General features: G+C 40.8%; 1 protein-coding gene, 1 long non-coding RNA gene and 1 other non-coding gene across 25 annotated transcripts; 2 read left to right on the top strand and 1 right to left on the bottom strand.

Annotated features, from left to right (window-relative positions):
• The first annotated feature begins 1,284 nt into the window (after positions 1-1,284).
• On the top strand, positions 1,285-23,836 carry LOC122473107. The gene is made up of 3 exons (XR_006294590.1): positions 1,285-2,987; positions 3,603-3,688; positions 22,504-23,836. It is a non-coding gene; the product is annotated as an uncharacterized LOC122473107 (long non-coding RNA).
• An 846-nt stretch (positions 23,837-24,682) lies between these two features.
• Positions 24,683-159,139, bottom strand: ZMYND11 (zinc finger MYND-type containing 11). 23 transcript variants are annotated; one of them, XM_043563230.1, is made up of 16 exons: positions 158,872-158,982; positions 99,137-99,271; positions 73,148-73,307; positions 65,794-65,838; positions 63,060-63,221; positions 50,889-50,966; positions 49,924-50,016; positions 47,811-47,898; positions 47,000-47,055; positions 42,157-42,234; positions 41,190-41,308; positions 36,051-36,258; positions 35,635-35,703; positions 34,572-34,844; positions 34,024-34,209; positions 24,683-25,589 (listed from the first exon to the last, which is right to left on the bottom strand). In XM_043563230.1, the coding sequence occupies exons 2-16, from the start codon at positions 99,250-99,252 to the stop codon at positions 25,467-25,469; spliced, it is 1,854 nt and encodes a 617-aa protein (XP_043419165.1). In that variant the 5' UTR covers positions 99,253-99,271; positions 158,872-158,982; the 3' UTR covers positions 24,683-25,466. The 23 variants fall into 23 exon arrangements, with proteins under 23 accessions (XP_043419165.1, XP_043419166.1, XP_043419163.1 ...); XM_043563231.1 differs by lacking the exon at positions 158,872-158,982 and adding an exon at positions 158,581-158,749 and having other exon boundaries at positions 47,000-47,052; XM_043563228.1 differs by lacking the exon at positions 158,872-158,982 and adding an exon at positions 158,581-158,718.
• On the top strand, positions 92,437-92,541 carry LOC122474147. The gene has a single exon (XR_006294831.1). It is a non-coding gene; the product is annotated as a U6 spliceosomal RNA (small nuclear RNA).
• Positions 159,140-243,793: the final 84,654 nt, after the last annotated feature.

Raw genomic sequence — 243,793 nt, 5'->3', positions numbered from 1 at the left:
CGGCCCCCGCGCCCCGCCGTTCGCCCCTGAGCACCCCTGCCTGTGGCGGTGGAGACGCCCCACGCAGGCGCCTCGGACCTCGCGAGCGGGGCGCCCGAGACCCGCTGACCGACACGTGGTCCTGAGCGGCCATGCTTCGGACGGCGCGTGTGCGTGCGTGCGTGCGTGCGTGCGTGTATGCGTCCGTGCCTTCGGCTGTGGCGGCCTGCTCCGCGCGCTGCAGCTCCACGGCGGTGGGTTCCCGGACCCGGCCGGCGACAGCCGGGGGCAGCTGGGTCTCGTCCCTGTGCGGTCGTCTGCCCTGCGGCCTCCTGCGCGCGCGGACGGAAGGCCCCCTCACGCGTGCCCCCCGTGTGCGCCCCCGCACCGCAGTAGCGTGTCGGGCCTCTAGACCCAGTGGGGGGTCCGGAGCCACGGGGCGGGACAGAGGTCGGCCGCGTTCCCGACGCTGTCACCGGGGCGTGAGCGTCCCGCGCACCTGCCATCCGGGCTGGCAGTGGGTAGGGGAAGCCTTCGTGGTTTGGCTGTGTCTGCCGCCCCCGCGGCATAGATCTCTAGGCACACGACCCCTGCAGGTCGGCCCGTAGGCCTTCCTCCCCTGAGGCTCCGTTCTCGCGCGTGTGGGGACCGAGCCCCGAGAGGGAGACCGTGTGTGGCAGGCGGGAGGGTGGGGCGCGGCGTGTGGTGTGGCCGGGGGAGACGCGTCCACCGCCCCGAGGACAGCGTGCAGGCCCCGCCTGCACTCCTCCAGGAGCGGGCTGGAGCACTGACCTGGGAGGGAGGAGAGTGAGCGGGAGGAAGAGCCCGCCGGCGCCCAGTGCCGAGGAGGGCGGGGTCGGCAGCCCCGCTGTGCGCATTGCTGTTCCCTGAGCCCGTGTGGACGCGTGTTCTCCGTCTTCACGCGCCCGCTCGCCATGCTGGCTCCGCCGCGGAGCCCCCGCACAGAGCGGGCGTCGTGGAAGCGCTGGCCGGACGCAGGACGTCCTGGTGGGTAAGTATCTGAGGATCCCTGTGCCCGCAGGGCTCGAGCCCGGTGGGAGGCGGACAGCTCGGGACGCGGTAGGGGCTGCTGGAGGCACGGCGAGCGGTACTTACTTTCGTCCTACGCGAGGTGCCAGCGAGTGCTGACAGCCACGCAGGCCTTGTTGCCACACGTGTGCACTGTAATGACCCGCCGTTGGAGCGCAAGTGCCCCTGCCACCTGACCAACGGCTGGAAATACCAGAAAGACGGTGGGGGGCAGCCACGGGGAAAGGGGAAGGTGGTGAGAGAGGGGCGGCGCGGTTCCCGAATCGGGGATTGGTTCCCCGGGTAACAGCACGGTAGGGAGCTCTGGCAAGCCGCCAAGTAGCGTCGTTCGAGAGCGGGCACCACGGATGCGGGCGTGCAGGTGCAGTGAGGGGGCAGCGACTGGAGCCCGTTTCCTGCTTAGGCCAGAGCGGAGCCGAGGGGAAATGTTCCCCGTCCTCGCTGCATTGTGAAGGGACTGTGCCGAGAAACACGGGTGGATGGCAGCCCACGCCGATGCATGCTGGCTGCCCCTTCGGGAGGACGTCGGCAGACCCCGGGTCACTGGCCAGCAGTAGTGTGCCCCTGAAGCCTGAACGTGGATCCAGAGCGGCCCCCAAGGCACCCGGGACGGGCCTGGTCTTGTGCGGTAACCCTCTGTGCGTCCCTGACCCGTGGCTGTGCTTCCTGCGTCCACCAGGCGTCCCTTCTCACGCTCACCAGGCAACGGCAGGTGGAACCTGTCCTGGTCACCATCAGATGGCGTTCCATCGAGGACTCAGTTCCTGAAGTCCCCGGCTCTGGTGTGTGGTCAGTGACTAGGGCACAGCAAGCAGTGATTCTCGGGGACAGAGGGTTGTCATCAAGAGGCGCCACCAGGTCCTGAGTGCGTCCGGGGTCTTTGTCACCCAGGCGATGACGTAAGCAGTTGCGTAGATTGAAAGTAAGTGGACGTGTGCCACCAGCACTGTGCTTCCTGGAGATGGACAGGCGCCTCTGGAGATGGAGCTGGCGGGCATGGGCGGGCTGTAGGGATTCCTTTGGTGACAACCGTTAATCGCTGGCGGGCAGTTATGCCTGAAAAGCTAACAAGGCGCAGCGGTTATGCCGCGTCCTGGCACCAGCTGCAGCCAACGTTTAACCAGCTCTTTGCCAGCCTGCCGTGGGAGGGCCAGGGAGTTAAGTGGCGCGGGCTCTGCCGGCCAGGCGGTTTCTGTCTCAGCCGCTCGTTGCTGATGGTGCGACCCAAAGGCAGCCCTCAAGTAAGCAGACACAGAAATGTGGGTTTTGTTTCAGTTCCCCATCGTGAAGTACTATTCCGTTGACTTTTCTCAACTATCTAGAAGCTTTGGGTTTAGAAGCTTTGCCATTTTTAGCTTTGGGTCCTACAGACAGCAACCACATTTGGCCCTGAGGTCATCGTCAGCTGATTCCTGTTCTAAGATGCAAAGTAGTAAGGAAACTTCTGAGAAGTAACTTTTGACTCCGATTTTTCCTTCCACAGGAGTTAGTTTCTGAGTCTGGTAGTTCGGTCTTTAAACAATTTAATGTTCCAACTTCTCTGTTGTTCCCTTATCAATAAATATCTGAGCACCAACCATTTGAAGTTGCGGGGTAAAGCGAAGGAGCCCCATCACGCTCCCAGGTTTGAGGTCTGGCAGAGGCTGAGAGGCAGCTGGTCGGAGACTGAGCTGTAGTCTTGGCCGCACACAGAGGGGATCGCGTGAGCTTTACTGTCTCCAAAACCAAGGGGTAAGACGAGATGATCGCCAAGGTCTCAGTTGCCCCACGTACACTGTTCTTTAAACGGATTTTCTAGCTGAAATGTGGGCATGAAGTCGAGCACTCATTTAACCTTGTTTCCTTGCCATAAACAGCTAGTTCTTGTAACAAACCTGCGTCCGGACGTGAGAACCCCCCCTGGGGAGCTGGACCTGCTCAGAGAGGAAGTGACTTATTTCTCAAAGTAAACCCGGAAGGTAACTGAAGACATGCTTTGGGTTGTTTGGGGCATTGTTTTTATTTTTGTGTTTCAGATTTTTTTGTTTTTTCACTTGTGCAGTGGTTGCACAAGGGTGAATGTGTCAGGTTGATGGGGTCTTGGTGGGTAAAGGAGTTAGGACCAACACGTGGTTGTCACTTTCCCAGTCAACACTCCTCCCTTAACTTAGGAGTAAGGGTGTTGGGGGTCCTGTACTGAACAGAATATTCCAGGGCTCCAATTTCCTAAAATGCAACAAAATCCCCCCAAATGTCAAGCTTCTTTTTCAATAGCAGAGTTCAGAATTGCTCTTAGTACCTAATTGATAATCTAGCGGCAGAGGCAACCATATTTGCTGTTGGTCCTTGACTCTGTCACCTGTTTAAGGACCTGTGGAGAGGCACTTAGGGAGATCTTTAAAGAGACCCCATGATCCTTTGTAATATGAATAGTGAAACTCTCCATTTGGTTAGTTTAAAGTTAAAGTCAAGTAATCAGGTATTCATATGTTAAATACTCTGTGTAAAAGGATCCTGCGAAAGCATGACCTGTGGGAAATGATTTTCTGCAAATGCCTTCTTTTCCCCCGTTGCTGCCTCTTTGTTTCTTCCAGCCTGTCCTTCCAGATGTCTGTCTGACAGAGGTACTCAGTTCAGCTCAGCCATGCGCTTGATGGCCCCTTGATGTTCAGAGAATAAGGTCAGTGGGTCTAATGGCCTTTAAGGAGTTCCTACCATGTCTAGAGCACTTACGTGAGTATAGAAACGAGTTCCAGGAGGCACAACGTTGCCAACGACAACAGTCTAATTGGGGAAGTAAAGCTGGAAAGCAAGAATTGGACTGGTATGTTACGTGTGCATGTGTGAAGACCTCCGCTAGGAACGATGCCATCAGGGAAGGAGAAAGAGGAGACAGAGATCACTGTCATCTGCCATCAGTATCCCACCATTTACCACGTGGGTTAGTAGAAAAGCCTAAATTTTCATTTTTGAGAAAACGTAACTTTTAAAACTTTGGTATTTTTATTATAGTTGACCCATGATGTTACATTAGTTTCAGGTGCACAGCACAGTGATTTGACAATTGTGTACGTACACAGTGTTCACCACAGTAAGTATAGTTACGGTTATCAGACAGAATTATTATATTCTTGGTTATAGTCCCTGTGTTGTACTTTTCTTTTTCATTCCCCTGATTGGTGTGTTTTATAACTGGACATTTGTATCTCTCAGTTGTCTTCATCTATTTTTACCCCCCACCCCCCCCCACCCTCCTGGAAACCACAGGTTCTCTGTATTTGTGAGTCTGTTTCTGTTTTTGTTTATTCATTTGTTTTGTTTATTAGATTCAGCATATCAATGGAATTGTATAGTATTTGTCTTTGTCTGTTTAGATCATTTCACTTGGCAGAATACCCTCTACATCCGTTCCCATTGTCACAAATGGCAAGATCTCTTTTGTGTGTGTGTGTGGCTGAGTAATATTCCTCTGTGTGGGGGGGGCGGGGGCATCTTAATCCATTCATCTGTTTGTGGACACTTAACACTGCATCCATACCCAATACTGCAGTAAACATAAGATGCATATATCTTTTTGTCCTAGCATTATTGTTTTCTTTGAGTAAATAACCAGTAATGGAAAAGCTAGATCATTTGGTGTTTCTATTTTTAATATTTTGAGGAACCTCAGTAGTGTTTTCCACAGTTGCACAAATTTACATTCCTGCCAACAGTGCATGAGGGTTCCCTTTTCTCCAAATCCTCACCAATATTTGTTATTTCTTGTCTTTTTGATACTATCTATTCTGATAGGTGTAGGGTGATAACTCATTGTGGTTTTGATTTGCATTTCCCTGATTAGTGATGATGAGCATCATTTCATGTGTTTCTAGATGTTTGTACATCTTCTTTTGAAAATAACTATTCTGGTCCTATGCCTATTTTTAATTATTTTTTATTGAGTTGTAGGAGTTCTTTATATACTTTGAATATTAATCTTTTATTAGATGTATCATTTGCAGATATTGTCTCCCATTCAATAAGGTTTATTTTTGTTTTGTTGATTTCTTCCTTTGCTGTGGAAAAGCTTTTTATTTTGGTGTAGTCTCATTTCTTTCTTTTCTTTTTTTTTAACTTTTGTTTTCCTTGCCTGAGATTTGTCTATAAATTTGTCACTAAGGCTGCATTGAGTTTATTTTTGTGTATGTTGTAAGAAAGAAGTCCCATTTTATCATTTTGCATATAGCAGTCCAGTTTTCCCAACACCATTTATTAAAGAGACTGTCCTTTCTCCAATGTGTGTTTTTGCCTGCTTTCTTGTATATTAATTGACCACACTAGCATGGGTTTATTTCTGGGCTCTCTATCCTGTTCACTGATCTGTGTCTTTTTTTGTGCCAGTACTATACTGTTGGATTACTGTAGCTTTGTGGTATATCCTGAAATCTGGGATTGTGATACTCCAGTTTGGTTCTTTCTCAAGATGTTTGCTTAACCAGGGTCTTTTGTGTCTTACAATTTTACAATTTTAGGATTATTTTTTTCTGGTTCCGGTTGAAAGGAATTGTGTTAAATCTGTAGATTGCTTTGAGGGGCGTGGACATTTTAACAACATTAATTCTTCCAATCCGTGAGCATGATAATATCTTTCCATTTGTGTTGTCTTCATTTTCTTTCATAAATGTCAGAGTTTTCAGAGTCCAGGTCTTTCACTTCCTTGGTCAACTTTATTCCTAGGTATTTTATTCTTTTAAAAAAAAATTTTTTTTTAATGTTTATTTCTGAGACAGAGAGAGAGACAGAGTGTGAATGGGAAAAGGGAAGAGAGAGGGGGAGACACAGAATCAGAAGCAGGATCCAGGCTCTGAGCTGTCAGCACAGAGCCCAACACAGGGCTCAAACCCACAAACCATGAGATCATGACCTGAGCTGAAGTCGGTTGCTCAACCAACTGAGCCACCCAGGAGCCCCTATTTTATTCTTTTTGGTACAACTGTAAATGGGATTGCTTTCTTAATTTTTTTCAGTTACTTTGTTACTAGTGTATAGAAACACAACAGATTTCTGTGTTACTTTTGTATCCTGCAATTTCATTGAATTAATTTATTAGATCTAATAGTTTTTTTTTGTGGTCTTTAGGGATTTCTGAATATACATAATCTGCAAAATAGTGACAGTTTTACTTTTTCCTTTCCAGTTGGATGCCTTTCATTTCTTTTTTTAAAAAACATTATTTTCTGAGACACTTCCTGAATCTCAGAACCTGGACACTGTATGATTTCTCCTTCATAAAGCCATTACTTTCAAGAGTGGGAAACATAACTGGCTTTTCTGACACAGGGAAGAGGGCAGAGACTTAGAATGCCAACACAGGAATCCATCCAAAACGGAAGATCAAAATAAGGCCATGGCCAGAGATCTAAGGAAAACAGATGTAAGTAACATGACTGATGGAGAATTTAAAGCAACAATCATTATTGATTCTCACTGGACTTGAGAAAAGAATGAAAGTCAGAAATGAAGAATGTAAAAACTGAGATTGGAATCAGTCTTGATGCAATGAACACATGCTGGAAGAAGCAAAGTAATGAATTAGTGATTTAGAAGACCAAATGATAGAAGATACTGAAGCTGAACATAAGAGAATAAGAAGAATTATGCAATATAAGAATAGACTTAGGAAATTCAGTGACTCCATAAAACATAAAAACATTTATATTATAGGAGTCACAGCAGAATAGCAGATAGAAAAGGGGGCAAGAATTTATCTGAGGAAATCATAGATGAAAACTTCCCTAATCTGGTAAAAGAAATAGACATTCAGATCCGGGGGGGGGGGGGCACAGAGAACTCCCATCAAAATCAACAAAAGCAGGCCAAGACATATTTAACTAAATTTGCAAAATATAGTGATAAAGAAAAAATCTTAAAAGCGGCAAGACAAAAGAAGTCCTTAAGTTACAAGGGAAGTCCCATAAGGCTAGTTGAAGATTTCTCAACAGAAACTTGGCAACCCAGAGGGAGTGATATGATTGACATTCAGAGTTCTGAATGGGAAAAATCTGCAGCCAAGAATGCTCTATCCAGCAAGGCTGTCATTCAAAATAGAAGGAGAGATAAAGAGTTTCCCAGAAACAAAAACTAAAGGAGTTCATACCATAAAGGAACGAATTGATAATAATACAATAATATAGGGGACTTTTACACCCCGCATATATCAATGGACAGATATCTAAATAGAAAATCAACAATGAAACAATGGCTTTGAATGACACGCTGGACCAGCTGGACTTAACAGATACATTCAGAACATTCCAACCTAAAACAGCAGAATACACGTTCTTTCAGTTGCACATGGGACATTCTCCATAATCACATACTAGGTCACAAAGCAGGCTTCAACAAATACAAAAACATTAAAATCATACCATGCATATTTTCTCACCACAAGGCTGTGAAATTTGAAATCAACCAAAAGGAAAAAAAATTGGAAAAACCAAAGTACATGAAGGTTAAACAACATGCTACTAAACAGTGATTGGGTCAACCAGGAAATGCAAGAAATTTAAAAAATATATGCAAACCAATGAACGTGAAAACATGACCGTCCAAAACCTTTGGGATGCAGCAAAAGTGATCCTAAGGGGGAAGTATATAGCAATACAGGCCTACGTCAAGAAGCAAGGAATGTCTCCTCTTTCATTTCTGATTTTGAGTCCTCTCTCTCACTTTTGTTTTTTGATGAGTCTGGCTAGAGTTTTATCAATTTTATTTTCAGAGAACCAGCTCCTGGTTTTGATAATCTGTTCTGTTTTTGTTTTATTTCATTTGTTACTGCTCTAATCTTTACTATTTTTGTTCTCCTTCTGGTTTTAGGTTTTGTTTATTCTCTTGCTAACTCCTTTAGGTGTCATGTTAGGTTGTTTATTTGAGATTTTTCTTGATTCTTGTGGTAGGCCTGTACTGCTATAGACTTCCCTCTTGGAATAGCTTTTGATGCATCCCAAAGGTTTTAGACCCGTATTGTGTTCAGTTTATTTGTCTCCCTGTAGTTTTTTTATTTACTTTTTGATTTCTTGGTTGACCTGTTCATTGTATAGTAGCATGTTATTTAACCTCTCTGCTATTGTGTTGTCTCCAGATTTTTTTCTTGTGGTCGATTTCTAGTTTTATACCACTGTGGTTGGAAAAGATATGTGATAGGACTTCTACTTTTTGAATTTGTTTAGACTGATTTGGTGGCCTAACATGTGATCTGTTCTGGAGAATGTTCCATGTGAACTTGCAAAGAATGTGTATTTTGCTTCTCCGGGGTGGAATGTTCTGAATATGTCTGTAGATCCATCTGGTCCATTGTGTCACTTAAAGCCACGGTTTCCTTATTGATTTTCTCTTTCGACGGTCTACCCACTAATGTAAGTGAGGTGTTAAAGCCCCCTACTATTTTTGTATTACTGTTGATAACTTTATGTTTGTTAAAGTCTATTTTGTCCCATATAAGCATTGTTACCATAGCTTTCTTTTAACTTCCATTTGTATGATAAACATTTTGCCATCCCTTCACTTTCAATGTTCATGTGTCTTTAGTTCTGAAATTAGTCTCTTAGCAGCAGCATACAGATGGGTCTTGCTTTTTTATCCATTCAGTCATCTATGTCTTTTGATTGGAGCATTTAGTCCCTTTAAATTAATTGATAGATACGTACTTATTGCCGTTTTGTTACTTGTTTGGGGGTTATTTTTGTAGTTCTTCTCTGTTTCTTTTTCTGTCTTTTGTTTGATTGCTTTCTTTGATGATATTCTTGCCTCCCTTTCCCTTTATTTTTTGCATATATACCATAGGTTTTTGATTTGTGGTCACCATTAGCTTTTTATGTAACATCTTATGCATATAATGGTCTCTGTTAAGCTGATGGTCACTCAAGTTTGAACCTATTCTAAAAGCACTAAACTTTTACTCCCCACCCCTGTGTTTTATGGATATGCTAGCATACCTTACATCCTTATATTTTGTGAATCCCTTGACTGAGTTTTGTAGATATACTTGATTTTACTGCTTTTATGCTTTAACCTCCACACATTCTGGGGTTTTTGGTTTTGTTTTGTTGGGTTTTGGTTTTGTTCTGTTTTGTTTTAGAGACAGAGAGAGCACCTAAGCAGTAGAGGGAGAAAGGAAGAATCTTAAGCAGGCTGCACACCCAGCATGGAGCCCAACATGGGGCTCCATCTCAGGACCCTGAGATCATGACCTGAGCCAAAATCAAGAGTTGGATGCTTAACTAACTGAGTCACCCTGGCACCCCTAACCCCCATATGTTTCACAGGTGATTAATCTACTACTTTTATTTTATTTCTATGTACCTGTGAAATTTTTTTCTTTTCTTGGGCTGCCTTGGGCTTGTGGTGGGTTAGGCCAGATGTCTGGCAGAGATGCAGTGGCACTGAACTGCAGGGTGCCCACCCTGTATTATCCCCTGAGGGGCTTGTCTGCCCCCAACCCACTGGTATGGCTGCCGTTGAAGTGGTATGTGTGTTTAGCTCTTTGTCTCCCCAGAGAAGGAGTCATTTTGGGGTGGTCCTGGCCACTTTCAGGGCTTGTGGTGCTCCTTTAAATGGACACCTACTGAGTGGGACAGGTTGAATGGGGTGGATCCACAGAAGAATGCTGGGGCAGGGTACACTCTTAGCAAAGCTAGTTGGAGGGTATTGGTGCTGGTTCCTGCAGATGTCCATGTATTGAGGCTGGAGTGGAGCAAAATATAAATGTCACCCAACAGCTCTTTCATTCTTGGAGAAATCTAGAGATCCATGCCCTTCCTGTGTACAATCTGAGATTAGTAAATAAATCATCCTGTGTACCCCAGGGGGTTTTCATACTGCTGCTCCTATGCTGTAGCTCAGTGGGGTTGTTTGTTGTGCTTTCTCTTTAAGTGCAGGAACTCCATGTCCTCCTGCTTGCTTGCTCGCTTGCTCACTCACTCGCTCACTCACTCACTCTCCCAGAGCCAAGCCCACTGAATTTTAAAGTTCCCAATGTTAAGCCCCACTGATTTAAAAAAAAAAAAAAAAAAAAAAAACCTCATGAAGTTAAGCCTCTCTGGTCTTCTAAGCTCTGATGTAGATTCATCTTCCTAGTGTGGGTCCCCTGTGCCTGCAGTGGACAGTGTGGGGTCTGCTTGTCTCCTCTCTCCATGCCTGCAGTGTCCCTCCCTCCTATGGACAGTCCTTCGGGTCATTTTGGTTCCAAACCATGTCCTCTCCCCTTTTTACCCTCTTTGATGTAGCCTCTTCTGTACATTTACTTGGGGAGAGTCTGTTCTGCCAGTCTTTAGGTGGTTTTCTGGGTGATTTACACTGATGTGAGTGCTATCAGGGTTTGTCTGTGGGATGAGATAAGCTTAGGATCCTCCTGCTCCACCATCTTCCCTGGAAGCTTTACCTTTTATTTCTTTTTTCTTGTCTGATTGCTGTGGCCAGGACTTCCAGTACTGTGTTAAATAGAAGTGGTGAGAATAGACATCCTTGTCTTGTTCCTGATCTTAGAGGAAAATGTTTTAGTTTTTCACTACTGAATATGATGTTAGCTGTGGGTTTATCGTATATGATGTTTATTATGTTGTGATGTTTCCACTAAACCTACTTTGTTGACCATTCATACCACGAATGGATGTTGAGTTTTGTCAAATGCTTTCTCTTCATCTGTTGATGAACACAAGGAGAACATATGCCCAAAGCCATTGGCTTGGAAAATGAGAGGGACCAAATGTCATGAATTCTTGCAATCAGTGGGACTTAAAGCCTGGAGTTTTAAAGGTCAGCTGGCTTGGCTGGGATAGATCCCAGAGGGCACTGCCCTGCTCCTAGAGAGAAGGCAGGCCAACAGCCCTGGCAGGGAGCTTGGAAATAGTGATCTGAAGAACACCTGTTCTTCAGCACACAGGGGGGGGGGGTGAGAATTATGTACTCTTGTTTTTGTCTTGTTTTGTGTGTAGTGTTTTGTGCTAGTGCTAGAGACACTAGCAGCAGCCATGTTTGTATCTCATTCTGCTGTGCAGACTCCAGCACTGGTGGGCACCATTTTGGGATCCTTCCTCTAAGCTGCTAATCCCAGGGGTCCTTGCCCTGCTGAGAGTCCCCCACAGTCCTATGCTTTCACTGGGCCTTATACCTAACAGTGTGATAACCCTGTCCAGTAGTTCCCCAGCAGTAGCCATGGCCCTGCCACAACAGGAGGCACATATAGCCCACACACAGGACACCTCTGGAGCACCTGGCTGTGGTGTCCAGGAATTACTGCACTTCTACATCCCAGAGGATGTCTCCTGCATAAGCCCACTGTCTTCAAGATTGGGAGACATAGCTGTACTACCTAGGACATAGAAACAAACGCAAAGAGTCAGACAAAATGAGGAGACTGAGGAGTAGATTCTAAATGAAGGAATAAGACAAAAACCTCAGGAAAAGAACTGAACAAAATGGAGATAAGCAATCTACTCAATAAAGGATTCACAGTAATGGTCATAAAGATATTTACCAAACTGAGAAGAGTGGTTTATAAGCACAGTGAGAAGTTACACAAAGATAAAGAAAATATAAGGAAGTACCAATCTAAGCTGAAGAATACAAAAACAGAAGTGAAAAATGCTCTTGGGAGAAAAAAACAGTAGGTTATATGATACAGAATAATGGATCCATTATCTGGAAGATAGGGTAGTGGAAATCACCCAAATTGAACAGCAAAAAGAAAAAAAAACCTAAAAGATAATGATAGTTTGAGGGACCTCTGGGATGTATCAAGGATATTAACATTCGCATTATAGGGGTCCCAGAAGGAGATGAGAGAGAAATGGGCAGAAAACGTATTTGAAGAAATAATAGCTAAGATATTCCCTAACCTGAGAAGGGAAACTTTTCATGAAGGAAACAGATATCCAGGTCCAGGAGGCACAGATAAACCCAAAGCAGTCAACATCAAGACACATTATAATTAAAATGCCAAAAATTAGAGGATCTTAAAAGCAGCAAGAGAAAAGCAATTAGTTACATATAAGGGGATTCCCATAAGACCATCAGCTGACTTTCCAGCAGAAACTTTGCAAGCCAGAAGTGAGTGGCACAATATATTCAGAGTGCTAAAAGGAAAAAAAAAACAAAAAACAAAAAAACCAACTTAAAACCAAGGATATACTTCCCAGCAAGGTTGTCATTCAGAATTGAAGGAGAGAGAAAGAGTTTCCCAGACAAGTAAAAGCTGAAGGAACTCCATCACCACTACACTGGCTTTACAATAAATATTAATGGGAATTCTTTAAACAGAAATGAAAAGGTCATAACTAGAAGTAAGAAAATATATGAGAGAAATAATCTCACTGGTTATAATGCAAACATACAGAAAACATAGTGGATAGACAACTTATAAAGCTAGTATGATGGTTAAAAGACAAATTTAGCAAGATCAACTAAACCTACAATAATTAGTTAAGGCACACAATAAATAAAAAGATGTAAAAATATGATGTCAAAAGCATAAACATGGGTTGGGGATAAAAATGTAGTGATTTTTAGGATGCATTCAAACTTAAATGACTACCGACTTAAAATAGACTGCTGTGTGTATAGGTTACTATCTATGAACCTCATGGTAACCACAAATCAGAAACCTATAATAGATATACAAAAAATAAGAGCATTGGATCCACATATAACAGTAACTAAAGAAAGTTATAGGGTCTCTAAGGAAAGGAACAAGAGAGGAAGAAAAGAACAGAAGAACTATAAAAACAACCAGAAAATAATAAACAAAATGGTAACAAATGAATACCTATCACTATTTAAGTGTTTATATGTTAATGTTTGAGAGAAAGAGGGAGCACAGGGGAGGGGCACAGAGAGAGGGAGAGAGAGAATCCCAAGCAGGCTCCACACTGATAGTGTGGAGCCTGACGTGGAGCTCAATCTCACGAACTCTCAGAGCATGACCTGAGCCAAAATCAAGAGCTGGACACTCAACCTACTGACCCACCCAGGTGCCCCAATCGCTGTTTACTTTAAATGTAAACCTACTAAATGCTCCAACCAGAAGACATAGCTGGCAGAATGGACTTTAAAAAAATTAAAGATCACCAAATGCTGCCTACAAGAGATGCACTTTACCTACAGATACATACAGACTGAAATTTAAGTGATGGAAAAATATACTTCATGCAAACAAACTGAAAGAAAGCTGGAGTAGCAATATTTATATTAGGGTAAATAGACTTTAACACAAAAGCTGTAACAAGAGACAGAGAAGGAGATTCCATGATGATAAAAGTGATCAATCCAACAAAAAGATGTAATACTTGTAGATATTTATGCACCCAACATAGAACCACCTAAATATATAAAGCAAATTATTAACAGAAGCAAAGGGAGAAATTGACAGTAATATAATAACAGTAGGGGACTTTACATGAATAGGTAGATCATCCAAGCAGAAAATTAACAAGAAGCATGGGCTTTAACCACACGTTAGACAAGATGGACTTAATATAAACAACATTCTATCCAAAAATAGTAGACATTCTTCTCAAGTGCACATGGAACATTTTCTGGGATACATCACGTTAGGTCACACACAAAACTCAGTAAGTTTAAGGAGACTGAAATCATATCAGGAATCTTTCCCAACCACAATGGTAGGAAACTAGAAGTCAACTACAAGAAGAAAATTGAAAACACACACACGTACGTGAAAACCAAACAACATGGTAGTAAACAACCAGTGGATCAGTGAATAAATCGAAGAAATTTGGTGAGGTATTTTGTGAAATAAATATGAAAACACAATGCTCCAAAACCTAGGGGATACAGCAAAAGTAGTTCTAAGAGGGAAGTTTATACAAGCTCACTTCAGGACACAAGAAAACAATCTAACTTTACAACTAAAGAACTAGAAAAAACAAAACCTTAAGTTAGTAGAAAGAAAACAATAATAAAGATCAGAGCAGAAGTAAATGTAAAGACTAAAAAACAACATAAAATATTAAGGAAACTAACAGTTTTTTTAAAGATAAACAAACTTGATAAACCATTAACAAGACTCATCAAGAAAAAGAAGGTCCAAATACATACAGTAAGAAATGAAAGAGAAGTTACAACAAATGCCACACAAATACAAAGGATCTTAAAAGACAACTATGAACAGTTATATGCAAACAGATTGGACAACCTAGAAGAAATGAATAAACTCCTAGAAACGTACCATTTTCATAGATTGAATCAGGAAGAAATAAAAATCTGAACAGACTGATTACTAGTAATGAAATTAAACCAGTACTCTAAAGACTCCCAACAGACAAAAGCCTAGGACCAGATGGCTTCACAGGTCAGTTACCAAACATTTTTTTTTTATTCAAGTATAATTAACATACAGTGTAATATTAGTTTCAGGTGTAGAATATAGTGATCCAACAATTCTATACATCACCCTGTGCTCATCACAACAAGTGCACTCCCTAATTCCAGTCACCTGTTTTGCCCATTCCTTGCCTAACTTCCCTCTGGTAAACCCATCAGTTGTCAATAGTTAGGAGTCTGTTTCTTGGCTTGCTCTCTCTTTTTATCCCTTGCTCATTTGTCTTGATTCTTAGATTCCATGTAAGTTCTACCAAACATTTAAAGAAGAGTTAATACCTATTCTTCTCAAACTATTCCAAAAATTGAAGAGGAAGGAATGGTTCCTAGCTCATCCTGCAAGGCTAGCATTATCCTGATGCCTAAACCAGACAAAGCCACGGAAGGAAGGAAGGAAAGAAGGGAGGGAGGGAGGGAGGAAAGAAGGAAAGAAGGGAGGGCAAAAGAGAGAAAGAGAGAAAAGAAAGGGAGGGTGGGAGGGGAAGGAAGGAAGGAGAGAGGGAGCCAAGAAGGAAAGAAGGGAGGGCAAAAGAGAGAGAAAGAAGGAGAAAAGGAAGAAGAGAGGGAGGGTGGGAGGGAGAGGAAGGAATGAAGGAAGGAGGGAAGGAGAGAGAGAGAGAAGAGAAAGGGAAGAAAGAAAATTACAGGCCAGTATCGCTGATGAACATAGATGCAGAAATCTTTACCACAATATTAGCATATTGACCTCAACAATACATTAAAAGGATCGCACATCCTCATCAAGTGGGATGTCTTTCAGGAATTCAAGGATGATTTAGTATCTGCAGATCAACCAACATGGTATACCATGTGAATAACACAAGGATAAAAATCATGATTATTTCAACAGATGCAGAAAAAGCATTTGACAAAAGCCAACATACATTTATGTGAAAAACTCTCAACAAAGTAGGTGTAGAATGTTCTTCAAAATAATAAAGGCCATATATGACAGACCCACAGATAACATCATATTCAACAGTGAAAAGTTGAAAGCTCTTCCTCTAAGATCAGGAACAAGACAAGGATGCCCACTCTTGCCACTTCAATTCAACATTATTGGAAGTCTTAGCCACATTAATTAGGCAAGAAAAGAAAAGACATCCATATTGTAAAGGAACAAGTAAAATTTTCACTATTCTCAGATAACATGATACTATATATTGAAAACCCTAAAGCCTCCACCAAAAACTATTAGAACTGATGAATGAATTCAGTAAAGGTGCATGATACAAAATAAATATATAGCAGCAGTTTCTTGCATATCTGTACACTGCTAACAAAGCAGCAGAAAGAGAAATTAGAAAACTATCCCAATTTGTTGTTGCATCAAAACAACAACAACAACAACAACAACAACAACACCTAGGGATAAATGTAACCAGAGAGGTTAAAGATCTGCATGCTAAAATTAAAAAAAAAAATGTAAGATACTGAAGAAAGAAATTGAAGATGACACAAATAAATAGAAAACTACATCATACTCATGAATTGGAGGAATTAATACTGTTAAAATGCCCATATTACCCCAAACAATCTACAGGTTCAGTGCAATCTGTATCAAAATACAAAGGCATTTTTCACAGAACTAGAACAAAGAATCCTAAAATGTGTGTGGAACCACAAAAGACCCTGAACAACTAGAATAACCTAGAGAAAAAAAAGAACAAAGCTGGAGGCATCATACCAGATTTTAAAGTAAACTACAAAGCTATTGTAGTCAAAACAGTATTGATATTGGCACCAAAATAGACACATAGATCAATGAACAGAATAGAGAGCCCATAAATGAATCTATGCTTATATGGTCAATTAACAACAAAGGAGACAAGAATATGCAATAGAAAAAAGTCAGTCTCTTCAATAGATGATGTTCAGAAAATTGGATAGCTACATGCAAAAGAATGAAATTGGATGACTTGCACCGTTTACAAAAATAAAAATGGAATGGAGACTTAACGTCAATATGTTTTAAGATAAACACATCATGTTTTGAAAAGCATTGTCAGGCAGAGTTTGGCAAATGCAAACAGAAAAGAAATAATGCTATTGCCGTTAATAACAAGTTCTTACTATTCCCACAAGAAAATATTCCCATGCATGGTTTCTGCAGAGGTTATATTGTGATTTACCAATATCTAAGTTACCCTTTCATGCTAAGCTACCATATCAGAGGGCCTGCCCTTGGAGTTGTTAGAGAAGTTGAATATAAAATACCCATGGGGTGTTTCTTGTTCAGCTAATCCCAACAATTCTACCCATAAATATATTTAATACCGTGGTCTTCAACAGGTCTAGTCTCAGCAATATGTCACTTTTTAGGGAAATTCAAAATGTAACATTTTTGCAGGCCTTGACTAGGAAATATATTAAAACTTTTATAACCAAACCTTCTACTTTTTGTTTGCTTCACCTGAATTCTTGCGGAAATAAAGTCACAAAAATAGTCTCCATCCAAATTTTAAATCTGTGGCACAACCGAATATATATTCAAGGCATCTTATTACCTGAATCAAAATGCGTCCTCTTGTTTTGGTATTTTTCCATGAGAATTCAACTAACATTTCCCTAGAAGGTGTTGTCTAAAAATGTTAAGCTTTTTTCTTGATGCCTTTTGACAACTGAGAAAGAGCAAGCCATGATAAAAAAGCTTTTGACAAAAAGAAAACATCTCAATATGAAATAAAGCTCGTGGCATGTTCAAATTGCAGTACTTGGAGAGGGAAAGAAAATTGATTAAATATTATGTAGCCTTTCAGAAAGATCTATAATCCTTAAAGTCACGGTAATTGATTTTGTTTATGATATGTTAAATTAAATATTTGGAGTTAAAAAAACAACAACTATTCCCTATGAATTCACTAGCAGTGTTGGTGTATAGTTTATTTGTCACGTCTATATCTGGCTTTGGGATCAGGGTAATGCTGGCCTCCTAAAATGGGGGGGAGGGGGGGAGGTGTGGGGGTACTCCTCTCCCTCCTCCTCCCCACCATCAGTTTTGGTGTGTGTTGTTGTTTCCATTTTCATTTGTTTCCAGATATTCTATAGTTTTCTCTTGATTTCTTCTTTGACCTTTTGGTTGTTCCAGAGTGTGTTATGTCCAGGTATTTCTAGATTTTCCAGCTTTCTTCTTGTTGATTTTTAGTGTCATACAATTGTGGTTGGAAAAGATACCTGTTATGATTTCAGTCTTCTTAAATTTGCTAATACTTGCTCATATATTCTGTGCTGGAGAATATTCCATGGGTACTTGAGAAGAATGTACATTTTGCTTCTGTTGGATAGAGTGTCTGTAAATGTCTGTTTGGTCCAATGTATGGTTCTAGTGTAATGTTTCCTGGTTAATCTTCTGTCTGAATGACCTGTCAGTTGCTGAAAGTGAGGTATTAACTCCCCCTACCTTGACTGTGTTGTCTGTTTTCCTCAGACCTGTTACTATTTGCTTTAGTATTTGTAGGTACTGTGGTATCAGGTGCATACATATTGACAGTTGCTTTACTTTCCTGATGACTTTACTCCTTTACATATTGACCTTCAATGTCTCTTACCATTTTTTTTGTGTGATGTAAGGATACCCATCCCTGCTCTCTTTTGGTTTGCACTTGTCTGGAGTATCTTTTTCTGTCTCTTCACTGTGAGCCTATTTGTGTCTTCAGACCTGAAGTGAATCTTTTGTAGGAAGCATGGGGTTGGGTCTTGTTTTTAAAAATTCATGCAGCCACTTTATACATTCTGATTGGCCAGTTCAATCCTTTTACATTTAGAGCTGCTATTGACATGTAAGAATTTACCAGTGCCGTCTTATTAATTATCTTCTGGTTGGTTTGTACTTCCACTGTTTCCTTTTCACTGTGCTTTTGCCGACCTTTGTAAATTTGTGATTTTCTGTGGTGGTATTCCTTGTTTCCTTGTCTTTACCTGTGTGGGTTTACTTAGGTTCTTGCGAGTACTCCTTTACTTAGGAGCCTCACATTGGACGTCTCATAGGTAAAACAGTCCACTTTAAGCAGATGCTACTTTGATTAGATACAAAAGCTTCATTTTTTTACTCTCCGTTTTAAATTTTTTTGTCATGACCTCTTTTTATGTTATATATTCAGTAACAAATTATAGTAGCTTTAGTTAGTTTTAATACTTTTTTTCCTTTGGCCTTTATGCTATAGTTCAATGGTTAACATAGCATTCTATTACACAATTACAGTTTTCTAAGTCTGACTGTATGTTTTCATATGTTTTTATGTCATAAGTAGTATTTTTTCACTTCAGTTTGAAGAAATCCTTTCAGCATTTCTTTTATTTTTTATTGGGAGAGAGCATGCACACAAGTGGGTGATGGGCAGAGGGGGGAGACCCTTACAGGCTCCACACCCAGCGAGGAGCCTGACACAGGCCTCGATCGATCTCACAACCCTGGGATCATGACCTGAGCTGAAATCAAGAGTCAGACGCCCACCCCAGGCATCTCAGCCTTTCAGCATTTCCTGTAAGGCAGGTCTAGTGATGAACTCCTTCTGCTTCTGTTTGTCTAGGAAGGTCTTTACTTCTCCTTCGTACACGAGGGATAACTTTGCCAGCTAAAGCATTCTTGGCTGGCAGTTTTTTCTTTCAACACTTTGTATATGTCATTACACAGTCTCCTTCCTGCCCACAGGGTTTCTGCTGAGATATACACTGATAGCCTGAGAAGGGTTCCTTTGTAGCTTATCTTTTTTCCCCTGGCTGCTTTTATAATTCTTTCTCTGTTATATTTTTGATAGTTTCATTTTAATGTGCCTTAAAAACGTTCTTTTTGCATTGAGATATTAGGGAGATCTATTAGCCTCATGAACTTGGATGTCCAGTTCTCTCCCTGGGTTTGGGAAGTTTTCAGCTATCATTTCTTCAAATAAATTTCCTGCCCCTTCCTCCCTTGTTTCTCCTTCTGGAATTCCAATTATTCTGATATTTGTTCTTTAAAAAAATGTTTATTTTTGAGAGAAAGAGCATGAGCGGGGAGGGGCAGAGAGAGAGGGAGACAGAATCTGAAGCAGGCTCCAGGCTCTGAGCTGTCAGCACAGAGTCCAACGCAGGGCTCGAACTCATGAAACAGGAGATGGTGACCTGAGCAGACGTTGGATGCTCAACAAACTGAGCCACCCACGCATCCCTAGTATTTGTTCTTCTTATTGAATCCCATAGACACGTAGGCTTTCTTCAATCTTTCTCATTGTTTTCTGTATTCTCCGCTAATCAGGTTATTTCAAAATTCCCATCCTTTAAGTCACGTACTCTGTCTTCCATTTGCTTTACTGAAGATGTGCTCTATTGCATTTTCATTTCACTTGTGGAGTTCTTCCAAGCCACAATTTCTACTTGGTTCCTTTTTTTTTTTTTTTTTTTTTTTTTTTTTGTGATTCCTATCTCCTTGGGAAGTATCTTATTTTAAACTTGTGTTTTTTTTCCCATTTCACTGAATTGTCTTTCTGAGTTTTCTTGTAGCACTTAGAGCTTCCTCAAAACAGCTATTTTTTGACTTATTAACTAGATCACAAAATTCCACATCTTTAAGCTTGATTATTGGAGAATTAACTTTTGATGGTTTTCTTGATTTTTTTCATGTTCCTTGTATTTTTGCAATGCTGCTCTTGCATTTGAAGTAGGAGACTCCTGTTTAAAGGTTTGCTAGTTGCCTTCAGTAAGTTCTGGTTGTTAGTGTTGTTATTACCTGGGTTATCTCTGACTTTGGATGGTACACCTGTTCCACTCTTCTCGTTCCCTCTTGTGGCAGAATTCTTAAGCTCTATGTCGTCTTTGGTTCTTACAATTCATCTTACTGGCTGCTGAAAGGAAACCGCTCTCCTGTTTTCCGGTGGGAGTGATGCTTGAGGTTTCTCCCTTGCCCCATAGCCTGGCTCTTTTCTGGTCTCAGAGCTTGCTCTGGCTGCTGAGCTCAGGAACATAAGGAGCAGCTGCAGAGCAGGGAGTTGCGTGGGTTTCCCTCTGGGGCACTGGGGGTACCCTGGACCCGGTGCAGAGGTCCCCATGTGTGGTGCCCCCAGAGGCTACAGGTTGGACTTCCTGCTGAGTGCAGCCATCAGAAACTGCATCCACTCACTGCCCTGTGACATTCTCTGCCTCCGTCCTCCTCTCCTCCTCCTGCCAGTCACAGAGGACTGCGGGTTCTGCGGCTGAGTCCTGCAACACTGGGGTGGCCAGGCTCCCCTGGCCGAGTGCCTCCTCTCCTGTGCAGAGGTCACTGTGGCCTCCAGTTAGTCCCATGCCGTGTTTCCTTGTGGGGGGAGTTGGGGGCGAGGTGCAAAGCTGGGAACCAAAGTGCTTTCGGGGTTCCTGGGTGTCTGCAGTTGCTCTGTATTCTGGGGAATCTGCCCAGGTCAACACTCTCCAGGTATTGTTCTGACTGTGGCAAGAAGGGTTGGGGCAGGATCCTTGCTCCCCACTGGCTTCACTTGCTCCTCCTGCTCAGAGGGAGCTGTGTCTGCCTATTATCGGATGCACAGGTGGATGAGACTCTCTTGGGTCCTGGACACATGGTGCTGGATCCCACAGCAGCCATAAGCGCACTTTGGTTGGCAGATAGAGGTCTGATTCTTTGTCGAACATCTTACCCACCATGATGCTGACATCAGTTTAGTGTTTTCTTCTTCTTGTCCTAAACCTAACTTACCTCGTCTGTTTTTCTTTTCTCGTTCATTAACCAACTTCTCAGGTGTCGTGTTCCCAGATCTTCACTTCCTGTACCATCCCCTGTCTCCTCTAGTCACTGTGAACTTAATCCTTTGGTTATCCTCTGGTGGTTAACAGTCACCCCTCTTCCTGTCCTTTGGTGTCCGTAACCACATCAAATCTCTTTCTTCGCCCAGAAGGAAAAAAAAAACTTTTTAAAGCCCTGTAGACCCCTTCAGCAAGACTTTTAATAACTTTATGATCTTAAAAGTAATGTGCATAGTAAACATACGAGGGAGAAAAAGGAGGCATCCCCAAATCGATAGTGGTTCTTCTGTGATGCTGCTTCTCTAGCTGACTCCTCACCTAAGGTTTCTAAGCCTTCCCTAATTCGTCCCCCTTCTACGTTTTGTGCTGTGTATCCTACAGTCTTGTAGTTTTTTCTTCACTGCACCTAACTCTGGTTTATAAGTAGAATGTTGTATGTATTCGATACCCCCACTAGATCAGAAATTACATGGGAACAGGAAATGTCTTTTCTCATTATTATATACTCAGCATCTAACACAGATGCCGTAGATCAAGTATCTGTTGAATTAATGACGTTTACACTGTGTCATCTGAGTTCCCTTAGCATTCTACACCTTCGGTTATACTCTGCCCCGTTCCTGGAAGGTAGGGCTGTTATCATTGCACGACTTTATTACGCCACCCACAATCTTCAAGGGGCAGATATTAGGAACCTGGATCTTGACTTTGAGCAATTCTGGGCCTCAGCTTTCTCTCCAGTGTGAGATTAAGAAGTTAGATTGGGTAAGAGTTTTCAAACCACCCTTTAGACCCATAGCGATTTCTAGGATGCCTTCCCAGAGCTGCCGAATTGAAATGTCACTTCAGAATGTGTTGCCTGGGTGATTTCTGAGCTCTAAATCTCAGACTCTGAAACAACCAAGAACCTACCCTTAGCTCTAATTCTGGCAAAAACAGATTTTCTTGTCAGCTCCTCGGTATCACGTAGGCCTTCTAATACACATGTGCTTAGTGAAGATTGTCCACAGGTAAGGCAGTGATGGGGCACGCCCTCGGGAAGACAGAGGCCTTCTTTCAGATTGCTCTGTCCGTTAAGGGTAGTCATCAGCCATCAGTCGTCATTCATCAGGGAATGAAATGTGGCTAGTCCAAACGGGGATGGCTAAAGGCCTAAAATCCACAACTGGGTTTTGAACACTTAGTGCAAAACAAGCATGTAAATATCTCATTAATGGGTATAGTAGATACGGAAATATTTTGGCTATATTAGATTAAGTGGTCGCCTACTCCTTTTTTAACATGGTTATTAAATAATTTAAAATTACCTATGTGCCCGTTACAGGCTTTCATCTGACAGCATTATTTTGTGGTTTTCAGCGCAGTAGTGGTTTTGTTAATTTACGTGCCCTTCAACGTCCTACCTTTCAGCTGTGATCCCTGGGCAGCAGAATCAACATCACTTGAAGTACGAAAGTGGCACCACACCGGCTCCACCGACCCCAGATCCCCCGGGTCAGACTCTGCAGTTTAGATTCCCAGGTGATCTGCATGCACGTGGACTGAGAGACGGTCTGATTTAGGTCACAGTCACAGGACTGCTGTTGTCTCCCTGCCTGTCAGACTTCTGTCTCTCCAATCCCGTAGATCTGAGATTCTTAACCCGAGGGATCTGGATCCCTCCAGGGGTGGGGAGCCTGTAGATGGGCCCCAGAAATCTGTAAAATACTAAAATTTACGCAGTCTGTTTTGTGAACACAGGTATATTTTCAAGAAAGGATGACCCCATCACTGACACCTGGGAACTTGTGAGCAGTGCAAGTGCTGGGGCCCAGCAATGTCCTGATGAGCTCTCTTGTGATCCTCACGCCAGGAGTCCGAGAACCACTGAATTAGGTGCTGAAGGCACAGACAAGGGCTGAGCCACACTGCATCACAGTCTGGTCAGGAGGGTGACACCGACCTGCATGGACACAGGCATCACAGGTGGGTATGAAGCAAGATGTGGTGAACGCTCAGCCTATAGCATAAAAAGTAAGAAAATGGGCTTTGTATGAGACCTAAAAGTTTCAAGAACTGGTCCAAGTATTTACAGTCTTTTTGTGGACTGATAGAGTAAACTCAACTCAAATGTGTAAGTGAATGTTTAAGACACTGTCCACAGAAAGTTGAAGTCACCAGGGGATAACCCATAGTACAGGGTTACCATGTCAGATGGCCATGTCTGCTTCGGTATAGGGGAATGGGTGAGATCAACAATGTATTAAAGCCAGTTTTTTTTAAATACATTTATTAACCAATGTTAACACATTAAATGAATCTATATATTGCTAGTCAGAGCAGCTTACAAAATGCCAGAATGCATCATAGAACTGGACAGCCACAATGAGTAATTACAATGTGCATAGTGGCCAAGCTCAACACCTTGATATAGCTTTATGATTTGCAGAAAAAATTTTAATAGTGATTCCTAAAACAATCAGTTGTAATTTTACCTAAAACTTTTACAAAACCAGGCCACAATCTCTTTTTTTTAATTTTGTTTTTTTTTTTTTTTAAACACACAGTTTTCACACTGTAGTAACTTGGAAATGTTGCAACCGTGTCAACGGAGACAAAAAAGCCAAAGTAACACGAATCTTACTTTCATGCAGCTATCAGGTAAATAGTACATACTCTGGAATGATTTTACACCAAAAATATTTCCACAATACTTGCTCTCATAGGGGTGGATCGAAGTTTTAAAACTTGAAAAACAATCAGAGAAGGTAAGTGTTCTCGGTTACGATCTCACTCAGACCACGGCACCGGCACCGTGGCGATGCGGACGCATCACAGTGACAGGGAGGGAACAAGATGCCCAGTCACTGCCTAATTCAGGTGCAGCAGCCTGCGTTAGCGTGTGTCACCACCTCAACAGCATCAGGACCGGATGGAGGATTCTTTCACAGAAGACTTAGTTACATTTTCATCTTTAGAGTGACCCTGACAAACCTGGAGAAAACTTTTTAAAAGGTTTTCCTCCTGATTCTTTCACTTCCATGGTGTGTAATTGCTTTAATAAATATCAAAGGTCTAAATAAATATTTACAAATTATTTCTCTAACCTTAAAAAATAACTAAATGATAGATGGGAATTTGACTTGGTCTAAGATCAGTCTTTGAAAAACATAAATGGCGAGATTTTTTTTTTTAAAAAAAAGTAATTTAACATTTTCCTGGCTGTATTTTATATATCTATGTATAAAAAAATCATTATTCAACTATCGATCCATTCCTATTGGTAATGCTTCTTAATCCAGACATTCCGCAAAATACAGACTTTTTACAAATCACGGCATCTTTAATACAAGAAAATTAACATGCATTATTCTTCATTCTGTGTACAGTGATGGAGTTCATTAGTAGGCAATGACCCATTACTACAAACATAACGGCCTCTGTGAAACTTAAGTGCTTTCTTTCCTTTCAGTATTAATTTACAATATACGAGGTGACACCAGATAATAGGCAATCAGATGATATTTGGGGAGGGAAGGGAAGCATTAAAGAAATTTGTATGCCTCATCTATAATTTCATGGATGGAGAAAGGTAGTTTTTGGCTTTTTATTTTTGTTTATCTTGTTACAAGCACTCATGTTAGGACAAAGATGAAATGTGCAAACTTTAAATTTTAAATATTCATTTTCTCTAAGATCCAGCTCAGTAAAAGATTACCCCAGTTCCCTGCAATTTTAAACTACAAGATCAAAGCTAATAATTTGTTATAAAAGTTATATATTGAAAAGAAATAATGAAAAACACAATTGGGAAATATTTAAGAAAAAATACGCAGGACTAGCACCTGCTGTGTCAACCCTGTTCCCTAAATTCAATCATATACCCACTGGCATAACCAATAGATAGATAATGCCTTTAAACAGTAAATTAAGCTGAACAAAACCAGCTCAACAAGGTTAAGAAATAAATTTCACATCAAGGTAGTATGTTTTATTTCTGAAACAGTTCTGTAGTTCTTACATTCAGATCTATTTTAAATGTTTCTTTGTTAAACTCACTTGTATTCACCTGTTGTTTTTTTAAAGATCTGTTGTTTAAAGGTTAAAATCTCTGTAAAACCTAAAAATGTTTTAAAATTTGCTGAAAATGCAACAAATTCTCAATTAAAATTTATTTAAAATAATACCCTCCACTGATGTTACTTTTACCCCCTGAAAAACTCCGGAGGAGCATTAACAAAAGATTTAAACTACTGTGCAAAATTTCTTCACGAAAAGTGTTTAAAGGCTGGTGCAAAATGGGAAGCAAATTCTAAACAATTTTGGCTTCTTGGAAACAAAAACCGCTTTGTCTGAGAAGAGTACTCGTCGCTGGTGCTCCGCGAGACCCGCCTTCATCTTTTCCGGCGACAGGTGCGCTTGTGCTCGGCGTGCCAGTGCTCCTGCTGGCACTTGATGGAGCAGTAGGACGTGTTCCAGCAGCAGTGGTACATGGCCTCCTCCTCACAGTTGTAGCACTGCAGACGAGAAATCAGGGCCGCGTTTAAACTCGGAGAGCGGTTAACACTGGAGACCTGCGAAGCTCTGCTTTTAAAGGTTTTTGTGGCTCAACCTTCAGCCGTATCACCAAGAACATCAAGTATGCTTTATGCACCAAGCTGAACGGCAGGAACAACAGGGCAATGGAAGCTGCAGCAGCAAATGTGAGCTTACCTGGCACATACACCTCTCGCCTCTACTGCTCATTCCCATTAGCATATAAACCTAAATAGAGAGGATTCTGGAAAGATGGCAGGGCAGGAAGCACCAGGAATCTCTCCCCATGTGGACAACTGCATTGGTAGAATCAGTCTTCAGGAACTATTTTGCAACTATGGAGTCTGTTGAAGGCTGGCTATTCCCAGGGTAAGTTGTGGACAGTAAATTCTGGTTAATTTTAGTCAATTTCAGCTCTTAGCACTTTAGCCGCTGCCCCCTACCACCAGCTGCATGGTGGCAACAGTGTATATGTAAAACTAACTGCACATAAGAGTGCATGTCCAAGGAAACACTCAGAAAAGACCCAAAAAGTCTTTAAGTTTATGCCTCAGACTGATCCTCGGCACAAAGCCTACAATAAAAATCAGCGAAGCTGAAGAGGGGAGAAAGGAGTTCTAGAGTTACCACGTTATTAGCTTCCAGTGTCCAACCATAACAACAAAAATAACAAAGGCATACTGAGAAAAAGGCTGTCCCTGAAAAGGCCCTTAATGGCAGAGATGTTATCTAATTCTTTGAGTATCTTTAGGACAAGTGTTAAAGAGAAATGTGCAGAGAGTTAAAGTTAACAGGGTTTAACCCTGGGATCCTGTGAGATTGTGCCCCGTGTCAGGCTCTGTGCTGAGCATGGAGCCTGCTTAAGACTCGCCCCATCCCCCACACCTGCCTGTCTCCCCAGCTCATGCTCTAAAATAAAGAAATGAGAAAGAAAATCCAGAACTGGAAAGTCCTTTAAAGCAAAACACTGATTCTCTAGAGGAATTCAAAGACAGATCTGAGTGAAGACAGGACAACGGAAAATTAACAAGACAGAAGAAGAATGAGCAGAACCTGAAAGACCTTGGGGAACACCATCCAATGCACCAAGATACTCCTTATGGGAGTCCAGGAGGAGAGAGGAACACGGACAGAGAATGTGAAGACATAATGGCTGAAAACTTGCCAATCCGATAAAAGATATGAACGTAAATATCCAAGAAACTCAACAAATTCCAAGTCAGATGACCTCAGTGACACACACATCAAGACACATTTTCTCCAAATTTTCAAAAGCCCGAGTTAAAAGAGAATCATGAAAGCAGTACAAAGAAACAAACTGTCACATGTCAAAGGATCATCAGTATATCACCACCAGATTTCTTACCAGACCAGGAGGCCAGAAGACTGATACATTCCAAGTGCTAAAAGAGAATACTGTCAATGCAGAATCCTATATTCAGAAAAACTGTCCTTGTAAAAGCGAAGGATAAATTTTAACATTCCCAGATACACAAAAGCTGAGGGAACTTGTGACCTGCCCTGCAAGAAATACTCAGGTGAAGTCCTACAAGGTGAAGTGATAATAAAGAGTTTAGCAGTGATAAATTAGAGCAGAAAAACAGACAAAAATCAATGAAATCCAAAGATGGTTCTTTGAAAACATTGACAAAATGGACAATCTTTAGCTAGATGGACTAAGAAGAGACAGAACTCAAATTCCTAAGATCAGAAATGAAAGTGGGAGCCTTACTGCGGATTCTACAGAAATATGAAGGATTCTTAAGAGTACCATTAACTATTCCACATCAGAAAACTGAATAACCTGGATAAAATGGAAAAAACTCCCAGAAGCACGAAACCTACTAAGACTAACTCAAATTTAAGCAGACTGAATTATTAATAAAAAAAAAAATCTCAAAAAAAAAAGCACTGGATTTGCTGGTGATGCTAAATACTAGCACATAGTTAAACAAGAATTAATAGCAATTCTTCCCAAACTTTTCCAAAAACTGCAAAGAGGCAGAAACACTTCCTTTATTATTAAAAAAAATTTTTTTAATGTTTATTTATTTTTGAGAGCAAGCATGAACAGGGGAGGGGCAGAGAGAGGGAGAAACAGAATCCAAAACAGGCTCCAGGCTCTGAGCTGTCAGCACAGAGCCTGATGCAGGACTCGATCTCAAGAACTGCGAGATCATGACCTGAGCTGAAGTCAGATGCTCAACTGACTGAGCCACCCAGACACCCCAGAAACACTTCCCTAAATTCATGCTATGAATGCAGCATAACCCAGGTATCAAAGGCAGACAGACACATTACAAGAAACAAAATCTATAGATCAATATGGCTTATGGACACTGGGATAGAATCCTCAACAAAATATTAGCAAATGGAATTCAGGAGAATAGAAGGATTATACACCACCAAATCGATCAGTGAAATATGCTACATCAACATAATGAGGGGAAGAAAAACACATGATCATCTCAGCTAATGTAGAAAAAGCATCAGACAAAAATGCAACACACCGTTTCATGATAAAAATCACTCAGCAGAAGAGGAATAGAAGGAAACTGCCACAATATGAAAAACCCACAGCAAGCACCAGAGTCAGTAAGACTGAAAGTTTTCCTCTAAAGTCAGGAATAAGGCAAGAAGGCACCCACTTTTAACCACCTGTATTCAACTACAGGAAGTATAGCCACAGCATCAGGCAAACAAGAGAGACACCCCTACTTGAAAAGAACTAAACTTACCTGGTTTGTATATGGCTCCATCTTTAGAGTTTTCTATGCATAAGACTCCACATCAAAGCTATGAGAACAAATGAATTCAGCAAAGGAGGTGGGTGGAAGGTCCTAAAATCAGCTGCATTTCTAACAGGAACCATGAGCAATCTCAAAAGGAAACCATGAAAAAAATTCTGTTTCAAATCAAAGACAACTAAAATAAAAAACAGACTTAACCAAGGAGGAGAAAAGCTTGCACGATGAAGACTGCCAAACACTGCTGAAAGACAGTAAAGACGTAAGTGGAAACACATCCCATGTTTGTGGACTGGAAGAATTCATATATCGTTAAAATGTCCATATTACCCAAAGAAATCTACAGATTCGGTGCAATTCCTATCAAAATCCCATGGACATTTTTTTCTGATATAGAAAACCCATCCTGAAATAACACGTGCAATCTCAGTGGACCCTACATAACCCAGATAATCTAAAACTAAGGAGAAACTGGAGGACTCACACTTTCTCATCTCAAACCTACTACACAAAGCTAGAGTAGGCAAACCACGTGGCATTGGCATAACCAGACATACAGACTAATGCAATCGAAGAGAGAGCCCAGGAAGAGACCCTCACATATACAGCGGAAGGGTTTCTGACAAGGGGGCCAAGACCTCTCAATGGGGAACCCGGTCTTTTCAACCAACACAGCTGGGAAAACTGCATCTCCACACACAAAGGAGGCGGCTGGGCACCTCCCTAACAGCATATACAGAAATTAACTCGAAATCGGTCAAAGACCTAAATGTAAGGCCCCAAACAGTAAAACTCTTGGAAGAATATGAAGCACAAAGCTTCACAACACTGGATTTGGCAATGATTTCTTGGATGTGACCAAGGACACAGGCAGCAAAAGAGAAAAAAGAGAGTGGACTTCATAAAAATTCTAAAGTTTTGTACGACAGGAGACACGGTCTACAGAGTAGAAAGGCAACTCCCCGACTGAAAGAAAATATTTGTGAATCGTGGATCTGGTGAGCAATTGCTATCCAGAAGAGATACAAAACCCGTGAAACTACCAACCAACCTGATTCAAAAATGGGCAAAGAAGTTGAAGAGACAGGTCTCCAAAGATACAAGAATGACCAATAATAAGCATGAAAAGACGTTGAATGTCACTGATCATCAGGGAAATGTAAATCAAAGCCACAATCAGATACTACCTCGCACCTGTCAGAATGGCTACTATCTTGGAGAGAATTTGAAACCCCATGTGTGCACTGTTGGTAAGAGTGTAAAATAGTATGGCTGCCGTGGAAAGCAGTAGAGTATTTCCTCAAAAACTTAAAAACAGAATTACCGTAAGATTCCACAGCCCCACTTTGGCTACATACCCAAAACAACTGAAAGCAAGGTCTCAAAACGATGTGTCCACCCATGTCCATAGCAGCATTACTCACAACAGCAAACACACGGACGCACCCCAGCGTCCATCGACAAGTACACACACAGCTGAGTGCAGTGCATATGCACAGTGTAACGTTATTTACCCAGAAAAAGAAAAGGTACCTTCCTTGTGCCACAACAGGGATGACTCTTAAGGGCATAACGCTAAGTGAAATAGCCAGTTATAAAAAGACAAATAGAACGGTCGCAGTCGTGAAGACAAAACAGAATGGTGGTTACCAGGAGCAGGGCGTGAGTTATTTAGCAGGTAAAGTGTTTCCGCTTTACAAGGTAAAAAAGTTGTGGTAATAGTTGTACGACAGGAGTATATTTAATACCACTGAAGTGTACACTTAAAATTTACCGTCTTCACTGTTATGTGTGTTTAAGCACAGTTAAAAAATACTCCGTCTCACATCTCTTTCAATCGACCCCCCCCCCGTTTTTCTGCTCCCCTTCACAACTCCTTGCAAGAATTGCCAAACTTCCTACTTCCAATTATTCTCTTTCCTTTCTTTCTTAGTCCGAAGGCACTCTTTCACTTGTATCTCTCCACTGGATATGCTATTATCAAGGTCACTTCTGACCCGAAACTAGTGCTCAGTTCTCAGCCTTCATCTTATTGGGCAACATCTGGAGACATTTTGATTGTCACAACCTGGGTGGGGAGAACAGGTACTCCTGGTGCCCGGGGATGGACACTGGGGATGCTGCTGAACGTCTATGGTACACAGGGCAGCCTGTGTACAAGAAATTCTTGGCCCAAATGTGAACAGAACTGAGGGTGAAAAACTGGTCTACACAAAGGTGAAGAATTCATCTAGTTTGGGCTGTTTGGACTCGGGGAACATAAACACTACAGTTTCAAGCTGAGTTGGCAACAGAAAAGTGAGACCCCAGACACACACAGTGAGGATGAACCAGTACTGGCAAGGAAGAGAAGGATGCACTTGGTGTCGGCACCTGGAGGTGGTCCATACAGAGTGACCTATAAAGGTAGATGAGTCCCAGGGATGGGACCAGGCGGAGCAGTCTACATTGTGGTACCTAAGATTCTACCCTCGTTCTTCCTCATTGCATACGCTGTACTTTTTTTTTTTCAACATTTATTTATTTTTGGGACAGAGAGAGACAGAGCATGAACGGGGAGGGGCAGAGACAGAGGGAGACACAGAATCGGAAACAGGCTCCAGGCTCTGAGCCATCAGCCCAGAGCCCGACGCGGGGCTCGAACTCACGGACCGCAAGATCGTGACCTGGCTGAAGTCGGACGCTTAACCGACTGCGCCACCCAGGCGCCCCTGTACTTTCTTATCAAAGTCAATCTTTTGAGATGTCTCCTGTGATCCTTACTGCAATTTCAGTAAAGTTACTATTAGAAAAGCATGGACAGCATGTTTTAATTTTGGAAACAGCTGAAACGAATCCCATCTGAGTTTAAATCCTGGGCATGTGCTAATTACTCATGTGAGTCTCGACCAGGTGTTTTAACTTCTTTCTTCATTTCCCCACCTTTAAATCGTGTCTTAAGCAGTGCCATCCTTTCTCTCAAGTACCCTGACATTTATTTAGGCGTGCACTCCTTCGTTCTTGATCTCTCCCTTTCTTTGTGGGTGCACTCCAAGAGTGTACTATCCGTACTACATTCTGTTGTTAGTATCTCATCTTAACATCCATTTTCTGGCATCTGAAATACTTTGGCATAGCTACATACTTTCTGTCCGGCAATGTTCTATTATTTTGTAATGTGAGATTTAATTGTATTTACCCATCTACCAGACATGACAAGCAGAGTGTTTCTTTAGTCACTCTGTTCATAATCTCATAAGCTCATAAAATTCCTCATTTAAAAAATGGGTATAAATGAAAGCAATCTGGTGTTGATATGAAAACAGATGCACAGCTCAGTGGAACAGAGAGCCCAGAAATAAACCCACACTGTCCGCTTGATGAGTTTACAACAAAGGGGTGGAAGAGAATAGAAGAAGGCAGTCTCGTCAATGAAAGGCAGAAAACTGGACAGCCACGTGCAGCAGAATGAAACCAGATTCACTTTCGTTGCTCAAACACTGAAGTTAACTCAAAATGGATTAAAGACTTGAATGTAAGACCTGAAGCCATAAACCTCCTAGAAGAAAACAGGCAATAAAGCTCCTTGACATCAGTCTTGGTGATGATTTTTTTTGGATCTCACACCAAAAGCACAGGCAACAAAAGTAAAACTAAGCAAGTGGACACATCTAACTAAAAAGCTGCCACACAGCACAGGAAATAATGAAATGAAATGGCAGCCTATGGAATGGGAGAAAATATTTGCAAATGCTGTATCTGACATATGTGGTTCAGGCCCCAAATAAACTACTCCTACCACTCAATGGAAAAAAACCAATCACCTAATTTAAAAAAATTCTAAAGATCTATGCAGGTCCCTGTCTCTCATCATCTGGGAAATGCAAAGAAAAACCACGATGAGATGCCACCTCACACCTGTCAGAGTGGCTAAAATTAACTCAGGAATCAATAGGTGTTGGCGAGGATGCAGAGAAAGGGGAACCCTCGTGCACTGCTGGTGGGAATGCAAAGTGTTGCAGGTGCTCTGGAGAACAGTGTGGAGGCTCCTCGACCAATAAAAAACCAAAACTACTCTTTGATCCAGCAAATCCCACGTATGGGTATGTGTCCAAAGGAAATGAAATCCAGATACTGAAAAGATACCCATAGCCCCGCATTCACTAAGCGTCCATCCATGAATGGGTGAACAGAGAAGATGCAGTATGTACGTACACACAGCAGAGCACCGTTCATCCCTGAGAAAGGAAATACTGCATAGCATTATTTCCGCGTGGACTTAGATAAACAGCAGGTCTAACAGCACAGCTTCTGCTCGTTCACAGCTGGAACATGCTAGAAAAAGCAGTGTCCTCATTCCCTACTCCAGCCTCCTCTCCCATTTTGATCCTTTAGTAAACTTATGGGGGTTCTTCCCATATATCTACTGCCCACTTTCTAGCTTTCTCTAGTCTTTGCATGAAGATAGAATCATGGACGTAGTGTTGGGGCTTCGTGCTGGTCATTATTTTGAGCACACCTTCATTCCCATCTAGTGATATTTATCTCATTCATCTGCTTTTCCTATCAGGTCATCTTTACAGATTCTCCTGAATTGTACGTCAAGTTCCCCTTTTTCTTCATCAGAGTATTTATAATGTTTACTTTTCTGAGGAAACATTTACTGTAATGTAAAGACCCTCTTCAGAAAATGGTGGGATGAGCACTGGGTGTTGTATGTAAGAGATGGGAATCTACCCCCCAAACCAAGAACACACTGTATACACTGTATGTTAGCCAACTTGACAATAAATTATACTCTAAAAAATGTAGTCTGGATCAAATGAAGAATCACAAAACTTCTTACGGTTACTTATTAAAAAGAACAAGCTAGGGGCACGTGGGTGGCTCACTCGGCTGAGCATCTGACTTCGGCTCAGGTCATGATCTTAGTGTGTGGGTTCAAACCCACTGGAGCCTGGGGCCTGCTTTGGATTCTGGGTCTCCCGCTCTCTCTGCCCCTCCCCCACTTGCACTCTGTCTCTGTCTCTTAAATATAAATAAACATTAAAAAAAAATTAAACAAGTGATGAGTTTTTGGGAGTAAAACGTTTCCACCACCAGTTAGCTGAGATAGGTGGACACATGCGCCCAGAGCTCCTGTTCTAGGGGAAGACGAGAGTGACAAACAGGACACTGTGAAAGGGGACAATTCGTCAGATTCTAAGTGGAGTTACAGACCAGTGAGCTGTTATGATCAAAAAGTAAATCGACTGAAAAGAGTCTAATGGATAAACGTTGGGCAGCCAAATGTGAAAATCTTTAACTTGCCGTTGGGATGCTGACATTTATAGTCTCACGACCGAGAGGTTGGCTACCAGGAGTTACAGGCAGACGGAAGAGCCGGCCAGCCTTTCCACATACGTTCCCCGCACAGCGGACATGTCACGTGAGCTAGATGCGCTGAATTTGTACTGACACTTCACAATCCCAATTTAACAAAATAATCCTGAGCAATACTCGTCATGTGGCTCCACAGATGAGAGGACTTTTCAATAAAAATTTTAAAATTAATTAAAGCTGGTAATTTCACATTTGATCTTACTTCAGGTATGAACTTTGCACATTCCACATATGTCTTCCTGAACGGATTTTCATCACATCTACGGTACACTGGGTGGTACATTTTCAGAAAAACACGTATACTTACCCACTGCTTCTTCTTGGTCTGAGAAATCAGTTGTTTGTGCTGTGTTGCTAGCTTCTTGATTTCTTCTACAAATTCTTCTTTACACTTTTCCTTTACTTGCTTACATTTCCTGTCCATCTCACCCTGCATATTGGCTACAGCTTTATTTACAGCTTGTCGTTTCTCCTCTTCCATTTCGGAACGGAGCTGAAATGAAAAGGTCAGCCCGTAACGGTCTGCCCTCAGCTCACACGGACCATCACCCTGAAGAGAACCCTAACACCGCGTCTACTTCGAGGACACCCCTCTTCCCTCCAACCCATCAAGAGCTCCCAACGCCTTCGATGAAGAAACACAAGTTATCACTATTAACTGAAATGTTATCAAAGGTGTCTTATTATGTTCCTGGCTTTACAAAGGAGCAGCCTGGAGGATGCCCACGTGAAAGCTGCTAATAACCCACCACGGGAAAACTCTCGTCACACTCAGGGTCCTCGTTGGGGGGGGGGGGGGGGGGGGGGGGGGGGGGGGGGGGGGGGGGGGGGGGGGGGGGGGGGGGGGGGCTTTACCTTTTCCAGAGCTTCTCGTACAACTCTTTCCGTTTCTCGCTTGTGGTCAGACTTCATTCGGTCTTTAAAGTCATTGAAAATCTTAGTGTATTTGTCGTGGCACATGCTTTGACACACTCCATCACCGGTGGTCTGTGTGCTTCGGTGCAGCATTCTTGGTGAAGAGGCACTTAACTTCTTGGTCTGAGTGGACACAGAAACCTTTTCGATTGGCTGAGGCATCGTGGGGATTTCCTGGCTGGAACTCACGGCTTCAGTTTCAGGCTCTGGTTCCTAAAGGGTAAGGACAGTGCTCAGATGTGAAACAAAGCCACCAGTCCGCCAGTTCAAGAACAAGCTCTGTTAGGATAAAAACATAGCGATACACATAAATAGCCACGTAATAAACTACGGTTAAGAAACCTGGAATTAAGATGGGAAATTCTGTTATGCAGATTTTACCACAATTAAACCCTCAAAACTTCCATTCAATTAATAGAGATGGTAATTCTAAATAGGATCTTCATTTATAATGTCATTGCATATAATACTATGGTCTTTGCTTTTCAGGTAGCCTAAGCAAAAATATTTAAAACTTAAACCACTATCAGTTTAGACTCACTTCTTTGGACTAGATCATTAACAGATATCCTAAAATTCTAAACCACTTCTCACTAAGTATTTGGAATTGTGCTAAGATTAATCCTTGGATTTAGAGCATTAACAGACTTTATCATTTTAAAAGGCTGAGCTTAACCCTCGTGTCCTCCAGTTTTTCAATGTTGACCCAATTGATGTAGTGGACAAGTGCTTTGTTTTTAATCATGCTACTAGAAAACCAGCAGAGTTGCAGGAAATGCAGCCAAGTGCCCTCCCACTTAGCCAGACTTGGTCTGAGATAGGAGACTTCTGGTTTGTGTGTGGCTTATTCTACTGATAGAAGACGGGTTCCAACCTGGTTGATGTTATCTGACGGCAGTGCCTTTTCACAAGTGCCGTACGTTGGAGCCAACTGTCTTGACCATAACTTGGGAGATACTTCCTGTTGCAGTGCCACCTGGACACTGCAAGGCGGGCCACTTACTTCCTTTTTGGGTTCCACACTCTGATTACGTCGTCCTTTCTTTGCTCTTGGTTCTTGAGTGACCTTTAGCTGTGGGCATCATAAAAACAACAGCACATTACTCCAGATGCTGTGAAACACTTCTGTGCTGACAACACTGGCCATGGCCCACAGGGAAGAAGCGAGTAACCGCCCCCTTTTGCATTTAGCACACCTGCCGCCACGTGGTCACCACCCACGGAACTCCCGCACAGGTGTGGTGGTGGGCACTAATGTGCCTACGGAAGAGAGGCAGGATCAGGGTTGCTTATCTGTCTGCCTCAACTGGTTTTGATACCTTTGGCAGAGCCCGTTACCCCTTTGTACGAAAGGAAGGAGAACCGTCGGAACGCGCACTGGCAGCGCTCACGCTCACCGTGACTGATGGGGACACCCACCTGCTCGTTACTGGTGGAGGAGATGCTGGACTCTGCCTCCTCCTCTCCTCGGTCCTCATTCTTAGACTTCCAGAACCTTCCTTCGCGAAGGAAGCGCTGGTGCAGCTCCAACTCGTCACAGGCCTTCTTCCAGCCCATGCTGCGCTTCACATGCAGCCGGTGGACGTTGACCGTGATGTCCTGGATGTTCTCAGAGGGAATCCAGGCCCTTCAAGTAACCGCAGAGATACAGTTAGAAATTCCTAAGACGGCAGCAGATTCTCCCCACTGCAAAGGAGGCCTTGGGAGATTCTGTGATGGCCGGGGGGGGGGGGGGGGGGGGGGGGGGGGGGGGGGGGGGGAGACCCACACGGAGGAGGAAGGAGGGGACAGGTTCTCGGAACAGGGCCGACTCTCAAGTACCTCAAAACCCCTCAGCACCGTCACGGCCTTCTTCAACCCGGTTAGCCTGTTCCTAACTCCTTTTTCCAGCGTCTCCTCCCATTGCCACTCCGTTACTCAACACTCGCTCTGTGCAGACCACAACTACAGGTGTGTGTTTGCAGATACGTGTGCACAAGATGAGGGCAAACGCTGCCTCCCCATGTTACGTTTCATCACATTCAGACTCGCAGCATCTACTGTTCAGCAGCCAGGTGCTCAGGTAGGGGCGTAAGGTTCTCTGCATTATGTGTGGTACTGACCCAAAAGTACTGGATGTAAAACTTGATTTAGTTCTCGAGAAAGTTTTCCTGGGCACCAGTCACCCAACTGGACTCCACCGTGTGCCAGCAGAAGGCACTGCAGCTCCTCCAATAATGCACGGGGCCGCTACCATGTTCCGGCCTCACTGGACCGCTGGAGGAGATGCTGCCCAGATGCGCTGGGTAAGAGCTATGAATTAGGGGCCGGAGTCCCGGGTGCAAGCATCCTAGTTCTAGGATGGCACCTGCACCCACACAGCCTCTGCCATGAAGGCTCTTTGGGTTTGTCACAACTGTGAAGGGACAGGGTGCTCCTGAGAGGAAGACAGCTGCGGCCGGGCCTGAGGGACAAGGACGATGTATACCAGGCCCCATGAGAGGAGCTACTGGCAGAGGGAATGTCACAAACAAGACCAAAAACAGCAAGGTGCACGAGCCACAGTTAGGGAGACGCTCTCTGGAGCAGCCAGGACAAGTGAGGAACAGCACACAAGCACCGAGAGACTGATTCTTGTCTGTCTCCTGTTTAAACGTGTGCCGGGTCAGCTCCCCCTGCCCCCCACTCCGGCCAGCAGGGACAGAGTGTCACAAACACCGGCCTCATGACTATTCCAAAGGGTCGAGGGAAGCACGGTGCACACACACAAACCACAAGTGCAGACTTGGAACTCGCTTGTGCACGTGAGGCCACAGGCTTTCCAGATTAAATATGCCGACAGCTGGAGCCGTGACCTGCCACGAAGGATCTGTAAGTATTACGTCCACTGTGTCTCATCTGACATCAGTGCTTCATTAGGCCCCCTACCAAAGTAAACTACACTTTTGAAGAACTGTTTTTGAGACACATTTGTGTCACTAACAGTGCTGACTACCTGGAACTAATTTGTGACCTGTTGGTATTTTTTTTCTCCTTAAATAATCTGTTTATCCCTTGGATACAAGAAAACTGATTCAGGCTGCTCTTAACATGAGACGTAATTAAGCGTCAGTGTGGTTCACACACACGTTCCCATTCTCCTATAATCCCCTCCATGACTGCAGGGGATCAGGTGCCACTTTTAAAGAGGTTCTCTGGTTATCTCTGGCAATCCGATCTACAAAGACACCCTACAATTCAGGGTAAGTCCAATAAAAAGAGGCAGAATCTAATTTGGCTCTGTCTGCACATCTGTCAATCCTGAAGGCTCTGAACACACGCGGAATCAAATGGCTCGGTAACCTGATGGCAAATGAGCTCAGAATGGTGTGCTTCCTTCCTGCCTGTAGCTCCCTGCTGGCTCCCGGGGCCCCTGGCCACCTGCAGCAGAGATTCAGCCTTGTTGACACAGACCGCCCCGCTACTTTTTCCTCTGGCAGGCCAACCGTGCAAATCCTAGCAAAACCCCGCTTCCAGTGAGTGGGGTCACAGCCACCTTTCTTCCTGGTCCCAGTTTGCATAGGCCCTGGGGAGGGGCAGCACACTCTGTGCCGAGCACACAGTGCGGGCTAGGGTAAGACCATTGATTTATATATGTTTTCCTTCTCCTGCCTATGTACGAAGATGGGATGAACTGGCAAAAGAACACTTATTGGTAGTGATGCTGCCTAACAGTATGAATGCACTCAACACCACCGAGATGTGCACCTGAAAACAGTTATGACGCTAAAAACAGTGTTAGTGAAAACTTGCTGCTAGGCCTTTATTAGCCATCTCCTCTTGGTTGGTAACATATTGCTTAATTAAAACTCATTATTATAACTGTATAAAGATTGCTTTTAATAAATCAAATATGCCAGTAAGATACAGTGTAACTTATAAGGTATGTCCTCATCACTCATTTAGTTCAAGTATTTTATTAGGCACACTGTAACCAGAGAAGGAAAGGAAAAGATTCTGAATTTATAGTAAAATTGTAGACCTGTTAAAGTTGACTCTTGAACAACACTGGCTTGAACTGCAGGGGTCCACTCATACACAGACTGTTTTGACATAGGACAGGGCTGTAAATGTACTTTCTCCTCCTTTACTGTAAGAATACAGCATATAATACATGTAACATACAAAGCAGGAGTTAACTTTACATTATCAGAAAGGCTATAGTTAAGCTTTTGGGGAGTCAAAAGTCATAGGTGAGTTAGGACTGGGGGGGGAGCTGGCACCCCCATCCTCTTGTTGTTCAAGGGTCAGCTGTATTTTCTAAACTAAAGTCCTCAGAGAGCCATCTGTCCAGAATTTTTTAGATTTTTTAGATTCCAGGAAGTAATAAGTTTGGAAGAAAAAAAAACTCTCTGGAAATGGAATTTTATGTTGTAATTTTCTGTTCAGATCACAAACATGCCAAGGACCCAAGGAGATTACCTGAAATATTATTTTAAAATACTATCTGCATTGTATAATGAATGACAAGACAAATTAACTCACATTATCAAAATACCACTCATGGTTGTAGATACTATAAAGCTGTCGGAAAATGGATGAAAAAATTTTTAATCTGCTAGAAAGTTCCGATTATCAGTTCTAACCTAGTAGTATGTTTTTTTTTAAGTAACGAATTCTTGGTTTCTCTAGGTTAACTAATGAAACTTCTTCCCTGTTTGGATATTTGTACCATAAGCTGACTTTTATTAAGTATTTGCTGCACACCAGGCACCGTGCTTCGATCAGAACGTACCAACATTTCTCTAACCCTGACAGAGAAACTCTTCCACGATGTGCTACGGAAGCCCTCATTTTACAAGTGAGGAAACGAGGCTGAGAGGGACTGAACACCGTGTCTGAGACCAGAGCAGGACAAGCACATGCCAGAGCATGAGCCACGGTGGAGCCCGCCGGCCCTCTCCACTGCTACGGAGGCCGCCCTCCGTACCCCTGTCCAGGCCTCCCCACCCCTCCATCCCCGTTCTGATGGGGCACGGTAACAAACCCGATACAATGTGCTGCTACTTCATAATCCATACAGTCAAAGCATTCGTTCTGTAGTCAGTGGTGGGATTACCCATGTTTCCTGCCTTGACAGCATCAGCTAGGGATGCATCTATCTCTGAAGGAATGGAACTACGTTTTTGGAAACTTACACTATCCGTAGGTTTCTTGCCACTAAACTTCTATTTAAATTAAATGAAGACTAAAAATTCACTATGGAGAGGAATAAAGTCTCTTGTTCCATAGTTTCTCACAGTGATGACAGTTACATAAAACCCTCACAACTTCAGGCACAACAGACATTTAAATACTTGGAAAGGCCTTTAGATCATGTAGCTGACTTGCTATTTTTCCCCTTTACTTTTAGTATCTGTGAACTTTCATCAGTGTCCAGTCACGGCTATTAGTGACAATGTTACTCAGAACAATACTTTAAGGTTTTGATATCACAATGAAAGAGGCAGCTATAATTTCATAGTATGGTTCACATTCTTTGTATGAAATACATAACTATGCAAAAATAAGTTTACAGGGGCGCCTGGGTGGCTCAGTCGGTTGAGCGTCCGACTTCGGCTCAGGTCATGATCTCGTGGTTTGTGAGTTCGAGCCCCACGTCGGGCTCTGTGCTGACAGCTCAGAGCCTGGAGCCTGCTTCGGATTCTGTGTCTCCCTCTCTCTCTGCCCCTGCCCCGCTCATGCTGTGCCTCTGCCTCAAAAATACATAAAAACATTTAAAAAAATTTTTGTAATAAAAAAATAAGTTTACAGTAATAGAAATTTTTACTGTTGGGATACAGATACTGTATCATGAAAACGTAAAGTTTTAAGCTGGGCTGTACACATCTCCCTGGCAACAGGAACTTCAAAATATAGGCTGGATACCATGTCTGGCAGTTCCCTTCCTGTAATTCTTATGCACATCCTTAGATCACAAGGTCGACATGGTCTCCTGCTCCCACGTCGATGATTTTTGTCTGTGGCTTTTAACAGAGCTTTGAAAAGGTGCCTGAAACGGCATCCTGTCTTCACAAACCATGAAGTGGCCACATTCTTAGAGCCCTTCCACACCCGCCTCACCACGCAATCCCAGCACGAGCCTGTGCTGCATCACACCATGTCGGGAGCCCAAACTCCAAGTACCATTTGCAAAAATCGTCGTCCGCTGCCTCGTCAGGCTACATGCTGATCTGCCATATATTGACTAACTGGAACTAAATAAAAACTTTAAAAGCCAAAACAAAACAAAAGGCAAAAATGGCAAAGTATTAGTAATTTCCTATTCTGGGTACTAGATTTCCTGGTTTTTATTAATTTTTTCCCCTGCACTTATCTATTGAACTCTCAAGAAAAAAGGAAAAGATGATTAACCAAATAGAGCAATGGATAATAAATGCAAAAACAACAACGACAACAACAAAACACCGAGGTGATGTGATTTGTTTCTCCAAACTGAACTACAGACTGTTTTCTGCCCTCCCAGTACCAAGGACCATCTGATGGATGCCCCAAGGGTCACTCAGAGGTCAGCCCTGGTGGGCGCAGGATCATGCTTACCTCTGGTGGTGGTGACCGAAGAAGCGAACGTCAACCTGGTTGTCCTCCTTCTGTAGGACCTTGGCTGGCCAGAAACCAAAACCTTTCATTTTGGCCCAAACCAGTTCATGATTAGGTATCTGGAAATAAAATGTTTTATGTAACCATGTTATTTTCAAAGTATTAAATGCACACATGTCATTAATGCTCAACTTAGGAAGTATAGTGCAGTATTTTGAAAACACTGCTTTTTTTTTAACTCCTAAACCCATAGAGCTTTTTTTTTTTTTCTCAGATTGATTCTTGCCTTCAAGTAAAGCACCAAAAACTTACAGTCTGCATAAGAGCAGAGATATGGACCCTCATCTCTCAGAAAACACAGCCTGCAGCACTTAGGGACGAGCCAGTCTCCAAGGTGAGACCCCGTGAGTAACAGTGGCAAACACAACACCCTCAACTGCATTGTAAGGTGCACTCCAGCACCTGGGAGCCTGTGAGAGATGTGAAAGTCTGAGGTCCTGCTCCAGGCTTAGGGAATCACAGAGACCCCAGAGCACCTGAGGAGCACAGGGACGTCCTCCACAGGCAGCCTGGCACACCCAGGGCTGGGCGCAGCCCCGACCACAGGCACAGACCAGTCGGGACCTTCCTGAAATTCTGTCATTCCAGGGGACCACACATAGCCACAAGCATACAGGAAGCCTTATCTTTCTTGTGAAAAAAACGGGAAGAGCAGAAGTTCACTCTATTATCTATTAAGGGTTTATTCTGAAGTTCCTCATTTTAAAGTCAGAAATGGGTAATGATGCCAAGTTGTTTCCCCTGTGTTTCAGGTTTAATGCTGACTAAGCCCATGTATATACTATGATACAAAGAAAAATACCTAGGAAGGATTATAATCCTTAAATAAATTGGAAATAACCTTGCTTAGAATAGTACATCACACACTTAAGAGGTAAAAAACAGAAAATCGCAAAATTTCACATACACAAGGGTAGCAGAACCAATTGTCAGGACGAGCATTTGACAAATAGAAGCAATTCTTGCAAAGCTGTAGTTCATCCAGCTAAAAAAAGAAAAGCAACTATTTTAGCCTACACAAAACATGAGCATCCAACTGTATAAAACAGATCCATGTAAATTAGCATTCTCTCTCATGTGCACAGATAGTCCTGAATTTTCTTCCTTGAGATTACATTTTTCGTTTCTCAATGAATACTAGGAGAGCCTGCCACATTCCTGTTCAGACCATCTCCATGGTCCCAGGCGGGCCTGGAGCAGAAGACAGGTCCTCAGGAGGTCTGGCCTCCACTCCCAGCCTGGCTCCCGCCCTCCTTCTGGTTCATATGCACATTAAATGCTAGTTCAGCAGACAGATCCTTCTGGTCTACCCATCTTAAGTACCATTACCAATAAAAGCAGTCCTTACATTCCCTCATTCTGTTTTAGTCCTTGTTTCCTTTCATAACACTCTTTCACGTCTTGTGAAGAAACATATTCTGTCCGTTTCTTTTTTGAGCCTCTTTCTTCAGAATGTATATTCTGAAGAATATAGCCCCATGAGCAAAAAGCAGTACTTCAATCACCACTTTATCTCTCCTAACACCCTGCACAGCACATAGTAGACACTCAATAAATATTTGTGGAATGAATGAAAAAACAAAGGTCAAATTTTATCAGAAAACAAGACTTTTTATATAAATTTTCAGGTGAGTGTTTCAAATAAAAAAGACTATACACACAAATAAAACCTCTAATATGCTAATATGTATTTTACTTATTGTATAAATAGGAGCTTTTTTGTTTTTGTGGGGTTTTTTGCTGTGAAGTCTATATAGGATCTTTCATTCAAAGAGGGTAACATTGGGGTGCCTGGGTGGCTCCGTCGGTTAAGCGCCGACTTCAGCTCAGGTCATGATCTCGCGGTTTGTGACTTTGAGCCCCGCGTCAGGCTCTGTGTTGACAGCTGGGAGCCTGGAGTCTGCTTCGGATTCTGTTGTCTCCCTCTCTCTGCACCTCCCCGACTGGCACTCTCTCTCTTCCCAAAATAAACAAACATTAAAAATAAAGATTTTAAAAGAAAACAATTGTAACAAAGAGAGTAACATTTCTGCACTGCAAAGGAACAATCAACAAAATAAAAAGGCAACCTACCGAATGGGAGAAGATATTTGCAAAAGACATATACAATAAGGGATTAATATCCAAAGTATATTTAAAAAAAATTTCACAACTCAAAACCAAAAAGAAAAAAAATCCAATTAAAATATGGGCAGAGGAACTAAAGAAATGTTTTTCCAAAGAAAACACCCAGATGGCCAACACACACAAGAAAAGACACTCAACATCACTCATCATCAGAGAAATACAAATCAAAACCACAATGAGATACCACATCACACCTGTCAGAATGGCAAAAATTAACACAAGAAACAAAGGGTGTACGTGAGGATGCAGAGAAAGGGAAACCCTCTTGCACTGTTGATGGGAATGCAAACTTGTGCAGCCACTCTGGAGAACAGTGTGGAGGTTCCTCAAAAAATTAAAAACAGAACTAGTCAACAATTCTAGGCAATTGCACTACTGGGTATTTACCCAAAGAATACAAAAACACTAATTCAAAGGGATATGTGCACCCCGATGTTTACAGCAGCATTATTTGCAATAACCAAGATATGGAAGCAGCCCAAGGGTTCATCAATATATGAATGGATTATACTATTCTTTATGAGGCCAGCACTGTATCAAAAACAGATAAAGACAATAAAAAGAAGAGAAGTATAGGCCAATATCCCTAATGAGCATGGATATAAAAATAACAAACCACCACCACCACATCCAACAATACATTTAAAAAATCATTCATGGGGCACCTGGGTGGCTCAGTCGGTTAAGTGTCCAACTTCAGCGCAGGTCATGATCTTGTGGTTCGTGAGTTCAAGCCCCACGTCGGGCTCTGTGCTGACAGCTCAGAGCTTGGATCCTGCTTCAGATTCTGTGTCTCCCTCTCTCTCTGTTTCTCCCCCTCTCTCTGTTTCTCCCCCCACTCACACTCTGTCTCGCTCTCTCTCAAAAATAAAGAATTAAAAAAATCATTCACCACAATCAGTGGGATTTATTCTGGGGATGCAAAGGTGATTACATTCATAAATCAATCAATATGATACACCACACTAATAGAGAAATGACAAAAATCAAATAATCATTTCAATAGATTCAGAAAAAGCATGTGGCAAAGTACAACATCCATTCATTATAAAAACCCTCAACAAAGCAGGTGTAGTGGGAACATGGTCATGAAGACCACAAACTACAGCAAACATCATCTTCAATGGAGAAAAACTGAGAGCTTTTCTGCTGAGATCAGGAACAAGACAGAGATGTCCACTCTCAACACAGTACTGGAAGTCCCAGCCACAGCACTCAGGCAACAAAAAGAAATAAAAGGCATACAAAGGCATACAAATGGGCAAGGAAGAAGTCAAACTTTCACTATTCGCAGACAACGTGATATTCTAAGTAGAAAACCTGAAAGACTCCACCAAAAAACTACTAGAACTGATAAATTGAGTAAAGCTGCAGGATACAACACAAATGTATAGAAACCTGTTGCATTTATATACACCAATAACGAAGCAGCAGAGAACAATTGAGGAATTGGTCCCATTTACAATTCCACCAATAAGACACCTAGGACCAAAGCCAACCAAACAGGTGAAACACCTATACTCTGAAAATTATCGAACACTGATGAAAGAAACAGAAGATGGCAGAAACGGAGACATTCCACGCTCATGGATTAGAAGAACAAATCTACTGTTAAAATGTTGATACTACCCAAAGCAATCTACACGTTTAAAGCAGTCCCTATCAAAATACCATTTGACATTTTGACAGCTAGGAAAAACAATCCTGGAATTTGTACAGAACCACAAAAGACCCTGAATAGCTAAAGGAACCTTGGAAAAGAAAAGCAACACTGGAGGCATCACAATTCCGGACTTCAAGCTGTATTACAAAGTGGTAATCATCAAGGCAGTATGGCACAAAAACAGACCCACAGATCAATGGAACAGAATAGAAAGCCCAGAAATGAATCCACAACTATATGGACAACTAGTTTTCGACAAAGCAGGAAAGAATATCCAATGGAGAAAAAACAGCCTCTTCAACAAGTGGTGATGGGAAAACTGGAAAGCCACACGTGGAAGAACGAAATGGGACCGCTTTCTTACACCACACACAAAAATAAATTCAAAATGCATTAAGGACCTAAATGTGACACAGGAAACCATCAAAATCCTAAAGTAAGACACAGGCAGTAACCTCTTTGACAATGACTGGAGCAACTTATGAGACGTGTCTTTGGAGGCAAGGGGAACAAAAGCAAACATGAACTACTGAGACCCCACCAAGATAAAAAGCACAGCGAAGGAAACAATCAACAAAACTAAAAGGCAACTTACAGAATAAGAGATTATTTGCAAACGACGTATCAGATAAAGGGTTAGTATCCAAAATCTATAAAGAAATCATAATACTTCACACCCAGAGAACAAAAAATCCCGTTAAGAAATGGGCAGAAGACATGAATAGACACTTTTCCAAAGAAGACATCCAGATGGCCAAGAGACACATGAAAAGATAGTTCAACATCACTCATCATCTGCAACATATAAATCAAAACCACAAGGAGATACCACCTCACACCTGTCAGAATGGTTAAAAGTAACAACACAGAAACAACAGGTGTTGGTGAGGACGTGGAGAAAAAGGAACATTCATGCACTGTTGATGGGAATGCAAACTGGTACAGTCACTCTGGACAACACTATGGAGGTTCCTCAAAACCTTAAAAGTAGAACTATGCTGCAATCCAGTAGTTGCACACTAGGTATTTATTCAAATGATAGAAAAATACAGATTTCAAGGGCACATGCACTCCGATGTTTACAGGCAGCACTATCAACAACAGCCAAACTATGAAGACAGTCCAAATGTCCATCAGTAGAGGAATGGATTAGGAAAGAGTGGTACACACACTTACACACTAGAATATTATTCAGCCATAAAAAGAGAATGAAATATTGTCATTTGCAACAATGTGGATGGAATTAAGAATATTATGCCAACTGAAATAAGTCAGAGAAAGACAAATACCATGTTAGCTCACTCATATGTGGAATCTAAAAAACCAAACAATAAAAAAAATAAAAACAACTCCTAAACAGAGAACAAACTGGTGGTTGCCAGAGGGGAGGGACATGGGCGGATGGGTGAAGGGGATTATCGAGTACAAACTTCCAATTACAAAGTTAGTAAGTCACAGAGCGGGGGGGCAGGGGGCAGGGGGGTGGGGGGGCGGGAAGTGCAATTGGTCACGTTGTAATAACGCTGTGAGGTGACGGGACCACGCTTGGGGGAGCAGTTCAGTGACGTATGGAAGTGTCAGACCACTACCCTGTATAACTGGAACTAATATCACACTGTATGTTAATTACGCTTTAATTTGACAGTGAAAAGGAGGGTAACATTTATTGAGTGTCTGCCCAGTGCAAGACATTTGCCTGCATTATGTAACCAACATCCCTGAGAGCAGTTACAGAAAAGGAAACATACTTTATTTGTACAAGTTACTTAACCACTAAATCTAACTCCTAGGATTTCTCTGAGAAAATTCCCTCCTTGATTTGCGTTATTTCCCATGTATTTCAAACATGGAAATAAAATTATATTTAAAGGAAATGGCAAAACTGAAACATATGTAAGAGCAGAATTCTAAACTAAGTCTGGAAAACAGCAGGAGTTTAATTATTGGGAGTAAGCAGTACCTCGTGACAGGTGTCTTTATACAGCATCCGTGCTATGTCAGCCTGCTCGCTGTCTGCTGTAATGAAAGGCAGACAGTATCTATTACCACAAATCCAGAAACACAAAACTATCAAAAGTAGTACAACCATTTGCATTTTCTTTCAGTGTGACTAGAGTGGACATATACCATTTAAAATGAAAATGTCTATTTTAAATGAACTTCAGGGGCACCTGGGGGGCTCAGTCGGTTAAGCATCTGACTCTTGATTTCTGCTCAGGTCATGATCTCACGGTTCATGAGATCGAGCCCCACATCGGGCTCTGTGTTGGCAGCATGGGGCCTGCTTGGGACTCTCTCTCCCTCTGCCCCTCTCCCCTGCTCTCTCGCTCTCTCAAAATAAATAAATATTTTTTTAAAAATAACATAAATAAAGTTCAGGCAGCCAAACAACATTTCTATAGACAGCTGTAATGTTATATTCAACAGAATACGGATCCTCTACATACAGAGTGCCTTCTTTCTTTTCCTTCAAATGATGGGACGTTAATGGAAGAGGACCAGAATTAAAGTGCTTATAAAAAGCCTCTCAAACTAAGCTTATATATAAAACTATAAAGAATAAAAATATTTTCAGCATTTAGTACTAGAATTCTTGGCCAGTCAATTTTATAAACTTTAACCACATTACCAAAGTTGAAACCCTGACATTATTACTTACAAATCATTAAAGTATCAATTTTTTGAATGTAATGTTTTATAAAAGGTATTTGCCAACACGAAGGTTAAGTGGTATAGAGAAGCATGCACAGAAAAGAAAAAAACCCTTCAACCTCCGTAGAAAATCACTGTGTTGTGGAGAAGCAGCTGAGCATCAGCTTTGAACTCTTCATAACTGCGGTATTTCCCTTCGTTCACTTTCTGCAGAGGGCGAGAAACAAAATAGCAAAGCGTTAATAGCTAGAATGTTTGTCTGCCTTATGCTAACGGGTTATTAGCGCAAGGGGCATGGCAGAACCTTCCAGAATGTCGCTATGTCCACTCCCGTGTCCCACGGCATGGATGGGACACGCGTGAGGACACCGATAAGCCCACCTGCGGCTGGAGTGCGGCGTGCAGAGCACTGGACCGCGGGCAGCCCCCACCCTCCTCTGCACTAAGTCAGCAGCTGAGCTCCGCCAAAAGCCGGGGCCTCTCACTGCTGCTGGGCTGCGCGGAGAACGAAGGCTGTGGTCGGTGCAGATGGTAACTACACACCTACCATTTTTCTGGCACAGTCTTACAGAGACTGAAAGCAACAACCATTGGCCTACGTGACGCTTTCCCACAAAGTCCGAGTTGTTCCTCTACACACCAGGTCAAGGCAAGGCTTTCTGCTGTGCTAGACACGTGTACGTGATGGATTATGGAGGGAATTTGAGGGTTTTTTGCAGGCAGACAAAGTTTTTGGAAGAAGGGTATAACGAGTTATTTAGAAGTAGCAAGGAGGCATTTTCTTATCCTGGTAGCACTTTAGGAAATCAGCTTGGAAAGGACTTAGAATACTAAGGCCTCTAAATAACAACTAAGATCCTGTCTTTCTGCTGAAATCCTCCAAGGCCCACCTCAGTGGTGCTTTCTTCAAGAAGGCTTGCAAGATATCCCCTGCTGGAGGAACCTGCCTCCCTTCTGGCATCAAGGGTCACAGGCTTAGTTACAGATACTGAGTCCCACTGTGAATTTCTGACCATCCCGGGCTCGGTCCTCCCAGGCACTGGCAACGTCTAGAGCTCCCCCGGTGACCTGATCTACACCCAGATGGAGAAACTGAACCCAGGTTTCCCAAAGCATCTTCGTGATTTTTGAGATTTGCACCATCACGGCCTGTATTTTGGGTTGAACTGTAAGCTCCTGATGGGATAAAAATCATGCTTTCCTCTGTATTTTCCTTACAGTGCTTTCTGTTCACGAACAGCACCTGCTACGTACAAAGCTAAGACACCATCAGTCCAGCTGGTGTTCTCTACGGATCCGCCGGGATCAGACTAAGGGAAGCTTGGAAGGAGCAGAAGCAGGGGCAGGAAGGACTGTCCCGTAGAGACCTTGGGGTTTAGGAGAAGAGGCTTTGCTTGAGGACAGGAACTGGGGCAGGAGGTGAAATGAAAACTACTTGTTTTTATTTCAGACTCTGCCAGCCTCTTTAGAGGGAACACCCTTCATTTACCCTCATTTCCTACTGAGGTAATCACCTGCAGTCTTTCTCAGCTGCCAAGGGGACTAAGAAACTTGTAAAATAACTTAAAATTATTCCTATGGTCTCCCTATAAGCTACTGTGGCCAACCACGAGATCTGAAATTCAAAAGGATGCATAAAGTACAGAATTAGTAATTCAGCGGCCCTAACTGGGAAATGCGTTAAAATGTTCTACTGGATTTTACTGCAATTTGTAATTACATGTTAACAAACCCATTACAATACTCAGCTACAAAAGGTAAAATCAAGAACTCTGAGAAAATTGTTTTCTGGTTACATAATCTTTGTGTTGTTCAAGTTCACTCTGCTGTTTCCCAGGACTCTGGTCCTAGACTCCAATGTTCCCTTGAGAAAAACTCCTGAGTACCTGCTAGTGCTAGGAAACCACGTGCAGATAGGAGTCCTCGAATCTGAAATATTCAGTTGACCAGGCTCTACACGCCTCTCCTGGGATCAGCAAGTATCCAGAATCTACAGCTGCCTTAACACCAGGCCTTTTCGAACGGGACACCTGATCTGCACGCACAGTAAAAGCACAAGGCATCTCAGTAGCAGCAATGCCCCTGTAGGGGCTACACCTTTTAGGCTCTAAGTAGAGGACGAGCAGGCACACACCCTAGGGGGACTGGCAACAGAATCATGCTCAGCTGGGAGTTGTGAGTCATGTGGGAGCTACGGGTGTATCAGAAACCGGACAGAGGGCCTGGCTTTACCTCCTGTATGGTGGGGACGTCCACCGCTGAGTGCACCAGCCTCCGATACATTGGGTGTTTGTTGTCCTTCCCCTTCTTATTGAGGTCTATAGCCTGAAAGGTCATTGAGAGACGGGTGACACAATTTCTAAACACTTCAGAATTAACTGGAAAAATGTACATGCACTATATATAGTTCAATGTGGCATTTTTTGGGTTTTGATAGAAAGAACAGTTATTTTGGAAAACACCACTTTACTTTAGACACTAAGTATCACAATATTGCTGGGCAATAACTGCAGTAATACGGATGGAGCTAGAAAGTATTATGGTGAGTGAAGTCAGACAAAGACAGATACCACATGGCTTCACTTGTACATGGGATCTGAAAAGCAAAACAAACAAAAAACAGAAACAGACTCTTAAATACAACCAAGAAACTGATGGTTGAGAGAGGGAAGGAGGAGGGGGATGGGCAGAACAGGTGAAGGGGATGAAGAAGTACAAATTTCCACTTTTAAAACAGGTCAGTCTCAGGGATGACAAGTGCAGCATGGCGAATATAGCTGGTCATATTGTAGTAACTTTGCATGGTGACAGGTGGTGGCTATAATTACTGGTGAGCATGGAGTTATGCACATAAATATCAAATCCCTGTGCGGTACACCCAAAACTAATAATAATATTGTAGATCAACTGGACCTTCCTTAAAGATTTTGAAAAATAAAAGATGAAACAACAGAGATGTATCAGCAGGAAAAGAAAAGTGCACGTCTAATCTAATGCAGCTAAAGAAATGCCCGTGAAAACAAAGACAAGACCAAAAAATAAAAGCCTCTTGCGGAGCCATCACGCACAAAGGAAGTATGGCGGCGGTGTTCTCCACCCCCATCCTGCTCTGTGCATCTTGACTTGTCACGCGCTAAGTTGCAAGGCATGAAGGGAGGGAGCCTGGCAGGGCGGCCCGGAGACTGTGCAGGACTCACCCTCTCCTTCATGCGGGACACGATGAACCGCAAGTACGTGCTCATCTCCTGTTTGTTTGTGTGTTTCTTCTTGATGCTCTGTTAACAACAGAAAAGGCCAGGTGTAAAACGTGATTTTGTACGGTGTGCAAGGACTGTACACAACACGCACTATTTCCAGCACATCTGATACAGAGAAACCTTTGAAATGCGCACGGTAAAAACACTGCTTTACGTGAGAAGGAAATGGAAAATATTATGTCGCACTGGACATAATACCTTAGACAACTATGCACTTTTTCCTCAGTATTTTAAAACTGAAAACTTCCACTATTTTCAGATAAAACAAATGACATAATACTGATCGTGACATAACGCGGAATCACTTATTTTACAAAAGAAAAAAGTCAGCTGAAACCCTTCAGGGAGCATTATTAGTAATATCGAATGGTGAATTTCAGCACAACGTTACTCTTTGTCTAAAAGGTTATTAAAAATCCGCGTCCCCTATGAGTGAGTGCAGTGCAGGCAGGCATACCTACTTATCTTTTAACGTGTCAGGGTCTGTTCAGTAATAACTTCAGTTTCTAGGAGTCTGACCTGAAAACTAATTAGGTTCTTCAATTTACGTCTCAGAAAATAAATGTCAGCTAGGACACACTTCCTCTGTCGAGACTGAGGCCTCGGGGCAGACCCCCAGCCCCACGGAGGCGGCCATGCCGCCTCGCCCACTAGGCCCGGGCCGGTGTTTCACAACCGCGCACCCCCCTTCGGACACCAGGTGACGGCCCTCTACCCAGTGACATCATTAGGCCCAAAGAACGGCGTGTGCCAGAGGTCATCCTGATGTGCTAACGGACCGGACGAAGCAGCCAACATTTCTCAGCTAACTGCAAACTACCAGCGCCTCGCTGGGGCTCCAGGGAACGGATTATCCACACACACGACCCTAACCCGTCTCGACAGAAAACGGGCCCTTTCTTCTCTGGAGCTGTGGTTTCCCGCACTTCGTGTCTCAGGTGGCCCCCTCTCCACTGGTCACCTGGACTCTGGTGCGGGCAGTCGCTGCTTCTCTTGTGCTCATCTGGCACATGCTGTGCACACAGCTTCTAAGTCATGCCAGTTACAGAGCATCGGCCCCGTCCGTGCCCAGAGTGGGGCCTCGCCGCTGAGCACGGGACTGGGGACGTCCCAGGGGAAGGTCCCCGGGCTCTACACCGGTTTGTCCGCTCATTCGCTGATCCCGCAGGAGTGGTGACGTGTGGTGGCGACCGCTGCTGCTGCTGCACAAGGACACTTCCTGGGCTCCAGGCTGAGAGTCTTTGTGGGGGAGGAGCTGGTGGGCCGTCACTTTTGACAAGACCCACGCCAGCACGTGAGAACCACCCTCCCGTCAGCCGGCGCCGCTGAGGAGGGTGCGGTGCGGCACCTGCACCCCACACGGGACGAGTGTGCAGGGAGCTCTCTGGGGACGGGAAGTTACGGTCAGCTCTTCCTGCTTTCGGACGTCCTTCCATGCGCTACTTTCTACGCTAAATGAACAGCCTGGCGGACGTCAAATATGGGAAAAACAAAGGGTAAGAGGCCAAGAAGGCTGCTTTTTTCCTCACCTCTCGGGAAAGCCATATTCTCTCAAAAGAGAACAAAAACGAAAGCTTCTAGCTACAGACTCGATCATGTGAACTCCAAAATATGTGGATGCGCTGCTAAAACTGCTGCTCCCAAATATCAGTCTGATCATGCAATCATAAATTTGTGTAAACTCCAATGAAATAGCAACCTACATCAGGTCCTGGAATACTATCTGAGGGGTTATGGTTCTTTTAATAGATGACAGGTCATTAAGGGAAATACACAGCACTTCATGTAATGAAACATAATGTCAATGCTAAGTATTGTTCCAGACCTTCCCTCCACGAAGCAGGCTGGGGATACTCTGCTCTCTAGGTCTGCGTGCGCATACCACCAGCTCGGCCTGGGGCGGCTGTGCAGAGGGGATTCTGGGGACAGAGTCTGTCACTGCAGCGACCACGGCATGGCCGCCCTCTCTCTCCAGGGCTGCTGGGTAGCCCACATTTGCACAGGAACATGGTTTTTCCTGGTGGTGATCTCGACATCAAGCTATATGAAGTACTTCACTGTTAGTCACAACCTAACCCCTTTTGGTTCTTTAGAGCCCTCGAAAATAAATCAAGTATCTTTTTTGGTGATAAACATGGGTTCTCCTGAAAAAGCAGGGCACAGACTGTAACACGAGCGCTCTGGGCGTATGTGAGCCGCTGCCCCCAGGCAGTCCCAGGGGCTTGCAGGCACCTGTTCCCCAGACCCACAGGCCCGTCCGTGGGTGGGGCCCTCTGAGGGAGCCCACACCAACAAGAGAGGGCCCTGGACAGACACGGCCTCTCCCTGCAATTCCTGGAGACAAAACGTTTGTCATAAGATGCTTCCACACTTGCTAAACTTGTGGGCTTTCAGACATTTCCCTCTTCGTATTTCACAAAAGAGAGGAATGGTGGGGCGCCTGGGTGGCTCAGTCGGTTAAGCGTCCAACTTCGGCTCAGGTCACGATCTCGCGGTCCGCGAGTTCGAGCCCCACGTCGGGCTCTGGGCTGATGGCTCAGAGCCTGGAGCCTGCTTCGGATTCTGTGTCTCCCTCTCTCTCTGCCCCTCCCCCGTTCATGCTCTGTCTCTCTCTCTCTCTCTCTCTCTCTCTCAAAAATAAATAAATGTTTAAAAAAAAAAAAAAGAGAGGAATTGAGCATTGTAGCCTCTGTTTGAGGGCTGCACCGTAAGACCTGCGGGGATTTCTTGGAGTTGTGAGCTGCCTGTGTGACATCCTCAGTGCTGTCTCAACTAAGTCTGTCAGCAAAACAAGACAGTGGGCTTGAGAGAAAGCCACTTTGACAGAAATTAAAGGAAGAGCTTCTAAGGTAAATGCTATTCTGTCTGTAACATAACTAAGCAGACAGCTCTAACAACAAGGTCAGAAAAACAAAAATCATGCTTTAAATATCTGCAGATTACTTCAGATCCAATCCTTTCTCGGGCATAAAGAACTGTACGTATTCTCTACTTGCCGACCTCAGGACTCCTCAGGAAAGGCCTCTCTCCAACAGTATGCAGCTCAGATAAAGCCCAGAAAGTTCTGGGGACTGTTCACATCACTGGTACCATACAGGGATCATTCTGTCAATATCTACAAACAGGAGAGCCTCTGCATTACATGGCCAAAGTTGTTGCAACCGTTTTCAAAACAGAATAATCACACGGCTGAAGCTGATTCAAACGTGTGAGATGCCCACTAAAGACGCTCTTAAACACATGACAGATTACCAAGGGGCTGCCTTCCTTTCTGGGGAGAAATAACAGAAAATCTTAAACGTCTTCTTGAGTAAGGGATTCTTACCACCAGCACAAACACTTGCTGGGTCACAGCAAGTTGGGTAAGGCCAGGCGGATGGCCTAGGGAAAACAGGAATCAAGTAATTCAGCTACACTCTGGGCCTGATGGTGGTTCTGGCTGGAAAAAGGTACGAGCAACCTTAGACCAGGTCAAGGCTCATCCACAGTTAATTACAGACAACAGTGCCCAAGGGCCATCACATGAACGAACCCTCAAGACTGATCTCAGAGACCCAGCTTTTCAGATGCAGCACATGTTCCAGCAGAAAATGAACGTGTGGAAACGGCATCTCCAGTCCACCAAGTACCCAAACGAAAAAAGCATGCAGAGATCCAGGAGGCCTTCCCTTAGATCATGAATGTGTGCTGCTTGAGCTCACCAAATCCAAGTCCCCCAGTCTGTGACTAAACAGGTCAAGAGTATCTCACTTTCCCGGGGAACCCTAATACCCAGCACATCTTTCCTGTTACAGGGCTAGACTAGTGGTCTTTTCTTCAACCATTTAAAAATGGAAACCCCATTCTGAACTCATGAATAGGACACAGTCTGGCAGGCCTGGTTTGCCCCACGGGCTGCGGGTTTACCAACCCCAGACTAGACTCTGTTCTGTGAAAGCAGGGTCCACAGTGCTCCAGCTGAGCCTGGTCTTGGGCCAGGGCTTTGTGCAGTATGTGGCATACAGTCAGTGCTCAATAAATGCTAGTGGGACTGAACTGCTGGTAGTCATTAGTAACTTCATTGCTTACCGGGAAAAATATTCTATGTAGTGGAATTCAACCATACAAAATCCTTCTAAATGTGAAACGATTATTCACAACCAAGCTGTGTCGGCATACTCTGGCCACTATAAACCATTCTGTTTACTTCTGGTGAATAAACCATATTATTGTCAGATGTCACCTAAATAGTGCCATTGGCCTCCAACCACCAGACTCCCTTAAAAGTTAGTGAGCTCACAGACATCTAGGGCACGTGCTGAAAAGTCCTTGGCCCGAGGCTGTGTTCTAAACAAGCACCAGGTAATTGGGTGCAAGTGGCCTCTATTGTTTCTATAAACTATCTGCATTATTTGAGGAATCAAGAGGTTCCAAGCTCTCCTCAATAACTGTCTGTAATCACAGAACAGAAAAGAATCACATCGAATCTTATCTGCACATAAACTGCCTATCTTGTTATGGAAATCAGAGGCTCTGCTATTCTCCACAACCATTTGTTATCACGGAATACAAAAGAATCATCATTTACAAGAAACCCCAGCATCTGAAACTTCCACAGCAGCAGTGCCAGGCTTGGAAGCGGCCACGGAAGTGGCTCAAAGTGCGGCCCTTTCTCCATTCATACCAGAGGGGGCCCCAGTAGCCCCTCAGCGACAATCAGTTACTAGGATGACTTTCTAAAAATATACCTGTGTTCAGTCCTTTTCACCCCTGGCAGAAACAGACTGAAATTAACTCTCTTCTGCAAGACCAGAGGGCAGATCGCCATGGCTGTCATCAGTGAGAACAGCAGAGAGCGCGGCTGGCCTGCTCCTGCAGCTGGGGTGCCCGCATTCAGCTGCGTGGTCCCCGCGACTCTACCCTAAATCCCGCAGCCATGTGCACTGGCCCTCCTGGAGAGCTTTTTAACTTAGGTTAAACAAATTTCAATTTAAGTTTAAAAACCTCCCTTAAGCTGCCATGAGTATGCCTTCTCACCCACAGGTAACAGAACCTGGAGGGTAATTCCAACTATGAACAGGTCGAGGTGGATTTTTGGAGCACACGGACGGACAGCTCTCTGCTCACAAGCCTCTCCGTCACTGGGAGGTGGGTCCAGAGTCACTAATGCACAGTGTTTCCAGACTAGCTCATCCCGACTCCAGCTGTATCTGTATTTACCATTTTTTACAAAGTCAACTCCTTCCTGTCTGATTGAGGTCTAGGAGTTTTGGCTTTAAGTTCAGATGATACAATCAACTTTGTAGCCGCCAGTCTATTAAAGCACAGTCTCAAATTAATCCTACCTGCCACAAAGCTGACCACTATGGTAAAAACATCCACATATTCACAAAGAAACCGCTAAAATATTAGCCACAGAGAGGGGGTGCCATGCATGTCAGGGATTTTATGGTTCAATATTCCATGCACTTGTGGGGGTACCTTTGAGTTCTGGGTCACCAAGGTTGGAGAACAGGGAAGGAACATTCAGGAACATTTTGTGGCATGGAACATAGGTTTTGCATCTACCTGGTCCTTCCCCTTGTACACAACACTGAAGAAGAAGGAGATTCAAAACACAGAGGCAGCGTGTATTCCTCAGTGGGATACAACTCTCTGTTCTCCTTTGCAAAGAAGTTTCGTTTCTCTGTTGTCGGGTCAGGGAACAAGTAGCTTTTTGTTCTCTGCTTGACGAAGCGGTCAGGAATACTCCCTGCCCCTCCCTCCTCCTTCCTCCTCGCCCCCCAACCTGGGGCGCTTGACAACATAAGGAGATTATGCACACTTTGTAAGTTATTTTAAGTTCATCAATACTGGAAACGCTGTCTAGATTAAGTTGTAACCATCCTGATGTAGGAACTAGCTCATTATCTCTTAATCGCTCAGAGTTAAAAATAAAAGATTAGGAGGGGCGCCTGGCTGCCTCAGTCGGCTGAGCATCTGACTGTTGACTTCAGCTCAGGTCATGATCTCACAGTTCATGGGATCAAGCCCTGTGTCCGGCTCTGCACTGAAAGCGTGGAGCCTGCTTGGGATTCTCTCTCTGCTCCTCCCCCACGCACTGCCTTTTTCTCTCTCTCTCAAAATGAATTACAAATAAATAAATGGATAAATAAATATAAATAAATAAATACATCAGGAAGAACATACCACAAGACGTTTTACACTCATATCCAAGCCTTTCTGACCATAATGTTGTTAAATTCATCATGGGAAGGCAATGTACAAAGTATGTGTGGTTTTTTCTTGTTTGGGTCCAGGCGGTTTTATAAAGAGATTAGATAAACAATACATGAGATTTTACAGTTTCAGAGGCTATATCCAATTTTAAAAATCCCTAGGCTTTCCCATCACCGTTTCCTAGTCAGGCCTGTTAATGAATAGCAAACGAGCTTCAGAGAGGACTTGGTTCAGACAAAGATCTTTTTAAAAGAAATTTCCTATTTTTGTTAGTATAAAAATGATATGATCCAGCTGTCTTGAAAAACAGCACAGAATATTTGATTAATGTTCATTTTGCATTTTTTAATAATACTTTTGACTGTCTACCATAAGACAAATAAGCAAAAACAAAAACTTCTGCTTCTATTTAAAAATCAAATCTCCAGGGGCGCCTGGGTGGCGCAGTCGGTTAGGTGTCCGACTTCAGCCAGGTCACGATCTCGCGGTCTGTGAGTTCAAGCCCCGCGTCAGGCTCTGGGCTGATGGCTCGGAGCCTGGAGCCTGTTTCCGATTCTGTGTCTCCCTCTCTCTCTGCCCCTCGCCCGTTCATGCTCTGTCTCTCTCTGTCCCAAAAATAAAATAAACGTTGAAAAAAAAAATAAAAATCAAATCTCCATTCCAGACTCGTTAATATGGTTGAAAACCTGACTCACCTTCATTCACAGTGAAAATATTGAATTTCCCACATTAAGTAAGACTGGCCAGAAAGGACAGTTACCGTTCCTTGGCAGAGACGTCCAGGAAATGAATGCATGTTTTCAAAGTATTTTCTTTAGCATTTTGTTCTAACTCCTTCTGAACTTTACAGAAGTCGTCTCCCTATCTTGGGAATTTAAGAAAATTGTCCTGCCCATGACCCCAAAGGAAAGAAAAACAGATTCGGAAGTAAATTTCTATCTCCAGTTTCAGGAAGCAGCTTTCATCAGGATTTTCTCTTTAGCTCCCTCAACAAACAGAAGTCACAGTGCAAATGTCCCCAGCGGAGCTCACCCACAACCAAGTGGGCACTGACAAGCTGGTGCCCACCGTCGGAACTGCAGGTGTCCCCCTAGTGGCGTTTCAGTCCTGGTTCACGTTTAGTAGGCCTGTGAAATCCCTGCCAGGTCTCTGCCAAATTGAAATCTAGGGCTCAAATGCTCACTAAACACACGTGGCCGGTGCTCCCGCAGAACTGCAAGGAGAGAACATTCCACCCCACAGAAAGGTCTACCAGGCAGCATGTGCCAACCTAAGGAGTGGTCCTAGAGCGCGTTACTTTGCCCGCATATTAAAAAAAAGTTCATGCAATCATCACTCAAACAGTATCATGATGCTCACCAGCAGGCGTGGAGGCCAGAAAGCATGCGGTGCACACACACACACATCTGCACACAGCCACACATGCATCAGACACGTGTACATGCACACATGTGAGCATACAACACAGAAGCGCACAGAAGCCCCTGGTAACACATACATGCACATGCACACATGCCCACACACACCCACGCACATACACACATGCACACCAGGTATGCATGCACACGCGCACACGTGTGTTCACACACACACGTATGCACAGAGGCTCGTGCACATGCACAGGCCTGCCTTCGGTAACCAAAGCATTAAAGCATAAAGTGAATTTGTAATGTGGAAACTATAAAAAAATGAAGCAACTTTGAAATGAGACATCCATTTGTATGCTATCAAATTGGTAACAAAAAGCATCGGAAAATACTTTCATGGTGGTCTAAACGGGTATAATCTTCTGAAGGGCAATTTGGTGATTTTTATCACACAATGTGCTCACCCTTTACATTTATGAATTTCACTTCAATACATTTATCCTGTGAAGGTGGCCAGATGTAATTACATAAATATGTGTAAGTTAAGTGTGTCTTTTTAAAAAAAAAAAAAAATACAATGGCCCGTACTGTGTTTTAAAGATGGATCTTTCAGGCAAATAAAACCTTAAAAGCTACTTTCACTTAAAAGTTATGGTTTTCTCATCTTTTCCTGAAAACTTCGTGGCTATTTCAGGAATATAAAATTCAAATACACTGGAATGTAACAACAGCATGAGTGCGGCCCAGCTCTGGACACAGCAGTGCGTGTCCTGTGACTGGAAAGGCGCTGCCGGTCAGGACAGAGCAGGTGACACAGGTGAACGCCATCAGAGCACTGTGTGAGTACGTCACAGTGCACCCTGCTAGGGGAGGAGCCTGAGATACTACTGCCGAACAGACACGATCCGGCTACATTCAGGCATGCACGTGAAGTGACACAGACACAAATGGACAGGCACGTGCACATGCGCATGTTCACACACACGCGGGAGAGGTCTGTGAGAACATTCACCTACTATGTGATAGCATTGCTGGAAGTGTTATTTTTTTATCCTCTGCTAAATTACCTGAATTTTTCACAGCAAACTATAAAAGAAATAATTTTAAAGTCCCCCTTTTTAAAATTAATGAGAGTTCTCTATAAGAGTGTAAAACAGTATGTTACTAGTATTTTTTCCAAATCAAAATGCTAACATGACATTCATAGGCTACTTTTCAAGAATAATCTACTGTGTCTGTACGGTTTAATTACTTTCAGAAATGCAGACATTCCAAAGAAATAGCCTCAGGGTTGTGATATTCTTGAGATTTATTATTAACGTTAATAAAATTATTTTAAATTCAGAAAACTTTTTTTCACTTTCTTAAAATATTTGTAAATAGTCAGATACATGAGATAAAGTTGTTTGAACTGAAGCAAATCTGGAAACAGCTAACCGCTGGGCAACAGAGAGCCAATTCTCAGTGACATTTTCAGTGCTGCAAGGGATAGAGATTACGTAGAAACAAAAGTCTTCTGATCACTGTTTAGAAATATTCATTTTTAGGTAATGAACGGAGCTTCCATTTACTACTTCCACCTGCACTAAAATTTGGCTCTGGGCATCTTATCTTCAAAATTCCTCATTAGTATATCTACTTAATCTATATTCTTTCCAAACATTGAGTAAGAGATTGGAGATCAAAATTCTGATCTGGAACTATGTTCTTGGGTCCCAGGGCACAGACTCTCTGTTCATTAAGTGCAAGAACATTTAAGTCCGCTCAGTTACTTTCATATTAGATCACAAAAATGGCTTCAAGTAAACTGGAAGTTTTGACACTTAATGAAAAAAACAAAAAACAACAACCAGAAGCTTTACCTTAGAGAGATTTAAAATCCCATTAGAATTTCAAGGTTATTATGGTCCCTTCTCCCAGGAAAGAAATTGTTAGCACCTATCTGCTTCTTGAGCATAATAATTAAAAGAACAGAACAGATCCTACACAGTAGTAACCATTTCTTCAGAAATTTTCAAGCTCAGAATAAAGCTCACCACCCCGACCCAGACACAGGCTTTCTGAGCCTCATCAGAGCGGCTCCCCGTCTAGGAAAGCAGCGTGTGAGTCATGAGCGTTTACCGACAGACACCGCATCACCACAGCAAGTGGAGCTGCCTCACAACGTGAGGACGTCCAGACTAACAAGACAAAAGGAAAACCAAGGGCTAGAAAAGAAAAACAGAATAGGGTGCACTGTGGCTATCGTATTTCTGTTATCCAGTAACTCTGAAATTAACAACAACAACAAATCATCTAATCAGTAAAAGCAGAGCAAACACATAGAAAATGGAATCTGACAACTTGACAGTGGGTTCCTACAAAAGTAGTATTAGACATTTTCTTCAAAGGTATAATTGCTGCATTCCATTTAGGAATATAAAATATCTACAATAAAGCTTAACCCATCCTCAAAAATCCCAACGGTTTTGAAGTCTTTACTATGAAAATAAGAACTAAATATTAAAAAGCTATGGCTGTAAAGACACCATGGTGTCCAGAATTGCATTTCCTAAGTCTCAGAGTCCCTATCTGACCAGGGACCCCTCCTTTTCTATTTTTACTACCTTACTGCTTTTGTTCTTAAGGTCTCATTAATATCTTAACCTCAAGTGTCAATTATTATCAGAAAACAGAAGATATGTATTTGCTTTTAAAATGCACAATCCAAATCCACAAAAATATGGGTATTAATGCAGTTCCCACACCACCAATGAAACTAATTTCATGGAGACGTCACAAATTATTGCAGACATCTAAGAGGAAGTCCACAACTTAAGGCTTGATACTCATCTAGGCAGATTCAGGGATTTATCACTGATCTAGCATTTAGGCATTTGATTATGAGTCATTATTCCACACTGTATTTGTAATGCTACCCTAATGGTCTCTTGTCTGCCTGAGTATGTACAGTGGTACTGTGAGATGAAGTATATCAAGGTGAAATACATCCAGTACCGCTAGTGAGATGATGTATACTGAGGTAATACACTGACCAGGTATGACAGCGCTGTGAGGTGAAGCTGTAACACTGAGGTAATACACTGAGTAGGTACAGTAGTGCTGTGGGATGAAGTATCCTGAGGTAATACCCTGAGTATGTATAGTAGTGCTGGTGAGGAGAACTCTGTTGAGGCACTATACGGAGAGTATCCAGTACAGTGGTACTGTGAGACGAAGTACACTGAGGTGCATATGGAGGAGTACAGAACCGCTGTGGGATGAAGTACACTGAGGCAATATGCCGAGTATGTAGAGTAGTGCTGGGAGATACACTACGCTGAGGTAATACGCTGAGTAGGCACAGCAACGCTATGAGCTGAAGCATACTGAGGTAATACACTGAGTATGTAAAGCAATGGTGAGATATACTACACTGAGGTAATACACTGAGTAAAGAAAGTATGCTGCTGAGATAAAGTAAAGGAAGGTAATATACTGATGACGTGTAGTAGCAGTGGGAGAAAAAGTATACTGAGGTAAAACACCCAGTACATACAGTAGTGCTGGTGAGATGAAATATACTAAGATAATACAAAGCCAGAGTGACTAAAAGAAGATTAGAAGCTCATCATACTGGCAGGAAATTAGGGTATTAAAGAAGGGAAAAATTATGAAGCCACAACTTTTTAAAAAATATAAACAAATATTTAACTTACTCAAGTAATGTAAAATATATTCAGAAACTGAGCCCATGAGTAATCTGGGCAATTTGCATGGTTCCGAATACATATCATAATAACTATAAACACAAAACAGAAGTTACAATAAAATCATTCCTTACGAATCACCATCAATGCCATATGCAATGTACACATCATGTGTACGTACACACACACACACACACACACACACACACACACACACACACATTCTACAACCAACAAGCACAGCCAGGTATACTTTTCACTGGGGAAATAATAGGAACAAAAATAATTGTGGAAAGTACCTATTTTACCTACCAGACTATTTCATTTTGCTTTAAATAATTAGAATGCTTTATATACAACTGTCCCATCCCTCCACCCTCCAAATAAAATATAAGCAAGGAATAAACTAACCCATGATATGACAAAAAATAAGGGCGACATTACATGGATATAAAATGGGAAGTAGATACAAAATGTTTCCAACAATGTGCCTTTTGCTAGCTGTGTTTTCTGAGCAGTAGAGAGCACTGACTGAACCCAACTTGGGATAGGAGACTGGTTCTTGCTTTCCAAAGACTATGCATTAAAGGAGTCACACAGTCCAGGGGCAAGTGTAATGCAAGAGAAGAAAGTGTATTTTTATGTGATTAAAACTTTCTAAAATCCATACTCTCAATGTGTCAGTGTTCTGTGATATGCATCGAGTGCTGTGTTCATTTACCGTCATTCCAGTAGACACCCCCCACCCTCCAGTACTTTATCCCTTCACCTGGCACACCACCTGGGGTATCTTTGTGCAGCTCTCATTAATGAATTCCAACCCTCTGACCAGGACATGAAAGCTCATTGGTACTCACCCTGCAAACTGGGCACTGCCAGTGACTACTGCTGTCTCTAAGCCTGTACTCATCAGACAAACACTTGGAATGATACACACGAAAACACAGGTCACATATCAACACCTCTCCAGGCAAATGGCATTCAAAACAATACCAGTCATGATTTTCTGTTTCCCAGTCCTACAAAAAATACAAAATAATTTCGTATGACATTTTGTCAATATCTGCAATGACTAAGAACAAAATTGAAACTAAAGTCCATCACAAGTTAGGCATTAAAAACAATTTTAGACATTAACTGTGTTAAAACAAGAGGGAAAAAATACCTAGAAATTTGCTTCTTTAAATTTTGAATGTCTTTCCTAAACAGTATTAATATTCAGAATATCTTAAAGTGATCTGACAGTAAAACCAGCCCAAAATGAAGTAAGTCCAAAGCCAATCCCCATTCTAACATTATCTTTCATCTTTTAATATAATCTATGGAATAATTTCTCCAGTAAACTGAATAGCCCACACCAACACCTATAGCTTAATATTTCAAATAAACAAACCTCTGTTTTGTTCTGCGTTTTTAAAAAAAATATAGTAAGTACTTAGCACACTGTGGGAACAGAGAGAATAGTAATAAATGGTGATGCTCACTATTCTTATCTTCTCATCCATGGTATTGGATGCTTTATTGAAAATAACATTAATCAGAATGTCCATGTTCTGACAGTTGTCAAATTTTCAGGGTCTGTTGAATTTGGAAAAATAAATTGAAAATGTGAAACTAAAGGTTTAATCACATTCTCCAAAGGACATTACCATAAAAAAAAAACAAAAAAGGAAGTCGGTTTATTTTCTCATTGGGACTATCCCTGGAAGGAAAAGAACATAACTACAGGTGCACAGGTGGTCTTCAACATTTTCTGTTAGCTCCGTGTCTGTACAGCCAACGGCATTTAAATATAAACAGGAAGATGTTACAAGTTGTCTTAGTTTAGAATTCATTAATTCATTTTTCATATTTCACTCTCAGCTTTTATCAAAAAATACCTGTGTTAGGAGTGATGGATTAACTCCCAACCTTCTCTTGTAGATGCAGTAACTAAATGGACAAGGCTCGAAACTACACTTTGCATAATCAAGGCCACTTTCAACAGGGATCCTGAAATTCCAGGCTTCAGCTCTGCCATCAGTTTTCTGTCATAAACCACTGTCTACAGTCTGCTTCTGAGGCTGGGCAGCTTCCTCATTTTCTCTCACATCCGCAACAACTCCAACAACTTGTCTAGGAAGCGCAGCTCCTCTGGTACCTGTGGTCCAAACGCATTGCTGCCTGACCTTCCTTATGAGAAGCCTACTACCCGCTCCTTCAAAAGAGAAGAGAGTCACTAATGTTCTAAAATTCACATCTTCCTACACTTTCTACCCATCCTCATGGCTATGGTATATTCTGCAAAAATATAAATTTTTGGTTTGCTTTTTATTAAAAGTTTGGTCTTTATCGACCAAAGTAATAAAGAAAAAAGCATGACCATTTCTGGTGATTTGCTGCGGATATACATACTCTGCAAAATTACTCTGGTGGAGTAATTTCAGTCAGACTACCAAAAAAAATCTGAGGATACTGATCTGACATAAAATATGGCAGAAGGAATCTAGCTCACCAACTGGGACACAGCACGTGTGTGGTGCTTGGCTGTAACCGTGGTCACTGGGGTGCCCACCTCGCACGGCTCATGTGGGAAGCTGTACTTCAGCTACTGTAATTTTTGTCTCATGAACTGTTGATAAATTAGGTTTCAGTAGGGAAAACATACGTTGTTCTATTTTTAATTAACAGAACTCTTTTCCAGTTTGAAACAAAGTCCTTCAGAATATTTTCTTCACGGCTGTTCAGAAACACCTGGAAGGATTTTGGTGGCTTTTATGTGACTCATCATAAACAAAAGAAACCACCATCTCTCATCACTTGTATTGTTTTTACACTAATTCATCTTCCTGTAATTCTCAGATCCCCAAGACCAGAGAGCAAGAGAGCAAGAGAGCTTACGGCTGGCGCACAGCTCAGGTCTCTCCAGAACCTCCTGCTTCTTTCTAAGCCTACCCTCTCCCGTCCAGCCAGGACGTGAAGATGGCAATGCATCTCTCTTCAATGGAGTTTGCACTCGGCCTAGTTTCTCACAACCGTTATAGGAACGAAAGTGTAACCCAAATGCAGGGGAGACACATGGGGACACATATTCATACAAGAGCATGTATGCGCTGTTCATTCTTTTAACTGCAATAGCTGTTCAGAACATACAAAACATGCAAAAAGTCAAGTTCAAAAGATTCTGAATCCAGGAAACACTGTTATGGATATAAATAATGTAAGCATGTTTGTTACAGGCAGAATTGCCTACAGTTTGTCTTTTAGTAAACAAAATCCATCAATATAGGACTTGTGACCAATGCTCACAGTGTGCCAAAAAGCTAAGCGTGTATATTCGCTGGATTTCACTAGATGTCAGCAACTACTCTAGATAGAGCCTGAACAACAGTGTAGTATGTGAAATGACATTCCAGTACTTCAAGAAAGTTTTAAAAATGCAAACCTACTAGCATAAAACCAAAACTAGAAGCGGTGTAAAGATAGTATGATTTTAAAGAATAATTCTAACAAGAGTAAACTAAGCCTTAAAAAAAAAAGATAGAAATGTAATGCCAAAAAAAAAAAAAAAGCAGAATTAAAGTAAAATAACATAGTGCAAAATCAGTTCACCTTGTTTGGGGCTGCTGTCCTGGAGAAAGGCTGCATACTGTAGGCCTTTCAAAATAAAAACAAAATAATCTTGGTCTCTCTACTATAACTTTGCTCAACATCAGGCAATAAACAGAGCTAAAGGGATTTTTGTACACAAACTATTATTTGCTATACAACTTACATTACTTTTTAAATGTTATAACTGATAATCTATGAATGTCTAATCATCAATGAAAAGACAGTAGCACACAAACTCAAGGGTAGTTACTTGTTGGAGAGGAAACTTTGACACTAACACAAAAGCTACAAATGAACAAAGAGAAAATTCAAAGAGAATTCATGTGCCAGGAAACCTATAGTGATGTTAGAAAAACATTTTACTAACAAATTCGGTGCCATTAAAACTTTGCACAAGACCATGAATATATGTCCTTTTGATCTGAAACTGGTTCAAGTTGTTTTTTTTTTTGTTTTTTCAAGTCAGGAGTGATGAATGTGAACGCAGTAAATACAATACTTGACCACAGACTGAGAGCCACACGGGCTGTCTTCCGAACCAGGAGAAAACACTCCACCATCTATAGAGAAGCAGACTGCTGACCTACATCTGTCACCATTAACAGCATTTGGGTAAGACTCTGGGGCCACCACACCGGCTCAAATCCTGGCTCCAGCATTCACGGGCTGTATGATCTGGGGCAGAATACCTAGCTTCTCTTTGCATCATTTTCTACCTGGGAATGAACAAAGTAATACTGCCTAGTTTATGGGGTTTTTATAAGGATTGAATGAGTTACTATGCTCAGTGGGTGCCCGCTGCTGATGAAGACAATCTGTTTACTACAGTGCACAAACAGGACTTGAGGACAGTCACAAAATGGTGTGACGTTTGTAGTAATACATGTGCGAGTTTCCTCCAGGACTTCAAGTTCCTTGTGACAGCTGACATGTTTCTGTAAGCTAGATGGAGCCAGAAATACTGCCAACTTGACTTTGAGACAACACAGCAACAAGAGGGCTCAGTGGGAGAGCTGTGTCTATAACTAGGCCTCCCACACTGTAATCCACCCTTCACCACACTCAAGAGAGACTCTAACTTTTAAAGTAATTCCCTCTTTATACATAATGAACAGATAAACCTTACTTTATCATCAAATATGTGTCTGTGGTATCCTAACATAGAGAGAATACAAAAGTAAATCTCCACAATTGTAGCCTTAATTCTGTTAATAAACAAATTCTGTTATTAAATTGTTAATAAATATCATTGAGAGCTAAGAATTTGGTGATTAAATATTTCCAGTATTTTAAATATTATTTTTCAAAAGTAAAACTATTACAACAGTGTACATTGCTTAGTGAAATAGAATTTAGGAGGGGAAAAAAGGAATCACACACACACAAAACCAATCAGTCAATCAAAGCTTTAAAGAATATAGGAGAGCATGACCCAAAATATTCCACTGAATATGGAAATTCTTTACCAATTCAAGACTTTCTAAGTATGTTACACTTTGAATACACATAGAACCACATTATAATTGGTTTCTAGTTGATTAATAATCACAGATATTTAATACTTAGTAAATAAGTGACTATGTATATATTTATTTTTTTAATTTTTTTGTTTAATTTGAGAGAGAGAGAATGTGTGCAAGCAGGAAAGTGGGGCAGAGAGATGGAGAGAGGGAGAATCTTAAGCAGGCCCCATGCTCACCATGGAGCCCAATGCAGGCCTCAGTCCCAAGACCCTGGGATCATGACCAGAGCCAAAATCAAGATGCAGATGCTCAACTGACCGAGCCACCTAGGTGCCCCAGTGACTATGTATATTTCTGTATCTGAGACAGGTAATGGACCTTTGGAAGAAAGAAACTGTAGTTCTGCACACAGTCAGCATAAATATAATAAAATATATTTCACTTAAAAAAATCACAGTATCCAAGGGGCATGAAATTTTGCATTTAGGGAACTTAAAACATAGGACTGATTAATTTATGACAACTATAACAACAAAAATGCAAAGATCTAGTCTTTAAAAAAATTCTTACTTCAATACTTGTATTTGTGAAATGGGCTGGGACAGTCAAGCTGTTGAATTCAGCAGGCTTCCCTTAATATTTTTTCAAGAACAAAGCAAGAGAACCCTTTGTTGCCATGGCTGTATAATGGTGTGATTTCTGAAGGAGAAGACATAAACGCAGGTGCATAACTCCTGTGTCTTACCTAAAAGATGTGACTTTAGCCATGTTTTGAGAAGTACACAAACCACATCTGCTTTTAGACTAGCCACTTTGAATCTGGAGAAGCAAAAGATTATGGGGAAAATGTGTCTATGTTGCCCCTCTATAAATTAACACTAAATCCATGCATCCCCAAGATAACTTGTGATCTCTTCAAGAAACCACAAAATGTGTATTTCCATTAATTATGCTTCTTTTCCCAAAAGTTTATTTATTTATTTTGAGGAGTGGGGAGAGGCAGAGAGTGAGAGTGAGAGTTGAGAGGAAGAGAGGAAGAGAGGAAGCTCCCAGACTCCACACTATAGGCACAGAGCCCAATGTGGGGGTCAATCCCACAAACCATGGGATCATGACCTGAGCCAAAATCAAGAATTGGACACTTAACCGACTGAGCCACCCAGGCGCCCCTAATTATGCTCCTTTGAAAGTGTTAAAACATTAAATACATGAGAAAAAGCAAAAACTAAAGAATTCTATCTTTTCACCTAAGCCTACTTTAAAAAGCAGCACGAGGTCCTGCTTTTCAGCAGGAGCATCTGGACTCTCTGAGAAGGAAGCACTCAGACTGAAGCAGCCAAGACCTGAGCTCCTGCCTACAGGTGCATCTGAACGGCAGAAGGGTTCCAAGTGACAGTGTCCTACAAGCACATGGATTTTCAATGGCAGTAATCAAGAAAGAAGAATGAGACCCTAGTCCAGATCTGAGAGGTGAATAAAGAGTACTTTCATACAGAATGTCATTGCTAGGCACTTTTAAGTCAGCTTCTACACTTGTAACCAAGTTATTTAGTGTCAGATCAAACATACCTGTCAAATAATAGGGCAGAGTCACGGCTTTGTGCCAGGAGCCGTGAAGAAAGCAGGAAGCATGAAATAAACAGTATTAACTGTCACGATATCAAAACATGTATTTGATACATCTGCAAATGATCCATAACTCAGGGATACCTGCCCTATCGTACTACATTCAATACTTTCATAAGACCTTTCTATCTTTACTGAGCACCTTATGAGTTAAAAGTTTAACTCATAAGAAATTAAGTTGTCTTTATTACAAAGGGAGCTACCAAATACCAAACTTAGCCGAATAAATGGTGAAATTCTGCTCAAGAAATACAGTTCTCACGATGTGAGAATAAAGGAAATAACCATCATGATCAAGTATGAATGGAATGTAACCATTCGTGTATACTTCTCTAGAGCAAGCAGATGATGAAGCAGTCTATGAGAACATGCAGTATTTCTTTAAAAACTCAAAAAGCCTTGATACAACAAAATGCTGAATGGTCAGATATCACAAAGTTTCACTCTATGCTGTGGGTCTACTGGCCTTTATTAATATAATTTGGAAAGCTCTGAAAAACATTTCTAAATGACTTCCTTGGATCTCATGAGTATTAATGACATACAAATCTGGAAGTATAAGAGGACCGTAGAAAATTTACAAGAGTGTCTCCCGGTTTCGCGGGATTGTCATTTTAAAACTGATTGGTACAGATACTTTTGCTAGTTTGTTGACTAATATTTAAGCAAACCATTTAAAATGAAGAATGGCCTCATTTTTAACAATTGGGTTTTTTATTCTGCTTTCTCAAATGGTCATACTTAAATATCACCATTAGGATGCTTATCTCTACCCAATTTTATCACTTTCTCCAAATGAGTCACCACTTCAACAGGGCTATCGTGCTGGTTTGGATCAGAAATCACTCCAGTCTAGCAGAAGGCACCTCAGTACAATGGAGGCCACTGTCCTGACTTATACAGGCTTCCTTTTAAACAGATTATATATAATTATATCCTGACATACTATTAGCATTAGACATTTACTACGTGATTGCTGGAATTAATAAAAATAATGTGTATGATATCCATATGTTTCAATTATATCAGTTTGTAAAAATAACTAGCAAGAGAAAAGGTAGCCGAGGTGGAATAAAAACATGACACCAACAAGCCCTCTGCTCAAACACGGAGGAGCAGATCAGGAGAACTACCTGGTCTTTGCTACCATAAAGGACTGAAGACAAGACCATCCAAGCTCCATGCTAACCAGGAATATACCTTGGGGACTTACTAAGGAAAATCTGCCTTTTCCCCACCTCTGAGGTACAGCTAACACTTTTAGAGGTTATAGAAGGAAAAGAAGAGCTTTACTACCCATTTTCAAATGACAGAACCTCCTGAGTAAAGAGTATTTTAACCTCCAATTAAAGGTTTAAGACAAATAACAAAAAAATCTTAATGCATTTCCTTCCCAAGGCCATATAGATCTAATTGACTTTTTCTTCTCTTGGTAGGGAGTCGGAAAGTCAACAGGATTAATAATAACCTACATCTTTCCATTTAAGAACTCAAGTGTTCAGAGGATTCCACCATGTACAAGGTGGAGGAGGTATGAAGGAGGCCCCAGACCCAATGCCTGGACTAGCGGGATGGCCACAAGCCCACAGAGCGCTTCTGTGCAAGTCAGAACAGGCGACCCTTCCCCAAGACTGGCTTCATTAGAGGGGAGAGACGTGCCGTATGGGAGGGCACTGCTGGTAGTGCAGACTGGGTGCACTTCCCAAGCTCTGTGGTTCAGAATGGGCCCAGACACAGCTGCCCACATGCACGGGCCACGCAGTTCGAGATGTTTGCGTGACACACGTCAGCTCCATGTCCTTCTAGGGTATCCTTAGTGTATGAAAATGGGAGCATGACCTCCCTTAGGGAACAGGTGCTAACCCAGTCATGGGTCTAAGATACACAATCTCATCACTCTGTGGTTCCACCTCAAACAAATCCAGGGTCTTGGGGAAAGTTCTATACAAAGCTCCTTGTGTTTAAAGATACAGGTTAAAAAGTAAAAAGACCCTGATGAGAATTTTTGCTTGTATGGTTAGGAGGAAATGGATGTGCTTTTGCTAAACCGTATGTAGGCATTTCTTAAGCATATTTGTTCACTGGCCAAAATTTGCTTTGAGTACACAGCTATATGCTTTATACAGATAATTTCACTGAATCCTTTCACAATCAAGTGAAATAGATATTAATATGCCCGTATTATAGGTGAGGAATGAGGATCAGAGGTTAAGAAATTTCCTCAAGGTCACACAACAAAATAAATGTTTGAGATGGGGTGGAAATGCCATCTATTAACAATGTAAGACCTGACCCTCTTTCTGCTGCAATACACTGTCTCCGAATTTTTATTTTATTTGCTTATTCTATAAACTAGGCACAATTTTATACACCTCGTTGTATTTGTGTACATGCATACATATAACATGCATACTTAGTACATAAAATGTTTCTAAGAACCAACCAGAATTAATAAAACCTGTACACTGGTTGTTTCATTTACATACAAAATTTCATCTTGAAAAATGAAAAAAGAAAAAGAAAAGGATGATGCTATAAATATGTAGACTAAGGACATGTAAAAATAAAAAGAACACAGAATCCAATGCAGTGGTGAACGCATAATAGCTCATTAACTGCTTGTTGAAGTAAACTGAACAGAGAACCTCCAACTTGGAGGGGAAGAAAGCTTACGGGAAGTAAGGAGAAGTAAAATCATTTGCATGAAAAATGTACACATGGTCCACAAACCAAAATCCTATGGATTAGATTAAGTTGCACTTACTATCGGTTAATTATATATAAATATCAAAAAGTACCAGTATCGCCATCTATACTAAGTCTGTAAACTTCCCAGTGTGTTGGGATTAGACATTTTCTATCACCTGGATTATATTCAATGTACAAAAAGGTATCAATTATCAATGTCTGATGGAGATTTAGATCACCTCATGCTATAATTATTACGACTTGGCCCCCACAGTTTCTTCACTGGCAACAAAGCTCTACTTTTCTGAAAGGAAGTGAACAGAGAAATCACCATGATGGAAACATTCTGACTTAAGATTTCAAGAGCACTTCTAGTGCTCACATCAGAGGATACCGGTGACATTAAACACTTTTTCTTCCACATTTTGTGTTTATGGAAAATGTGAATTTTCTTTCCTAAAACTTTGAAGGCACAGATTCAACTGATAAACACAGCACTGAAAGTGAACAACTTCCCTAATGTTTAAACTTACTGCTGCCCCCATGGACCAGCTGACCCCAGAAAGCATGCCCCTCGGGCCTGACGGCGGGCGTGTGCGCCCATACATCCACCCGGGAGCCAGAAAAAGTAACACGATTCACAATTCTTGGGAAATGTTTCCACAGAGAACAAATTTTAAGGTTTTGTGTCATTTTTATGAGAGAATTCATGATAAACACTCTCAAAACACCTACTTACTAAATTGACACCTTTCAGACACTAAAAAAAATTAGTATCTATTATATTTGAAGCCTACCATCTTTAAATGATGTTCCTCAGCAAAACTTAAGACTTTTCTAATCAAGAAGTATCAAAGGCATATAAAGGTAGGAAGATAAAAATATTACACAGGAAGCCAATTTTTACACAAGAAAAAAAATGCACTTTTCCATGGGCCCCTGAGTATCCAAGTGTAACGTAAAAGGAAAGAGAAGACTAAAATGTCCTCACTTCAAAGAGGAGTCAAAGTAAGAACTAGGCAAAACTATAAAGAAAACTTAACTCTGTCTTTCCTGATTTGTATTAGAGTGCCACCAAACCAGCTTATGGTCATGGTCAGTGAGGACACAGGCCAGGGGACCCTAACGTGGCCACCGTTGTTCCTGCAGAAACCCTATGGACAGGTGGCTCTCGGCGTGGACATCATCCAGCCTGAAGTGAGCAGTTTCCCAGGGAAGCCCATCCTCCTTTTCACTCTGTCTAGATGGCATCGACATTATCCTGCATTGAAACATTCCTTACTAGCATCTACTGAAGAAAATAGGAGTACCATTAATTACATGTACATTAAAAGGGACTTCATTTTACAGATTCAAGGTAACCTAGACAGAGAAAGCAGGCTCTCTGTAGAACTGAGTTTTCTCCTAAAGAAGAACGAAATTATCAATCCTGCACAAGTATGCCCTTAAGGTTAATAAAGAATACTGAAGTGAAATATCACTAAACTTCTAAAAATCAATTTCTACGGGTTGTATTTAAATGATATTCAAAAGCTTAAAATCAGCACCTCCACATTTATCAAATAAAATATACTTACAATCTCATCTCCTGGCAACCAGTATCCTTCCTGCTCAATACCAGCCTTTGAGCCTTTGCAGCCCACTGTTAGGGTTTCCACAATGAGACCATCTTTCACAGCCAGGCTCAGCTGACGGGTGGTCTCTTTTGGATGCATACCGTGGACTCGAGACATATACCTGAGCACAGAGGGAAAGCAAATTTAAAAACCCCTTAGTACTAAAAAAAATAATAATAAAAATAAGAAAAAGAGGTGATTTCTCTTTTGTTACAACTCGTCCTTACAAGGGCCCTACTGAAGAAAGAAAGAAAGTCCTGAATATTTAAGTCTTTTAATTACCATGGTATTTTAAACCTTAATTCTATTTGTATATTTAGAGGAATATTTGTTCAAAATAGTCTTTAACCAACAATATAAATCCCTTAACAGATTTTAGTCAAATATCTCATGTAGTTCTGGCTTCTAGAGTAATTACCACTAACTCCCACTCTTCAAATTCCAAATTTAGAATTTTACCATCTCTAGTCACAGGACCTCTTAATATAAAAGAATACTTGGACTCAAAACTCAGGAAATGACACTAAGGAACATATAACAATTACACGAATGGCTGTCGACATAAAGAAACAAGAATGTATGTTGGGATCAATAAAGCAAAAATGTGATTTTCAATGAAATAGACTTTGGATTCAATCAATAAAGCCTACAGGCACTCCCTGGTTTACATTCACATGGCACTTCATTTAATTTCTAGAAATGTAATATCTCAAATGTACTCGGGACCACAGAGAATAACACTTAGGTTCCCTTGTAATCACCAACCATAGTGAACTCATGTTAACACTACGGAATCTTTGCTTCATCGCTTGTTTTTTAAGGAAATAGAATGTTACACATATGGTTGGATTTGTGTTGTTCTCCATTTCCCTCCATTCAAACCCCAAAAGCCTCCTCCAGTAAGCTAGTGGACAAAGAGCTTCCTCTGGACATCCAGACACAAAAACATACTATGTGGCAAGTCAGGCCATCTGTAGATGCTCCAGAGAACCTGGCACAGAGAAGACGTGGGGCCGCGCCCACAGTCCTTAAGGAAATTTACTAGCACACAAGAATTTTATACCAAATTAATCTGTCATTTAAGTATCAAAGCATTCACAACAAATCATTTTGAAAATGCAAGAATGTATCATAGAAGAACCTTCTAAATTCAAAGGATAAATTTCAAGAAAGCAAAGCAGTGAACCCGGCAGAAGGACTGATGTGCATGTAGTCTGCAGAAGATCACGGCTTTCTGTTTACAAGACCACCAACTCTCACAAGGTGCTGCTCCATCTATCAGTGCAGTTAGCTGCAAGGATAGGAAAGACGAGGGTGGGGATGGTGGTGAACGCACGCTGGCCTCAACAGAGCGACACCCCAGCACATCCAACCCGGCAGGAGAGGCCCAGGAGCCCCACAGTGTCGCCTGTGTTGCCAGAGGCGCAGCCCTATTTCCATGTGCAGAGTCAGTGCAGAAATTGTCAAGTCCAGGTGCAATGGGGGAAGGGACATGAACCCAGGTGACTGTGTCTTAATTTCCTCATTGTTCACAGGAAGGAGCCAACAGAAATGAGCTCAAGTACACCATCTCAATTCATAAAGGTAACCCTCAGAACAAAAATACAAACCTTCTCAATGATCTGAAGAAACTCCTAAAAAACATATTATGTGATGAAACACAAAAACACCAAAAGGAAACAGGAAGCATATATTACACATGACAACAGGACCAAAACCAAGTTTGTCTGTTTAATAAATACAGTTTGGCTAATCTCCACAGTACGAAAAAGACAGACTGAATCACAACACTAAAAATACACAGTCTACAGGACACACTTTTAAAGTGACTCAGACAACTGGACAAGAACGGGCACAGGCACATCATAAAAATGCAACCCAAATGAAACAGGATTGACACTGTAATGGACAGGATTTGGAATCCAAGGCAAAAATCAGGTTTAAAAAAAAGACAAACAGGGCATAGGTTGTTTGAAGCAAAGACTGTAAGAAATAAAGGAAATATTGACAGGAATACAGAATTATGCGACTCCTTTCCATCCACAAAACATCTAGGGGACAAACCTAAGTATTCATACAGAAGACCTAATTAACAAGGCGGAAGGCAGATCTAGTTAAATTTATTCTGAAACCCAAACATAGCTTCAACAGGTCCAAGGAAAATTCTTTACAGTTGAGCATAAAATTGGACACAAAAACAGCCTTATTTCAGATTCCAAAAGTGATGGCAGACACTTGCTAGTTGCAGTGAAAGTAAACAAGGTATTAATAATAATGGAACTGCAAAACGCTCATGAACAAGTCAATCAAAAAGGTTATCTAAAAATTGCAAAAAAAAAAAAAATCTAAGCACATAACTAAAAAGCTAAAGCAGTGTCTAAAAGATAAAAAGTGAAAACTAAGAGTCCAGGAGCCCTTCCTTAAGAGAAAAATAGAGGTATCATTAGTTGACCTAATCAACAATGAAGACACAAATCAGAAAAACATACATACTAAGACATGTCTACGGAGCCATAACCATAAGTAACAAAGAAATTAAAACAATTATAAGCAACTACTTTGTTTATTTCTGTGCCAAAATAGAAGATAAACACTATAAGTTTCTAGGAAAATATTAATGACCAAAACTTGACCACAGAAAAAAATAGAATACTTGAAATGGGCAATTTCAAAAGAAATTAATGGAGGAAGTTGGCAAAGAGCTTTCTCAGAAGAACACCAGCTAGGGACATTTTCACAAGGCACTTCTATCAATCTTTTAATGGTCAGATAACTCCAATATGATATAAACTTTTCCAGTACTTAATAAAGAGGGAATGCAAGAAATCTAGCAAACTAATAGTAACAAACCCCTACAAAAATAGCGAAGAAAAAGAAAACCAGTGTCCCATAGGAACAGATAAAAATCCTAAATTAAGTATGTGAATATAGTCTAATATTATTAATATAAAATAAATGTTAACATATTAACACATTCAAATATCAAAAGAATATACTATAACAAGGGTTTAATTCTAGGATTTCCCCAAAGATTTCTTATTACAAAGAAATCTAGAAGTATGATTCATCCTATTAATAGATCAAAAGTGAGAAATATATGTGTTAAAAGCGCATTTAGTAAAATTTACCATCCAGCCCCGAACAAAAAGGAATGAGTAAACACTTCCTTAACCTGATCAGGAATATTCAACGATGCCTTTAACCCTATGCCAAAGGTAATAACCAACATACCTAAAAAAAGGAAATAAAGTGTAAAAGTTGGTAAAGATTTAAAATAATTATTTGCAGATTATATTTCTAGAAAACCTAAGGAAATCAGCTGACACACTATTTTAAATAACCAAATAATGTAATCAATTATTCATTTGAATACAAACTAATATACTAAAATTAACAGCAGCATTCATATAAACCAAAAAAAAAAAGTTAAGAAATTTAAAATAAGACCACAATTGTTTACCACAGCAATAAGAAAGATAATACAGAGTGATAAACAGAAGAAAAGACAAGATCTGTATGAAGAAAATGCTGAAATGCAACGGACATGAGAGGATGAACACATGCGTGATATCTGAATGGAAGACAACAAAATCCAAATTGCCTCCAAGATCATTTAATAAAATGCTACCACAAAGTAGGCAAATTAATTCTAAAGTTCTGTAGAGAATTAAAAAATAACTTCCCAGGAAAATTCTTTCAGGGAAATATAACATATTAAAACACTGTTGAGCCAAAGTAATTAAACTTTTGTGTGAACAGTAGGCCAATGGAACAAACATAAAAGTCCAGAAAGAGACCCAAATACACATTTTGATTATAATAAAAGTGCCATTTCAAATTAGTGTGGGAAAGATTAACCAACGAACACAGGACACTGGGACAAGGGGCTTTGCTACCTTGAAAAAGAATAAAGATGGGGCCGTGCCTTAGTCTGTGCCCATAAGTAAATTCTGAATAGGTCAGATTTAGGTGCTGAAAACAAAACCACAAAATTATGACAAGGAAAACACGGGAGAGCAATCATGGTGCGAATAAAACCTGCCTAATCTGAAACAAAAACCAGAGTGATTTAAAGAAAAGATTGAAAAATTTACATAAAATCAGCAATTTCTACATAGGGAAAAAAACATGATAACCAAAGTTAAAATCACAAATGCTAACCTGGGAAATATATTTGGAACACACAGACTGAAAGACTGAACTTAAATTACACATATTCTTAACATATTTTAAAAAATCCTAATTGATAAGGAAGACCACAAAACAGCATTCTGTGACTGTCATAGGTCTGGCACACTGTGCAGACAGACAGGACCTGATGGGAAGTATATCACAGGTGCCATGTAAAAGAGCGCTACACTGTGGGGCAAATGTCTACCAAGTATAGAAACGTATACACCTTCAGAGCCAACAGTTTCACTTCTGGAAATTCATCCTATAGATACACTCAGACATGTGTGAAGTAATATATATACAAGACAGGAAATTCATTTTAGCATTGTTGGCAACAAGATTAGAAAGAATCTAAAAGTAAATCTTAGGGGGCTGGATAAATTGTAATACTACAGCTATACCAAAAATTATTATACAATTGTTAAAAAAGTGAAGCAGTGTTGTCGATGTTATTAGGACAATGTAAGTTCTAAGATATATTATGTTTAAAAAATCTGGGCATGAGGTTATATCCAACATCTAAAAAGAACATAATACAACTCAAGAGCAAAGTAACAATCCAATTAAAAAATGACAAAACATCTGAATAGACACTTTTCCAAAGAAGAAATAAAGACGGCCAACAGGTACACAAAAGATGCTGAACACCACTAATTATCAAGGAAATGCAACTCAAAACCACACACACACACACACACACACACACACACACACACACACACACTCCCCAAGCTGACAGATACGAAGAACAGATGCCAGTGGTGGGGTATAGGGATGGAGGTGAAATGGGCCAAAAGGTCACAAACTCTCAGTCACAAAATAAATGTCATGGCGGAGAACAGACACAGCATGGCGACTGCAGTTAACAACACTGTACTGCATATTTGGATGTTGCTAAGAGAGTAGATCTTGAAAGTCCTCCTCACAAGAAAAACATTTTTTTCTAACTATGCAAGGTGATAAATGTTAACTAGACCTATTGTGGTGATTATTTCACAGTACATATGACCCTAAACACCACCAAGGTTAAGGGCGTCGACCCCCTGCACAGTCGAAAATCCACACAGAACTTTTGACTCCCCCAAATTTAACTACTAACAGCATACTGCTGACCAAAAACCTAACAATATAAACAATTAACACACATTCTACATGTTATATGGGGTACATATTAAATTCTTATAATCAAATAAGCTAGAAAAAGGAAAATGTCTCTAAGAAAATCAGAAGAAAAAGAAAATACATTTACAATACTATATATACCATCTGAAAAAAAAAAAAACCTTGTGTAGAAGTGGACCCTTAAGGGGTCAACTATTTATACAGATACTGAATCAATTATACAGATACTGAATATACAGGTACTCAATCATTATGGTGAGTACCTGAAACTAACGTTATTTGTGAATTATGCCTCAATTTAAAACAAAAGAAAAGAAGAAGGAAATCAGTGAATAAAATCATGGTATGAAACTGTCCACTTTCTCAAAAACATTATACAATCATCTCTGTACGTGCACAAGAGCTCCAGAGGTAGATCCAGGAACGGTGGAGAAAGTTCAAGTAGAACTAAGTGGCTCAGAAGCAGGGGTCGGATGAAGACATTTTCCCATGGTCCCCTCTTCAGAACTTGACTGTCCATCTATTAGATGTCCATCAGTCCATCTGAAGACTGTTACTTTTAAAAGCCAGCTACCATTTACCACCTCTCCAGCAATGCGTGGAAGTTCCCTCCTCCGACATAAGCTTGCCCATCTTGGGCAGCCCCCTCCTTTCTTTTCAAACTCATCTTGGCTCTTCTTGGACATTTATTTATCCATAATGATTTTAAAATCAATTTGCCAAGATCCATGAAAAATATTGAAATTTTCATTAATTTGAGAATAAATATCATTACAATACTGACAAGACTTGGTACCTCTGTTCATTTATATCTTCTGTGTCTTTAACAAAGTTTTATAATTTTTCTCCCTAAAATTCTTGCATATTTTTTGTGATTTTTTCCTAGGTATTGCCTATTTTTTGTTTCTTTTGAAAAAGGGAGTTTATTTTATATACTATTTTCTGGCTGATGGCTGCTAGTATATACTGAGAAACCTTGCTAAACTCTCATTAAAGTATTTCTGTTTAAGTCTACTGAGCTGTTTAAGTAAGTCTATTAAACTTGCCTTTTTTTTTTTTTTTTTTTTTTTTTACCGTGCTGACCAGGACTTCTAGCACAACACCACTGGGCTGTGATGGCGGGTACCCTGCTCTTAGATTTTGCAAAGATTACAATAGTTCACCATTAAACATGACACTTGCTGAAGGTTATTGATAGATGTATTTTATCAAATATAAATAAATACAATTACAAATACGATTGCGTGCTAAGGATACATACAGGTAGCTATGTCTTATTAAGAAAATTCTTTTCCAGTCTCAGTTTGCTGTTTTAACAAGAATGGCATCACATCATTCCTTGAAGTTTTTTAATCCACTGAGTGTAACCACACACTAGCATGCACACAGCTACAAAACGTGCAGTAAGACACAGGAAGAATTTTCTTCTCTTTAGTGACAACAGTATGTTGGGCTAAAAGAAAGCTGTTCCAGTCCAGGGGGAATGAGGGTACACACAGGGCACATGAGGAAGGACATGGGGTAGACTCAGGAAGCCCCTTCCACAGGGACAAGACGACCAGGAGAAGGCAGGGGTGAAGCACTTGAACATGAGAATCGCATCCAGGCAGAACAGTGCTACCTCCCAGGACCGGCACATCCTGGGAATAGCGCAGCTCTGAGGGAAGGGCTTTTGTTTTCTCAATGGGAGGTCTGGGTTTAGGTTATTTAGAATAAAGAATAAGTGATGAGTACGCATCTAAAAGTGTCATCTAAAGGCTAGGAACATGTAAGACCGTTACATTAGCCTTGGAATCTTCTCAGATGGGTACTATTTACTTCCCATGAAGGCCTTAGGACCTATTTGCTGAACTATCTGCAGATGCAGTCAGAAAATTAGGAGATGAAAAATTATTTTAGATACTGCTTTGCATAAAATTGGCATTCAATAAATGCTTCTCGGATATATAAATGACTAACAGAATTTCAATGTCACCTTTTAAATCTTTTATTTTAGACTTGCAGAAGAGTTGCAAAGATAGTAGACTCCCCACATGCCCTTCACCCAACTGTACCTAATGTTAACATCTTAAGTAAAAAAGTACAGTTATCAAAAGTTGTTAATTTTTCCTTTAAAAACTTATTTTTTAAATTGAAATATAATTGACATATAACATGGTTTCAGGTACACAAAATAAGGATGCAATATTTATATAGACTGCAAAACGGTTCCCACAGTAGGTGCAGTTGACAGGTACACATTTCTTTTTCTTTCCTTTTTTTTAAGCTTACTTATTTTGAGAGAGAGTGAGAGAATCCTAAGCAGGCCCCACACTGTCACCACAGAGCCTAAGGCGGGGCTCGAATTCGTGAACCACAAGATCGTGACCTGAGCCTTAATCAAAGAGTTGAACGCTTAACCAACTGAGCCCTCCAGGCGCCCTGACAAGTAATCATTTCTTAATGTCATAATTAACACTGTAGGATGTAGTACACTGGCACTTGAAACTATAGACTTTATGCAGGCTTTTTTTTCTGTCTGAGGGACCAAATTCACGATGTCTCAGTATAGGACTTTATGAGCTTAAGAAGCATCCACAAATGAAAGAAAGGATATCATAAAAATGTATTAAGAAGAAAAATGAGTAACGACTAACTCTGCCCCACAGAAATTATTATGAAATACTTTATTGGGAAAGTGACAATAATCAGGTTGGCATAAAATTTTATTACTGCTGACAGTACCAACCATTTAAAAACAATGCACTGGACAGAAACATTCCAACAAAAGATCAGAATACCTAGAAATAGGTCCAAGTACACAAAAATCTCATTATGAGAGGCAAGCATTACAAAAGAAGGGAAATTTTAACAATATGTAGCAAGTGATAATAAAATAACTAAATGCAATCTGGATAAAAATAACTAGATCTGTACCATAAATTCTGAATAAATCAAATTTTAAGTGTAATGCAAAAATAAGAATGAACTGGAATAAAGTGTCTATATATTCTATTAAGGGCCACGTAAGAACTAAAATGATAGAAGAAACAAAAGAGAGCTTTAAACACATACAAGATTGCAAAATCTAAGAGTAACAAAACTCAAAACAGGAAACAATGAATTAGCAAAACGGCATACCAGGTAGGACAAAGGTGAACTACATACCTATCAACACTGTGCTGAAGGGCTTCTTTTGTGTGTGTGGTCTACGCAGCACATCCAAAACTTTAGCGAGTAACGCAAGACCTTTGGTTAACGTTTACTGTGACAGACATCACCAGTAAGTTGGCAAGAGTCAACAAACACAGCTCATAAAATAATGCCTAAACATGAACAACTCCTTACTCTGTTCTGTTAAAACAGCAGTGATTCTCACCTCTTCTTAAAAAGGAAGAAGGAGTCGGAGAGCTGTAGACGCTGATTAAGTGACGAGCCACCGCAAGGACATGGACAAGCCTAAGACTGGCCTGCATGAGTTAGTTACGAGTCTAGAACTGACTGCTGTGTGCGGGACCTTAAACACAACAAAGGGTGCCAGCTCATTATTCCTTTTCTCAGGTCGTCAGGCAAGTTTGCTCCATGTGAAAACGTTTGGGTTAATAACTCAGGCTAAGGTCCTGCCAGGCCTCTCACTTCCTTACACGCTGCTGACCCATCACAGGGACTTATCTTCATCAAATAAAGACACAAAACTAGCAGACTGGGTTTGAGATGCACAGACGGTGGCCAACTAGTTTCCTATTCTAGTTTCACTTAGGATGAATCATGAAATAGTACATAAAGGTCTAATACTTCCTAAATGTTATGTTTGATTTCTCTGGGGTTTCTCAGTAAGGTTTATCTCATCTTACCCATCCCCTCTCCTGCAGTCTGTCCCCAAAGTGTTCCCAACTGCTGCTCAGCCCTCAAGTGCATCCAAGCAACAGGCTCAAAATCCTACGGTGGGTCACCTCCCCCGAGGTAATTCTGCAAGTTCCAAGACAAAATATATATATTATATATATATAAATATATATTAATATTATATATATGTGTGTATGTATATATATTATATATATGTATATATTATATATATGTGTATATATATGTATATATTATATATATGTGTGTGTGTATATATATATATATATATATACACACACACACATACATATATACATATATATATTGTTAGTGGTAGACAGCCACTGCTGATTGAACATTTTTACAAAAGAAATCTCACAAGTGGTAATTTTCTAAAAGTGATTATCTACCTTTAACCTTTCCAATAATGATCTGAACAACCTCAGCCACTTGTATCATGTTGTTAGAAATACACATACTGGGAAATGACACACTGATGACACCAGTATAAATACGACCCAATCTGACATGTCTTCTGTTGATGGAAAAGACATAATGAACATGTGTCCCGTCCTTCACGAACAGCCCCACACTATCCTGGAATCTAGAGGTCTTCATCTGGATGAAAATATAACAAACCTGTTTTGAGTGTCTTCTGGACAATCTGAATATAGTTGGCCCTGCCTCTAATTTCACTGTCTAACTGACACCTGCCACAGCTGCCCCAAGACACGTGTTCAGGGGCTGAAAAGACTCCACTAAGAACAACACCAGGACCGGAAAACAAAATACAAGTTTACGTGAATGTTGATCTGATCTCTCAATGCTAAAGGACACTCTGAGTATAAAAGCCATGGGAACAGAGAAGGGCCACAACATCTGACTACATAAGAGGTGTGGAACTTCTCCAGGACACAACACAAACACCACAAAGCATCTAGAGCGATCAGCACCTCACTAGAGGAAGGTGGGTCTCCCCCAAGCCCGTTCGCCTGCTTCACACGCACCTGTCGCACAGGAGCCAGCCCACGCGCAGGAGGCAGGCTTCTGTTAGCTTTGCAGGTCCAAGGCCAGAATCCGGAAGGTGGTCCTTCTAGACGTCTGCCCTCCTGCTCAATACCAGACAACTGTTCACCATGGATTTCCAGGGTGACTCTGGGGAAAACCCGACAAGGAGAGCCAAAATGTGCTACGTTTTCTGCCTCCTTTCAGAATTCCTGTTTAACCATAACCCTTGAATCCTATCTCCCTCATTTCTGAACTAGTTAAAACAAATTTAGGACCACCTGGGTGGGTAGATCAGCTGGTTAAGAGTCGACTCTTGATTTTGACTCAGGTCATGATTTAGCGCTTCGTGGGTTGGAGGCTGGCGTCAGGCTCTGTGCTGACAGCTCAGAGCCCAGAGCCTGCTTTGGATTCTGTGTTTCCCTCTCTCTCTGCTCCTCCCCCACTCATGCTCTATCTCTCTAAAAATAAATAAACATTAAAAATTTTTTTTAAGTAAAATAAACACCAAAAATTTTTTTTAAAAAAGAATTGCTCTATTTTAATTACACCAAACAGCACACTGTAAATCATTACTTCATTATTTATGCCGTGACTTTAATTAAAATCAGTAAAGTAAAATCCGTAGTTATTTTACAGTTAGATGGAAAGTTTAAAAATCTGAAGCAAAGTTTTCATTTGGAGGAAAAAAACACATTTTTCCTGGACACACATACTGCTTACTTTCTTGTTAACACCGGTTCCATTATATAAAAAGGGAAAGAGTTTACATTCAGAACTCTCAATTTCAGTAATGATGAATTATACACCTTACAGGGTACTTTCTTACACTATTCAATCGGCATGTCCCCACATTCACCAACTTTTAACAACATCATTTCGCAGTGCGTGTGTCACCGTGACGCAACCTGATCCGTGTGGGGCTGCACAACTCGCAACAGGCTGAGGGGCAGTGCAGGCTTCATGCCTGACATGGAAATGTGCTGCCAGCTTCAGGTCTGGTTGCCTCGCCAGCTGGAAACAGCACGAGCAGCAGCAGGCACCCTTCCGGCTCACTCGTGTATGTAACAAGGACCTTTTAATTAAAACTGCATCTGAGGCCTCAGCCTGTAACTATGCAACACGGGACGAGACTCTGCCAACCGACACGAGCTTTGCAATGGACAAAAAATGGTTACTTTTATGAAAACATTAAGAATAAATCTCTTTCTGGCATTACTACTGTTAGAAATGGCTGTGTTCACCTCAGCAACTGACTCCGTTACTGACATTGTTAAAATCTGAGGCTTCCCCTGGTTTTAGCTACTAGAAAACTAAAGGCCAGGTCGGTAACACATCCTTTACAAGCTGTGGGGCTTCAGGGACAATTCACCTGCAGAATCTTTATTCCTGGCTCCACTCTGCAGCCTGACCTTCCTTTCTCCTTTCCTCCTCAATCTCCATCTACCAGCCGACCTTACTCTTTTACTGTGCTTACATCTTTTTCTAATTGTCCCCAAAATATATGTGGAACAAGTGACATTCTGATAAAATACATGGTGCATGTCTGATGTACACATACGAACACAATGTACACACACACATTAAAAAATGTCCACCCTCCACCCTCTTCTCCTGGCTTGTCTGCTTCACATGTATAGCACAACTACCATCAGTGCCCTACCCAAGTACTGATATTCCATCCCTAGGCATTTATCTGAATACACATCATCTACACCTGCATGTGAGAGCACAGTGCAGCTTTTATCATAACAGCCCCCGAATGGAAACATCCCAAATGTCCCTCAGCAGGTGAACGGACTTTAAAACTGTGGTATATCCATGTACTAGAACACTGCCCAGCAATGCAAAGCAATGAATTACCAACATACACAGCAAATGAATCTCAAAACCTGCTGACCAAGAAATCAGGGCAATCATGGAAAAGAATGGATTGTGTGATTCCACGTCTATAAAACTCTAGAACAGGGGCGCCTGGGTGGCGCAGTCGGTTAAGCGTCCGACTTCAGCCAGGTCATGATCTCGCGGTCCGGGAGTTCGAGCCCCGCGTCAGGCTGTGGGCTGATGGCTCAGAGCCTGGAGCCTGTTTCCGATTCTGTGTCTCCCTCTCTCTCTGCCCCTCCTCTGTTCATGCTCTGTCTCTCTCTGTCCCAAAAAATAAATAAACGTTGAAAAAAAAAATTTAAAACAAAACAAAACAAAACTCTAGAACAAGCAAAGCTAATCATTGCAGTGAAAAGCAGATCAGGGGCTGCTTGCAGCTGGAGACAGGGAACAACCTTCTGTATCTTCATTAAGATGGAGGTTACATGGGGCATCAATTTGCAGAGAAATGAAGGAAAGGGACTTCCTCGCGGAAATACTGCTAGTTCACAGGAGAGCTGATTCCGCAGTCGGTGCTGGTCAAGGTTTCAAGCTTTCTGTGGACAGGACAACAGGCTGCAGGCAAAGAGCCCATGGTCACTCAACATCCAGCAACCACGTGAATGAGGCAATGCCACGTGCCACTTCTATTTTTTGGTTCTTGGCATTCACTGATCCACAAAACAGAAACAAACCCTTCCTACTACCATGCTCACTGAGTGGGCAAATGATGGCACTCTCACAAAATACAAGGCCCTAAAATACCGACAGGGGTCTCTCATTCTAAAGTTTAAATTCCAAAAGAGAAGACAGACTTAGCATAGAAGAGAAAAATAAAAACTAAAACTGGGCCCCTTCCCACCACCATCAGGGAAAGAAACAATGAATGGATTAAAGAACTCTGAAAGGTAAAACTCCAAAGTTGATGAAAGAAAATACTCCAGAATATTCTTGCAGCCATATTAAGAAGGATTCCTTAAATAAAATTTCAAAAGCACAAACCATTAGGCCAAAAGCAATGAACTTGATGACCTCAAAATAAAAATCTCTGTTCAACAAAGAACAGTATGGGGAAAATTAACAAACAGACAACAGAACAAGAAAAGACGTTTCAAAGCGTGACATGTATAAAGGAATTAATGTCTAGAAGAACAAGAGGTTCTGCAAATCAACAGAAAAAGACAAGTACCCCACTGGGAAAATAGGCAAAGGATAAGAACAGGCATCCACAGAAAGTAAAGGCCAACCTTGTAAGAACACCAAGTGCTGCCTAATCTCATGAATGAATACAGAAACGTAAATTAAAATATCTCAGCGACAGCGTGTGTGCAGATGAACAATGGCAAGTAGCAGCAGACACGTGGGCATGGAACCCCATGCCCTGCGGAGTGGGGCATCTTCTCGAGACCGAGGCCAAATAGGTACATGTGCGTCCTGTAATCAAGGAGGAACTCTGCTCCTGGACAGACACACTGATGGACTCCTCATGTTTGTGCTGGTGAAGGACTAGAGCGCTGGGGGGCCGTGTGTGGCAGAAGGAAGCTGGGGACAACCCGAGTGACCATCATGTAGAAATCATCAAAACAGGGAGAAAGACAACAATTTAAGGAGACTACTGAACACAGTGTAAACGCTGGAAACACCCGAGTCATCCGAGGACAAAACGACAGCAGCACGATACAAATGCACAGGTGATCACACACAGTTAGCTATAGGGCTGGAATGACTGTCAGGTGCTCAGCCCAGGGCTTGGCACCGAATATGTTCTAAACCAGGGTTCCCGCATTGATTATCGTTTATCTTTCCCAGCTTACACCCCATATTTGCATTACTACATATCTATACAACTAGAAGACTTGGACGCATAAGAATTGGACAGAGGAGGCATGGGGGGCAGGACAAGCATAGTGGGAGAAGCCAGACCTACAAAGTCACACAGACCTCGGCCCGAGCAGCTGCTCTTATGATCAACTGGCTACATGGCCCTGGGCTAGTTATTTAACTTCTCTGCATCTCAGAGTGCCTAGTGATAAAATAACATTAATAGTGTCAACCCCCTGTGGCTGTCTGGAAGGCAAATACACTAACAGGATGTGAACCTTACAGTGGTTTACCTTGCGTGCCCCTCGCCCCCTCTCGGTGTGCTGCAGAAGTGTCCCCCAGCCCCTACTGGAATACCACGCACCCGCTACCATAGTAATTTATGGTGACCATGGAACAACGTGGTCAAAGGTTAATCAACGTCAACGAAAACACAAGCATAGAAAAAAATGACAAGAAATAGATCAAAGCGGGTCTCTTACTTGACTGTGGACAGAGAAATTATAGGTGACTATTCTGCTTCCTGTTTTCCAAGTGTCCCGCCAATTGGTTATTTAGTTTACTTACACTAAAATATCTTCAATAATAATGCTTTACCACTGGGTGCTTTATAGATGCAGGGATGGCTAAACACATGCACTTAAGTACACATGACACCATGCTAACAGAATGAACGGAGGCATCTTAGTAGATAGGTGTGACGAAATTCAACATCCTCTCATCATGAAAACACTCAACCACCCGGGTATAGACAGAAACCTCCTCACCATAACAAAGGCCATAGATGATGGGCCCACAGCAAACATCATATTCAATTGTGAAAACTTGAGAGCTTTTCCTGTAAGGTCCCGAGCAAGACAAGGACGTCCACTTCTACCACTGCTAGTAAACATACCGCTAGGCACCTCAGCCCGAGCATTTGGATAAAAGGATACAAAGCATCCAAATTGGAAATAAGAAGTAAAATGACCTCTGTAGATTTTATTATCTTACACACAGAAAACTCTGTAAAGACTCCACAAAAAAGCTGTCACAACAAATGAATTCAGCAAAGTAGCAGCTCACAAGGTGATGCGCAAAATTTAGCTGCGTTTCTATACACAAAGAATGAACACACTGAAAAGAAAATTATGACAATAATTCCATTCATAATAGCATCAAAAAGTATAAAATATGTAGAAATGAGCTTAACCAAGGAGGAGAAAAGCTTGCACGATGAAGACTGCCAAACACTGCTGAAAGACAGTAAAGACGTAAGTGGAAACACATCCCATGTTTGTGGACTGGAAGAATTCATATATCGTTAAAATGTCCATATTACCCAAAGCAATCTACAGATTCGGTGGACCCTAAATAACCCAGATAATCTAAAACTAAGGAGAAACTGGAGGACTCACACTTCCTCATCTCAAACCTACTACACAAAGCTAGAGTAGGCAAACCACGTGGCATTGGCATAACCAGACATACAGACTAATGCAATCGAAGAGAGAGCCCAGGAAGAGACCCTCACACATACAGCGGAAGGGTTTCTGACAAGGGGGCCAAGACCTCTCAATGGGGAACCCGGTCTTTTCAACCAACACAGCTGGGAAAACTGCATCTCCACACACAAAGGAGGCGGCTGGGCACCTCCCTAACAGCATATACAGAAATTAACTCGAAATCGGTCAAAGACCTAAATGTAAGGCCCCAAACAGTAAAACTCTTGGAAGAATATGAAGCACAAAGCTTCACAACACTGGATTTGGCAATGATTTCTTGGATGTGACCAAGGACACAGGCAGCAAAAGAGAAAAAAGAGAGTGGACTTCATAAAAATTCTAAAGTTTTGTACGACAGGAGACACGGTCTACAGGGTAGAAAGGCAACTCCCCGACTGAAAGAAAATATTTGTGAATCGTGGATCTGGTGAGCAATTGCTATCCAGAAGAGATACAAAACCTGTGAAACTACCAACCAACCTGATTCAAAAATGGGCAAAGAAGTTGAAGAGACAGGTCTCCAAAGATACAAGAATGACCAATAATAAGCATGAAAAGACGTTGAATGTCACTGATCATCAGGGAAATGTAAATCAAAGCCACAATCAGATACCGCCTCGTGCCTGTCATCATGGCTAAAATAAAAAAGACAGGAAATAACAAGTGTTGGCAAGGATGTTAAAAAAGGGAACCTCTTGCACCGCTGGTGGGAACGCAAACTGGTGCAGCCGCTGTGGAGAACAGTATGGAGGTTCCTCAAAAGAATTAAAAACAGAATTGCCTATGACCCCACAACTCCACCTCTGGGTATATACCCCAAAGAACTGAATGCAGGGTCTCAAAGAGATCTGTCCACCCATGTCCATAGCAGAATTATTCATAATAGTAAAACATGGAAGCAACCCCTGTATCCATCACGAAGTGAATAGATAACTGATGTGGCCACACTCCATGCAACTGACTATTATTCAGCCTTAAAGGGGAAGAAAATTCAGAGTGTGTTATTGAGAACATTATGCTGAGGGAAACCAGCTGTAAAAAGACAGATACTATATGACTCTACGCCTCTGACGGATATAGAGTCGTCACTGTCACAAAGTCAAAGCAGAATGCTGTGTGCCAGGAGCTGTGGGAGGAGGGATGGGGACTCAGTGACTAACAGGTGCAGAGATTCAGCTTCACAAGATGAAGTGAGTTACAGGGATGGATGGTGGAGACGGCAGCACAGCAGTCTGGACGTAATTAATGCCACCTAATTGTAGGCTTAAAAATGGTTAAGATTGTAAACTATATGTGTGTGTACTTTACCACATTAAAAAAAAAAAACAACAAAGTAACAATGATCTGCCACTAGGTGTTTTATAGATGGGTATACAACAATTCTTTTTAATATTGCACTAGACAAAAATAAACTTCACAACCTAAAGAACATCTTTCTAGATCCTTCATCGATGAATTTATTTAAAATTTAGAATATACTCTGAAGAAAGGTTATTCCTAACAATCCAGACAAATAATTTGCTTGTACAGCCTCACGTTCTTCGCCCATAAAGCAGGGTTAATATGAACGTTGGAGCTGCTGTTACATGATAATCTGGAAGCACATGTTCATGACAGTAAATTAACATCTTCAACACCAGCAAGGATACAAATGTAGACCCACCAAACACCAAAAGGAAACAATGAAGATTAAAAGTTTGGACTGCGACATCAGATAGATCTATATTCCTATTTCTCTTCTGCAACCGACAACCCACATGGCTTTAGGCCAGATCTCAGCAGCCTGGGTCTCAAGACCTTCATCAGCAAAATAAGGTGAAGGAAAACAGACCACCTGGAGCAGTGGGCAGAATTCACACAGACAAATCTACGAAGTAGCACAGGGCTGCTTCTCAATTCTAAGCCTCCTGGAAACCACATCTTCAGCTCATGCAACTGAATACTTACGGTTACCTAGAAACCTTCTCCCAGTTCCTTTCCCTAGCTACTGGCTTCACACTAAGATCTAAAGAGAGGAAAGATGTGTGCCCTACCCTCAAGGTGCTCACAGCACAGGAAGTGGAAATGCTTTTATAGTAGTAAGAGACTATAATAAATAATAAAACTGAATTTCACACATATCACTATGTGAGCCAAGAACAAGGATAATGGGGCTGGTTACAGTGAGGAATGAATCAATACCTCACAGGAGATGGTTATCTGGTTGAATCTTAAAAGGGTATGTTTTGTCGATTAAGAAGGAAAAATACAAAATAAAGAATCAAAAATAACAGCTCAGAAAACGGAGAAGAGTCTCATCACACGAAGCCTTAGTGGCGAGCAGCAGGGCATGAAAAGGAGGACAGTCAGGGTCTAACTGCGAAGGGCTCACACAAATGTCCTGTTCAGGTATTGGCACTTTGTGCACAACGAGGAAATAAAACAGAGGATTTTTTTTTAATGTTTATATTTGAGAGAGAGAGACAATGTGTGAGCAGGGGAGGGGCAGAGACAAATGGGAACACAGAATCTGAAGCAGACTCCAGGCTGATCTGTCAGCACAGAGCCCAACACGGGCTTGAACTCACAAGCCGCGAGATCATGACCTGAGCTAAGGTTGGACACTTATCTGACTGAGCCACACAGGCGCCCCTAAAAAAAAGGATCTTAAGAAGAATATAATCAGATCTAAAATCTAGAAAAATACTGATGAAGTATGAGGGCTGAGTTCACTTGAAGGGGTCAGGAACAGCCTCCTCAGGGACACGACTTGAGAGAGGAGTCAGCATCCGGGCACAGCGTGCATCACAATGGATCCGAGGGTCTGCAGGGGTCCCGGGCGCCGAGAGCAGCACACCAGGTGGGTCATGGCAGCAGATGACGGGGAAGAGGAAGGCCCAGAGAGTATCAACTTGGCACAAGAATTCAGGCTTCATGAACAACAGAAAAAAGCTTTCGATCATGTAGCATGTGGTCAGATGGTGCTCTGGAAAAATCTCTCTGATTCCAAAGATGGGAAGAAACAGAGCAGCAGCAAGAGTGGGAAGCTGGAAGCCCAATTAGGAACCCACTGCCACTGCACAGGCAAGATATGAGGAGGGCTCAGACCCAGGCCAGAGCAAGGGAGAGCCCGCACACATGTAACATTGAAGAGGAACATTCGCTCTATCTGGGGAGGGAAAAATGAGTGTGTTTTACTCTATTTCCATATTCCAAACAAACTCACTATTCCCTTCTGGCTACAGGTTAAAAACCTCTGTGCTGGCCTTAGCAGCCCTCCCTGTCTGATGCTCTGCCTTCTCATCTCCCTTCCCTAAAAGTCTTCCAGTCCGTCTGATCCAACTCTGCCCGAATCCTGTCCAAACTCCGAGGTGCAGCTAATCCCACACCTTCTACAAATTCCTGACTGCAGCGACCCCTTGACTAAGGCATGGAGTGCGGATAACCCGGACAGCCAGCATGAAGGGCTGGCCCCTATTCCGTGTGGGGGGCCTCTACTACTTGGTAACACTAATTTATACTTTAATGGTTGTTTACACTTTTCTGTGCCTTAGCGGTACATTTCCTTCACAGAACTGCAAAGAAATGTCAACCATGAAAACAGCTAGCCAATAATCCAAGCCAAGAGGAGGGCCCCAAGAATTGTGCACACAGGAGAAAGCTCTCCGTGGAATTGTAGATTACGGTTGTTCAGAATCAGTTACTTCTTCTGCAAGGCTGTTATTGTGCAAGACAAAAAATAAGGATGTAACGGTGGTAAAGTTACCTGCCCATCCACTATCACAAAAGAAATGCAATAAAAAATAAATTATTGTAGATTGAAAAGGGTATGCGGTTAGTAATTCTGGGAAGAATTCTTGGGATTACATCCACAGTCTATTATTAGATGGTAGTTTTTCAAAGTAACTTATTTCCAAAGTAGCAGACAGGGGGGCTATCTCCTTCCTCTCCAACAAATCCAATGAGGGAGTGGACAGAGTGTTTGTTTCCACAGCATGTGTGCTAAAACTGAACGACACATAGAAGATTATCATGGCTCCATGCAAGGGTGACATGAAAATCTGTGAAACATTCCATACTTTTGTACTGTCTGCCTCCCCTCCAAGAAAAAAAAAAAAAGAAACAAAACAAAAAAACAAAGATAGAAAAGAAAATCAGCTGACATAGAGACAAAGCACAATTATGACATAATAGCTGCTAGAAGTTTCATAAGTTAATTTTAAACAAGTGAGTAAAGAGTGTACCCAGTGCAACTTCAAAGGCAGCCCTCACACAGGGACTTGCAGTGCAGGCTTACATCTGCCTATAGCGACAGGAAGGACTCCAGGTAAACTCATACATTTCAATGCCAAACATGGCACAAGAGTTCAGAGGTCACATTTTATAAGTGGGGTGTGACCCTAAAGTAAGCAACACATGTAATTAATTGATGCCCTAACCTGAAACATTAATTTGAATGGGACCAGTCTACCAGCCCAGGGTTGGCCTGATCACATCAGCCACAAGCACAGTCACCTCTGAACACAGGCCATCACAGGGGTGCTCAAGGCAGCTCAGACACAACTGCGTTTCCCAGCACGGAGCAGATGTGAGCCGACCTCTCCCAACAGCACTAAGCTGCCCATAATGCTGGAACATGTAGGTGAACATAAAGGCCATGCTTGTTTCAACAGGTCTTTAAATCACAACTACTACTTAGAATACTTACAAAATTCCAATGCCACGTTATAATTATCCAAGTTAGATATGAATAGTATGTTTGGATTTAAGAGGAAACAGAGGTGACACATGTGACTTACTCTTATGGAATATTAACATATAGGTGACATTTAGAAAAATAACATGATAATGAATTAGGAGTACTATTGGGAATCTCAGGGATTGAAAATCTAAATTCCACTGGTTACTGATTTTGTTGTCATAGGAGTCTTAATTTTTTTTTTTTAATTTTTTTTTCAACGTTTATTTATTTTTCGGACAGAGAGAGACAGAGCATGAACGGGGGAGGGGCAGAGAGAGAGGGAGACACAGAATTGGAAACAGGCTCCAGGCTCTGAGCCATCAGCCCAGAGCCCGATGCGGGGCTCGAACTCACGGACCGTGAGATCGTGACCTGGCTGAAGTCGGACGCTTAACCGACTGCGCCACCCAGGCGCCCCAGAGTCTTAATTTTTTTAAAGTTAGTTACTTATTTTTGAGAGAGCATGCACGTACACACACGAACTGTGAAATCATGACCTGAGCCAAAATTAAGAGTTGAACACTTAACCAACTGAGCCTCCCAGGTGCCCCTGACTCTTAATCTTTGTTCCTTGACTTAAAAACTGTAAAACAAGAGCTAACATTATGATCTGAAGCATAAAATTGTTATAAATATTTGTTTCATATAAATATCAAGTAGTCAAACATTTCAAAGCTTTAGTTTCACAACACCTATTCAAATTTCATAGAACTTATGAATCCATATGTGCCATTCACAAGTTAGCCTTTATAAACTTTCCAACTAAAAGAGAAGCTACCCTTGCCTGTGCTTATTTTCATCTCAACTGACTACTGTACTTCATTTTTTTAATGATAAAGTGACTTATTTGTTTCAATTTTATGATGACTAAACATCAGAAAACATCCTTTGATTTTTAAAACTGTAAAATGTTTTTTAATGAGAGGTCAAAATTTACCTGTGTTTATGTAGTTCCCAAATGAGAACTATGGAATTTTATATTATCATGAAATCGAATCTATAAATCTGTACTTTTAAAACAGAGAGACAGCTTCACCATTAATTAAAAAATCAAACTTAATCCCATAGATGTACTTTGATTTCAGAAGGACTCCTTTGGTGAAAGTACTCTCCATCCCAAATAACAGAACCTGTTAAAGAAGTTTCTGGAAGTTATACTTTTTAAATACTTGAAATACACAATAAATCTCAACAATGATTCTCTCATTTATAATTCCTTTTCTACTCCTTTTTTGAACAGAACACTAGCTGTTTAAAAACAGAGAGAGGTAATTAAAAGAAACTGGTAAAGAAGCACAGGCTTCTTTCCTAGGGTACATGGCAACCACGAGAGGCTCTATAAGCCAGCATACATAACCTATAAAAACCCTAAAAAAGAAAGAAGTTAAGGATTTTATACCCAGCCAAACTGACTTTCCAGTAAAAAAGGCTGCAACCAACTGTTAAGAACCAGCAAGAACTTGAAAATCACTTCTCATGAAACCTTAAGAATCTCCTAGATGTTTGTGCCACTTTGAAAAAACAGCATGGAGGCTACTCAAAAAATTAAAACACAACTACTGTACCATCCACCAATCCCACTTCTAGGTATTTATCTGAAAGAAATGAAATCACACTCTCAAAAACGTATGTGCACTTTATGTTCACTGCAGCAAACTCACCGTAGCCAAAGCATGGAAACTCCCTAAGTGCCCGTCCACAGATGAATACATAAAGAAGATGTGGTGACAATGGAATTATTATTCTGCCAAAAAGAAGGAAATCTTATCATTTTGTGACAATGTGGAAGGACCTGGGGGTATAATGCTAAGTGAAGGAAGTCAGACGAAGAAAGACAAACACTGTATGATCTAAAAAGACTGAGCTCACAGAAACAGAACAGACTGGTGGTGGCAAGTGTTGGGTGAAATGGGTGAAGGGAGCCAATGCTGTAAACTTCTAGTCATAGGATAAATGAGTCCCAGGCATATCGTGGACAGCATGCTGACTACAGTTAATAACACTGTACTATGTATTTGGAAGGTGCTAACAGAGCAGATCTGAGTTCTCATCACAGGAAAAACAAGGTGATGGATGTTAACTGAACATACCATGGTGATCATTTTGCAATAGGTACAAACACAAAATCATTATGTCATGCACCTTGTAAACTAACACAATATTATATGTCAATTACATCTCAGTAAAACTTGGGGAACAAGAATAAAAAGAATCTACCAGAGAATGAATTGTGGATACCAAGAGAAGGGCTGGTGGTAACCATAAAATGAATACTTGTTTGTAGACGAAGACCAAATGCCAATTGTGAGGAAGAAAGTAGAACATGTAATCGCTCTCACCTCTGGCAGGTTAGAATCAGTACAACTGTTTGAAAACAATGGGTAAAGTCATTTAGATGGTTTCCATCAAACATACTATTTATTGGTTATAGTGTTGGTGTGGTTACTCTGCAATAGCTTGACATATAACGTTGGATAAAACAACTGACTAGTTACGATTCATGATGTCTTTACTATGTAAGAAGAGAGAAACATTTTGGTAGAAGAGTTTGGGAAAAACTAGTAGCTATAAATTCAAATGGAAAATATCAGTATTCATTAATAGGGTGTTCTTTTGTCTTAAAATTATATATACTTCCTCTGCCCTCTAAAAGGCCTGGAAAGATCAACCAAGCAGCAGTGAGCACACTGAGGGCCAGACATGCTTCTGAAATACAATTTCTAAGTGAAGGAAATTAGAGCCCCTTGGAGAAATCAATGGTTCCAAGGGTATAAAACAGATGAGCCTGAAAAACCCTGTTGCAAGAAAAAGCAGAAAGCCACTTTAGGAGTCAATGTAGAGAGGCTCCAACTGGTGAAAGATGGAAAAATTTGAGCATAAATAAGGATTTTGTCAGAAATGGACTGAAACGTATCAAAAGTTTTTAAACGCATGAATTCCTAATGGCACTTTAAAAAAAACTAATTGGTTACTAGGAGAGGATGCCATTTTAAACACTGGCAAATAAAGGCAAAGAGTCAGTTACTCTCCCTTTGGACATGGACACACCATGGGGCTGCCACACAGGATGCAGAGGCAAGTTTACATCCTTATAGAAGTAATCCTGTTGATGATCCTTAATGAGTTACGGGCACTACTCGCTGTACATCACGACTGCCAATCTCACGCATGAGAAATGGGCATATGACCTCCTGGTAGGACCACATGCTACTGCAAAGGAATCTCACCCCACCCAAGCCTCCAGAAAACTACCAATTTCCACAAAATGCAGAGAAACAAATACACCACAGGATGCGACCAGCAAAAGCCAGACTGTGGGAAACCTAAGAGCAAATGAACCAGTTTCTTCAATAAACTGCGAAGGAAAACAACAACAAGGATGAATGAAAACCTTTAGGTTGAAGGTGACCTCAAAGAGACTTTCAAACAGAAACAAAAACAAGCAGAACTAAAACACTGCACAGAAGTTAACTACAGTGTCTGGGGTTTGCCAGGCTTCAAAATATCATAAAGAACCATGATCCCAAAGCCCAAAACTGTTAAAAAGTGTTGACTGAAGACAGGTTCCATTCCTACAATGGAGTCCATCACCAGACATAACACAGAAGGACCTTGATGACTACATACACCCTCTTCGCAGTAACTCTGCTACAGCCGTCAGGAATTCGCCATATGTGTAAAAATTAAAAGGTAAGTCTATGTTCAGCCTCTGCTGTAAGTAAGCGGAGCAACTCGATTTTAAGTTAATCTAAGACGTGAAAAGTATTTACCTATTTAGAATACAGAACAGCCACCTGTCTTCCTATCATGGGGCAATGTTTCTCCCAACCTGCCTTGGCCAGGGTAGTGACAAGGACACCAGCTCAACCCAGGAGCTAAGGCAGCAGGCCAGGCGGTTAAGCAGACAGCTCCTCCTTGGGGCTGATGGCCTGGTAGGAAACTAATGACACACAGGCTGTGCCAGAAACAGTGTTGTCTGGTTCTTCTTTGTACCATCAAGCGCACCCGTAACAGGAAGGAAGAAGGTCCTCTCAGACGAAGCGGAAGAGACACCGGCCACCACTCTTAAACAGTTACCCGCTGGTTAATTTTTTTTCGTCTTTAGATGACACTAATAAAACAATAATTTTTGGTAGATGACTACATTTATTCATATGTATCTTAAGATCTATGGACCTGAGGTCATGGAGAAAAGTCAGCCTTGGCAGCCTGAACGCTGAGCTGACGGAGAAGGGAGAAAAGAGAACGCTTATCAACAATCCCTAATGCAGAAAGGGCACGACACGGTGTGCGCTCCTTCTTACGAACCTCTCCTCTCTCACGAGAGTGCACACAGATGTCACATCACCTGCGTGGCACCTGCACCACCACTGCCATCAACTAGCGGCAACCTTCGCGGCCCAACTATGGACGCCTGGCACCAGGAGACGCCTCCAAGGCTCCCAGAGCAGGTGTCGGCCCAGGGAGGAGGAAGCGCCTCCAACACCGGGACAGTTCTGTCAAACTGGGATGACCTGAAGTTTAAAATTTAAACCCAAAGAGCAGCATCTTATTTCCACATTCTTCTGTCGGTAATTTTGATAGACATAAACTGTTTTTTAAAAATCCCAACCACAGGAAAATACGTATGGCTGTTATTCTTGAGGTTTTGAAAACATGTTTTTATGCCAATACCATCTCACTATAACTTATACTTTGTAACACACCCCCAAATTATTTGCTTTTTACAAAAACATACTAATTTGAATTTAATTATAATGTGTTCTTTATTTTATTCTTATTTTCCATACAAGTGTTACTGAATATTTTTATGCTAGTGGCCCTCAGGAGCTAGGACATGTACATAGCAACTTTAAATACAGACTTAGAGCAACACATGGCATTATTCTTTCTCCCTCTCTGGTCCCTGCCCTCTTGAGTAAACTTTATAATCTTTAACAGAATGTAGATAAGAGACAAAAGTATGTGGTATTCAATTTTGTTACTTATTAATAAAGGCAAAAATAAGCACTAAATGAACTTTTGTAAATCACCTGTTTCCACTTTTACACATAGCATCTAAGGAATGTGTAGGAAATAAAGAAATTCTATCTAAATTACCAAAAAATATCATTCAACCATTTAAAAAAGATGGATTTAGCTTTATTCCCTTAAAAATACTCAGAGAGGGGCGCCTGGGTGGCGCAGTCGGTTAAGCGTCTGACTTCAGCCAGGTCACGATCTCGCGGTCCGTGAGTTCGAGCCCCGCGTCGGGCTCTGGGCTGATGGCTCAGAGACTGGAGCCTGTTTCCGATTCTGTGTCTCCCTCTCTCTCTGCCCCTCCCCCGTTCATGCTCTGTCTCTCTCTGTCCCAAAAATAAATAAATAAATGTTGAAAAAAAAAAATACTCAGAGAAACAAAGGAACAAAATCAAGTTCCATTTGAAGACCCTGTTATATAATCAGTATATAACAGGTAAGTAGAGAATTCATAAAGTATTCTGATAATTTTCTATCCTGAATCTTGGTCTACCAAAGTAATGTAATTTCCAAAACACAGAATGAATTGGTCAGAAAGTCCTGGTTAGTGGACTAGGGACCAACGTGTGTGACAGTGAACACTCAACAAACAGCACACTGGTTTTAGACAGTTTACGCAAAAGCAAAGCCTTTTTGATAAAAAAGACATAAAGATCTGTTCCCAAGAGTTAAAAAATCTTTGAGAACTGAAAAGCTATTGTAAGTAGTACACACTGGTATTTTACTTCTCTAATATTTCTTTACAAAACATCTAAACACAAGTTGCCTATGCTTCTGTAAAAAGTTACATATAAGGCAAAAAGTGACTGTTACTTTGTCATGCGTTGATGAGCATAATAAATAAGTTGGTTTTAGACCTTTGCCCCCCAAAAATCTTATAGGAAACTTCACAAGGATATTTTTGCTTCAATTACTCACTTTGTAATACGGTCAATGTTGGCAATTTGCTTCTGGTTCCGTATAATCTCAATGGCTGCCCAAAGATGCTGGATAGCTTTCGTATCCGCCTGTCGTCTTTTTGTTAAACGTGCCATGACCTGTTCACTTCTTTAACTGTAGGAATACACAAAAACATAAGGAAAAAATATATGGATTACAAGATGCACCTCTATCAGTATAAGCGAGTAACAGTCTCAGCACGTCCTAACTCCTGGTGAGGACACTACTGTAGTATGGAGTATGACAACCTTTCTACTATATTTTCTACACCTACATTACCAATTACTTCATAAAAATTGTCATTTGCTTCATTACTTCATAAAAAAATGTCATTTTAAGACCAAAGAATTAAAAAGGTCTTCCCAATAAGGGTTAGTAGTCATCCTATACTAACGTATTAAAAAAAATGCATATCTTATTCTAAAGCAAAAGCAGAACATAAAATTTCATTTTTTGATAATACATTGTGTATAATTTGACAGATCAATATAAATGGATTCAAATGTCCTTATTCTTTGGTATTTTATTATACTCAGGGTTTTAAATTTTGAATTTTATAAAACCATACTGATAAAAGACAACATTCTTTTTTTTTTTTTTTTTTTCAAATAAAACCATAAACAGAAACTGTAAGATAGTTATTTCTGGCTGAGGTGTGAAAGGCTGGGAGCTGGGGTCCCAGAGGACATGGGTGGATCCACATCTGCGTGAATGTTCACATGCTTGGGCTGGCGGGGGCGGGGGCGGGGGGCTGTTTATTGTATCACTCAGAAACAACATCGCTGTTTCATTCAAATTTCAATATTCTGAGCGAAGTGAGGAAAATGGTCACTGGCTGTGTTCTGGCAAGTGTACAGGGAGCATGACTGAGCAACAGTGCTGCAGGAGAGGCTCACGCATACAACTGGACTCCTAGCTGGGCACAGAGGGGCTGGACTGCCAGCAGTGTCCTCGGCCCTGAGACACCTGATCCCTACATCATCACATGGGTTAGCATTTGGCCACCCTTAGGGATAAGGTGAACATCAAACCCCCGCTGACCTGACCTTTCCTATCTCGTAAGGGTGGGAATGAGTGAAGGAATCTCATTCTTGGCACTTTCCTGTGTTCCAGGACTGGCCAGCAGAGCCTACAGGCCTCCGTGTTCTCTGCCTCTACGTTTCTCTTCAGAGCCAAGTCCGTTCTCCCTCTTTCTCTGACACACCCAAACAAAACCAGCAGTCGCCCATGAGTGTGGGGTCAGTCAGCCTCCTGGAATAAGGTATTTTTCAAATTGCATTACTAACAGAAGAATTCTGAACACGTCCGAAGGTATTCTTGAATATCCTACTTCTTCCCACCACTACTTGTAATATTTGCAGACTTTGCTCCACATAGAGAATAACCAAAAAATAAAGCCAGCATTCAAATTTTAAAGAAAACTAAGGAAAATCAGTTGGGTTCAGTACAGACTTAGACGTAGAATTAAAAGGTAGTAACAATTATAATTTATGAATGTGTGTTTAGAGAGAAACCACTATGTATCAGTGTAAGTGCGCTGTTAAGCAATGCCAACTTTCTGAATCTGACAAGCGTTTCCGGTAAGGAATTGTCTGGCAAGAATGTAAAGTATGTTACAGAGTGACATCTAATGGTGAACTATGGTACTATATGTTGTCAGGTTATACAGACGCTCAGTCAAAAACACACTACTTCAACCCTACTTACATGCTTAAAAGTAAGTATTTTCAAAAACTGAGAACAAACTGAGGGTTGATGGGGGGTGGGAGGGAGGGGAGGGTGGGTGATGGGTATTGAGGAGGGCACCTTTTGGGATGAGCACTGGGTGTTGTATGGAAACCAATTTGACAATAAATTTCATATATTGAAAGAAAAAAAATAAAATTAAATTTAAAAAGAAGGAAAAGAAAAGTATTTTCTGTGCTCGATAGATACACTGAATTATCTAAAAATGCAAAAACTGTAGTCCTTGCCAGAAATGGCCTAAAACTGGCAGAGCAAGTTTGATACATTTATGAACTACTGTAAGGTCAGAGAGGACCAACATGGTCCAGAATACATGCCAGGAGAATCTACACAAGGGGGACACTACTTTTAGATTAGGTAACACTACAGAATGGTAGATATGTGGGGGAACACAAGAGGAATTTCCTTAATTTCTTTAAAAGATAACTGACTGGGGCGCCTGGGTGGCGCAGTCGGTTAAGCGTCCGACTTCAGCCAGGTCACGATCTCGCGGTCCGTGAGTTCGAGCCCCGCGTCGGGCTCTGGGCTGATGGCTCAGAGCCTGGAGCCTGTTTCCAATTCTGTGTCTCCCTCTCTCTCTGACCCTCCCCCGTTCATGCTCTGTCTCTCTCTCTGTCCCCAAAATAAATAAACGTTAAAAAAAAAAATTTTTTTTTTAAAAAAATAAATAAAAGATAACGGACTGTTTAAAGCAAAGATACAATTGTTAGATCTCATTAGGTTTATGACATGTAGAAGCAAAAGAGAGGACAATGTGACACAGAGGGTTTAAGAGTGGTAAGTAATCATATCATTGTAAACATGTAATTTAACTTGCATTTTTTCTAAGTACATATATGAAAAATTAAGAATGATTTATTCAGAACTACAGAAAATATATAAAACCAAAGCTAGTGTTTTAAAATAACGCCATATAGTAAATATAACTATTTATATGACATAACAACCAAAAGAATACAGTGGGGACACTAATAGCAGAAACTCTACAAGTGATGTCACTTAATTGCTAGAAATGGTTAAACTCAAGACTCAAGAATTAAAGCAGCACACACTTCAGAAAACACGTAAAGTTAAAACCAAAGAGTTTTGGGGCGCCTGGGTGGCGCAGTCGGTTAAGCGTCCGACTTCAGCCAGGTCACGATCTCGCGCTCTGTGAGTTCGAGCCCCGCGTCAGGCTCTGGGCTGATGGCTCAGAGCCTGGAGCCTGTTTCCGATTCTGTGTCTCCCTCTGTCTCTGCCCCTCCCCCGTTCATGCTCTGTCTCTCTCTATCCCAAAAAAATAAATAAAAACGTTGAAAAAAAAAAATTTTTAAAAAAAAAAAAAAAAAAACCAAAGAGTTTTGAGATCTGCCTGAACTGAGTCAACATAGGTACACACATCACAAGGAAGACACTCAGGAGCCCAAAGAGAGCCTTGCGAAGAACACAGACCCACGCAAGGAGAGCACGATGATGTCTGAGACACATCATAAAAGCACCAAAGTACAACCACTGAGATTTTCCTTCTTATGAAATCTAAAATCATTGTTTGGTAACATAGTTCAGACATGCCTGTTATAGATGCTCTGGCAATATAGCAGTAAAACAGATAAAAGTCCTTCCGTTGTTGACTTAACATGATTAATAACGTGGCTAGATATTAAACACAGCAATTTGTTTGTTCATCAATAAAATCCTAGGAAATGAGTGTCTCGTTCCCATGTACAGACAGCTTCTCATTTAAGGTCTTCATTGATGTGAACAAACCCAAGTCTGCAGCCCTCTCTCCTGAATGCATATTACTACTAAACTGAACCCCTCAAAATTCCAAAGTCTGCCCGAAACACTGGACCTTGGTCCCCTTGGTTAAGCTGTGCTCTGCCCTTTCCTTGCTGGGACTTGAGCAACTGTCCATGCAACGGACCCTGACTGACCTTTCCTCTAGGATCACACTAAAGCAAACTCAACTCTTGCATATTCTAATTTTTAATATGTCTCTTACAGACATACTGCCTTGTGCAAATAATTACAAATTCCTCAGAAGATCCATCAGTTCCACTAAGAAGGGACAGGCTTCATCTTTCATCTATCTTCCAAGGTGGCCTCAGAGGGACATGACAGACCAAAAAAAAAAAAAAAAAAAAAAAAACTCCTCAATCTTCTCGGCTCCCCTTAGGAAGATGAGCTCCTTCAGAAAGTGATTCTCAAGAGGCTTATAGTTTAAAAAATAAAAATACAAAACCAAACACTTCCCACTAATTTTCCCCCCAATTTCTCTTACTGTGCTAAAATAGACATAACATAAACCAGCGTCACCATTTTTACATGTACGGTTCACTGGCATTAACCACATCCACAATGTCCTGAAGCAGTCACCACCATCCAGTCACATAACTCACTTCCTCTTGTGAAACTGAATCTCTGCACCCGTTAGTCCCTAAGTACTTCCCCTCCTCCCCCAAACCCTGGCACCCACTGTACTACTTCGACTTTGTGACGAATCTAAGTACCTTAGAACTGTGGCATTAGAAGTGGAATTAGACAGTTTTTGTCCTTCTGTACCTGACATCTTTCACTTAACAAAATGTCCTCAATGTTCACCCACGCTGTAGCAGGTTACAGAATTTTCTTCCTTTTTAAGGCTGAATATTATTCCATTGGACATATGCATTGCATTTTGTTATCCACTCATCTGTGATGAACACTTGGGTTACTTCCACGTTTAGCACATAACGTAGCTATGAACACATGTATACAAATATGTATTTGAGATCCTGCTTTTGATATACCCAGAAGCATAACTCCCATGTGAACTGGCAATTACATGTTTTATTTTTTAAACACCCACCAAACTGTTTTCCACAGCAGATGCACCCTTTTACTTTCCCGCCAGTAGTGCACAAGGTTCTAATTTCTCCACATTTTCATCAACACTTATAATTTTCTGGTTTTGATACGAGCCATCCTAATGGGTCTGAGTTGGTCCAAGTAACTGTGGCAAGCCCCCAGGTGATACTGATATTCTCTACCTGTACAAATCCAAATTTAACGCAATCCCTTCCATCTGTGTATCTTTTTTTTTTTTTTTTTTGAGAGAGAGAAAGCACGAGCAAGGGAGGGACAGAGAAAGAGGGAGAGAGAGTCTTAAGCACACTCCATGCTGTCAGTACAGAGCATGACGCAGAAGAGCTCGATCTCACAAACTGTGAGATCATGACCTGCCTGAACCAAAACAGAGTCGGATGCTTAACCAACTGAGCCACCCAGGCGCCCCGTATCTTCTTTAACATCATGCAAATGCTACAAACAGGGAAAAAAAAGAGAGTAAGAGAAATCAATCAGGAAATTAAAAATAAGCAAAATTAAGTAATACAATGCTTGCAGATAAATACATATATGGGCAAACTTTTTATTGCAGAAGTGATAAACGTGACAAAGGAAATTGAAACAATAATGGGAGGCTGAGAAAACAGTGTACCCAACAGGACCACACTGGGAGGACACACATAATCAAGTGTGTTCTGAAGTTTGCTTCCAGTGGTGAGTGGGTCCAGGTTTTTGTCTCATGTTGTCTAACAAATATGTTTTGTAAATATTTTGACATATTTACATCAAATATTCCATGAAACTTAAAACTTAATCCAATTGTATAATGTGTATTACTTAGGTTAGGTTGAAATTTTCCCACAACCTACTAGTAATTTCAAATTACTTTTCATTGATAGCCTATTCATAGCATTTTCCTATTTAGATATTAATGTCTTTATATATTAAGATTATTCCTAAAATACTTTTCTCTCTTAGTAAACACTAAATGAAATTATATGGAAATCTAGCTAACCATGAATTCTTTTATGTTAACTTTTCTGATTACAAGTCCTTCCACATTCAAGTCAGAAAAAATATTCAAACGTATTTCCCTGGTTTTGTTCTGTTTTGTTTTTGCTTTTTAGAGAGTGAGTGGTATAAGGAGCGAGAGAATCTTCAGTAGGCTCCACACCCAGCATGGAGCTTGACATGGAGCTCAATCTCACAACCCTGAGACCATTACCTAAGCTGAAATCGAGTTGGACCCTTAAATGACTGAGCCACCCAGGCACCTGTGTTTTAATTTTTTTAAACATTGACTTCTTAATCCATCTGAGAATAACTTTTTATAATGTAACACTAATAAACATTGTGTTACAGATCAGTGTTAGGTTCATAGCACAACTCAGCAGGACATACCAGGAATCCCATGTCCCCACGCACCTGCCCCCCCCCCGTCTTATCAACACCCCAAACCAGAAATGACATTTGTTACAGTCAAGAAACCTGCACTGGCATACCAGTATTTCCCCTAAAGCCCACGCTTCAGCTCATGGTTGGTTCACTCTTGGGGCCGTACACCCTACGGGTTTTCACATACACGTTAAGACAAGTATATACCATCAAAGTATCACCCAGAATAGTTTCCCTGCCTAAAAATCCTTTGTGTGCCACCTACTCATCCCTCCGTGTCCCCAATTCCTGGCAACCACTGATTTTTTTTTTTTTTTTTTTTACTGCCTCCATCATTGGCCTTTTCCAGAATGTCCTATAGCTGGAATCATACAGTATGTGGCCTTTTTGGGTTGACTTCTTTCACTGGGTACTATGCATTTAAGATTCCTCTATCTTTTCACAGTTTGACAGTTCATTTCCTTCTAGTGCTGAATAATATTCCATTGAATGGACATAACACAGCTCATCCATTCACTGACTAGAGAATATCTTGGTTGCTTCCATATTTTGACAATTATGAATTAAAGCTGCTATCAACAACCCTGTAAAGATTTCTTTGTGTACATGGTCAGCTTTTTTGATAAATAACAAGGAGTGCAACTGCTGGATGGTAAGAGCATGTTTAGTTTTGTAAGAAAACGGCCTTCCAGAGTGGCTGCACCATTTAGCGTTCCCACCAGCAATGACTAAGTTCCCATGGCTCCACATTCTCATCAGCAATCGGTGTTTTTTGGATTTTAGCCATTCTAACAGATGTGTGGTGAGAAATTAACGTTGTTTTAATTTGCAATTCTCCTATGACATAGGATGTTGAACATCTTTTCATACACTTACTTTTTACCTTTATCTCATCTTTGGTGAGATGTAAGTTCAAATTTTTTGTTCATTTTTTAATCACATCCATCTTCTTACTTGTTTAAGAGTTCTTTGTACATTTCAGGGCACTTGGATGGCTCAGTCAGTTGAGCATCCAGCTCTTGATTTCAGCTCAGGTCACAACCTGGTGGTTCATGAGTTCAAGCCCTCAGTCGGGCTCTGCACTGACATGGTGGAGCCTATTTGGGATTCTCTCTCTCCTCCTTCTGCCTCACGCCCCTGCACGTGCTTGCTCTCTCAGGGTAAATAAACATTCAAAAAAAAAAGTTCTTTGTACCTTTTGGTAATGGTCCTTCAGCAGGTGTCTTTCACAAATATTCCCCCAGTCTGTGGCTTGTCCTCTCATTCTCTTCAACGTTTTAATTTTCATCAAGTCCAACTTATCAATTATTACTTTCAAGGGTCGTGTCTTGGTGTTGTTACTAAAATGTCACTGCCATACTCCAGGACACCTAAGCTGTCTCCTATGTTATCTTCTAGAAGTTTTACATTTTAGGTCTATGATTCTACTCATTTTGAGTTAATTTTGATGAAGGGTACAAGGTCTGTGTCTAGATTCATTTTTTTTTTTTTTTTTTGGCATATGGATGCAGTTGTCCCACCACTATCTGATGAAGAGATTATATCTGTTCCACCGTACTACCTTTGCTCTTTTATCAAAGATCAGTCGGTTATATTTATGCAGGTCTACTTCTGGGCTCTCCCATCTGTTCCAATGATGTATTTGTTGCTTTACCAATACCACGCTGTCCTCATTGTGTAGGCTATTCTGGATCTCTTGCCATTCCATATGAATTTCAGAACCACTATGTTGATATCCAAAATATGACTTCCTGGGATTTTTATTGGGACTGCACTGAATCTATACCATAGATCAAGTTGGAAAGAACTGACGTGTTGACAATATTAAGTCTTCCTATCCCTGAACAAGGGTTCTCTCTCCACTTATTTTATCAGAATTTTGTTTTCCTCATATAGATCTTATACATATCTTGTTAGGTTTATACCTAAGTATTCCATTTGGGGGGGGGGCGATAATATAAATGGTGATGTGTTTTTAACTTCACATTCAACTTGTTCATTGCTGATATATAAGAGAGTGATAGGCTTTTATATATTGTTATATTAACTTTGTTATAATTATTAGTTCCAGGTACCTATCAATTCTTTCAGATTTCCTGTGTAGACAATCATGTCATCTGTAAACAAAAAGTCTTCTCTCTTCCAAATTTCCATACTTCTATTTCCTTTTCTTGTCTTATTGCTTTAGCTCGGACTTCCAATACCATGTTGAAAAGGGCATGGTAAGAAGAGACATCCTTGCTTTGTTCCTGATTTCATCAAGAAACCTGTGTGTCTCATCATTAAGTATGATGATGTTAGTGTAGAACTTTTGTAGGTAATTTCTATTCCTAGTTTGATTGAAGTTTTTATTATAAATGAGTGCTGGATTTTGTCAAATGATTTTTATGCATCTATTAACAGGCTAAAGAAAAATTACATTATTTTAATAGATGCATAAAAATCAAGAACCTGTCTGGGTCTGGTGCTTTCTGTTTTGGAAGGTTATTAACTACTGATTCAATTTCTTTTATAAAGGTGTAAACAGGTTATCTATTTCTTCTTGCAGGGGTCTTGCCAGATTATCCCTTTCAAGAAATTGACCTATTTCATCTGTTACCAAGTTTGTGCGCAGAGAGTTGTTCACAGTATTCCTTTACTATACTTCTATGGTCTAGAGGATCAGTAGTGATAGCTTTTCTTTTACTTCTTAGATTAATAATTTGTGTCTTTGTTTCTAAGGCTTGTATAGAGACTTACTGATTCTATTGATCTTTTCAAACAACTAGCTTTTGACTGCATTGATTTTTCCACTGATTTCCTACTTAGTTTCATTTTTCTGCTTTAATTCTTGCTATTTCTTTTCTTCTGCTTACTTTGGGTTTAATTTTCTTTTTCTTGTGTCCTAAGGTGGAAGCTTAGAATATTGGTTTTAGATGTTTCTTTTTTTCTAATATATACATTCAATGCTATAAATTTCCCTGTAAGCACTGCTTTTGTTGTATTCTACAAATTTTGATAAGATATATTTTCATTCTTTTACATTTAATTCAAATCTAAAAAAATTTTTTAGATTTCTTTTCCAGCCTGTATGTTGTTTAATGTTGAAGTATTTTGAGACTTAAAGCGATTTTTCTGTTTTCTTGAATTTTTGTTTGTTTTAAGAGAGTGCACCCAAGAAAGGGAGAGGGGTAGAGGGGGAGGGAGAGAGAGGCGGGGGAGGGAGAGAACTCCAGACAGGCTCCACATTCAGTGCAGAACCCGATGGGACCTCAATCCCACTACGCTGGGACCATGACCTGAGCCAAAATCAAGAGTCAGACGTTCAACCCAGCCACCCAGGCACCTCTCTTGATTTCTATTTTAATTCTATTGTGGTCTAACAACAGATATTGTATGATTTCTAAATTTTTTTAATTTATTGAGTTTCGTGGCTGAGGATGTGAATGATCCATGTGAGCTTAAAATGTATATTCTTTTGTTGTAGGATGAGGTAGTCTATAGATGTTGATGATATCCAATTAATATTGTTGAGTTCAACTGTGTGCTTATCTCCTGCCTACTGCACCTGTCCATTTCTGAGAGGGGTGTTGAAATCTCCAATATACCAGTGCATTCATCTATCACTTCTTGCAGTTCTAATAGTTTTTTCCTGAAATACTTTGACACACTGTTGTTAGGCACATACACATTAAGAACTGTTATACCATCTTTGAGTATGAATCTCTTCACATAATGCTCTTCATACCCATTAATATTCCTTGCTTTGACATCTGCTCCATGTGAAATTAGTATAGCTACTCCAACTTTGTTTTGATTAGTGTCAGCATGGTATTATCTTTTCTATCCCATTTATTTTCATCTACTAGTGTATATTTAAAAAAAAATTTTTTTAATGTTTATTTATTTTTGAGATAGAGCATGAACAGGGGAGGGGCAGAGGGAGAGGGGGAGACACAGAATCCGAAGCAGGCTCCAGGCTCTGAGCTGTCAGCACAGAGCCCAACACAGGGCTCGAACCCACAGACCATGAGATCATGACCTGAGCCGAAGTCGGAGGCTCAACCAACTGAGCCACCCAGGCGCCCCACAATTAGTGTATATTTAAAATGGATTTCTTGTAGAAAACACATGGTTGGGTCCTATTTTTTAATTAACTCTGACAATCTCGTCTTTTAATTGTTACATTTTAACCATGTTGTCTAAGGTGATTATTTGCTATAATTGAATTAATGTCTATCATATTTGTTGCTGTTTTCTATGCCTTTGTTCCCTGTGCCTGCTTTTGATTTCCACCCATATTCTCTTTTGTCATTTTGAGTACTTTATATGCATCTATTTTTTTTCTATAGTAGCATATTAATTTTACTTTTTTGTTGTTACTTTTTAGTGGCTGCCCTAAATACTGCAATATACATTTAAAACTAACCATGTCTATTTTTAAATAACACTATTTAGATTTACAGGTAGAAGTACCTATTAACAAAATGTTCCTAATACCTCTCTTCTGTACCTTTTATCATTGTTGTCATTCCTTTCACTTATGCATGAGCATACATAAATATCCAGATGCACACAAGCACATAAAAGTACATTGTTGCTATTGGGAACAAACTTATCTTTTAGATCAATTAAGAATAAGAAAAACAGGTTTATTTTACCCTTACTCAATTTCCAATGATCTTCTATGTATGTTTGAGTTTCTGACATGTAGCCTTTTCCTTCTAAAGAACCTCATTTAACATTTCTTCCAAGGCAGGTCTACTGGCAACAAATTCTGTCAATGTTTGTCTCATAAGTATTTCTCCACTTCTGGAAGGACAGTTTTGCAGGATATACAATTCTAATTTGGTGATGGAGGGGAGCGGGCAGGGGGGCAGGTTCCTCTCAATACTTTCAATATTTCACTCCGTTTTCTCGCATGGTTTCTGAGAAGAAATCTGATGTATTTATTATTTCTGCTCCTTTATAAGTAAGGTGTTTTTTTTCCTTTGGCTTCTTTAGGATTAATCTTTGATTTTCTGAGGTTTGAAAATGATATACCTAGGTGTGGTTTTGACAGCATCTATTCTGCTAGGTATTCTCTGAGCTTCTTGATCTGGTTGGACATTAATTTGGGGAAATCTGTCATCATGAATGCTTCAAATATTGCTTTTGTTCTTCTGTCTTCTCCTGTGGCTTTCCCATTTTGCGTATGATATACCTTTTGTAGTTGTCCCATTGTCCTTGCATGTTTTTTTTTCCTTCAGTCTTTCTGCTCTTTGCTTTTCAGTTTTAGAAGTTTATTGTCATATCCTTAAGTTCAGAGATTCCTTCCTTAGCCATGTCCAGTCTACCGATCCCATCAAAAGTAGTCTTCATTTCCATTGCAATGTGTTTGTACTCTAGCATTTCTTTTTGATGTTTTTAGACTTTTCATCTGTTTACAGTATTCATCTAATTTTGCATGTTTTCTATTTTTTTAGATTAAAGTCCCTAGCCTATTAATCAGTTGTTTTTTGGTTTTTGTTTTTGTTTTGTTTTGTTTTTTACCTCCTGTTCTGATAATTCCAATATCCTTGCCATGTTGACCCAGGTTCAGATGCTTGTTAAAGTCCTGTGTTTGTTTTGCCTTTGAGTATGCCTTGTATTTTCCTTTGAAAGGTAGACGCTGGGGCACCTGGGTGGCTGAGTTGGCTGGCATCCAATCAGGTCATGACCTCATGGTTTCTGAGTTCAAGTCCCACATCAGGCTGTGCTGACAGCTCAGAGCCTAGAGCCTGATTCAGATTCCGTGTCTCTCTCTCTCTCTCTCTCTCTCTCTCTCTGTCCCTCCCCCACATGTTCTCTCAATAATGAACATTAAAAAAGAGAGAGAGAGAGGTGGAATGTACTAAGTAAAAGGAACTGCATAAGCAGGTGTTTAGTAATTCAGTGTAAAATGTGGGAAGGGAATGCTTTCTATAGTCCCAGGATTAGTCTCAGTGTTTTGGTGAGCCTGTGCCCATACACTGTGAACTTGACAAGTACTTCTCACTTTTATTTACCCCATTAGGTAGAACAGGATTGCTAGGAGTGAGCTGGACTTCGGTATTTCTCTTCCCTAGGTCAGTCAGGCTCTGGTGAAACTTTCTCTAGCGGGCGGGCCTTGTTAAGAACAGAATGTTCTGGCAGATTTTAAAATGGTTCCTCTCCCCCTGACCCCAGTTGCAATGGAACCACAAGGGCATTTTTTGTCCTATATTCACTAGAAGGACCTGGGAGAGCTCCTGGAGATAAGTCTTACAAAAGTGTGGGGGGCCCCTATGATGCTGGTCCCCCTGGATTTTTAACTCAGACTTGTCCACGCTGAGCCTCCAGGAGTTCATCAATCACATTCAGGTTTTCTTACCCAGCAATGGTTCCTGCAGATGTTTCTGCTGGTGGGTTTCTGCTCTGGTAAGTTTTGATTCTATTTGCCTTTCTGTCTCTCCAACTTCTGTGGCAGCCATTTGTCCTGTGGCCTTCCTGCTCTCATAATCTCAGTAGATTTGTTGGTTTTTCAGTTCAGTTCTTGTTATTAGGATGGAGTGGCAAATCCAAGCATCTTACATGCCCAAACGGAAACCGTGGGGTAAAATACAGAAGGTTACCCCAGAGAGGTAATCAATTGCATTGGCATGGTTTACTGAAAGATTTCTTTCTTCTCTAATGAACGGTATTACCTTTCTAATCATACATAAAATTTTAATCTACACTAGCATTAGTTTCTTTGATGTGTTTGGTCTTTTGTTAGTCTCTCACCATTTTATTTATTACAACTGGCTTTATTATTAGTTATTATTCAGTTAAAGTTACAATTAAATTGTATTCAGTTATTATTTATTATACCAACTTAACATATGTAAAATCTACAATTACAATTAATTCCATGTCTCTATTGATTGCTACATAATTATTTTATATACATTACCCAACATCAAGTTTTCTAAAAGCAGGCCATGTATTTCAAACTTTATGCCCTTAACAAGTTGTACCACAAAGTATACAATATAAGCACTTACTGATTGAATACATTCCCCAACAAGCCCTGAAATTAAACAAATAAATAAAAATAAAAGGAGAAGAAATAAAGCTAGTCTAGTCTATGATAATAAGTGGTTGGCTACCAGTGTCAAGACTAAAGAGCAACTATATTCCCTCAAATACCCCAAGGCAATCAGTTGCTGTCCAATTTCCATATGTAACAAGTATAGAACGTGGAGAGCTGGCAAAACAGACACTCGAAGTAGATTTCCTAACAGATTTATTTAAAGCAAATTATACTAGTTTAGCTACAGAAAGTAACACCATTTAAATACTGATCACGATTCCTAATAACAACAAACGTATTTCAATTATGTTATTAGCTATACTAGTAAGGCAAAAAAAAATCTTTCCAGACTCCCGGATTTGACAGAATAGTACTTTAAAAAACAAAATGTATGTAGGAAAAGAGGTTAACCCTTTGTTTAGAACACCTTTATTGAGACATAATTCACATACTCTGTCTCACCCACCAAAAATATACAACTCAGAGGTTTTGGGTATGTAGTATTAATTTTTTAAACTATGGTGCAGTATATGTAACGTAAAACTTGCCATCTTAACCATTTTTAAGTGTACAGTTCAGTGGCATCACTCATGTGCTGATGGACACTTGCGTGGTTTCTGTAGTTTGGATACTGTGAAAAACTGCAATGAACACTGGCATACAAGTGTGTGTCCTGGTCCTGCTTTCAATTCCCTTCGGTATATCCCCAGAAGTGGGACTGCTGGATCATTAATTCTACACTCAACATTTTACGAAACTGTATCCTACAATGGCTACACCATTTTACATTACACAGGCAACATGTGAAAGTTCCAATTTCTCCACTTCCCAGCTGACACTTGCCATTCTGTTTTTTAATATGATTGTCAAGGTTGCTAACATACAGTGTATACAGTGTGCTCTTGGCTTTAAGAGTAGATTCCCATGATTCATCGTTTACATACAACACCCACTGCTCATCCCAACAAGTGCCCTCCCCAATGCCCATCACCCATTTTCCCCTCCCCTCAGCCCCCATTTCAACCCTCAGTTTGTTCCTTATGGTTTGCCTCCCTCTCTGTATTTTTTTCCCTATCCTCCCCTTCCCCCATTGTCTTCTGTTAAGGTTCTCAAGTTCCACATATGAGTGAAAATACATGATCTCTTTCTCTGGCTGATTTATTTCACTTAGCGTAAAACCCTCCAGTTCCATCCACGTTGTTGCAAATGGCAAGATTTCATACTTTCTCAATGCCAAGTACTATTCCATTGTATATATAAACCACACCTTCTTTATCCATTCATCAGTTAATGGACATTTGGGCTCTTTCCATAATTTGGCTATTGTTGAGAGTGTTTCTATAAACATTGGGGTACATGTGCCCCTATGAATCAGCACTCCTGTATCCTTTGGATAAATTCCTAGTAGTGCTATTGCTGGGTTGTAGGGTAATTCTATTTTTAATTTTTCAAGGGAACTCCACACTGTTTTCCAGAGTGGCTGTACCAGTTTGCATTCCCACCAACAGTGCAAGAGGGTTCCCATTTCTCCACATCCTTGCCAACATCTGTTGTTTCCTGACTTGTTCATTTTAGCCACTCTGACTGGTGTGTGATGGCATCTCAATGTGGTTTTAGCAGCCATCTTAGTAGGTGTGAAGTATTTCATTGTAGTTTTGACTTGCATTTCCCTAATGACTAAGGATGTTGAGCATCTTTTCGTGTTCACTGGTTATCTATCCTCTTTGGGGAAATGTCTATTGGAGTCCTTTGCTCATTTTTAACTGTGTCATCTTTTTGTTGATAGGTTGAGGGGGTTCTTTATATATTCTAAATATTAACCCCTTATCCATATATTTTGCAAATCTTTTCTCCCATTTTGTTATGTTTTCACTTTGATAATATCCTATGATTATGATGCACAAAAGTTTTTAGTTTGGATAAAGTATAATAGATACATCTTTTCTTTCATTGCTCTTGCTTTTCATGTCAATTCCAAAGTAATATCTAAGGTATAAAGTATAAAGATTAACCCCTATGTTTTTTTCTAAGAAGTCTTACAGTTTTAGTTCTTCTGTTTCAGTCATTGAACCATTTTGAATTTTTGTCTATGGTATAAGGAAGGAATCCAAACTCATTCTTTTATATGTGGAAATCCAGTTATCCCAGCACTATCTTGTGAAGACACTATGGTTTCCTAATTGAATGGACTTAATTCCCTTGTCAAAAATCAATTGGCCAAACCTGGAAGACAGTATAGAGGTTCCTCAAAAAGTTAAAAATAGAATTACTCTATGAGGGGCACGCAGGTGGCTCAGTTTGTTAAGCATTTGACTCTTGATTTCAGGTCATGATACTTGGCTCAGGTCACAATACTAGGGTTGTGGGATCAAGCCCTGCACTGGGCTCCAATTTGAGTGTGGAGCCTACTTAAGAGTGTGTCTCTCTCCCTCAGCCCCTCTCCCACACTTGTGGTCTCTCTAAACAACTACCCTATCATCCACTAATCACACTACTAGGCATTTATCCAGAGAATACAAAAACACTAATTAAAAGGGACATACACCCTGATGTTTATAGCAGCACTATCCACAACAGTCAAATGATGGAAGCAGCCCAAGTGTCCATCAATAGATGAACAGATAAAGAAGATGTATATATATACACAATGGACTATTACTCAGCCATAATAAAGGAGTTAGAGTATAATGTTAAGCAAAATAAGTCCATCAGAGAATAACAAACACAGTATGATTTCACTCACATGTGGAACTGAAGAAACAAAACAAATGAGCAAAGGGGAATAAAAAGAGGCAAATCAAGAAACAGAATCTTAACTACAGAGGACACTGATAGTTACCAGAAGGGAGGGGTGGGGGGATGGGTGAAGGGGATTAAGAAGTGTACTTGTCATGATGAGCACTGGGTGTGTGTGTGTGTGTGTGTGTGTGTGTAAGTACTGAATCACTGCATTGTACACCTGAAATCAATATAACACCATAGGTTTACTATGCCAAAATTAAAATGAAAAACAAATCAATTGGCCAAATGTGTATGAATTTATTTCAGATTTCTAAATTCCATACGTCTATCCTTATGTCAGTACCACACTGTTTTGATTATTGTAGCTCTGAAGCAAGTTTTGACACAGTGAAGTGTGTGTCTTTCAATTTTGTTCTTTTTCAAGATTGTTTTGGCTATCCAGGGCCCTTTCAAATCCCACATGAATTTCAAGATTGGCTTTTTCGTTCTGGAGGGGAAAAAAAGGCCATTGGAATTTTCACGGGGATTGTGCCAAACTCTATACTGGTTTGGGTAGTATTTAGTTTTCTCATCCATGAACCCAAGATGTCTTTCCATTTATTCTGGTCTTCTTTAATTTCCTTCTGCAATGTTTTATAATTTATAGTGTACAAGTCTTTCACCTCCAATGGTTAAGTTTACTCTTAGGTATTTCGTTTTTTACATGCCAAGGTGAATGGAATTGCTTTAATTTCCTTTTCTGATTGTTCACTACTGGTGTACTGAAACCCAACTGATTACCCTACAACTTGGCTGAACTTACTAGTTCTAATAACTTTCTTGTGGATTTCTTTTGAATTTTCTAAATAACAGGACCATGTTAGCAAATACAGTTCCACTGCTTCTTTTCCAATTTGAATGCCTTTGATTTCTTTTCCTTGTCCAATTCCTCTCGCCAAGGTTGCCAGCACGATGTTGAACAGCAGTAATGAAAGCGGGCATCTTTGTCTTGCTCTTGATCTTAAGGAGAAAGGTTCCAGTCTTTCATCACTGAGTATAGTATTAGTTTGGGTTTTCATCAATGCCCTTTATCATGTTGAGGAAGGTCCTACAGGTCCTAGTTTTCAATTGATACAATACTTTTTTCCTTCCTTCTACTAATGTGATGTATTACATTGATGGATTTCCTAATGTTGATCTATAACTTTCACCTGGTCATGGTGTCCATCTATGTGCTTCCCAAAACTCATGTGCTAAAAAAAAAAAAACCTAGTGCCTGAAGTGATGGTATCCTAGGAGGTGTGTCCTTTAGAAGATGAGGAGAGTAGAGACTTCATGAATGGGATTAATGTCCCCATAAAAATATCTCTTGGTCCTTCTACCATGTACAACAGAAGGAGAATTCAATAGTCCACTGGGTTAGAAGGCCTGTAACTCAACCTTGCCGGCACCCTGAATGGACGCCCAGCCTCCAGAACTGTGAGAAATAAATGTCTATTGTTTATAAGCCACCCAGTTTGTAGCACTTTGTTACACACAGCAAACCAAACAAAGACACTGGTTTTACCATCATTTCACAAAATAAAAAATATTTTAATCATAATAAAATGGACCTAGTATCAGAAATAATCTGTTATGTGAGAAAAATAGAAACAATACAATGAATACTTTTTTTTTAATTTTTTTTAACGTTTATTTATTTTTGAGACAGAGAAAGACAGAGCATGAACGGGGGAGGGTCAGAGAGAGAAGGAGACACAGAATCTGAAACAGGCTCCAAGGCTCTGAGCGGTCGGCACAGAGCCCGATGTGGGGCTTGAACTCACGGACCGCGAGATCATGACCTGAGCCGAAGTTGGACGCTTAACCGACTGAGCCACCCAGGCTCCCCACAATGAATACTTTTTATGAATCTGAATTTATTCCCTTTAAAGGACTTATCTTTGACTTTTATCAGTCTCTGAATGAGTGTTGGCCACGAACCATCAAAGAAGTAGTATTTACCCCAGCATTATAAAAATTATTAGCTACAAGGGCACCTGGGTGGTTCAGTCAGTTAAGCGTCCGACTTCACCTCAGGTCATGATCTCACAGTCTGTGAGTTTGAGCCCCGCATCGGGCTCTGTGCCAACAGCTCAGAGCCTGGAGCCTGCTTCAGATTCTGTGTCTCCCTCCCTCTATCCTTCTCCTGTTCGCTCTCTCTCAAAAATAATAAACATTAAAAAAAAAAAAAAGTAAAACAACTATTTGCTACAGCCATATTTTGGTTAACAATATTTGAAAGGAAATCTATGAAAACTGAGATACATGAACTTATTAATTTATACCTGTTCTTTAAAAAAACATACATGTAATTACTTCGAAGAAAACTGAGTTGTATATGACTAGTTAGGCATACAATATGTTCATTAGTTGTTGGGAATCTGGAATAAAATTTACTATACAGAATGCTGTAGTTTGGTAATAGCAAAGTACCTGCTCATGAGAACCTGAAAAGATGAACTAGGAAGAAAAAACCTATTTGAAGTCATCAAACAGAGCACTGAAAACTTACAGAATTTAAGATTGAGGAAAACAGAAAACCAAGAGGTAAACCCTGTGTATAGAGTCACATTTCTCCTATACAAGCACCTGGCGGTTTTGAAAGCAGCAAAGCTTTCAGCAGACACAAGGCTAAGACGATTAAAATCAGCAGTGAGTGCCTACCACGAGGAGGGGAATATTGTAATCCCTCCAAATTTTAAATTCAGACACCAAAGTGCTGCATCCTACGAGTAAGAAAACTACAAAGAATTCATTCTTCACGCATAAAATAATTACCTAGCAAAAAATGAAAGTAGCTAATTAACTACAAAATTACCATTTTCTTAAACTTCAAATCATCTCAACTGCTGATGAGATTAATGTAATCCAGGACTACTGGGGACCCTAGCCGTCTGTCAGTCAGAAGCAAACATAAACCCTCTCTGGATAACATCCTCCTGAGTTTCAATTCATACCTATAGTATTTCATTACAGGATCTGGAACACACGTAAAAATAACCAAATCCACAAAGAGTAAGACAGTATCACCAAAACAAGAAAAGCAAAACAAAAACAATACAAACTGCAGGAAGAATTCTAGATGGTGAGGGATTAGACATGGCCTTTAAAGTAACAACGCTTGGGGGGCACCTGGGTGGCTCAGTCGGTTAAGCGTCCGACTTCAGCTCAGGTCACGATCTCGCGGTCCACGAGTTCGAGCCCCGCATCGGGCTCGGGGCTGATGGCTCAGAGCCTGGATCCTGCTTCCGATTCTGTGTTTCCCTCTCTCTCTGCCCCTCCCCCGTTCATGCTGTGTCTCTCTCTGTTTCAAAAATAAATAAACGTTAAAAAAAATTAAAAAAAAAAAAAACAACAACGCTTGGGGCGCCTGGGTGGCTTAGTCGGTTAAGCACCCGACTTTGGCTTGGGTCATGATCTTGCTGTTCCTGAGTTCAAGCCTCGCGTCTGTGCTGACAGCTCAGAACCTGGAGCCTGCTTGAGATGTGTGTGTGTGTGTGTGTGTGTGTGTGTGTGTGTGTGTGTGTGTGTGTCTCTGCCCCTCCCCTACTCGCACTCTCTCTCTCTCAAAACTAAACAAACATAAAAAAATTTTTTTTTAAATAACAATGCTTGTTGGGGCACCTGGGTGGCACAGTCGGTTAAGTGTCCAACTTTGGCTCAGGTCATGATCTCACTGTTTGTGAGTTCCAGCCCTGTGTCCAGCTCTCTGCTGACAGCTCAGAGCCTGGAGCCTGCTTTGGATCCTGTCTCCCTCTCCCCTCCCCTGCCTGCTCACTCTCTCTCCCTCAAAAATAAAAAATAAACATTAAAAAATAACAATATTTGATATGTTCAAGAAATTACAAGACTGAAAACTGCAGCAGAGAACATGAAATACAAAAAGCTAAATGAAAAGGGCAGAACTGAAAAAGTTTAATAACTAAAGCACTCAATGAAGGGTTCAACACCAGATTAGATACAGATAAAAAGAGTTCGTGAACCTGAGAACTATTTTCAAAAGAAAGCATGCAGAAGAAAGCATGGATCAACAAGAGCATGAGGCATACATGGATAGGCTTGAGAAGGTCTGACTTGCATTCCACTGTGACCCTAAGAACAGAGAAAGGAAGAAGGAAGCAGAACAGAGAGTGGCTGATAATCTTCCATAACTGCGAAGGACATTCAGCTTCACAATCAAGAATCCTTCCCAGAAAGCAAAAGCAAGTGAACACAGACAACTCCACCCAGGCATTTCACAGTAAAACTGCTGGAAACCAGTGATAAATGCGAAGGGTTTAAGACACCACAGGAAAAGACATACTACCCTCAAAAGCAGACTTCTCAAAACAATGGAAGTCAGAAGATAAAGAAATCCTGTCTTCAAAGATCTCCAAGAAAAGAGCTGCCAATCAAAACTGTTCTGCCTGCAAAACTGAAAGCTGAGTAAGGCATCATGTAATATGAGCCAAGACTTCACGACAGCAGTCCCACGAATGCAGACATTCCTCAGACAGAACAAGAATCCCAGAGGACAACTCAGAAATTGCAGAAAGAGACTCAGAGCAACGAGAAGGGGACAGACGTAGGTAAATCTAAATAAACACTGATTGTATAAAACAACAAAATGTCTTCTAGATTTAGAACACATAATTTATGTGTAAGTTCCTTGCATTATCTGGAAAAAATTAAAAAATTTTTAGAAATTGATACATCAAGGACAAAAGATACCACCTCTAAAAGAGCATATAACCACCAAGCTATCAGAAGGAGGTTAAAGAATACTGCTTTATGAACACCACTCCCAACACAACAAAGAAGAAAGAAAAAGGAGCAAGATGAATACAAAACAGACTATAATGACAGATTAAAACCCAAATATATCAGTAACTACATTAAATCTAAACAGTGTAGCTTCAGTAATAGACAGCAATTTTGAGCATGGATGTAAACAAAAACTCATCTGTATGCTACTCGCAAAAGACAGATCTCAAATGTAAGGACACAAAAAGTTTGTAAAGGGTAAAAACATATATACATATACCATGCAGAATTATTATCAAAAAGAAAGCTGGAAAGAGCGTAATAACAAAGTGTTACTAAAGAAAAACAGGGTAATTTCATTATAATAAAAAGACTCAACCCATTAGAAAATATTTTAAGATTTATATCCTTAGCATAGTGTCAAAACATAGAAAGCAAAACAACTGACAAAACTGAAAGAAAAACAAATCCAGTCATAACAGATTTTTAACATACTTCTCTCAATAACTGACAAAGGAGACTACTAAACAGAGAAGATTTACAAAAACATTTAACAAACTTGACCTCATTTACATAAACCTCTGCAGTCAACAAATACAGAACACACATTCCTTTCAAAGGCACATGGAATGTTTATAAAATTGATCACACACCGGGTAAAGCGAGTCTTGACAAATTTCAAAGGACTAAAATTATAGTTTGCTTTCTGCCTACAGTAGAACTGAAGAAGAACTCAGTAACAAAAGATAACCCCCAAATTGCTATGTTCTAAATAACATTATAGGTCGATGAAAAAAATCACCATAAGAATCAGGAAATTTAATGAAAGGAATGAAATACTAATCATCAAAAGTTCTAAGATGTACTTAAAAAGAAATTTATAGCCTGAACGTATATCATAAAAGGGAGGGATGCTAAAAAGCAATAATCTAAACATCCATCTCAAGAAAATCTAAAATAAAAAATTAAACCAAAACAGTGGAATTACACACACACACACGGAACAGAAATCAATAAACTAGACAACATACAAAAGAGAGACTCAATAAAAGGAAAAACTGCTTCTTTGAAAAGACAGACAAAATTGATAAATCCTTGGTTAAGCTACCAAACGACTACCAAAACAGACACAAAGAAACAGAAACCGCAAACAAGCCTTTAACTATTAAAAGAGGTTGGACTGATAATTAAGAACTTTCCCACAAAGAAAAACTCCAGAACCAAATAGCTTCGCCTTATATTCTACCAAACATTTCAAGAAGAAAAAAAAAAAAAAACACTAATCTTTCAGAAACTCTTTCTGACAAAAGAAAAAGAGGAAATATGCCCATAAGTTGTTATGTGACATCAATGTAACCTTGATATCAAAACCTGAAAAGGGTCACTGAGAGAAAATTATAGGCCATTCATATTCATGAATGCAAAAATCCTAATCAAAATATTAGCAAATCAAGTCCAGACATATGTAGAGCACAATACAGTGTGACCAAGGTTGTTAGAATCCTAGCAATTCACCCATTAATAATCATAAAGAATAATCATAAATTCAGCTCAATAAATGCAGAAAAACATTGGATAAAATTCTTCAACCATTCAAAGCAAAATAGGAATAGAGGGGAAGCTCCTCTGCAAAAGTGTATCTACATAAAACCAACGGCAGAAAAACCAGACTCAATGAAATGTTGAAAGTTTTATCTCTACAAATAAGCATGAGTTAAGGCACCCACACTCACCACTTTTATTCAACATTGTACCAGAAGACCCAGTTGGTGCAATAAGGCAAAAATAAGAAGATATATACAGATTGGAAAAGAATAATTAAAACTGTCATTCAGAGATAACATGCTTCTCACTATGGAAAAATCAAAAAAATCTACATATGAATTAAATTAATAAATGCCTTTGAGAGTATTAGTGGATGGGTAGAAGATCCGTACAGAAAACTACCTATTTATGTAGAACGGAGAGAATACAATGAAGAAAGCACTAAGAGAGTGATTTAAAAGAGCCAGGAGAACAGAGAGGAAGTGGGCTCAAGTATACCTCAGGTCTCAGTCTCAGAATTGTTGCTGAACCCAGCTTAAAAGCCAAGTCATCTGTTGCATGTTAGAAGGGACATAAATGGACTTCCTGCCTAGCAGTAGTCTTAGCAAGCAATCAGGTATAGATTTGTTTAACGGTAGCCAGACCAGTACCAATCACACTTCGTTCAAAACAACTATGTATTTCGGGTGTAGAGTTTGGGGAGTTCTTTATAAATTTTGGATCCTACCCCTTTATCTGATATTTGCAAATATCTTTTCCCATTCCATCGGTTGCCTTGTCATTTTGTTGTTTCCTTTGCAGCGCAGAAGCTTTTTATCTTCATGAGGTCCCAATGGTTCCTTTTTTGCTTTTAATCCCCTTGTCTTTGGAGATGTGTAAAATAAGAAATTGCTGCTGCTGAGTCAGAGAGGTTTCTTCCTGCTTTTTCCTCTAGGATTTTGGTTTCCTGTCTCACATTCAGGTCCTTCATCCATTTTGAGTTTATCTTTGTGAATGGTGTAAGTGATCTAGTTTCATTCTTCTGCATGTTGCTGTCCAGTTCTCCCAGCACCATTTGTTAAAGAGACTGTCTTTTTTCCATCGGATATTCTTTCCTGCTTTGTCAAAGATTAGTTGGCCATACATTTGTGGGTCCAATTCTGGAGTCTCTATTCTATTTCATGTTGGTCTATGTGTCTGTTTTTGTGCCAATACCATGCGGTCTTGATGATTACAGCTTTGCAGTAGAGGCTAAAGTCTGGGATTGTGATGCCTCCCGCTTTGGTTTTCTTCTTCAGTATTACCTTGGCTATTCAGGGTCTTCCAGTGAAGAAATGGGCAGAAGACATGAATAGACACTTTCCTAAAGAAGACATCCAGATGGCCAACTGATACATGAAAATATGCTCAACGTCACTGCTTATCAGGGAAATAAAGTCAAATCCATACTGAGATACCACCTCACGCCAGTCAGAGTGGCTAAAATGAACAAATCAGGAGACTAGAGATGCTGGCAAGGATATGGAGAAACGGGAACCCTCTTGCACTGTTGGTGGGAATGCAAACTGGTGCAGCTGCTCTGGAAAACAGTGTGGAGGTGCCTCAAAAAATTAGAAATAGATCTACCCTATGACCCAGCAACAGCACTGCTAGGAATTTACCCAAGGGATACAGGAGTGCTGATGCACAGGGGCACTTATACCCCAATGTTTATAGCAGCACTTTTAACAATAGCCAAATTATGGAAAAAGCCTAAATGTCCATCAGTTGACAAATGGATAAAGAAGATGTGGTTTATATATACAATGGAATACTACTTGGCAATGAGAAAGAATGAAATCTGGCCATTTGTAGCAACGTGGATGGAACTGGAGAGTGTTATGCTAAGTGAAATAAGTCAGGCAGAGAAAGATACCATATGTTTTCACTCATATGTGGATTCTGAGAAACTCAACAGAAGACCGGGGGGAGGGGAAGGGGGAAAATAAAGTTACAGAGAGAGGAGGCAAACCATAAGAGACTCTTAAATACTGAGAACAAACTGAGGGTTGATGGGGGGGTGAGGGAGAGGGGAAAGTGGGTGATGGGCATTGAGGAGGGCACCTGTTGGGATGAGCACTGGATACCTATGGAAACCAATTTGACAATAAATTTCATAAAAAATAAAAATTTAAAAATTTAAAAAAATAAAATAAAATAAATAAAAATAACCAAAACTAGAAAAAAAACCAGCTATGTAAATTCCCTCTTTCCTCTTTAAAAACTCTAACCTCCTCTATCTCTCTGGAGCACACTATTGACTTTAGTCAACTCTGTGTCTCCCAGAGGGCAATCCTTAAGACCCCAAATAAATGCACACATTTTATTTTGCAGGTTGCAGTTTTGCCTTTCATTGATCAACCCAACTAACAATGAATAAATGAAAAAAATTACAATTTTATAATGTCGCCAAAAAAAGTCAGAAATGTAACCAAAGATATGCAAGATCTCTATCCAGAAAGCCATAAAACATTATTGAGAAAAAGTAAAAATGCCTTAAATAATAGAAGAATATATTATATTCACAGATTAGAAAGAGTAGTATTATTAAAATGTTAATTCTTCCCCAAATGGATTTAAAATCCAGTACAAATCCAATCAGTAGTCTAGAATTTTCTGTGTATAAATTAACAAAAGGATTCTGAAATTTATACAGAAATTTAAATGGTCAGTAGCCAGTAATAAAATGAAAACAACAAATAAGTAACAAGACCATAACAAATAAGCTATAATTGGAAGATCTGATACCATGTATCAAAATTTATTATAAAGTTACAGCAATTAAGGCAAGAGACCAAAACAGTTATAAACTCATGGAAACTAACAAAGAACCCAAAAACAGCCTCATGCATCCATGGACACTAGATTTATGTGACAAGGACGGCACTCAGAGCAGTGGATCTAAGGTAATGCTTTCCATAAATAATGCCAGATCAACGAGATACCCATATGGGGAAAAGACAATCAGACAACCGGTACAACACACACCAAAATTAATTCCCTACAGATTACAGACACAAACACATAAGCTTCTAAAAGAAAATGTTGCATACTATTTTCATGATCTTGAAATGGGGAAAGATTTCCTTTTTTGGGGTGGAGAGGAAGATTTCTTACACAGGGTACCTACAAACAGTAAATTGCTAAATAGGGCTACATTAAAATTAAGAATTCGTTTAAAAAGAGGTATCATTAGGCCAGTAAAACTGAGAGCCAAAAGAACTCTGACGTACTCTGCTAAGAATAAAGTGGTACACTGCTTTCAAAAACAGTTTGGAATTATATGTTAAAGTTGAACATTCTACCCTAGGTATATATACCCAACAGAAATGCATGCACATGGTCACCAAAAGATATGTACAAGAATTTCAAAGCAGCAGTATTTGTAAAAACCCCAAACTGGAAGTAACTCAACCTCCACTACCAGTAGACTAGATAAAAATATTGTGGTTTAGTCATACCATGAAACATAACAACTACATTAACAGTGAAACTGAATGAACTAACTAATGATTCTCTGGAAAACCACTCACAAAATAATACATGAGAACCAAATACAAAAAGTTCAAAAACAGCTGATCACAGAAGTTCTAGGACCAGGGCAGTGACGAGAAGGAAGAACTCTTCCTCCACATTCTGCAATGCTGCCAAGAGTCTGTTTCTCCACCTGGGTTGTGATTATATGGGTATATTTACTCAGCGATAATTCACTGAGCCATGGATTATGCTGATGATGCCATATTCACGTTCCTGTACGGATAGGTCTTTCTTCAAATTTTTTTAAGAGGCAGAAAGGTAATACGATATAAATAATACCATTGAAAACTAACATTTGTTATTTAAGTAAATCACAAATAGTGATACACACCTATCATTTTTCACATAACTGCAGGAAAGAAACTGGGACTTACAAACACGAGCTATTAACAATTCTGTATTCCTTTCAAATTGCCTTAAAATTTTAAATTAATAACACCAAACCATTTCCATCTAGATTTTATATTTATTTGCCAATTGGAAATCTGTAACACAGATGTTGAAATAAAAGACTGAATCATACACAAAAGCCTAAGTCTGTGTGTCTTACTACCTTTAAACTAAGCCACACTGAGCTTTTGCGAAGAGAACGGATGCGATCAGACACATTCCAAGGACACCCTGCCAATCAGAGAAGGGAAAGTAATCTCCAGAGATCTTCTGTGGGCAGCTGTGGAATGGTGAAGACGTATCACCTTGCTCGTCCTCACCTATTTCATGCTCCTTCAAGGGAAATGGCAAACTCTGCTTTCAAGAAATTTCTGAATTATCGTAACAGTGCATCTGTCCTAAATTTATGTGATGCTTCCCTTTCTCACTAAAACCAAAATGCACGACAAAGAAGGAAGGTGCGGGCTCTGAGAAGGTGTGAGTAGGTGATGGCAGGAGCCTTTAGAAACTCTCATCTGCCCCCTAAACAGCTTAGCTGGAAAACATCAAACCAAGGTGCTCGGGGTTCATTTAATCTTTTATGTTCTAAGACCTGAATTGATGCTAAAAGGAACATGAAGCTTTAAAAGGAGTATGTTGCACTAATTCCTGAAGTAGGACCATCAGATCTGTAAACAGACCGGTTAACTTAAAAGACCATCCCTGAGGGGCACCTGGGTGGCTCAGTCGGTTAAGGGTCCAACTCTTGATTTTGGCTCAGTTCATGATTTCACCGTTCCTGAGTTTGAGCCCCATGTCAGGCTTCACACTAACAGCACAGAGCCTGCTTGGCATCCCCTCTCTCCCTCTCTGCCCTTCCCATGTGCTCTCTCTCTCAAAATAAATAAAGAAACTTAAAAAAATTTTTTTAAAAGACTACTACTTGAAAACGTAATGGATTTATTAGGGAAATGCAAATCAAAACTGCAATAAGATACTACCTCACAATAATTAGATGGCTACTATTTTTAAAAAGGCAGAAAACTAGCATTAGTGAGGACACAGAAAAGAGAACCCTTGTGCACTGTTGGTAGAAATGTAAAATAGTGCAGCCACTGTGGTCATCAGTATTGAGGATCCTCAAAAAACTATAAATAGAATTATCATATGATCCAGCCATTACACTTCTGGGTATATACCCCACAGAACTGAAAGCAGAGTCTTGAAGGGGTATCTGTACACCCACATTTACAGCAGCATTACTCACAATAGCTAAAACATGTGAGCAACACAAGTGTCCATCCACAGATGAATGCGTAACAAAACGTGACGTTTACATAAAAGGGAATGCTATTCAGTGTAAAAAGGAAGGAAATTCTGCAACATGCTACAACATGAATAAGCCGAGTACATCATGCTGAGAGAAACCAGCCAGCCAGTCACAAAAAGACACATCCCCCACAATTCTGATCCTCGGAATGGTCACAATCAGTCACAGACAGTGGAGTGGTGGGTGCCAGGGGCTGGGGGCAGAGGGACGGGAGTTAGCGGTCAATGGGTACATTTTCAGTTTTACAAGATGAAAAGGTATGGGATGGACTGCAGTAAATTTTATGTGTATTTCAGCAGGATACAAATTTCTTTAATGCGATGAATCTGAATGTCAAAAAGGAATCCTTTAATTGATTCTTGGGTTTTTAAATGCCTTTCACAGTACTCTTTGCAATAATCATTTACTGCCAGTAGATTATCTTTTTCTATTAAGTTAAAGGTACAGATAACTATATTTGAGTTTTTAACTACTATTTAAAAACTTTTTTTAAGTTTATTTATTTTGAGAGAGAGAGCAAACAGGGGAGGGACAGAGAGAGAGAGTGAGACAGAATCCCAAGCAGGCTCCACACAGTCAGCACAGAGCCGACACAGGGCTCAATCCCACGAACCGTGAGACCATGAGCTGAGCAAAAACCAAGAGTCGGACACTTAACCAACGGAGACATCCAGGTGCCCCTAAAATCCTTTTTTAAAGTACTATGAATTTTACGGCATCTATTAGTGTTCAGTACTAGCAAAACCAAGATGCAAGTTCCAGCAGATACATCATCCAACACCAGCCAACAAGGAACCATGTATGTAGTGCCAAAGACTGTGGGATGGAGTCTGAATGTGCCTATCTTCTTCAACTTCATAAATGAGTCTGAAAAGGAATGAGAAATTCTGATGGGCAACTAATATGGAATCCATATAAACTGTTTATTGAGAAAAACTACATCAAGCACGAAGAGTGCCAGGACCAGGATGCAGGACGCTAATTCAGCTTCCCCGTAGGTGGACAGCAGACCATCAGCCAAGGCTCTCAGACCACTGCTGTCACATCATGTCACACGTACTTTCCCTCGGTGGCAAACACTCAGCGCACACCCACGGCGCCGGGCTACACACCGGAGACAAAGTGCTCTGTGGGGCCCGGCCAAACCCTCAGGGACCACAGCCTGTGCGGGAGGGGTCCCTCAAGGGAGCCACAGAAGGTGCCTTGCCCTGGGTGCGAGAGGAGCGTGAGGGAAGAAGGGCCAGCTGTTCTCACAGTAACAGTGATAACCGCCCTGTCTGCAGAGCTTCTGTCCTCGGCCAAACACACTGAAAACCAGCGGGAACACTTGTGTCTGAATCTGCAGAGTCCATGGAGGTGCCACAACCAGCCAGTGCACCTCTGTGCTTACTCCTGGCTTTGCATGAAGATCAATGGCCTTGTTCAGAATAAAACCAAGAACAGTCCTCTCACTGTCACAAACCCTCACAGTCGTCACTGCCATATGCCACGGTCAGAACACGAACCACCCCTGAGGAGACCTACAGAAACATCTCCCCAGTTGTTATCAGCCCAGAAAGAAAACACCCTGCATGTGAACTGGAGCTCTAGCCTATACAACCAGGAAGAGCAAATTTGATTTCAAAAAGGGTTAAAGAGGAGGAAGGGGGTGGGTAAAAAAGAGGGCAGAGGGAAGGGAAAGACAGAAGGAAAGGACGAGGCAGAGGGGGAGGAGGGAGAAAGTTGAAGGAAAAAAAGGCAAACGGCAAGGAAGGCCAACAGGAGCTTTGGAAAACAATGGGTTTTCAGGTTACCCCTGCTACGGCATACATATCAGAGGAGAAAAGATCACCAGGGCTTGACTTTGGGCTGTGAATGAGGGTGAGGCGAATGTCAAGGTTTCTGGCTTACACAGCATGTTGCACTGGGGTGTTTTCAACTGGCGTGTGGAGTTTAGGGTGAAGACCGTGACTGCAGAGGGGAGTGTTGTGGGCTCTGGGTCTGGACCTACCAAGTCCTAGGTCTCTTTCAGACCTCCCAAGGGGGGCACGGAGTAGGTGCGGTCAGGGTGCTGAGGAGCCGAAAGCACACGCGGACTGAAACCATCACGGCAGATCCCGCTGCCCAAGACAGAACGGAGTAGAGCGCGACACTGGACCAACATCTGCTGATGAGACAGCGGGATGAAGGACATGCGGGCTGGGGAGAGAGGACCTGACCGAGGAGCACATCTGGGAGAGCTGCCTTACGCAAGTGAGCACAGACAGGATTTCAAGGAGGGAGGAGTGCTGCCGAGAAGTCACAAAAAGAACTGAAAAGCATCCAGCAGGTGTGGCACAAGGCCGGTCACTAGTGACCCGCGCGCGGCAAGAGCAGTTTTGCCCACAGCCAGACGAGCGGCTTAGGAGTAAGCGGGAGGTGGAGGGACAGAACAAACTCCAGAAGACAGACCCAGAAGAGGTAGCAGGAAAGAAACGGATGTCACGTGGTCTGTGGTTTATCTGAATTTTACCTTCATTGAACTTAAATACGTGTGTAAGATTTCTTTTAACCAAACAGTGCCAACACTCCCACCCTGAAGAGATCACGGTCAACCACTTGTAGTCTCGTTTTTTGGTACTTACTTCAGTATCCATAAATAACATGATTATCCTACCTCATCCACAGACTTCCTACCCTATGTCAATTCATCTCTTTCACACACATTCCTCCCCCACCCTCATCCTTCCTTGTATCTGCTCGAGAAAATCATGCCCCAATTTCTGGTTAAATCAATACTCAATGTCTGTATTTTCAGGACAGAGCAAACACTATTCCTAACTGGGACATAAGTCGCCCCCTCTCCATGCAATAACCCACACTTTCAATTCTCAACTCCCTGCCTCTTAGCTCCCCAGGACCCCATGTTCCACTGGGGCTCCAGTAGGACCTTCCCCAGGCAGAGAACAGGGCAATGGTGGCATTCACCTCCTGTCTCTTCATCTCAGGGATCAGTCCTACGCTGCCCATCATCCAGGGCCCGCAAACAACTGCTTCCCAGATCCTACCCATGTTCCCCACGGTCCGCGATGGGAACACAAGCATAGTAGCAAGTGGTCCTTCATGGCCAGAAGTGGGAGTCTAGACCTCCTCCCAACCGTTTTCAACGTGGCCTCACCTACTTTCAAGTGGACCTAGATCAGAACTGCTCTGGTCTGTCCTTTCCATGAGGTCTGTAGTACAGAGGAGGGTCGTGAGCGGGCTGTGCACAGTATTGTGCAGACGAGGACAAATCATCCTGTCATTAACCCCACCCACTCCCCACCCCACTAATTCTAGGGTTTTTTTTTTCTTTTAAAAAAAAATTTTTTTTAAGTTTTATTTATTTTTGACAGAGACAGAGTGTGAGCATGAGCTGGGAGGTGCAGAGAGGGAGAGGGAGACACAGAATCCGAAGCAGGCTCCAGGCTCCGAGCTGTCAGCACAGAGCCCGATGCGGGGCTCGACCTCACGAACTGTGAGATCGTGACCCAGGCCAAAGTCGGACGCTCAACTGACTGAGCCACCCAGGCGCCCCACCACCCCACTAATTCTAATTCCCGAGACTTCCCCTATTTTGGGACACACCTGGCATGCTTCTTGGTCCTTCCCTCTGCAGGCACGTAGCTACCCTGCCTGCTAAATCGAAAACACTTCACCCACTTCTTTCCAGTTTACACAATGCTCACGACAGCTCTTCTACACCCTAGTCTAGCTCATACATTTTGTCCTCATACATTTAGGAACTTTACTTTTTAATTGGATTTCAGGAAAGAATATATGTTCAATTTACCAGGTTTTGCCAAAAGACACATTTGAACTTTTATTTCAAATGCTAAAGACCTGAAAATGCTTGAGATCCAGTTAAGATTCACTGGAAAGGCTAAGGTAGACTCTCCAAGAGGGAAGGAATAGATAACCTCTCTGGAAAGCCAGGAGATGAATCCAAACCAGAAAAGGAGTAATTACCCTTTATTATGAACATAACAGAAATATATGCAAATTAGCAATAATTCTAGTCAGATCTGAAAATAATGGACATTTCCAAATCTAGTGAATACTAAGGAAAACACTCATTTTGTGTTTGGGAATACTCCATGGTACTGAGATCAATAATAAAAGAATAGTTAGTAAGGGTGTCTGGGTGGCTCAGTCAGTTAAGCACCAGACTCTTGGGTTTCGGTTCAGGTCATGATCTCACAGTTCATGAGACTAAGCCCCATGTTGGGCTCTGTGCTGACAACATGGACCCCACTTGAGATTCTCTCTCTGCCCGTCCCCTGCTCATGCTCATTCTCTCTGTCTCAAAATAAATAAACTTAAAAAATTAAAGAACAGTGAAAGGGCAGTACTCAATTTTCTACCACTCAATCACATAAAGTGGGGAAATGATGAGGGTCTTGCAGTCAGCCTCAAGCTCCTGAAATATAAAAGCTGCTGCCATGAGCTTACACAGCCATCTACCCTGTAGCTGTCAGGGCCGTTCTCACACAGCACAGTTCTTGTAATGGCTTGTTCTACTTCCTTCCAGAATGTGTGTTCTGTAGAACAGGGGCTCACCAATGTCCAGCATGATGTCCTACAAGCCTGACACACAGCAGGTAGTCAACAAGTATTTGTCATATGACTAAGTCTGAATGTAATAATCCCCAAAGAGTGCAAAATAAAGTAGCCTGTGGAGGCAAATAAATATATCTCAATAGAAATTTGGGGTACACATGTATAATTAAAACCTTTCCACCCTGAAGAACAGAGCCGGAAGCATCACACTTCCTGACTGCAAACTATATTATTTGGAGAGCTAAGACAGACTGCTGTGTGGTACATTTGAAAGTTGTGAAGATAGTATATCCTAAGAGTTCTCATCATGAGGAAAATCACCTTTTTCTTGTTCTTTTATTTCTTTTCATATCTGTAGAGATGATGGATATTAACTAAACTTTATGGTAACCGTTTCACAATCTAGAGGTCAAATCATTAGGTGTGTACCTTAGACTATACAGGGCTGTATGTCAATTACTTCTCAGTAAAACCGGAAGAAAAGTTCTTATAGACAAAAATGGTATTACAAAGCTATAGTAATCAAAAAAGTGTGGTACTGGCATGAAGACAGGCACATAGATCAATGAACCACAAAAGAGAACCCAGAAAAAAACCCCACACATATATGTTCAATTACTTTATGGCAAAGGAGCCAAAAATACACCATGGGAAAAGACAGTCTCAAAAACAAGACAGCCACTACAAAAGAATAAAAATGAACCATTACCTTACATCATACACAAAAATCAACTCAAAATGGATTTGAACCTAGGACCTGAAACCTTAAAACTTCTACAAGAAAATACAAGGGGCCAGCTCCTAAACACTGGTCTCTCGGCTATATATATATATATATATATATATATATATATATATATATATATATATGTGTGTGTGTATATATATATGTGTGTGTGTGTGTGTATATATATATATATTTTATTTGACACCAAAGCAAAGCAATAAAAGCAGAAATAAACAAGTGGAACTACATCAAACCAAAAGGCTTCTGCCCAAGAAACAAAACCATCAACAAAATGAAAAGCAACCTACAGAATGGGGAAAATATATGCAAATCATGTATCTGATAAGAGGTTAATCCCCCAAATATACAAATAACTCATGCAACCCAACAGAAAACAAACAATCCAATTAAAAAAGTAGCAGAGGGTCTCAATATAGGCAACTTCTCTTACTGCACTTGATTTCATTCTGCTTCACAGATACATTTTTTACAAATTAAACATTTGTGGCAACTCTGCAAAGAGTGAGTCTATTGGTGCTATTTTCCAACAGCATCCGCTCACTCATGTCTGTACCACACTTTGGTAATTCTCAAAATATTTTTTGTTATTATTCTACTTGCCATGGTGATCTGTGACCAGTGATTTTGACTTGCTGAAAGCTGAGGTGATGATTAGCATTCTTTACTAATATTTTTAAGTATGTATAGTGTTTTTTTTCATACATAATGCTATTGCACACTTAACAGACCATGGTATGTTGTAAACATAACTTCTACATGCACTGGGAAACCAAAAAATTCATTTCACTCTACTGCGATATCTGCTTAATTGCAGTGGACATTTTTCCAAAAAAGACATCCAGACTGCCAACAAGTACATGAAAAGGTGCTGAACGTTTCAGTAATCATTAAGGAAATGCAAATCAAAACCACCATGAGATATCACCTCACACCTGTCAGAATGGTTACCATCAAAAACACAAGAAATATCAAGTGTCAGCAAGGATGTGGAGAAAAAGGGAGCCCTTGTGCACTGTTGGTGGGGTTGTAAACTGGTGCAGCCACTACAGACAGCAGTATGGAGGACGCTCAAAAAAAAAAAAGAAAACACAGAACTACCACATGACCCAGCAATTCTACTGCTGGGTATTTATTGGAAGGAAATAAAATTGCTATCTCAAAGTGATATCTACACCTTCTTGTTCATTATTGCATAAATTACAACAGCCAAGACACAAAAACAACTTAAGTGTTCATGGACAGATAAAGAAAATGTCACACACACGCATGCGCGCGCGCCCTGGAATACTATTCAGCAATAAAAATGGAAGGATGCCCTGCCATTTGCAACAACACAGATGAACCTTGAGGGCATTATGTTACATGAAATAAGTCAGATACTCTACGATCTCACTTACCTGTGGAATCTGAAAACAACCAAACAAGCTCAGAAACAGAAGAGGGGTGAAGGAGGTTGAAAGGTACAAACTTCCAGTTCTAAGATAAGTAAACCCTGGGGATGTCAAGGACGGTATGGTGACCACAGTTACCAATACTTTACTGTGTTGAGTTGAAAGCTGCTAAGAGAGTAAACCTTAAAAGATGCCATCACAAGGGGAAAAAATATGTATGTGAGGTGAGAGAGGTTAACTAAACTCATTGTGGTGATCATTTCACAATATATAAATATATTGAATCATCATGCTGTACACCTGAAACTAATACAGTGTTATATGTCAATTATATCTGCATCAAGAAATTTCACAGGGGCATCTGAGTAGCTCAGTCAGTTAAGCACCTGACCAGCTCAGGTCATGATCTCACAGTTCATGGGTTCCAGCCCCACATAGAGCCCCACATAGAGCCCCACAGCTCTATGATGACAGCTCTGAGCCTGGAGCCTGCTTCAGATTCTGTGTCTCCCTCTCTCTCTCTGCCCCTTCCCCTGCTCATGCTCTGTCTCTCAAAATAAATAAACATTAAGAAAAAAAAAAAAGAAATTTCATGTTGCATCTTGAACATGTCAGAAACAAGCACACAGAAAATGACAACCTACAGTTTTGCCATCTCTACAGATTTCATCATAAAAATGGAAGTCTGCAAAGAATCAAACTATGAAACTATGAACGATCTGAGTTATAACTTCTCTTTTAAACAATTTATTAAACAAAATGGGCATATCATCTTCATCTAAAAATTTGGGAACTGCAGTGTGAAACCCAAACTGTTAGTTTTTCTGCCTTGCCTTAAACAATTTCAATTTTACCCAAAGTGGGTAATGTGTCCAAATCCAACTGATATTAATGTACAGAAAATTTTATTAAAACCTCCAGTATTTAACAGTTCTTATAACAGCATAAATATAAAAGGCTTAAATTTTGTGAAATGTGAAAACTTTTTATTCAAGGAAAAAACAAACTTCCTTTCCTAAGAATGTCATCTGCAAACAAGAGGGAGTAAAACTAGTAACTAGTGATTGGTACAGGCACAAAAAAACTGGTAAGATATAAAAGATTGAAAGAGAATAAAGACTTTTTTTTAAACATTTCGTAATGTAAAATTAATTAAATAGAACATAAATGTCTCTCTCCTTATAAAGCAAAGACATACAAGTATCTCACAAAAATATATAGCAAAGAGGTATAAATATTTGCTTTTAGACAACACCACTAACTTTGCATTTCCACATTGTTGGGCCAAGGAAAATTTTTTGTAAATGTTTACTTATTTATTTTGAGAAAGAGAGAGAGAGTTAGCATGAGCAGATGAAGGGGAGGGAGAGAGAGGGAGAGAGAGGGAGAGAGAGGGAGAGAGAGGGAGAGAGAGAGAGAATCCCAAACAGGCTCCCTGCTGTCAGTGCAGAGCCCGACCCACTTCTTGATCTCCCAAACCTGGAGATCATAATGGGAGCCGAAATCAAGAGTCAGACACTTAACCCACTGAGCCACCCAGATGCCCCTGGACGAAAATTTTAACCAGTGATATAAACTGATGTCATCAGTTAAGTTTATGAAGTTACAAGCACATACATTGTATTCTTGGCATAACTTTGTTTTCTCTTAATTGAAGTGGTTTTAAGTTTTTATTTTAATTCCAATTAGTTAACAGGCAGTGTTATATTAGTTTCAGGTGCACAATATAGTGATTCAACACTTCCATACATCACCCGGTGCTCCTCATAACAAGTGCATCCTTGATCCCACACCCACCTCCCCTCTGGTGACCATCAGTGTGTTCTCTATAGTTAACAGTGTACCTTGGTTTGCCTCTCTTTTTCCCTTTGCTTATTTGTTTCTTAAATTTACATATGAGTGAGATCATATGGTATGTGTCTTTCTCTGATGGACTGATTTCACCTAGCAGAATACTCTCTAGCTCCATCCATGTCATTACAAATGGGAGGTGATTTCTTAACTACTTTTACTAAAGTGTTTCGAACACTTAACCACTAACTCTATAATATTAAAGGAAACTACTGTTAGCTGTCTACAGCAGTTCACACAAAGCATACCTAATTTTGTTTACAGGGCAGGAAAGAAAAGAGAGAAACAGTCTTACGGTAGTCTCTTCAGCAGCCAAGGCTTTCATGATGTGCTCCTGTTAAAAACCAGCCTTTGGGTCATCACGTGCACAGGTTTATGAGCGTCTGTTTGCCTAGCACTGCTCTAGGTACTCAGGACGTGGTAGACAACTCAGAAAGGGGGCCGGGCAGACAATACACATAAAAACAAGATGAATTCAGACAGTGCCAAGTCCTATAAAGAAAATAAAAGGCAATGGTGAGGCCTCCTGAGACGATTAATTTTACATGTCAATTTCACAGGCCACCAGCCCAAGGCTGGTTAGAAAGTTTCTGGGTGAGATCAACATCTGAATGGGTGCACTCAGTAAAGCGACTTCCCTCCCCACAAAAGCGGGCCTCCTCCAATCCACGGGGGGCCTGGGCCTATTAGGGTGGCTGGTCAGCTCATCTCATCTTCTGACTTGGGACGGGGATTTACACCATCAGCTCCCCTGGCTTTACTTGGACAGGAACGCACCACCAGCTTTCCTGTCTCCAGCTTACAGATTTGTGGACCTCCCAGCCTCCATAAACAAAGAGCAAAACCAATCTCCACATGTGTGCGTGCATGTGTCCTGTGGGTTCTGTATCCCTGGAGAACCCTGCCTAGTACAGCTCCTTTACACTGGCTGGTCACATTGCCATGGCAGTGTCATTAGTGTTCATTCACCAGATATTTGTAGTTCTTGTCCCTGGCACTAGTAGGACTGAACTCCCCCACTGCCCTTAAATTAGGTTTGGCCACGTAACTAGATTTGGCGAGTGGAATCTGTGTAAAAAGGATCTATACCAATTCCATTTTGGAAGATTTAGAACCTCTCTCTCTCTCTGATAGGCTATGCCCTTTTTTCTTTATGCCATGGGTAAAGCCAGATGGTGGCTGCTGTGTCACCCTATGTCCCAGAATGAGGACAGTGCACAGCAGTGTTCCCAGACCATCTGTAAGGGATGTGTCAGATGGGCAAGAATCACTCTTCTTTAAAGCCACTGAGATGTGGAGGCTGCTTGTTATGGCAGCATAACCTAACCAATCCTGATGATCCTAGAATATTAGGGAGATTCTATTTGAGGTAAGACCTGAATGATGAAAAAGAGCTGGTCATGTGAGAAAGCCTGGGATGGAGGAAGGCAGAACGCACAGTGGCTGTAATGTGCAAAGAGACAGAGAGGTATGCTGAGACCCGAAGTCCAGAGTGACCACACCAGTGTGGATTTCCACATAATTTCAATAGGCAGCAACAAACAGGATTTTAAACTTAAGAATAGAAGAGGCAACAATCTGATTTAAGAAAGTAATCCTTAGATGACAGAATAAAGATTTTTCTATTTTATCCCCTTCTCTAAAGGCAACAAACAAAAAAAATATCTTTGATGAACATATACTCTACAAAAAAAGTGAAAAAATATAAGAAGATAAATGAACTATAAATGTTCTGGCCAAAGAGTGAAAGATCAAATTTACACAGGGATGTAGTAATGAGAAGCAAGCCACCGGCCTACAACTCCAGGAAAATTTGGGAACAGGAGGCAGCAGGTGCAGGGATAACCAGGGATGCTGAATAAATGGCCTTACTTAATAGACTGGATAAGAAGCCATTAGACTCCTGCATCTGTAGTGCCGTCAGGCAGGTTCAATCAGACATCCACCCATCCTCATCCCTGAGGGAACAGGAGACAGAAGCTATGAATAGATAGAACCAGAAAGTGCATCTGGCAGCAACAAGGGTGGTGGTGATATATAAGTGAAAAACAGGAGGTTCAATAAAAAGCTACACGATGAATTGTAAATACCTGGTAGCTCCTTTCTACCACTAAATTCCAGGTACCTAATCTCAGGCTCAGGCAAGAGGCCAGATGAGAACTTTGTGGAGAAATTAAATTATCACAGACAATGATGTCCGAGGGAAACTAAGAAGCAGCCATCTGGCCCACTGACAACCTTATTGTAAAGCCCACACACAGAATTTCAAATATCTTTCTAGTGCCTCACCCTTAAATATGGACAGACAGCCAAGGATCACCAGACACTGGTGAACAGTTTCTCAATAAAACAAAGAAAAAGGTCGTATCATGCAAACAGAAAACCAGGGGAGGTGGGGAGGACATGAGACTTAAACAGAAAATGCAGGAATAGTAAAGATTTTCAAAATACACATAACGAATATCAAAGAGATGGAAAAGAAAATGTATCTATGAACCCATAAATAGAACGTTGTAAACAGGAATATTGAGAAAATATTTACAGATGATGAATAACAAACCCTGCTAAAGGAATAGAAGATAAGTTTAGGCTATGTCCCATAAAGTTGAAGAAAAAGACAAGAAACGCACAACAGGAGACCAGAGGAGAAAATCTTATAGGTGATGCAATATCCAAATAACAAGAGTTTCAGAAAGAGTATCTGGAGGGGAGAAGGTTATCCAAGAAATAATTCAAGGAAAGAACCTAGCAATGAAGACAGGCATGTGCAGGGGAAAGGGCCCATCAGGTGCCCAGCACAGGAATGGGAGGAGGGCCAAAGCACGCTGCCTTCAAAGGTCAGAACACCAGCGGAAAGCAGCAGAGCCCCCAGGCTGCCACAGTCTGAGATGTTTCGGATTTCTCAACAGCAATGTAGAAGCTAGGAAATGATGGGAGAATGCCTTATAATGCTGAGGAAAAATTATTTCCAACCCAAATTTCTGTAACTATGCAAACAATCAACTAGTGAAGGTTGAATTTATTGCAAAGAGATTTTCCATCTGCACATAACCCGGAAAAGAATGCCCTATGCACCCCTTTTCAGGAAGCTATGAATATGAATAAATACACCATAATTAAGGAAGACCCGGGAACCCTGTGCTATCTAGGAAACAGAACTGAACACAGGAAGCAGGCAGCAAATTCCTGGAGTGAGTGCTCTAAGGCAGAACCGGAGAGTATCCTGTCCACATCAGAGAGAAACGTAAGAGGGAACACGGTGAAGGGCAGAATTTCTTAGATTCAATAAACACACAAACTTATACTATAAACAATAAACAATACACATAAATTTATGGATATCCTTGCAGAAATCTTAAATAAAATTTTTGCAAACAGAACCAAACAGCACATTAAAATAAATGCAGTTTTCCAGGAATGAAATGATGGTTCAATGTTAGGAAATACATTAACATAATTAACGTGAGAAGAGCTAAGAAGAATATGATCACCTCTGTAAATGCTGAAAAGGCGCTTGACAAAATTTAACATCCATTCATGTAAAAAAAAATGAATTGAGGGAACTATGTGTACATATACATGCATGTAGCAACAAAGTCAGCATTAATGAATTATTAGAGAATTCTCCGCTAGAGTAAATAAAGAATTATGGGTCCTCACTACATTGTTCTCATTTAATACTGCACTGGAGGTACTTACCAGTGCAGTTACACAAGAGGAAGCAATCAGAGGAACAGGAACGGGGGGGGGGGGGGGGGGGGGAGGTAGCAATACCTCTATTTGCACACACAGATGGTATGATTATGTATCCAGAAAACTAAGAAGAATAAAAAATTCAATCAAAATACTTTATTTAATAGGATAAAAAATTAACATGCAGCAGTGTCTTCATATACATAATTTAGAACAAAAATATATCCCATTTATAACAAAAGATTAAAAACAATGAAGTATCTAGTAGTCATAAACTTAAAGAAATACACAAACCAATATGGTGAGAGTTATAACATGCTCCTGAAAAACACAAATGTATAATCGAATAGCTGGAAAGATACCATGTTCTCAGGTAGAAAGGCTCAGGATCATCAAAATGCCAATTCTTTCTAAGTTAATTTAGAAGTTAATACAATTTCAATCAAATATTCAAAATTATTTTCTTAAGAAAGAAAACGGTTTCTGGGGCGCCTGGGTGGCACAGTCGGTTAAGCGTCCGACTTCAGCCAGGTCACGATCTCGCGGTCCGTGAGTTCGAGCCCCGCGTCGGGCTCTGGGCTGATGGCTCAGAGCCTGGAGCCTGTTTCCGATTCTGTGTTTCTCTCTCTCTCTGCCCCTCCCCCGTTCATGCTCTGTCTCTCTCTGTCCCAAAAATAAATAAATGTTGAAAAAAAAAAAAAAAGAAAGAAAACGGTTTCATAAAACTTCATTAGGAAGAATAGCAAGAATTTTCACAAAAAGAAAAACAATGAGGAAGAGCTAACCCTACCAGGAATTAATACATAACTAATTATTAGTAAATATAATTAATAAGTGCGGGACTGGTACATGAAAAGAGATTAATGCATCAAGATAGAAAGTTGAGATTTAGTCCCAAATGCTTACGAAAATCTTTTAGAAGAGTAATCTGAGACTCCATTTTACCATTTCTCACCTATCAGACTATTGGAAGTAGAAGAGCCTGGCAATATCCTCTGCTGTACAGCAGCACAGCAACAACCCTCCTCACACCCTGCTGGTAAGAACACAAACACCACAGTCTTCATGTGAGGAAGGTGGCAGTAACCACCAAAATCATGTATGCATTTACTAGTTGGGCTAGCAATATCACTGACACAATCACAAATGATATGCGCAAAAAGCCATTTATTATAGCGCTATCTGTAATATTAAATCAATAGGGGACTGGTTAAACATAGCATGGGGCACCCACCCAGTGGAGTACAAAGCAGGTATAAAAAAGAACGGGGGGTCATGTGAAAAGGCAACCAAGAAATGGGCTTCATGAAAATTAAAAGCTTTTTTGCTTCATAGCACACCATCACGAAAGTGAAAAGACAATCCACAAGACAAAAACTATTTGTAAACCATATATCTGAAAAAGGACTTCTATGCATACTCTACAAAAAAAAAATTCTTACAATTTGATAATAAAAAGACAACCCACTTAAAACATGGGCAATGATACGAAAAGATATCAGGATATAAGGAGACATTTCCCCAAAGAAGATAAACAAATGACCAACGACCACGTGAAGAGACGCCCAACATCATCGGATCACTAGGAAAATGCAAATCAAAACCAAAGTGAGATATTACTTGACACTCATAAGAAAACTCTACTCAAAAAAACAAGACAAAAGCAAGTGCCAGCTAAGATGGAGAGAAGTTGTATCCTCACACAATGCTAGTGGGCAGGTAAAATGATGCAGTGGCTTTTGAAAATAGTGTGGCAGTTTCTCGAGAGGAGGCATATGACCCAGCAATTTTTCTAGGCAAATGACCAAGAGAATTAGAGAGATGTTGGTCAAATGGTATAAGCTTCCAATTTGAAGATAAATGAGTTCTGGGGGTGTAATGCACAGCACTGTAATTACAGTTAACAATACTATATCATACACTTGAAAGTTGCTGAGCAGTCAGATCTTACATGTTCTTACCACAACAGAAATCATAACTATGAGATGTGATAGAGGTGTTGGCTACCTCCATGGTATAATCATATGGAAATACATAAGGTATCAAATCAACACACAGTACACCTTGTTATGGCAATTAGATCTCAATCAAAAAGAAAAACCTATGTCCAACAAAACTTGTGCGGATATAGACATAGCAGCGTGATTCGTAACAGCCAAAAAATGAAAACAACGCAAATATCCATCAACTGATGACTGGATAAATAAAATATGGTCTATCTACTAGGTTAATGCTCATACAACGGAAAACTTCTGAACCATAAAACGGAAGGAAGTACGGACACCTGTTACATGGGTGAACCTTGAACATGATGCTCAGTGAGAGAATCCAGACCCAAAAGGCCACATGCCCTAGGACCCCAATGACAGGAAACATCCAGAATGGGCCCATCTACAGAGACAGCAAGCAGAGGAGGGGCTGCCCAGGCTGGGAGAGGTGAATGGGGAATATGTTAATGGACTCGGGGTTTCCTTCTGGGGTGTGAAAATACTCTAGAATTAGAGAGTGAAAGCGCTGCACCACCTTGAGAATGTGCTAGAAACCACTGAACTGAGCACTTAAAACACAAGTCACAGAAGCCAAAGGACACAGCTTATTCACGTGAGGAGTCTTACAAAAGTAGAATTACATGAATCTTCTGTGCTTTAATAATTAACATTTTGCCATACACACACACACACACACACACATATATATATATTTTTTTTTAACTTTATTTATTTTTTGAGCAAGCAGGGGAGGGGCAGAGACAGAGAGAGGGAGACAGAGAATCCCAAGCAGGCTTCACACTGTCAGTAAGGAGCCCAATGTGGGGCTCAAACTCAGGAACCGTGAGATCATGACCTAAGCTAAAACCAAAAGTTGGATGCTTAACTGACTGAGCCACGCAGGTGCCCCTTTGCCACAGATTTTAAATCTTAATGCTTATTTTTGAGACAGAGGGGGAGAGAGCACAAAGGGCAGGCGGAGGAGGGGCAGAGAGAGAGGGAGACACGGATTCTGAAGCAGGCTCCAAGCTGTCAGCACAGAGCCCAATGGGGGCTCAAACTCACGGACCGTGAGATCATGACCTGAGCCGAAGTCAGACGCTTAACCAACTGAGCTACCCAGGCACCCCCTGCCATGTATTTTAAATCTAAATTACTTTCCTCAAGTTCCCAAGACCTAGGTATCAAACACTCAATACTGTACATACTAGCTGATCCTTAATAACAGAAAATAACAATTATAAAATTCAGTTTAAAAAAACTTAAAACTCTTTATAATATCCTCTTCTACCACCAAAAAATATCAAAGAAATGTCAGATTATATACTGCCAAGTTTCAAATATCAATGAAAAGATCTGTACCTACATAACCTAAAATATTAATATGAAGGTATTTTTTGTTTGTATTCCTAATCTGACTCAAATTACTTTGTGCTTTTACTAGGTAAGTACTCTGAGTCATGTGCTGGATAGTGATGAAAATGCAGACCATACTATGCTCTCAAAAGAATATAATCCACCAATCTACCTCCAAATGTATGGTTTTCACACTATCTAAACATGACAGCACTAGTTGGTTTTTTTTTTTAATTTAAATAAGAGTCTTTAAGCTAAAGTATGTATCATATCTGATTATATTCATCTTAAGAAATTAATCACGTGGCAAGGAAAAAAGCTTTTCCAAAGAGTTACTGTTACAGGACTCATAAGTAAAACAACTAAAATACAAAAATAGTTTATCCTTATTTAAAAACAAGACATGTGGGGCGCCTGGGTGGCGCGGTCGGTTAAGCGTCCGACTTCAGCCAGGTCACGATCTCGCGGTCTGTGAGTTCGAGCCCCGCGTCGGGCTCTGGGCTGATGGCTCAGAGCCTGGAGCCTGTTTCTGATTCTGTGTCTCCCTCTCTCTCTGCCCTTCCCCCATTCATGCTTTGTCTCTCTCTGTCCCAAAAATAAATAAACGTTGAAAAAAAAAAAATTAAAAAAAAAAAAAAAACAAGACATGTAAGAACTGTTGAGTCATGATATTGTACACCTGAAACTAATATAACACTGTATGTTAACTATACCGGAACTTAAAATAATTAAAAACAAGATGTATACATCTTCCGAGTAAGTATGATTTTTTTAAATGTTTTTAATTTATTTTTGAGAAAGAGTACAGGGAAGGGGCAGAGAGAGAAGGAGGCAGAGGATCTGAAGCGGGCTGTGAGCTGTCAGCACAGAGCCCGACGCGGGGCTCGAACCCATGAACCATGAGATCACGACCTGAGCTTGTCAGCTGCTTAACCGACTGAGCCACCCAGGTGCCCCTGATGATGATTTTTTTTTTAAGCATTAAAATTTCCTTAAAGCAAGGTGACTGGCAATCAAACATCAGACACACTCTAGCTGCTTAGACAGCATGTAGAGATAGCAAACACGTTTCCCTAATAACCCAGGGTCGTCACCATGCACAGAGACACCTACCTACCTACCTACCTCGGGGTGTCACAGAGCAGGTGTCTGTGCTGTGGGGCTCTTAGCAGAATCCCTGACATCTACCCACTAGATGCCAATAATTTCTCCTAAGGCATGACAGTCAAAAATGTCCCAGGTCTCCAGACATTGCCACATGTCCTGTGGTGAGCTCAGGTTGCAAATCAGACATGCTTTTTACATATGTGTGCTTGACTTTTGTTAATTTTCTATCTCCTCCCTTACTGTTCACCACTGACCCACTAACCTCTTCCCAGTATGCGTGTTTCTTAAAAGATGCGCTTTTCCTTTAAAAGCTGTTTTAAATACCCACCAAATATCAGACCACCACCCTGATGACAGATGGTTTCCCAGGGTCATGCTGTAAGAGGGTAGGAGTTCTCCTCTAAATAAAGGGTATGAGTTTTTAGATTTCTAACCACTATGGATATCAGTTAGCCTCTCTAGATTTTTTGGTCTTTTCATTCTTTTTAAAGTAATCTCTGTATGCCCAACATGAGGCTCGAACTCACACTCCCAAGATCAAGAGCCACGCGCTCCAACGACTCGTTTTCATTTTCAATCAAAACCAAAAGTGCAAAAATTGTATCCTATCTTATTTTGCTTTTCTTAAGATTGCCACTGAGGCCAAACATGTCTTCACGTTTTTTTAACATGTGTAACCCTTTTCTACACAAGTGCTTATCTGTGTTCTCTACAGATAAACCTACTAGGAAAAGATGTCCAATTAAAGGAAGTCAAAATAAGAGGAATTTTCTCGTATTTCACTTGTAGCCATGAACTTTCGGGTAAAAATAAAAGATACAAACATGAAACGAACATAAAAACCCTGACACAGAAAGACTTCAGATACATACCTACGGCAGATTCTCATCATTTGTAGAACTCGCACGTGTGAACTCCCCTCTTGCTGAAATCCGTACCTGTGGCCACAGTCACTCAGGACAGGACACTTTCCCAGCTCCCATTCCGCCTCCTGTTCCAGCCCAGACAGTAAACAGTGCCCTTTCTGCAGTCTACTTCATGCATGTTTTTTGCATTTCTGCGCTCTGTTGGTGATCTCCCAGCTTGAACAGTCTAAGCGAGGGCTCCTGAGCACAGCAGGCTGTGGCTGCCTCATGGAGAGGGTGCGCGTGTCAGGTAGGCCTCATTCAGGCAGCAGGTCCCAGGGCTGTCCCTAACAACTCACCTGCCCCGTCACCCAGAACCAGGCAGGAGAAGTGCACCCATTCGTGCCTGAGGCTACTCCAGAAAGTGCTACGGTAACACCTACGGTGCTCAAAAGATGGAAAAGCAGCTGCATTCATGGATCCAGGAGATGATAACAGATCAAAGAGTGTAGCGGACAGCATTGTTCTGAGGTGAAAGTCCAAGAAATTTACAGTCCAGTTACCTGGGGTCAAGAAAACGCTAGATCCTCCTCAGGTAGTGCTGGCTGCCTGCCATGTTTCAAAAAGTGACACCATATGAAAAAAGGTTAAATTTGCCTGCATATACTGGCTTGTTTTATAAGGATTTTAGCAAATGACACTGTAGAACAGAAATGGCATTTCGGTTTACAAAAACGTGAGCAGAGGGCTAGCAGGAACGTAACCCTGTATTTTTCCCTCAGAAGCAAAGGATCAATGTTGGTGAATTCCCTGTCTGTGGTGACCTGACATAACATTACTGTGAATAGAAAGATGGACTATAATTATAATAAAATGTAATCTTTACTTTTCAGAGGTTTTAAATAGTCATTTTTATAACATGATAAAGCGAACATCCTGCAAACCATTTTAAGCAGGGAGATGAAGAAAACCAAAGCTTTTATGAGCTTTCCAGTTAGATATACAGCCAAGGCTGATCATTGCCACCATGGCAGAGTATTCCCTGTCCCTCATAACATTATTCCCAGTATTCCCTGTCCCTCATAACATTATTCCCAGTATTCCCTGTCACTCATAACATTATTTCCTAACAAGTCAGTTAAAATGACATGATCACAGTCTTTCAGGAACTTAAAAAACTATGAACAGGGTCATAATGTTTGTGTTGAGAATTATTTTTTGAAGCCATTATTTACAACACAGCAACCATACCAGCCCATGCTAAGTTAACCAGAAGGCGTCGTTTCTCAAATATTTTTTTCCAAGAGGAATCTGTCATAATTTGCAGACTGTACACTGGTAAACATCAACTTTGAAGGACACATAACAATTCTGTACTTCAGAAGCGACAGAGCATGAACTATTTAGGTACACACCAGCACTGTGCTAAGGAGTTCAACAGCAGAGGGACAACAGGAAGGCCCATGTCATCCGCTGTAGAGAGCTTATACTACAGGTAACACCTATCGCTTAATAAATGTTTGAATGAAGGGTCACCTCGGTGGCTCAGTCAGTTAAGCATCCAACTCGGTTTCAGCTCGGGTCATTATCTCACAGTTCCTGGGTTTGAGCCCCATGTCAGGCTCTGCATTGATAGTGTGGAGCCTGCTTGGGATTCTCTCTCTCCAGCCCTCCCTGACTTGCTAGCACACGCTCTTTCTCTCAAAATAAACTTTAAAACAAATAAATCTTTGAAGGAATTTAATCGGTTTATACAGACCTCTCTTTCTTCCTAATACGTTTGCCTATAAAATATCATCTCTTTAATGCATGAAATTAGACCAAACTTTGCAGGTGAACTTTTCCACTGTGTAGATTCTGATTACATGAGACTCAATGAGAATTTTTTAAAACCCTTGGGGCGCCTGGGTGGCTCAGTCAGCTAAGTGTCCGACTTCGGCTCAGGTCATGATCTCCCACTTCATGAGTTCGAGCCCCACATCGGGCTGTGTGCTGACAGCTCAGAGCCTGGAGCCTGTTTCAGATTCTGTCTCTCTCTCTCTCTCTGCTTCTCCCTGGCTCTCACTGTCTCTCTCTCAAAAATAAACATTAAAAAAAAATGTTTAAACCCTCAATTATTTAGCAGTCCCCTTAAGGATATTTTACTCTCATGAAGGAGCAAATCTTATTTTACTGTACGTGAATTTTATTATAATGAATGACAAGAAGAGAACTAAGAAGTTATGGGACCATTTTGCAGATCACAGATCGCAAACACACAAAGCAGGGGGAGACAGTGGCACGCGGGCTCCCGGCACGCACTCTTGCAATAGCGGCAAACATCGAGAGAAGAATGCATTTCAGCTGACATCTAACCTCTGCGCAGGCCTGGGTAATACACATTCTTGTCTTGTTTTTTATATTGAATGGATGTAATAAACATATCAAAGCTTATAATAACTTTGAATTCCACGTTTTATTACATCTTCCAGAAACTATGAAATCTTAACCACTACCTTACACGTAGCAAAGTGTATGGCAAGAGAGGACACAGACAACAACAGACACTGATGAGCACTTTCCACAGCTGAAGCGCCAAATACCCGTTATTTTAATACAACCTCTGTTCCTAAAGTACTCTGAGTTTTAGTTTGGTTAAAATGTGTTTCCTGCAATCCTGAAGAAAGGTGTCAAAAAAGGTTCGGTCTCATTCACATTTCTGGCCTGTGCTTAGTAACTCCTAGGCCACTGTGTTAAGAAGGATTTTAACCTGTAAACTTACAGGTTATTGGGAACGAGGGGGAGGGGAGGCAGTCCCCAGGAAACTACAAGAAGTATGTAATTATTAACTGTGGTTAATGAAGGCACATTGCTTTCTAAAATAATCCCATCACATCAGCTTTAGAAATGGCTGCAGCCAGACATGCCCAGGGGGCTCCACCAGTGGAGTGTGTGCAGCTCTTGATCTCAGGAACCTCTTGATCTTAGGGACTGAGTTCAAGGCCCACGTTGTACATACTTTAAAAAAAAAAAAAAGGTATGGGGCGCCTGGGTGGTTCAGTCGGTTGAGTGTCCGACTTCGGCTCAGGTCATGATCTTGTGGTCTGTGAGTTCGAGCCCTACGTCAGGCTCTGTGCTGAGGGCTCAGAGCCTGGAGCCTGCTTTGGATTCTGTGTCTCCCTCTCTCTCTGCCCCTCCCCCGCTCATGCTCCATGTCTCTCGCTGTCAAAAATAAACATTAAAAAATACTAAAAAAAAAAAAAAAAAGTATGGAAGCACTTTGGAAGAGGTTGTGGTCCCGCATCTCTCCCTGAAGAAGTGACATTTAACCCAAAGCCTCCAGACATTTAAAATTAGCCAGCAAGGCTGAAGCAAAGGAAGAGTAGCATCAAAGGTGGTACTGTGTGCATGAGCCAGACTGCAGGGAGGAGCTTCATAAGCCATTATGAAGGATTCGAGACTATAACGTAAGACACTGGGAAGTCACTGAAGAATTGTCCAGCCAAAGAAAGCGATTAGTTCCCCAACAGCTTTTTGGCTCGGACGGTTATTCAGTAACAGTCATAGTAATTCCACCCTCCTCACTTCTACTTCTAGGACAGATGCCCTTGCCCCTAAAAAACAGCCTCCTCCTTCTCTGAGTATCAGTAGTTCTAGACGTGATGCAGCCATCTTGCAACCATGAGGGGCACTGGTCTCAGAATAAAGCTGCTGCTGGGGGCAGGGGTGACTGCACAAGGGAAAGACAGGCCTCCAAGCTGCTGACAGGAGGACCCACAGTCCGTCCTATCCCTGGACTTCAGTGTGAGCCACGGTCTTCTCCGAGTTTGAACTGAAAGCATCTAAGCTGATACAGTAACTACCACCATGTTCATGATAACAGACCATGAGCAGGGATGAGACTCTGGAGGGAGCCAGGCAGGAAAAGAACAGGGTTCCGAGGGCAGAGCACAGGGGCACCTCACGTTCACTTCTAGGTAGAAGAGCATCTCGGGGGTGCAGGGGGGGCTCAGTCGGTTGAGCGTCTGCCTCCTGATTGTGGCTCAGATCCTGATCCCAGGGTTGTGGGATTGAGCACAGTCTCCCTCTAAAGTAAAGAGGAGAAAGAGGAGGAGAAAGGGCAGCAGCATCTGGCAAACACAGAAGCAGCAGTCAGAAGCGCTCAAGAGAAGCTCAAGAGCGTGGCACTTCAGAAACCAAGGAGGGGATGGTCAACCGTGCCTCACAACCACAGAATGAAGCCCGACAGGTCACGTCACCGTGACCTCGCTGGAGCAGCTTCAGTCACCCGATGGTGGAGGACACTGGACTAGAAGAAGTGGAGAAACAAAGGGGGAAACGGTTCTTTTGACGGGTGCTCAGAAAGGTTAGTACAGAAAAGAAAACCAGAGCAGGTGTGCAGTTCAGCACGATGTCTGCTGTTCTGCGTTATTCTGTGATGGTGGGAGACGTCAAATGTGTCTGACAGCAGGTGAGAGGCTTCTGGAGGGCAGATGTGCAGAGCACAGGTGAAGAGGACGGCAGGTGCAGCATGTTACTTCCCACCCAAGCCTGCTCTCGCCCAGGAGAAAGGGCTCTAGTAAGTCGGGACAGAAAGTGGAAAATGAGCTCAGCTGAGAAATCCAGCAGGATTTAGAGCCCAGATGGTGGTGTAGTGCCTACGGTACGCAGGCAGTCTTGTCCACCCCCACGTACCATGTACAGAAGCACACTAGGAATTATACCAAAATCTCCGTCAGGGTTCTCAGGTCAAGGAACTGGCAAGATGATTATGGGGTAAAGTTTAAATAAAAACAAGCAACAGAATACGAACCAGCTGAGGCTAATGCAGTTCAACTGAGGGACAAATCACTGACGGCTGGCAGTAAGGTGGAGACGACCAGACGCAGCGGAGAACGTAAATGCCCACAAACTGTCAAGTAAATTTTGAGTTGACTTCACCATTGGCAGTGGAATGAGGAAGTGAAAGGTGGCTACCCAACCAAAGGTTACAAACTATTATTAAGATTGACCAATATACTTGCTCACTGAAAACAAGTAAAACAAAAACAAAAACCCACTGTTGGAAGGATAAACAATTACTGGCTAAAGAAGTTTTACATAAAGCACAGCAGGGCATAAGAGTGGACTCCAAAATTTCCCGAATGACAGGGTTGTCGTAGTCCCCAGGGGAGAAAGTGAAGGACACGTTCACAGAGACCTCCGTGCACTGCCTGGTAACAGATTCCAGGCCTCAGCGCAGGGAAGAGACCAGAAGCAGAGCCTCCCGCCACCCGGGGTCCAGGACACAGAGGGCAGATGCTGCAACAGCCAGCATTCAGTTCAGCATTTCATATGAAAGAATTCAGATTTTTCTCAATTACTTCCTATAAATCAAACTTCCTGTGATCCTGCTCCTATTATTTACAGTATTTAGAATCATTCTAGGAAGTGGCACCTCTACTGAAGAGCAAACACTGACTCCTGGTCCTACACCCGTCTAACATCCCCACTCTATTCTTCAAGGTGAAACTCTAGAAGACGATGCTATTTAAAATACAATTCATATGGTTAGAAACCACTCACAAAATATCTTAGGCCTTCTAACCAACTTCGAACCAATAGCATGATACAAAGATTGCATTGCTGTAAAGCCTAGGATATTTTGTAAGTGGTGTCTTTGTAACACTAGCTTGCAAGGGGCTATGTTCTCACATTTTTCATGTCAACATCTCCATTTTTCTCTCTATGGTCCATATTAAGAATTGAGGTAGAAAATACCAGTTCACTAATACCAAACATTATTGAACACTCACAGGGTAATACTGATGTGGGTGCTACTAGACTTTTACCTGGGACTTGACACTCTCAATTTGTCCTAAGGTACAGTATTCAATCTAGTAAATATTAAAACTTACTAGTTTTAACCTTTAATGAAGGTTATTTATATACCATTGTACCAGAAAGCCATGGTTGGATTGACTATGGGCACTCAGCAGAACTTACTTTCTTTGGCTGTGAATAAATGGGATACAACTGTTTTATTCTAAATTGTAGTTAAAAGAAACCGAGATAAGATTAAAAGTGCTATTGCTGGTCCTACAAAAACATTACTAAATTGGTTAGTTCTTCTGTCTACAACTGATATTTCAAGAGAATCCTTTTAAATTTACATGGTTGACATTGATGCGGTCACTGATGTGATGTATGTTGAGAAGGAATATTAACTTCAACAATCACCTTGCAACAATATCATCATGGAGAGACCTGACTGCCTGAGGTCCGCCTATGGAAAATATATGTACTTTTACTTTAGTCAAATTACTTTTCAGTGTCTGATTTCTTAATTTTATGTATTTGAAATCTTGTGAATTAAGAATATCTATAAATATATAGATATTTAAAACTTTATGATAATAAATGTAATTCAGCAACACGATTCAGCAATTTTCTTTTCAGGGACGCCTGGGTGGCTCAGTCGGTTAAGCATCTGACTTTGGCTCAGGTCATTTGAGCCCCACATTAGGCTCTGTGCTGACAGCCCAGAACCTAGAGCTTGCTTCAGATTCTGTATCTCCCTCTCTCTCTGCCCCTTCCCTGCTCACACTCTCTCTGTCTCTTAACAATAAATAAATATTTTTTAAAAAAATTTATTTCCAGAACAAGATAGTTAGGTACATCAAATTTATAAATTACTTTGTAATGGTAAAGGCTCTAAAAAAATTTAAGCTACTTCAATTCTATACCTCCTTTTTTCCCCACAGGACACACAAGAGAATGTGATGTTATATTAACCCTCTGTGTGAATTTTTGCCTTATTAAACATTGTGCCTCATTTTATTAAAAGTGTTCTCTTGGGGGAAAAAATGCAATTCTAACAACAGCAATTTAATAATTGCTTTTGAACATATCTGGTACTCTAAAACTGAGAAAATTATTTATAGGTAAGAAAATATGACAACACACTCTAAAAGCTGTGTGTTGTCACATGATGTAGAACTAGGAAAAGCAGTAAGAAGCCGGGGACCAGTAGGAAATGAAGCGTGCCAGGGCTGCTTCCTCCCCATCTAAAAACCAGCTGCCGTGTACCCTGGCTTCTACAGAAGTAGGGAGCCAAGAGAAAGCCTAACTTTAAACTAGCTTCGTGGTTGTTCAGCTTTGTGGTTGTTTCAGGTTGTTCACCTGAAAATAATGGGGACGAGAAGCTAGTTCTAAGAATCCTCAGAAAATAAAATTTAACTTTCAAATTATTCAAACAGAAGTTTCTTATCTGAAACAATCCAACATGACTAGAGATTACAAGAGACTTCTTAAAATTGTGTTAATACAGGTGTGCAGAGTAGTAAACTAAGAAGGTATTTCAAAAAAGAGATAACAGGTTTTTGACATTACATATTAAATGTTTTAAAATATAAGAAATATGTAGAGGTACCTGGGTGGCTCAGTTAAGTATCTAATTTCAGCTGGGGTCATGATCTCACGGTTCGTGGGATCGAGCTCCGCATCAGGCTCTGGGCTGACAGCGTGGAAATCTGCTTGGGATTCTTTCCTTCTGTCTCTCTGCCCTTCCCCCACTTGTGTGCACGTGCACACTCTCTCCCCTTCTCTGCCTCTCTCTCAAAAATAAACTTTAAAAATAGGTTAAATTATAAGTACAATAGAAAAATAAATCACCTTAAACTTTATGTACTCTATAATTTAAAAAGACAACACCTCTAACGATAAATAAAATGCCTGAAAAATTAAATATGGTATCAGTGGAAATCCCAAATACATTAATCTCACTTGTTCCTACTGAAAGGATCGGGTAAAGTAGACGTGCGGCATGTCAAAACCCAAAAATTAAGGACTTGATCTCCCAGACACCATTTCTCAGGTGCATTTCTGAGATGGAAAAAAAAAATCAACAGGCAGATAAGAATCTACAAAAAAAACTAAAAAGTTCACAACAGCTTTCAAGCCAAGATGGTTTCCATGCTCACCCTTTCATTAAGCCTTCTTCCTAAAAATCTTTCTACAGCCATTAAATGGGAAAACCATGTTTAATATCCCACTCTAAAATCCCTTCTGACGAGTATCAAGATGGTCTGGATCTGTGCAGGCTACAACTCCATTCACCTAGGTCTCTCTTCACCATATGGTTCTCATATTACTTTATTTTAGATAATAGTAAACACCTACTGAATTCTGAAGCCTCAGTACTTACAGCTACTTCCAAGAAATTAGCTACTTCCATCCAAATTGAACTTATTTAGCAAAGGAAATGCTAAAAGCTTCCTCAAGACAATGACTTGTCCCTCTAATATAGCAAGAACACTCTATTGTTGGAGTGAATTCTGAAAATTCTCAGACATTTCTCTTCTATATGTAAGTATTAAGATGAAGATTGTAAGTTGGCCCCAACACCTGCACCAAGTTATCTTCATAGTGTGACTGCCAATAGGGACAGCAAGACGATGAGCCAATCATTGATGTCTGCTCTCAGATTACTAGCTGTCATTTACCAGAGAGATTGGAATTAACCAGAACTTTGCATGTGGAAAGTTCTGATTACCAGGAGGTACCTAACAGTCCTTTCTTCCCACCTCCTACTTTTTGTAAGGAGAGTAGGCATAGTGTTAAATTCTTTTATTACTCTGTGCTTTTTCAGGATTATAAACGTACATTTGGAGGATGAAGGTATAACAGTAAAAAGAGCCCAGTAGTTGGTAGGTTTTAGGGAAACAGCAGCCAAATAGAGTATAAGTGTGGCAGTCATACACTTGAACTCAAAACCCATTTGATCATGTATGCTGTGTGACCTCTGGCACTGGTACTTAACCCACTGGGTCCAGCTGTCTCCTTGTAAGTCACAGGGTACTTACAACTGTACTGTAACAATGTAACTTATCATATAATCATACCCTAATAACACTTCTCTCCTTGTGCTGTAGCGAAGACTGAACCAGAGTATAACTGCCTAGTAAAGTAGGTGTTCACTAAGTGACACCTTCTTAAGAAAATGGTGCTGCCACAAGCATGGTGTAGATGATAGAACCTGGCTTTCTAAAACTGCCTGGAAGGTGAACTTCTCAAAGGACCTAATGTCAATACACAGCAAATTAAAATATATTTATGACAGATTCTCCTGCTATAAATCCCTGTATCTTCCTGATTAAAAAACAACAACAGGGGCGCCTGGGTGGCGCAGTCGGTTAAGCGTCCGACTTCAGCCAGGTCACGATCTCGCGGTCCGTGAGTTCGAGCCCCGCGTCGGCTCTGGGCTGATGGCTTGGGGCCTGGAGCCTGTTTCCGATTCTGTGTCTCCCTCTCTCTCTGCCCCTCCCCCGTTCATGCTCTGTCTCTCTCTGTCCCCAAAATAAATAAACGTTGAAAAAAAAACAACAACAACAAAAACAAACTTAGCATTTTTTAATCCCAATTGTGAGAATTAGCATTAGGTGACTAACTTTCCACAAATCCATTAGAAATTTTGAATATTTTTGTGTTTACATGATACATGCCTACCTAGGTAAGAAGATTCTTCCCTCATTATATTTTAAATTTACTTAGCATGTAAGCATATCAAACTGGGGAAAATATTAAAATTTTTAAGCGGGTCTACCTTTCACTACATACTTAGATAATATCTGAAGAACATAAAAAAGTATTAATCACAACAAAGTGGTTTTTAAAAATCCTCATGTGATGAACATAATAAAATCACAAAGTTACAAATCAGAATAAATCTGAAATCAGTGTTAAAACCTCAAAAGTAATCTTAACTCAAATGCAATATACTATTCCACGACACCCATCCTTACTTTCTTCTGTCACCTTTCACTTGCTTCAGTAATTGTTACCTAGCAAGTATCTAAAACATAAAGAACAATATTTATGTTTCCATAAAGAACAATGTTTAATGAACGAGATATTAAAACATTCTACCTATTGTCAGAAAATACATTTTAATGTAATCTTATGAAACAGTAATTATGGAGTAATGTGAACTACAAAAGCATTTATTTAAAACAAAATTAGGTAACCTACTATATTTAAATATTACTCAGTTCACAAAATAAATAAAACACCACACAAGTTTTCATCAATACACATTTTTCCAATATAATGTGATCTGCGAGATATATTCCTCTCAACACTGAAGAACAGAGGAGTCCTAGGATGCCTGAAAAATGTGGACTTAACAGTATCCCATTACCTTTGTAATTTCTTTAAATTCATGTAAACTTAGGCAAACATTTAACCTTTTACTACTGAATAGAAAATATAATACAATGAAAGACTAAATGTCTAAATGCTTATTAGTTCCACATAGATTAGTTGTAAAATTGAGGTAAATAAGTATCTAACAATATACTAAATGTCCCTACTAAATAATGAACTACTACACAAATACTTTTTAACGTCCAAGTAAACATACAGACTATTTACACTTGTAAATAACTTTTACATTAAGTATAATACAGCATTTTCACAAAAAACAACTTTTCAAGAATTTTCTGCCTGAAAAATTATTCGTAACAGGCACACACATGGGCGATAAGATCTTTCCTTACGGCGGTACGACACGTTTAAAATAATACAGCTAAGACTTGATTACTCAAAAAGACCATACTCTTGGGTATTTAGATTTGGATTGTTCTCTCCCTCCCATTAAGCTTCGTTTGTACCACTTTACCTCCTATCACAGCGATCCTCAAACTTATGTTCTACAGAGCAACATTCTCTCACAAAACTCCTCGTTTGCCCACTTGTTAACAAGAGCGAACGCTGGAATGGGGTGTGGTAGGAGGTGGTGGGGCCTCTCATATTAAAACAAAGACTGCTGTGCTGCAGGATTTCTAGAAGTGGAACAGCATGTGTAAAGTACTTTGCACAATGGCTAAGACTCAATGAATATACACCATTTGGTCCATATTATTATGGTATTCATTTATGTGATGAACTTGTAGAGATACCAAATGTTTCAAAAATCAAGACCAAAACCACTGATGATATAGAGAACCTTTAGATCACTAATGACTGTCACGAAATCACTGCACCAAAGCAGATTTGTTTTTTAAATTTTGACAACGCCACCACAAAAAGTAACTTAAAGTTACTGCTCAAGACATACAGGTAAAAATTAAACTCAATTCAGTTATTTTTTACTTGTCAAAATTCCTAGTAAAAATATTGGTGAAGGTTATGAATTCCTCTTCCAAATGAAGAGATGACAAGCAGTTATTCTTTATTCAGAAAGTCCTTCTGCTTCAAGTAAATATAAAACATACGACCTGAAGCAGTTAGACAGGGTGACAGATGTGTGAAAAGAGAAAATAATTCACTGATTACCAACAGTTACAACAAGAACTCACACCGTGTACTTCAGCTACCCAGACTCTTCATCAAAGATACAGAAGTCAGGATAGGTGGGTGCCAGGCATGGGGGGAGGCAGGTAGGGAGTCAGTGTTAGTATGACTGGATATTAAGTTTTACAAAACGAAAAGAACTCTGGAGATGGACAGTGGTGACGGCTGCACAACAGTGTGAATTTAATATCACCAGACTATACACTTTAAAATTAAGATGATAAATTTTGTTATGTATACTTTACCAGTAAAAAAAAAAAAAAGGGGGCGCCTGGGTGGCGCAGTCGGTTAAGCGTCCGACTTCAGCCAGGTCACGATCTCACGGTCCGTGAGTTCGAGCCCCGCGTCGGGCTCTGGGCTGATGGCTCGGAGCCTGGAGCCTGTTTCCGATTCTGTGTCTCCCTCTCTCTCTGCCCCTCCCCCGTTCATGCTCTGTCTCTCTCTGTCCCAAAAATAAATAAACGTTGAAAAAAAAATTTAAAAAAAAAAAAAAAAAAAAAAAAGAGTAAAAGCAAAAAAAAAGTAATGATGAAAAGACCCTTAACACTGCTTCAAGTAAATGAACCACAAGGACTACGACAAACAAATGCTTATTTTCCAACTTTCTGAAATGACTAAAGTTGAAAACAGATTCCGAGGTGCACAACACCACAAATCGGTAAACAAGACACATGTGAGCATGATGTGCTGTAATTTCAGAGCTTCTCTCCTGTACACGAGTTTAAAGTATTAGCCTGAATTTTACTCAACTGAACTGAATTAGTCTAATAGTGATCCATGCACCCATAGGCCTATGAGGTAGGTACAATTACTATCATTCCTGTATTCCAGATGGGGAAACTGAGACCAGGCATGGTAAATGTAATTAATTTGCCTGCTGTTACTTTGACAGAGGAGATTCAGACCCAAGTCATCTGGCTCAGGGATCATTTTGCTATGCCACCTCTCTGATCTAAATGACCAAAAAAAAAAAAAAAAAATCTAGTCACCCTATTAAAAAAAGTTCAGTGTTAAGTCCAAGTTAAGGTTTTCAAACAGTGAAAAGTGTTTAGCTATCATAAGGCAAAGTCTGACCATTAAGTCCATTTTTTTTTTCCAGATACACCCTCTTTACCTAAATGACATTTACTATGTAGAATTTAATGGATGGATAGTAAAGGAAGGTCAAGGAAATAGGACGCCAAAGGTTTAGGTCTTTAAGCAATATGAAGGCAGCATCTGATACCTCTATTACAAAAGCCGGAATTCTTCATTAACTTAATGTCTCAAGGTATGCCAAAGTGCATGGGTGTCTCTATTACAGTGCACATGAGAGAATTACCTGAACAACCCCTAAGGAAAAAGGGGTAGAGTTAGGAAAGAGTTTACATAAACACGTGTCAATTCAAGGAAATTGGAAAAAAGATACCCCACTCCAAGTACCAACATAACCAGGTCCCAGGAATATTCAGCATGAGCTTAGAAGCGAAAATTAACATTTTAAGTGATCGTTCTCTGTAAATCATTTACAGGTGTATTTAAACACGTTGCAACAGGTAACTGCAGAAATAAATTGCCCACTTTACGGAATGTGAAAGGGAGATTCAGTTTTCTCATGAACATCTACGGGAAGAAAGTACCATGTAAAAGACAGAAATCCTCTGTTAACCACAGGTAGAGTTAAGAAAAAAAAAAAAAAATGATTCTCTCATAATCACATCCCACATCTCCTACTCTTTGAATCTCTAGCCTAACCATCCTATAAAGGATCCACCAAAAATGACCATAACCAGCGCCAATTCGCCAAAGACGTGGAAAATAACATGCCTGTACAAAAATCATATTCTATCTTCTTACTGGACAAATTAGAATTCAGAAAAACCACAAAGGTGACAGTGCTTACCAGAAAGCAAACTTTTAAAGTACAACCAAGACTGTCTCCTCGATTACTTCCAACCTTTAGAGTCAATGACCCCAAAACCCGAAAAGGTTATGCATCCCACATTTAGTAAGCTACAACTACTTCATTTCTCACTTTAAAACAAAACAAGCCTTTTACGTTCTGCTTTTCAACAGACTAAATTCTTTTTAGGCAGGCTTACTGTAGGATGCAAAACACCGGATGAAGCGGACCTAAGGGCCCAGGACCTAAACCTCGGGGCACCCGTGGGTCCCTCCAACCTGCAGGCACCTGCCCTGAGCGCCCAGCCAGACCCGGGCCCAGGCCCCACGAACACCGCACCGCGGGTCGCCCGGGGTGGGGGTGGGGGGCGCGAGGGGCCGTCCACGTGGAAGCCGGGGTCCCGGGCGGGCCTGCAATCGGCGGCCCCGCTCCGGACGCCGCGCCGAGGCCCGGGAGGACCTGTTGAGGAGACGGAGGCCTGGCGGCCGCCGAGGCTACCCCACAGAACGCGGACCCGGCCCCGCCTGGGTCCTCGGGGCCCGCCCTGCCCCGGCCGCGGCCGCCGCCCTCCAACAACGAGCCGCGACGGCCAGCGCGCCGCCGCCCTCCCCCACTCACAGGGCCGCGCATCCGCGGACCCCGGCCCGAGGGCCCCAGGCCTGGCCGCGCGGGAAGGGCCGGCCCGGCGGGCGGCGCTCACGCGACTCCCCGGCTTCCGGCTCGAGCAGGCCCTGCACGGTCCTCCTCCTGCGGCCCGCCCCTCCCGGACCCGCCGAGGGCGAGGGGGCGCGGGCGGGATCCCCGCAGGCCCCGCCGCCCCCGCCCGCCTGCACAAAGCCCGGCGGGCCACTCGGGGCGGTTCTCGGAGGGCGGGCGGCGAGCGCACCGCGCCGGCGGCCCGAGAGGCTGCAGCCGGGGCCGGGCTCCACAAAGCGACGGCGCCACCGCTCGGACGCCCCCGCCCGCGCCCCGCGCCCCGCGCCGCCGCGGCCGAGTCTCCCACCATTATGCTCCGGTCCTCGCCGCCGCCGCCGCCGCCGCCGCGCCCGGCCCTCCCCCTCCGCGCCCGGCCCCGCCGCCGCCGCGCCGCCTCCTTCCCGCCGCCGCCGCCTCCCGGGCCCAGGCCTGCGGGGCGCGGGGGGGGGGGGGGGGGAGGCTCCCCGCCTCCCGGCCTCCGCGCCGCCTCCGCGCCGCCTCCCCGCCCCGCCGCCGCCTTCCTGCCGGGCCTGCCCGCCGGCTTCGCGGGCCCGGCCTCCGCCTCCCCGGGCCCCCGGCTCCCCGCCGCCCTCCCCGACTCCGCGCTTCAGGGGCGCCATGTTGACAAGCCACCGCCGCGGACACCCGCGCGTTCCCGGCCGGGAAGGCGCGGCGGCCGGACCGGGGACTCGGGGGGCCCGCCGCCGCCCGCACTTACGGGGTCTCGGCGCCGCGCGGCAGGCCTGGGGGCGGGAAGTTGGGGCGCCGCCGCCGGGGAAAGTTTGCGTCCTGCGAGGCCGCGGCGCCGCTCACATGGCGGTGGGTGCGCGGGGCGGCCGCTCGCCCGGCCCGGCCTCCTCCACCTCCGCCCGCCCGCCCGCCCCCGGACTTTATTGTGTGGCCGGGCCGGGCGGGCCGCAGGGTGCGGGCCGCGCGGGGGAGCGGGCCGCGGGGTGCGGGCCGCGGGCTCCCTCCCGGCCGGGCCGGCGCCGCGCACGCCCACACCCACCTTCCCTCCGTCCTGTCCTCGGCGCCTGTCTCCGAATTTGCTTCAGCATATTCTTACATATCCACACATGCACTCGAGAGCAGCACACACGTGAAGGCTACGTACGTGCGGGCACGCGGGAGCCGGCGGCCCAGCGCACAAAGCGCCCGGCGCTCGCAGCATCGTCAGGCTCCGACCTGCGGGGCTGGGGGCGAGGCGGCCGCGTCTGCTCCGGTGGGCCGCGCGCCCGCAGGGCCGCCGGCTCCCGCAGGTCGGCAGATCCCGCGAACGTGCGGGCGAGGTCTTTCCAGCTCGCCCGTCAGAAACAATTGCAGGGAGGTGCTAGATTCCTCGTTCCAGGCGCGCACAGCCAGGACTGCGAGAGGAACAGGACCACCCGTTATCCACCTGGCTACACCCGTACAGGTGTAAGGGAAGTATCTGTTTCAGTTTGTAATCCTACATCTAACCAGAGGAGATCCCAGTGGATGCTTTACTGAGACTCAGAGATAAACAGACTTTTACAGATTTCACATATTTTCCATAATGACCTTTCTCCGGTAGGACTTTGGAAGGAAGACGGACCTATCAGCCAAAATTTCTTACTCTGGTTCTCCTTGGACATATGTACTGAAAATCACTAGGAAGAGACCGTTCAAGAAATTTAAGGATTCTAATCCAATTTATCAATCTTCTTTCATACCTGGTCGCTAAGCCTAAGAATTTGGAAATGGGTAGTACTTGAATAGGTGTTCTATGATGCACACCACTCAAGGAAACAGTCTTTCCACACTCAACCCTGGATCTGATGCATCTCACAGAGTTTTTGGTTAGATCAAGAGATGTCACAAGATAATTTTAAATCATTTTTACAGATTAATATATGTCTTTACGATCCAGGAGAGGAATTAAATGGTGTCAGAAAAAAATCAAGTCATACCTGATATTTAAACACTGGCCCAGAAATTCTAACAATGAACAGCTTTAAATCATCTTTTTTTTTTTTTAAGTCATGTATAAAATAGAGGACTGCATGGTTCTGTGTATTTCCCAGAGGCTGCTCAAGTAAGACAAGTTCATGTGTGTGTAAAAAAGGAAGCTTACCTTTTAGGAAAGAAGTGACTGCATGATTCCACATTTTCCTCCAGTCAAATTGTTTAGGCATCTTTTCAGTGTTCATACTCAGATCTTATCTCTCATTCTATCTAATCTAAGTTAGTTTATTCTCAAATTCCCAAATAGTTTATCCCCAAACTCCAAATTTGGACAATTCCCCAAATTGCCTAGAATTTAGCCCTTGGTTCCATTTTCCCTTCAGAACAGTTTCATTTACCTCATTTTTCTCTCAGCTGAGTGAATATGGAGGAGGGGATATGGTCTGAGCCAATGGTTTGGTGTCAATAATTTAAGTTTGGGGCGGGGGAGGGAGTTGAGGAAGACCCAGAATACCAAAATAGTTATTTCCATACAACTCAGATTATACCATGAGTTTACCATCTGACTGCAAAGAGAGGGCAAAGGTGTTAGAGAAGAGGGGAAAAAGAAGAGCAGCCAGCCATAAGGAGTGATTTGCATCAACTAGGACATGTTTCAGAGATTTAGCACCTCCCAAGAAAGGACCCACAACAGGCCTAATCCTTCCCAAATCCTACTACCAGTTTCTACCCTTAACTAATACTTGACCTGATCAGCGTATTGCTTTGTCCAGCTTCTGCTTTAAGAAATATTATTTGAATAGAAAAGGCATACATTATCCAACAACTTAATGTGGAAATTTTGTCTCTTTAAAAAATAAATCAAATTATATCCTTACCTTGCACTAAACAAACCCAAATGACTTAAATGTCATTGTAAAAACTAAAAATCATTTTTCAATAGGTTCAAGAAACTATAGGTGGATATTCGTAATATTGAAGGTGAATAAGAATATCTGAGACCTAAAGCAGTGATTTTTATCATAAAAAATGTGTAGTAAATTTGGCTGTATAAAAATTTATGAACCCTGTAAGTCCAAACCAAATACAGACCTACTTAATACGCCCATGGGAGCTACAACTTTTATACCTCTAAAGAGTTTCTCTAATATCTTCCTTCCTGCTTTGTTCACCTACGAGGACCAATTCCAATTTCTTGGGACTGGTAGGGTTGGGGCTACTTCACAGCTATAGCCTTGGGGTCTCCTGTTGAGTTCTTGCCTCAGAGTGTTCCCGGTTTGCTAGCATGTAGCAATAATGAATCCAGGGAGGTGCTACTGAAATGCATTGCTTTTATTTATTTTGCCTTTTTCAACATAATAGTTTTGCATTAAAGATTGTTTTGCATTAAAGATTGACTTATATAAATATTGAGTACTGTATATACGCTTTCAGAACATAGTCTTAAGTATATAATGCAGAATAACTAACTGTATGAAAAAGCTTCAGGAATGCAAATGAACAGCACAAAATAGAGAAACTGATAAGTAGAAGTATTACATTGTGTTACCTTAAGTAATGTAAACAAGTGAAATAGGTCTCAATGAGACTTGGTGTTTTTCATGAATGGGGACTCCAGAATACATAGCATATATTTTGATTTAAAGTAATAGTAACTACATTTTCAACTTACAAGAATTTTTTTTCAATAACAGATTACCCTTGTAAGTGGAAAGACTGTGCAAGTAAAATTTAAAAAGCAAACAAACTGGGACTATATATATATGCAAGAAGTGAGAACTAGGGTAATAGTTCTTAGATATAAAAAGCTATTTCACATCAGTAAGATATACACCAACGTATAGGCACCTGGGTAGTTCAGTTGGTTGAGCATCAGACTTCAGCTCAGGTTATGAGCCCCGAGTAGGGCTCTGTGCTGACAACTCAGAGCCTGTGGAGCCTGTTTCGGATTCTGTGTCTCCCTCTCTCTCTCTGCCCCTTCCCCACTCGTGCTCAGTCTCTCTCTCTCTCTCTCTCTCTCTCTCTCAAAAATAAATAAATATTGAAAAAATTAAATATATATGTATGTATGTGCACCAACATTATCCTCCTCAAAGAAGGGACAAAAGCCACTGGTGATTTATAAAAGAAGAACTATAAACTATTAGCAAATATTGGCCAATATTCAAATTAACAATAAAACAACAAAACAACACAACACTGCTTTTTTTCAAATGGCAGAATTCTTCAGTGGTCATATTATTGAGGGTGAGAGACATGGAGACTCATTCATCACTGAACTGACTTGTTATGAACTCTCTTGAGATTGCAAGAGCCTGAAAAATATTCCTGTCGTTGACCCCAGATATCCACATTTAGAAACCTATCATAAAGACTCTATTTGCGAGATAGGCAAAAATGTATGAACACATTGTTCATGTCTGTCCCTACTTAAAACCAACAATTTTCTGCTGCATTTTGAATAAAATCAAATCCTGTTCTTGGGCTTGCAAGGCCCAGCATTTTCTGGCACCTACTTAGCTCCTAAATTTAAATTCATTGTGCATTTCATTCCTGTCTTGTTGACCTTTGTCCCATCTCAGAATGGTACAGAGTTTGTACCTCCAGAAGGAGGGTCTTCTGGATCATCTTTCTCCCGTCTTCCTGGGGATAATCCTACTCATCAGGTATCTATCTGCTGGACTGTCACTTTTTCCAAAAGGACCTTCCAGAGCCCCCAATTTAAATTGGCCTATTTTTCTATCTTAATGATATATTTACCTCAGTGTAAATATAGTGTTATTAGATTTAGTGTTTCCAGTCTGATGAGAGGATTGTTCTCTATAGAATACCCTGGCACCCAACAAGTGTGGTTAAATGGAAAAATGCCACAGATAAGATTGGTGATTTCATTGCACTTGATAGAACACTGTCAGGATATTACTGTTTTGCTTTTAAATAACATACTAGTGGTTCTGTTGATCAAGTATCCTAGTCCTTCTTAACACATCTTAATTAAAACTACATGTTAATCAGATCATGTTGTACTTAGGTTGCTCGAGGGCTGTGAAGTAAAGAATCTTGTAAATGCAGGTCTCCCAAACTTTGAGAGGTCTACGTAATGTTCTCCCTGTCCATGGATGCCTGTGTGTGTTTGTGTGTGTATAACAGAACAAGTATGTACACCTGGGCTGATATTCTTGGAGCACATTAATATGTTTTTCACCTTTGCATTTCCACGCACAAGGTCGTTTGTTAGCCCACAGCACCTGCATACCTTGGAGGCCATTAGGATTGCCACAGCGCGAATGGGCATAGAAGAAAAGTTAACACTAAGCTTCTGATTACTCCAAACAGGAAATTTTAATCTGCTGCAAGACAATAGGGCTGCAACCATGGCTTTATTGAGAGAGAACATGATTCTCCAAGTTGTTTTTTCTCACTTTCAACATATTTAAGAACAGGTCTGGGGGAGCCTGGGTGGCTCAGTTGGTTAAGAGTCAGACTTCAGCTCAGGTCATGATCTCATGGTTTGTGAGTTCAAGCCCCACCTTGGGTTCTGTGCTGACAGCTCGGAGCCTGGAGCCTGCTTCAGATTCTGTGTCTCCCTCTCTATCTGCCCCCCACCCCCAGCTTGTGCTCTCTCTCTCTCTCTCTCTCAAAAATAAGCATTAAAAAAAAATTTTTTTTTAAAGAATATCTACTTTTCAGAAAAGTAACTATAAAATTAAGTTGTATAGATTCTTATTTTCCACTGATTCTTTAATGTATAAAGATCTGTGGCTGCAATCTATACATAGCTCACATCCCAAAATTTACATGAAAAGGCAAAACATAGAACTATTAGGTAATTGAAGTTAATGAAACTGACCATAAAATAGATGAGGTGGTTGTCACAGGAGAAGGTCATCACGAGAAAAGGCTTACAAATGTACTACTTACCAATTACTAACTCATCCAAAGTGAGTTTAAGTAATTTCTGCTTTAATTACTACATTGTCACGATAGCCAGGCAATGAAATCTTATCCAGGCATTATTTGTAGAAAACAGATCAAGAGCAGAGGAGGAACATCTCGCAGGCAGAAACAGCACGTATGGTATCTGAGAAACCCATTTCAAAATTCACCAATCCAGAAAGAATCAAGAAGTAAAGATTTGTGTGTGTTTAATACCACCAAACATATATGTTTGCAATGTAAGATATTAGCATGGCAATTTGTTACTGGTAATAAAGTGTGGCATATGAGTGAAATTGAAAGTTATACCTGTAATAATATCCTTTTTTTACTCACTCACCTTAGAGACACTTCCTGATGTGGGAAAGAAAGGGATGATACTGAAACTCACATCCATGGGAATGTGTGGTCTAGGTGAACAGCATCTCTTAAGTGTACTACAGCTCCCCATCCCCAAGAGGATAAGAACCATTTTTTAATAAAGGGGAGATACTAACGTGAGTGTCCATGTGCTGGCCATTATAGAGGGCAGAGCGATAATGTCTCTCAGGGGCCAATAAAATGTTTTCTAAGACTGTACCTTCATTTTACTAATTTGGTTTGAGTTTATTCTGTACCTTTCTGGCTTCCCATTGGATTTTGCCATAGTCTTTTATGTTAGATATTGATGTTTTAGATAGAAATACAGTTTCTCCTTATCTTCCCTAAAAGTAAATTAGCATTCTGATATTAAATTACTATATAACAAGTTTAGTTAGTGTTGCTTAGTTTCTCAGTGCCTAACTGTCTGTGGATGATTAAAAATCATGTTTTCGAAAGTAAAAAGCTGCGGACCAAACCTGGTAATGGCAATTAGTATTCATTGAAGTTGTCATCCTTTGTGACTCAGACTGGAATAGGCATTGTGCATATTTTAATTTCAGAAACATTCCAGTATAAAATAAGAGATCTAGGGGCACCTCGGTGGCTCAGTTGGTTGAGCCTCCGACTCAGCTCAGGTCATGATCTCACAGTCCTTGAGTTCGAGTCCCACATCAGGCTCTGTGCTGACAGCTCAGAGCCTGGAGCCTGCCGCGGATTCTGTGTCTCCCTCTCTCTCTGCCCCTAACCCACTCACATTCTGTCTCTGTCTCTCTCAAAAATAAATAAAACATTAAAAAAATAAATAAATAATAAATAAAAAAATAAAATAAGAGATCTGTTTCTGGAAAGCCCGAGTCCCCTACTGCCTGTGTGGTACGTTGGACCTGTTCTCTGGGCTGCTGGGTTTCAGGGTCTGACCAAGGCATTTCTTCAGGGTCCTTTGTGTGTCTCCTGCTTCCGTCTGTGAATATGCAGTGTTACTAGATGTAGGCCGTCCTGGGGGCCCCTGAGTGGCTAAGTCAGTTGAGCTGTTGAGCGTCAGACTTCCGCTCAGGTTATGATCTCACGGTCTGTGAGTTCAAGCCCCGGGTTGGGCTCTGTGCTGACAACTCAGAGCTTGGAGCCTGCTTCAGATTCTCTGTCTCCCCTTTCTCTGCTCCTCCCCTGCTCTCTTTCTCTCTCTCTCTAAAAAATAAATAAACATAAAAAAAAAAAAAGTAGGTCCTAGGGGCGCCTGGGTGGCTCAGTTGGTTGGGTGTCCGACTTCGGCTCAGGTCATGATCTTGCAGTCTGTGAGTTTGAGCCCCGCGTTGGGCTCTGTGCTGACAGCTCAGAGCCTGGAGCATGTTTCAGATTCTGTGTCTCCCTCTCTCTCTGACCCTCCCCCGTTCATGCTCTCTCTCTGTCTCAAAAATAAATAAATGTTAAAAAAATTTTTAAAAAAATAAGTAGGTCCTCCCACACCCTGGTTAATTTGCCTCAGGGCATTTAAAGGAAAGCAGGACCCCATGTCTTTTCACTGGAAGCTCATCATACAAGATGGAAAGGCTGTTTGTGTGTGCATGTGTCTTTTTTCCTCCAAAATTCCCTCCTAGCCTTTTTCCTATCCCTCTTCTCTAACATGACACAGCGAAAGTGCATGGGCTTTGGCATTGGAGTGCCTGATTCAAATTCCAACTAACCTTGAGAACTTTTGAGGAAGGACCTCAGTGCCACTACCTGTCAGGAGCATGGATTTTTGGCATCAGATTGCTTGGATCAGAACCCTAACTCCTGCATTCTATAGCTGTTGATCTTGGACAAGTCTCATTATTGTCATCTGTGAAATGGGAATATTATTCTATTTCATTGCATCATTGTGAGGATTCAATAAGAAAGCAAATGCACTGTTCCCTACTGATGCCCAACCAGAGTAACTGCTTGATAATTAATAGCTACTGTTGGTATTGTCATCCATAAAATGGGGACAGTAATATCTACTTTACCAAGTAAACTCAGACATTAAGTGCTCCCCTGTCACCATGACACAGGGCACACAGGAGAACAGAAGCCAGGAACCTGAGGACAAGGATGTGCAGATGAGAGAGTCACAGCAGCATCTCCCCTCCCCACCCCCACCTCATTGAGCCCTACTGACCCTCCAACAGCTAAGCCCTCAGACAGGTCCTGGGGACTATCTCGGCTTCTGATGTCCTAGTTGCCACAACCTGGAACAGAAGAATTTTTTTTTTTTTTAAATTTTTTTTTTCAACGTTTATTTATTTTTGGGACAGAGAGAGACAGAGCATGAACGGGGGAGGGGCAGAGAGAGAGGGAGACACAGAATCGGAAACAGGCTCCAGGCTCTGAGCCATCAGCCCAGAGCCCGACGCGGGGCTCGAACTCCCGGACCGCGAGATCGTGACCTGGCTGAAGTCGGCCGCTTAACCGACTGCGCCACCCAGGTGCCCCTGGAACAGAAGAATTTTAAATTTCAGCCTGTACCGAGCCCAGCAGGCACTTTCCCAAACATTGCCTTTGACTGGTTATATAACTTTTGGCAAGCAGCAGTTTCTCCTTTGCAAATGGAGGTTTACTAACTTTGCTTGAAGCTTCCCACAAGAGCTAAAATTTTACGTGGAAGTCCAGTTCTACCCCCTCACCTGTTCCTGGAAAGCCTGTTGTTCCTGCCTGCTCCCAACTCACCTGTTCTAAGAGACTTCGAGAATGCCCTTTTATCAGGTAATCCTTCTGGTTCATGCACCCTTCTCTCTACTCCTGCTCTATCTTCTCTCTTTTCCCCGCACTTCTGGTGGTTGGCTTGTTTGGATTTAAATCATTCCTGGCCTCTGCACAGGCACCAGCAGACCCGCTGGCTCCAGATGGAGGCCTTTCTCCTTCCTCTTCATTAAACATTTAATACACCAGGAAATGCACATTTACATGTCTATGTACATCCCCCAGCCTCTCCTCAGGGAGACGTTTTCAATATCTTGTCACTTTTCAGGGAGGACAAAAGTTAGTTACATGCTACACCATCATCTTACGAAGGATTTCATGTAGTGGGTTTACATTAAAATAGGAAACACCTGCACTTACCCATTATTACTAAGGTTTACTCTCTTGGCAATGGTGGGTGAGCACAGCTAATCACATGGAACTCTGAACAGAAGGCCTTCCTTGGTGCTACATTCTACAGAAACCATTTTCTGTCATTACCACCATTTGTGGTGACAAATGAGAACCTGTGGGAAATACTCTCAGCTTCTTGACAACCCAAGACTATGATATATTGTACCTAAGATTTTCTCTTCACTTTCTTCCTTCAGCTTCATGACGGTTGTGTTTCAATAGCGATGCTCCTTCCCACACAAATTCATACTTAAGAAAACATCAGAGTAGCTCCTGCCAGTTACCTTGGAGTTTTACTTCATTTTGAAGGATCTTCCATTTTAGGTAGAGAATTTGGATAATTCACATAAAAAATTAAAAGTGGTGTTACCTTGACGCACGTTTCAGTTTTGTAATATCAAAAGACTTGAGAGGAATTTTTAAAACCCTCAGGGGACAGGAACATTAGAGGTAATAATTCTAAATAAATAGCTCGTGAAAAGATTGTCTTCTAGAAGTCATGAAATATGAAATGTCCTTCTGTGTTGTAATCTTCCCTCTAATACGGGAAGGAAACTGTGTCTTGCTGAATTGTCCGGTGATAAACCCTTAAAGAGCTGAAGAAAATGTTTAAAACATTTTAGATCTCACAGGGGATATGCGTAGTAAGTAAAAACCTAGGGGAAATGAAAAAGAACTGTAGTGGTAAATTACTTTCTTAAAAATTATTACAGACCAAAAGTATTTCTTGAATAACTTGGTCACTGTGCACCTACAGTTTGATGGTCACTTTTGCTCAGGCACAGTATTTAGATTGAGCCAGAGCAAATCTGCACGGAGCATGATTTCCTTGTTGTTGTTGTTGTTTTCTCTTTTTATTTGATTGCACGAAGAATTTCAAACACAGGAAGCTCTAGCTCCCTCGACAGCCGCATGTGAGAAGCCATGCGTTTCTTCCTGTTTCTGCCTGAGTCCGTCTACCAGGCCCTTCTCTCTGCTTTGCTGTACCCCCGGGGCTGCCGCCAACCCTCACACACAGCCACGCAGGGCCAGGTTGTCTTTGTGTGTTTGTGTCCCATTCTCTTTTCTTCCCCCTATTTCGAAAACTCCTCCAGAATATGGGCAAAGAAGGTAAATGAAATAGTGAAACTCAGCAAACTCTGGGGGTTCTTTTTAGTGACTATTTTTTTTTAAAGGACAGTTGCCGAAAGAAAAGGTAATTGAATCTATAGATTGCAATGAGATTTGGGGATAATTATAGAATTTCTCATATATCTACCAATGTACTGAATACTAATTATAAAACTGTTTCAGTGTGTACCTCCATTCTAGGTAAGTCTGTAACTGAAATCAATGCTTGCTGTTTGTTTTCAATGCATCTGTAATTATTTCTGTTTAATATTTAACCAAGAGTTTCTATTCGAGGTGCTTAGTTGTTATATGTTAGACACATTTTGGAATCCTTTGTGTAGACAGCCTATTATTACATCAGCAAGACACACACACACACATACACACATGCATGCATACACGCACAATAACAACATAGCTAAATAAATTGTGATTTATTCCAGATAGGATTTATGTAACCATTGAAGAAATTATTGCTGAAGGTTTTTTATGTTAAGTGAAAAAGTAGGTATACATTAGGGAAAATGATCACACATATAAAAATAAGTATACATATTAATTAAAAAACAGATAAATTACAAAATATGTTAATTCCTGAAAAATAAAATTATATGTGATTTACTTTTCCTTTTTATATTTTAACTTTTTTGATCCTTTATTCAATTAAAAAAAAGGTTGTACTGAAAATGAAATTTTTTGACAGCTCAGAGCCTGGAGCCTGCTTCGGATTCTGTGTCTCGCTCTCTCTCTGCCCCTAACCCTCTTGCATTCTGTCTCTGTCTCTCTCAAAAATAAATAAACATTAAAAAAATAATAATAAAAATAAAAAAATAAAATTATATGTGATTTACTTTTCCTTTTTATATTTTAACTTTTTTGATCCTGTATTCAATTAAAAAAAAGGTTGTACTGAAAATGAAATTTTTGATGTTAGAAGATATGCTGTATTATTGTAAATGGTATTTAACAGTAATGAGACTACCCTCAAAAGCAGCATACAATGCAGTTAACAGAACATTTCCTTCCAATTAAAATTTCTATGAATACATTTATTCTGTCAAATATGAACAACTCTACCATTCATAGTAATATTGAGTTGAAGTCATTTTTCTCAGTCAAAGAAAATGAATATTAACACTTTCATATTGTTTAACATGATAGCATTATCTTCAGATTCCCTGAGTGGGATTTTTGAAAAATAGAAGTAAAAACAAAGCCAGATATCATAAGTGTGCCCTTTAGGAAAGTGGTAATCCAATAGAATAAGCTGGAGTTCAATTAGAAGAAAGTGCTCATAACATTTCATGTCAGTTTTCCCTCAAAGTCAACTTCTAGAAGTCACTTCAATATTTTACATAGAAAATTATAGTGATGTTTAGCTCCTACATCTCATGACAGTAAGAAATTCTATATGCGATGATGAGGAATTGCAGTTACAAAGTTTAATTTTTCTATAAATCTGCTCTTGATTATTCATTGCACCACAAGGACCTTCATTCCTAAAACTAGAATATTCTGAGCTCTGCGCAGTAGGGAGTGAGTTGCTCCTCCCTGTGCTAGCTCCTCTAATTCTTAACAATTGGTAACTTCATCACTCACACTTTACTCAGAGGGAAATTGAGATTTAGAAAGATAAAATGTCTTGCCTAGACTCAGGTGGCAAGTGACCCAACTCAAACCTTAGTTCAGGGTTATCTATTGACAAGAATCTGGAGTCTGGACTATTCCTGATATCATTTCAAATGTATTCCTCAGTATTTACCTGTAATGTCACACACACACATATACACCACCCTGCTTCGAGCTAAAATTTCTATTCTCTCCATCAGAACAAAAGATTAAAATTTTTAAATAAAAGATGAACATTCATTAAACAGGGCTTTTTGACATGAGAAAAACTCTAAAACAAACAAGGAAAAAGAAATCCAAAATACTATATCCAAATGACTCAACTAAAATGAAAAAAAAAATTGTTCTCTTTGACCATCTACTCTTTAGGCTCATAAAACTAACAGTTGAGCCCGTCTGGGTTATTTCATTTATTATTTCTTTTAGGAAGACTAGTATGCTCAGATTCTACTCTGGCAAGAATGGGTTGATGATGATGGATAAAGGGAGTGAATCCCAGAGTTACGGTCAGGTATGAGAGTTACAACTATTTTGTAGCCTGGAAGACAAGTTTTTAAAATTCTAATTTGAATTGAAATATTTTTATTATTGCTACTTTTATAAGATAGCATTCATCTTTGTGTGCAACTCTGTGACATATTCCATTTTTAGGATATAGAACTTGCTTCAGATTTGAGTCTCGATAGTTTGGCAATTGCTTTTGCAATGTTATCTATACTATAAAGATTTGTTCAATTTGAAATAAAACTAATAAAGGATGCTATTTTTTAAACAAAAGGAAAGTTAAAAACAACTTACTATACATGCATCACACATAGGCAACCTAAGGAAATTCACTAAAATCATGTTTTCTTTATCTCTATTAAATTTACTAAATGTATTCTTAAAAGTTGATGTAAGCATGCTGTTCTTAATCTCATAGAAAAATAGGAAGAGTGCTTTCCCTTGATATTTAGATTTTACAAAATATTTTGGAACAATAGATTTTATTTTCCTGGCTCCCTCTCCTTCCCTCTCTTTAGTTCCTTCTTTTGCTTCATGTGAATCTATTCCTTCTTTCTGGACTGAAGGAGGAAAACTAGTTCCATGTGGTGTCACAGAAAGAAATAGGACATGCTCTCCTGGTCATAGGACATGCTCTCCTTTGCTAACAGTTGTTGAGAAGTCAAATAAAACAAGTGCAGCTGGGAAATTTGCACCTTATTGTCAACCTTCATACAAACGTTTTCACAATGGAAGCCAGTCTGGTGTGGGTTGGAGTCATTATTGATTATTTTCCTTATTTCACAAAAGAAATTTGAAGGAAAACGTTTCGTATGTTTGAGGATAATCTGTTGTCAACAGGATACATGATTAAAGAGAGATGTTTGGCAAAAGGGACTCAGGACTCTGTGCCTGAGTCATTCCAAGTCAAGATTTTGTTGTTTTGCAGATAAACACATACTCAAAAAAAAAAAAAAAAGTAACATCCCATTTATTTTGCCATCACTTCTAATATACAATATTGCTTTATTCATGTGTCTGTTCTCGCGCATTATCTGAACAGTGGAAAATACTCTCTTTCCGGCCACTAAAGTATAATTAAGATAGCAATTATATAAATAAAATACACTTAATATATATTTATATATGTAACATATATAACCTATTACATATAAACATATAAATATAGATATATAAGTAATATATTTACAGAGAATATATATTATTCTTTCACAGAGATTGTATATATAACATTTAGATACCAAAACTGATATAAAACTTGTATTTTTATATTTATAAGTCGAGTTCCTTAATGAGGAAGCTTAGAAGATTGATTTTAGATCTTTATTCTTTCTTTTTTAATTTTTTTTTTAATTTTTAAAAATTTATTTATCTTAAGTGGGCTCCACACCATCGTGGGGCTTGAAGTCATGACCCTGAGACCAGGAGTCACAGGCTCCACTGACCGAGCCAGCCAGGCTCCCAGGTCTTTGTTCTTCCCTCATACATGTACTCAGTCTAACATTTCCTCTTGTAACACTGCTTTGGCTGCATCCCACAGATTTTGATAAATTGTCTTTTTATTCTCATTTAGTTAAAAATATTTAAAAATACTTCCTGAGATTTGTTCTTTGACCCATGTGTTCTTTAGAGATGTGTTGTTTAATGTTTTAATGCCCAGATTGTGTCTGTCTGGGAGGAAGCTATGTGCAAGCTGGAGAAGAATGTGTATTCTACTGTTGTGGCATAAAGTCCACTGACCCTCGAACAGCGTGGGGGTCATAGGCACTGACGGTCTGCACAACTGAAAATCTGCTTTTAATTCCCCATAAACTGAACCACTAATAGCCTATTGTTGACCAGAAGACTCACTGACAACATACATAGTCAATTAATACATATTTTGTGTGTTGTATACTGTATTCTTACCATACATTCAGTTAGAGAAGAGAAAATGTTAAGAAAATCGTAAGAGAAAATACATTTTCAGGCCTGCCCTGTACCTACTGAAACAATCTGCGTGAAAGTGGACCCACACAGTGAACACCTTCGTTGTTCCACGGACTACTACTGCTGGCGGGAGATGTCTATCATATCCAGTGGATGGACACTTGTTGAGCTCAACTGTACCTGTACCCATCTGCCTGATGGACCTGTCCATTTCTGAGAGGAGGGACTTGAAGCCTCCGGCTATGAAAGTGCGTATTCCCATCCCTCCTGCAGTTCTATCCGTTTTTGCCTCACTTGGTTTGATGCTCTCTTGTTAGATGCAGACACATTTAGGGACTGACTCCTTTGTCATTACATAATACCCTTCTTTATCCCTGGCAACCTTTCTCGCTCTTAAGTCTGCTCCATTGGAAGTTAATGTAGCTACTCCTGCTTTCTTTGGATCAGTGTCAGCATGGTATCTTTGTTTTCCATCCATTTACATTCAATTTATATGCATCTTTATATTTAAAATGGGTTTCTGTAGACAACATATACTTGGGTCTTGCTTTTTAATCCACTCTGACAGTCTCTGTCTTTGAATTGGTGTATTTAGACCATTGACTTTTAAAGTGATTATTAATATGGTTGGATGAATATCTACCATTTTCCTTGTTGTTTTCTATTTGTGGCCCTTGTAGTCTGTTCCTATTTTTCTCTTTCACTCTTTTTCCACCTTTTATGGTTTTAACCGAACATTTTCTGTGCTCGCATTTTCTCTCCTTTATTAGCATACCAGTGGTACTGTTTCCAGCTTTTTGTAGTGGTGGCTTACCAATTTAAAATATACATTTATAACTAATCCCATTCTACTTTCAAATAATACTAGAGAGGTAGTGTGAGCACCTTATAATAATAAAATAGTCCTAATTTCTGGCTCCCACCCCATTGCTGTCATTCATTTCAGTTATGTATAAGCATACACAAGTCTCTCTACATAATATACCTAAGCATACATGAGCAAATACATTGCTACTATTACTATTTTGAATAAGCTGTTATCTATTAGATCACTTAAGAATAAGAAAAATAAAAGGTTTTATCTTACCTTCTCTTAGTCTTCTCTAATCCTTTTCCTTTCTTTATAAAAATCCAAGTTTCTAACCTATATTATTTTCTCTCTCTCCAGAGAACTTCTAACATTTCTTGCAAGGCAGGTCTATTGGCAATAAAAATGCTCAATTTTTGTTTGTGTCAGAAAGTCTTTATTTCTTCTTCACTTTTGAAAGGATAATTTCACAGGGTAGAGAATTCTAGGTTGGTGGTTTTTTTTTCTCTCACACTTTAAATATTTCACCCCACTGTCTTCTTGCCTGCATGCCTTCTGAGAAGTGTGATATGATTCCTCTCTTCATTCCTCTACAGGTAAGGCATTTCCCCCACCACCACCCCCCCCCACCCCGCCGGGCTTTTTTCAAGGATTTTCTTTATCTTTGATTTTATGTAGTTTGAAAATGACGTGCTTAGGTGTAGTGGGGTTTTCTTGGCATTTGTCCGGCTTGATGTTCTTTGAGCTTCCTGCATCTGTGGTTTGGGGTCCGTCATTAATTTAGGGGAAATTCTTAGTTCTTATTTCAAATATTCATTCTATTCCTTTCTCTCTGTCTTCTACCAGCATTCCCATGATATGTAGATTATACTCTTGTATTGTCCCACATCCTTGGATCTTCTGGGGTTTTTTTTTGTTTTTGTTTTTGCTTATTTGTTTGTTTGTTTGTTTGTTTTTCTTTTCAGTCCTTGGTGTCTTTGCTTTTCCGTTTTGGAGGTTTCTATTGATGGATCCTGAAGTCCAGAGGTTCGTTCCTCACCCATGTCCAGTCTCTTAATAAACCAATCAAAGGCATTCTTCATTTCTGTTTTTGGTCTCTAGAATTTCTTTTTTGTTCTTTTTCAGGATGTCCACCTCTCTGCTTACATTTCCCATCCATTCTTGCATGCTGTCTCTTTTATCTGTTAGCATAGTTTTAAATTCCTAGACTGGTAATTCCAACATCCCTGCCATGTCTGGTTCTGATATTTGTCTCTTCAGATTGTGTTTTTGTTGTTTTGCCTTTTAGTGTGGGTTTCAATTTTTTCCTGATAGACACAATGTACTGGTAAAAGGAGCTGCAGTAAACAGGCCTTTAGTGATGTGGTGAAGTGGGGGAGGGGAGTGTCATGCCCATGATCAGGTCTCAGTCTCAGCTGGGCCTGTGCCTCCAGACTGTGAACTATACAAGCGCTTTTTTAAAGTTTTTTTTTTTTTTTCTCTTTTAGTTGCAACAAGATGGCTAGAATGGGCTGGCATCGGGTATTTTTCCTGTACCCTCCCCTCCTACAGATCCAAGAAGAGTTGTTGATTTTTTCATTCCAGTTAGCATTTGCTTGTGAGGATGGAGTGGTAACTGTCAAAGTCCTTTACGTGGGGAACCAGAAACCACATTCATCGGCATATTCAAAATTGTTGGGGGCAAAACTGGGCTTTGTTCTTTAAAATCCTGAATATCAGCAAGCACAGAGAGGATGAGGACCTCTCAAAGAGGCAGTGAGAATGCCAGTTTAAACTTAGACTTTGAGAAAAAAGATCTGAGTTTGATTTTACTCACCTACCTGGAGGATTGTAATTCAGATTATAGTTTAGTACCCACTATGTAATGTGACTGTTACATTACACGATGTAATCTGTCCTGGACAAGGTACATACATACTCCTTGGATGACGTGCACATTTAGTTTGTACGTATATGTACCTGATATACTAGGTACCCAACAAACTACAGATTTTAGGATTATTGGGTAAATAATAAGTGCCTAATAAAGATTTGTTCATTTAGAAGATGATAAACAGAATAATATTTCCCTATTAATTCTTGTAGATTTTATTTCTTACTGGAATAACTAAGCTCTTTAGCTGGAAACACCTTTATGGAACACAGGAAAAATTAGGAGAAAAGAGGATTTCTTTGTATTAAATTCCTTGTCACTATGTAATTAATACAAGGCAAAGCTCTTAAAGCTAAATCAAAGGTTAAATATTGGCATGCCAGACACAACAAAATTAAATCTTTATGTTGCTCACACTAACTTGAAAACACAACAGTGGTGATTTTTTTCCATCCTTGTTTTTCTGCTCTGCAAAACATGCCATCAGAGGGATTACAAGTTGTTGGGCTTGTTGATGATGAGAGAGCATGAGGAAGGGGTCTTCAGTGTTAAATGTTTATTACCTTGAGAAGTATCTTCCCCAAGGTACCCCAGCCTTCATGTGGAGAAAGCCACAAAAGTGCTTCCTCGGACACAGGAGTCCCCTCTCTGCTAAATTAAATGAAAGACTTGGACATATGGTTTCGCTAGGCTAGCTGCTCTAACCCTAATATTTTCTTTCCTGATTTCTGACTAAAATTATTCATATAGCTGATGAATTCTTCCTATGTCTCAATAAAAATAAAATACATATCAAATGAATGTTCCTAGTAACACAAGTGCCGAGAAATACTTACTACTTCAAGTGACTCTAAACTCACATTGATTTAATTCAAATTACATGTTAGATTCTCACAAACCTTAGAAGTTTGTTTCATGGTGTTAAATTGACTTAAAAATAAAAACCGTGGTTTGGGGGAAATTTATCAGCGTAGAGGGTAGAATGCTGATGATCCTGTCCTCATGTGTGCATCAAGAGAAATGCTGGAAACGTGCTCACATGCATTCCGCTGTCTCTAGGATATGTAGTGCATTGGTAGTGACGTTTGATGAAAGATTTCTTTTAGTGTCCCATTACTTTTGCTATCCCATCTTAGAGACTTTATTCTCAATCTAATATCATGTGTAAGTAGAGTTCAATACAACAGAAGTTATTTAATAATGTTGCATTTCATTACTGGAACCAATTAGGTTAATAAGGGAATTCATCTCCAACTTTTAGCGTTTCCTTTCTTGTGGAAGTGCCCTTTTGCCTCTTTACAGTGACATTCCAAATCAAAATATGTCACCTTTCAGTGGCTGACATCATGGGATTTCCTTGTCTGCAAACATTGCCACAGATAGGGAAAAACCACGCAATGTGTTTTGAACTTACTCATTTTCATTTATTATTTTACCAATGGTTGAAGTAGATTCTTAAATTAACAAACCCACTTATGTTTATATTTCTTCTATTTGCTGGCATTATTTTTGAATGGTGTGTATTCATGGCCTCTAGGATGGCAATGCTAACAACACTGGATAGTTAGGTTATTGAAAGCCCAAGGGAACAACTAGAAATTATTGTTTTTGTTAATGGCCAGAGCTGGAAAAGTAATTTTGGGTAGACACTAAATAAGACTTTAGTTAATATAACTATGTTAAGCAGGTGTGCTTCATGAATAAAAGCACTTGTGAAACATATTTAATTTATAATTTTGTAAAACCAGGACTGGAATTTAATAAACAATCTGTGTGTGTGTGTGTGTGTGTGTGTGTGTTTAATTTCATTCTCTGCTAGCCGTTCTTGTTTAGTACTAACTCTGGGATGCCAGGGAGACTGTGTTCTGTGATGGGTTTGGCTGAGTAGGGTGGGCCGGGGAGTGAAGGGGGGGATGTGAATGTCCAAGGAGATTTACTGGGTCAGAGGAGATGTGCACACGTGTCCACACTGGGCCCAGGACACAATGGCGACCAGAGTCCATCTGGACACCACTTCTAGAGAGGCTTGCTCAGAGTGCCTGATTCACTCGGTTTCCTTGACCTCAATTTTAGGAAGTACACGAAATGCCTATTAAAACCTAAGTAAGAAAATTAACAGAACTCCACGTTTGTGCCCTTTGTGTAATATGAGGGGGAGGAGAAAAAGTTGTCTTTAAATTGTCACTTATTCACGTTTCCTCACTTTAACTGAGACAGCTCACATATATAATCCCACTTAAAAAAAATGTTTATTTATTTTGAAAGAGAGAGTGAGTGAGCATGAGTAGGGCGAAGCAGAGAGAAAGAGAGAGAGAGAGACAGAATCCCAAGCAGGCTCCAAGCTGTCAGTGCATAGCCTGATTTGGGGTTTAATTTCACGAACTCAACCGAGAGGTCATGACCCGAGCTGAAACCAAGAGTCTGACGCTTAACTGACTGAGCCACCCAGGTGCCCCCGTAATCCCACTTTTATAGGACATCACACCTTTGTGGAGGCCTCTTAATTGTGTGATGAAGGATTTACATCAAACCTACAGAATCTGGCTGGAAGTGACATGGTCACGTGGTTGCATGTTCACGCATGTCCCCTGTGCATTTGCCCACTGAAGGTCTGGGTTCTATGGACCCATCGCCCTGCTCTCAGACCCGTGTCTCAGGTAAGGTCGAAGGAGAGTCTGTGGGTGACAACACTGCTGCTCCCAGTCAGAAGGGAGGGCTTTCCTCCTCGTGTGAGCAACCCTGTCCTTGTCTGGATCTGAAGACAGCCCCTAAAATGAGGTTCAGACATGAGGTTAATGTCTGTTAATTTTTACCAAGGCAATTTATCCATAATTAAAAAAAATAGAACAAAGTTTAAAATCTATATAATAGTTTCATTGGAAGTGTTTAAAAAGTACTTTAAAAACAGTACAATTCCTATTTTACATTATCACTAAAGTCAGCAAAATATTTTAGTGCTCTCTTCCTTCCCTGGATTTCAGTTGTTTTCACTGGAAAAAGAATAGTAAGGGGCGTGTGGGTGGCTCAGTCAGTTAAGCCTCGGACTCTTGATTTTAGCTCAGGTCGTGATCTCACAATTGGTGAGATCAAGCTCTGCATCAGGCTCTGTGCCAACAGCGAGGAGCCTACTTGGGATTCTCCCTCTCTCTCTCTGCCCCTGCTCTTACAGGTGCACACATGTTCTCTTTCTCTCTAGATAAATAAACATTAAAAAAAGAATGCTAATTAGTTTTATCACTCATCGAAACAATGGTATTATCAGACATCATTAAAAATTTTTGAATTCATGGGGTGCCTGGGTGGCTCAGTCGGTTGAGTCCGACTCTTAGTTTCGGCTCAGGTCATGATCTCACGGTGTGTGAGTTCCAGCCCCGCATCGGGCTCCATGCTAACAGTGCAGAGCCTGCTTGGGATTCTCTCTCTCTCCCTTTCTCTCTGCCCCTCCCCGACTCACTCTCTCTGTCTCTCTCTCAAAATAACTAAATAAAACTTAAAAAAAATAAATTTTTTAATTCAATGATAGAAGATACATAATTCTACGTATGTTAGAAAACAAAATAACATTTTCCATAAAATAATAATTCTAATCATTGCATTTAGATTCCATAGCACACCTGATGAGGTATCAAAACTAGTATAAGGCTTCTGTAGTATAGTTTGCTAATTTCAGAAAAGTAAAGGACTTTCCTATACAACACACACAAGGCACACTTCATTTAATGCCATTTCTACAGAGTAAGGCACTAGTTAGACTCCACTGGTTATGAAATACATAAATATCCTCTGTTATAATTCAGGGAATATTTTTCAAAAGTTTTCAATGTAACAACATGAAATAGAAATAAATTCTCTTATTTGAACTGACTCTATCCAATAATGAAGGTACTTTTATTCCTTTCTCAGATCAAATAAGCAGCTGGCTTTTTATAGTTACTCATGACTGCAGATCACTTATGTACCTCATCATTGTACTCAAAAGGTTTCTTTCATTCCTTTTGTAACGTTTTGATATACTACAACCTTTTATCAGGATGTGAGCTTCTGTCCATGACAGACGCTGAGCTGGGAGGTTACTGGCAACCCCTGCAACTGCCAGTCATTGTCCACAAGGGTGCAATATCTACGAAAGAGACCTGGAAAGCTTTTCTCTACTAAAATATATTCTTGTCAAATGATGTGCTTTAGAAGGAAATAAATGTGCTTATCATGTATGTTGATGTACTTGGGTAAAGTTTAGTTTCAAGTCCTTCATTGAAAGTCATCGGTATTAAAAGAGTATTTATCAGATCTGCTTAACCCTGGAAATGAACTCGATAGTGGGTTCGCCAAGACAAAGGAATAAAACCTCTGCGTATATTGGTAATATGTTGGGAGATTTTGCTCCCAGAAGGCACTGTCTCTAAGTAATATAAGGAATTCCCTCTTTTGATTCCTTGTGAGTCTTGGTTACACGGGCTCCAATTGTAACCATTAAACAAACCTCCTTGTATACTCAGCCTGTATTTTTATGCCTGGCTGGAGGGAATAATGGCCCCGTAGTCACTGCAGCTGTGTGGTTGCTGGGAGAGTGGATTAGCTATGCCTGTTTTGGTTTTGAATGAATATACCCCCTGGTAAGCCATGCGGCCAAAATAGTTTCTTAGGTGGCACGTTTATAGAACTGGTGGTTCCCCCTTACAAGCACCCTGTATTCCTATGGGTTATGCTCTCCTTATCCAAAATACACAGACACAGGGACAGCAGTCAATAGTTTTGCCTGCCTGCCCTTCTTACTTCCTTCCCCCTCCTAGCTCTAAAAGGAGAAAAGAATATAGGGACAAGTCTGAAAGACTTTACCCTGTTCTCTTCCTGTCACATCTCTGGGAAAATCTGACCAACAACTCTGTATGAATGATCTACGTCAGGAGGTTAAGAACAGGGAGACCAGCTGGCCCTGAATTTTGTGCTGCATGTATTATTACTCATGAGAAAAGTATTTGCCTGAAGCCTATTTGCCCAGCTGGTTGCCTCCCCTGATCTCTGCAGCAGACATGAGTATATTGTCTGAACAAATCTGGGGCCAGTGTGTGCACGGGGATGTGAGCAGAGGAAGTGTGTGTGGTTTTTTCCCAGCCTCTGGAGTGGGAGATTCTGATATCAAAGTTCCTGAGAACGTGTGGGTGGGGGTCAGTCCCCCTTAGGCCGTGGGGAATGAATCTCCAACCTGGTCTGTAATACATACAGCAGTTATGAGGATGGCTTTCTCTTCAAATTGTTGTCTGTATACCTAAAGATTTGCAAACAAGAACACAATTTTGAATTAAATCTCTCTTAACACAATAAACTTCTACCAAAGTAGAAACAAGGAGTACTTAAAAACTACTGAGGAAAATTAATACCTGGCATAGTTAGAATTCCCACAGCACCAATTTTAGTAAAGAAGACTTCTAATTAGTTTCTCCCTGCTTCCAGATGCTGGCTTTCACAGAGGTGTTATGGACTGGGGTGCATTTCTTTCCTTTAGTTAAGGGGGGTATATGTTCAGTTCAATATGTGCTATACTGGTTATATCCATATAAACAAGAAAATTAACAATATACTTATGTATAAGGAACTATACCAATTTCCCGAAGGATTGAAAGGATCAGATCTTGACCCACAACTATATGGTCAACTCATCTTCAACAAAGCAGGAAAGAGTATCCAACAGGAAAAAGACACTGTCTTCAATAAATGATGCTGGGAACACTGGAAAGCCACATGCAGAAGAATGAAACTGGACCACTTTGTTACATCGTATACAAACATAAATTCAAACGGATGGAAGACCTAAATGTGAGACAGGAAACCATCAAAATGCTAGAGAACACAGGCAGTAACCTCTTTGACAGTGTCCAGAGAAAATTCTTACTAGACACATCGTCAGAGGCAAGGAAACAAAAACAAAGATGAACTATTGGGACCTTATCAAGATAAAAAGCTTCTGACAGCTGAAGGGAACAATCAACAAAACTAAAAGGCAACCACTGGAATGGGAGAAGATATTTACAAATGACTTACCTCCTAAAGGGTTAGTATCCAAAATATAGAAAAATCTAAAACTCCACACCCAGAAAACAAATAATTTAGTGAAGAAATGGGCAGAGGACATGAATAGACACTTTTCCAAAGAAGACTTTCAGATGGCTAATAGATGTGAAAAGATGCTCAACATCACTCATCATCAGGGAAATACAAATCAAAACCACAAGGAGATACCACCTCACTACTGTCAGAATGGCTGAAATTAACAATGCAACAAACAGCAAGTGTTGGCACCAATTTAGAGAAAGGGGAACCTCATGCACTGCTGCTCGGGATGCAAACTGGTGCAGCTGCTCTGGAGAACAGTGTGGAGGTTCCTCAAACAGTTAAAAATAGAGCTACCCTGGATCCAGCACTACTAGGTGTTTACCCAGAGGATACAAAAATGCAGATTTGAAGGGATACATGCACCCCTATGTTTATAACAGCATTATCAACAATAGCCAAACTATGGAAAGAGCCCAAATGTCTACCAACTGATGAACGGATAAAGAAGGTGTGGTACACGTATACAATGGAATATTACTCAGCCATGAAAAACAATTAAATCTTGCTGTTTGCAGCAACATGGAGGGAGCTAGAGAGTATTATGCTGAGTGAAATAAGTCAGAGAAAGACAGATATGTGATTTCACTCATGTGGAATTTAGGAAACAAAACAGATGAACATAGGGGAAGGGGAAAAATAGAGAAAGAGAGGGATGCAAACCCCAAGTGTCTCTTAATGATAGAGAACAAACTGAGGGTTGATGAAGGGAGATGGGTGGGGGATGGGCTAGATGGGTGATGGGCAGTAAGGAGAGCACTTGTGATGAGCACTGGGTGTTATATGTAAGTGATGAATCACTAAGTTCTACTTATGAAGCCATTATTACACTGTATGAACAGAATTTAAATAAAATTTTGGAAGAAAAAGGATCAGATGTTTTATTTTTCTTTATTAAGGGGGAAAGTGATAGATATCTAATTTCATCTTTATTTCCCTTTTTTTCACTCAGAAAATATGATTTGTGTTTCTTTCTTGCTACATGCACCTCCTTTTTTCTTGACTTCTCTCAGGTTTATGTAGTTGCTTTTTGTTTTGTTTTGTTTTTTAATTTGTCATTTTGTTCTCTCACTTCCTAGGCCCATCAGCACAGTGGCTCTGGGTTTCTCTGCTTTGTATCTTTTCTAGAGATGAAGGGATGCAGGGCAGAGCACTTATCAACAGCTCTGCCGTCTCCCACCCAAGTCTGCTCTTCTCCCAACCCTCTGTTCACATGTGAAAATATCCCATACACATGCATAAACATGAACATTCAGTGGGGATTTCCTTTTTAAGTAAACTGATTTGAGAGCTTTTTTAAATTCAAGAAGTACTACTGTAATGAAAACACACAGCCATAGTTTATAATAAATACTAGTTTATTTTCTAGCAGGAAAATACATGCCGGTTTCTGGCCCAACTGCAAATCTTTCTTCATAAAATCAGTGAAGATTCTATATCAATTCCTCCAATGCAAGTGTTTTTTCTCTCCGTTCTGTTTTAGTGCAAGTATATTTGTCACTTTATGTCCTAAAGTTTGCAACTGAACCATGTTTTTTTTTTCTCTTACGTTTTCCAGAATTGTGCCTATTTGAACCTGCAAAGCAGCAGTTAAAAAACAGCCTGCCTCTGTCATGCAGAGATCTTTAGGGACTCATAAAGCTTATTGATGCTTTTTGTTAGAAGAGGCCATAAATATTTAAGAGACCACTAAAATGTTAAATTAAGCTTCTCCCAGTTTGTCAAGGGTGTATTTTTCTCTTATAATTAGATCCCTTATACCTTCATTAGTTGTTAGTTTAAAATTAGTTATTTAAAATAACTGAAAACTACATCTGTTTGAGTCTTACTAGAATACATTTTGAATGTGAGAGCAAGGCTAAGCACAGGGCAAGTGTTAGGTCTTTGAAAACCATTCACCTGTCTTTCCTCAAATAATGAGGTGAAAATAGTTTAAACTTAACAGATGAACATAGGGGAAGGGAAGGAAAAATAAAAGCAGAGGAGGCAAACGTAAGAGACTCTTAAATACAGAGAACAAACTGAGGGTTCTTGGAGGGGAGGGGAGTGGGGAAATGGGCTAAATTGGTGATGGGCATTAAGCAGGGCACTTCCTGGGATGAGCACTGGGTGTTGTATGGAAGAGATGAATCACTGGGTTCTCCTCCTGAAGCCAAGACTACACTGTATGTTCACTAACTTGAGAATAACACTAAAATAAAATATAAAATAAAATAAAATAAAATAGGAAAATAAAGTAAAATAAAATAAGGTAAGGCATAGCCGCACAGTGAGGAAATAGTCTTTGAGCTCCTTGTCCCTCCTCCTGCTCCCATCTATCTGTCCCTCTTTTTTGAAGGCTTCTTAAGGGCAGCCAAGAGATGTCTGATAACAGAACAGCCTCTCACGGCAGCACACGCTCTGAGTGGCTGCTGTGCTTCAGAAAAAGGGCACCACCTCCACCCAAGGGCTCGTCCTCTTCTCTCAATGGCTGTGCGGACCGTCCCTGGGCGCCCATCTCCGCACGGGCTCTGGGAAGAGCTGTAGAGCAAAGCCTGGGGACGAGGAGTGCGGCGCCGGCCCGCCCACCTGCGGCCCGTAGCGCCCCTGGGGAGGAGACTGAGCTCCCAGAGCCCCGCGCGGAACAACAGGTGCGTCCGCTGGGCGCGCGGGGGCGGGCTCACCGAGCAGTTCACCTTCGAGTAATGCCCCCTGCACCCCCCCTCCCCCCACCAGGGAGAGAGGGTCGTTCTCTTCGTCAGAAGGGTCCAGTACCGCCCTGCTGGAGTAGACACATCGCAGTTACTCGCTTCCTTCTGGGTGGTTTTTTTTTTTTTTTTTTCCTCTCTCCTGGGCGTGGGTGAGTTCTATTGTCCCTTGCTTTGCCTTTGTATTTTTTAATTGAGAAAAGCCTGAGGATTAAAGAACTGAGAATTTTATCTCAAGGCTCACGTGTCATTATGTTAAGTTACCCGGTATTCTTTATTTCCCTATTAAGTACATTAATTGACAGCTGGGAAATTTCCTAGAATTGTGCCTTGCCTACGTAATACTCATAGATGCAAATTTCTTGTACACACACACACACACACACGACGGGCTTGATATAGAAGTGAAATTAACGAATTTACTTTGTGTTACTTATTCACTTATACAGCATTATTTATAATTACTGTTTTACTTTTTTTAACGTTTACGTTTATTTATTATTGAGAGACAGAGTGTGAACAGGGGAGGGGCAGAGAGAGAGGGAGACACAGAATCGTAAGCAGGCTCCGGGCTCTGCGCTGTCAGAACAGAGCTGGACGCAGGGCTCGAACTCACAAACCGCAAGATCGTGACCTGAGCTGCAGTCGGACGCTTAACCGACTGAGCCACCCAGACACCCCTATAGTTATTTTTAAAATCAGGTAATAGTAAAGGGGAAATAAATTAGTATCTTTTATGTAAAATTCTATTTCTGCCATGTCCTGTTGTATTTAGAATTAGTAATTAACCTTTCCATTTTTACATGTGTAACATTTATTCTAAAACTTTCTATGTATATATGTGAAGTTTTCGGAGATATTTCAAGCCAGCTTTGTCAAAATAGAGCATCTAAAAAGGACTTGTTTCCTCATTTATTGACAAAATATCTTATTTCAAGATTCTAATTGTTTTTGATAGATGTTAAGGTACTCATGGGTGCTTCAATCTATATCGTCTGACATTTTGGGTGTGCTGTGGCAGCACTTTATAAGTAGTATAATGAAGGAGAGGAGAGATAAAATGTAGGCTTGCATATACGTAGAAATGACTATAATTTTGCATTTGTAGGGTCTATTAATACATGTTGATTTATAGGCTACAAAAGTCCACAATTTCTTTTCTTTTGCACTCAGGTTTAGTTGGCCCTTTTGGGTGTCTGAACTTCCATGTCACAGGAAGCAATACCTTCTAAGCATGTTCTTAATAAGCAAGTAGGTTCTAAGGGGGGGGGGGGAGGCAGTTTTTGTTTTCAGTCACTGTTGATTTATTTTTTGATCATAAGAACGAAGTTATATCTTAATGAAAATGAGATTAATCCAAGAAAGATGGATTTTGAAAATGAAAAGGATCAAAATTTTCATCTTTGTAAGTAAAACCTGAGACTTCAAGCTCACTTGACTGTTCGGAATCACAAGGATGTGTTTACAGACTCTGACTACCAGAGGCAGATCTGGGTGCTTCGGAGCAAGGGCTGGACCAAAGCCCCGCTCCCACAGAGATTTTAAAGTCTAAGGCCACAGGTAGCAGCTCTAGAAATGAGGAAAATCATGGTTCTACACACGGCGTGGAGGCTTCATATGATTCTTCACCCATTAAAATAATGCACAGACAACCTCAGGGTTCCATCCCTCACCCTGCATTTGTATGTGTCATGTGTAGCTCAGGTGTGTAGTTCTCAGACAGTAAAGGTTTGCAGTGCAGCCAGCTTTTATTGCTAATCCAATTCAAATACCATAGTTCCTCTGAATGAAAGTCTTTCCCTTAATAATAATAACAGCAGCCATTTTATTGATGGCCATATGTAATCTCAACTTTCAGTATGCTCTGTGGTGTAGATATTATCATCTGTGTTTTACACACAAAGAAACTACAGTTCAGAATGTCTACGTAGGTTTTCACATATCGTGCCCCCAAATCTTTCTGACTCCATGTGCTCTTTGTCTTCACAATAAAAAAATTCATCTCTGCAACTGTGACTGGGTGGGACAGAAGTGGGGCTAAATCAAGGGACCCTGCTTCCATCCAGACTCACCCTCATCTGCATAAAACGTGTATTGGCACCGTGAATAACAAAGGCAGTTAATATTTTATGTATGCTCTTTGCTTTTCCTTTTGCGTCTTCTGCTTTTCATATGGCTTTATGAAACTGGCATTGAGGAAGGGGAAATAAAATTAATTGACAACAAAGGCTAGCTTGAGGAAAAGCACACAAATAAAATTTAGTTGGAAGATGGGGCTTTTTAAAGTTAAATATAGTTAATGTACAGTGTTCTATTAGTTTCAGGTGTTAAATATGATTCAACATTTCTATACATTAATGAGAGCTCATCACAACAAGTGCACTCTTACTCTCCTGTATTTCACCATTTCTTCCCCTCCACCCTCCTTCCCTCTGGTGACCACCAATTTCTTCTCTGTATTTAAGTCTGGTTGTTGTTGTTGTTGTTGTTGTTGTGTCTCTTTTTTTTGTTTGCTCATCTGTTTTGTTTCTTAAATTCCACATATGAGTGAAACATATGGTATTTTTCTTTCTCTGACTGACTTATTTCACTTAGCATAATATTCTCTAGCTCCATCCACGTTGCTGCAAATGTCAAGATTTCATTCTTTTTGTGGCTGAGTAATATTCCATTGTATGTATGCCACTTCCTTATCCGTTTGTCAGTTGGTGGACATTTGGGCTGCTTCCATATCTTGGCTACTGTAAATAATGCTGCAATAAACATAGGGGTCCATGTTTCCCTTAGAAATAGTGTTGTTGTAGTTTTTTGGGTAAATAGTAGTGGAATTATGGGATCATATGGCAATTCTATTTTTTATTTTTTTTTTTTATTTTTTATTTTTTAATTTTTTTTTTAAATTTTTTTTCAATGTTTTTTATTTATTTTTGGGACAGAGAGAGACAGAGCATGAACGGGGGAGGGGCAGAGAGAGAGGGAGACACAGAATCGGAAACAGGCTCCAGGCTCTGAGCCATCAGCCCAGAGCCCGACGCGGGGCTCGAACTCACGGACCGCGAGATCGTGACCTGGCTGAAGTCGGACGCTTAACCGACTGCGCCACCCAGGCGCCCCTATTTTTTATTTTTAAGGTGCTTCTATCCAGTTTCCCAGAGTGAGTGCACAAATTTTCTTACCCATCAACAGTGCACAAGGGTTCCCCTTTCTCCACATCCTCACCAACACTTGTTCTTTCTTGTGCTGTTGATTTTAGCCATCTTGACAGGTGTGAGGTGGTATCTCACTATGGTTTTGATTTGTATTTCCCTGCTGATGAGTAATGTTGAGCATCTTTTCATGTGTCTGTTGATCATCTGTATGTCTTTAGAAAAATGTCTATTCAGGTCCTTTAAATCAGTATGTGTTCTTGGTGTGTTGAATTGTATACATTTTTTGTATACTTTGGATATTAACACTTATTACTTATATCTTTGCAAAAATCTTCTCCCATTCAGTAGGTTGCCTTGTTGTTTGTTGATGGTTTCCTTCACTGTGCAAAAGCTTTTTATTTTGATGTAGTTCCAATAGTTTATTTTGCTTTTGTTTCCCTTGCATCAGGAGATATAGCCATAAATATGTTGCCAAGGCCTATGTCCAAGAGATTACTGCCTATTTTCTTTTAGTTTTATGGTTTCATGTCTCGCACTTAGGTCTTTAATCCATGTTGAGTCTATTTTTGTGTATGGTGTAAGAAAGTGGTCCAGTCTCCTTTTGCATGTAGCTGTCCTGTTTTCCCAGCACTTTTAATTTACTCATTGCATTAGTCTGCATGGGCTGCCATAATAAAATACCATAGACTGAAATTTATTAACAGAATGACAGAAATCTATCTTCTCACACTTCTGGAGGTTGGGAAGTCCAGATCAAAGTGCTAGCTCATTAGTTTTCTGGTAAGAACTCTCTTCCTGGCATGCAAATGGCTGCCTTCTTACAGTGTCCTCACATGGCAGGGAGGGGATCAGGAGGGGGAGGGAGAAAGAGAGAGGGAGAGAGAAAGAGATAGAGAGAAAATGAGATCTGTGGTCTCTTCTAAGAACACTAATCCTATCAGATCAGGGCCCTACCCTTATGGTTTCATATAATATTAATTACTTCCTGACTCTTAATATAGCTAAATTGGCTGGTAGGGCTTTAACATATGAATTCTGGATGACAAAGTTTGGTCCACGGCACTTTCCCCATTCACAAACTGTGCTTGTCTGAGAGTAAAGTAAGTATGTCATTATTGTTAAAATCACATGGACAGTCCATAGCCATAACTAAACCACTGTGAAAGGATTTGTAAATATTTTAAAAGAAAGTGAACATCTGAGTACATAAACATAATTATCCCTAATAAAAATTGCTTTTAATAAATTATAAACAATTTAAAAATTAGGGGATGTCGGAAAAGAAGTTCTAAGAAAGAAGTTTAAAGATATAAATGTACACATTGAGAAAAAAATATTTTGGGGTGCCTGGCTGACTTAGTCAGTGGAGCATGTGACTTTTGATCTTGGGGTTGTGCGTTTGAGCCCCACATTGGGTGTAGAGATCACTTAAAAATCTTTAAAGAAGAAAACTCAAATAAACAACCTAACTTTACACCCAAGGAACTAGAAAATGAAGAACTAAGCCCAAAGTTATTAGGAAAAAGGAAATAACAAATATTAGAGAATAAATCAATGAAATAGACACTAAAAAAACAGATCAATGTACTAAGAGCCATTTTTGTAAAAAGATAAGCAACATAGATAAACCTTTAGCTAGACTTACCCAGAAAAGAGGACTCAAATAAATAAAACTAGAAATGAGAAAGGAGACATTATAACTGACACCACACAAATACAAAGGATTCTAAGACACTACTATGAACAATATATACCAAAAAATTGGACAATCTAGAAGAAATAGAGAAATTCCTATAAGCATATAACCTATCAAGACTTATGAAGAGGGGCACCTGGGTGGCTCAGTTGGTTGAGCATCTGACTTCAGCTCAGGTCACGATCGCATGGTTTGTGAGTTCGAGCCCCGCATCAGGCTCTGTGCTGACATCTTGGAGCCTGGAGCCTGCTTCGGATTCTGTGTCTCCCTCTCTCTCTGCCCCTCCCCTGCTCATGCTCTGTTTCTCCCTCTCTCCCTCTCTCTCTCAAAAATAAATAAATATTAAAAAAAAAGACTTATGAAGAAATAGAAAATCTGAACAGACCAATTACTAGTAATCAAAAACCTCCTAACAAAGAATAGTCTGGGACCAGATAACTTTACTGGTGAATTCTACAAAGCATTTAGAGAAGAATTAATGCCAATCCTCAAACTACTAAGAACTTCTCCAGATTTATTTTACAAGGTTAACATTACCCTGATAATAAGCCAGACAAGGATACTACAGGAAGATTACAGTCTATTATCACTGATGAACGTAGGTGCAAAAATCCTCAACAAAATATTAGCAAACCTTATTTAATGGTGCATTAAAACAATCATTCACAATAATCAGGTGGGATTTATTCCAGAGATGAAAGCATGCAAGTATGGTTCAATATCCACAAATCAATCAATACAATAGAGTATATTAACAACATGAAGAACCAAATTTATATGATCATCTCAATAGGACAGTCTCTTCAATAAGTGGTGTTGGGAAAACTGGATTACCACTTGCAAAAGAATGAAACTGGACCCCTATCTCACACCATACACAAAAGTCAACTAAAAATGGATTAAAGACTTGATCATAAGACCTAAAACTGTACAACTCCTTGAACAAACACAGGTTGTAGACTCCTTGCAATGGTCCTGGAAATTCTTTTCTGGATATGACACCAAAGCAAGGGCAACAAAAGCAAAAATAAACAAGCAGTATTACTTCAAACGAAAAAGTTCATGCTCTGACCCTGAGAGAGAATAACCCATTCCGCATTAACGAATTTTCTGGGAAACTAAAAATTGCCTTGTAAAACAATAAGACTTGTCTTATTAATTTGTTTGAAAGAAATATTTCTAAAATTTGTAATACTTTTTTCTTTTTTGGTAAATAATAAATGCAATTTTTAAAAAAGAGGCACAGCATCACTTGTTGATTGTGTGTGTCTGGAAAATTATCATCAAGGTTCTAGGAAATCAAAGTTAAATCTGCTACAGAAAACTCGTGAAAGTTGATAACAAATATTTCAATATTTTCAATTCCTGAATGCTGCAAAAAGTCAGAAGATATTTCTTTTATTACAGAAAATCTTTTTCTCCATGGATATTGCTATAATCCATTTATTCTGCATGTTCTTTTTTTGCTGCATACCTTTCAATTTAAAGTTACTATAACCTGAACAACAGTAATATTTCTGCTACTATACATGCCAACAAATGAAATATGAGAAAAAGCTTCTGCACAACAAAGGAAACCATCAACAAAATGAAAAGGCAAACTGTGGGATGGGAGAAGATATTTTAAGCCCCATATCCAATAAGGAGTATATCCAAAATATACAAGGAACTCATACTACTCAATAGAAAAACAAACAACTAAACAAACAAACAAATTAAAAAATGGACAAAGAACCTGAATAAACATTTTTGCAAAGACATACGCATGGCTAACAGACACATGAAAAGGTGCTCAATAGCACTCATCATCAGGGAAATGCAAATCAAGACCATAATGAGCTATCACTTCACACCTGTTAGGATGGCTATTATCAAAAAGACAAGAAATAACAAGTGTTTGTGAGAATGTGGAGAAAAAGGAACACCGATGAACTGTTGGAGGAAATAAATGCAAACTGGTGTAGACACTCTGGAAGATAGTATGGAGGTTTCTCAAAAAATTGAAAGGAGAACTACTCTATGATCCAACAATCCCACTTCTGAATGTATGTCCAAAAGAAATATTTACTCCCATGGTCCTTGCAGTATTATTCAAAATAACCAAAGTATGGAAACAACCCAAGTGTCAGTGGATGAATGGATGAAGAAAATAGTGTGTGCGTGTGTGTGTGGGTGTATACACATACACATATAATAAAATGGAATATTATTCAGCTTTAAAAAAGAAGGAAATCCTGCCATTTGTAGCAATGTGGATGAACCTGGAGAGCATTATACTAAGTGAACTAAACAAGACAAAGAAACACAAATGCAGCAAAAAAAAAAAAAAAGAAAAGAAAAAAAAAAGAAACACAAATGCAGCATGATAGCACTTATATGAGGATTAAAAAAAAAAAGTTGAGGGGCGCCTGGGTGGCGCAATCGGTTAAGCGTCTGACTTCAGCCAGGTCACGATCTCGCGGTCCGTGAGTTCGGGCCCCGCGTCGGGCTCTGGGCTGATGGCTCAGAGCCTGGAGCCTGTTTCCGATTCTGTGTCTCCCTCTCTCTCTGCCCCTCCCCCGTTCATGCTCTGTCTCTCTCTGTCCCAAAAATGAATAAACGTTGAAAAAAAAAATTCACTATTAAAAAAAAAAAGTTGATGTCACAGAAACTGAGAGTGAAAAACAGTGATTGCTAGGGGCTGTGAGGTGGGGGAATAGGGAGAGACTGGTAAAAAGGTACAAACTCAGTTATAAGATGAACAATGTCTGAGGATATAACAGGGTGACTATGGGTTGATAACGCTGTATCGTATAACTGAAATTTGCTAAGAGAGTACAATGTAAATATTCTTACCAAAACAAAAACACAAGTAAATAATGTGATGTAAGGGATGTGTTAAATGGGGGGGGGGGGGCTTTCCTAATGTACACATGTGTCAAATCATCATGTTGTGCTCTTTAAACATCTTATAATTTTCTCAATTGTACTTCAGTAAAGCTGAAAAAATAAGCACTCAGGCATAAGTTTTCTTTTAAGCTTCTTTGTGAAAATCACTGAATTATTTTGTTGCTTAAGAGTGCTTTTCTCCCTTCTAAATTAGGGGTCTTTAAAAAATTTATCAGACAGATGGTTTAAATAAACCTTTTGTTTTATGCTAAACAAGATTTAAGGAGTTGACAGCGTTGATTCAGGGGACAAAAATTCAGATAAGAATTGGATGTTAGGTTAGAGACAGGGCCCAGGGGTACTAACGAGAGGGGAAGTGATCAGAAATTGGGAGCAAAGTAACAAAGACCAGGTGGGTAGTATGCTTGGGAATTTGTGCTTTTGTCATTCGAAAGAGAATCCAAGGGAACAAAATAAGCACACTTGTCATTTTTATTGTCTTCCTAATGTCAAAAACTCTTTATCATAATTTTCTTTAGCAACTCACATTTGCTATTCAGCTTAGGGACTTCACTGAGGAGCTAGTCCCTAATGCAGATTCAATTTTCTTTTCTTTTTTTTAATGTTTATTTATTTATTTTTGAGAGAGAGAGAAAGAGAGAGAGCACAAGCTGGGGTGGGGAGGAGAGAGAGGGAGACACAGAATCCAAAGCAGGCTCCAGTCTCTGAGCCATCAGCACAGACCTCACACAGGGCTTGAACTCACAAACTGTGAGATTGTGACCTGAGCTGAAGTTGGCCGCTTAACCCACTGAGCCACCCATGTGCCCTGCAGATTGAATTGTCAGACAAAATTTCCTGAGGCACTGTATATATTTTATATTAGATCAAATAGTGGATAATATGTACTAAGGTTTCCTCTACCCTCCACTAATGTTGTGATTTTACTAACAAAAACTATTAAGTATTAAGCCCGGTTTGTTCTTCAAAACTTCACTATTGTTTTCACTTTGAGTGTATTTTCAAAAGATTGGATTCAATAAATCATTTTAACAAGAACCTCCCTTTTGTCTTTGAATTGATACCATATTTGTTTTTTAGAAACATTTATTGTTTCTTAGCACTCTGTGTTTTAAGAAATAACGGGTCTAGTACACAAACCAACTTTCTCAAATCATTTATCTCAAACCACTTGCTTATACGTTACAGTTTCAAGAGAATCCTCTCTCTTGTTTTGGGGACTGGATAGTGCGTGTGTGTTTCGCGTGTGTTTAAACCAACATGCTAATGTTCCTAAATGAAGTTTCTCATTTATCTGGTTAAAAGCTTAAAATGACACACAAAAATGGCTGAGCTGAGCCATTTTGTTAGAGTCACAACCTGTTCTTGGTTAATTGGTGGCCTTTTCTTCACTGGCATTAATTCAATGCTCTGTGTTGTATTATCTTTCCCTAGGAAGCTTATCCACAAATGCATCTTGTTTTTATATGCATTCTAACCACTGTTCTAAAGTTTTATTTAGTTGTTTAAAGAAGGTCTTTAAAAAACACAAATTGGACTTTTTTTTTTAATGATTTCCCCCCTCTTTTTTTCATTATGGAAAATTTTAAACATAAACAAAAGTCAAGGGAATGGAATGATTCACTGCCATGTATTATTATCCAACTTTAACAATTAATTACTAACACATGGTCAGTCTTGTTACATTTTACTGTATTTTTTGCCCTATTCAGGTTGTTTTTTCTTGTATTTCCTTGAGACACTAACTTTATCTGCTGTCATATTTAATATTTTACCCTATTTTCATAGGCAACACTTACTGTGTTAATTTTCATAGTGCCTGCTTTCCCTTGTTCTGTCTCCTTGGGCATCACTCACCCTTGATGATAAACATTTGAACGTGTACCTGGGTACACACATATCAGCAGTAGGACAGTTTTTATGTGGACCTTCCTGGATTACGAATAGTGAGAAACTGGCTGAACCAGCTTGACTGACAAAGGAAATGTACTAAAGATAGTATGGTTTTCAAGTGCAGTGAAGGTTGAAACTGATCATTTAAAATTTAAGCAATTGTTAAATCATCAACTTGATTCCTTTGTGTAAGAGGGACAGTAAATCAAAGAGTCGAGACCTCACGGACTATGGGAGGGGCTCGGCTTCTTTCGTTCTGATCAGTTCTTACTTTCCAATTCTTTCAAGTGTCCAAAGTCCTCCGGAGTTTAAGGAATTTATTACGATGCAGGCATGTGCCACTTGTTAGTGCATTTTCGACAGTGAATTGGTGACACCAGGCTAGCAGTGTGTTTACTTTAAACCAGGTAATAGAAAAGTCAGAACAAATCTAAAACAATATCATGTCCAGGTATCTGTTAAGCACTCTTCCTACAAATTTTAGTATCATTAAACTATGCTTATCTAACTTTTCCTCCACATTTAGCAATTTCCTAATACTCTCTAGCTGTCTTTATTTTATTTTTATTTTTTAAGTCATCTCTATATCCAACGTAGGGTCTGAACTCACAACCCTGAGATCAAGGTTCACACACTCCACGGACTGAGCCAACTAGGTACCCCTTTTATCCCTCTCTCTTAAAGTCATTTTTTAAAAGTTTATTTAAATTTTTTTTCAACGTTTTTTATTTATTTTTGGGACAGAGCGAGACAGAGCATGAACGGGGGAGGGGCAGAGAGAGAGGGAAAGAGAATCCCAAGCAGGCTCTATGCTGTCAACACAGAGCCTGTTGCCGGACTTAAATTCATAAGCCGTGAGATCTTGACCTGAGCCAAAGTCATATACTTAACCGACTGAGCACCTAGGCACCCTTGTGAATTTTTTTTGTTAATGTTTATTTATTTATTTTTTTGAGAGAGAGAGAGAGAGAGAGAGAGTCAAAACATTTTGGAATGTTGTGTTTGCATCTTCATTTCTTGCAAGGTATTTTATTATTTTCTCTTTGATTTTTGTTGTTGTTGTTAATCCATTGGTTATTTAGTAGCATGTTGCTTAGCCTTCATGTGTTTTTGTGTTTTCCACATTCTTTTCTTGTAATTGATCTCTAATTTCATAATGTGATTAGAAAAGATGCTTGATACAATTTCAAAATTTTAAATTTATTGAGAGTTGTTTAATGGCCTACCTAACAAGTGATGTATTATGGCGAATGTTTTATATGCATTTGAAAAGAATATGTATTCTGATGTTTTTGGTTGAAGTGTTCTTTATGTATCTGTTAAGTCCATCTTATCAAATGTGTTGTTGAAAGCCATTGTTACCTTACTGATTTTCTGTCATAATGATCTATTCATTGATACAAATGAGATGTTAAAATCTCATATTATTATTGTATTACTGTCACTTTTCTTCAATGTGTCTGTTAATATTTGCTTTATATATTTAGGTGCTCCTATGTTGGATGCATAGATATTTGTAACTGTTATATTCTCTTGCTGGATTGATCCCTTTATCCTGATGTAATGCTCTTTAAGTCTCTTATTATAGTGTTTGTTTCAAAGTAAATTTGTCTCATATAAGTGCTGCTACCCCAGCTTACTTCTTATTTCCATTTTTGTGGGAAATCTTTTTTTATCCCTTCACTGTCAGTCTTTGTGTGTCTTTAGTTCTGAAATGAGATTTTGTAGGCAGCATAGATCAATCTTATATTCTTAAAATCTTTCTTCCTGTTTATCAAATTTGTGGGCAAAGAATTCCCTAAGTATTCCTTTATTATCTGTCTAATGTCCATGTGATCTGTAGTGTTGTCTCTTGTTTTATTCATATTAGTAATTTTTGTCTTCTCACTTTTTTCTTAGTTAGCCTGGCTGGAGGCTTATCATTTTTATTGCTCTTTCAAAAAAACCCAACTTTTGGCTTTGTTCATTTTTTTCTATTGATTTCCTACTGATATTTTCATTGCTTTATGCTCTCATTCTTTTTTATCTCATTTTGAACACTGCTGATTTCTATTTGTCTTTACTTGTTAAAGTTGTTATAGACATTTTCCCAGAATGCCCTTTATCTGACTTGGTAAAAATATTTTATTTCTCATACAAAGTATATACAAACATTTGTGTGACCAAAGTTATACAGCAAATTATAACTGTACTTGTGATAATACTACTAAGCTAACTTTTTCTTTTTTGTTGTTGTTGTGTTAAAAATACATATAACGTACTATTACCGTCTTAACACTTTTTAAAAAATTTAATGTGTATTTATTTTGAGAGAGCAAGAGCACAAGCAGGGGAAGAGCAGAGAAAAGGAGGGAGAGAAAATCCCAGGCAGGCTCTGCACTAACCATGCAGAGCCTGCCATGGAGCTCAGGAACTGCAAGATCATGACCTGAGCCAAAATCGAGAGTTGGATGCTTAACTGACTGAGCCACCCAGGTGCCCCTTAACACTTTTTAAGTGTACAGCTCAGTGGTATAAAATACATTCACATTGTTGTGTAGCCACCACCACCATTCATCACCATAAGTCTTCATCTTGTTAAACTGAAACTCTCTACCTTTTAAACAACACTTTCCATTCTCCCCGCCCTCCAACCCTTGGCAACAACCATTTATGTTCTGTCAATATGATTTTCACTACCCTAAGTATGTCATGGGCATAGAGTCACATAGCATTTATCTTTGTGACTTGCTTATCTCGCTTAGGATCATGTCCTCAAGGTTGATCCATGTTGTGCAATATTGCAGAATTTTCTTTCTTTTTAAGGTTAAAAATTTTCATCTATACACACACACACACACACACACACACCACATTTTGGTTTTCTTTTCATCTGTGGGTGGACATTTGGGTTGCTTCCAAATTTTACTTACTGTAAATAACACTATTATGAATTTTTTTTGTGTGTTAAGGCATCTATTTCCTTCCCTGTCTTCTTTCTGTCTAGTTGTTCTGTCCATTGTTGTGAGTGGGGCAGTGAGGTCTCTAACCATAATTGTAGAACTATTTCTCCCCTCAGTTCTGCTAGTTTTTCTTCATATATTTTGAAGCAAATGCTCTGTCATTCGGAGCATTCATGTTTACAATTGTTATTTCTTCTTGGTGTATTGAGCCTTTTATTAATACATAAGTCCTTCTTTGTTTCTTGTAATCTTCTTGGATCTAAAGACTATTTAGTCTGATATTAATATAGCCACCCTGCCATCTTTTGGTTACGATTTTCATGGACTATCTTTTCTCATACTTAAAAAAATTTTTTTTAATGCTTTTATTTATTTTTGAGACAGAGAGACAGAGCATGAGCAGGGAAGGGGCAGAGAGAGAGGGAGACACAGAATCTGAAGCAGGCTCCAGGCTGTGAGTGGTCAGCACAGAGCCCGATGTGGGGCGTGAACTCACGGAGTGTGAAATCATGACCTGAGCCGAAGTCAGATGCTTAACCAACTGAGCCACCCAGGTGCCCCTTTTTCTCCTACTTTTAATTTCAACCTATTTCTGTCTTTAGATCTAAGTTAGTCTCTTGTAGCCAGCCTATACTTGCATCATCTTTTTTTTTTTTCCATATTGTCAATTCCTGTTTTTAGATTGGAGAGAATATTTAAAGCCTGTGTATATTTAAAGTAATTAATGATAATTGATTAATTAATGATTAATTAACATTATTAAATAGTGATTAATACCAGTAATTAATGAATAATTAATGATAACTTTTAGATGAGATATTTTATTTTTTTTAAAAATTTTTTTTTCAACGTTTTTTATTTATTTTTGGGACAGAGAGAGACAGAGCATGAATGGGGGAGGGGCAGAGAGAGAGGGAGACACAGAATCGGAAACAGGCTCCAGGCTCTGAGCCATCAGCCCAGAGCCCGACGCGGGGCTCGAACTCACAGACCGCGAGATCGTGACCTGGCTGAAGTCGGACGCTTAACCGACTGCGCCACCCAGGCGCCCCTAGATGAGATATTTTAAAAAAAATTTTTAGGTTAGGATTTGAGTTCATCTGTGACTTAATTGATTCTTACTGTAATGCAACACCACTGAGCTAGACATCTGTCTATTGGGTGACAATAGACACATATGAATTACAAACCAGTGAGCTGATGCAATCAATGTAGGTAGAAGACACATTTTAGGACTCCACTACACAACTTTAATTAATGTATTGAAGTTATTTGTTTATATGCCTGTCTCTGGGTTGAGTCTATAATCTCCCTAAGGGCACAGACTGTATCTTAGTTGTCATTAAATGTGCTTGGCAAAGAGTAAATGCAAAATTTATGTCTCAGTGAATAAAGGAGTGAAGAGATGGATATTTAGTATATAGTGTCTGGAAGCAAAAACCACTTATTTACAGGATCTAGACACAGCTGACTTATTTAGAGTAAGACCATTAGGCCAGAAAACAGTGAAGTTCTTTGCAATTGCTTTTGAAGACTAAAAATCCAGGAAAGTAGTTATTAAATGTACTTTCTCTAAAGTCCTACAGGTCATGAATCAATACTTTCAGTACTGCATACATATGACACACAAAGCAGGGATATAAAAGAACCATCTTCTTGTGTATTGAATGCAGAACCATCATTTTGAGGTATCTTAAAATGAAGCCACTGTAACTATTAATGTCTTCAGGTAAATTTTATTTTAAAGCTGCTTCTCTCTCATAAACATGTGTCCAAGATAGTGCTTCTTCACATTAAATGTTTCAAGAAATAAGTGGTTGCCAATTATGAAAGTAGCAATTAAAATGAGATTAAAAAAATTTTTTTTCAACGTTTTTTGTTTATTTTTGGGACAGAGAGAGACAGAGCATGAACGGGGGAGGGGCAGAGAGAGAGGGAGACACAGAATCGGAAACAGGCTCCAGGCTCCGAGCTGTCAGCCCAGAGCCCGACGCAGGGCTCGAACTCACGGACCGCGAGATGGTGACCTGGCTGAAGTCAGACGCTTAACCAACTGTGCCACCCAGGCGCCTCTAATTTTTTTTACATTCATTTATTTTTGAGAAACAGAGTGAGACAAAGCGTAAGTGGGGGAGGGGCAGAGAGAGAAGGAGACACAGAATCTGAAGCAGGCTCCAGGCTCTGAGCAAGAGGTCAGCACAGAACCGGACGCGGGGCTCGAACCCACGAACCGTGAGATCATGAGCTGAGCCAAGGTCGGACGCTCAACCGACTGAGCCACCCAGGTGCCCCAACATTTATTTATTTTTAAGACAGAGAGAGACAGAGCATGAACAGGGGAGGGGAAGAGAGAGAGGGAGACACAGAATCGGAAACAGGCTCCAGGCTCCGAGCTGTCAGCCCGGAGCCCGACGCAGGGCTCGAACTCACGGACTGCGAGATCGTGACCTGGCTGAAGTCGGACGCTTAACCGACTGCACCACCCAGGCGCCCCTAAAATGAGATTTTTAGTGAAACATTTCAGGAAACTTTTATTTTTATGTCATGTTGAACATGAGTCCAATGCTTTTTTTTTTTATTTGAAAAATTTTTAAAGTTTATTTATTTATATTTTGAGAGAGAGAGAGAAAAGAGAGAGGCAGAGGGAGAGAAAAGATCCCAAACAGGCTTTGTGCTGTCAGCACAGAGCCCAATTTAAGGCTCGAACTCACCAACCATGAGATCATGACCTGAGCTGAAATCAGGAGTCAGACACTTGATTGACTGTGCCACCCACGCACCCATGAGTCCAATGTTTTGATGAGCAGTGAAGAAGTAAATAAAAAACTAAATTTTAAGACTAATTCTTTCTCTCTGTGTAAATCAGGTCATGAAATATTTTTCTTGTGAAACTGGAAAATATATCTCCTCTTGCAGTAGTTTAATGCTTTAGTATTGTTATCAAAGAGTCTTAAAAACAGTTTCTATCTTGCAGTAACAAGTTTTTTTGCTTGCTCTAAACATGTAGATTTTTAAAGAGCATTAAAACATAGTACTAGGGGCACCTGGGTGGCTCAGTCGGTTAAGCGTCTGACTTCAGCTCAGGTCATGATCTCGCAGTCTGTGAGTTCGAGCCCCATGTTGGGCTCTGTGCTGACAGCTCAGAGCCTGGAACCTGCTTCGGATTCTGTGTGTGTCTCTCTCTTTGCCCCTCCCCACTCACACTTTGCCTCTCTCTCAAAAATAAACAAACCTTAAAAAAAATTAAAAAAAAACATAATACTAATGTGTCTTTACTTTGACATGGGTTATTCTCTTTGCCAGGTCACAAACTGGATGTTTTATATACTAAATGCTTCCAAAATATGAGTAATTTACAAAGTTTCTAATTTTCCATTATTGTTTATTTATTTATTTATTTATTTACTTAAAAAAACCTTTTTTTTTTTAACGTTTATTTATTTTTGAGACAGAGAGAGACAGAGCATGAACGGGAGAGGGTCAGAGAGAGAGGGAGACACAGAAACTGAAACAGGCTCCAGGCTCTGAGCAGTAAGCACAGAGCCCAATGCAGGGCTCGAACTCACGGACTGCGAGATTGTGACCTGAGCCAAAGTCGGATGCTTAACGACTGAGCCATCCAGGCACCCCTTGTTTAGTTAATTTAGAAAAAAACTCTGTCTCACACCCTTCAATAAGATGTGTATGTGTGTGTGTTTTTCATAAAGTGCTAAAGGTGTTCATACTAAAATTGAAGATTTTGTATAACATTATTCTTAACTCAGTAATACTGTATATTAAACTGTCTCAATCTAAAAATGTTTGACATATCATGAATATTAAAGAATTAAATTACCATTTTAGACACTACTTATATATTGAAGCTATTTCTTCTTTTTTAATTTAATTTTTTATTTTTTTTTAATTTACATCCAAATTAGTTAGTATATAGTGCAACAATGATTTCAGGAGTAGATTCCTTAGTGCCCCTTACCCATTAAGCCCATCCGCCCCTCCCACAACCCCTCCCGTAACCCTCAGTTTGTTTTCCATATTTATGAGTCTCTTCTGTTTTGTTCCCCTCCCTGTTTTTATATTATTCTTGTTTCCCTTCCCTTATGTTCATCTGTTTTGTCTCTTACAGTCCTCATACGAGTGAAGTCATATGATTTTTGTCTTTCTCTGACTGACTAATTTCACTTAGCATAATACCCTCCAGTTCCATCCATGTAGTTGCATATGGCAAGATTTCATTCTTTTTGATTGCCGAGGAATACTCCATTGTATCTAGATACCACATCTTCTGTATCCTTTCATCCATCGATGGCATTTGGGCTCTTTCCATACTTTGGCTATTGTTCATAGTGCTGCTGTAAACATGGGGGTGCATGTGTCCCTTTGAAACAGCACACCTGTATCCCTTGGATAAATGCCTAGTAGTGAAATTGCTGGGTCATAGGGTAGTTCTATTTTTAGTTTTTTGAGGAACCTCCATACTGTTTTCCCGAGTGGCTGCACCAGCTTGCATTCCCATAAAGCTATTTCTTCAATGTTGAGAAGATTAAACAGGGTTCAAAGATCTGGTCAATAATTATACCAATACACATTTTGAGTCAAAAGTGTTTTCTTTGGGTTTTTAGTCTCCCTGCTCCAAATAGTATTTCATTTTCTTTAGACTTATGGAATAAACTTGGATTAGGTCCATATGATAAAATCTGAGAATAGAAATCATCCAAATTTCCCAGATTTTCTAATCAAAACCAGTGACAGTTTGGGTGAGTGGTTATCAGTGAAGGCCTCCAGGCCTTAGTCATGGTCCCCAGGTCATCCAAGGTCCCTGAGGCAGATATGCTGGACAGAGTCTGGGCTGTTTCCCAAATGTCTTTGCATTATAAGCATTTACAGTGGCTGATCAAGGGTGTCTTGTCTGATTCTCTTCATCACCAAAGAAGAAGCTAATGGCTGAACCACACTGCTGGCTCTTAGGCTAATATTTATCCCATCTTATTTTTTAAGACCTTATACCAAAATGAAATAATTTTCTTAAAAATGATTTCAGCTATGACTAAAAAACTAACAAGTCTATTGAAAATACCTGAAAATTATAATTTCAATGGAAAATTTTGTTTTGTGGTTAAATAGAAATTAATTCACTGGTTTAGGGTCAGTGTGTCTTTTATTTTGTGGCACAACACCCTCATCTTCTTGTTTTGCACTCTGCTTTTCCCTAAAAACTACTTAAAAAATCAATATCATTTACTCAGGAAACCATTCCAAGTCCTAATAACACTTTCAGGTGTTCACTGTGTATCTGCACATTAAAAAAAACTGACTGAAGTAGCAGAAAGTATAGTGAAAAGGTGCTTTTATAAAATTTTGTGCAGATGCACTTGTGAGAGAGTTGGGGGTAAAGTTGCACAAGTGAAGACATCATTTCCATCAGAACTACCTGTCTTCATTTCGAGAAGTTTGCCTGGATGGATCTTATAGTTTGCAATCCCCTTGTTTGTTTTTTGTTTGTTTGTTTGTTTGTTTTTAAATTAAGCTTATGCTCAAGGTGGGGCTTGAACTCACAACCCAGAGATCAAGAGTTGCATGTTCTATTGACTGAGCCAGTCAGGCACCCCCATGATCTACCTTTCTTAGTGAGACTAGCAGATCTCCTAAAATCAGTGAGACTTTGCAGACTGAGATCACAAGTGCTTCATTTCTGTGCTCAGACATTGCTTCTGTCAAGTGGTCTTTCTGAGAGAGATCTGTCAGGGCCTGTTGGGGTCTCCCTGGCTCATGCCAATGAGATTCAATGATATAATGCTGGTGTGATGTTTGGAAGAAAGTGCTATTTCCTAGCAAAATACACACTGTAACCTTCCTTCTCCTGCCCTGTTTTTATGGGAGGAAATAGAGAAGCTACTTCAGGGTGGAAGGGGTCTCTCGGCTGACATGGTGAGGGACAGTACATGGTCCTTGAATTTCTCCCTCCAGTGCTGTCAGCTCGTCGTCAGACTTCTGTTAGGCCGAGAGGTCACAGAAACCAAGGGCTGGAGGTGAAAGTGTCCAGGCCTGAGAGTGGTTTTGGAAGCAATGTGGAAGGAGGGGGAAATGGAAGGGAAGAAGACAGGAGATGAAGGAAGGAGATGAATTTCAGAAAAACAACAGTCTAAAAGGGATTTTAATAAAGTTTAGTGTTGGGTGTACTATAAACCTTTCTTGTTTTACCATGAAAACTGTAAAACCCGCCTCACTGGTTAGAGCATTGGAACCCTAATTTCAGGGTAGGATCAGGCATCTTCTTCTCTAATAAGAAAATTCAGGTAGATCCTGGGCAGGTAACTGAGGTTCACACTTTAGGGAACACCGAACAGTTATGGTGGAATCACTTGATGTAGAACTTGGACAACATTGCAGCTCAACTGAATGTGCTCCCTTATGAATAATGAGTTGTCTGTCATTTGAGTTTGTGGCACAGAGACCAGATGGACTGCAATGAAAACTCAAAGATCAAAAGAAAAGTTGTTTCCATTTAAGCTTGTAAATCATAAGCATTTTTATATTTTTATACTGTTTAACTCTCTTGTGAATGGTCTTGATAAACCTACTGGGTAGAAACAACCAAGTTAAAAAACAATGAAAAAAGATGACATTGAAAAAAGATCACACAGGTGTTGGTAGCCTAGGGAACTGAGGCACAGAAGCTGTAACTGCTTTTTCCAAATTTACATAGTAAGAAGGTGCCAGAGCCAAGAGGTAAATTAACTTTTTTGACCTCAATCTAGTGCGTACTACATAATTTGCTGATTCTTAATCTGAAGCTGTAGAAAGTAGGCTTTCCGTTTTGAGTTGGCTGTGCATATTGCACAAGGAGATTGAAGATCGTGAATATGTTTGGATTTTTCTAGTTAATTCTCTCCTATGTTGATATACCATCTTCAAAGCAGGGAGAGGGCAGTCCAAAAGTCATATCCACAACTCCAAATTTTGAGGCTCGTTTTGGAAAACACCATCTATGTGACCATTGCTGTACTAGGTTATTGAGGCAGGGTGGTGAACAAAATAAGCAAGAGTTCTATACTCATGGAGGCTGCATGCTAGCAGGGGAAAACAGAAAAGAGACATGGAGAAAGATAGGAAATACAATTTGAGATGATGATAAGTGATGTGAAGAAAATAAGATAGTATAGTACAGTGAGCTAGGAAGCGACTGAGGAAGGTGATACTAAAACACTATGGAAATCATTATCATACGTAGATGACTCATCTTCCCATTAACACTTTTCTGACCTCCTTGCCTTGACTTACCATTAATTTAACAACTGCCATTTATCTGATGAGAGATATTTGCCTTGATAAATTAAAATTTTCTCAGAAGATATATCTGTAAATATCTAAGTCATAAATGAGATGATATATGGGGGAAATTTGTAAATATTAAAATCCTATGCTTATGCGAAACAAAAAACAATGTTACTTTTCCCTCCAGACTTTCACTGTGGTCTTTAACAATTAAAATAAATGCTATTGAATAGAGATACCCAGTCATAAAGGAAGAATGACTTTGACCTTGAGCAGCAGCAGTATTTTCCAGTAGCACTTTATTCCATTAGCTTCAACTGGATATTGACTTTAGAATGGAGATAATAAGTGGTACTATCCCCATAGTCAGAGCAGGAACTAGTATTTGTTATTTTGTACTTCAATTAACACACATGTATATGATAAATATTTATGTATAGTGACCACTCACTTGGCAGTCATTCTTCAAAATCCTATTAATTCTATGTATTCATAAAGTATTGTAGAAGATAGCACTTTATACTCAGTGGAAGAACACGTTTGTATCCTTCAAAGTCTTGCACAGGTTGGCTTTCAGTCAGTTATGTCTGTAGCCTGACACTAACCTCTTGATGATACTGCTTAGCTTTCCCATGCACAGGAAATTCAAGTATTTGCTAGCTTTGATTTTCTCTGATAGTAAATCATTAAAATCAAAGAACTCAGCAAACCTCTTCCTGGAACACTGTAATGCTGACACATGTACTGGGAGTCTATGCTCTTGGAGGGACGCTTTGCTTGTGCTATGGAGATGTTCACAATAGTGAAAGACAGTCAGGCTGTGCGCACTTAGATGCTGAGTCTGTTGAAGTTCAGTCCTTCCCTTGGATAAATGCCTAGTAGTGAAATTGCTGGGTCATAGGGTAGTTCTATTTTTAGTTTTTTGAAGTTGTTGAAGTTTAGTCCTTTGGTAAGTACTGAACTGGATATCACAATATGCCAAACTTGTATGCTGCTTCATTTTCTTCTCCATTTATTCTACCCCATCCTGTGCAGAAAGCACTCAATCATTTTTGGTGTGCCCCTAACATAACACGACTCTTTGGAAGAGCTTTGTGCTTTCCCCTCCTCCAGGAAGTTCTTTACTCAGTGAATTAAATGGAGATTCCACTTCTGGCCGAATGATAGAGTTAAGAGTCTGTCCGTGGGAGAACATAAAAAGATGGATTGTGCTCTCTTGCTACTTCAAAATCTTCCTGGTGATAGAGATTAATTATAATGAAAATACAATATATCAGAACTTATGGGATGGAGTGAAAGCAATACTTAGAGAAAAATTTATAGTTGTAAGCCTCTACCTTAAAATAATGAGAAAGATCTCAAATCAATAACCTAACTGTTCACCTAGCAGGAGGAAGGAAACACTGTAAGAGAAGTGAAGAATGGCTTTGATGGGCTAACTAACAGGCTGAACTAAGCTAAGGAGAGAAGCATGAGTCAGAAGATTAGTTAATAGAAAGTTTCAAAACTGAGATGAAAAAGACAAAAGAATTAAAAAGGCAGAGGAGAATATTCAAGAACCATGGAACAATTTTGGAAGGTGTAATATACACTCAGTGGAAACACCAGAAAGAGAAGAGAAAAAGAAGTCAAATAAATATTTTAAGGTAATGCTTCTAATTGATTGAGAATTTTCCAGATTTAGTGATAGTCACTGTATTAGTTTGCTAGGTCTACCGTAACAAAATACCACAGGACAGCAACATGCAGAATGAAACATGCCCATTTTCCTATGCCATATAGAAAAAATAAATTCAAAATAGATGAAAGACCTAAATATGAGATCAGAAATCATCAAAATCCTAGAGAAGAACACAGGCAACAACTTCTTTGACCTCGGCCAGAGAAAATTCTTACTGGACACATCACCAGAGGCAAGGGCAACGGAAGCAAAAATGAACTATTGGGACTTCATCAAGATGAAAAGCTTCTTCGGGGCATCTGGGTGGCCTAGTCAGTTGAGCTTCTGACTTTGGCTCAGGTCATGATCTCACGGTCTGTGAGTTCAAGCCCCATGTTGGGCTCTGTGCTGACAGCTTGGAGCCTTGGAGCCTGCTTCAGATTCTGTGTCTCCCTCTCTCTCTGACCCTCCATCATTCATGCTCTGTCTCTCTCTGTGTCAAAAATAAATAAACATTTAAAAATTTAAAGAAGAGATAAAAAGCTTCTTCACAGTGATGGAAACAATTAATGAAACTAAAAGGCAACCTTCAGGATGGGAGAAGATATTTGCAAATGACATGTGCAATAAAGGGTTTGTATCCAAAATATAGCAATATCTTATAAAACTCCACACCCAGAAAACAAATAATCCGGTGAAGAAATGGGCAGAAGACACGAATACATTTTTTTCCCAAAGAAGACATCCAGATGGCTAACAGACATGAAAAAAATGCTAAACATCACTTATCATCAGGGAAATACAAATCAAAACCATAATGAGATACCACCTCACACCTGTCAGAATGGCTAAAATTAACAACTCAGGAAACAACAGGTGTTGGCAAAGTTGCAGAGAAAAGGGGAATCCTTTGGCACTGTTGGTGGGAATGCAAACTTGTTAGACACTGTGGAAAACAGTATGGAGGTTCCTCAAAAAGTTAAAAATAGAACTACCCTACGACCCAGCAGTTACACTACTAGGCATTTACCCAAAGGATACAAAGGTACAGACTCAAAGGGGTACACACACCTGGATGTTTACTGCAGCTCTATCAACAATAGCCAAACTATGGAAAGAGACCAAATGTCCGTTGACTGATGAATGGGTCAGGAAGATGTGGTATATACATATACAATGGAATATCACTCAGCCATTGAAAACAATGAAATAAATCTTGCCATTTACAATGACATGGATGGAGCTAGAATGTATCATGCTAAGCAAAATAAGTCAATCAGAGAAAGACAAATACCATATGATTTCACTCGTGTGTGGAATTTAAGAAGCAAAACAGATGAACATAGGGGAAGGTGGGGAAAGAGTAGAGAGGGAAACAAACCATAAGAGACTTTTAATGATAGAGAACAAGCTGAGGGTTGCTGGAGGGGAGGAGGGTGGAGGATGGGCTAGATTGGTGATGGGTACTAAGGAAGGCACTTGCTGGGATGAGCACTGGGTGTTGTATGTAAGTGATGAATCACTGGATTTTACTCCAGAAACAAATATTGCACTGTGTATTAACCAACTATAATTTAAATAAAAATTTGAAAATGAAAAAATAGAAGACTACATCTAATTGTTGAAAAAAAATTCCCATGTTGGATATGTCACTTATATCTAAAAAATAAATTGGAAGAAATGTTTAAAAACAACAACAATAACAACAGCAGCAACAAGAAAGTACCACAAATTGTGTGGCTTAAACAACAGAAAAATATTGTGTAGTTTCTCAGTCTAGAAGTCTGAGAACAAGGTGTGAGTAGTATGGGTTGCCTTTGAAGGCTGTGAGAAAAAGTCTGTTCCAAGCCTCTCCTGTAGCTTCTGGTGGTTCTCTGGCAACCCTCGTCATGCCTTGGCTTGTAGAGGTATCATCACAATGGTGTGTTCATCCTCACACTGCATTCTCCTTCTTTGTCACTACCAAAATTTTCTCCTTTAAAAAGGACACCCATCATATTGGATTAGAGACTCACTTTATTGCAGTATTATCTCATCCTAACTAATTACGTCTGCAATGAACCTGTTTCCAAATAAGATGTCTTTTCCAGGTACTGGTAGTTATGACTTCAATATAGAATTCAGTGGGACACAATTGACTCTGTATCAGACACTACACCACAGATCCAGGAAGCTAAAAGAATACTAAGAAGGTTAAATACCAAAAATTTATACCTGAGATTATCATGATCAAAATTCAGAAAACCAAAGACAAAGAAAAAATTTTGAAAGAAGCCCAAGGAAAAAACACTCATCATATGTTTTAAATATATATCACAAAGACTGTGTTACTTGCACTACACAGTGCTGAATATAGTCTTTCTTTTTTAAAAAAAAATTTTAATATTTATTTTTGAGAGAGAGAGACAGAGACAGAGTAGGAGCAGGGGAGGGGCAGAAAGAGAGGGAGACACAGAATCCAAAGTAGGATCCAGGCTCTGAGCTGTCAGCACAGAGCCCGATGCAGGGCTTGAACCCATGAACTGTGAGATCATGACCTGAGCCTAAGTTGGACACTCAACCGACTGATTCACCCAGGCACCCCAGAATATAGTATTTCAAAGAGTCAACATTATACTGTCAATAATATACTTACCTCTGTCCAATACAGAGTTTAAACATGTATCCCAGAAGTACTATTAGTGGAAGCAACTACTGCTAAACAACATTTCAAAAGCAAACATTGTATTTACTACTCATGCTCATAACTCTGATAATGTAAGCATGTATCACAGAAGAAATTATATGCACCACACACTGCTAGGCCCAGCATTCCAAAGAGTAAACATTATACTCAATCACTCATGCAACCAGTTGGTTACACAGTGTTTAAATATACACAATTGACAAATGAATTGCATCTACCACATACAGTTAAACATTGTGTTTCCAAGTCAATATTATACTGTCACTCATATACCTACTTACACAAGGAGTTAAGAAATGTATCACAGTTGTGTATATTAAATATCCCACGTTATGGTCAACACAGGGTTTCAATCAAACTACATTATTTTCAGTCACTATCATCCTGAATGTGACAAAGAATTGAAACACAACTCATGGGAGAATGTGCTGCATGCATCACACATTGATGAACACTACTTTCCAAAGAGTCAATATTACATTCAGTCTATCTCCTCTTTCTGTTGTTAAACACGAAGTTTAAAGATTTATTTCCAAACACAATGTTAAATCCAGTACACAATGCTAAACAGTGTTTCAAAGAGTTGAAACTACACTTAACCTCTCTCGCACCTAACATTATTAAAGACAGAGTTTAAGCATTACAAAGTGGTATTTGCACCACACAGTACTAAACACCGTGTTTCAAAGAATCAAGGTTATACACATTTAGTCCAGCACCTAACTTGTGAAACAGAGTATTTAAACACTGTTTAAAGAAGAACGTTTTCCATGTGCCAAAAACTGCTAAGCACAGTGTTAAAAAGTGTCAACACTTTTTAAAAAGTGTCATGTAGTGTTTGCATTTTATGAAAACACACAAGGTGAAGATATTTGGGGTATGTGTGGAAAAAACACCAAGTTGGACCCAATTGTGCCCTTTGTTGTGTACAATGCCTCAGATCATAACAAACTGGACAAAGGTGATGAGATGCCCACCAAACCAGGTATCACTGAAGGAGGGGAATTGTCCCAGAGTCTTAAAAGGACCATTTTATCCCTTGTAGGCAAAGGAAGGAACATGTGGATATCATGGTAAGATATGTGAATGAATGCTATGGTAAGGTTTAGGGTCAGAGCTAGGGTTAGGGTTTATAGTTAGGGCTTTGGAAGGTTTAGGGCTAGGAGTTAGGGGTTATAGGATGAGGGTGAGGATTAAGTATAACTGGCCCCCATCCTCCTCTCTTCATTTTTCTGAGGCTTCTGTGATGGACTCAAATTGGCCGTGGTCACGCATGAGTCAGGGGTCGCAATTTTTTCCCTGTAACCTCCATTCCTGGAGTCTGAATGAGGAAGAGTGGAATATCCACTGTTTTCATGGACTATTTCAAATTTAATTCAACCTCTGTCTAGAGCTTCGCAATGACTCAGAGGTCCTGCATAGTTTCTCCATGCTCTCCTATCTTGTCATGGTGGTTCTCATTGTGCCTGTGCATCCCCAGGTGCCACCTTAGCCTGGACACATGTGAGAGCACTCCACTCAGTGGACACATGTGGACGGAGAGAAGACCAGATGCAGCCACCTGCCAGCCCCTAGGTGTTGTCTTCATGAGTGCTGGTGGTGACCTCCTGAGACCTGCTGGATCTTTCGTCCCATCCTAGTGGGCAGCAGTAGACAGTGTGGTGTCAAACAGGATAGCCTTTGGTCTGTGACCACCCAGGAAGGCATGCATAGCCCTCCAGCTGATGCCACCCTGGGCCCTTCAATTTCCGTGGCCAAGTACTAAGCTGCCTGTACTGCTAGGTAATTGAATAGCTACCAGGAAGCATAGACAGTCTCTTGTGACGTTTCCATTCCTAGCAGACATGTGATTGAGACAAGTTCCTCCTTCCTCAGCCTCTCAGCCTGTTTAGACAGGTAATAATCCTCCAAACTATGAATGTGGCTATGGCCACAACAACCATAAAGCAGAGTGTAGCCCTGCAGTCCTTTGGTCCTCTGGTTGTAATAAATCTTTAACACTCATACTCATTGAAAATTGAAGAAATCACAGCCCCTGTGACTCTCAGTGGGCAGGTTCTCACTGAGGCTGCATGGCCTCTGAGAGCCATATACCCAGTCCTGTGGCCTCCAGAAAGCCAGCCAAGTATGGATTCTGTTTTACGGCAGATTCCATGTGACTCCATCTACTTTATTGAGCAAGAATTTCCTTACCAGCCTCTCATTTGGTCTCTGCTCTTTGTAAAGGAGAAGAGAGTGGAAAATGAGCCAGTTTGTTCTTTGGTGATGGGTAATTACTGTGTGACTCCTGGGCTATCTCCTCCTCGGGACATGAATGAGGTCTGTGTGGCTTCTAGCCTCTGAGATATGAGGACCCAATGCCTGAGGCAGGAGGCTTGAGTTTCCTACCAACAGCAAAGTTGCTTTTTCAGTAATTAGAATTGCTTTTTGCAATCGTGGGAGGACAGCAAGAGCACTGGGTGGGTGGCTGCAGCCCCTGACCCTAAGTGAAATCCTTCCTTCCTTGGGCTTCAGGTTCCACAGCTGTGCAGTCGGCCATCAGTGATGTGGAATCTGCTGTTTTCCCAACATGGCATCTGTTCTCAGGTCCAAGTCCACACTTCTGCTTGCCTTTGGGGACTACATCTCACCTGCCTCCCATAACAACAGCTCCAGAGGGCAGCCCCCACATCCCATACACCTCGATGATGGGTGTATGATCCAAGTCCAGCCAACCCCATGCTCCATCCTCTGGGTGCTCTGATGACTTCAGGGATGAGGATGTGACCCAAGCCAGGCCAAAGACAATGAAAGCCATGACTTTTCATGGATCCCAAAGGAAAGAGAAACCCTTCCCAGTAGAATGGATGGTGAGTGGGTGTCAGCCTGGAGTTGCTAGAGGTCCCAGATACAGTGAGAGAGACTGTGCCTATGAATGGGGCCGCCCCAAACAAACTTAGAAGGATGGAGGATTGGAGAGGGTTCAGGTCTCACTGTGAGAGTATGAGCCCCTGGATCTGCTGGGTCCAAATCGACTCTTAACTTGCCACTTGCAAGCATTAATTTATTTCCACCATATTGTTAAGGTTATGTATTTATTTTGAGAGCGAGCGAGCACGAGTGAGCAAGGACAGGGCAGAGAGTGAGGGAAAGAGAGAGAATCCCAAGTAGGGTCCACACTGTTAGTGCAGAGCCCATGGGGCTTGAACCCACGAATGATGAGATCAGGACCTGAGCCTAAATCAAAAGTCAGACACTTAGCTGACTGAGTCACCTAGGTGATCCTATTTCCACTATATTAACAAATAGTAATTTACTGTGCTTCAGTAAATGTTTCCAGTCCCTTGCCATCCAAAAAGTGCTGGCTGACACATCAGAATTAACGAGCCCTGAGACACTCTGTGCAGTGTTCTCACTGGGGGCCATGGCTGGGGAGATGAAGACAGCAGGTGGGGTCAGGTCTCAGGGGACTTGTAGAACAGCTCTGTCCCTATTCCTTCTCTGTCCCTGGAGAGGAAAACCCCAGAAGCATTGAGAGGAGAACCAGCAGGAGGAAGAGGTCCTTGGATGTGGGAGATGCAGGAGAGAAGCATCAAAGGAAAAGACTTCAAAAGGGAAGGGCTGGAGAAGGTGCAAGGCCTTAGGACATGTTTACAAAGCTGATTGTGGCTGAGGCTGGTAAGGATCACCTAGAGCCATTAACGCTGTCCAAGGCCGGATCCTCCTTCACACCTGACCCTTCCTAGTGTTATAGAAACCAAATAACTTGAAATTCAACCTTGAAAAGCTAAATCATTAGACTGATTAACACACTTGTTTAGCTGACTTTATGCACGTAGTCTTTAGCAATTATCCTAATAAAAAGAAGCTTCATTCTGGAGTCGGGGCCTCATTCCAACTCGAGTATGAGGACCTTTACTTAAAAGCACTTTGTTTGAGGACTCATCTTTTGCGACTCTGGCCATACTCCCCGCAACACTTGGATGGCTAATGTTTCTCCCTTACTTAAGGGTCAGTTTTGTTAATATGTATTTTTACTATGAAATCACCCAGTTGCCCGAGGCTTTCGGTCTGATGCAATAGGTTTCTCTTATTTGACCTTTAATTTCTACTCTATTTTTCTTCAGAATTGTCACAATTAATGAACAAATATTGGTATATTATTATTAATTAAAGTTCTTATTTTATTCAGGTTCCCTCTCTTCTACCTTTTCCTGCTCCAGGATCCCATGCAGGGCACCACATGACATATGGTCATCATATCTCTGTAGGCTCTTCTTGGCTGTGACAGTCTCTTCAATGACTTTGGAGGTATTTTGTAGAAAGTTACACATTGGGATTTACTTGGTGTTTTCCTCATGATTAGACTGGGGTTATGGGTTTTAAGGAAGCAGATCACAGAAGTAAAATGCTCTGTCCTCACTTTACATCAAGGGAACATGGTCTGGAGGCCACTTGTCACTGTCCGTGTTCATGTTGACCACTGGCTGAGGCAGTGTTCTTCAGGCTTCCCCACCGTGAGTTACTCTTTTCCCATATGTGCATATGGTGTGTCTTCGTGAGCCAGAAGACATGGTGTGGAGCCCACACTTTAGAAGAGGGGAGTTACCTGCACCTCCTTGATGGATGACTGTCTACATCTGTTGTTCAGAATTCTGCATAGGAGAGGTCTAGTCAATCCCATTTGTAAACAAACAAACAAACAAACACACAAACAAAAGCCTATGTAATTTGTAAATAAAAATGCAACTGAGTGATTTAAGAAATTACATTGGCTTTATTGAACAATTTTATGAATCAGCAGCATCCCATCTAGCAAATAGAAAGGAGTTCCTTTGAGATGCAGGGAGGAGAAAGATTTTTAAATCAGAGAAGGAATGGAAAAAGGAAATTTTTAGCAAAGGAAGCATTGTTTTAGGCAAGGTCACTTTCCTAAGGGGACCAGAAGGAGCCATTCAGTACATTTTCTAGGTTGACTGGTTAAAGGTTACATGGGGCGTGTGTGTGAAATTCCAGTTAGGTTAAGTACTAAGTCTTGGCTTACTGACTGGGGTCTCTTAGCACAAGTGATTCCATTTTGGGCCTACAGTTTCCTTTTTAACAAATCTTTTATTTTTACCAGGGTGGACACCTGCGTAGTTATTTTAGGCTGTTGGTTATACTCCAGCAGTACAATATTTCGCCACAGGTTCATTCCTGCTTTGGCTACTGAGAGCACTTTTCATCGACTCCTGTTTATCTTTGACATATTTCCATCTTTGTGTTTTTTTTTTTTCTTGGTACCTTCTTACTTTCTGATACTTCGAGATTATCCTGGCTCCTATATTTATTGTCTTAGTCCTAGTATCAGCAATATCTTCAAAGAGCCCTGGTCCCTTCTATTATTGAATGGTATTAAAGTCTTACATGTGGTAGCTAAATGTGATCAGCAGACAATGCAAGGAAATATATGCATGTATTCCTACTTATATGTGCATGTAAACACACCTCGTTATAAAATTTCTATGGGGAATTGTCTGTTTCCATATTAAGCTAAAGATGAGTTTATGCTGATGTCTCCAACCTGGTCCACCACCACACAGGTTTTGTGATCTTCTCCCTTTGCTAATCTGTTACTTTCCACTGTAGCCATGAGAAACATGTCTCCTACTACCTGCCATTTATGTAATTCATCACTCCATTCCAGATTACAGATGTGGTGATTTCCAAACTGTTAGCTACCATACTTTATAAGATAATGTTCCCTCTACTCTTTTAGCCTCTTGGGTGAGACTCCTTCTTGCAATAGAAGATTAACAGGACAAAACCAAACAGAAGCTTAATTACATGTATATGTCCTGTATAGATGGGAGATGCTCAGGAAAGATGAGTAACTTCCCCAAATGGCCCAGCTATCACCCTGCAGGCCATCTTTGGCCAAAGACAAAAAGAGTTTGGGTGGTGGGAAGGCCAGTTAAGGGAGGTCATGAGGCCAATCACAGTAAACTAGGGTATGTATGGTTGTTACACAGATTTAAGTTTGCGCTTTCTCCTTTGATAACAGGTTATTGAGATTTACTCATTCCTCTATTCCTGGTAGAAAGGGAGACACCCTTACAAATGGTGCTTTCTTTTATAAATGCAAATTTTGCTCACCAAAGGGCAATTTCTACTCAGTTTTCAGAGATTCCCCTGTGTCTGCAGTTTCTTAAAATTAATGATCCCCAAATAATCCTTGTGCCAGAGAAGCATATTTTAGGGTGGCATATTCTGCTTCTTTCACATGGATGTACCCCCATTTGCTTATGCATTCATCTATTAAAGGATATCCTGACTTCTTTAAGTGTTTAACCATTATGAATACAGCTGCAGTGCATAACTGCACGTGAGTTTTTGTTTGGAAATTGTTTTTCAAAACAGTTGTTTAAATACTAGAAGCATGAATGTTGGATCCGAAGGTGGGACTTATTTAGCCAAAATGCCCTCTACAGTGGCTGTACATACACCTCCAGCATGAAGGAATGTTCCTATCGTTCCTGTCCGTCCAGCAACTGGTGTTTTTGTTTTTGGAGTTTAGCATTTCTACCAGGTGTGCAGCACTATCTCACTGTTGTTTTGATTTGTAATTTCCTAATGATAGAGGATGTAGAGCATAGTTTTGTATGCTTATTTACTATCTGTATATCTTCTTTGTCCAGGGGTCTGTTGAGATCTTACCCATTTTCACCAAGGTTGTTTTCTTACTGTTGAGTCCTGAGAGTTTTTGGTATAGTTTGAATACAAATTCCTTATCATATATGCATTTTGCAAACATTTCCTCCCAGTTTGTGGCTTGCCTTTTGGTTCTCTATACAAGGTCTTTCACAGAGTACAAGTTTTATAAAGTTCATGTTACTAATTTTTTTCTCTTATAGATTGCTTTCTAGTGTTGTGTGTTAAAACCCATCACTGAACCCAAGGTCACATGGCTTCTCTTTCATGATTTCTTTTAGATAACTTTGATAGTTTTAATTCTGAATTTATCTACAGTTTTGCAATAGAAGATTGTAAACTTTGTGCCTACATTTAATTTCATTTCATACACTTTCCAATTAACTGCTCCTTAACTATTTGTGGAGAAGTCAGGGGATATTGGGCTCCATTTCAGTTTGAATTTCCAAAATTTAACGGATTCCGTTGGGCCCTGGGTGGGGTCAGTGCCTCCACTGAAACACAGGCCCAGCATGTCTTGCACCACCACCTGCACCGCCCGCAGGGGGCGCCGAGCCCCGTCCCCACACCCATGTGGCGCATGCGCACTTGGCCCCTGGTCTTCCGGCTCTCCCCGAGCTGCTCGGCCTTCCAAGGACTTGGGAAGTCCTCTCTGGGGCTTGGGGGTCGTGGGGCCATGCCCACAGGGACAGGAACACGGCTTCTACGGGCCCGCTGTGGAGGCTTGGGGGAAGGTGGGCCTCACATGGCCACCAGCTGCAGCCAGACTCCTCAGGACCCGCTGTGGAGGCTTTGGGAGGACTTGGGGCCACGTCCACAGGGACAAGAACCTGGTCTCCTCAGGATCCGCTGTGGAGGATTTGAAGGGATGTGGGGCTGCAGACACAGGGACAGGAACCCAGTTTCCACAGGCCCCACTGTGGAGGCTTGGGGGGACATGGGCCCACGTCCACAGGGACAGGAATCCGGTCTCCTCAGGATCCGCTGTGGAGACTTCGAGAGGACGTGGGATCGCGTCCACAGGGACAAGAACCCGGTCTCCTCAGGACCCGCCGCAGGAGGAGCAGGTGAGGAGAAAGCGAGGCCCAGAGAGGAGGAGCCTCCGGAGCGGGGACGCTGGCGGGGGGGGGGGGGGGGGGGGGGGGGGGGGGGGGGGGGAGGAGGGGGAGGGGGAGGGGGGAGGGGGGAGGGGGGAGGGGGGAGGGGGAGGGTTGGTGTTCATGGGACCCAGCGGGGGAAGGGTCCGGCTCGGCTTCGTGCTTGGTGACACTGTGTCCCCCGCGGGGCGGGGCTGGGCGCGCGGGCCGTCGGGTCTTCCCTCTCTGGTTTCCGGGACCGCGGGGCCGCGCGTCCGTTCTCCCGCTCTGCGCGGACTCGGTTCCTGCCGCGTCCTCGCGCGGCTCGCGGTCCGGGAGCGGGTGCCCCGGGCGGAGCTCAAGCTCCCGCCGCTCTGGCCGCGCGCGTCGGGGTGTCTGTTCCGTGTCTGCGATGGCGCCACTGGGGGTTTGGTGCGTAGGGCCGCGATCCTAGCGCTGTGACCCTCCCACCGCCTGTTGCTCGCGTGCGGCCTCCACTGCGGGGGAGCGGGGTCTGAGCGCCGCGCGGCCTCCGGCTTGGACTTGGCCTCCGCTCGCGGAGCGGGACCCGCACAAAGGTGCGGAGGTGTAAGTTTCCTCTGCGGTGATTGCAGACGTGCAGTGAACTTGTCACAGCCGCACAGATACTCGTCATCCCGACACTCCGGCTCTGGGTTTCTTCATCACATTTACCACTTCCAGTGTGTTTTACCCCAAAAAGGGACCCCCCCCCCCCCCCGCGAATGAGAAAATCCCTGCTGTTTCCACTGTATAACCCCGGCCGCAGGCCCGCTTCGGCTGCCCCACCTGCCTCACTGTCTGAAGTAGGTTTCTCGGTTCTGATCCGGTTTCTTCTTCTGGAATTGTTCCCCAGAATTCACCTTATTTGCGTAACCTGGATGGGTTTAGGGAGCAAGACGGTGCCAGTATGGGTGGTGTTTTTCACGTGGCTTGTGTCACTGAGGCTGTTTTCGGTGTCCATCCGTGTTGTGACACGTATCCGTTTTCTTTCTCATCGTGACTCGGTACCCCAACACCACTGACGACATTTCAAGTACACAGTTCTGTGGCAGTAACTGCATTCGCACCATTGGACGTCAATGTCCAGAACTTTCTCATTTTTGTCAGTGAAACTATGTGCATGAAACACGAACTCCCGTTCCCCTTTCCCATCCGCCCTTGCGGCCACAGTCCACTTCCTGTCTCAGAACTGACTTTTCTGGGCACCTCAGGTAAGTGCAGTCATACAGTGTTTGTCCTAATGTGACTGGCTCATTTCACTCTGGACTGTGTGACTTCCAGGTTCAATCTGTGTTGTAGCATGTGTCGCACTAGTTTTTAAGGCTGAATAATATTCTCTTCCATATAGACCGCATTTCGTGAATCTCGTTTGTTCATCTGTCAGGGACACTTGGGTTGCTTCCACCTTTTTGGCTGTTGTGAAAAATGCTACTATGGGTAAGGGTACATGCATATCTGCTCAAGTCTTTGCTTTAAATTTATTTGGGTATAGATGCTGGAGTGGATTTGTGTATAATTTTTTTTAGGTGCCACCCATATTGTTTTCCACAGATGCCTTTATATAGCAGAATAATTTTGCCATTTATGGATCTACCTCATTTTGTTTATCCATTCACCTGTTGAGGGACATTTCGAGGACTGTAAACACTACTGCTGTGAATATTTGTGCACTTTTTTTTTTAGTAACTGTTTTCAACTTTGCCGGGGGGAGTATACATCTAGGAGTAGAGTTGTTGAACCATATGGTAAATCTATTTTTATCTTTTTGAGGGAATGCCAAACTATTTTACACATGGAGTGCACCATTTTACATTTCCACAAGCAAGATTTAAAGGTTCCGATTACTCAGCATCTTTGCAAACATTTGTTATTTCTAGTTTTCTTGATTATAAAAATTCTAGCATGTATAAAAGGGTATATATCACTGTGGTTTAAAACTTCATTTCATTATGGCTAATGGTATTTCATGTCTTTTCATGTGCTATTGACCATTTGTTGGTCTTTTCTGGAGAAAGGTCTATCCAAGTCCTTCATCTGTTTTTAAAATTGGGTTGTCTTTGTTGATGAGTTGTAAAAGCTCTTTACATATTCTGTATAACAGACTCTTACCAGGTAAATAATGTGAGAATATTTTCTCCCATTCTGTGGGCTGTCTTTTCACTTTCAGGATAGCATCCTGTGACATACCAAGTGTCTAATTTTGATGACATTAAATTTCTTTATTTTTTCTTTTCTTTTTCTTTTTTTTTTTTAATTTTTTTTTTCAACGTTTATTTATTTTTGGGACAGAGAGAGACAGAGCATGAATGGGGGAGGGGCAGAGAGAGAGGGAGACACAGAATTGGAAACAGGCTCCAGGCTCTGAGCCATCAGCCCAGAGCCCGACGCGGGGCTCGAACTCACGGAGTGCGAGATCGTGACCTGGCTGAAGTCGGATGCTTAACCGACTGCGCCACCCAGGCGCCCCTATTTTTTCTTTTCTTGATTGTGACTTCAGATCTAAAAGCACTGCTAAATCCAAGGTCATGAAGATTTATCCTCATTTGATTCTTCTAGAGTTTATATTTACCTTTTACATTTAAGCCTTTAATCTATTTTGAGTTAATTTTTGTATGTCATGTGAGGTAAATGTCCAATTTTATTCTTCTGCACATGGATAGTCAGTTGTGTAGCACCATTTGTTGAGAAGACCATACTTTCCCCAGTGTAATGTTGTCGTCCTTGCCAAAATTCAGTTGACCATAAATGAAGAGCTTATTTCTGGGATCTTGATTAAGTCCCACTGATCTGTATGCATTATCTTTATGACAGTATCACAATATTTTATTACTTTGAATTTGTATTAATATTTGAAATTGGAAAGTATGAACTTCCATCTTTGATTTTCTTCTCCAAGACTGTTTTGGCTGTCTTGTGGTCCCTTGAAATTCCATGACTTTTAGGATTAACTTGTGCATTCTTCCCAGAGCCTTAATGAATTTTCCTGGTAATCACATTGAATCTGCAAATTGTATTGTGTACTATTTCCACTTAGCAATAGTAAATCTTTTTTAAAAATGTTTTGTTTATTTATTTTAAAGTAGGCTCTACGCCAAATGTGGGGCTTGAACTCACGACCCTGAAATCAAGAGTTGCACGCTCTACTAACTGAACTAGCTGGGAATCCCTAGCAATAGTAAGTCTTTTTATCACTATGGACATCTTCACATTTATTTATGTTTCCTCTAATTTCTTTCAGCAGTGTATTACAGTTTTCAGTGTATAAGTCTTGCACCTTAATTACATCTATTCCTAAGTATTTTATTAACATTGGCATTACCTGAAATAAAATTGTTTCCTTAAATTCCTCTTCAGATGATTCATTGCTAGTGTATACAGATAGGAGAGATTTTTGTGTATCAATATTTTGTTCTGTAACTGTTGACTTAGTTGACTATCTCTAATCATTTTTTTGACGATTCTTTAGGAAGTTCTATATATAAGATGATGTCATCTCTGGTCTCTGAATAGACCTAGATCTACTTTTTTCCTTTCACTTGTGGACACCATTTTTTTTGTCTCATTGTTCTGGGTAGAACTTTCAGCATAATATTGAGTAACAGTTGAAAGCCAGCATCTTATCCTTGTTCCTGATTTCAGAGTAAACCTTTCAGTCTTCAAAATTGAACATGAGGTTTGATGTAGGTTTATTGCACACATTACTTTTTATTCCTACTTTCTTGAGTGTATATATCATGAACTGGCATTGGATTTTGTTTAGAGCATTTTCTGCATCAACGTATATGATCCCATTTCATTTAAACAATTATTGTGGTGTATAGCTTGCTTGGTTTTAGTATGTTGAATAACCCTTGACTTTCTGGTGTAGAGACGCTTGCTGTCTGTCCTGTTCCATTGATGCATTTGTCTATTTTTGTGCAAGTTACCTACTGCTTTGATTACTATAGTTTTGTAATATATCTTGAAATTTGAGATTGTGATATGTCCAACTTTGTTCTTTCTCAAGACTCCTTTGGTTATTTGTTTTCTTTTTTTTCCTCAAATTTTTATTTAAATTCTGTTTAGTTAACATACAGTGAAATATTGGTTTCAGGAGTAGAATTCAGTGATTCATCACTTACCTACAATACTCAGTGCTCAAAATAACAAGTGCCCTCCTTAATGTCCAACACCCATCTAGCCCATCTACCCCCCACCTCCCTCCATCAACCTTCCACTCGTTCTCTATCATTAAGAGACTCCAGGGGGGAGATTCAAACGTGGCAGAGAAGTAGGGGGACCTGAAGTTCCCTCATCCCTCAAACACAGAAGTGTTGAGGCCAGAGGACTTGGAATTCCAAGAGTCCAGGCTGCAGAGTAACACAGACACGTCTCCAGGGGTCCACAGAGACAACCTGGCAGGCTATAGGTGTGTGATTGCCAACTGGGAGAGATAAAATGGGTGTCATAGACACAGAGGGGAGGGATCCACTTCTGTGGAGAGACAAAAGGAAGAGAAAGAGAGGCTCTGAAAATGTAGGATTGTATTTGAACAAGAGAAAAACCACAGATGGGTATTGGAAAAAAATGGAGAAAGATCCAATTTTTAACTGCAGAGCTTTCTCCAGACTGGGGCCAGCTGCCCTGTTCATGCACCTGGGGAGGAGGGGAGCCAGCCCCGGGCTCGGTAACTAGTTCAGAGGCACAGTCTGCAGTGGGAGAAAGCAATCCCCTCCCTTGAGTGCTGTGGGAAGAAAGTATATAGCCATTCCAAGGACAAAGATCCTTGCCTGCACCCACCAGCCAGAGGCCCTTTATTGGCCCTTTATTGGCAGCACTTCCTGGTACTGGGGAGTGCAGAGCAGGATCCTTTGAGACGAGTGTTTGAATTCCAGACAAGTGCCAGGGAGGTGCTAGAGACTGTGGAGCAGAAAACAAATAACAAAAAACAAAAACCAAAACAGCTAGCTCACACCCGCACAGCACTGTGAGGTCAGCCTGAACAGAGTAGTTTGGGACACCCAGTCCAGGGAGGAGAGACTGGGGTGTCACCATTTTCTCCCCATCACCAACAAGGTAGGGCTTCAGGGAAAGGACAAGGGGCCACAGTGGAGGTGGGACCTGCCTACACTACGCCCCTTCACACCAGATAACTGTGTTTCTACCTGAACAAGATTGACACTGACCAAACAGACAGCCCCTCCTCCAGACCAGCACACCACCAGTTCCAAGGCACCTAGTGGTTTTGCATTTTCTGATTTAGTTCTTGGAAAATTCTCCATATATAAAAATATAATTCTCCATAAATATAAATATAAATATAAATAATTTTCTCACTTTTCTTTCTTTCCTTCTCTAATCTGGTTATTCTGGTTGTCAGTTTGTTTAAGCAGATATATTTAATCTGTTCTCTTTACACCTGTTCTATATTTCTTTATTTACCTCTCTTTCTCTGTATAAAGCTGTATAGTTTCTCCACATGGTCAGTTTTCTTTTCTTTTCTTTTTTTCCCCTGCCCCTGTCATTTCTCTCTTTGTATGGGATAAGACCTCTTCCACCACCATTGCCCACCCCATTTAAAAATTTTTCCCCCAGAGTTACTTCAATGAACAAATCAAAGCACAACTGGTGGAGGGTTGAAACCATCACTACGAGTAGGGAGATAAAGCAACCAGAGTCACAACAACAGAGAGAATGTAACACACTCCAAAAAACATCTCCTGAAGGGCCAGGCCCTGTACAGTGTATGACACCTCTTTAATATAGTAGTGCTTGCAGGTGCAGAAAACATAACAAGCTTTTAAAACACATAAAGGACAGAAAACTAGCCAAAATGATGAAATGGAAGAATTCTCCTCAAAAGAAATTCCAGGAAGAAATGATAGCTAAAGAATTGGTCAAAACAGATATAAACAATATATCTGATCAAGAATTTAGAATAATAGTCATAAGATTAATGCTGGGCTTGAAAAAAGCATAGAAGGCAGCAGAGAATCTATTGCTGAAGAGATCAAGGAACTAAAAAATAGTCGTGATGAATTAAGAAATGTTGTAAATGAAGTGCAAAATGAACTGGATGTGGTTACAATGCGGATTGAAGAGGCAGAGGGGAGAATAAGTAAAATAGAAGATAAAATCATGGAAAAAGATGAAGCAGAAAAAAACTAAAAAAAAAAATTCTAGACCACAATGGGAGACTTAGAGAATTAAGTGATTCAATAAAATGTAATAATGCCCATGTCATAGGAGCTCCAGAAGAAGAAGACAGAGAGAAAGGGGTGGAAGGTGTACTTGAACAAATCATAGCTGAGAACTTCCCCAATCTGGGGAAGGAAGTGGACATTGAAATCCAGGAAGCACAGAGAACTCCCTTTAGACGTAATAGGAATTGATCTTCTCCATGACATGTCAGAGTGAAACTGGCAAAATACAAAGATAAAGAGAGAATTTTGAAAGCAGCTAGGGACAAACGGGCCTTAACCTCCAAGGGTAGACACATAAGGATAGTAGCAGACCTGTCCACTGAAACTTGGCAGACCAGAGGGAGTGGCAGGAAATGTTCAATGTGTTGAGTAGGAAAAATATGCAGCCAAGAATCCTTTATCCAGTGAGGCTGTCATTCAGAATAGAAGGACAAATAAAGGTTTCCCCAGGCAAACAAAAACTGAAGGAGTTCATGACCACTAAACTAACCCTACAAGAGATCCTAAGTGGGACTTTGTGAGTGGAATGTTGCAAGGACTACAAAGGACCAGAGACATCACCACAAGCATGAAACCTACAGATATCACAATGACTCTAAACCCATGTCTTTCAATAATAATGTTGAATGTAAATGGACTAAATGCTCCAACTAAAAGACATAGGGTATCAGAATGGATTAAAAAAAACAAGACCCATCAATTTGCTGTCTACAAGAGACTCATTTTAGACTTGAGGACACCTTCAGATTGAAAGTGAGGGGATGGAGAACTATCTATCATGCTGCTGGAAGTCAAAAGAAAGCTGGAGTAGCCATACTTATATCAGACAAACTAGACTTTAAATTAAAGGTTGTAACGAGATGAAGAAGGGCATTATATCATAATTGCAGAGTCTATACATCAAGAAGAGCCAACAATTATAAATGTTTATGCACCCAATTTGAAAGCACCCAAATATATAAATCAATTGCAAACATAAGCAATCCTATTGATAAGAATACAGTAATTGCAGGTGACTTTAATGCTCCACTGACAACAATGGACAGATTAGGCAGAAAGCCAGTAAAGAAACAATGACCATAAATGACACGCTGGATCAGATGGACTTGACAGATGTATTTATAACTTTTCATCCAAAAGCAGCAGAATACACATTCTTCTCGAGTGCACGTGGAACATTCTTTAAGATAGATCACATACTGGGTCACAAAACAGCCTTCAATAAACATAAAAGAACTGAGTTCATACCCATGCACATTTTCAGATCACAATTCTATGAAACTTGAAATCAACCATAGGAGAAAAGTTAAAAAACCCTCCAAATACATGGAGGTTAAAGAACATTCTACTAAAGAATGAATGGGTCAACCAGGCAATTAAAGAAGAAATTAAAAAATACATGGAGGCAAATGAAAATGAAAACATGACAATCCAAACCCTTTGGGATTCAGCAAAGGCAGTCCTGAGAGGAAAATACATTGCAATCTAGGCCTACCTCAAGAAACAAGAAGAATCCCAAGTACAAAATCTAACAGCACACCTAAAGGAACTAGAAGCAGAACAGCAAAGAAACCTCAAAGCCAGCAGAAGAAGAGAAATAATAAATATCAGAGCAGAAATAAACAATATAGAATCCAAAAATTCAGGAGGACAGATCAGTGAAACCAAGAGTTGGGTTTTTTTTTGTTTGTTTGTTTGTTTGTTTGTTTTTATTTTATTATGTTATTTTTTTAATATATGAAATTTATTGTCAAATTGGTTTCCATACAACACCCAGTGCTCATCCCAAAAGGTGACCTCCTCAATACCCATCACCCACCCTCCCCTCCCTCCCACCCCCCATCAACCCTCAGTTCTCAGTTTTGAAGAGTCTCTTATGCTTTGGCTGTCTCCCACTCTAACCTCTTTTTTTTTTTTTTCCCTTCCCCTCCCCCATGGGTTCCTGTTAAGTTTCTCAGGATCCACATAAGAGTGAAACCATATGGTATCTGTCTTTCTCTGTATGGCTTATTTCACTTAGCATCACACTCTCCAGTTCCATCCACGTTGCTACAAAAGGCCATATTTCATTTTTTCTCATTGCCACGTAGTATTCCATTGTGTATATAAACCACAATTTCTTTATCCATTCATCAGTTGATGGACATTTAGGCTCTTTCCATAATTTGGCTATTGTTGAGAGTGCTGCTATGAACATTGGGGTACAAGTGGCCCTATGCATCAGTACTCCTGTATCCCTTGGATAAATTCCTAGCAGTGCTATTGCTGGGTCATAGGGTAGGTCTATTTTTAATTTTCTGAGGAACCTCCACACTGCTTTCCAGAGCGGCTGCACCAGTTTGCATTCCCACCAACAGTGCAAGAGGGTTCCCGTTTCTCCACATCCTCTCCAGCATCTATAGTCTCCTGATTTGTTCATTTTGGCCACTCTGACTGGCGTGAGGTGATACCTGAGTGTGGTTTTGATTTGTATTTCCCTGATAAGGAGCGACGTTGAACATCTTTTCATGTGCCTGTTGGCCATCCGGATGTCTTCTTTAGAGAAGTGTCTATTCATGTTTTCTGCCCATTTCTTCACTGGGTTATTTGTTTTTTGGGTGTGGAGTTTGGTGAGCTCTTTATAGATTTTGGATACTAGCCCTTTGTCTGATATGTCATTTGCAAATATCTTTTCCCATTCCGTTGGTTGCCTTTTAGTTTTGTTGGTTGTTTCCTTTGCTGTGCAGAAGCTTTTTATCTTCATAAGGTCCCAGTAATTCACTTTTGCTTTTAATTCCCTTGCCTTTGGGGATGTGTCAAGTAAGAGATTGCTACGGCTGAGGTCAGAGAGGTCTTTTCCTGCTTTCTCCTCTAAGGTTTTGATGGTTTCCTGTCTCACATTTAGGTCCTTTATCCATTTTGAGTTTATTTTTGTGAATGGTGTGAGAAAGTGGTCTAGTTTCAACCTTCTGCATGTTGCTGTCCAGTTCTCCCAGCACCATTTGTTAAAGAGGCTGTCTTTTTTCCATTGGATGTTCTTTCCTGCTTTGTCAAAGATGAGTTGGCCATACATTTGTGGGTCTAGTTCTGGGGTTTCTATTCTATTCCATTGGTCTATGTGTCTGTTTTGGTGCCAATACCATGCTGTCTTGATGATGACAGCTTTGTAGTAGAGGCTAAAGTCTGGGATTGTGATGCCTCCTGCTTTGGTCTTCTTCTTCAAAATTCCTTTGGCTATTCGGGGCCTTTTGTGGTTCCATATGAATTTTAGGATTGCTTGTTCTAGTTTTGAGAAGAATGCTGGTGCAATTTTGATTGGGATTGCATTGAATGTGTAGATAGCTTTGGGTAGTATTGACATTTTGACAATATTTATTTTTCCAATCCATGAGCAGGGAATGTCTTTCCATTTCTTTAAATCTTCTTCAATTACCTTCATAAGCTTTCTATAGTTTTCAGCATACAGATCCTTTACATCTTTGGTTAGATTTATTCCTAGGTATTTTATGCTTCTTGGTGCAATTGTGAATGGGATCAGTTTCTTTATTTGTCTTTCTGTTGCTTCATTGTTAGTGTATAAGAATGCAACTGATTTCTGTACATTGATTTTGTATCCTTCAACTTTGCTGAATTCATGTATCAGTTCTAGCAGACTTTTGGTGGAGTCTATCGGATTTTCCATGTATAATATCATGTCATCTGCAAAAAGCGAAAGCTTGACTTCATCTTTGCCAATTTTGATGCCTTTGATTTCCTTTTGTTGTCTGATTGCTGATGCTAGAACTTCCAGCACTATGTTAAACAACAGCGGTGAGTGGGCATCCCTGTCGTGTTCCTGATCTCAGGGAAAAAGCTCTCAGTTTTTCCCCGTTGAGGATGATGTTAGCTGTGGGCTTTTCATAAATGGCTTTTATGATCTTTAAGTATGTTCCTTCTATCCCAACTTTCTCAAGGGTTTTTATTAAGAAAGGGTGCTGGATTTTGTCGAAGGCCTTTTCTGCATCGATTGACAGGATCATATGGTTCTTCTCTCTTTTTTTGTTAATGTGATGTATCACGTTGATTGATTTGCGAATGTTGAACCAGCCCTGCATCCCAGGAATGAATCCCACTTGATCATGGTGAATAATTCTTTTTATATGCCGTTGAATTCGATTTGCTAGTATCTTATTGAGAATTTTTGCATCCATATTCATCAGGGATATTGGCCTGTAGTTCTCTTTTTTTACTGGGTCTCTGTCTGATTTAGGAATCAAAGTAGTACTGGCTTCATAGAATGAGTCTGGAAGTTTTCCTTCCCTTTCTATTTCTTGGAATAGCTTGAGAAGGATAGGTATTATCTCTGCTTTAAACGTCTGGTAGAACTCCCCTGGGAAGCCATCTGGTCCTGGACTCTTATTTGTTGGGAGATTTTTGATAACCGATTCAATTTCTTCGCTGGTTATGGGTCTGTTCAAGCTTTCTATTTCCTCCTGATTGAGTTTTGGAAGAGTGTGGGTGTTCAGGAATTTATCCATTTCTTCCAGGTTGTCCAATTTGTTGGCATATAATTTTTCATAGTATTCCCTGATAATTGTTTGTATCTCTGAGGGATTGGTTGTAATAATTCCATTTTCATTCATGATTTTATCTATTTGGGTCATCTCCCTTTTCTTTTTGAGAAGCCTGGCTAGAGGTTTATCAATTTTGTTTATTTTTTCAAAAAACCAACTCTTGGTTGGCTTTTTGAAAAAATAAACAAAATTGACAAACCCCCAGCCAAACTTCTCCAAAAGAAAAGAGAGAGGACCCAAATAGGTAAAATCATGAATGAAATTGGACACATCACAACCAACCCCTCAGAAATACAAATAATTATCAGGGAATACTATGAAAAGTTATATTCCAACAAACTGGACAACCTGGGGGAAATGGACAAATTCATAGATACCCACACACTACCAAAACTCAAATGGGAAGACATAGAAAATTTGAACATACTCATAACTAGCGAAGAAATTGAATCAGTTATCAAAAATCTCCCAACGAATAAGAGTCCTGAGACAGATGGCTTCCCAGGGAAAATCTACCATACATTTAAGGCAGATTTAGTACCTATCCTTCTCAAGCTGTCCTAAAAAATAAAAATGGGAGGAAAGCTTCTGGACTCATTCTATGAAGCCTGCATTACCTTGATTCCCAAACCAGACAGAGACCCCATAAAAGGAGAATTACAGGCCAACATCCCTGATGAACATGGATGCAAAAATTCTTAACAAGATACTAGCAAATAAAATTCAACAGCATATAAAAAGAATTATTCACCATGATCAAGTGGGATTCATTCCTGGCTGGAGGGCTGGTTCATTATTTGCAAATCAATGTGATGCATCACATTAATAAAATAAAGGATAAGAACTATATGATCCTGTCACTAGATACAGAAAAAGCATTTGACAGAATACAGCATCCTTTCTTGATAAAAACCCTCAAGAAAGTTGGGATAGAAGGAACATAACATCATAAAAGCCATATATGAAAATCTCACAGCTAATATCATCCTCAATGGGGAAAAACTAAGAGCTTTCCTCCTGAGATTGGAACATGACAGGGATGTCCACTCTCACTGCTGTTGTTTAACATAGTGTTGGAAGTCCTAGCCTCAGCAGTCAGACAACAAAATGAAATAAAAGGCAACCAAATTGGAAAAGAAGAAGTCAAACTTTCACTTTTTGCAGATGACATGATACTCTGTGTGGAAAACCTGAAAGACTCCACTAAAAAGCTGCTAGAACTGATACATGAATTCAGCAAAGTCACAGGGTACAAAAAAAATGTACAGAAATTGGTTACACTAATAATGAAGCAACAGAAAGAGAAATCAAGAAATCGATTCCATTTACAATTGCACCAAGAACCATAAAATACCTAGGAATAAACCTAACCAAAGATGTAAAAGATCTGTATGCTGAAAACTATAGAAAACTTAGGAAGGGAATAGAAGGCAGAAGGAAATAGAAACACATTCCATGCTCATGGATTGAAAGAGCAAATATTGTTAAAATGTCAATACTACCTAAAGCAATCTACACATTCAATGCAATCCCAATAAAAATTGCACCAGCATTATTCTCAAAGCTAGAATAAACAATAATAAAATTTGTATAGAACTCCAAAATACCCCAAGTAGCCAAAATAATGTTGAAAAGAAAATGAAAGTGGGAGGCATCACAATCCCAGACTTTAGCTCTACTACAAAGCTGTAATCATCAAGACATTATGGTATTGGCACAAAAACAGACACATAGACCAATGGAATAGAATACAGAACCCAGAATTGGACCCACAAGTGTACGGAAAACTAATCTTTGACAAAGCAGGAAAGAGTATCTAATGGAAAAAAGACAGTCTCTTGAGAAAATGGTGATGGAAAAACTGGATAGCAACATGGAGAAGAATGAAACTAGGCCATTTTATTACACCATACACAAAAAGACACTCAAAATGGATGAAAGAACTAAATGTGAGACAGGAAACCATCAAAACCCTAGAGGAGAAAATAGGCAACAACATCTTTGACCTCAGTTGCAGGAACTTCTTGCTTGACGTCTCCAAAAGCAAGGGAATTAAAAGCGAAAATGAACTATTGGCATCTCATGAAGATAAAAAGTTTCTTCATTGCAAAGGAAACAATCATCAAAACTAAAAGTCAACCAATGGAATGGGATATTTGCAAATGACATATATCCAAAATCTATAAAGAACTCACCAAACTCAACACCCAAAAACTAAATAATCCAGTGAAGAAATGGGCAGAAGACATGAACAGATACTTTTCCAAAGACATCCAGATGGTCAACAGACACATGAAATGATGCTCAACATCACTTATCATCAGGGAAACACAAATCAAAACCACACTGAGATACAACTTCATACCAGTCAGAGTGACTAAAATTAACAACTGAGGAAACAACAGATGCTGGTGAGGATGAGACATGGGAGCCCTCTTGAACTGTTGGTGGGAATGCAAACTGGTACAGCCTCTCTGGAAAACTGTGTGGAGGTTCCTCAAAAAATTAAAAATAGAACTACCCTATGACTCAGCAACAGCAGCACTAGGAATTTATCCAAAGGATACAGGAGTGCTGATTCATAGGGGCACATGTACCCCAATGTTTATAGCAGCACTTTCAACAACAGCCAAATTATGGAAAGAGCCTAAATGTCTATCAACTGATGAATGGGTAAAGAAGATGTGGTTTATAATATATAATGGAATACTACTTGGCAATGAGAAAGAATGAAATCTGGCCTTTTGTAGCAACGTGGATGGAACTGGAGGGTATTATGCTAAGTGAAATAAGTCAGTCGGAGAAAGATACCATACGTTTTCACTCATATGTGGAACTTTAGAAACTTAACAGAAGACCATTGGGGAGGGGAAGGAGGAAAAAAGTTACAAACAGAGGGAGGGAAGCAGACCATAAGATACTCTTCAATACAGAGAAAAAACTGAGAGTTGATGGGGGGCAGGGAGGAGGGGAAAATGGGTGATGGGCATTGAAGAGAGCACTTGTTGGCATGAGCACTGGGTGTTGTATGTAAGTGATGAATCATGGAAATCTACCCCCAAAACCAAGAGCATACTGTATACACTGTATGTTAGCTAACTTGACAATAAATTATATTAAAAAAAGAAAAAAAGAGACTCTTATGGTTTGCTTCCCTCTCTCTCTTTTTTTCCTCTTTCCCTGTGTTCATCTGTTTTGATTTCTAAATTCCACATATGAATGTAATCATATATTTGTCTTTCTCTGACTTACTTTGCTTAGCATAATACACTCCAGCTCCATCCACTTCATTGCAAATGGCACGATTTCATTGTTTTTGATGGCTGAGTAATATTCCATTGTATATATATATCACGTCTTCTTTAGCCATTCATCAGTAGAGGGACATTTGGGCTCTTTCCATAGTTTGGCTATTGTTGATAATGCCGCTGTAAACATCAGGGTGTGTGTATTGCTGTGAATCTGTATTTTTGTATCCTTTGACTAAATACCTAGTAGTGCTATAGCTGGATCATAGGATAGTTCTATTTTTAACTTTTTGAGGAATCTCCATAGTGTTGACTATTTGGTTCCTTACAAATCCACAGGATTACTTGTTTTACTTTTGTGAAAAATAGTATTGGTATTTTGATAGAGATTGCCTTGAATCTGTAGATTGCTTTGCATAGTATGAACATTTTAAATACATTAATTTTTTCATTCCATGAGCTCAGTTTATCTTTCCATTTCTTTATGTTTTCTTCAACTTATTTCATCATTGTTTTGTAATTTTAGAATACAAATCTTTCACTGCCTCAGTTAAATTTATTCCTAGGCATTTCATTCTTTTTGGTATAATTGTAAATGAGATTGTTTTCTTAATTTCTATTTTTACTTCCTTGACATCCACGCATAGAAGTGTAGATTTCTGTATATTAATTTGATACCCAACTACTTTACTGAATTCACTTATTGTCATAGATTCTTGGTGGAGTCTTTAGGATTTTCTATATATAGTATCATGTCATGTGCAAGTAGTGAGTTTTACTTCTTCCTTACCAATTTGGATGTCTTTTATCTTATTTCCTTGTCTGGGGGTCATGGTTGGTATTCCAGTATCATGTTGAATAAAAATGCCAAGAGTGTAGTTCCTGATCTTAAAGGGAAAACTTTCCATTTTTTTTACCATGGACTGTGATGTGTGCTGTGGGTTTGTCATATATGACCTTTATCATGTTTTGATATGTTTCCTCTAATACTACTTTGTTGAGAGTTTTATCATGAACAGGTATTATCTAATGCTTTTTTTCTGCACCTATTGAGATGGTCATATGATTTTAATTCTTTGTTTTGTTAATGTGATGTATCACCTTGATTGATTTACAGATATTGAGTCATCCTCTAATCTCTGGAATAAATTACACTAGATTCTGATGAATAATCCTTCTAAAAAAATTTATTGTCAAATTGGCTTCTATACAACACCCAGTGCCCTTCCCAACAAGTGCCCTTCTCAATGCCCATCACCCATTTCCCCTTTCCGCCACCCCCCATCAACCCTCAATTCTCTGTATTTAAGAGTCTCTTATGGTTTGCCTCCCTCCCTCTCTGTTTGTAACTTTTTTCCCCTTCCCCTCCCCCTACCCCATGGTCTTCTGTTAAGTTTCTCAAGATCCACATATGAGTGAAAACATATGGTGTCTGTCTTTCTCTGATTGACTTATTTCACTTAGCATAATACCCTCCAGTTCCATCCATGTTGCTGCAAATGGCCAGATTTCATTCTTTCTTATTGCCATGTAGTATTCCATTGTATATATAAATCACATCTTGGTGAGTAATCCTTTAATGTATTGGTGAATTTGGTTTGTAAGTAGCTTACAGAGGAGGGTTTTCACATCTACGTTTATCAGGGATATTGACCTGTAGTTTTCTTTTCTTTTCTCTTCCTTTCTTTCTGTCTTTCTTTCTGTCTTTCTGTCTTTTGTGCCTTTGGTTTTGGTATCAGGGTAACACTGGCCTTGCAGAATAAATTTGGAAGTTCTCCTTTTCTATTTTGAATTAATTTGAGAAGAATAGTTATTAACTCTTCTTTAAATGTGAAGCCACCTGATCCTGGACATTTGTTTGTTGGGAGTTGTTTTTTTTAAGGCTTTATTTTATTTTATTTTTTTAAGATTTTTTTTTTTATTTGAGAGAGAGAGAGAGCACACAAGCATGGGAAGGGGACAGAAGGATAGAGAGAGGGAAAGGGAGAGAGGGAGAGGGAGAGAGAGAGAGAGAGAGAGAGAAGCCTAAGCAGGCTCCACACTGTCAGCATGGAGCCTGACAAAGGTCTCAATCCCGTGTTCCTGGGATTATGACCTGAGCCCAAATCAAGAGTGAGATGCTCAGCTGACTGAGCCACCAAGGCACCCCAGGAAACTTTTTTTTTTTTTTTAATTTTTTTTTTTCAACGTTTATTTATTTTTGGGACAGAGAGAGACAGAGCATGAACGGGGGAGGGGCAGAGAGAGAGGGAGACACAGAATCGGAAACAGGCTCCAGGCTCTGAGCCATCAGCCCAGAGCCCGACGCGGGGCTCGAACTCACGGACCGCGAGATCGTGACCTGGCTGAAGTCGGACGCTCAACCGACTGCGCCACCCAGGCGCCCCGGAAACTTTTTTAATTAACAATTTAATTTTGTCAGTAGTAATCAGTTTTTTCCAATCTTTTTGAAGATTGTATGTTGCTAGGAATTAATCTAATTCTAGGTTGTCCAATTTGTTAGCATATAATTTTTCATATTAATCTTTTATAATTCTCTTATTGATGTGGTGTCAGTTTTTACTTCTATGTCAGTTAGCATTTTGTTTATTTGAGATCTCTTGTTTTTTTATGAATTAGCTAAAGGTTTATCAGTTTTATTTTTCTTTTCAAAGAACCAACTCCTGGTTTCATTGATCATTTCTATTTTTTAAGTCTATTTCATTTCTTTCTACTCTGATTATTATTATTTCCTTCTTTCTACTAGCTTTTGTCTTTGTTCTTACTTTTCTAGTTTCTTTAGGTGTAAGGTTAGATTGCTTATTTGATATTTTTCTTGTTTCTAAGGGATAGGCCTGTATCACTCTAAATTTCCCTCTTAAGAACAGCTTTTGCTGTGTAACAAATATTTTGGACTATTGTGTTTGCATTTTCATTTGTCTCCAGGCATTAAAAAAATTCTCTTTGATCTCTTCATTGACCCATCTGTTGTTCAGTAGCATGTTGTTTAGCCTCTATGTGTTTGTGGTTTTTCATTTTTTTGTGTGTGATTTCTAGTTTTATAATGGTTGTGGTTGGAAAAGATGCTTGATAAGATTTTAATCTTCTTAAGTTTACTGAGACTTGATTTGTGGCCTAATATGTGATCAGTTCCAGAGAATGTTCCATGTACACTTGAAATGAAAGTGTATTCTGTTATTTTGGGATGGGTTCTATATATATATCTGTTAAGTCCACCAAAAGTCTACTAGAACTGATACATCAATTCAGCAAAGTCACAGAATACAAAATCAATGTACAGAAACAAGTTGCATTCTTATACACTAATAATGAAGCAACAGAAAGACAAATAAAGAAACTGATCCCATTCACAATTGCACCAAGAATCATAAAATACCTAGGAATAAGCCTAACCAAAGATGTAAAAGATCTGTATGCTGAAAACTATAGAAAGCTTATGAAGGTAATTGAAGAAGGTACAAAGAAATGGAAAAACATTCCGTGATCATGGGTTGGAAGAATAAGTATTGTTAAAATGTCAATACTACCCAAAGCTATCTACACATTCAATGCAATCCCAACCAAAATTACACCAGCATTATTCTCGAAGTTAGAACAAGCAATCCTAAAATTCATATGGAACCACAAAAGACCCCGAATAGCCAAAGTAATATTGAGGAAAAGACCAAAGTGGGAGGCATTACAATCCCAGACTTTGGCCTCTACTACAAAGCTGTGATCATGAAGGCAGCATGGTATTGGCACAAAAACAGACACATAGACCAATGGAATAGAATAGAAACCCCAGAACTAGACCCACAAAAGTATGGCCAACTCATCTTTGACAAAGCAGTAAAGATTATCCAATGGAAAAACAGTCTCTTTAACAAATGGTGCTGGGAGAACTGGACAGCAACATGCAGAAGAATGAAACTAGACCACTTTCTTACACCATTCACAGAAATAAACTCAAAATGAGTAAAGGACCTGAATGTGAGACAAGAAACCATCAAAACCCTAGGGGAGAAAGCAGGACAAAACTTCTCTGACCTCAGCTGCAGCAATTTCTTACTTGACACATCCCCAAAGGCAAGGGAGTTAACAGCAAAAATGAACTATTGGGACCTCATGAAGATAAAAAGCTTCTGCACTGCAAAGGAAACTATCAACAAAACTAAAGGGCAACTGATGGAATGGGAAAAGATATTTGCAAATGACATATCGAACAAAGGGCTAGTATTCAAAATTTATAAAGAACTCACCATTCTCAACACCCAAAAAACAAACAATCCAGTGAAGAAATGGGCAGAAGATATGAATAGACACTTTTCTAAAGAAGATATCCAGATGGCCAACTGACACCTGAAAATATGCTCAACGTCACTCCTCATCAGGGAAATACAAATCAAAACCACACAGATACCACCTCACGCCAGAGTGGCTAAAGTGAACAAATCGGGAGACTATAGATGATGGAGAGGATGTGGAAAAATGGGAACCCTCTTGCACTATTGGTGGGAATGCAAACTGTTGCAGCCACTCTGGAAAACAGTGTGGAGGTTCCTCAAAAAATTAAAAATAGATCTACCCTATGACCCAGGAATAGCACTGCTAGGAATTTACCCAAGGGATACAGGAGTGCTGATGCACAGGGCCACTTGTACCCCAATGTTTATAGGAGCACTTTCAACAATAGCCAAATTATGGAAAGAGCCTAAATGCCCATCAACTGATGAATGGATAAAGGAGTTGTGGTTTATATATACAGTGGAATAGTACTTGGATTGAGAAAGAATGAAATCTGGCCTTTTGTAGCAACGTGGATGGAACTGGAGAGTGTGATGCTAAGTGAAATAAGTCATACAGAGAAAGACAGATACCATATGTTTTCACTCCTATGTGGATCCTGAGAAACTTAACAGAGGACCAGGGTGGGAGGGGAAGGGGGAAAAAGGTTACAGAGAGGGAAGGAATGTTTTTCCATTTCTTTGTACCTTCTTCAGTTTCCTTCATAAGCTTTCTATAGTTTTCAGCATACAGATCTTTTACATCTTTGGTTAGGTTTATTCCTAGGTATTTTATGATTCTTGGTGCAATTGTGAATGGGATCAGTTTCTTTATTTGTTTTTCTGTTGCTTCATTATTAGTGTATAAGAATGCAACTGATTTCTGTACATTGATTTTGTATTCTGCGACTTTGCTGAATTGATGTATCAGTTCTAGTAGACTTTTGGTGGAGTCTATTGGGTTTTCCATGTATAATATCATGTCATCTGCAGAAAGTGAAACCTTGACTTCATCTTTGCCAATTTTGATGCCTTTGATTTCCTTTTGTTGTCTGATTGCTGATGCTAGAACTTCCAGCACTATGTTAAACAACAGCGGTGAGAGTGGGCATCCCTGTCGTGTTCCTGATCTCAGGGAAAAAGCTCTCAGTTTTTCCCCGTTGAGGATGATGTTAGCTGTGGGCTTTTCATAAATGGCTTTTATGATCTTTAAGTATGTTCCTTCTATCCCGACTTTCTCAAGGGTTTTTATTAAGAAAGGGTGCTGGATTTTGTCGAAGGCCTTTTCTGCATCGATTGACAGGATCATATGGTTCTTCTCTCTTTTTTTGTTAATGTGATGTATCACGTTGATTGATTTGCGAATGTTGAACCAGCCCTGCATCCCAGGAATGAATCCCACTTGATCATGGTGAATAATTCTTTTTATATGCTGTTGAATTCAATTTGCTAGTATCTTGTTGAGAATTTTTGCATCCATATTCATCAGGGATATTGGCCTATAGTTCTCTTTTTTTGCTAGGTCTCTGTCTGGTTTAGGAATCAAAATAAGGTTGGTGTCATAGAATGAGTCTGGAAGTTTTCCTTCCCTTTCTATTTTTTGGAAAAGTTTGAGAAGGATAGGTATTATCTCTGCTTTAAATGTCTGGTAGAATTCCACAGGGAAGCCATCTGGTCCTGAACTCTTATTTGTTGGGAGATTTTTGATAACTGATTCAATTTCTTCACTAGGTATGGGTACGTTCAATTTTTCTATTTCTTCCTGTTTGAGTTTTGGACTTGTGTGGGTGTTCAGGAATTTGTCCATTTCTTCCAGGTTGTCCAGTTTGTTGGTATATAATTTTTTATAGTATTCCCTGATAATTGCTTGTATCTCTGAGGGATTGGTTGTAATAATTCCATTTTCATTCATGAGTTTATCTATTTGGGTCATCTCCCTTTTCTTTTTGAGAAGCCTGGCTAGAGGTTTATCAATTTTGTTTATTTTTTTGAAAAACCAACTCTTGGTTTCATTGATCTGCTCTACAGTTTTTTTTAGATACTATATTATCTATTTCTGCTCTTATCTTTATTATTTCTCTTCTTCTACTGGGTTTGGGGTATCTTTGCTCTTCTGCTTCTAGTTCCTTTAGGTGTGCTGTTAGATTTTGTATTTGGGATTTTTCTTGTTTCTTGAGATAGGCCTGGATTGCAACGTATTTTCCTCTCAGTACTACCTTCACTGCATCCCAAAACGTTTGGACTGTTGTATTTTCATTTTCACTTGTTTCCATATATTTTTAAATTTCTTCTCTAATTGCCTGGGTGACCCATTCATTTTTAGTAACCTCCATGCTTTATTAACCTCCATGCTTTTGGAGGTTTTCCAGATTTTTTCCTGTCGTTGATTTCAAGTTTCATAGCATTGTCGTCTGAAAGTATGCATGGTATGATCTCAATTCTTTTATACTTATGAAGGGCTGTTTTGTGACCAGTATGTGATCTATCTTGGAGAATGTTCCATGTGCACTCGAGAAGAAAGTATCTTCTGTTGCTTTGGGATGCAGAGTTCTAAATATATCTGTCAAGTCCATCTGATCCAATGTCTCATTCAGGGCCCTTGTTTCTTTATTGATCCTGTGTCTAGATGATCTATCCATTGTTGTAAGTGGAGTACTAAAGTCCCCTGCAGTTACCACATTCCTATCAATAAGGTTGCTTATGTTTGTGATTAATGGTTTTATATATTTGGGGACTCCCGTATCGGCGCATAGACATTTATAATTGTTAGCTCTTCCTGATGGATAGACCCTGTAATTATTATATAATGCCCTTCTTCATCTCTTGTTACAGCCTTTAATTTAAATTCTAGGTTGTCTGATATAAGTATGGCTACTCCAGCTTTCTTTTGACTTCCAATAGCATATTAGATCTTCATCCCCTCACTTTCTTTATTTTTTTTTAAATTTTTTTTTCAACGTTTATTTATTTTTGGACAGAGAGAGACAGAGCATGAACGGGGGAGGGGCAGAGAGAGAGGGAGACACAGAATCGGAAACAGGCTCCAGGCTCTGAGCCATCAGCCCAGAGCCCGACTCGGGGCTCGAACTCACGGACCACGAGATCGTGACCTGGCTGAAGTCGGACGCTTAACCGACTGCGCCACCCAGGCGCCCCCATCCCCTCACTTTCAATCTGAAAGTAATTCAATGTATTTTTTACATCCATTATGATACCCTATGTCTTTTGGTTGGAGCATTTAGTCCATTTACATTCAGTGTTATTATTGAAAGACATGGGTTTAGAGTCATTGTGTTGTCTGTAGGTTTCATGCTTGTAGTGATGTCTCTGGTACTTTGAGGTCCTCGCAACATTTCATTCACAGAATCCTCCTTGGGATCTCTTGTAGGGCTTGTAGTGGTGATGAATTCCTTCAGTTTTTGTTTGGGAAGACCTTTATCTCTCCTTCTGTTCTGAATGACAGACTTACTGGATAAAGGATTCTTGGCTGCATATTTTTTATGTTCATCACATTGAAGATTTCCTGCCATTCCTTTCCTGCCTGCCAAGTTTCAGTAGATAGGTCTGTCACTAGTCTTATGGGTCTCCCTTTATAAGTTAGAGCCTGTTTACCCCTAGCTGCTTTCAGAATTTTCTCTTTATCCTTGTATTTTGCCAGTTTCACTATGATATGTCATGCAGAAGATCTATTCAAGTTACATCTGAAGGCAGTCTTCTGTGCCTCTTGGATTTCAATGCCTTTTTCCTTCCACAGATCAGGGAATTTCTCAGCTATGATTTGTTCAAGTACACCTTCAGCCCCTTTCTCTTGCTCTTCCTCTTCTGGAATTCCTATTATACAGATATTGTTCCATTTGATTGCATCACTTAGTTCTCTAATTTTCCCCTCATACTTCTGGATTTTTTTTGTCTCTCTTGTTCTCAGATTCCTCTTTTTCCATAATTTTATCTTCTAATTCACCTATTGTCTCCTCTGCCTCTTCAATCCATGCTATGGCCACCTCCATTTTATTTTGCACCTCATTTATAGCATTTTTTAGCTCCTCATGACTATTGCTTAGTCCCTTGATCTCTGTAGCAATAGATTCTCTGATGTTCTCTATGCTTTTTTCAAGCCCAGCGATTTATTTTATGACTATTATTCTAAATTCTTGTTCCTTTATATTGCTTAAATCATTTTTGATCAATTTGTTAGCTGTCGCTACTTCCTGGAGTTTCTTTTGAGGAGACTTCTTCCGTTTTGTCATTTTGGGTAGTCCCTGCGGTGGCTCCCAACTGCAGAGCACTTCTCCTGTGCTGTCAGGAGTAACTTGTGTTGGTGGGTGGGGCCACAGTCAGACTGGTATGTACCTTAACTTCCCCTCTCCCAGGGGCAGGACTCACTGTGGAGTGGTGTGGCCCCTGTCTGGGCTACTTGCACACTGCCAGGCTTGTGGTGCTGCTTTGATGGGATCTGGCGGATTAGCCGGGGTGTATCCGCAAGGTGCACAGGGGCGGGAGGGGCAGGCTTGGCTTGCTTTGCCATCAGTGGTCCCCTGCGGGAGGGGCCCTGCAGCACCTGGAGGGAGGCAGGCAGACCCGTCGGAGGGATGGATCCACAGAAGCAGTGTTTGGTATTTGCTCGGTGCAAGCAATTTCAGTGATGGGAACTAGTTCCCTTTGGGATTTCAGCTGCGGGATGGGAGAAGGATATGACGCTTGTAGCGCCTTTGTTCCCCGCAACCTGAGCTCTGTCTTCTGGGGCTCAGCAACTCTCCCTCCTGGTGCCCTTTTGCCTTCCCTACTCTCCGAGAGCAGAGCTGTTGACTTTTAACATTCCAGATGTTAAGTCCCACTGGCTGTCAGAACTCATGGAGTCTGGCCCCTCTGCTTTTGCAAGCCAGACTTGGGGGCTCTGCCTTGCTGGGCAGGCTGCCCCTCCACTTCCCTGGCTCCCTCCTGCCAGTCCGTATAGCACGTACCACCTCTCTGCCCTTCCTACTCTCTTCCGTGGGCCTCTTGTCTACCCTTGGCTCCAGAGAGTCTGTTCTGCTAATCTTCTGGCGGTTTTCTGGGTTATTTAGGCAGATGTAGTGGAATCTAAGTGATCAGCAGGACGAGGTGAACCCAGCCTCCATCTTCAGGCATACATTCCTATCTTTAAAGGACTTGATAAAGCCACATTCACTGCAGCAATGAAAGCCAAGATTCTCCAGTCTGCCCACAGGACCTGCTATGGGATGTTGATATCCATGCTGAGCCCAGTTGTGGGAGAAGAAATTTATGATATTGTGCAATGCCTTGCTGATCTGGGCAAAATAGACAAATACCAGGAAAGGGTACAGGTGATGGGAAAGACCTAAGACAGAGAGGAAGCTAAAAAAGCCAAAAGTCTGAGCACCTGGGTGGTTTAGTTGGTTGAGTGTCTGAGTCTTGATTTTGGCTCAGGTCATGATCCCAGGGTCGCGGGATTGAGCTCTGCGTCAGGCTCCATGCTGAGTGTGGAGGTTGCTTAGGATATTCTCTCTCTTTCTCCCCCTCCCTTCCCCTCTGCCCTTCTTCCCTGTTTGCACTCTCTTTCTCCCTCTAAAATCAAACACACAGCCAAAAGTCTATCACAATTGGCTGTAAAGCATGTGGTAAAAATAACCCTGAGGTAAATGTGGCTTGACCCCATTGCCGTAAGTACCCTTCCCAACCCAAAACATATAGACGGACAACCCAACACTGTGCTGGTCAATCTGTAAAAATCCTTAAAAACTGTACAGCAATTGAGATTTACCCCATCTACCCCTACCATCCCTGATGCCTCACCTCCTCCAGAAACACCCTCAGGGATATAGTCCTATGCAGGCTGGGTGCCTTCCTTTCCTGGGTACAGAATACAGGCCAAGATTGCCACCAGGTGAGGGCCACTGGAAGCCATCAGAGGCCTCATGTTGAGCTCAGTATTCATTGGGCTTCTGGAAATAAACAAAAGTTGACTGCCCTGGTAGATACTGGAGCTGAAATTCTCTAATACATGGTGACTTTCACAGGTGTTCTGGCCTCCTTAATGCCACTGATGGTTATGAAGGGCAAGCCTTCCTTATTCTCAGGAAGGTCCTCTGACACTGAAAATATGGCATTCCCTACCGTCCACCCCAAGAACATATGGCATTTATCTCTCCAAACCAGAGAACATATGGGCCACTGACATCCTCCTAAGTGCAATTCATCAATATAGATGAATTCTACCTCTGGGTGAGAGTAATCAAACCAGGGCTAAGGGGAAATGGGAACTGGGAGCTGGTACACCTGCCATTTCTGTGAAGACTGGTAACTGTCAAACAATAGAAATTGTCTGAAGGAACATAGGAGGTAGGTGAAACCATCCATGAGCTGCACTGAGTGGGCCCATAGTAGTTTCCATGGCCCAGTATGGCTGGTAAAAAAGTAGATGGCTCATGATGGATGACAGTGGACTTCCAAGAATTGAACAAGGTAGTTCCTCTGATCCACGAGGCTGTGCTGAACACCGACACCATCTTAGATACTTTAGCCATGGCACCAGTAGTATACCATGTTCGGCTGGACTTAGCAAATGCCTTTTTCAGTATATGTCTGGTTACTGACTCACATCAATTTGCCTTCATGTAGGAGGGGCAACAATAGACATTTTAACTGCTTACCCAGGGTTACCTGCACAGACTCACCATGCGTCATGGGATAATAGACTGAGACTGTCCCTGTTTTCCTTTCCCACATCAGTAAAACGGGCCCATAACCTTGATTATAAAATGTTAACATGTGAAAATTGCCTCTGCTGCAGGACAACCTACAAGCTTTTCTGGGACATCTGTGAGGGAGAAGGATGGGCAATGAACCCCCTGAAAATTCAAGGCCCAGGCACTGTTGTAACTGTTTGGGAACTGTCTGGTCAGTCAAGACTATGTTGTCCCAAAAGCTGTGATTGATAATGTGCAATCCCTTCCAAGTGTTAAGAATGTGAACAAAGTGCAAGACTTCATAGGGATTTGGGGACTTTGGAGGGCTTATATTCCTCACTAGGCACAGCGTCTCTGTTCCTTATATCACCTGAGAAAGAAAGGGTATGTGTGGGACTGGGGATCAGAGCAGCAAACACCTTTGAGGAGCAAAACTACTAGTGAAGGAGATAACAGCACTGGGCATCTCCCAAGCAGAACTACCATTTGAATTAGAGGTGTCTGTGACTCCAGATGATATGGACTGACCATGTGGCAGAAACAAGAGGAGAGAGTACTCATAGGATTTTGGGCTCAGCTCTGGAAGGGGGAAAAAAGTGATATACCCCCATAGAGTGCCAGATTGCTGCAGTATGCACAGCACCCACTGAGGTAGAGCTGATTACTAAGGAACAGCACATTGTGGTGAGAACTTCCCTGCCTGTCAAGGGGTGGAGTGACAATGTGCACCACCAACCCACCTCTGTCATGGATGAAACCCCCATTGGTACTATGTGCCATGCCTATTTGCAGCAGAGGAGCATTCTGTCCACCCGCCTACTGGACCTATTAATGTGAGTGCTAGTAGGTACTGTAGAGTATGTAGACCCTCCAGATATCCTGGCTCCTCTTCCCAGGAGCCTGTGGAGAGGGAGTGGGGAAATTCTGGCTGATGCCTAGTGTATAGATGGGTGTAGTCAATGCAATCCACCACCTGTATAGCACTGTCCAGCCAGCCAACACTGACACCATATGGATGGAAACAGAAACACACCACAACAGCCTTTTGGCCAGGGTTGAACTCGGAGCTGCTTGGCTGGTGGTCAGTCACTCATGAGCCCTGGCCTGTAACCTATTGCACTGACAGTAGGGCTGTCCTAAGGTGATGAACCCTATGGCTTATACAGTGGGAAGTTGAGAGGTGGATAAACATAAATAAGCTTTTGTGGGGTTAGGATATGTGGAAAGACATCTTCAAGAGACTGAGGTGGTCCTCACTGTTTTTCATATCCTGGCTCATAAGGCACTGACAGCCTCTGGCAATCAGGAATCAAATGCCCAAGCTGAGACTGAGCCCTAACAATGGAGTCTTCAGTAGCTACAGCAGATTGGGGCATAGACAGAGTAACCATTGCAGCGCCTGGAGGGGATAGCTTTTTGCCACAGATGCTGGATTGCCCTTGAGGTACAGCGACTGGGTTAACACAGGAACACCATGTCCTGTACATTCCAAACAATACCCAAGGCAACTGCCAAAGGAGTCTGGGGTCATCCACTGAGGTTCTCAGCTGAGATGAGCTTGGCGGATTGAATAGAGTAGCCTCCTCCCTCTTAGCAAGGATTCTAGATATGCTTTTTTTTTTTTTTGAGTGAACACTACATTTGGCTAACCCAAGCTTTCTCCTGTGCACGCTGTGCAAACCAGGCTGCAGACACTAGGAGACCAGAACAGCTGAGTGTCACGTATGGATATACTTACTGAATAGATAGTGGATGGGGGCTTCACAATTCAAATATCATAAAGTGCAAGATTGGGGAACAGCACATGGCAGTGAATAGAAGTTCTATCTCCCCCATAACCTATAAGCAGTAGTGTTGATAGGAAAAATGGAATATTAAAACAGCCGGCTGCATTACTAACAGGTAAAACCACCTTGGCTGGATACACTAATCAGTCAGTAGGGTCTGTTCCCCTAATGCCAGACAGAAAGCCCCAGCTTAGGCACACAACACTGTAATTGTATGGAAGTTGTGGCTTCATAGCCTATGCCCTGATTCTCACTGAAAATCAATATGCTATGCTGCTGAGAACAGCAAGTCCCGTCACACCCTGGAAAGGAGTTATGCACCAGAATTTGCAATGGAAAAGCCTGATATGATGGGTGAGTTTTTTTGCACCCCTGGGAGTTGGAAATGGGACCCCGCTGTCCTGCTGCAGTTGGACCTAATTAAGTGTACTGTAACCAGAATGGAACATACACCATTGAAAAAAAAAAGGGAGGTGGTGGGGGTCCTGGTCCACCATGTCCCACCCACAGCCACTTTCCTCAAACCTTATAGGGCTGTCTACCATGGCCAGCATGGTTGACAGGCACAAACTTCTCAAATTCTTAAACGTGCAGCCATATTAACATCTAAAGATCAGGCTGCAAGTGTCATTCTTGTAGTAGGGTAAGAACTCTGTATTCAATTTCCTACTTATTACCTGTCTTTTTGGCCTTAGACTCTGCTGATCCTCTGGTGTTCAGTCACAGTATGGGCACCTGCAGGCTAAACCTTTCTACAGTGGGTCAGCTCATATACCTGACAAAGAAATCAACTATTGGGTATGTGGGCAGCTGCTCTCTCTAGAATAGGGCCTCATGGATTTGTGGCAAAAATCTTTGGCTATGGCGTCCACCTGAGTGTCTGGGCCATTGTACGCTGGGTTTTTCCTGGGCATGGGGAGAATCTGCCCCGTGGAAACAACAATTGACAACTTCTCTATCCTTAAGGCCAGATGGACACACCGTGTCTTTAACTGGTACAATAATTAGGCTGCTCTCTTTGTTGGTTAAATTGGCTTTGCAGGCATTGGAGCACATATAGCCCTTACTATATTCAGTCAGTGAGCCTTGAGAGATAGCAAAAAGTCTTGTCCCTACTGAACAATGAAAAAAATCTCTAACGGGAAAAGCTGTCCTCTAAAATTTGATAGACTTGGACATCATTTCTGCCTTGCAAGAAGGCACCTGTGCCATTATCCAAACAGAATGTTGTGTGTTCATACTCATTAGATGAGTCTTATAATGTATTATGTTTCTTAAATTACATGGTGAAACAAGG

The sequence above is a fragment of the Prionailurus bengalensis genome, chromosome B4 (genome assembly GCF_016509475.1).
Source record: "Prionailurus bengalensis isolate Pbe53 chromosome B4, Fcat_Pben_1.1_paternal_pri, whole genome shotgun sequence".
In the NCBI taxonomy this organism is placed as follows: domain Eukaryota; kingdom Metazoa; phylum Chordata; class Mammalia; order Carnivora; family Felidae; genus Prionailurus; species Prionailurus bengalensis.
This window is presented reverse-complemented; position numbering and strand designations above follow the sequence as displayed.

Excerpts from the sequence above, each read along its gene's own strand:
- ZMYND11 (XM_043563225.1), bottom strand. The coding sequence starts at position 99,252 with ATGGCACGTTTAACAAAAAGACGACAGGCGGATACGAAAGCTATCCAG. Across the intron at positions 50,017-50,888 it reads TGTCCCGCATGAAGGAGAGG|GCTATAGACCTCAATAAGAA; the intron begins GTGAGTCCTGCA and ends ATGACCTTTCAG. Across the intron at positions 41,309-42,156 it reads ATTGGTTCTGCTACCCTTGT|ATACCTAATCATGAACTGGT; the intron begins GTATGTGAAATT and ends TTTTATTTCCAG.